Source organism: Ascaphus truei, chromosome 1, assembly GCF_040206685.1.
Source record: "Ascaphus truei isolate aAscTru1 chromosome 1, aAscTru1.hap1, whole genome shotgun sequence".
Taxonomy (NCBI): domain Eukaryota; kingdom Metazoa; phylum Chordata; class Amphibia; order Anura; family Ascaphidae; genus Ascaphus; species Ascaphus truei.
This window is the reverse complement of record NC_134483.1, coordinates 390,051,878-390,329,202: the sequence shown is the minus strand read 5'-3', so window position 1 is coordinate 390,329,202 and position 277,325 is coordinate 390,051,878. Positions and strand designations below refer to the sequence as shown.

Genomic DNA, 277,325 nt, shown 5'->3' with positions numbered 1-277,325 from the left:
ATATATATATATATATATATATATATATATAAAAAATAATTTTGTAAATAATTCATATTAATGCTCCATTTCACTCCTTGATTTACACAGCTAACCCTTTTTGGCAGTTTTAAAAAACTGCGCGACGTGCACGAGAAGCTATCTAAGGAAATAACTGATGATGAAAAGGATGTTGAGGTGAGTTCATGTAAATCTTGTTCCTGTAGAAAATATTTATATAATTAAACTGAGAATAAAGGCAATATTAAAAAAAGTGTACCTTTGCACGTCCCCTTTCATGTAAGACTGGGTAGGCTTAAAGCCATTTTAAACAGAATAAAAGAAGGTGCTAAAAAGCGCTTGAATAATATTCACACAACTAGTACCCGTGCTCAAAAATATATATAAAGAGCACAAAGAAACTCAATATGAGGTAGGCAGCCGAATAATACTGACTGAACCAAGTCAGAACACAATACAATGCGAACAAATACAGACCGGTCGGTGCCTTGCAAAATCTAGTCCAGTGAATGTCCAGATGTACTGGTAGGGGTCAAGCTCCTCTAATATCAAGTCCCATTCACCCGGATCGACTTAGTGGCTCCGTAGATAACGCCCGTGATATGTGGGGTTAAACACAAAAATCAACCAGTGTATACTGCTAAATTATACAAACATAACTCAGACTAACATCACTGACTGACAAATAACAACACATAATATATAACACAAACAAACAAGGCTGAAAAGACAAACTAATTTATTAAAACATAAAATGGACACTCGGTTCTATAAAAGAAGGTAACCTGTTGAACATGATCTGGGGGTTAAAACCAATCCTACTTACAACAGTGCAGATCAAAACAAGCATGTATGTCCCATTTGGGTAGAGTCTCTCCTATTTCCCTCCCTCAGCATGCTGACGTCTGCAGACTTGCAGCAGTGCTGTCTGTGTGCTCCGTGACTGCTTTCACACTACACAGGCACACGCTGGGAGAAGGATCCACTCCTCGTTGTTGAATCAATACATAAACCTGAATGGCTGCTTGTACACTCCTCCGTGAGGAAGTGACGTATACACAAAACGCGTAGGGTCACGGCTATCAGAGGCTTGGCCTGGGGCCATGGTAACACAGACCGTGCGGAGCCGTTCGCACGCTGAGCGAACAGACTGCCTTAAGGCTGTGTTCGCGTCCATGCAGCGTGGGGGCGCGGGTTGCACAAGAAATCAGTTCAAACTGATTTCTTGGCACGACAGGCCGGTTACATGAGCGGTTCGCCCAATGAGGTGTTAAGAGGTTAAAGTCCACGTGGGGTAGGAAGGAGTTAAGACATATTTGGGGTGAAGAAAGGGTTAAGCGACGCATGTATGAAGTGGGGGAAACCGTAATGTCGTAGTAAGCAATGGTAAGTATCTAGTCTCCAACCATTCTTACCATGGTATTACTATCATACCAGTGTATTGCACAACCCTAGTATAAACTCTCGCTCACCCCCCCCCCCTTGCTCCCCTCACTATTCATTCAATTGGTATATTAATCACTTTCTCATCACAAGTTCAGCTTTTCATTGCCATCTGTCTCTTGAGGATTGCATATTAAAAAAATTTTTATAAAAATATGCTTCATATATTATCCCAGATCTCTAATGAAATTTATGAATTTGTTAAAGTTAATACTAAATATTATAGGCTAAAGCTGGTAAATTCAGGGCATTATTGACATCCCTGCTCTCCGGTTGGTTAAAATTCTGGGCATTATCCAATCAGTAATGGCCTGGAATTTGTGGCAGCTTGCCAAGTTTTTCAGCCAATCAGCTTTCAGGTTTCATTCACAAAGAGTGAAATTTGCACTTAGACAGGGGAGGTGATTGGACAGAAGGCACTGACTCCTCCCCCACCCTGTCTGCAGAGAGCTCCTCACAGGAGAGTGAAGGGAAAGGTTTGTGTGTCTGCTGAGTGTGTTTTGTGGGTGTAAAGGGGCAGCAGAGTCTTGTTGGTGTGTTTCTGCTGTGTGTTTTGTTCTTGTAGAGGGGGGCTTCAGTGTGTGTTTTGTGGGTGGAGGAGAGGTGCAGTGTTTTGTTAGTGTGTGTCTGCAGTGTGGGTTTACAGGGGGCTGCAGTGGGTGAAGAGGGGGTGGGGGCTGCTGGTATGTGTCTTATGGATGTAGAGGTGGCAGAGTTGTTTTGTAGGTGCACGAGGGGTGGCTGCAGTTTGTGTTTTGTGGGCAGAGGAGGGGTGCGGAGTGGTGTGTGTGTGTGTGTGTGTGTCTGCAGAGTGGGTTTACATGCGGGCTGTAGAGGGGGGCTGCTGGTCTGATTTATGGCTGTAGAGGGGGCAGCAGTCTGTTTTGTTAGTGTGTGTGTCTGCAGTGTGTTGTGGGTGCAGAGGGTGGAGTAGGGCTGCAGTGTGTGTTGTTGGTGTAGAGGAGGGGGGCTGCACAGTGTAGGGGGGACTGCAGTGTGTGTGTGTGTGTGTGTGTGTGTGTGTGTGTGTGTGTGTGTGTGTGTGTGTGTGTGTGTGTGGAGGGGTCTGTGTATATGTACAATTTACTTTTAATAAACTTGCAGTAAAAGCATAAGAATGTAGACACAGGCTAATAAAAATCAATATGACAACAAAAATTTATATTTTTTATGAAAAATTAAAAATAAGCCTACATTTAGCCTTTAATAGTAATAATCCCCTCAGAACAGGGCATTACTGGCCAATAATGCCCTGGCTGGGTTAAAGTCCCTCGGCTTCGCCTCGGGCCTTCAACTCTTCCAGCCAGGGCATTATTGGCCAGTAATGCCCTGTTCTTCACCGTCACAAATACCCCTAAAAAGTATGTATTCTCCTGAGGGTACATGCCACAAGCTATTTATACATGCCTGATGTGTTTTCCCCAAAACTATTTCTAGCCTGGAATTATTGTTAAACAGTGGTCTTAAGATCTCTTCTCATAAATGTACACTACTTTCAGCTGTTAACATTTTTGAAAAGACAAAACACTAAACTAACTAAACACTAAAACTAAAGTGTATATTTTCTTAGCGTACATACCAATTAGTGCAGATATGAGTACAGGAGGGTCCCGGGCATGCAGCGGGTTCCGTTCTAAGGACCCAACGGAAAGCGGAACCGGTGATTTTCAGCGCATGCGCAGACCTGCAATTCCCCATTCTGCACATGCGCAACCTACGTTCTGCGTGAACATGGAGGCCCCCTTCTCGGTATCGTTTGGCGCCGAGAAGCGGACCTCCTGTATTTTGTCTTTCAGCACACAAATATTTTGCTGGAAATGACCTATTCTTTTCCAAGGGTAGTGTTGCCTACATGGCCAGTGCAGAGTGAGTGGAGATTTTGCTGGTGTGGATCGTAACTTCCAAATGACAGTGCCCATTACAAGTTCCCAGAATAAGGAGATGAGTTAGACAGTTCATCAGCATACCTGACCCTTTTGAGAGATTATGGGGCAGCACATGTGGAATTGAGGTATATCCTAATAGCCTACCATGCAGCATATCAAAAGTTGGATTTTGTAATTGGTGTTGGTCCCATGTGCATATGGTGTTCCACTGTGATATGCTTTTATGCTGGGGTGAACTGCATTTTAGAGCCCCCATCAAACACTTTTTTTTTTTTTATCCTTAAAAATGGGGGGGGGGGGGGGGGGGAGAGGGAGAGAGAGAGGTGTAACGTTAAATGACAGGATACTACCAAATTCCATCAAGGCTGACTCCATATTTGTGGGACTAAAAATATGCCGGTGGGATCTCGAAATGAAAGCATTGGAATACATTGGCATATACAATGTATAAGCAATATGTGTGTTGTAGTTTATTTCTACAAAACCTAATTAACAATTTAATCCCACAAATGAAATGCCTATCATTGACAATGATGGTCTATCAATGAATGGTACTCGTAGGAATACAATTGTCTGGGAGCCCTTGTAACGGCCCTTGTAATCTCTTCACCCAACACTAATGAAACGTAAATACAAAAAAAACAAAAAAAAAATGTATGTATGTTTGTCGCGTGTTTACAAAAAGTAAAAGCAGCGCACACCCACAGCTATTGAGGGGGGACTCCCTCCTCTTAATCATTGGCCTCCCCCCCCCCCAAGCCACAGGGGAGCAGCCATTAGACATCATTGAGGGGATAGAGAGGCCTCCAGGGGTCAAATGTGAATCAGTTCTCATGACGTCACACACCATCCTTTATCATCTGTGGAAGAATTGGCTATGCAGAGCTAGTAACAAATCGGATATTTTACATAATTCAAGGTTTCAAGCTAAAATTATCCAGATCTCACAAACAAATGACCACTATAGTAAGGCGCTCAAAATATGTCAATGTTTTATTGTATTATGTTTTCCAGGAGTCTTTTAAAAATCAAACCAAAGTTATTACTTCAGCATTGGAAGAAGTTAACAAAGCTTTGGATTTGAAAAAGCAACAGTTTATGGATTACCTTGAACGTCAAAAAAATAAGACCGTGAAGGAGCATACGGTGTGGCAACAAATGAAGGATGACCACAAGAAAACAATTGAAACCCTACTTAAGGATTGTGAGAATATTGTTGATGAATTTGAGCCCAAGTGCTTTCTTAAGGTAAAGGTCTATTGGGGGGGGGGGGGGGGGGGTGTCTGTCATCCATACTTAAAGCACCAGTTCTATCTGAGAACCTAATTTCATGCTCTGTTACAGACTCTTAAAGCAATAAAAAGAAAACTGCGCACAAATTGTAAAATTAACTTATGTGAATGTGACCGTGCTTAATACCTTATATGAAACACAGTGGTTAAACCATATATGTGCACCAAAGGAAAAATGCTTTTTAATCTTTTAAGTGATGGGGAGATGGTCTGCTGCTCGTCAGTAATGATGGCTCAACACCATAAAGATCATATGAAGAAAAAGACAGCGCATGACCTCTGTAAAATAGTACAGATATAATTATTAAAAAGTGGGATATGCACGTAAAGCAAGGACAAATCAGGTGGACAGGGCATGTTCAGGGTACATGTTACCGCTCTGATGGATCAAATACGTCTGGTGAGCATATTACCTGGGGCCGGGCCCACTTCTCAGTTGCCGGGTCCGGGTAGCTGAAAATCCACCGGGTAATTCCGGGTACTCGGTTCATCACTATTCATGAGAGGTCCCATGTCAGCGGAGGATGAAGCGGGCAGCGGCAGGATAGGTCCCACGTCTGCAGATGGATGAAGATGGACAGCGGGCGGGAGTGTGGTGTGTGTGCGCAGGCGGCGGCAGGACCGGTCCCAAGTCTGCAGGTGAATGAAGATAAGGCAGCAGGCGGATGTGCGGTGGCGGCAGGAGATCATAATAGCAGTAGAGCTGAGCAGGAGAAAAGCGGCAGAGGGGAACGGCTTGGGAGGTGCACACTGTAACCGGAAGTCAGACACCAATCAATTTCCGGTGTTACTGTGTGCACCTCACACGCCATTCCCCTATGCCACTCTGCTCTTCCTCAGCTCTCCTGCTATTATGATCTCTTGCCACCGCCCGCTGTCTTATCTTCATTCACCTGCAGACTTGGGACAAGCCGCACACCCACCACACTCCCTTCAGCTGTCCATCTTCAACCATCTGCAGACGCGGCACCTCTCCCGTCGCTGCCGCCCGCTTCGTCCTCCGCTGACATGGGACCTCTCCTGAAACATGGTAAGTGAAAAGAGGGGGTTAGTACTGTAGACACTTTTTTAAAAAATGTTTTAGTACATCGATTCTAAGACGCACCTCGATTTTTCATGTGAAAATCGGAAAAAAGGTGCATCTTGGAATTGAGGAAATAAGGTAAATGTGTTTAACATTTCTGCACTCCTTTAGAAAACATGTAACAGGTTTTCCCACACCGTCTGGGAGATCTCACTATTACACTTTTATTCTGCCTACCTGCAGGCTCACAGGATGCTGAGTTTCTGCCTGTGTTAATGGGAAAGACAGGACAGGCTTTCAGGGCGATGGTTGGTTCTTTCTTACTGGTGCAGCGCTTCCATCTCCAGCAGGCTCCAGTAGTACTGAATGCAATCCCTGCAGGAGAACCCTATCTGATACTAATTAATTGCAGTCTCAGGCCGGACTATACATCATGATACATATGCTAAGAGTACTACTTTGAGGAGCACAATATACATATTCTGAACTGCAATTTTATATTATGTGATACTTAGGTCATATGACTCACTACACATGGTGTCTGGCTAGGTTCTGCTAAACATTTTGATGTCAGCCTTGACATTTGGTCCACTATAATAATCGCATTGAGGTTTGAGCCTTGTGTATTATATATAGTATACATTGATGATTATCAGCGTGTGTGGTATTGGGAGCAGCAATGCAACATTTAACACTGGGTTATTAGTAGGTTTTTTTTTTAACCGCTTCCCACACAATTCTACCCTTTCATAACCTGTATTGCTAATAGGTCATTATTTGAATGCTTGATCCATGGATTGCTATACATACATCTATATTTACCCATCACATAGATATGCGTGGTTTTACATAACAATTGGCACCCAACACACTACTACCATTTTTATTGGGAAAGTATTTTATCCCTAGTACTGTGTGTGTGTGTGTGTGTGTGTGTGTGTGTGTTCACCGTACTTGTTCTTGCATCGATGTTATCTCACTAATAACATTATTTTTTTTTTATTATCGCCTTGTTTGTATATCAGGCCATAGTATATAATAAACAGGAACGGCTTTATTCTGTCTCCAACAGGATACAGTATACAACGATACACTCGTTTCCCTCTTCTAGATGGTCCCTGGACTCAACCAATGAGGCTAGAGGCCCCAGGGGTCTATCCTCATCTATTCCCCTATTTCCTGGTGGATAAGGGGGTAGTGGTCCCTCTCCCTAAGGGAGGGGAAGAAAGGTGGTCAGAACCCTGACTCCTCACTACCTAGAACTAGACTCTCTAAATTTTGGCTGTGCAGCCTGTTTTGTACCCAGAGGGAGGGTCTGAGCCTGATTGTTCAGTACACAGGCCTTAGCCCACCCCCTCTCTTCCCCCCACCCCTTTGTAATTCAAGGAAGCTGCTTACTGCAGGGGAAAACCCGGATTAACACTACCTGCGCTGGTACCAGGGTTTGTGTTGGGCAGGGCAGATTGGTAGTCAAGAGGATACATGGCTACACGTGTATAGAGTGTAATTGGTATGGTAGGAAATGTATTTTCTGTATACATGTAAGTAAATACACTTAACAATGAAGTGCTCTGTGCTTATACAATTTTATGGTGTTTGTGGAGGATGAACACTGAATAGGTTTTCTCGAAGCTGTGAATGTGACTTTAGAGCTTACAACAAGTGGATTAATATGCAATGTTGCATAAAATTATTTACAGTGGAACATTTGTAACTGCTTTAATTATTCTTTTATTCTAATTACAGGTGGCATGTGACTTGAATAAAAGGTATGCTTTTCTTTGATTATGTAGAGTTTAGATCTTTTGATACTTATTACTGTGTTCCCTTTTTAATTGTGAAAGAAATTGGCTTTTTAACATTTAAAATTGCTGTAGGTCATCCATACCAATACTTTTTGGGGTTTTGTCTCTGCCCCAGCATATGTATTTATAAACCTACATAGTAGACCTTTTGCGTTGTGGAAAAGGAAAAATATATTTTCTTGAACAATCTAGCAGAATTAAGAAAAATTATTGTAAGCGAGAAGGGTCGTATGATAACTTACCTTTTACAGTATTGGATCAAATGTTTGTTACTACTGTACTTACTACACCCTACTTTTTACTACATGGATTAAAGGACCATTCGTACTATCCGCAAGACTAGGAATCCATGTAATTCTTTATCTAGTACAATGTATTGTGGGTAATACTTTCATAATAGACTAGAAAGGATCATAGTTTAAATACATTATGTAATATTACTCTTACAGGATGAAGTCCAGCCTTGAAATAATCGGGCTTACCTGTGATCACCGTGCAAGGAAGCATGGATGGGAACCTAGCCATCTAGACCTACAGCCTGCACTGGATGCCATTTCAGCTCTGCAAATAACAGGAAGCAACCCTAATGGTTAGGAGGTGGAATTGCCTTTTTATTTTATAACTTACAACAGGGGAGCGCAAACTTTTGAAGCTGCGCCCCCCCCCCCCCCCCCCCACCTTGTATCAGCATCAAATGATGCTGCGGGGGCATGTGACGTCACGTGACCCGCGGCGTCATTTGTCATGTCACATGGCCCTGCGGCGTCATTTGACGCAGTGTTACCATGGCGACGCGTCACATAGCCAGCTGAATCCCAGTAAAGGGAGTGTTGCAGGTGCCTCACGCTATCCCCCAGCATTTAATTAAATGCCTTGGGGAAGAGCGCTGGGCCTCTGCAACCGCCCAGGCCCCCCCCCCTGAAAAATCTCCCGCACCCCTGGTTTACAACACACTTTTAAAGTAGTAGACCATCTCTTTACATTTAAAAAAACATTATTTTATTTATTGATACATGCAAGTTCTAAGACGATAAAGGTTGCCTTAAATCGTCACTGGCACATAGCTTTGTTACCACAGAAAGCTCTTGGGATCCACCACACTACATATTTCCAAGTTTAACTGTTTTGTACGTCCTGTGATTTGTTTGTCTTCCAATACTAAACATTTTTTCCTTTCTGTTGTTCATTAAGTTTATTCCCCTTTCATTAGATTCTTCACAATTATGTAATCAAACAATGAATATTGAGGCTATTTTAAAACGCCAGCCATGCAACCTTGCATATAAATGTAATACAATATAAAGCTTATTGTATTCCTATAGACAAACCGATTTTGAACTCTTTAATGGACCAATAGGCATTCTTATACAGTATCGTTGTTGTAGAGGTAAAACCCATTGAGCACAATGCTTTCACTAAACACTTTCTGACTTGGACTTTCTTGATATTTCTATTCAGAAACTAATTACGTGCCTATTTAGTCATAGTTCAGAGTTGCCAAAATCTAAAACTCATCAAGTATGATTTTGAAATAATTTCAAGAAGAACATTTAATCGCCTTTTCCTCAGTACTCCATTAATGACTTACCTCTACAATCACGATATGTACTACATTGTGATGGCCCTTGTGAAAACGGTTGTGTATTAAATACTGTGTGCACTTCCATCCACAGAGATGCTGGTACTGTGACAAATCTACATGTCTTCAGTGTAAAATACTGCAGTTAAAACTTAAGTGTATCTATTTTTTTTTTAGAGGTTAATGACTAGTTTAAGACACCCTTCCTGTACAATAAGACTGTGCATGGAATAGAGAAAAATCTCAAATAGAGCAAGTACAGAATGGAATCTAAATGCCATCACATTTCCCACGCCATTTCAAGCCAAGTACAGATTTGTTTTCCTGAGGCAATCTGTTTTATTAATTAGTTTTTGTAAAGTTAAAGCTGCCACCATGTGCAAAAATTCCCAAATTATATCTATTTCTGAACCCATGAAATTAGTTTCTCATACCTAAAATATGTAAATAAATGGAATATGAGTAGTGATCCTTCTTGACTTTATATTTACATGGACACAAATTGAATGCTTTCAATCACAGCTAGCTAATAAGAGATTTCAGAAGCAATTCCAAAGTAGCATTGGTTGAGCCTAAACTATGAAGCTGTTTGCAGAAACGTTTTAGTAATAGCCATTGTTTAAAGAAATATTCATGTAACACTAATTTTAGATGGTTTTAAAACGAGTAGTGGTTTCACATTTTCACATGATTTATAATGAAAAAGACCGTAAAGACGGCTTGTGCATCGATCAGGTTCGAATAGTACCTTTTCTACTTTGGAGAAAGTGATGGGAGATCCAGATCTTATTTTAGTCTGTTACATATGTCTGAATGTACTGTACGTACATTTACACATACAAATACATCTGGTGAATATTATGTTGCAATTAGCAGTACTTGTGTAGCACTGTAAACGTTTGATTTATAATTTGACACCCTAGCTGCAAAAGGAGCCAGCACACATTGTGCTATATTGAACTACATGTACTTAAATTAAAGCCTAAATGTTCAATGCTGAACACAATGACAAAAATCTATGTACAGTATGTTTTATAATACATTGCTAAAGTTTCACATTCCTCCGCCAGTTTACCGACAAGTTACTGTTCCATAGCTGTAAAAGCCAGAAGTGCTGAAGACCTGGGTTGGTGCAGAGCTTTCACAAAGATGCTCTAAAGGGGCACCAATCCACTCCTGAGCCGTAATTTTTCATTTCTTTCGAATTGGTGAATAGCTGCCTTTTTTTTTTTTTTTTGGAGCCCTGTGTAGATTACACCACATCTGTTTAAATGTTAGTTATTACCAAGGATAACTTGGCTGGAGCAATTCTTAAATGCGTAAACATATTTCATATTTGTTCATTACTCGTTTACAGTTGGAGAAATGCAGAAATCGCTCTGCAATGTATAAAGAAAATAAAGCACCATTTTATTTTATTGAATAGATTTGTTTTCTAAAAGAAATGACGATTTGAATGGAGACTTCTCATATAAAACCATAACCAGAACATGGAAGCATGGAAGCAATGACACTGCTGTTAAGTATTCTGTAAGTCCTTTAAGAGATTTGCTTTATTTCAAAAATACTTTTTTTTTTATTATGATTATTTTGACAAGGAATGTATGAATTTCTTTGTAATTTTTTTTTTTTTTTTTATAGCCGGTCCAAGGTCAAGAGTTGTTTTGTAGTGGAGGGCAGATGCAAAAAATGCATGTCCGTTATGTATCGATATCAGAAATTCCTGAATACCAAGCTACGAGTTGTGAGGTGAGACCATTTCAGTGTTCGTTATGAGTTTTTCAACTTGAGACAAATACACACAGGATCATGTTTATCAAGTGCCCGTTATTGGTTATCGCTGTTACATTGTGCATGTTACCTTACTGTTAATTAACATAATTCATTAAAAACCAAAAAGTTAAAACCTAAATTCTCTAAAGATCAGTAACATCCCAAAAATGTAAGGGATATGTTTTAACACTGAAATAACATCAGAGGTAACGCCATTGTGGCAAAATGGAGACATAGCTTTATACAAGTGTAGAAGAAGGGGTGGCTCAGTGAGTAAAAACACTGACTGCCACTGAATGTGAAGCAGGGGAACCTGGTTCAATTCCCAGTGTCGGCTCCGTGTGACCTTGGGTAAGTCACTTTATCTCCCTGTGCCTCAGGCACCAAAAACATAGATTGTAAGCCTATGGGGTAGGGTCCTGTGCCTGCAAAATGTCTCTAAAGCATAATTTAAAACTAGCAGCGCTATAAAAGAACATGCTATTATTAATAATATTATTACGTGTGTTAGAGAGCAATTTGGGGAGTTGGTATTAAATCTGTTCGCTCTCTCACCTTAAACCTTTTTCTGTCCCTGCACCTTACCTGTGGAACTCCCTCACACCCAAAATACACAAAGCACATTCTCTGACCATCTTTTAGTCGGACTTAAAAACTCGCCCCTTAAATCAAGCATTTCAATAGCTTGGACTCATGACCATTGTCCCACAACCAGTCGCTCCCTCCAACCATTGTGGCCAAGCATGGCTTTCTACTGCACTTATTCCCTCACCTCCTGTCTCTGTAAATCTCCCAACATACTGTACCACTTAGTTTGTAAGCTCTCCGGGGCAGGCATTTGCTTTCCTATGTTGCACTTAATGTATTATAATTCCCTGTACTGTATGGTCTCGTTAAGCGCAGAGTACACAGGGTGCTATATAAATAACGATAGACATACATACCTGACATTTCGGTCCTGATCCCGAGTGAAAATATATCAGATCAGGCGAACATCCTGTAGGCTATAATAAATAAACTGCATGCATTAGCAATCTTCTTTGTGCTGCTCCTATCATTAGTTTTTGACGTTTGACAGTTTGATTATCCGTGGTGGTTCTGACACCCTTTTCTTTAATGTTTTTGATTAAGTATTTTTTACTGTAAGATGGACTATACATTTACCTATGCTATTTATCCCAAAGACATAAAACTACGTTAATTCATCAACCTGTTTCTGCATTGCCTCTTGGTTTTTATATTTAAAAAAAAAAAAAAATGCTCCTTTTTGACATGACCCATATCTCTTGCCCCCTGCCCCGTTTGAATTTTAGGAACTTCGACTAAAGTACTATGAGAATTCGATTACACATGAACATAAAAATGATATATTTTCAGTACCTGGAAAGAAGGCATCTGTGTCTAAAGTATCAGATAAATATTTTAATGCAAGAAAAATGAAAAAGTATTTAAAACTTACAAAACAAGATGCGGTTGGCAGTCCCTGTAACGCAATGCTGAATTTTTCGGCCACTGCAACAGAAGCTGATAATGATGAAACAAAACACGACACAGAGAATATATTTACACATGCAACAGAGGGATGCCATGTATCCATTAAAGACAAAGCAGAAAAAGAAAAATCACCAATTTGCCTTCCAGGTGAAACGATAGCCAAATCTTCAAGCCATTTAAATTGTAAGTCTCCTGGTTCCATAAAAAACAACGATTCTACTGCCAAAAAAGATGCAACTGCTGTTTTATTTTCTATTGTTGGTGCAAGTAGAAAACCTTTTATCTTCAGGAACGAAATAAATAATAATAACTCTGTGCTTCCACATGTTTTTTCCGGCAAAACGGAAGTCACCTCTGTGCATAAACATAACCAGAATGGAGAGTTTTGCAAAAAGTCTAAGAGCACAACACATTCCTCACCAGCTACAGGTCTTCTTGGCTCTACAAGCTCATTTAAGGACACATCTGCAAATTCTGAACATCCATTTTCAATCCCGATTGGCAACTCCAATAGTTCTACTAGTTTACATGCTGTGTCTGCATTTAGCATTTCATTTGATCAGCCAATGAATCAAACAGAAGTAAATGAAGGTGAGCACCAGAATCAGTTTGTTTTCTTTCAGGTAGAAAGACTAATTGTAAAACTAAAATACACGTTTGACAACACATGTACATTTAAAATTTATCTTTATTACTACAGTCTCTGATATGTCTGCAAATTCAGCCCTCTGCGAAGAATTTTTTGATGTGGTTTCTGATCTAGATTCCGATGTAGAAGAGGCAAATAAAGAAACTAGCACTGGTGCCTGTAATAGTACTTCAGATGAAACATCTGCTACTACCAGAATGCCTATTTAATTTTCTGCAGTAAACAAATTCGGTAAAGATTTCTGTCAAGGTAAAGTTATACAACTTTATTGGACTACTTGAATTCTTTTATTTGTAAAACAAAGGGGTCTTTATCATTATGCACTGTTTGCAAAACAGTACGTTTTGCTAAGAAAAAGCAGACCCTTTCACAAAAGTGAATATAAGTGAAAATGCACTTTCAGCCATGTTAATAGAATAAAGCAATGTTTTGAACAGGTAGATACTACCCTATATTTTATTTTCTCTCCGCTTACATCTCTGCATAGCCTTCCTTTTCTACTTCTGTTTGCAATGTGATCCAATTTCCCTTTCTTCTGGAATGTATAAGAGCAAATTATGCGATGAGGACAATTCATTGTGTAAATAATTGAACTTAAGACCTTTAGTTCTGGAAGAGCAGTGTGTTTCCCCTCCTAAATCTGTTTTATTTGTTCAGCATTTCTAGAAGAAAATAATATTTTCAGTGCTTAACCTCGGGGACGTTACAAACGTTTTGTAAAACTTACTACAAAAGTGTGACCGTGTACTGAACAGATTTCAGAGGTTTACTTTCATACTTATTAGCATTTGGATAGCCAAACTTTCAAAGTAAAATTAGGAATTCTAAATGTTTTTTATATATATTTATTTATTTATTACTTGGGTCCTTTTTAATTTGTTTTGTCCGGCAACCTCTCAAAGCAAAACTAAGGTAATGGCCACAATGTTGTCTGAGTTAAGGATGAAACGGTCCTAGAAATTGTGACGGAGTCTTGGGTGCAAAGGGAAACATTTGAATTAAATTATGAACTTTAAGTTCAATATTGAATGATCAATCCAGCTGTAGTGTAAATTTGTATAAAGCAGACTAATACAATACAAGAAGAAAAGTCCTCCTTGGTGCTTGAACTCTGGATGATGATGCAGGTGTTCTCCAGTAAATATGGAAAGAAAACAATACAATATTGCTTTAATACCTTTGTAAGAACAATCTGTGATTTCTGATCACATCATTGTGCACTCTTAATGGTAATAATTTTTAAATATATATAGATATGACACCACATGTTTCTTAGTGTGCTTTATATCAATTGCTGTTATTGATCTGATGTCTTATTATAATGATAGTGATATGAACTCTTGAGTACACTTTTTACAAGATTTTGACGTTGACTTAATGCACCAAATATACACTCCTTAGTACTTCAAATGTATAATGATGCTCTTAGAGTGGTGGAAAACTTATAAAACTAATTTATAATTCTGAATAATACTTGGCTTGTGGACCTTTGATCTGGGATGCTGTGGTAGCAGTTATAAATGCCTCATTTTTACTATATATATATATATATATATATATATATACTGTATATATATATATATTCAAAAAATAAATAGATGATACCGTTCTGTGGCTAACGAAATGCTTTTATTTGTGCGAGCTTTCGAGATACACTGATCTCTTCTTCCGGCGATGTTACAATGAATCATCGTAACATCGCCGGAAGAAGAGATCCGTGTATCTCGAAAGCTCGCACAAATAAAAGCATTTCGTTAGCCACAGAACGGTATCATCTATTTATTTTTTGAATATATATATATATTTTTATATATATATATATTTTTTTATATATATATATTTATATTAAAATTGTATACACGTTATTGTTCTATGGCTGTTTTCTTTCCTCTTTACATATGACGTATGAGGCATTTATAACTGCTACCACAGTATTCCAGATCAAGATTCCGTCCGTAAGCCAAGTATTATTCTGAATGATAAATTAGTTTTATATCTGTTTTCCACCACTCTAAGAGCATCATACATTTGATCGTATATTTGGTGCATTAATATCTACGGCAATATCTTGTAAAAGTGTACTCTTAAGCATTCCTATCATTATATTAAGACCCCAGATCAATACCAGCAATTGATATAAAGCACACTCTTTAAGTAACACGTGGTGTCATCTATACAGATAACAATTATTACCATAAAGGATGCACAATGAGGTGATAAGAAATCACAGATTGTTCTCACAAAGGTATAGAAGCAATATTGTATTGTTTTCTTTCCATATTTACAGTGAACACCTGCATCATCAGCCAGAGTTTAAGCGCCAAGGAGGACTTCTTCTCGTACAGTTTGTGGGGAAGGATTATTATTTTTTTTGAGACAATACTTCGTCTTTAGGCTGCAGGACACTGGACATTTCATAAATTGGTATTGTATTAATTACGTGTGTATACAATACTGTGACAAACTGTATTAGTGCTAATGCTGTGTTGAGTTCACATTCAGACTAATACAATACAGTAGGGTCCTCATACGGCGGGTTCCTTTCCAAGGTGCCAGCGAAAAGCGTAACCGGCTATTTTCAGTGTATCTGCGTATGCGTGAACTCAGCTGCTCCCCCTTCTGCGCATGTGCAGACATGGTGGCCCCCTTGTTGGTACCGCCATATTGGCGGAACGCTGAGAAGCGGGGCCCTACTGTACTTATATTATTATTATTATCCAGCAACCATGGCAGTTTCTCTTGGAGATGCAGAAAAATCTTTAACCTGTTGAACTAGTCCCAATAGCATCAGATTTGTCAACACAACCACAAACCAAGCATCTGTCTTCAATCAGCGAGTTGAGGTTTTCACAGGGCTGTGAAGTGTAGGTTATAGTGACTGTTTAGAAAAAAGAGGCAGAGTGCCTGAGCAAGGAGGGGAAGGCACCAAAAAGAATTTCGCACAGTGCGCCGAAATGGCTAAGGCAACTTCAGTAGACATATGTAGTAATAATAAATCACAACTATCAAACTTATGAAAGTGAATTGACGTTTGAGGAAAGATAGTTGCTGTTTAGTACAATTTATGTACTGGGGGAAAAAGCGTACTTGCGACACTTATGTTCAAAAAGATGAATTATAAATGAAAGCATACAAAAAATGGACCAACAATGTGGAAGGTCTTCAGGTACCCTTTATTTTCAATGTTTTTAGTAACAAAATCATTGACTGGTTTTTAAACTTTTTTTTTTTTTTTTTAAATTTCAATTGTTTATACTTATGCAATTTTCAGTGTATTGGCCATAGTACAGCTGAACCCTGTTATAACTCGGTGCTCGGATCCACATCATGAGATCGTGTTATAACCAGGAAAAATGGGCGCCGCGCCTGGCATCTGCAGCTCTCTCCTCTCCCTGCTTCATCAGGCTGCGTCCACGTGCGCGGTGCACATCTCCAATCTCAGATTTAAAAACTCCCAAGTTTTTTTTTTTTTTTTTACACATGGGATTGGTGTGATGTCATTGACTGACTATCAAACAGAAAGGCAGTACTGTACACTAGAAGTTAAGTTTGATAATAGTTCGATTCCTGCATGGTATGCTAAAATTATTAGTGATGGGGGGAGGTGTGTCCCTGCATGGAATGTAAAAAAAAAAAACTTGGAGTTTTTAAATCAGGAGCCACGCTCAGACCGCGTTATAAGCGGATCCGCGTTGTACTGGATTGCGCTATAATGGGGTTCAGCTGTATTTAGAATCGTTTTTGTATCTCTAAATCAAACCTATTTTCACATTTCTCTTAACAGGTTAAGAACACTGGACACAAACAACTGAAATAAGTTAACAGACTGTGGGATGGAATATAATTTGTGGTTTTAAGTCTTTGATATTCAAATGTCAATATAGCATTAAATAAACTTGTGGTAGAGAATGTTGTTTGGACTGCTCATTGTAACATGTTGCACACTTATGAAGTTATCACAATAAGGATTCTTGTGCTTGCACTGTCCTCTTTACAGAATGATTTGTATAATTATATAGTTATTACAGGACTTTGTTTAAACTATTAGTGTGGGTTTTTTTTAAATTATTTTTTTACTATATAATATATATATTTGGTTCTGAGGCTTTGGGATCTGTAGCTGGCTACTAGACTAAATGCTTCAGTGCTGAAAGTCCTTGTGAACAGACCACTCCTCCAAACAGATTTATGGCTGAAGTCTTGCAGGTAAAGCAATGTATGGTCCTACCAAGTACAATATTCTGTTTTTGCACAAACATTGGACATTTTATTTTTTTGCTAATGGTGAACCAAATTGTTGAACAGCATATGGTTTTTTTTTTTTTTAAATTTTTTTTTGCTTTTTGTTAAGTATTCCGACTGGCGCTAGGGTTGAATGACAAAAAAACTAACGATATCAATAAATATTTGTTAAAAGTATGTCTATTAAATCTAAATATATTTTCTTTAGATTTATTAGAACGAAGGGCCCTTAATGTCCAACTCCTTTCCATGTCTGCACTTCACCCTTTTCTCACCTATACTGTGTCCAGCACCCTAAAATCCCCCTCATTCATCCACCCCTCATCCCATCACTCACCCTTTTTTGATACCTCTATATAAAAAAATAAACATCATTTTAAATATTAATGCAAAAAAACTTTTTTCGACAATTAAGAATAAAACAGAATTAAATCTGTCCGGAATTTTTGTTTTCCTTCTGTTCCAGGCCAGTCTCACCTCTCAGCTGTGTTGCCCTCCTCCTTTCTACTCTCATTCCCCTTCCTGCTTGCTTACACAGCCCTGACCCCCTTCTCTCCTCTGTGTTTCTCCTGCTCCCTTCTCTCCACAGAGACAAGTCATCCCAGTTCCCCTGTGGATAGAGGATACACTTTAACCTTCTGAATGAGGCTGAATTTGGAGCTTTGTAGGTGGAGGGATTCCTGTGGCTGGTGGTAACCCTAAAGCCTGTGGTGTTGTTGCATGCTCAGGGGTGAGAGCACTATTGGGGTTTCTACATGTGGCTGAGGACTTGTGGGTACCAGATGACATCTCTCTGAGCAAGGAATCTTTCTCCTGGTGGCCACAGACAACAAAACATACAGGACGCCCACAAGCTCATATTGAACCCCCAAAATAACCACAACATATGATTATATATATATATATATATAATCATATGTGTGTGTGTGTGTGTGTGTGTGTGTGTCACGGAGTGCTACTGAGCATGGCAATATATATATTTAAAACAAGAGGCATAACATAAAACACAGACAGAGCTCAGTGCACATCCACTAAAACCTATACACGGTACAGTGCCTGAATATACACGTATAGATATCTATTAAATTTATCCATTTTATTTAATAGATATCTATACGTGTATATTCAGGCACTGTACCGTGTATAGGCCACAGACAACAGCAGAGGTTGGAAAGTACCTTCGGAATAAAAGAAAAACCAAAGAGCCATTTTGTTAACGTGATGGGTTTTCATCACCAAGCATCCATACGGAGATTATTCAGTGGAAGAAAAATAACTTTCTAAATCGTGTTCCAGCTTTCTACTACCTTTTATGGGAGTGGTATCGTTATTGTCCTGTTATTTTGCGCCAGGGATTTAATTCCGTTTTGTCATTTATGGAAGGCTTGTTTCATTTTATCCCTTACGCTGCCATTTTTTGATCAAGGACTGCTGTCAACATTCCTTGGATCAAATTATATCCACCCATGTCACTCATTGGTTAATCTTTGTAAGTGTGTTTCCGCAAGGGATCTTAGATCATTTGTGGACAAAGGTCTGTGTCCCAAGGTCATTACAATCCTTGACCTAGGTAAATATGCAGAGGCAACTTTTAGGCTTAGCGCTTAGTGTATGTTATTAGTCGGTTTTGACAATTAAGAAAATTGATTTCTTTTGATAATTTTGTTTTGGGGGGCAATGCTTATTGTTGTCAAAAGAAATCCATTTTCTTTAAAATTGTTAAATCTCTGCATTAACATTTCATCTGTCGTAACCTGGCAAAATGAAACTGACATGCAACTTAAAGTGGGGTGGGGCAAGCTTAAACCTTGGGGGGGAGGAGCCACTACCCTCCCATAAGCAACTTAGACCAGCTGCACACAATTAACAAAATACACAGATTCCCAACAAGCTCGGAGAAACCCCAACCATTTGTGTGTGTGTGTCAAAAGGAGTGCTAGTGGGCGTGGCTAAATGTATACAAAAATGCCCAAAGCTACTTCCATTTTGACAAAAATACACAGTGCAATACCCATATATCTCTTGTAAAAAGGGTCATTTAGTTTAACCCTTTGGCCAAAGCGTCTTAGGCCTGGGACATAGTGGTTGTATCCGGGCGGAGGCGCGCTGAGGCTCAAGGAAAGCGGTGCTTTCCCTGGCCTTACACAGCGCGTCGTCCATGGGTGTGTCGGGGGCGGGCCAGTGACGTCACGGAGCTGGTTCGCCCTCATTGGGCGTACTGCTCACGTGACCGGCCCTGCGCTCCGGCGAGCGCCAAATATGAAGACTCCGTGAGACACACTTGCGGAAGCGTGCGCGAGCCCCTGCTAAAGCCGCTCTCATTGTGGCTGCAGGGGCTCAGTGCCCGAGCAGCAGCGCGCATAAGCGCTGACCATGCCCGAGGCCTTAGGCTGAGTCCATGGTGACTCAGCCCGTGCGCAGGCGCGCTGAAGGAAAGCGGGTGCTTTCCCTGGCCTTGGTTAGCGCACTGTCGGAGGACGGGCCAGTGATGTCACGGAGCTGAGGGCGAACCGCTCACGTGACCGGCCCTGCGCTCCCATGAGCGCGAAAATGTAACATTTTCATAAGACGCTTGCGGAAGCGTGCGCGAGCCCCTGCTAAAGCCGCTCATTGTGGCTGCAGAAGCTCACTGCCGAGCAGCAGCGCGCCTCAGCACGGGTCAGCCCCTAACCACTGACCATGCCCGAGGCCTTAAGCCTCCTGCCACTTACAAGGCATGACCGAAGCAGATCCTACCACTAACCTGGGTTAAAATTCTTATTTACCTGTATAATTACAGGAAGAATACATATATTATGTGGTAATGGTTGGGGTTTCTCAGAACTTGTTGGGAATCTGTATTTTGTTTATTAACAATTCATAATCAAAGTGTGTGTTTTAAATGGAGTGTCTGGGGGAGGGAGAGGGGCCACTGCTCATGTATGGATGTGAAACGTAGATCCTAAATGCAAAGAGAGTTCTGAAAATGCAAATATGTATGCTGGTTATTATATAGGAGAGAGGAAAATAAATGGGTTATAAACCAAGTAAGCCTGTGACATTACATGGGTGAAAGAAATTAAAATGGAAGTAGTCCCACACCCCACAAGAAGAAATGACAATAGTTGGAAATTATATTAAAAGCACAAGACAACCAAAAGTAAGATGTTGGGATGAAATATGAATTTGCTGAGCAACATGGATATGAGAGGCTTGCAATCGCAGTACCTGGAAGTTCATTGGGGAGGCCTTCATCCAGCAGTTGATCAACAAAGGCTGAAGAAAGCGATGTGATATATTTATCTGTATAGATCAGAGGTCTGCAACCTTTCAAGGAAGAACCATTTTATTAAAAAAACAAAATGTGTCCAGAGTATTCAAAAGAGCTCCAACACATGCATGAATATTATACGCCCATAAACACATACTGTACAAGCATTAACATGTGACAAACTTATTTTTTCCTAATTCTGATTAAAGTATGTGGGGAAATAAAATGCATCTCACAATAAGTCCCTTTATTTTTGTTTTATTTTTTCATTGTTTTTTTGTTCAAAATACATACTGTCATGTGAAAAAGAAAGTACACCCTCTGAATTCCATGGTTTTACATATCTGGACATAATAACAATCATCTGTTCCTTAGCAGGTCTAAAAATTAGGTAAATACAACCTCATGAACAACAACACATGACATGATTTATTACACTGTCATGATTTATTTAACAAAAATAAAGCCAAAATGGAGGTTGTACTTTCTTTTTCACACAAATATATATATATATATATATATATATATATATATATATATATATATATATACAGGCATACCCCGGTTTAAGGACACTCACTTTAAGTACACTCGCGAGTAAGTACATATCGCCCAATAGGCAAACGGCAGCTCGCGCATGCGCCTGTCAGCACGTCCTGAACAGCAATACCGGCTCCCTACCTGTACCGAAGCTGTGCGCAAGCGGGGAGACTATAGAGCCTGTTGCAAATGCGTTATTTACAGCAGTTATGCACGTATATGACGATTGCAGTACTGTACAAACATCGATAAGTGGAAAAAAGGTAGTGCTTCACTTTAAGTACATTTTCGCTTTACATACATGCTCCGGTCCCATTGCGTACGTTAATGCGGGGTATGCCTGTATATATATATATATATATATATATATATATATATATAATTACTGTATGCTCATTTGCATGTCTTAGACAGGTCTGCAACCCTGTCTTTCCCCATTGTCACCCAGCATACAGCACTTCCACTGCAGCAAGGGATTCTGGGAAATGACATGCAAATGAGCACTCAGTGCCACCTTTTGTCTCAAGCTCGTATTACACAAGTCAATCCTCAAGCCAATGCATGCTATTTTAAACACAGCTTTTAGACAGAGGCTGGGATGAGATGCAAAGCCATTAAACCTACTCACAGACATGTTTCAACCTTGATGGGTATCATCAGTGTGAGGTTGGTCTTAATGGCAAAGCAGGTTTGAGACTAGACTAGGTAATCACCACTACTGTTGGTGGAACAGAGTGGAGTTGAATAAAAGATGGAGTAAAATAGAATAAAACACAGTATTAGTGCATGCATCAACGTGTGTGGGGGAGGGGGGGGGCGGGGGATGTGCAGGGTGGGGTGATAGTGGATTGCCACTGGATATACAGTAAATGAAACGTGAACAATTAGTTTCAGTGACTCACACGGGCTTGTGTGAGACTTCACCCTCAACGCTGACTTTGCTTCGTGAATGCAAACTCCTATAAAGGAGTGACAATAAACAAAAAACTCACACGGCCTAATGTGAGTTCGTTCCCTCAGTGGGTGATGTCAGCCTGTTTAGGTGATGCAGGTACGTCTCAGCAAACTATCCCCAATGGGTGTGGTGTGTGAGTGGCTCCTCTCCCTGTCGTCCATAGACCAAAGTATGTGCAAAACCAGAGTTAGCAATATAAACAGGTCTTTATTGGTAACAGTAAAACATGAAAAAACGAGCATGGACAAGAATAAACGATGCAAAATACAAAGTAAATAAACAATGAACACACTCACACTAAATGGCAACTCTTGTTGCCCAGCATCAGCCGCGTGGTTTGATCCAGCAAGATCTCTTCCTCCGTTGGTGTTCTCACTGACGCGTCCGGCAGTGGAACCGGAAAGGGAGGATCTACACCGGATGTCCTGCGGTTGGCTGGGTCCCTCTCTCAATGAGCTCCGGCAGGGAACAACGCGTTTCGCAATAAGCTTCGTCAGGTTAAGCGTTGTTCCCTGCCGGAGCTCATTGAGAGAGGGACCCAGCCAACCGCCGGACATCCGTTGTAGATCCTCCCGTCCGGTTCCACTGCCGGAAGCATCAGTGAGAACACCAACGGAGGAAGAGATCTTGCTGGATCAAACCACGCGGCTGATGCTGTGCAACAAGAGTTGCCATTTAGTGTGAGTGTGTTCATTGTTTATTTACTTTGTATTTTGCATCGTTTATTCTTGTCCATGCTCGTTTTTTCATGTTTTACTGTTACCAATAAAGACCTGTTTATATTGCTAACTCTGGTTTTGCACATACTTTGGTCTATGGGTGATGGGGAGAGGAGCCACTCACACACCACACCCATTGGGGATAGTTTGCTGAGACATACCTGCATCACCTAAACAGGCTGACATCACCCACTGAGGGAACGAACTCACATTAGGCCGTGTGAGTTTTTTGTTTATTGTCACTCCTTTATAGGAGTTTGCATTCACGAAGCAAAGTCAGCGTTGAGGGTGAAGTCTCACACAAGCCCGTGTGAGTCACTGAAACTAATTGTTCACGTTTCATTTACTGTATATCCAGTGGCAATCCACTATCACCCCACCCTGCACATCCCCCGCCTCCCTCCCCTCTCCCCCCCCCCCCCCCCCCACACACACGTTGATGCATGCACTAATACTGTGTTTTATTCTATTTTATTCTATTTTACTCCATCTTTTATTCAACTCCACTCTGTTCCACCAATATCGTGAGGTCCATGAGTTTGCGCTGACCATCTTCATACTTCCATTGCAACATTAAGAAGGACTCGGGGTTTCCTTCTTCAAGGTCAAGCAGCAGCTAAAATCAACAAAAAGGGCCAGTATACATTTTTATACTCTTTCACACTACAACATATTTTTACATTTTTTTAATTATTTAATATATCCTAGGCGTTGAAATATTTTCTAGCCACACATTCCAGGGAGCGCCCCAGTTTCAACATACACCTAATCACCACTACTATTAAGGTTATGGTGGGTAAAAAGTGACAAAAACACTTTTTTACTCACCATAACCTTAATAGTAGTGGTCATTACCTAGTCTAGTCTCAAACCTGCTTTGCCATTAAGACCAACCTCACACTGATGATACCCATCAAGGTTGAAACATGTCTGTGAATGGGTTTAATGGCTTTGCATCTCAGCCCAGCCCAGCCTCTGTCTAAAAGCTGTGTTTAAAACAGCATGCATTGGCTTGAGGATTGGCTTGTGTAATACGAGCTTGAGACAAAAGGTGGCACTGAGTGCTCATTTGCATGTCATTTCCCAGAATCCCTTGCTGCAGTGGAAGCGCTGTATGCTGGGTGACAATGGGGAAAGACAGGTTTGCAGACCTGTCTAAGACATGCAAATGAGCATACAGTAATATTTACAGTTGCTTTATGCTTTACTGTGGAGGGTTTTTGTCACTTTTTTTATCCACCATAACCTTAATAGTAGTGATATATATAAATCATGAATATCTGGCACTCCTGTAGTTATATAATGACCTGGTGCTTATGTCATTAAAAAAAAAGCAATAAAGCATGCATTACCAGCAAAGGTAAGGAGACAACAGCACTCAGAAGGTATAAGCAGCTATAAACTATTAAAAAAACTTGCACATATATCCAATGTTTTGGTCTGCTGAACGGGACCCAACCCCCCACCCTCCCCTCTCTCCCCCCACTGTAGATTTTCAACCCAGGCAGTCCCAACAGGCTCCGCAAATATCGTCCATCGATTCTAGGGTACTGGACTGTGAAAAAACTATAATAAAGCGCAACAAATATTGTGATATTCTCAAGCTGCAGCCTAAACACCAGCGGTTTTCCCCAAAACCGCAAATTAAGAAAACATAAACAAAACAGTGTTTATTGACCCCAGATGAAGTCCGGTGGGACGAAACATGTTGGGCCTTTTTTGATGCTTTGAGGTCACTGAACCCAATCTCCTGAGAAGCCCTGATTAGAAGGAGACTGCTGAGACGGCCGTGACGCAGCGGAGTGCCCCCACTGCGAGTGAGACGCTGGCAGAGGCAATTGCGGTCTGTTCCTGAATGAGAAGTGGAGCGGTCGCATCAGGTGCTGTTAACTAAGGAGAAGGGTTGAAGTGCATCTGAAGTCACTTCTTGTTTACTTACCAGCGGGGAGAGAGTGAGTGTGTTACCATCCCCTCTGTGTTGTTTGTCATCTTAAAGTAAATGTTAATGCACTATAGCCTTGCATTTGTGTTTCTTCATATGAGGGTCTACAATGAGTCTGCTGACCTGGAGAATCTTCTACTTGGAGTTACAGTATTATGTGTTTTTCAGTGCTAACTAACACTGGGTTCATTTGCACATATTAACTGTTTTATCATTTTGCGCCATGAACATTGTTTTGTTTAGGGTACTGGACTATCCAGCTTCACCTTGCTGGGAAGAACTCTCAGTATCTCTCCCCCTTGTCTGAGGAAAAGCCATCTCTCTTTGTGTGCAGGCCACTTCCTGACTTTTAAAACTCTTGTTCCTTTACGAATTCTGCTAATTGACTTCAGCTGAAGTAAACTCCTACAGAGGAGTTTAACCTCCTGCACACTGGAATCTATGCTCAAAGCTATGAAATGCAGCAAGCTTAAGCTTATAGGGGACCATGTTAAATGGTTTTGAAGCAAAAGGTGGCACTGTGTGCTCATGTGCATGTCATTTCCCAGAATCCCTTGCTGCAGTGGAAGTGCTGTGTGCTGGGTGATAATGGTGAAAGGCAGAGTTGCAGACCTGCCCAAGACATGCAAATGAGCATATTTCCATTTGCTATATGCTTTACTGTGGAGGGTTTTTGTCACTTTTTTTACCCACCATAACTTAACTAAACACACACACACCTGTTTATACAGTACACGTGCAGAGCAGTGCATGTGATTGGTATTGTATGCAGATGTGTGTATTTGTATTTAGGCACGGCATAAAAGTGTTTTGTGCTTCTGTGAGAGAGGGCACTGTCAATGGCAATCAACAATAACTCCATATTTGTAGCACTAAAGTTGCTTTTTAACACCTATAATGTCTTTCTGGGTATAAGGGTATGTACAACAAAATTAGATAATTATTTTACATTTTGTTAAAGATTGCATCTTTAATGCAAATATTCAAGCGTCTCTGTAACCAAACTGTATGAGTCTAAAATATGTAATTCAAGCAGCAATACAGGTTTCCCCCTTATTTTTTCTTTTTTTCTTCTTTGTACATGTAAAGCAAGGTATAATTCTACATCCTAAGCTGGCAAACGTTTGCTGCTCCTGTTATAAATCTGTCAAAATCCTGCTGGTGTGCCTAACGAAATGGCCGCCTTTCAGTTTCAATCAATTCTTCAGTCAGTGTAACTCAGCAGCTTCAATGTGTTCTGATATTACTAAGGTAACATTATCTACTGTATTGTTGCAGTTTACAGCTCAAACATTTGGTAACAAATTATTACGAATATGAAAGTGCTGCGAAGATCTTGTACTGCTTTGGAAGTGGGCTATAGCCTGCTATAGAAATCAATTGATGCTTAGTACTGTATATTAAAACTCATTAAAAACGGAATTAATAGTTCAATTTAAAACAGTCACAATTATGTAATACTGCAGAACTGATTTAGATACAGGCATACCCCAGTTTAAGGACACTCACTTTAAGTACACTCGCGAGTAAGGACATATCGCCCAATAGGCAAATGGCAGCTCACGCATGCGCCTGTCAGCACGTACCAGCAATACCGGCTCCCTACCTGTACCGAAGCTGTGCGCAAGCGGGGAGACTATAGAGCCTGTTACACATGCGTTATTTACCTCAGTTATGAATGTATATATGATGATTGCAGTACAGTACATGCATCGATAAGTGGGAAAAAGTAGTTCTTCACTTTAAGTACATTTTCGCTTTACATACATGCTTCAGTCCCATTGCGTACGTTAATGCGGGGTATGCTTGTATATATAAAAATGTGAAAAATACTTTCTTTTTCACATGACTATATAATAGTCTATTATTATATAATGACTATATAATAAAAGAAAGCACACCCTCTTTGAATTCCATGGTTTTACATATCAGGACATAATAACAATCATCTGTTCCTTAGCTGGTCTTAAAATTAGGTAAATGCAACCTCAGATGAACAACAGCACATGACATATTACACCGTGTCATGATTTATTTAACAAAAATAAAGCCAAAATGGAGAAGCCATGTGTGAAAAACTAAGTATACCTTATGATTCAATAGCTTGTAGAACCACCTTTAGCAGCAATAACTTGAAGTAATCGTTTTCTGTATGACTTTATCAGTTTCTCACATCTTGTGGAGGAATTTTGTCCTACTCTTCTTTACAACGTTGCTTCCGATCATTGAGGTTTGGGCATTTGTTTATGCACAGCTCTCTTAAGGTCCATCCACAGCATTTCAATCGGGTTGAGGTCTGGACTTTGACTGGGCCATTGCAACACCTTGATTATTTTCTTTTTCAGCCATTCTGTTGTAGATTTGCTGGTGTGCTTGGGATCATTGTCCTGTTGCATGACCCAATTTCGGCCAAGCTTTAGCTGCTGGACAGATGGCCTCACATTTGACTCTAGAATACTTTGGTATACAGAGGAGTTCATGGTTGACTCAATGACTGCAAGGTTCCCAGGTCCTGTGGCTGCAAAACAAGCCCAAATCATCACCCCTCCACCACGTGCTTGACAATTGGTATGAGGTGTTTTTTCTGATATGCTATGTTTGGTTTTCGCCAAATGTGGCGCTGTGCATTATGGCCAAACATCTCCACTTTGGTCTTGTCTGTCCAAAGGAAATTGTTCCAGAAGTCTTATGGTTTGTTCAGATGCAACTTTGCAAACCTAAGCCGTGCTGCCATGTTCTTTTTAGAGAGAAGAGGCATTCTCCTTGCAACCCTTCCAAACAAACCATACTTGTTCAGTCTTTTTCTAATTGTACTGTCATGAACTTTAACATTTAACATGCTAACTGAGGCCTGTAGAGTCTGAGTAACTTGTTTTTTTTTGTTGCAATTTCTCTGAGCATTGCACGGTCTGACCTTGGGGTGAATTTGCTGGGACGTCCGCTCCTGGGAAGATTGGTAACTGCCTTGAATGTTTTCCACTTTTGAATAATCTTTCTCACTGTAGAATGATGGACTTTAAATTGTTTGGCAATGGCTTTATAACCCTTCCCAGATTGATGGGCAGCAACAATTGCTTCTCTAAGATCATTGCTATTGTGTTTCCTCCTTTGCATTGTGTTAACACACACCTGAATGCTCCAGACCAGCAAACAACTAAAACTTCGGCTTTTATAGAGGAGGTCACACTTGCTGCTGATCAATTAATCAAGGGCATTTGATTAGCAGCACCTGTCTGCTACTTAGCATCTTAATTCCTAGGGAAGCAGTAAGTGTGTACTTAGTTTTTCACACATAGCATCTCCATTTTGGCTTTATTTTTGTTAAATAAATCATGGCACGGTGTAATATGTCATGTGTTGTTGTTCATCTGAAGTTGTATTTACCTAATTTTTAGACCTGCTAAGGAACAGATGATTGTTATTATGTCCTGATATGTAAAACCATGGAATTCAAAGAGGGTGTACTTTCTTTTTCACATGACTATATATATATATATATATATATATATATATATATATATTTTTTTTTTTAAACATTATATTTGCTGTGCTTATGGGCAATCTGATTGGTCAGTTGGTCTGTCACTCACCCTCTGGCCAATCAGATTGGTCCATGGCCCGGACCCATCCCCGCACGCCTCTCATTGGCTTGCTTGCTTAGCTGGGACACACACACACACGCACAACCACCCAGCCACTCTCCTCTTCACCCAGCGGCCTGGGCCACTGGATCCCCCCACCATCACCCAAAGCTCACATCCTGCCGGCTCCCCCCCTCCATCACCCCCCTCATCCGCAGCTCACCTCCCCGCTACCTCCCGTTAGCCGCCTCTGCACACTCCTACTGCCTCCCTCAGGGCCGACGCCAAAGTAATGACTCCCACCCACCCTGCCGCCTCCCCAAAGGTTCCTCTACCCATGATCACCTCCCGCTGCCCCCCCCCCTCCATCACCCCCTCTCATCTCCCCGCCACCTCCCGTTTGCCGCCACGGCACACTCCTACCTCCCCCTTCAGGGCCGACGCAGAGGTAATGACTCCCACCCACCCTGCCGCTTCCCCAAAGGTTCGTCTCCGCAAGCTCACCTCCCGCCGGCTCCCCCCCTCCATCACTCCCCTCACCTGCAGCTCACCTCCCCGCTACCTCCCGTTAGCCGCCACTGCACACTCCTACTGCAGGTTATTTATTTATTTATTTATTTATTTATTTATTTATAAAATATTTTACCAGGAAGTAATACATTGAGAGTTACCTCTCGTTTTCAAGTATGTCCTGGGCACAGAGTAAAACAAATAATACATGGTTACAAATACAGTTACATAAATGAACAAGGTATACATTTATATACAAGACATTGCATGCACAGTTAAAGAAAATATATATTATGAGCGTATGAAACAGTTACAGACCAGATTAAAGTGTGAGACAGCCTTAGATTTGAAAGAACTTAAGCTGGTGGTGGATATGAGAGTCTCTGGTAGGTTGTTCCAGTTTTGGGGTGCACGGAAGGAGAAGGAGGAACGTCCGGATACTTTGTTGAGTCTTGGGACCATGAATAGTCTTTTGGAGTCTGATCTCAGGTGATAGGTACTGCATGTGGTAGGGGTGAGGAGCTTGTTCAGGTAGCTGGGTAGCTTGCCCAGAAAGTATTTGAGGGTGAGACAGGAAAGGTGAACTTTGCGCCTAGACTCTAGTGATGACCAATCTAGTTCTTTGAGCATTTCGCAGTGATGTGTGTTGTAGTTGCATTGGAGAACAAAACGACAAATTGAATTGTAGAGGGTGTCAAGTTTGCTAAGGTGGGTTTGAGGAGCCGAGCCATATACTATGTCTCCATAGTCAATAATTGGCATTAGCATCTGCTGTGCAATACGCTTTCTGACCAGGAGACTTAGGGAGGATTTGTTCCTGTAAAGTACCCCTAGTTTGGCATAGGTCTTGGTTGTCAGGGTATCAATGTGCATCCCGAATGTTAAGTGGGAGTCAAACCATAAGCCCAGGTATTTAAAACTAGTGACAGGTGTTAGGGTGGTTTTAGCGTTGGTTCTAATCAGGAGCTCAGTCACTGGAAGCTTTACAAATTTAGTCTTGGTCCCAAATACCATTGTTACAGTTTTGTCAGTGTTTAAAAACAGTTTGTTTTGGGAAATCCAGTTTTCGAGTCTCAAAAAGTCAGACTGAAGTATGTGTTGAAGGTCAGAGAGGCTATGGCTGTGTGCATACAGGATTGTGTCATCTGCATACATGTGTATTGAGGCTTCCTTACAAGCTGTGGGAAGATCATTAATGAACACTGAGAAGAGTAGGGGCCCCAGAACAGAGCCTTGCGGGACACCACAGGTGATATCCAGGGGGTTGGAGTTAGAGCCTGAGATGGACACATGTTGGGATCTTCCTGATAGGTAGGACTGAAACCAGTTTAAAGCATGTTTCCCTATTCCAGAGCTCTGGAGTTTGTTAAGCAGGATAGCATGATCAACTGTGTCAAAAGCCTTTGCAAAATCTAGGAATACTGCACCAGTGAGTTGTCCCCGTTCCATTCCACACTGGATTTCATTGCAAACTTTTAGCAGGGTAGTTACGGTGGAGTGTTTGGGACGAAACCCAGACTGGAATTGGCTAGGGAAATTTGTCTTGGTGTAGAACTCGCTTAATTGGGAGTGGACACATTTTTCCATAACTTTGGATAGAATTGGGAGAAGTGAGATTGGCCTGTAGTTTGAGACAGTGTTTTTGTCCCCACTTTTGAAGATTGGGACAACTCTGGCAGTTTTCCAGGTCTTAGGGATATGGCCTGCAGACAGGATAGAGTTGACTATGGACGCAATTGGTTTGGCAATGGCTGGGGCACCAAGTCGTAGGAACCTAGATTGTAGTAAGTCGGGTCCACATTGGCTGCTTAGTTTTAGTTTGAGGAGCGCTTGTGTAATCTCCTCTTCAGATACTGGGCTAAATTGAAAATTGTGGGCAGTGTTGGGAGGGGGTGGTACTATAGGGGTACTCCCAGGATGAGATTCATGTTTGGGGTTTGTGCTGCGTTTCGCTAATAAGTTAGTGGCACACCCCACAAAGTAATCATTGAATGCATTTGCAATGTCAGTGGGGTTTGTCAGAGTAATATCCCCCTTAGTGATATTACTTGGTTGTTGATGGTTAGGAGGCTGGAATATATTGTTGGTAACCTTCCAGAAGTTAGCTGGGTTTGATGTATTCTGGAGGAGATTGTCAGAGTAATATTGTGCTTTTGCATGCCTTGTTTGCCTTGTGCACACGTTCCGCAGGCATCTGTAGTGATTGAGATCCTTGGTAGTGCCAGTTACTTTGTAGCTTTTCCACAAGGCATCCCTGAACTGGTAGAGTGCTATAAGGTCAGGTGTAACCCATGGAAGGTGGGCCCCCCGTACCCTTATTTTGCGTAGTGGAGCATGGGTATCGCAGAGTTTTAAGAACTCGGATTGGAAATAGTCGAGCGCAGAATCAGGGTCGGGAATTAAATCGATTCTGTGCCATGGGCAGTTGGTAAGGTCATCCAGAAACTGTTGTGGGTTAAAGTTTTTAAATGTTCTAGTGAGGAGAACTTTGGGGCTTGAATGGGGCGTTTTAATTTTCCTTACACAGTACACTATTGCATGGTCACTGAAAATGTCAGGAAGGATGCCAGAGGATTGGATTCTGCTGGGGTTTGAGGAGAGAATCCAGTCTAGCAAGGAATGGTTATGCGACTTCAGGTTTATTCGTGTGGGTTGGGAAATGAGTTGCGATAGGTTAAGTGACTTGAGTTGTATCTGGATTTTGTGGTTTTTAGGGTCAAGCCAATTGAAGTTGAAATCCCCAAGAACTAGCAGCTCACTCTTCTCATTCAGAGAGGAAATGGAGGCAAGAAATTGGGTGATATCAGTCAAGGATTGTAGAAGGGCTTTAGGGGGGCGGTAGATGCCAGCAAGCAAGATGGGCTTAGAAAAGGGGAGGCAGATTTTGCCAACTAGAGTTTCAAAAGAGGGTGGACTTGGTGGGCAATGTAGCAGTGTAAATTGTAAGGTGTCTGCAATATAAAATAACACCCCTCCTCCTCTCTTTGACCTATCTCTCCTAAAAATGGAGTATCCCTGAATGGCGATATTTGCATCAGGGGTTTTAGAGGATAGCCATGTTTCTGTAAGAACGATGGCTTTGGGTTTATGCATAAGGCACCATGCCCTTAGTTCGTCTAGTTTGGGCAGCAGGCTCCGGATGTTTATATGGGCAACAGATAGCCCTTTTTGGAATTTAAAGGTGGAATTCTCAGGGGCATGGGACAGAGCTGAAATGGGAGGACCTGGGTTAGTTTCAATATCACCTGCTAGAGAGAGTAATAGTATGAGAAGAAATTTGGGTAGTTGTTTGCAAGTTGTAGATTTGTGGTGTTTGCCATTTGAGTGAGCAGTGGTTGGTGTGCTGGTTTTTAGAGTTCTCCACCAACATTCAGTAGATAGTGCAAGGCTTTTGAGTAGTCCAGGGTGTATGGTGATGTTGGGTGTGGGCAAGGATGGAGGAGTTTGTAGTGGATAGAGGGAGTAACATCTCCATGAGGACAGGAGAAAGAAAAAAGTTAGAAGACATAGCAGGTTGCCGGATGCCGGGCCGCTAGCTATTTCCATGCCTCCGCAGCCGCCGCGTGAGGTATGGGAGGTGTGGAGGGGGGGGGGGAGGGGGGTTTGATGCAGGGGGGGAATGCCGGCCTGGCCGGCCGCTATCTTCAGGCCTCCGCCGCTGTCTGAGGTATGGGGGCTGCGGGGGGGGGGGAGATGTCAGCCACCCACACACAGCCAAGATTCACCCCCCTCCCCACACACAGCCACCCAGAATTCACAACCCCCTCCCACCATTCACCCCCCCCACCCAACATTCAACCCCCAACCACACAAAATTAACCCCCCCCAAAGATTTTCACCCCCCCCACACCAAGCCACCCAGAATTGACAACCCCCACCCACACCCAGCCACCCAGAATTCACAATCCCCACCCACCATTCAACACCCACCCTAAATTCACCCCCCAACCCCCACCCACACACCCAAAAATCACCCCCACCCACCAAAAAATCACCCCCACCCACCCTCCCACCAAAAAATCACCCCCACCAAAAAATCCCCCCCCACACCCACCAAAAAATCACCCCCCACCCACCAAAAAATCACTCCCCCACCAAAAAATCACCCCCACCCACCAAAAAATCACCCCCCCACCAAAAAATCACCCCCCCACCTACCCACCAAAAAATCACCCCCCCACCCACCCACCAAAAAATCAATTAGTTTACATATTGTGACATCTCTAAACCTATGGGAAGGACAATGTTATTCACACAGATCCTATGACGTTGGACAATCTCCTATTTTCCACAGCTGTGTCTGATTTTAAGCATCTTTTGGAGCGAATACTGCTTATACTACCTCCCTATATATACTGGCTCATTTCTCCCCTCACCACTCCCCGAAGACCGTTTTAGTCGAAACGCGTTGGAGTGGGAGTCTGTGGAGTGGGACCCCTACCCCCTTCCAGTACAGAGGCTCTGGCTATTTCTATTTTGGTCCTGTATACCTTGCTTGAATGGTGATGTATTGGCATCTTTAATTTTGGGCTTCCACAGCCCCCATTTTTTGCATTTGACTGCCTGAATTATAGCATTCTCTATTTTCTATGCACACATCTGCAGTCTGTGTAATAGTATGATGTACACCTGATATAGAGCTGCCTCTATTGATTGATGACTTTTTGGTATATACTTTGACCTTTCATGTGCCTTTGCCTCATGGAATATGTGTTCAGGTAGATGAGTCCCCCTCCTCTTTTAATCTTTCTCCCCTTGTTTTTATTTCACTATAATACATTTTGTATTGTTACCACTTTCTCGGCATGCCCGCGTGCTTTTTCAGAAGGATACTCTTTTGTTGCATTATACATTCATTATCCTTTAGCACCACTGTCTATTGACATAAATTAAGACAGTTTTTGGGCGACAGTCACGTATTGTGTTGATGCGGTATACTTTGTGTTTCCCATATATATATATGTACAGTGGTTGACAAATCACCAAAAAATCTACTCGCCGAACAAAAAAAATCTACTCGCCACCTAGTACCACACGTGTGTTGCTTGGGCTAATAGTAGCTCGCCACGATGTTAAATCCACTCGCCCGGGGCGTGCAAATGTATAGGTTTGTCGAACACTGTATATGTATATATATATAATTTCACGTTTTGCTGCTCTAAGCAACATTGCAAACAATACATTATTTATATGCAAAGAAATGTCAATTTAATCCTTCAATAATGAACAGTTAGGTATTTTCAAATAATGTAATTACAACAAAGAGGATTCAATTACAGTTATTCTGCAAAATAGACTTTACAGCTAGTTATGATGTAAATGCTAATTTCTCCTCATTGGAAATGTTCATTTTAAAGTCTAATATTAATATTTGTGTAACACCTCTCCTTACCCAGCTTTAAAAAAGTGAGTTGCACAGGTGAATGTATAAGTGTAGGTGTTGTGCACTGGACTCTCTTGACCTGGATCTCAGGGGCTGGTGTCCGGCTGCCTGGGTGTGTAAACCTTGAGGTAGACTGTAGATGCTGAAAGGGCGCCAGAGACTTTTATACAAACAGGACAAGCTTTATTCACTTCTGGCAGGACAGGGTTTTCATACTTGTTTCCTGTATCCTATACAGTACATTGATCCAGGAAGGTCAACATGGCTTGGTCATCTTGCAATGTACCTCTTCAGTGGGAAGAACACACCCTCTCTCTCCTAAATACCAGAATATGGCACAGACTCCTAGGGACAACTTTTTGGGGGTGCTTCCTTTCAGGGTTCTCATTCCCCATCATCCTGCACGGTACCCTTCAAGTCTCTATACATGGTGCCTGCAGTGCCTTGGCATGGACTTATGGTACAGGCAAGCCCAATGTGGTACATGCTACTGGGGAGTCACTATTAAGGGTGCCCCAGCTGGATATAGACACGCACTTTCCCCAGTATCACTGGTACAGAAATGATCTGTTCTCTTGATAGTGGCCCTACCATTAAGAGGGGCACTTTCCCAAAAGATAACTTCATACACTTGTACAAGTTACACATGAAACATACACAAAATTAGACCCCCTACCTCTTCCTTCAAGATGTTACTTCATGATCCTCATGGGGTCTACGGCCTTAGGCCCCCACCCCCAATATTTATAGGCCATGGTGACATAACAGGTCACCCTGGTTACAGGGGAGTGTTATGGACTCCTTAACCGATGCCCACTCTGGATGAGAGAGTGCACACTTTCTGGAAGGTGGGCAAAGCCGAATTGTCAGTTGCACTATCTGCAACATTTACTTAAAGGTTATTGCTTATTGCAACAACCAAAATTAACCTCTTACAGACAAACAAGAATTGTAATCACATAGGGGGTGGGGGAAGTTACACTTGTATTGTGATTTCTACACACAAAATACATAGCATGCCTAGCTTTGACTGTGCAACAAATAATACAGCTCAACCCAGTTATAACGCGATCTGTTACAACACGAATCCGTTTATAGCGCGATGTAAGCGTGGCTCCCAATTGTCGTATTTATGAATACTTTACAACACGATTATTGGTATCTTGAATACTTTATTGTACAATGCATACAATTGTACATTTTTTCTAACGTGATCCGCTTAAAACGCGATGTGATGCTTTGAACCCAAAGCACAGCGTTATAATGGGGATGAGCTGTACCTGTAATACATTAGCAAGAACATAATATCTTAATTGTCAGTATTTACAGCCTTGATAATGAGTTTTGTAGATACTCCTTTTTTTATGTAGAATATAGTTTTCCTTGGAACATGTCACAAAGCTGTTGGAACGCCAACACAACTGTGTCGTTCTTATCCTCACACATTTCCTTCAATGATGTGCTGAAAAAAATAATAATGATTGGTAAGAAACATGGAAGAAAAAAATAACATTGATGATTGTAGTTATAGAACTAAAATACCAACGTGTAGTCTGTTGATACTACAGTATACATTCTAAATATAAGTATACAAATGTAATATTAAACATGCAAACACTTAAGTAATAATCCAAGAATAGACACAACATTACCTGGGTTTCAATGCCAAGGGTATTGACTTTAACCCTCTCTGGCATTAATGGCTAGATAATGCCCTTTCATGAGGGTATTATTATTAGGTATTTTGTTTTAAAATAATGCCTCCCTCTCCTTTGATCTAACAATGGCATGCCCCAGACCTGTTAACAGCTCCTACCCCCTTCCCGCCGACCTCACAACAGATGGCCTTCACTGTGCCTCCCCCATACTCCCCTGAATGACATCCCCTGCTTCCAAAACACCCATTTGCTTACTGCACGCAACAGCACTCCTCCACAGCCCACTCCCCACCCCCTTCCTGTGGCCAAACGGCTGTTGGACCACTCTCCCACCCCACTAAATTGGACACCGTGCTGTGTAAGCCGAACATTAAGCAGTGAGTCTTTCAAAGTTTGTCAAGCTACCAGAGATGTTGTCCATTAATGCTTGGAAGTTTGACCAATCAGGAGGCCACAATATAATGATTCCCCCCATGTTTAGACTATAGTTTATATTATTTACATGTAGCAAAACTATTAAAATATAAGAGTTATGTGTTTCCACATACATATTTGAAATTAGAGTGTAAAGAGCTATCGAAATTCCACACATTTCTTTACACATGTACTTTGGCAACAGAATGGAAAGGAAGCATTTATCTGTACAAAGACAATAAGTAAAGGTTTGGATATAGGTAAGCGCCTAGTCATTAACTGAAAATGTCTTGCTCACTCTGTGAAATGTTAACGATAGGGATGGGTGCTCCTTAGGATCTTGTAGTAGAATGCAACGGCAAAATAAACCATGGGGAGACCACACAGAAAAAGAGAACCTTTTTAGCCCAGAAGCCAGGATGCTATTGTGCGCAGTTTACCCAAGTGGTGAAACTAAGCAGAGAGAACTCCTTTGACCCTGGAGTACTTTGCTAACCTCAGACCCCCACATGTATGAGAGCTTCTTTTCCTGTTTTATGCAGAATCCTAACGTGTGGGACTCCACATACAGGAAAGTGCAGCTGCAGTGCACTATATTTCTTTTATAGATTGCATTTAGTTAAACCAAGAGGAATTATTTAATTAACCCGTAACCTATGCGCAGTGGTCATTTGTAAGTATAACCTTTACAAATGCTTTGAGGAGCATTACTTTTATTTATTCTAATTCAAACATGTATCACATACTATACTTTACCTTATAGATTTAATTGAAAGAAAAAAATCTCTAAGTAACTGGAAGGCCTCTCCTTCATGAATCCTACAAAAATAGACAAATATCAGAAAAAAAAGAAAAGTTTAATAGTTAATAAAAAATTGCATGCAGAGATTTTTTTTAAAATATACTGTACAACATGTGGAACATCCTTTTTTTTACTGACGACAAACTAATTGGATAAATTACTGTTTACTTAAAGGCTTCCCATTTTATATATATTTTTACCATCCTTATGATTCAACAGTTTCTATTACATTTTGAAGTTGCATCCCCTGGGAGTTTACAATGACTGCCTGTAGTCACATTGTTACCCACCAGAGGCTGCCATGGCTATTTGCATTCCTGTATTTCAAGGATGAAAAGAAAAATCGTGTTAACATTGAATTAAACACTTACTGGTTATCTTGCGACATTGCCGCTAAAGAACCATGCTTGAAGAAATCATGTATATAAGCATTAAGTGGCATTCTCCTTCCAAAAATGTCTGTTTTATTCAGATGCAGTCTAGGAATGTTCTTGGTATTAATGTGCACTGTTTGTAGCAAAAGCTGTGGGAACAATATGATATTTCACTGTGAAATCACGTTTAATTTTCTTCCAAACTTTTCAAGCAGAAGTAAAATGCATCACTCCACAACCCCCCCCCCCCCTCCTCATCCCCACACTTTAAATAGTTTGAAAATAATCTTGCTGTGTGTTTTCGGATTATAGATAGAGGTGATAATAACATAGTTGTGGGTGCTGAAATGTTGGTGACACATAAAGGGGCTCATTCAGTTACTACATGTTATATTATTAAGTAAAGATGTAGCCAAAGTTCTTACACGTGTAAGCGTGTCAAAGTTACACAAATGCCGTGGCCGTGTCTTTTTGATAATGTGTGTTACCATGTTTCAATAGAACTGCGCCAAAGCTGACGCATCAAATCTGGAAATATTTATTTATTTATAAAATGTTTTACCAGGAAGTAATACATTGAGAGTTACCTCCCGGTTTCAAGTATGTCCTGGGCGCAGAATTTTGATGACAAATACAAGGTTACAAATACATGGTGACATTAAATGAACAGGGTTATACATTATATATAATGTATAATATCACGGGAGCTTAGACCAGATGTGTCGTGTCAACGAGAACAGTAATGGCTGCATCTGTATTTAGCTTTTATATTGCATACTTATCATACAGGAGAATGGTTCACTCAAAAATCTATTCAAGTATTTCTATTTACAGTATATAGCACCAACTGGTTTATTGTTGCACCATAACTTCATTTTTGGCATAGGAAAGTTCACAGGCACCATTAATTAAAGTCCCAAATAACCTCAAATCTAATTGTGCAATGCCCAAAGTTCCGAAAAATTCATAAATTGCTAAAGTCACGAGACCTTGATACTTTATCAAGGTCATGCCTTTATTCCAGTCGGTATAGAAATCCTTTTTATGGTGGTAGAAGTGTGTGTATATATGTGTGTATATATATATATATATATATATATATATATATATATATATATATATATATATCTCTGTAAACCTGCCTTACCCCATAACCAGGCGGCATACAGTACTTACAGTGCAGTCAGGTATTCTGGGTAATACCATGCAAATTAGCATTCACACGGTTTCACTACAGTATTTTCATCTTATCCACTTTAACTGATGCGTTTAAGCTTATGCTGCTGTTTTACACCACTTTTACAGCAAAGCTTTGGTTACAAAAAAGTGTATGGCCAGCAAAGCACTGCATAAGGGCAACGTGCCTCACATCCTTCATTTTCCATTTTGGTTAAACTGACAACTCCCGCCAGTCCCAGTGAGGTGACAAAAAAAAATGTAACATGGATCCCTTTAAGCTTATGTGGGTACGTGAAGGTGATAAAAAAGGCGCAAATGACTATAAGTGACTAAAAACAATAAATGTGTTAAACTAAATAATACACAATTGTGACAAATAAGTGAAATATAAAGGTCTAATATCCCAGCTCAAACCGCCTTGTGGGTCCTGTCTTCACGGGTTCCAAGATGCATGGATAATTCTCAAACGATCCAGGGGGAGCATATAAGGGGAAAAAAACAGACAATGCAAACAATTTAAGTGCAGATGTTTAGTGTTTGGAATAAAGCACTATGTGTAATCTTGGCTCTTATGTACAGCCTACTCACAGGATACAGAAGAAAAACAGGCACTTGCAAGGAGGTCTGCTAGCCGTAGTTTTCAGTGGATGTGTGCTGATAAGGACTCCCATCCAATGGCACAAGGGGTGGTAAGTGAATATTGTGGAGAGATAGAAGAGACTACATAGCACAGATCAATAAAGAAAATAATGTCTTTATGTATAAAATATAAAATGCGCACTCACAATTGTGCAATAAAATCAAGGCATGTATCACTCAATAGTGAATATGTGGGTCACCGCATCGCGATCTCTCTCACCGCCTCCCTTCAGTATGTTGTCTCCCTATGCTTGTGGGATCTTTGTGGGGACCGCCTCTCTGCTCCGTCGCATCCGTCGGAACGTCTGACGTCACTCTTACTGTGGAGGTGGTTAGGTACGGATCACCGCAAGGTCCAAAAAGCACTCAACGCGTTTCGCCCAGTAAAACTGTTCCGGCTTCGTCAGGAGTGTGTCTTTGACATGGACCAGCCCTTGTATATATACCTCCTTTCATTAATATTGAATTGACAAGGAATAAACAATGATCTGGCAATCACTGCTATCATATTGCTGATGGGGTGAACGGATGCATAATATCAGGTGTCATGGGACTCATTACACAAATGGCAACATCATCCAGCATACAATATGTTCATATATGAAACGTCATTCCAATTTCACAATCTTTTGTGTTCTTATTTTCTCATTAAAGAGTATTTTATCCAAATGTTATTTAGCTGTATATAAGAGATTAGAGGACAAGAAATCTTTATTTATATGAGTAATAGAATACGTGTGTGTGTGTATATACGAATTTAAGATAGTTTGGTAAAAATATTAGGTGGAAAAATGGATAAAGATGGATCCTAATTATGAGCTTATTATGCATGAATTTAATATTAGCCCATTACTATCCTGTGTTTAGAATAGGGTACTCTACAATAAGGTCAAGTGTATCTTTAATTAGAGGTTCTAATAGTACATTATAATTCATTTTAATTCTCATTCTATGAAAAAAAGGGGAAGGGAATCACAAGGCAGCACAACTCAATTATATTAATTCAATATTGACTAAGCATACATGTATAGTGTTATTCGTAAAATACATATGAATATCTCCATGGATGTGAGGTTGGCTTGCTGGCATTTGCTCAAATGAGGTAAGAGTGGGTAAGCCCACCTCACACTGATGATACACATCAAGGTTGAAACATGTCTGTGAGTGGGTTAACTGACTTTGCATCTCCCAAGTCCTTGCTTAAAAGCTGTGTTTAAAGCCGCATGCATTGGCTAAGGGTTGCTCATGTAATGTGAGCATGAGATAAAAAGTGGCACTGTGTGCTCATTTGCATGTCATTTCCCAGAATCCCTTGCTGCAGTGGAAGTGCTGTTTGCTGGGTGATCATGGTGAAAGACAGGGTTGCAGACCTGTCTAAGACATGCAAATGAATATACAGGAATATTTACAGTTGCTTTATGCTTTACTGTGGAGGGTTTTAGTCACTTTTTTTACCCACCATAACCTTAATAGTGGTGGTGATTACCTACTCTTATCTCATTTGAGCAAATGCCAGCAAGCCAACCTCACACTGATGATACCCATCAAGGTTGAAACATGTCTGTGAGTGGGTTAACTGACTTTGCATCTCCTAAGTCCTTGCTTAAAAGCTGTGTTTAAAGCAGCATGCATTGGTTAAGGGTTGCTCATGTAATGTGAGCATGAGATAAAAAGTGGCACTGTGTGCTCATTTGCATGTCATTTCCCAGAATCCCTTGCTGCAGTGGAAGTGCTGTTTGCTGGGTGATCATGGTGAAAGACAGGGTTGCAGACCTGTCTAAGACATGCAAATGAATATACAGGAATATTTACTGTTGCTATATATATATATATATATATATATATATATATATATATATATATATATATATATATATATATATATATATATATATATATATACAGTATATATAGCAGAACATTGCCGTGTTAATCCAGTTGCGATAGTTCAGAATAAATGAGTTCTTCAGTATTAGATGATACCTTTTTTATTGGACTAACAATTTATGTCATAGGACAAGCTTTCGAGAGTTATCCTCTCTTCTTCAGGTCAAGCAATACTGATATACAAAGGATTCAATGGCTAAAACAGTGTAGAGAGGAAAAAAAACAACAACACATATTTACTGTAGATAAGGTAGGGTGTTAAAAGTGTTTGAAGCCAGGGGACAGTGTCAAAGAAAGGTGAGGAGGGGGAGGGATACTGGGGGGGAGAAAGTGTGGATAAGAATAGAGGCAAGCAGGATAATTACAAGCAATTTTGATAGGGTGTGAGAAAACCCATGTCCGCATATATATATATATATATATATATATATATATATATATATATATATATATGTGTAAAAAGTCCTAATAATTGTGAAAATGGATGACATGTCACTTACAATGGTGAAGGGCGTATGACTGTAAATGACATGAATAGTAAATACTGATAAAGGTGACTTAACATAACAAATATTGACTTGTATATTACAAGAAGTCTTAGATAACTGCACTTTTACTCAGATTATACATACCAGCATAAGGTTATAAATGGCATCTATAACTAGTCTTAACAAGATATGTGGGGAGGAGAAACAAGGACAAAACAGGGAGGAACAAGGGAAAAGAAAGATAAACATGATTAGACCTATTGATCTACACATATATGTTATTTCAGAAAGGGCGCAAGATCGATTTCTAAATTCAATCCCCTGGGGGTGAGGGTCTTCAGACGGTGAATCCAAAACACCACGTTTAAGTAATTCAGACCCCCTATCTCCCCCCTCCAATGCGATAGTACATGTTCAATGGCTTTGAACTGCAGGCCTGTTGAATCCCCATTGTGAAATTCCGTAAAGTTATTAGGTATACAGTACTGTGATTAGTCAGCTTTCTCTTTATGCTACTAAGATGTTCAATGACCCTTGTTCTTGCTGGTCTAATAGTTTTGCCTACATATTGTAACTTGCAGGAACATTCCAGCAGATAGACTACATGGTCTGTCCTGCAAGTTATAAATGTTTCCACATTGAAAATTTCACCAGAAACATTTGAGCAGAATTGTGTTTGATTCGGGGATTTGAATTGACATGCCCTACAGCTCTTACAGCCAAATAAACCTTTGTTATTATTCAACCACCCGTTCTCTTTGGGTTTTCTCTCTCTTAGTGCACTTGGGGCGAGTTTGTTTTTTAGATTGCTAGCCTTCCTGAATATTACATTCGGTCTATCTGGAATGTTATGACCTAACACTGGGTCATTTTTCAGAATGTCCCCGTGTTTTGTCAAGATATTCCTAAATTTTCCTGCCTCCCTGTTAAATCCTGTTAGGAATGCAAAATCAAACTTTCTGTTTATTGTGATATCTTTTTGTTCTGGTTAATAGGTTTTTCTGCCTTATCCATAGCCACAAAGGGTTTTGGAGAAAAATTTGGAGAAAAATTATAAGAAGAAAATAATAGATGTGGCACCTCCCCCCAGAGCTCACCCCTCCCCACCTTTTTAACTTGGGAGGTTCTGGCATTTTGCGAAGGGACAAGACTCATTGCAGTTGCTTCCTCTCATACAGAGGTAAAAGGAAGGGTTCACAGCTTTAGTATTAGGACCTGCATTATTGGTTATACCTTGACGTTTGGTATGCAGGCTGACGACGCTTTGGCCAAAGGGTTTAACTAAATAATCAAGTTATTACTATTATTATTGAAGTATTTAAACTTTGTACTTATTACCATATAAGTTTTGTCAATTTGATGTAACATTGGGCACCCCTGTCTTTTGTTGTATACATTTGCCATGCCTAGTAGCACTCATTTTGGCATAAATATATATTCATGATGTGGTTGGTGTAGGAGTTTGAGCTAACTGGGAATGTGTGTGTGTGTACATGTATGCTTAGTCAATATGGAATTAATATAATTGAGTTGTGCTACCATGTGATTCCCTTCCCCTTTTTTTCATAGAATGAGAATTAAAATGAATTATAATGTACTATTAGAACCTCTAATTAAAGATACACTTGACTTTATTGTAGAGTACCCTATTCTAAACACAGGATAGTAATGGGCTAATATTAAATTCATGCATAATGAGCTCATAATTAGGATCCATCTTTATCCATTTTTCCACCTAATATTTTTACCAAACCATCTTAAATTCGTGTATACACACACGTATCCCATTACTCATATAAATAAAGCTTTCTTGCCCTCTAATCTCTTATATACAGCTAAATAACATTTGGATAAAATACTCTTTAATGAGAAAATAAGAACACAAAAGATTGTGAAATTGGAATGACGTTTCATATATGAACATATTGTATGCTGGATGATGTTGCCATTTGTGTAATGAGTCCCATGACACCTGATATTATGCATCCGTTCACCCCATCAGCTATATGATAGCAGTGATTGCCAGATCATTGTTTATTCCTTGTCAATTCAATATTAATGAAAGGAGGTATATATACAAGGGCTGGTCCATGTCAAAGACACACTCCTGACGAAGTCGGAACAGTTTTACTGGGCGAAACGCGTTGAGTGCTTTTTGGACCTTGCGGTGATCCGTACCTAACCACCTCCACAGTAAGAGTGACGTCAGACGCTCCAACGGAAGCGACGGAGTAGAGAGGCGGTCCCGAAAAAACCCACAAGCATAGGGAGACAACATACTGAAGGGAAGCAGTGAGAGAGATCGCGGTGCGGTGACCCACATATTCACTATTGAGTGATACATGCCTTGATTTTATTGCACAATTGTGAGTGCGCATTTTATATTTTATACATAAAGACATTATTTACTTTATTGATCTGTGCTATGTAGTCCCTTCTATCTCTCCACAATATTCACTTACCACCCCTAGTGCCATTGGATGAGAGTCCTGACCAGCACACATCCACTGAAAACTACGGCTAGTAGCCTTCCTTGCAAGTATTTCTTTTCTTGGGGTTGAGGAGGAGCGCTGGATCTCGTGATATGTGAAAAGATATAGATATATATAGTGCAGATGGTAATTCACTGCTTTAAATGATGTAAAACATAAGAAATGAACTCACAAAGAACGTATAAAATCACTGCATGTCAGAGATCCTTCTCTCTCTGACTGGAGCCCTTTATGTTACTGGAGTCTATATCCTCTCAGTGAAGTGGATGATATGAAAATAAAGAAAACCACAAATAGTGCAAATAGTATGAACTATACAAATGTATTATGCACAGGTAGTCTGGAAACTCACATTTTCCATAATAAAGTTGGGTGGTGGAGAGAACCGCCGATAGAAGCAGGCTGCTGTTCGGTGCTTCACTTTCCCCTCACCGTGTAGTTCAATGCCAGTCTGTGCCGTCGCGTCACTTCCGGTTTCGCGTCACGTCACTTCCGGTTTCGCGTCACAGGTGAGGGCGGGAAGCCAAAATGGGAGTGATATCAGCAGTGGATTGCCAGTCCTTGCCAGTCCTTCCAGGCGCAGAATCTCTCTAACTCTACGCGTTTCGCAACAGCAACAGCTTCGTCAGGAGATATCCACTGCTGATATCACTCCCATTTTGGCTTCCCGCCCTCACCTGTGACGCGAAACCGGAAGTGACGTGACGCGAAACCGGAAGTGACGCGACGGCACAGACTGGCATTGAACTACACGGTGAGGGGAAAGTGAAGCACCGAACAGCAGCCTGCTTCTATCGGCGGTTCTCTCCACCACCCAACTTTATTATGGAAAATGTGAGTTTCCTGACTACCTGTGCATAATACATTTGTATAGTTCATACTATTTGCACTATTTGTGGTTTTCTTTATTTTCATATCATCCACTTCACTGAGAGGATATAGACTCCAGTAACATAAAGGGCTCCAGTCAGAGAGAGAAGGATCTCTGACATGCAGTGATTTTATACGTTCTTTGTGAGTTCATTTCTTATGTTTTACATCATTTAAAGCAGTGAATTACCATCTGCACTATATATATCTATATCTTTTCACATATCACGAGATCCAGCGCTCCTCCTCAACCCCAAGAAAACAAATACTTCACATCCTGGGATTAGGAACGATCCCAAAAGAGGAAGTTGAGCTGCTGTTGTACACTGGTTTTAATTTATTTTATTTAACACTTTATGGTGATAGGTTTATTGTGTGTACTTAAGGTGTGTCACTTATCACACTAATTACTATATTGTTTAGGAAGCGCCCAGTCCATCCACTTCCCCCACTCCCCCACCCACTGCTTCCTTGCAAGTGCCTGTTTTTCTTCTGTATCCTGTGAGTAGGCTGTACATAAGAGCCAAGATTACACATAGTGCTTTATTCCAAACACTTTAAACATCTGCACTTAAATTGTTTGCATTGTCTGTCTTCTTTCCCATTATGTGCTCCCCCTGGGTCGTTTGAGAATTATCCCTTTAAGCTTATGCCTGATGTTTTACACAGCATTTACGTAAACCTACTTACAGACAGCTGTTTTGACCTTTTGGGTCTCATCAGTGTGATGGTGTCTATCACTTTTTTAATCAGTGCAGCTTGTTTATTTGCCCTGAAGTTATTTGCCCTGATTGTTTCTACCACTTTTTTAAATCAGTACAGCTTGTTTATTTGCCCCTACTGTATTCACTAGGATAACTGTATGCAAAATAACGGCTGTGATTCAGCTTATAAGCATTCGGGTAACATCATATTATTCAATATAATGCTACATTATCTTAAAATAAAGTGACTTTACTCCTATCTCTAGATCAGCAGATTCATTACTACATGTTCCCCTCCGCCCTCCATACTACTCCAAGCTACTCCAATGAACCTACTCCAATCCCCCCCCCCCCACACACACACACTCCCATCCTACTTCAACACACCTAACAACCCCTCTTCCCTAGGGCTGTAGGCTATGGCTGACACAAAACAAGTTAGCATTAAATATACAATACAAGAATAATGAAAACATACATTTGATATTATATATTAGACATTAACCTGTTATGTGCCCGTGGCGCTAACTACGCCCTCTGAATGAGGGATTGGGGGTTTAACTTAATTACAGAAGTCAGATTTAAAGTGCATGCAGTAGGTGCATTAATTTAATGGGAAATTATTGCGTATCAATTTTATGGACAAACTCCTTTTATATAAAAAAAGGATTGATTTTCTTCCGGATGGAAACTTACACTGTTGACATCTGTAGCATGAAATAAATCATGATCTGTATTTCCAGACAGGCATGCGAAAGGCGAGATAGCACTTCTTCCTTCAGTGCAATTCATCAGATGCTTCACCAATTTTGAATCCTTACATTCTTCACCTGAGAAGCCTGAACAGAAATATTGGATCATACATTGATACTTTAATTTACAAGAATATGCACAGTAGAAAAACATAAATGTATTAACATTAGAAAAAGAAAAGAGGATCTTTACTCACTGTAATGGAGCTTGACCAAAACATTTGCATTTCCGCATAGTCTGTTATCATGGGTTGAAGCTAGGTCTCCTTGGTGCATAATACAGTTCTGAGAGTTCTCACATCAATTTGGGGAACCCCCTCTGTTGCACAAAGTTCAGACGACATCCACTCACAAAGTGTATACAGTATGTGGAAAAAAAGAAGAAAGCAATAAATACAGGTTCCTGCTGATTGTCAACACACATTTATGGCAATCAGCAGGAACCTGTATTTATTGCGCTACATAGTTTTTATGTTGTTACGCTACTCCCATTTTTCTTGTTTTTTTTTTCCACATATACACATGAGAACTTGCTTCAACCCATTTTAACTACCTTAACTTTTGGAGAGCGTCTTCAAGCTATTCCTCCTTATTCAAGGTTCAGATACATTAATCCACGGTGATATTATGCACACTATGGGGGTTATGCACTAAGCAGTGATAAGTGCTTTTAAGTGAGATAAATGCCTTTATAGCGCGATACTGTCTGCTATGAGATTCACAAAGCAGTGATAAGTGCTTTTAAGTAGCCATTATAGCACGATACTGCACTGTTATCACTGCTTTGTGAATCTCACAGCAGATAGTATCACGCTATAAAGGCAGTTATCTCACTTCAAAGCACTTATCAGTGCTTTGTGCATTACATGTGGTAATCGAATAAATAACAGATAATATAAATAACAGATCATGGGAATAAGTGCTTTAGACATAAACATAACATTAAGGAAGAGGAGTCCCTGACACGAGGAGCTTACAATCTAATTGGTAGGTAGAGAGAACGTACAGAGACAGTAGGAGGGACTTCTGGTAAGTGCGTCTGCAGGGGGCCAAGCTTTATGTATCATGTGTTCAGAATGTTCACAGTGCTATTCGTATGCTTCTTTAAGCAAGTGTGTCTTAAGGTGGGTCTTAAAGGTGGATAGAGAGGGTGCTAGTCGGGTACTGAGAGGAAGAGCATTCCAGAGGTGTGGGGCAGTCAGTGAAAAAGGTTTAAGGCGGGAGAGGGCTTTAGATAAAAAGGGGGTAGAAAGAAGACATCCCTGAGCAGAACGCAAGAGTCGGGATGGTGCATAGCGAGAAATTAGGGCTGAGATGTAAGGAGGGGCAGAAGAGTGTAAAGCTTTAAAAGTGAGGAGAAGAATGGAGTGTGAGATGCGGGATTTGATCGGAAGCCAGGAGAGGGATTTCAGGAGTGGAGATGCTGAGACAGATCTAGGAAAGAGTAGAGTGATTCTGGCAGCAGCATTTAGGATAGATTGTAGGGGAGACAGGTGAGAGGCAGGAAGGCCGGACAGCAGGAGGTTACAGTAATCAAGACGGGAGAGAATGAGGGCCTTTGTTATATTGCGGAGGAAAAAGCGACAAGTTTTAGAAATGTTTTGAATGTGAGGGGCGAATGTGAGAGAGGAGTCGAGCGTGACCCCTAGGCAGCGTGCTTGGGCTACTGGGTGAATGATCGTAGTTCCAACAGTAATGTGGAAGGAGGTAGTAGGGCCAGGTTTGGGAGGAAGTATGAGGAGCTCTGTTTTAGCCATGTTGAGTTTAAGGCGACGGAGGGCCATCCAGGATGATATAGCAGAGAGACATTCAGAAACTTTGGTCTGTATAGCAGGTGTAAGGTCGGGTGTTGAAAAGTATATTTGTGTGTCGTCAGCATAGAGGTGATATTTAAACCCAAAAGATGTTATTAGGTCACCTAGAGAGAGTGTGTACAGAGAAAAGAGAAGAGGTCCCAGGACAGAGCCCTGGGGTACCCCCACAGAGAGATCAATAGAGGAGGAGGAGGTGTTAGCAGAAGAGACACTGAAAGTACGATGGGAGAGGTAGTGCCTATAGGGCACTTTATTCTTTATATCACTGTTTTTTTTATTATAGATAAGTAGTGTCTATTTTTCAGTAGAGCGCTAGTATTGTGTCACATTATCCCAATAGTCTGTGTTCAAGAGACCAGTATATAACATACATTTATTGTGAAGAAAGCTGTATAATTTAATATCCTATTCAAAAGTGTGTATACATATGCTATCAAAGTTATGCATCTTGAAAACTCATTAACTGACTGAAAATAAGATTGGGTAAAAAAAAAAGGCAAAATGTGGAGAAACCAGATTTTGATTACAAACTAATATTGACTAATGTGGACGGTGCCATTTTGTTCAGGAGCCAAAAGACTGAGATACATCAATTGGGTTTTACGCATATAAAACACTCACTTTTTACACAGCACAGAAACTGTGCCATGTTTCAATTTTGTTTGTGAGTCATGCGTCATTTCCAAATGTATCAAAGAGATCCATAACATTCCCTAAACTGAAAGGCTAACATCTATATCTAATGTGAGAAAATAGCAACCTTTCTGTCACTGCTGCAAGATGATTCATTGCAGCTGGATCCCACCCTTTACTGTAGATACCAGCAAGTTTATAAAATAGTTAATGGCCTCAATATAAAACAACATATGCCCCCTCCTTCTGTCAGACTCTGCTCTCCTTATTTTGGGTTTTCAGAAAGTCAGCCCTTCAAATACTATGGTGTTTGAAAGAATGGATAAAGGTATCTACATTATTAAGTTGTGTACTAAACGTCCAATTTTTTGCCTATATAAACACACCAATTTTTTTTAGAACATAACAGGATCTACCAATATATATCACAGGCACAAAATGGGATAATATTGAACTAAAACTACACAACCTACCCCCCTTAGGCTGCGCTTATAGTGCCTTGCGATGGCGACAGCGCTCCAAAACAAATTAATTTACTCCGTTGCAAGCGGTTATAGTAAATGCGATGTCGCGTCTAAAAATTTGGAAGCCGGTTAAATTTGATTTTTTTTTAGAGACAGCCACCACATGTGACTGTCTCTAAACCAATCAAATTGCGTGGCCCACCCCTTTTAGTGACGTCACTGGCCTTGTCGCCAGCGCTGTCGCTAAAAGGAAAATTACAACTTTCGCCGGTGGCAACGGCGACGGGTGACGTCATCAGTCGCGTTGCTGTCACCAGCACTTCAGTATAAGAGCGGCCTTAGCAACCTAAGTGGCTAGTAAGGCACGGATTAAGCCCTATAACTGTCCCCGGGACAACTACCCTAATTCCCCTCCCCCCTCCCCCAACAAACATCACTCCCTCAATAATAATGGTCAATACTCCTATTAGCCATTACTATTGAGGGGGTGATGTTTTTTTGGCGGGGGTTAATCATGTTAACCTCTTAGTAGCCCTGTATGGTTTGCTAATCATGGTAAGCCATGACTAGCTGATCACTTGGACTACTAAGGGGTTAATATCAAGTTACAAGTGTAATATGTAATGTTTCATCACTTATTCCATGTTTGCTTAGGTTATCGCCTGTGTACTGTAAACACTGGTCAGTATAATTGCCATTATCTACATAGGCAAGATAGGGCTAACTCCAGCCCTGAGGTAGGTGATACAAATGTGCGGTACTTTTTGGTGTTTGCCAGTATTTACTCATTTCAGTGTATTATTTTTAGCAGTAACATGTTGATGACTTGCATCTTAAAAATAACAAATGTTTTCAACAATATTACCACCAATTTGGCATATCGCAGTTTGATGACTCTCTGCCTATGAATTCATGTACACAAGCGAATTCAGCACTGGTATTGTTTAACCCCTCTGTTGCCAGAAAAGCCTGCAAGGCATGTGTTTGCAATTGAGTTGCCAGCCTCTCTAGCAGCAAATGGGTTAACTAACAAGACCAATATAAAAAAAACTTTCGAACAACTTTGTGATAAGAAACAGATTACTATAAATATTAACTATTGAGTACTTACTGATTTTTGACAATGGAAGTTGGTATTCTTCTTCCATATGTGCCAGTTTACTAATTGTTAGTAGGCAGTGTCCAAATATTGTTGCTATTTTCTGGTTGTAGTCACGCAGTGCAGCAGCAAAATAATCTGGGAGGTCCTCAAGGAAAACCTGTAGCATTAACAACTATTTTAATTACATGCAAACACGGTAGACTTGAAGTGAACCAAAAAAAAAACAACATAAATTGACATTGGACCAGAAATTAAAAATCGATGTGAAAGAGAAAAAAAAAGATGTGAAAGACATATACAGGATGAATTTATTTAGATGCCATACATCTGCAACTAATTTAAGAAACATTTTCATCATGCTTCATACAGTTTATTTGATGCAAATATATTAAGTTATGCCTGATATAACTTGACCATTTCCCTCAGAAAACACAGATACATTATGGTAAGACACCCAAAATTATGAAATTCATGTGCTAAAATTTACTTGAATGTAATATGTAACTTTCTTAAATGTTTTGATTATATAACAACCTGAAATATACTGTCGCGGCCCCTTTTATTCTCCAACATCTCCGAATTTGTTTGGGGATTTTTTCCGAATGCCACGCACTTCACCGCGTTCATGCCGCATTCATGCCGAGACAGCGCTAATACAATGCACTAGGATAAAGGCGGCCGCGGCTAAAATACCGGAACATACCGCATCAAATACTGCATCTGCCCGCGGTTTTTAAAGTTGCGCCGATACGGCCGCACGAGGATAAAGGCGGCCGCCACTGTAACTCATGCCAGGATACCTCCTTTGCCAAACATTGTGCTACATTACAATCTTTTGTTAGAAATGACCTTATTATACAAAACATTCAAGTCGTTAAACATTATGCTAAATCTGTAACGTTTCAGGTTTACGCCTCCACTACATCAAATGTAAAAAAAGCAAACCTATTTAAAGTAAGCGTTGCACTTTAAATTGTTTTAATTGTGCTTTGGTGTTTTGGACATGGCTTTGATTATAAAAATGATATTGTGCTTTGGTTCTTGTTTTGCTAAAACTCATTTTGTTTGGTTTCTGTTTTGGATTTTTATCAAATTATGAAGAAAGCAAACGCAAAATGTGCAGGAAAATGCAAAAATGGCATATTAAAGCACCAACAGGCTTAACATAAGTATAAAATCATAAAAACCATTAGGAAAGTAAAATAATATAACTGAAAAACTTAAAGTACTTAAAAATGATATGGCAAGGACCACTTAGAGATAGGCACTGGACCTGGTGTTTTGTTTCTTAATATCGTTTGGGCTCTGATTCTAGAAATCTTAAGGGTTATGGTTTTGTATTTGGTTCTGGAACGTAGGGCTTGGGTAGGTTCTGATTTAACATACCTGGTGTGACGGTAGGGGGTAGCCAGCATTCATAATAAAGGTGAAGCCCGGCTAGCTACTCCAAAAACCGTGGTTCCCCCGGCTGCTTATATGCATTCATAAGCCGGGGACAATGTGTATGTGTTGGACCTTTATGTCAAAAAAAGGACAAAACTGGGACTCGAGGACCGGCACCCTAATAGTGGATACTGGGGGGGGGGAAGGGGAAAGGGTTGAAATGTATATAAAATGTTTCTGGACAATATTACCGGTAGTCCTGTAATTTTACCCGTGAAACGTGCCTGTTTTGCAGGTAAGTGTATGCATTATAATAAAGGTAGTTTTCACTATGAAATATTGCCCAGCCAGCAAGTACTTGGTTTTAAAACTTGGCAGCAAGAACAGTTTTTTCCACCCAAGTTTCCGAGCCCAAGTTTTAGAAGTGTAATGTTCTAAAAATGTGTATTCATCTCTATGGAGGCAGCCATGGTAATTCGATTAGCCAGAATGCCTGCATAGAGATAGTGGATGAAAGGGGAGGATGGGAGCGGCGAGGTGTCGGGCCATTTGGTGAGTGGGGAAGGGCAGAGAACCAGGTCCAGGGACAAGGCTTCCCGTGGGGGGAGACTTTGTTCCCTCCAGATACTGTGGAGGGAGGTATGGGGCTGGCAAGCGGAAGCTGTTGCCAAAACGGAGCTCGTAGGCACGGTTCCTGAGCCCCTCCGCATGAGCCTCCGGCTTGTGACTGGCTGATGCATTACAATCCGTACTTTGATTGGCCGCCACTCCCTGCGTCATGTTAAACATAGGACACCGAGGTCTATGTAAGGGGACTGCCCGATCAGAGTACCAGTCAATTCCTAGGCTTGGTGAAGCAAAGGTGGGCTACTCAAAAGTGCTTTGCTCGCAATAGCAAAGCACTCGACATTGCGGTGCCGGAGAAGCCTAGCCAAGCTGAGGACAAGTTCTAGAAATCTGGCCAAGTTCTACAAATGAACGAAGACCCGGCCAGTGGGGAAACCCAGGTAGCTATCCCGTAGATAGTACTGTGGTGTTCCTGGATGTGCAGCGGACAGGGTAAGCCTTCCTGTAATATGGAAAATAGCTGAAGCGCTCAAATGCAGGTATGTCTCAAAATGATAATAAGCCAGACCACTGTACCAGGGTCCCTTTGAACCTATGCCTTATCATGCAAATATTATGCTAATATGTAAGCTTAAATTGTTCTTTGATGTATCTTGTGGATAATACTTCATATTTTATAATGGTTGTATTTCCCTGGTTCCTATGATTTAGGTACACAATCTGTGTTATGCAGTATGTATGTGTAATATGTCTTTAAATTTACTTTTCTTGCACTTTTTTTTAATCATGTCTAGAGGTTTTTATTTTTAACTTTTTTTTGTATATAACTTAGTTGCAACACAGCTAGTTTTTTAATCCACCTTGTTCATGTTTTTCCTTGATAAAATAGTACCCTTTATTAAGCATTAGTTTAGTTTAATATAGCTTTATTTCGTTTAAATATGCTTGTCCAGTTAGCAGCAATGTATTTTGTTCAGCTGGAATGGTCAATAAAGCTTTGTTATTGTGTTCCTATGTTTGCCCACATCCAAAATGGCCACACTGCCTTTGGTACTTCCTTTTGCCCTTAGATCGGCACTGAGTCGCTCTGTTATGACGTCATCAGGTTCTGATTTTTGGCGCGAAATGGCCCACAGGTAAGAGGGTATATAATGGATGTTATCACATTGTGTTTTATCCTTGAAAAAGAACGCTGCGACGTTCGAAATGCATTGGATGGGTCTTTTGCCACATTAAAGTGCCCTTTTAATCATTTTTTTGTCCTGGTTTCTTCCTGCTCTGTTTGTGCTGGTGCGCTTTTTGGTCTCCCTTTTCCCTGTAAGCCTTCCTGTAGCAGGCGCCCTGCACCTAGTTTAGGCTAGTGTCTCCCCCAGTTGGTGTGTATTTCCCGTTTTGTGTTATTTTGTATGCCTGCTGGTTTTACCAGAAGAAACCTAATTTTATTCCACTATCTTTTCCTGCCTAGTGAAATTGATCCCGGAAGGTAAAGGTGTTAAAATGTTAAAAGTACTGGTCTCCCGTGACACCTAGTTTTGCTAATCTCCAATTTAAAAGCAGACACTAACTTGTAGAATAGCATTTAATTGATACTGCATGAAATGAATGGTGTATGTATATATATATATATATATATGTAGCGTGACCCCTGATTCACCCCAAGGAATGGGAGGTTGCGCTTGCAAAGAGTAGTTGCAAAAGCCCGCGAAGGAGAATACATTTGGCGGGAGAGGAGCAGTCCCTTGACCCAGCAGCCCTACGGGGAGGGTCAGGTGAGAGCGGTTAGCCTATGGGTGGAGGAGTTGCCAGAGATATAGGCATTGGTTGCGCGCACGTGGGGCAGAGCTGTTTGGGAGAGACGAGGAGACAGAGATACTGCGTAGGGAGGTTGTACCCCTAGGCGCAGGCCAGGTGCCCCAGGCCCAGCTAGCCCTGAGTCACCTTAGACACCTTAGAGACAAGCTGAGCTAGGGACCGCCTTATTAAGGGTCTTACCCCCGTACTGTTAGTTTGTCCGGGACTATTCTGTCGAGAGGGAGATCTGGGCTCAGACCCCTGTGGAGTTACCAGAGTTCGAGAAGGAGCGCCCCGGACCCTAGCGAGGGAAAGAGCGTTGTCAATACAGAGACCCCTTTTCAAAGATCGTGGCAGTTCCGAGCACCGGAGTGCTCGGCAGGTATTTCCTCAAGTGCACCAACTGTAACTTTCATTCACCCAAGACATAGTGGCTGCGCAGTCACCCATACACACACATAAGGCCTGTTGTGAGCGGGAGGACTGAGTAGCATATTTGGACACGGGGTGGGATCACCCGGTGGTGGGATTGGGGGAAGTTGTTGTTGGCGTCCGCCGAGGCGCAAGTTATTGTTGGCATCCGCCGAGGCGCAAGTGATGTTGACGTCCGCCGTGGCGTGTTATATAATGTGTACCTGCATACCGGAATGTCATGGCATGTAATGTATCGTGAGTTTGATCTACCAGTAAAAGAGATTGGTTTTAGAACTTGGTTGTGTAAGGGTAATTCTTGTACAGGCAGTCCTCGTTTTACAACGCTTCGCTTTACAACGAATGGCTTATCCAACGCTATGCAATGCATACCTATATTCATTTTTACAACGCCAAAATGGCTTATCCAACGCTCTTATGACGCTTTGCAACGTTGTGTATGTGTGCAAATATATACACATTCACATAAACAACGTTGCAAAGCATCGTAAGAGCGTATATATATAATATTATACTATATAATATTATATTATACTATATAATATATTATTTATTATGTTATATTATATATATAATACAGTATACAGTATATACACTATATAATTTATTTGTGTGCTGCATATCTTATTGCCTGCGTAAAATATTTGGTGTATTTTAGTGTTAAAAATGCCTTCAGGAACGGAACCTTTCATTTAAACAGTTTTCCTATGGGAAAACGTGTTTCGCTTTACAACGTTTCGCTTTACAACGCCATTTTGAGTAACGCATTGTGTCGGATAACCGAGGACTGCCTGTATATACGTCCTGCGAAGACTAACTCCCCCTTTGGCGGGATCTGTCGCAGGTGGAGGCGCTGCACCTGACATATATATTGTACGCACCCCAGGCTCTCCGTGGCAGAGGCTTAGGCCCTGTGAGCCAGCAGGTAACACAGCACATAGTAACAGCTTGCTAGTGATTGGAAGCAGGGTTACATATATATATAAAAAAGATAAGAAAAAAGCGCCCGATCTTCGTGTGATAACGTTTAAAAATGTAATAAAGCACATGTGAAGACGATTCAAAACTTACAAGAGTACAATAAAAAGCAGCATTGTATGAGTTATACTCATGCGCAGGAGTAGCGTCGAGGTGCCGCTGCGTCTCCGCTCTTCCGCTGGGAATACTTCTGATGTCGTCACTCCTCATCAGTGGTGTAACAGGTTCCAAGTTCCTCCGACAACAACAATCCTGTGGTGCAGGTTCCCACTAATGAAAGAGTCCCAGTATACCGGAGCAATGTTTGGCTTGCTCAAACCTCCAGCTGAAGTATCCAATTGTACCCCACGAGGTCTGAACATTTGGACTGATAGCTGACAGCATACTTCATCCTTTTGCTGTGGAGGAGACTCCGTGCTGAATCGTGTGGTCATATACTCAATGCTTATTGTTCATTTTCGTTTTGTGAGTGAGCCTGTTTCCCTCTCTTCTATTTTTGTATTAAATTTTACGTTCTGGGCTGTGCGCTTTCTCTTTTGTGTTTATATATATATATATATATATATATATATATATATATATATATATATATATATATATATATATATAAGCCTATAGGGAACCATGTTAAAAATGGTTATTGAGGCAAAAAGTGACACTGTGTGCTCATTTGCATGTCATTTCCCAGAATCCCTTGCTGCAGTGTAAGTGCTGTATGCTGGGTGGTAATGGGGAAAGGCGGGGTTGCAGACCTGCCTAAGACATGCAGATGAGCATACAGTTATATTTGCATATTTGCTTTCCTGTGGAGGGTTTTTGTCACTTTTTTTACTCACCATAACTTAACTCAGTATTATGGTTTAGCCTATCCCATAGCCTCTCTTGCATTCCCAGTAAAATCAACCCCACACTGATGAGACCCATCAAGGTCGAAACAGCTGTCTGTGGGTGGTTTTCTGGGTATGCACCTTAACCCTGGCTGTGCTCAAAGCTGTGACCATGCAGCAAGCTTAAGCCTATAGGGAACCATGTTAAAAATGGTTATTGAGGCAAAAAGTGACACTGTGTGCTCATTTGCATGTCATTTCCCAGAATCCCTTGCTGCAGTGTAAGTGCTGTATGCTGGGTGATAATGGGGAAAGGCGGGGTTGCAGACCTGCCTAAGACATGCAGATGAGCATACAGTTATATTTGCATATATATATATATATATGTAACCCTGCTTCCCCCCCTCCCCCAGACTCTACGGTGGTGTCTAGGGTGCATGAGGGCAGATTACATGCGGTGTGGTGCGTACCTGTGAGGAACAGGAGGGCCTGAGCTTCCCGCGATGTTGTGGGGGAGCCAGGACCGGGCTTCTGGGGTGGTAGCCTCCATGATCTCTTAGTGGTGCAGCGCCTCCATCTTCTATACTCCCAGGAATATGGGACAGGACCGGTATAGAAGAACCCCTTGGGTCCCAGGGTAGTACTTTCCAAGTCACACACAGTCTTTACGGATGAAGAATAGTCTCTTTATTTGACAAAGCAACATTATTCCAACGATAAGGGCGTCCAACAGCCGCAACACAATAGCCAGGACGGGTTATACACCGCTCGCCTTCGCCCAGATAATTCCTCCTCTCCTTCCCTCCAAGTCACTCTTCCGGCAGGATGGTCTGAGCTAGGGCTTCAATACCCCGTGGCCCACCCCCGAGGTTAGCCTCGCGGTGGGTCTTGGATTCTTCCCATCACCCCTGGCAGTGGGGTGAGGGCATTGGTCCACCAAGTCTATAACTCTATCAGCTCTACTAAAGGACGCCGATTCTTTCTGCTCTGCTTTCTCCTGCACTCTGCGCAGGGGAACTTGTAGGCCCCTCCAAATCCTCAGACCGATCCGCAGGATTTCTAGACTCATGGCCTGTTAGCGGCACTGCTAACCGGCAACTCCAGACTCTGACTACTCTCGAATGAAGAACTCACTACTCACCGGAGTTGGCTGCTAAATATAGAGCTAGCCCCGCCCTTCGTGATGTCAACAGGACCTCCCATCGTGCTCACGCCTGCAGCAGAGTCCCGGCCTGCGTCTATCATTCAGGATAGGGCTATTAAGGGGGAAAACCCAGGATGATTACTGGTGCCTGATCTTAACAGGACTTACCACAGCAGAAGGAAGATAGGTATAGCCTGTGCTGTTTACAGGGGGCTACATATATATAAATAAAGACATGGTTTTTATATCTATATCTCTACATTACAATTGGAAAATAATTAAACATCTATTGCTATTTCTTGCAATCCTAAAATACTGCTAGTCACTGGCACAAAAAGGAGAAGTCATGTAATGCAGGAGAAGCCCATCAGATACAATGTGCCTTTCAAAGATGAGCACTTTTAGATAAGTTCATGGTCCAGTGATGACGCAAGAGTAACCCCTACTGATCTGAATGTATCTGTTAATGGAACAGATGAATAGTGGAGGTATATTTGATAGTCAACAGCAACATCTACAGAAGTTTAGGTGCCTGCTACCTATGCAAGAAATATTGCCTACATCGCATAATACACATCACCCTGATTGGCTGGGACTGTTCTTAGAGTGTGGATGTGGAGTGATAGGGAAAATATAATTGCAATAGCTTTCAGTCTGTTAAATAGGTACACATGCATGCATGAGGGCTGGTGTGAGCGCGCACACTGCAGCATATATTCTTTGACGCCTTATTAGCTACAGTAAATTAATCATCGCTATTATACTATCTTATCGAGTATTTTGTGCAGTTATTTCACTGCACATCTTGAAAGGGACAGTAACGATATGCAATGACTATTGGTGTTGAAATGAAGCAAAACCATCTAGTCATACATTCAATTTTTTGTAATTTTGAGGATTCTTTCATTCTTTCATAACTTAAGACATTGGTTCTCAAAGTTGTCCATGTTGATAATTGTTTATATGACCACCATATTTCCGCTTAGCTGTTTATCAATATATTTATGAACATGTATAACATTTATTACAAACACAAAAACAGTTTTCAGTATTAAACGAGAATGTATAGAATGCAGGAGTACTTGACATGCATTTCTAAAGGCTTTGGGGACCACTGGTGTTCTAGTTGCCACCCGTTTCAGAACCACTGATTTCAAATACATTTTATAGTTTAGCAAATTTAGCCTATAAATAAAGCCGAACTATGAAAATATAATTATCTGAATATATTGTACAAACTGACTTTATTTCAAAATGCATATCTCCGAGGAAAGAAGGAAGAAATAGTTCATAATAGTTGAGTTAAAAGTGGTAATCTTGCAAAAAGGTTTTACAAAGACAGAATGACTAGTCGCTCACCTAGTAGTATAAGGAGATAAAAACCTCGGTGCTTAGGGAATATAGTACAAATAAACACTTGGACAAGTGACTAGAAGAGGTCACTAAAAGCCCTAATAACAGCACTCAAAGTCACCATACAGTAGAGGCAACGTTTATTCTAACATTTGCCGTAAACTAGCCGGGTTACATTCTGGGTATGTGCTGGGTATGTGCTGGGTATGTTCTGGGCTAGTTTGAGGCACGTTTAAGGCATTTCTGCATTGACTAACGACCCATAGGATTAACACAGCAGGGATCCCTGGCAGTCCAATTCAGTTTGAATGGGACTGCCAGGGACCCCCGCTGTTAATCTGATAGGCCATTAATCAATGCAGAAATGCTGGGGCTAGTTTAAGGAAAGTTTAAGGCATGTATTCAGAATGTACCTGGGTGTTTCCTGGGTTTTTTGGGGAATTGCAACTGGTTTTTGTTAGAATAAGAGTTGCCTCTACTGTACATAGGTAAGTATATGGTGGAGATATAATATAAGTGTATTCACTAGGACCAAAAAATGGAGGTATATAAACCTCCAGCCACAAGACTACAAACAGCAATTAAAACCAAAAATAATAAAGTTTTAAAACTTTATTGTTTTTGGTTTTAATTGCTGTTTGTAGTCTTGTGGCTGGAGGTTTATATACCTCCATTTTTTGGTCCTAGTGAAAAAGGTTTTACATCAATATTGCTTCAAAATAGACAAAGCAAAGCAAAATGAAAAGCAAATGCTTTATGTACAAAATGTGTTTGTATTGATTAAGATAAATGAACATTGATGCAGTCAACTGACTTAATGTTAAAACAGATCAAGAAGTCATAACACTATGAAATAAATAACCTTTTTGACGTTTTTAAAGCTTATCCCCCTTTAGTGAATATGGGACTTACTTTGCTTTTTTTGTTTCACTAACACAGCCCGCCTTCCACTTTTTTGAGTTACATGTTTACTTGTTTTGTTCTGCTTTATGTGTGTAGCAGGGTCATCCCTGACTACTATTCTGCCCAATGGGCTGGCAGTAAACCCTGATACTATCAGGTTGCCAGTAGTTGGTATGGGGTTTTCCCCCCTCACCATTGGTACTGCACTTGAGTGATAGCAGAGGGTGGTACATCCTGTTGTTGCTGGGACAACGGGGTGCCCGCCTTCTGGCTGTACTTAAGGGCAGGACCGGCCTAATGTGAGTTGTTGTTCCTTCCCTCTGAGGAAGGCAGGTCACACAATTGGAAGCCTGAGATTGGGGCCTTCCCATGTGCTCTTCCCAATGGGGGAGAGTGAGTGTGGACCATACCTCTGCCTCTGCTAGGGAGGTGGGGAAGAGCTAGGACGGCTGCGGATGCCCTTGGCCTGTAGTGGCGGTCCAGGGACCATCATCCAGTGAATACTGACAGACTGTATCCGGCAGAAGACTGCTGTGTACTGATGCAGCGGCCGTTATTCGAACACATCTCGGCGCCGATTTTGAGTTCTCTGCTGTTCCCCACGCAGCATGAATGCGGCCAATTGCACCAGGCACCCGCGCTTATCGCGGATGTTGTGTTTGAATTTCATGGATTCTATTTGTTCGTTTGCAATAAAATGGATGAATTGTAATGTGTACAGTACTGTGCTACTGTGCTACTGTGTCAATTTCATGTTTTTAAAAGCCAGAACACTAAAATTCGTTTTTCTGCTCTCGCCGCGCTCGCATCTTAGTGCGGGAAGGCTGGAATTCATCCCGCGGTTTCAAATCGGGATTCCGATGTACATGACGCGTGAAGTGTTCGAATAACGGCCGCTGCATCAGTAACTGTTACTGCAGAGTGTAGAAATAAACCCGTTCCTGTTTTGCAATATACCTCCTGCCTGGTGCGTGACCTTACTGGGGGGGAGAGGTAATACGTTCTACCGTGGGAGATCACCTTCAGTTCCTGGAGTCCACGGCAGATGGAGGCGCTGCAATGCTAAGAAGATATGTGGGGTATGAACCCCAGAAGCCTATTCCTGTGTCCCCACTACCATCGGCGGGTGACTCAGCCCTCCTGTTGCCAGCACGTATATGTACAACACACCCTGTAATGGCCCCTATCTGCGATTGGGTGGGGGAAACACACTTACATGAGCATTTTTTGACATCTGTGAAGTGAACTAACATACGGTAACTACTGTAATTCATGTTAAAGTGTATTTACCTTAGACTGGAAGAATGAGCCCTTCAGGTTTAACATACAAGCTGGGAGGTACCTTCTTCCAAACAGATTTGCCAGTACAAGCACTAGGTTTTCCATATCATATTTAGAAAAAGGTTTTGAACCTAAAAAAATTATCCAAAACTAGTTACACAAAAGAAATTTCGTTCAAATAAAAAGCAATATTAGTGATTTTTTAAAAAACATACTGTAGCAAATAAACATAAAATGAATATGCATAATGTGGGAGAAATATATTTAAAGGAAAAAGGTAACCTTGAATCTAAAGAGCTTGACTAAAAAGCATGTACTGTATGGTAATATAGTGTATGAATAATTAAAACAATACATAAAAGGGGTTAAACCTGTTCAACTCCTAAACATGTATTCTCCTCTAACTGTGGAGCCCTAAGTATTTTATGACCCCAATAAGATTTGCCATTTATGCAATATAATTGTGTTTGTAACGTTATTATTCTTTCATGTTTGTTGTACTTTCTATGCTCCTTATTTCAAAGAAGGCCTGGAAGTTAGCCTGCCTTAGTAGGACATGTGCCCAAATGTAAGGCTTTGGTCCCGCTGCGTCCGGCGGTGTGCGCGGCCATGTGCGTGTTCCTCACCAGCAGGGGTATCCTTCTTGAGCCGGTCCCAGTCCCCCCTCGCTGCATGGCTCACAACGCAGTGTGACGCGTCAGCCACCAGGGGATGCAAGAAAATTGTGAACCCGAGCGGTGACGCGTCACGTGGTGCGCTGATGAGCCTATCAGTGGCGGGGGCGAGATCTGTCAGACAGCTTCCTACACAAGGTAGGGTGTGTGTGTGTGTATCAGCGTGTGTGAGTAGGGCATTTGTGGGGGAAGGGGGAGGGAGCGGGAGCTGCTTACCTTCCAGCAGCCCGCAGCAGCTCCCTCCTACAGCCCGGGAGACCAAGCCCGTGGAGGGAGGGGGGGAGTAGCGGGTCTCTCTGCTCAAACCACGCCCCCCTCCGCTCAAACCATGGCCGCCGCTCCCGCTCCCTACAGACCGCAGATAGCGGTCTGTGCCTCTCAGCGCGCTGCCTGTATGCAGTGCGGGCGCGCTGACTGAGGGAGCGGGGCCGTAGCCTAAGAGTGCTATTTTATCATGCACTTACTATACGGATAGTTTGCAATCACACGTTTACTATCAGAATATACTGGACAAATACATGCATAGTATGACAAACAAGATTGGTAAAACAGAATGTTAAGCAATTACATAATAATTGTGAAGTACTATAACACAATGCAAACAACTTACATTTTGCCTGACACAATTTGTGAAATAGGCCTGTTTTTAGAAAGCTGACAAAGACAAAATTTGATGGTTCATGGTAATGTAAGTGGGTTACCAGTCCAGTAAAGCCCATTGGGTTGCACTCTTGATCCAAATATCCCTGTGAAGAGAATTACAGTGATTGGCAATCAAGAGCAAGAAAGATGTAATTTGCTTCAGTTTTTGCCCTTTTCATTTGTAATTCATTGAAATTTCTAGTACATACTGTAAAACATTCACTTCTATTTTATCCGTAGTCTTGTTGAGGTGGCATAATGTTGTAGTAAACATATTTAGTCTTCTCATGTGAGTACATTTTCCCATACATTTATTTTAAATACAAAGTTATGTGGAACAGTCAATGAATGACTCCAAAAAACTGATTTGTTATTCATTCACACAGCATTGGCCACCATGAGCTACACAACATTGTGGTGGAGACCAATTTCCATCTTTTTGTGACCCATACTTTTGCAGAAGTAGCTAGTTCCTTTAGCGTAAGAGGGGTGCTGTACCCCAAATATCAATAATTAAGATTGTAAGTTCCACAAGTGGTTTCATGAACAAAGTACTACATGTGGAGCTTAATGCAAACATATCAAGAGGGTAATTCTATATTGTCCAAAGCGGCCGTTTTCAGAGGCAATAGCCCCATTAAAGGGCCACTTCATACAATATAGAAAAGGGCCCAAAGTCTGTCAAATACTGTAAATGGTAAAGGTGTTATGCTAAAAGATAATCCTATAAGTCAATAGTACATTATGTAATTATTAAACTGAAAAATGCCAGTGGAAAATAGAGTTTGCTTAAAATTTGTTCTTCTATTCCTCGAGGAGGCTCCAGTTGCCATCTTTACCCTGCAGACCAGAACAACTGGGGATTTTTCTTTTTAAACTTAATGTTACTTAACGGACACCCTTTGAACTTTGGATACGTACCTGTGTTTTGTGTATCTACCCTCAGTATATGTATTTAAACAGGTCTGCTCAATTCATCTCTTTATTGAACAGTTTCAATATAGGATTTCTCCAGCTGTGTTACATTATGTTTTTTCTATTACGATAGTGTATAGATGGTTATTCTTTTTGTAACAACATAACATATGCCTGTGCACTTGGATTATAGTATACTGCCCTTTTGTAACTATCTGTATTCTCCAGGGGGGTTTCCCCTGTCTCTTTTCAGCTGTGCTTATGGATCTACCTCACAGAAGGTATTTACTTTATACATTCATGTATCAACTATATATCCATTTTTGCTACATATGTGTAGCACTTGTACCCCGGAGTACTACAACTACGCGTGCTGCTGTCACCTGTGTGGTTAATAGGAGGCCTGGGGTATACTTATACACGGTGCAGCGCCTCCACCGATGAGGGATCCCAGCGTGGTGGGAGTGTTCCCTCACCGGAACCAACATACACAGTAAATACACACAGTTGGATAAGAACAGTATTTACTAAGCATATGAATATAACTTCTTACATAGGTCTCATTGCATCATTCCACCTGTCAATCGTGGCATCACCCCACATGTCAATCAGTGCATCACCCTTTGTCCTTTCAGTAGCAATGTGCTTGGGAACTTAACCCCTGCGTGTCCACAAACAATAGTGTAAGTGTGAGGGATAGTGCTTCCCTGTGTTGGGGCCCGGTGGTGCACTTATAATACCTCCCTGGTCATCGTCCTGACCAGGATAATCAGCAACAATCAGCGGCTCCGCAATGTGGTCCTGCTGCGTGGTGCGCTGCTCTTTGCGTGGATGATTCCGCCGTCTGACTCCTCTGGAGAGGGACCACCAGCCAGATGATCCTTTGGGAGCAGTCTCTACTATGGAGTCCAACTCTGCTCTCTGCTATCAAGCTGCACTGTCTTTCAGGCCATGTCCTGCAGCATATTGCTCTCTCTCTCTATTGCTTTAATGGAAAGTGTCCCTATCTTAAGGCCTTTCCCTATATCATACACAGAGATTCTCTACCATGTCTCAGGGGACTAACTGGGGGGTTACCTCTGGCCTTTCTGAATATTTAACAATGCAGCAATTCTTTGATTAGCTTGCTCTCGAAATCTCTCCCTTGATCGGAGTCCATCCGATTTGGCAGACCATAGTGCACAAAATACTTTTCCCACAGCATTTTGGCCACTATGGTAGCTTTCTGGTCTTTGGTCGGGAATGCTTGCGCATAGCGGGTATAGTGATCTGCCACTACTAGCACATTGGCTATGCCTTTTGAGTTGGGCTCTATACATAAGAAGTCCATGCAGACTAAGTCCATTGGGCCAGAGCTTTTGAGATGGCCCATTGGGGAAGCGCGGGTGGGCAGCATCTTTCTCTGAATACACCGTACGCACTTCTTGCAATGTTGTTCTACGGACTCCCGCATTTTAGGCCAAAAGAATCGATCTCTTACTAATCCAAGAGTCTTATCTATTCCCAGGATCGTAAGACAAGTCTTTGTAGATGCCGGGGCAGAAACAATTGTCGCCGGTCAGGATAATTATGGTAGGGAATGACCCGATAAAGGAGGCCACGATCGATTTCAAATTTGTCCCATTCTCTCATGAGGAATGAAGATGTCCTTGGGGACCGGTTCCATCTCTTAGAGGTGTCATTTGTGTGGAGAGCCTCACGGACCGCGTTAGCCACGGGATCACTTATCTGTGCTAGTACCATTTCTTTCCAAGTGAAGATCACATTTTCAGTAAGACCCATGTCATCAGGGTGGCAGTATGCGGCAGAGGGGGCGTGAGGTCGGCATCATAACAAATCAACTACTCACAACTCTGAAAACACCACCTTATCTTCCACAACCGCTGTGGTAGAGCACATCGCCTTCAGTCCTGGTCCAGGAATCTCTTCCCAGGGCCCGTCATCAGACATAGTGCTCAGCCCTGGTCTTCTAGATAGTGCGTCCGCTCCTATGTTCAGAGGCCGGGGTTTGTATTTTAAAGTGAACTGATAGTTGAATAAGGCAGCCAACCACCTGTGATCAGTGGCATCCAGTTTGGCAGTTGTTAGGTCAAGGGGTTGTTAGGTCAAGGGGTTGTTGTCCATTCTCACTTCAAAGGAGACCCCATACAGGTAATCGTACTACTGCCCACTTGAGGTCGAGAAATTCCAATTTATGAACCGGATATTTCTTCTCACTAAGAGTTAAGCTTCGGCTCACATATGCCACGAGACGCAGACCAGCAGGGTACTTCTGATGTAACACTGCTCCCAGCCCATTGAAACTAGCATCCACATGCAAGACATAGGGTTTCTCCGGGTCTGCATAGGCCAGTACAGGAGCTTCCGTCAGGCTTTTCTTCATTCCAATTAATGCCTTTTCACAGTCGGGGGTCCATTGATCTCCAAAGGAGACATAACTTTCTGCGTCTTGGAGACATAGCTTTCTGCCGAGGCTCCTCTGGGTAAATCTTGAGTAGATTATTGAGAGCCTTGGCCTTGCTAGAGTTTCCTTCGATGAATCTTCGGTAATAGCCACATAACCCTAAGAAAGATCGTAACTCCATCACATTGTCGGGTCTTGGCCTGTTAACCACGGCTTCTACCTTGGCAGGATCAGTGGCCACTCCTTCGGCAGAAACTATGTAGCCCACATAGGAAACGGAGGTTTGGCAAAACCGACACTTATCTATGGATAGCTTCAGGCCTTCCTTGCCCAATCTATCCAACACCTTCAGGAGACGGGCCTCATGTTCTTCAAGAGTCTTCCCAAACACGATTATGTCATCCAGATAGACCAGACGCTCGCGCGGGTTCATGTCCCCAATCGTCTTCTCCATCAGCCTCTGGAACATCACAGGAGCACCACAAATACCTTGAGGCATGCGGGTGAACTGGTAAAACCCAAGAGGGCAGATGAAGGCCGTTTTTTCTTGGTCTGACGGGCTCATAGGGACTTGAAAATAGCCTGAGCGCAGATCCAATACGCTGAACCACTGGCTTCCCGACAGCGCATTGAGGATCTCTTCCATCCGGGGTAATGTGTATTGATCAGGGATGGTACGTTGATTCAGAGTACGATAATCAACACACAAGCGGACAGACCCGTTCTTCTTTCTCACTATCACTATTGGAGAGGCGCAGGAACTTTGTGACTCAGTCACTATGCCGGCCGTTTCGATCTCGTTGATGAAACTCCTTACCTCATCCACATCCCTGGGTGCAATTCGGCTTGATCACTCTCGGAATGGAGTGGCATCGTTCAATCGAATCGTGTGTTGAGTGTTACAGCTACAGCCCACATCCAACTCATTAGTAGAGAACACTTCTCACCATTCTTCCAGCTGCGCACTTAGCCGCTTCTTCCACTATTCATATATGGTCGAATCTCCAAAATCAAACGGTAACCCCTCGGGCTCTTCCTGTGCGGTAGCAGCTTTGACATGCACTACTGTCTCCACAGTTGTAACTGGGTATATCCTGCCCAGTCTCTGTCCGAATTCAAACAGTACCGGATGTAGAGAGAATGCCCGATAGATAATGGTCACCTGCGACCCAGTGTCCATCAAAGCTGAGGCATAGACGCCTTCCAAGATGACTCTTATTATAGCAGTGGATCCTACCCTGCTATAGGCATCAGGTGGGAGGGCCTCTTCCGCGGGGGTCTCTGATTCTCCTTTATCTGCCTTAGGTAGTGCCAGGAAATAAGTGAGTGATGGCTGTACTTGTTCGGTGAAGGACTTGGGCCCTGTAGGAGGTTTTCGGGGGTGTGGGCAGGTCCTTGCGGCATGACCTGGTTCACCACAGTTGAAGCAGCGAAAATCTGTGTGAGATCTTGAACTGCCAGGGTACCTGGGAGTGGACCGAGGCACTTCAGAGGTGGAGATACCCTTTTCACTTTTTATCCCTTTACTTTTTGGCAATGGTACCTCCTTGGTCTCTTCTTTGCGAGATTCCTTGATCTTTTTGGGAGCATGGAAGTGCAGCTGTACCTTGTGTCTTCAGATGTACCGCATTAAATCCATGTAGGTGGGTGGTACTGCAGTGATCGGGGCGGCCCGCATCACTAGGCTATGGGGTGGTTCGGCAATGACCCCTTCAGTAGTTGTGTGAACCTATAACGGTCCACGTCCATGGTTGATATGAAGTTTTTGGATAGGAGGTTCCCCAGGGGCAGCTGGATCCGGCAGCCGAAAGCAGATAAATCTTCAACTTCCTTTTGACGGAGGGCCTTGAACTGCGTCATTAGCTCGTCTTCATCATCTTCACTAGCGTATGACTGGGTCAACATCTCTACCAGCTCTTCAGCCGTAACTTCTCCTTCCCAAGGCATCCGTACCAGTTGTGCGGCCGGTGGCCGGAGACACTCCACTAGTTTCTGTCGCTTGACAGCTTCTGAACATGACCACTCAGCTAAATCCTTCTTCTCCGGAGGGTGTGGGTATTATCCCAGAAAAGGTCTTTAGTTTTCAGTAGTTATGCACCTGTGATGACATAGTTAGAGCTTCTACTAGTTGGGGTAAGGTTACGCCCAATATAGAACCGCCACTGAGTGGGCGACTATCATTTCCAGGCCCGTACTAGAGATTTCGGTAAAAGTTCAGGTCCGCCTGTCAGGGGTGGGTGACAGGGGTGGACTCCGTGCCCAGCTGGTGGCCCCTTGCTGGGTATCCAGAGTGAATGTTACTCAAGGTAAAGGCACCTCAGGCCTTGCAGGAGTACTGGTGGCCATATCTTTGGTGTTCCCGCCCTCAGGATGGGGAGGGGAATTGAGGGCCTGAGTCGGTGAAAACTCATCATAAGTGGATACTGCCGCTGAGGCGGTGGTGGGACTACAGGCTGTTCCTGGATAAATGAGTGGACATCCTTGTGGTAATGTCTCTGATAAGTACACCACCTGGGGAGCACTACTGGGGCTTAGTTCTTGCTCTACGGCCAGTAAGAGGGTGTTTTCTTGGTGGTCGTAGTGGTAACTCTTACTAATGAGTCTAGCTCCCCTAAGGCCTGGCAGTGTCTGTATTACACTGCAGATAGTGAACATGGACACCTGAGCGGGCATCCCTCCTACCGCAACCACGTGTCGCAGCTGTTCTTGGAGTCGTGCGGCCCATTCCGCCACTTGTTGGGGCATGGGCGTAGACATTTTAATAGGACAGTATACTATTTAAACTACTGAGCAATGCACTCCAGGTCAAAATCTCAGCAGAGCCTCCAAATGTAGCCCTTGTACCCCGGCTCTCACCTGTGTGGCTAACAGGAGGCCTGAACCTCTGCCACTGGGAGCCTGGGGTATACTTATAAACGGTGCAGCACCTCCACCGATGAGGGATCCCAGCGTGGTGGAAGTGTTCCCTCACCGGAACCAACATACACAGTAAATACACACAGTTGGATAAGAACAGTATTTAGTAAGCATAGGAATATAACTTCTTACATAGGTCTCATTGCATCATTCCACCTGTCAATCATGGCATCACCCCACATGTCAATTAGTGCATCACCCTTTGTCCTTTCAGTAGCAATGTGCTTGGGCACTTAACCCCTGAGTGTTCACAAACAATAGTGTAAGTGTGAGGGATAGCGCTTCCCTGTGTTGGGGCCCGATGGTGCACTTATAATACCTCCCTGGTCATAGTCCTGACCAGGATAATCAGCAACAATCAGTGGCTCCGCAACGTGGTCCTGCTATGCGGTGCGCTGCTCCTTGCGTGGATGATTCCACCGTCTGGCTCCTCTGGAGAGGGACCCCCAGCCAGATGATCCTTTGGGAGCAGTCTCTACTATGGAGTCCAACTCTGCTCTCTGCTATCAAGCTGCACTGTCTTTCAGGCCATGTCCTGCAGCATATCGCTCTCTATTGCTATAATGGAAAGCGTCCCTATCTGAAGGTCTTTCCCTATATCATACACAGAGATTCTCTACCGTGTCTCAGGGGACTAACTTGGCCCTCGGGGGTTACTTCTGGCCTAGTCCCTGGAGCACAGCTCCGTGGACACAACCGGCACCTTCAGGGTCCAGGTCTTGACTCCATGTTTCCTGTCCCAGCATGCAGTACTCTTTCCTCCCTCAAGAGCAATCCAGCCATCCCATTGGTTACCGGGCGTCACCTGGCAGCTTCTCCCTAAGCATCATGGGAGTTGTAGTCTCCCTGCTGCTGAATTAACGTTTGGGCCGCGTGCGCATAGGACACTGCACATGAGCGACTCTAATGACCGCCACGGGTTGCCCTATGCATGCGCAACCTTTCAGGCCCCTGTCTTTCAATTGCCGCTTCTGCGAATGCTCACGCACACAATATGGCGGCGCCCTGTGCGGAGGGAGCCGCCGGCGACTCCGTCGCCCTGCCAGCAACATCCCCACCTACACTGGCGACACACTTTATTCGAGCTCGGCTAGTCCCACGAATTCGGGTATACCCGGGTGTATTGAGGTTTGTGACTGTTTTCTGCCCGAGTTCATTGGGTTATTTTCCAGGCAGGGATTGAAGCATTTTATTCCCGCTGGCTGCAATACTGCACAGTATATATATATATACTGCATTACAATTCATGAATTTATGCCATCTGGTAGACACGCGAAGCATTGCAGCCTATTAAATCCTAATCATTATCATTTAACAGATCGGCCGCCCGTCAGCCAGGCATGAACCCAGGCTGGGAAGGCAAACACAACGGGGCTTGTCAGAGGTGAGGAGCGGCGCATTCCAGGTATCTGCCAGGTACATACTGGGTATTTGCTCGAATAAAGTGTGTCGGTGCAGTATAGAGGGAACTCAGGAAGGATATTTAAAGCCTGATGGGAATTCCTGCACTCACTCCCTGATGAAGTGACCCCATAGTCACGAAACTTGTAGGATTGTGTTGGTGCCATTGTGTCAGTCCTTGTACCTGGGGCATTGTGCCTCATTTGGACTTTTCACTTTCATGGCAATTGTTGGACTTAGCCTACCCAAAAGGTGTTGATGTCATTTGATGCGCACCAGTTAGTGGAGTCACTCTGAGCAGCACCCTTTCTGCTGTGTTCAGCTAAACATAGAGACTCACATGAAAAATATTGATGATAGACAGCATACTGAAGCAAGTTTAATATAATGTTATTTGCAGGGTGCAATTCCTCCCAATATAATATATATACTGAAAGAGACAGAGAGAGACAGAGACAGAGAGACATGGAGAGAGAGACAGAGAGACATGGAGAGAGAGACAGAGAGACATGGAGAGAGAGACAGAGAGACATGGAGAGAGAGACAGAGAGACATGGAGAGAGAGACAGAGAGACATGGAGAGAGAGACAGAGAGACATGGAGAGAGAGACAGAGAGACATTGAGAGAGAGAGACAGAGAGACATGGAGACAGACACAGAGACAGAGATACAGAGACAGAGAGACAGATACAGAGACAGATACAGGGACAGAGAGACAGATACAGAGACAGAGAGACAGAGAGAGAGAGACAGAGAGAGAAAGAGAGAGAGACAGAGAGAGAGGATAATCCAGACTTAGACCAATGACCCTATGGTTGGATTTCATATCTATTGAGAATTTCATTCTCCTACTAGGATCTGGACTCAGTGAACCTTTTTCTGATTATAGTTATTGCATTTTGTGTTTGGTTGTGTTCTATATAGTGGGGATATAAGGGTTTATGGAAGTACCTTTTGTCCCTTTGGACTTGAGGGAATGGGCCTGAGGAACAGGTTCTCACCCGGAAATGTTGTCCCCCTTGTTACCCACCCACTACATACATCCCCCATTTTTTTGTTGTTCCCTCTTCCTCTCCTATTGTGGTATCCCTTCCCTTGTATATTTTACCCCACATCACTATCCCTAGGGTCCATTTTGTGTACAGTATTTCATGCCAACGTGACATTATTCCAGGTTTATTGTATATTTTGCTATCTTCATCAAATTCATAATGCTGGGGCAAGGCATACTTCTGGAAAAATGTTAGCAAAGAAATTTGGCTGAGAATTGCTTAAAAATGTGTCTCCTGTAGTAAGATTATGTTGTCTTTGGCCTTTTCGTGTTCTAACATTGCTAATCTTCTTTTTTGGGGGCTATTCTGGCACTTTACATTGTGTGTTTTATTTTTTGGGCCATAAGTGCACGGGGTGGGTTGGTGGTTATTCATTTTTTGACATGTCTATGGGCTTGCTCCTCTGTACTTAATGGATAATAACTATATTCATACTTATCTAACCTCTCGTTATTTTGGAATACGTTTGGGGAAAGGGTATATAAACAAAATGACCAGGGTAGAGTTAACTCCGAGATAGTCCAACAACTCGAGGTTATGTTGTCCTCAGGTGTTATAAGAGAATTAGGGGACATTGAGGACCTACTGTCGGGGGTTTTGTGACTTGGTCAGAACATAGACTTTAGTCATGCAAAGATCAGGCCCACACCCAAGTCATGTACCCGTTGAAATAGTTTGTATGTATATTAATAATCTATCAATGAGTAATTCTGATAAACAGTGTTAAACATCTTAATTTTACTATACCAACTGTAACTGTCGGTGTTGTATAGTCCAAACGGAGTGGAGAAAGCAGTGCACAGCATTGGGAGAATAAAAGGAATACAGCACATCCAAATTGATTAAAACAAATGTATTGATTGGATGACATAGGAGACATCAAGATAAGTGGGTATTGCAAAAACTCTGACGCGTTTCTGTCGAATCTGGCCTCTTTGACAAAGGGCCAGATTCGCACGAAATGTGTCAGAGTTTTTGCAATACCCACTTACCTTGATGCCTCATACAATATGTCAACCCATCAATAAATCGGTTTTAATCAATTTGGATGTGCTCTACTATGTTTATTCTGCCAATGCTGTGCACTGCTTTTCCCACTTCGTTTGGACTATACAACTATCATCTGCTGCTGGAAGCACACCTTTGAGCCAAGGACTACTACTCCGCGAGTACTATCCATTTTTGGGGGTGTTATGCTCTTTATGTCCTGTACTTTGATCTACACTTTCAATTTTTTCATACACTCTAAGTAGTACCTCCCATAAGTGTGGTGGTGAACAGACTTGAACAGCTTCACAGGCTATATCTTCCCCTCGTATACCATAAATCCCACTTGGAGTCAAGCCCTTGATGCGGCATCTACTAAAGTTTGAGTGTTCATCTTAAATATTCCTTGATCAAGTGGACTACAAGAATTTATTCAACCTCCATTTTCTGTATTAGCTTGCTCTACCAATGGGACATACAGAATGCATTCAACTAACCTTTGCCATTATCCTGTTGCACTGGTCCTACGACAGATTAGTCCAGTTTCTTCTGTAACTGCGGGTGGCTGTTCTCTCTATTGAGTGAGTACTCTCATCGAAGGGCCTCAGTACTCTCCTGTCTCTGGGGGAAGGAGCGTGTGGTGTATACTGTACTGTAGCAGACTTGGCATCTCACTGGGAAGCAAACTCAAGGATCTTCAATAGTGGTCATTTGGCCTCCTGTCAGGCTCTTCTTGGACCTTCTGACTGCTTTTGGTCTGACATTACGACCCCAAGTCATTGTCGGTGGTCTAATCTCCAGATGGTCCAGAAACTCTGCTCCTTCCTTTGGGGATTTAAGGATGTACTGTAGCTGGATCCCTCTTTGTTCACAATCAGTTTGAAGGAGAATCCCCAGCGATATCTGACACCTTTCTATCTCAGAATCTCTAATGTCCTGAGCTCGCTTCTCATAGCCTGTAATTGGATATTTTCGAAGGATGAGTTCTGCGATGTACTGTATGTAGCACTGTCAATATTTCTTCTTTTGTTTTGAAATAATGTAGACAGAGTGCTACAGTATGTCTCTGGGTTTGTCTATGTTGAGTGGTCTAGGTCTGAGTGCTCTGTGACAGCGATCCATTATTCAAAATTCTTGTGGTGTCTCTGGGAGTACAAATCTGAACTACTTTAACATACAGTAAATTCTTTTGGGACCACATTTGTTTATGGGATGCCTCTGCTCTTAAGTTTATTTAGGTAAGATCTATTTTCCGTGTTCTCTTGGTGTACCAGGATCTCCTCCATCTGAGCTCGTAGTCTTTTGTGGTCCTGGGCTGCAGTATCTTGGTGTTTAATGACTTCTTCCACTTTTCTTTACAGTGTCTGTGCGGTTTCCTAAATCTGTGATATCTTGATGGATGTCTACTAGTTGCAGAGTCGAGTTTCTCCTCCAACTGAGTATGTATGCTCTGGAACAAGTCTTTAATATCTTTCTTAGTGGAGTCTTAATTAGTTGTTTCGCTCTCTGACTCCGAGTCTGGTTGTTTTCTAGTTGGGGAGATTTCCCGGGTGGGATGTGGGCTACACTCTGTTTTTTCAAGAACTCTGCCATTTCTCCTCGCTGGTTTTTCTTATTTTTTCAGTGCCATTCTCTAGAACCGTCACCCTTGTTGATTTATATATCTTTCAATGCGGTGATGTTTTTATTTATTTTAATATCATTATTATACAATTTCTTACCATTACACTTTGGGTATTAGTGGACCTGTTAAGGTTTGCTAGATCTGGAGCTCAATCCGCTGGTCTCCAACCCAGGTTCCCTTGCCTACATGTCTGATGTAGGTTATGTTGCATCTGTACACTCAGAGGGACTGCTCTATGATTTATGTGTTTGTGTGTGATTCTCCAAGGGCCCTGTGGGGACTGTGGGGCTTCCTAGCCTACCTCAGAGGTGCCTATGTTGATCGTGGATCTTTCTCTACCTTCTATCCTTCCTGATCGCCTCCCCTTGTAGCCTTTCACTTTGTGCTGCAAGCTCAGGTGCACTCCACCTCCAACCCTGCCTCCTCCTTAGTTGCGCTGCAGCACCTGTGTTCAGCTATACAGGCTTCCTCTTCCCTGGTATATCTGGGGGGTGACTATCTCTTACCCTCTCTCTTGGGTCCCGCCTCACACATCCAGTCTTGTGTGTGGCTGCCTGTGTCTCCTCCGATCCCCAGCCAGGTCCCCTGAATGCGCTGAATAGAGCGCCCTTGCAGCTCTGGTGGCCATTTTGTTGCTGCTCTGCGGGGGTAAGATGGCTGTGGTGTAGGGGTGAGCGTCCGCTCGTTTTTTCCTCATTGGGTCCCGCAACCTCTCGCTACAGATTTTCTTGAGCGGTATGCTTTTTTTTTAGTTGAGTTTTAGAGTGATATGGCTAGGTTTTGGGCTACAGACCTGTGGAGCTGTGTTAGCCTGTGACTTTCCTGCTCCATTGCCATGCCACGCCCCACTGGTGCGAATTTTAAAGCATTATCATGCAATGTGGGATTGTTTTCATGCAATGCAAACAAATGGAAACTAGGAGTAGTGTTACACTAGGCTACTGCTTAAAACCTGACTGCCTATACCAGAGACATACATGCATATAATATGGTCATATGTGTATATCAAATCCTAATTGAAAATCCCCATAGAGCAGGTAGATTGCACTCGTGCTAAGCACATATATACTGATATACATACAGTATACAGTATGTGTAATAGCTACCTCAGTGGTCATTAGTAAACATCGTGACCCATAGATTAAAAACTGAATCGCTTAATAGCAAATGTAGGTGCTTACTGACACGCCCAATAATTGGGGTATGGTGAACTGTAGTGTCAATTGGCGGTGTAGATACTATTTCTAGGGAAAGCATATATAGTACCCAGTATAATATAACGTTGTAGCAGGAGACTAGATGAATGTAGAATTGGTGTCCCCCATATAATGCAGTCAAAAATAGACTAAGCTGCTGTATGAGGATATGTGTCACTGTTGTCCTTGAAAACAAACTCTGCTGACAATATTAATACAGCATACAGCTGTTATTAATCCTGGATATGATCTGACACTATAGAGTAGCAATACCTCTCTACTGGCAATAATAATAATGTCATATATCCTCAGACAGCAGCTTAGTCTATTTTTGACTGCATTATATGGGGGACACCTATTCTACATTCATCATTAGGAAGCATGAACCCCCGCATCACAATCGCGGCTGACACTGGCTCCGATTTTTGCTTCTTTGACTGCGGCGCCGGATTGTGAGTCTTGCAACATTTGTATGTAGAATTGTATAGACATCGTGAATGCCTTCTCCATAAGAGTTCATCTGTTTTGGTGTATAAGATTTGTTGTCTGCCACAAAAAGTGTGCACTTGGTCTTCATGCAGGTTCTCCCAAATCAAAACTTGTCATTACTACTAGGTACATTTCCCAAACAAATCCAATTTGACACTTACCTCTTGAACTAGGAAATGCAATGAAAACAGGAAGTATAATTTCAACATGCTTGTTTCCAGAGGTTGTTTAAATGACATCAGTGAGTGCATCAGCAAGGATAATACCTTAATAATAAGTGGGGGAAAAACATAAACAAACATTAATTAATAAATTAATATTATTGTAAACGTCAACATATGAAAGGTTAGTTACAATCAATGGCTTAAGTAACTATTATTCAGCGCCTTTTATCACTTAGTATATAATAGAAAACATATGGTCTATGATTTTACAGTACACAAACTGTGAAAAGATCTCGGTGCTCTCCAAACAAGATTGCTGATAACATCATACATCACCACATGAAGTCACTGCCTTGTTCTCCATTATTAGCTGGACACTAACTAGATATTTCTTTCAAACACAAAAACCAAAATACCTACTCTTCAAATTAAAAACTCAAACAATGTTGACAAAATTAGATTATTATTTATTATTTTGATATCACCTAGCTAGTAATTTGAATTATTCCCATTAAGAGAAATACCGGAATGTTTGATATTCTATTGTATATGTAGCCCTCTTTCCCTGTGATTCAAGGGACTACACGACACACACAGGTATCCCCAAATTATATTTACTGACACACTAATATACCAACACCCACAACCCAACGTCCCCACAATACAATAGCCCAACATCACAAGGGTGAGTCCCCCAAAGTACTGAGGGTGCCCTGGGCACCTGTAACCCAATGTCCATGAGAGCAGGCCCACCCAAATGTGAGTAGCAGCGCTACCCCCCTTGTGTGTGGCCGTTGGTGCACATTGGGTACCTTTCCTGGTCTCCCTAACCTGAAGATGGTGATCCATTGGACCGCACTCTGAGCCCACGACGCGTTCTCTCCAATCCTCTCACGAAGGCGTTTGCCTCTGAGGAGGCTCCCACTAGAGTGTGTCCCTAAAAAGGGTCTCTAGTGGCTTATGGTCTGGTCCTAGACCGCAGGCCGTACATCCGTCACTGGTGCCTTAATTCAACCTTTGTCACTACAAGGCTAAGGGGAGCCTCCCTATCTGGGGCCTTCCTTATAGCAGCCCCAAACTAAGGTGAGTCAAGGGCCTAGCTGGGATCTATGGGGTATTTGACCTAGTCCAGGGATGCACTTCTCCACGGACACTTACCCCTTGTTGTCCCTGCTCCGACTGAGCACGCCTCTGCTTCTCGCTAAATACACTCTCCCTGCTTCCCGTGATTCCAGCAGCCCTATTGGCTGTGCTGCCCACGTGGTCCGGCATCTCCCTGAGGCTCCTGGGACATGTAGTCCCACGCGGAGCCTCTTCTAAGATGTCCGCCACTCTCAGCTGTACTGCGCATATGCAAGGCACTAAGATGGCGGCACCCTGTATACCACGCAACCCTCACTGACAACCTCCCTGCACCTATGCCGAGTCTGCCTGCCATTCTAGCAGGACCCGGCGTCTCCCTGCAGCCTCCCCCCATGCACCCCAGACCGAGTGGTAAGGGAACATGGCTACATCCTCCCCCTGGTGGAGACTCCAATGACCCCGCTTGTGACAACATAACATATATACACAAAGTTATATAATAAAAATGCATTATGATCATACAACTTAACTGATACAGGCTCTAAACTAGATTGAATAATTTAGTGAACATGGCTATGATTGAAGCTAGCATGCTCCGAGCTAGCTGCTGAGACTCATAGTGGGGTGAATGAATCATATGCCACTCTATTGTGAGGGCATCTCACTCGATGACTCCTGCGAGTCTCATCTGCAATATCTTCCTCTTGGGAGTTTCTATCATAGTCTTGTGGCCCTGGCCTATATATAAGGGGTAACTCAGTCTCTGTACTGTCTCTTAAAAGAACGAAGCTCAGGCTTCTTGGGTCAAGTGGGGCTTGTTGAAGCCACTAGTGAGGATACCTGAGGCACGGGCCCATTACCCGGTGCTCCCTCGGGAGGTGTCCACCAGTCTCCATTTGAATTAGTGGAGGGTCCTTCCATTGGATCCTGATTTGATTTGACTACTGGCTCAGTTCCCTTCTGACCCCACTGGCTCACTGGCCGTTACTATTGTCTCTGGTTCGGAGTCACTTTCTCCCACTTGCGGGATGGGCAGCAAGTGATTTCTGTGCCAGACCTTTACCCTGACATCCGCGCCTCGTATGTGGTAGACAGGGAAGCCTGGCATCTGAGATTCAACATCGAAGGGCCCATCGCGCCAGAGGTCGGCAAGCTTGTGTTTGCTGGGGATTCCTAGATTTCGTAGGAGAACAGCGTCTCCAGGCCAAAGTTTCCGATAGCGGACCTTGTGGTCATACCTTCACTTGTTGCACCTGTTCCGCTGGGCTGAGGCTTTTCTGCCAACTGATATGCATGGTGCTTGCTGTCTTGGAGCCGTTTCACATATTTAGAATGCGACATATTGGGTACCCCATCGGTAGATACCCTCATACGAATGTCCGCAGGCAGTCGTGCCTCTCGCCCGAATATCATGAAGTACCTCATGAATCACATGGATTCATGTCTGGTGCAGTTGTATGCATGCACTAGTGACTCCACATGTTTGCTCTACACAGCCTCCTGGGAGCCATTTAGGGTGCTGAGCATGTCGAGTAGGGTTTGGTTGAACCTCTCCGGCAGAGCATGTAAACTCTGGATGGTATGGAGTGGTCCGAGACTTCTTGATGTTGAGCAAGTTGAGAAGCTCCTTGATCAACTTGCTCCCGAAGTCTCTCCCTTGATCGGAGTGCATCCTATTCGGCAACCCATAATGGATGAAGTATTTCTCCCATAGCACTTTAGCCACTGTTATCGCCTTCTGATCCTTGGTTGAGAACGCTTGGGAGTACCGTGTATAGTGGTCGATCACCACCTGCACGTTCCCTATGCCTTTGAATCGGTCTCTATGCACAGGAAGTCGATGCAGTATAGATTCATGGGACCAAAGCTTTTTAGGTGGCCCATTGGGGCTGCGCGTGTGGGCAGTGTTTTCCTCTGGATACACCGCAGGCACTTTCTACAGTGGCGTTCTACTGACTCCATCATTTTGGGCCAGAAGAACAGGTCTCTCACTAGGCCGAAGGTCTTGTCTATGCGCAGATGTTCATGCTCATCATTCAGTGATCGTAGAACCTGGTACTGCAGACATCGGGGCAGGACTAGTTGTCTCCTGTAGGGATGGTTATGGTATGGGACGATCCTGTAGAGGAGACCCCACTCTATGTGGAACTAGTCCCATTACCTCATGATGACTGCTATTTGCTTCACCAAAGAGGGGTTGTTCTGTTGAATGGCCGGGCATATAGCTCTAGCCACCGGGTCATGCATCTGGTACTTCACCAAGTTTTTCGATTCTAGAATGGTATCCTGGGTGATTGACATGCCTTCTGGATGGCAGTCGTGGCATGGAGTGCCTTGGACTGACATCCCAGCGAATCAGCTACTCTGAGCTCAGAGAAAGACACCTTGTCTTCCACTATGGCAGCAGTCGAGCACATTGCCCGAATCCCAGGTCCAGGGATTTTTTCCCATGGCCCATCGTCGGTGTTGCACCCAGTCCAGGTCATCTGGACAAAGCATTGGTGCCGTCCAGTTTGGCAGATGTCAGGATATTAGTCAACGGGTTGTTGTCCATCCGCACTTCATACGAGACTCCGTGTAAGTAGTCATGGAGTTTTTCGACTACTGCCCACTTGAGTGCGAGGAACGCCAGTTTGTGAACTGGATGGTTTTGCTCACTGGGCGTCAAGCTTCAGCTCACATAAGCCATTGGGCAGAGGTCAGCAGGGTATTTCTTATGTAGTACAGCTCCCAGCTCGTTGAAGCTTGCATCCACATAAAGGATATATGGCTGCTCGGGGTCGGCATAAGCCAAGACGGTGCTTCCTTGAGACTTTTCTTGAGACCTGTGAACGCCTTTTCACAGGTGGACAGCCACTTGTCTCTGAAGGGTGTTCGTGGAGATGTGGCCTTTTGACGAGTCTCCTCTGGGTATATCTTCAGGAGATTATTGATGACCTTGGCTTTGCTGGAGTAACCTTCTACGAAGCAACAGTAGAACCTGCAGAACCCCAGGAAGGATCGCAGCTCCATCTCATTGTTTGGTCTGGACCAGCTCACTACGGCTTCGACTTTAGTGGGATCAGTTGTCACTCCTTCTGCGTACACTATGTGGCCCATGTAGGTGACTGACGTCCGACAGAACCGACATTTGTCCAGGGACAACTTCAGGCCTTCTTTGCCCAGTCTATCTAGTTCCTTCAGTATGCGATCCTCGTTCTCTTCAAGAGTTCTTCCGAACACGATGATGTCATCAAGATAGACAAGGCATTCCCATGGATTCATATCTCCAATGGTCTTCTCCATCAACCTCTGGAAGGTCGCCGGGACACACATATGCCTTGGGGCATTAGGGTAAACTGGTAGAACCCGAGGGGACAAACAACAGCTGTCTTATCCTGGTCTTCGGAACTCATGAGTACCTGGTATTGCTCAGCAATGGCGTTCACATGGGCCATGGATTCCACAGCATAACTGGGTACATCCGACCCAGTGCTTGACCGACGTCAAACCATATGGGGTGAGGCGAAACGTTCTGTATCGCCACTATGAAGCTATTTGATAGGGCAGTCTTCCACTCCTTCAGTTCTGGTACCACCTGGAACCCTCTTTGGCATCCTCTTCAGGGGTAATCTCTAGAGAGAAGTACCAGTCAGCGTTGTCACGTCCCAGGTACCTGGGCACCACAGCCATGCGCTTCATTCCACCTGGTGGGATCTCGGTCAACCCCTTCTCTAGATTGAAGAATTGTCGGAATCAGTCTTGGGTGGACTGTAGCACTCCTCTATGAAGACTGGGTAGATCCGTAGGGAGTAGTTTGCGTGCCTCTTGCAGATAGGCTTGTATCAGAGCCTGCACCACATCGGTGTTGGTCCCCAGTATGATGGGGGAGCTTGGATGTTCCCTGGACTCAGGACATATTAGAGCCTCCACTTCCATGGGGTGGGTCTTGTTGGTGTTCAGTTGTGGTATGTCCAACCGTACTTGAACCACACTGTCAATGGGGTAGTCTTCCTTGCTGAGGCCCCATAGTTTCATCTTCTCCGCCGACTGCACAGGCAGGTGTTTGAGGTGTGAGTCATAGAAGAGGTGGAAAATGATGGACACCTGAAACCCTGTGTCCAGCAACGCGGAGGCATATATCCCTTCCACTAGGACTCGGATGATGGCTGCTGGCCCTACTCGACTGTAGTTGTCTGGTTGGGGTGCTTCTTCAGTGCTAGGCGCCAGGGGGCTCTTCGAGGAGGTGGAGGGTTGCTCCGTCGTTTGTACAGTGAAGGACATGACTCCCCGGCGTGGAAGTCCTTGACTTTGGTCACTCTTTTGCAAAGTGACCTTCTTGGTCACAGGTGTAACAGTGGTCACTTCGGTTTGCACCGGCACTAGAGGTAGGAGCCGATCTCCTAGGTGTCGAGAAGGCCTGTCGGGGCAGCCTCTGGGGGGTAGGGTCCTCAGACTTCTCCTTTACGCAAGACTTTTTTGCTGGAGTCGCGTTATTCTCCACCTTGGAGGATTCACGGGACGCCCTAGGGGTCTGAAAGCGCAAGATGGTTTCCTGCTCCTGGATTTGGTCCATTAGGTCCTCAAAGTTGGGAGGATTCGTGGTGGAGATCACACAGCAGATCCTTGCCATGAGGGAGTGTGTGAGCGAAGCTCCCCACAAGAATTGCCTGATTCTATAATCGTCCAGCTCGGCCGTGCAGATGACCTCCTAGTTAATCAGGGTCCACAGAGTCAGCTGCAGCTGTCATAGAAAATTGGATAAGTCCTCCCCCTCCCTTTGCTTGAAGGCATGGAACTGGGCAACACAACGCAATGGGGTCGTCTTTAGTACCATAGGCTTTAGTTAGAGCCCGGACCAGGTCTTGAGCATCAGCCTCTTCATGGCATTTACGATAGTCGTACGATATTGGCGGCTGGGGGCCATAGACATTCCATGAGTCTCTGTTTCTTGACAGCATCCATGCACATGCATGTCCACTCTGGCAGTACTTGCACCTCATGGTCTCGCCATTCCTCAAATGCCTCTTCTTCAATGGTGTGGACTGCATCCCAGAGAAGGCTTTCAACTTGCGGTAGGGTTGGACCGGGGCCAGCTGACTTATTTTCCCAGTCAGTTGCTGCATGGCTCCCATGAATAACTGAGCTCCATCTGAACTGTTGGTACTACGGTGGCTCCGTCCAGACCATCGTCTGCCAGCTTCGCTCCAGCTAGGGCTCCCTGGGGAGGGACAGCTGTATGCACCTGCCACTCTCCCACGCTAGGGGTGACACTAGGTGCCTCAGTTCTGGCACTGTGTTTTGGGTATATGAGCAGACTTCCACCGGGAGGAGCTTCAGGGAGCTGTAGGAACTGTGGGGCATTGTCCTTTGGGATATCACAGCGGCAGTCAACTAGGAGCGTACTCCACTGGATGTCTGTATCCCATTTTGCATCTATAATACAGGCTTTAGTAAACCCCGGTATCTGTCACAGGGTGTCGCGCAGGTCAGGCAAGGGCAGTGACACCTAGCTAATGGCGAACATGTGTCGGGGAGATGCTTGATGTCGCAGGGCCCACGCGTGGACACTCTGGCTGGAGGGTAGGGACATGTTCCCTTCTGGATATGGCGTATCTTAATTTAGATTGGGCACCCCAGGTCTGAATCTCAGTAGCACCTCCAAATGTTGCACTCTTTCCGTGACTCAAGGGACCACGCGTGCTGGATACCTGTCTGGCGTACAGGAGGCCTGATCCTCTGCCACTGGAAGCCTGGGGTGGTCGCGTTCTATCTCTAGACAGCACCTCCACCTGGAGGGATCCAAGCACAGCTGGATAACCCCTTCCCAGGAACAATACCGGCAGAAAATAAAGACACACACAGGTATCCCCAACTTAGATTTACTGACACAATAATATACCAACACCCACAACCTAACGTCCCCACAATACAATAGCCCAACACCACAAGGTTGAGTCCCCCAAAGTGCTGAGGAAGACCATGGCACCTGTAACCCAATGTTCACAAGAGCAGGCCCACCCAAATGTGAGAAGTAGCACTACCCCCCTTGTGTGTGTGGCCATGGGTGCACGTAGGGTACCTTTCCTGGTCTCCAGTCCAGACGAAGACAACCTGAAGATGGTTATCCGTCGGACCGCACTGTGAGCCACGACGTGGTCTCTCCAATCCTCTCGCAAAGGCACCCGCCTCTGAGGGGGCTCCCACTGGAGTGTGTCCCTATAAAGGGTCTCTTGTGGCCTATGGTCTGGTTCCAGACTGCAGGCCGTGCATACCGTGTGCGTCCGTCACTGGGGCCTTAACTCAACCTCTGTCACTACAAGGCTAAGGGGAGCATCCCTATCTGGGGCCTTCCTCATAGCAGCCACAGGCCCTAGCTGGGATCTATGGAGGTATCTGGTCTTCTCCAGGGATGCACTGATCCACGGACACTACCTTACACCTTGCTGTCCCTGCTCTGACTGAGCGTGCCTCTGCTTCGCCCAAACCTACTCTCCCTGTTCCTGTGATTCTGGCAGCCCTATTGGCTGTGCTGCCCACGTGGCCTGGCATCTCCCTGGGGCTCCTGAAGCCTCTTCTAAGATGGCCACTGCTCTCGGCTGTACTATGCATGTGCAAGGCACTCAATGAGCATTTGCAACACTAAAGGGGCATATGCAGTAAAGGTTCAAAAAAAATATCGTCGGGCAATTTATATCGCCGTTTTTTGGAGCGTTGCTATCTCGGTATTCAGAAAGCGTTGATTACCTGTCATAGCAAAATTCCCAAAACGGGTGAATTTATCACCTCTCTAAAAAGGCCTTACCCGGCGATTTATTTCTGCTCAGAGAGAGCCGTCTCTACCTGCGAAAATCTCGCCCGAAATGTATGATTTTTAATATACATTTTCTTCCTAGTGTCCATGAGCAAGGGGTCTCCGGAGCAGAACCACGTTGGATTGAGGTCCGGGGACCCCGGGCTTCCTTAGACACAGGACCCGTTAGGGGTTACTGGTATCTCCTACGCATTTAAATGTCCCGGTCACGTGACGCGTGAATCCAATGCATAGGAGATACTGGCACCCCATAACGGGGCCTGTATCTTGGGAAGCAGGGTGTCCCTAGACATAAAACCAACGCGGTTTTACTCCTTGCACATCTACACTAGGAAGAAAATGTATATTTTAAAATATTTACTAAGCATCAATACACCCCCCCCCCCCTGTACCCCCCTATAATGTAAAACCATGATTTATTTTTTAACATACAGGATTCATACCCCAGACCGACGGGGGTCCCCGGTGGGCCTGACGGGTTTTCGCAGGCCCCACTGTCCACCCTGGGGGGGGGGGGGGCTACAGGTGTCTTAATTAATTGATTTGATTGGTTACTGTTTTAATGAATTCATTGTTGATCTGGTTATTGCTTGTATTAATTGCATTGCCTGGCTAGTGTTTTTATTTAGTCAATTGTGTTTTTTTGGAGTTTTGAAATGTTTTATTATTGTGTGTTTTGAGCATTAATGTATGTTGATTAGGGTGCCCATTGAGTGCTATAGAGGCTTATAATGCCCATATTATTATATGGGTTTGATGTACCACTATACTACTCAATGGGTACAGGGTGGGCGGTTAGGCCTCCCGGGTGGGTGGTTAGGCCTCCCAGGTGGGTAGCGGGGCAGAGTGGGTAAACACCTTAATTACTATAGCGGTTTTTAACCACTAAGGTGATTAAGGGGTTAGGGGTCATTAGAATGTATATATTATATATGTATGCTTTCTGGCAACGGAGGACAGGGACCTGCAGCATCCTGATGAGGATGCCCTTCATATTGCTGTGGTAAGTAGAACTGTATTTATTTAGTGTATTTATGCTGGTTAATGTTGTGTTTAATAATGAGCAAATAATCTATTATCCATATTGGACTGTGAGGTAAGGGGACATGGCTACATGTAAATAAACTAATAATAAAAATAAATCTATGCCTTTCAAGTTTTAAACTCGGATGATAAGTAAAGAAGATTCGGGAAAAAGAAGATTCTCTATAAATATGGACATTTGTCGTTCAAATATGACCCTAAGCATCATGTGCATCGAAAGTGACAAACTTCGTAGCTTATCATTTGAAGACATCCTCAATGACTATGCTCTCCAAGAATCACGAAAGAAAAGACTGTTTATTTTAGCTTTACACCTTCATCTTTGTATATAACATTGCTAGTATAATGTTTTAATTTATTTCAGTTTCATGTTTATATTTTCAATGGTCCCTTCAGTCCGAATAATAAATCTATTTCTAATTTTTGGGACCTCTTAAACTTGACATATCTTAGGGCCTCAGAAGGTCAAAGTCCGGCCCTGAAAACAGATAATACCAGCTGTAAAAAAAGGTTCACCAGGAGAGAACGTGTATATAGAAAAAAGCAGAAAACAAAAATAACGATGTGTGAAGGCTGAAAATAGAGGGATGGATATCACAATAGAGAAAGATAACTAGGCATACTTGAGTATAGAAGAGAAAGTCGGCATATTCAGATACATCGTGAAAAACCTAAACAATAGTCAAGCCGAAGTAACTGCTGTTAGCACAATGTGTATTGTTTCTATATCTTAACAAAAAAACAAAATTGACTAATTTGTGTGTATACAGGGTATGGAAGTGACTCCCCTTAGAGAAGCAAAACAACAGGGTGCATCATCCATTTCATTCAATTTACAAACATTTTGAAATAATGGAGTGTTTTAAGAGGTATAGAGGTCATCACCCATATTAGAGATATAGTAAATCATAAAGCCTTTTGTGGAGTTTGTCGGAAAAAGGTGATACAAAACATCAGTTTTAAATATATATAATGAATTATTAAACATCCTGTGAAGTAAGCCTTGAGGTAATATACATATATTTTTGTGTTAGTCGTTTTGGACCCAATATGTCGTTATCACCTATGAATTTTGGAACATGGGCATTTCTTTAATAAGAGAATAGATGTATTCACCCGAGGTACTACATACCTTGGCTTTGGCATCCTCCTTGTCATCTGATCTTGCTGCCAGTAGCATGAGTCGCAGAACCAAAGAGATGCCTAAAGGGAATTGACCCTTCAACTGGGGAACATTTGATTTGATGAGTTTTTTTACTTTGGGCATTGGAATTTTGTAGAAAAAGACATTTCCTATCAGATCCTGACCACGCCTTCCAGCTCGCCCTGACATCTACAGAAGAACAGGAAACATACAGAGTATACATTTATGTTTGTCATATGAAATAGGCATCTCGTATACTTAAAGCTTATGTTGGTATTATGAAATATAAAAATCCTGATAATAAAACACAGACATACGAAACATACTGCATAGGATCACATTGTTATTTTCCTTTAACAATAAGGTAAAATGTTTGCAGACAAGTTATTGTATCAGGCAAAAAGATCAGGAGCGCACTAGCATCCAGGTGGGTATATATTGAAAAAAGGAGAAAAAACAATACGCAATAGTGCAACACAGTAAAAAATAGAAAAAATCCCAATAATAGATCATAGTGATCCTACTCACATTTTATGCGAGTATTACACACCTATCGGTTGTTAGGAGTAACCAACTCTGGTTGTAGATCGTCAGCAAGATGGTCAGGAAAACTCCCAAAAAAGAGAGGAGAGGACACAGAGGATAGTGCAGATTGCTTTATGAAAACATAGTATTAAAAACAGTGACACTCACATGCAGATTATAAGTACTGGCAGTGGCACCACCCTGGGTCATGGAGTGGTGGAAAGTCCAAAAGAACCTCGTCTCTCAGAGGAACCTCGTGGCGGCTGTCCACAGTAGGTCACTGGATCAGAGGAATCCAAACGTCTTGGTCAGTCCTCCACAGTACCTCTGCTCAAAACACTCTCATCCACTTGTGGTATTGCCCTACACGTTTCGTCCGTTAGAACTTCTTCAAGGGGCATCATAATCCCATCCTCCATTGTCCTCTCATTGTCCCCATCTTGCTGATGATCTGCAACCTGAGTTGGTTACTCCTAACAACCGAAAGGCGTGTAATACTCGCATAAAATGTGAGTAGGATCATTATTATCTATTATTGGGATTTTTTTTATTTTTTACTGTGTTGAACTATTGTATATTTTATTCTCTCCTTTTTTCAATATATACCCACCTGAATGCGAGTGCGCTCCTGAACTTTTTGCCTTCATCACCTTAGTGGGCTTGGATAGAACCCATTACAGAAGCAGCACCCTTATAGGACAGTACATATTTGTTTTCTTTATATTTATTCATTTTATTCCTATTATTGATTTACTACAGTATTTGCGCTCAGTACTTTTGTCCTCATAAGTTATCGTATCAGTAAGAAATGTTCCATATACTGGTATGCGTGTAGGGAAGGGTATTTAAGGGTGACACACATGAATGCCAAAAAAATCATATATTTAAATAGCTGGCTTAAGTAGTCATGCTTATTGCACATTTATGAACCTACCTCATAGAAAGATAGAAATTAAATTTTTATTTGGGCTAGAAACCTTGTGTCTATCATGTTATAACCTTTTATACATTATTTCTGTAAAGTCACACGGGGACAATCTTTTTCTGTCTTTCTTGTTATGAATTTTGTATTTTTTTTACAAAATAGAAAAAAACATACAATGATTACATTAGACAACATATCATTGTACAATAAATTATACAAAAAAAACTATGAATAATATTAACCATAATGAACTTTGAAGTAAGGGTGAAGGGGGGAAAACATTTGTCTTCTAAAAATATATAACTTGCATAAGGATAACTGGGAGGACAAAGTTGTGGTTCTGATGCACTCAAACCCCTAAAGTTATCATTGATACAAATAACTCTAAAACTAAACTTTTATTTAATAATATAACAAAAAAAAATACACTCAAATGGTTGAAACGATAAAAATCTGGTGCTGTCTGTCAAATAACTAGGGATTAAATTATGCAAATTGCTAAATAGTTGATGGAGAGTATAGTCCAAATGAATGCTCTCAATAATAATCTTTGCTCGGGGTCGCCAACAGAAATCGTGGGGCTCAGGACAAACATTTTAAAAAGCCCCCTCCCCCCGTGTCGGTGGTATTGCGAGCCGCCCCCCTCCCCATTTCACACCTAACGAGCCCTCTCTCTTCCCCCTCTCTCTTCCCATGTATTTTGCTCCCTTCTGTCTCACCCCCTCTCACTCTCCCGCCTCGCATGTATTTCTCTCCTTTGCATCTCACTCTTACTCCCTCTTTTACTCACTCACCCCCTCTCTCCTCTCCCTCCATCAATTACCCCATGCTCACTTATTCGCTCCCCCCTCACACAATTCTCCCCACAAGATATATACAAAAAAACTTCCCACCCCCAATGCGAAAATCTTCCCACCCCCAAATACATACAAAAAAATCCCCACCCTCACCAAATGCATACAAAAACCCCACCTACCCAATACATATAAAAAAAAACAATACATATAACCCACAATACACACACACACACACACACACACACACACACACACACACACACACACACACACACACACACACACACACACACACACACACACACACACACACACACACACACACACACACAATATAAAAAAACAACCCTCCCCAATACATATATATAAAAAAAAAAACCCAACCCATATAAAAACACCCCCAATAAATATAAAAATTCCCCCAAGCCCCCAATACATATAAAAATTCCCCCAAGACCCCAATACATATAAAAAAATACCCCAACCCAAATAAAAATACCCCCAAGCCCCCAATACATATAAAAATTCCCCTAAGCCCCCAATACATATAAGAATTCCCCCAAGCCCCCCAATACATACAAAAAATCCCCCAAGCCCCCAATACATATAAAAATACCCCCAAGCTCCCCCAATACATATAAAAATACCCCCAAGCCCCCCAATACATATAAATAGACCCCCACTCCCTCAATACATATAAAAAGACCCCCACTGCTCCAAATACATATATATAAAAAAGTAGACATACCTTGGAGATAGTCGGGACCAGTGGCTGCGGGGTCCGGCAGCCGGTGGGGGGTCTGAGGAGCCGCCTGGCTGGGGAGGGCATTGGGGGAAGGATCCTAGTAGGGCCTGGGTCTGAGGGGTGGGGAAGGATGTCAGGCAGTAGGGCCTGGATAGGGGAGCCGAGGGGATGCCGGTAGGGGCCTGGGGACGGTGGGGAGGGGCCTGGGGATAGGCTGAGAAGCGTGGCTGGGGAGAGTGTGGGTTAAGGTCCGGTCGCCCGGGCCCCTACTGCAGGGGGAGCTTAGGGGATGCCGGTAGGGGCCTGATGATGGTGGGAGGGGCTGAGGAGCATGGCTGGGGAGAGTGCGGGTTAAGGCCTGGCCGCCCGGGCCCCTCCTGCAGGGGGAGCCGAGGGGATGACAGTGGGGGAGGGTGGGCTGGGGATGGTTGGAGATGCTGAGGATCGTGGCTGGTGACTCGAGGAGAGCGCGTGTTAAGGCCCGACCGCCCGGGCCCCAACTGCAGGGGGAGCAAAAATGATGGACATTTTTTTCAGACACTTTTTATTTTTTGACACGGGTCCGGCGGCGACCACGGGTGCCCAGGTCCCCTGAGTCACCGGGTCCGGGACGCCAACACCGGCTGTCCCCCCTGTTGGCGGCCCTGTCTTTGCTAATAGCAAAGTATTTTAGTAAAATATATAATTGCAAAAACCTTACCTTATATTTTGAGTACTGGAGTGGAAAACAGTCTGATACAAACTCATAACAGTTGGCTATATTCTAACTAGTAAACTAAAGTCTATATCCCCCTTTTTTATCCTCTGTATTGTTCCATTTCCCCTTGTTTCCCCTCCATCCCTCTCCCACTCAATTGTTCACTTATTGACTTTAATCCATGAGAAGTATCCTTTAGGCCCTTATTAGGGTTGGATTTTTATCTGTATCATATCATTATTTTTTAATTATATCTTGGTTATTTCGTAACTTACATTGTGCCTGGTTTTCCTCATTGAGTGCTGGGAACCACTATATACATTATAATGCTTTTTGACCATCTCCAGCTCTTTTGCTCCAGCCTTTAGCTGGTGCAAAAATCTGGCGTGTTTTTAAAGCACGATTGACTTATCACTGCTTAGTGAATCCCGCTGACTAGCAATAAACTTTGTGTTTGCCGTTTTTTGACTGATCGGACATATTTTTTTCCCATGGCTGAAAAAATGCCTTTTAAGGCAGATAAAGCGCTGTTATCACTGCTTAGTGAATTGTGCAGCAGACAGTATCAGTCTTAAAAGCCATTTATCGATCTTAAAAGCAGTTATCACTGCTTAGTGCATAGCCCCCAAACTATTTAAAGCAAAATGGACTATAGGTCAGAGGTAGCTAAACAGATGATAATTTCAGTCTGATAAGCAATGTGGCTAGATTCATATTGTACTTTTTAAAATAATCCTATACCATTCTGTCTTGGATTTGTAAAGTTTACAAAGTCAAATCATGCCCCTCACTCATAATTTGCTAAGTTTATTTGGAGAAAATTACAGTAAATATATTGCGAGCTCAGCTAAATATGTCAGTTAGCAAATGTTTAAGGGTTTTTAGCTTGTGGGAAAACCTAACAAGAAAATACACCATATGTTGTATAGAGATAAATATGTTTTTTTACGCATTAGTATTTTTCTATAAAAAAAAATAATAGTTCCAAAGCTTTCTGAAATAACTTATTGTTTTAATGAGGAGATCAGTTCAATGGTTCTACCCCATACCTATAGTTGTGTAAGAAGTTCACTGTAGACAAATTGTGAAGGTCGGGGTATGGAAGTGTCCCTCCCATATACTGTAATGCTTCCCAGGATGGAGTATTACATTTTGGTAAATATGATAAAAAGGATCAAATGTAAAGTATCTAAAATTACACATTGATGTCCAAAACAAATTAAAATGTAGAAGAGGGGTTTATCATAGAATTTGTTTCACACTTTATATATAGTATAAATGATTACCTGTCTAAAGGATAATGCATCTAAGTAAACTGAATCATGCATGAAAACAACCGATTTACATGGCATGTTGATTCCCAATGCAAGTGATCCGGTAGCTGTTACAACCTTAAAAAAAAATAAACATAAAAGGTCATTACACATTATATTCTTCTGAGATATTTAACTAAGCAGATACCTAAATTCATATATATATATATATATATATATTTTGTTTCAAACGTTTTTATTGTTTTTTTATAGCATCACACCAAGATTTTGTAGCAGAAGATACAATGTACATAGGTTTTAGCATTACATTAGACCGTTTTTCATAAAATGTAGACACATAACCTGAGCTCATGGTCCATAAACCTTATATTATAATCAGGGCAAAGTTAACAAACTCTAACACATTCAGATACTATAGAGCCACCAGTCAGGAGTTGGCTTCCTTCAAAGTCTCTTAGTGCTTTATCACTTGAAGGGGGGGGGGGAAGAAAAAGTGAGGGGGGGAGGGAAAGGGACAGGAGGGGCTCACTCCCTCCGTCTCCCCAGAGCCGGCTCCACTACTGGGCTCTCCCTTTGGGTGGGAACAGTTCAAGGATGGAAGATCCTTGGATCCTATTGTTCTAGGTCCCGGGCCATGCTTCCCAGACCTTATAATGCTGGTCTGTTTTCTGGCTTAAGAGGGCTGAGAGGAGCTCCATCACTCTGACCTCATTAATTCTACGGATAACAGTTTGTTTAGACGGGGCTTTAAAAAATTTTCCATGCCGCTGCTATTGAGCAGCGGGCTGCGGTGAGAATGAATGCCGCCAATTTCCTCTGAGGGGTCTGTAGTTCCTCAATGGGTTTGGCCAGCAGGAAGGACAGCGGGTCCATCCGTATACCTTCCCCAGTGACATCTTGGATCAGGGTCCGTATCATATTCCAGAAAGCCTGGATCTGGGGACAGGACCACCAGATATGTACCAGATCTCCTCCCTGGCCGCATCCCCTCCAGCAGAGATCGGGCAGGCCAGGGAAGATCTGTCTCAGCCTAATCGGGGTTAGGTACCATTGAAATAGAATTTTATAGATATTTTCTTTTATAGAAGTACAAATTGAAGTTTTGGTTGCCGATTCCCAAATATCCTCCCAGTCATCTTTATCTATTTCCACATTGAGGTCTTCAGCCCATTTTATCATATAACTGTGATTGACGGCTATTATTGGCAGTCATATTCCCCAGTAGATCTCCGAGATCAGACCTCTGCGATATATTCCGCTTACAGATAGCTTTTCAAATTTTGTTGGTTCTGGAAATTTTGTTTTTTGAGAGATAGCTAGTAGAAAGTGTCTGATCTGGAGAAAGCTAAATAGCGGAAAGTGGTGAAACTGAGACATAAACCACATAAAAACAGTTACGATAATAGACATACTCACCCTTATAAAGCCGATTCTAAAAAGCATTTAAACTAATTGTCTTCCTTTAGCATCCAGCGATGCATGGTGATATCCAATGCCCCTTGTTGCCAGAGATTTCAGTACTGGACCATTTTTTAAGAATCTAACTCGATGAAACACCTTTAGCAATGTCTTAAAAAACAAAAACATTATTTGCATAAAAAGTATATCATTATCCAGTTTCGCATGAAATTGTATTCCTGTAACATTAAACAATGTAAACAAATATAATCAATATAGTATGTGTATGTTAGTGTAATATGGTCCAAAATTAAGTATGAGCTAAATATATCATCTGAAAGTTTCGAATTGCAAATACGATCCGAATTTGAGAAGAAAACACCTTATAATCTACTGACATTAACCGTTTTAGTTTTACGTATCGCCACCATATCTTGGAGATGTTATTGTTGCTCTTTCCTTTCCCCAGGTTCTCTGTATGTCTCTTTCTCACTGTGACATCATTAGATTAGAATACAATCCTTGTCTACCTGACTTGTTACTCTGATATAAATGGAGTTTAAAAAATATGTTTTCCTAATTAGACAGGTGAGCCCCAGAAGTGACTTTCCCTTCTTAAAGCAACAATCGTGCTACTCATTTTTTCCATATTGAATTTTTAAACAGAGTTCAAACCAAGTTATTTTTTAGCTCTGGGGATCACCCATGGTTCCTGAGATACTGTGCAGATGCAGCTGCCGGTTTTAAACCACTTGCCACAGAAAATCTGTGACCATCTCACAGTAACTCCTGGGATTGTCCACAGAAGGCTGTAAAGGCCATTCGGATTAACACAGCAGGGGTCCCTGCATTTGAATGGGACTCGCAGCCCGGTAGGATTCACTCAGTGTGAGTCCCATTCAAATGCAGGGACCCCGCTGTGTTAATCCGATGGGCCATTAGTCTGACTGCAGAAGTCATGCAGCGGGCTGCAGAAATCTCACCGCATTGGATGAGGTTTTAGTGCAGATTTCTCAAGGCAAGTGGTCTAAAACTGGCAGCTGCAGCTGTACTTACCATTTTAGTTGTTATGTGTCAGCTCTGATTCGGGCTATGACGAAAACTGCACCGTCATTGGAGAGATGACATTGCAGCTTCCTATTGGGAGACTGAGGGGGTCATCTTTGAAGAGTAAAAAAGTAAATCAACAACGTAAATGGTAAACCTATCGGGAACCAGGGCCCTGGAGCTAAATATACTGTAGTGCCGACGAGTATTCTAAAACAAATCTGGGGCAATCACCAACAAGGCCCAGGTACATGCTGGGTACATGCTGCAACATTTCAGTGACATTTCTGCAGACAGACTAATGGCCCATCGGATTAACAGCAGGGGTCCCTGGCAGTCCCATTCAAACTGAATGGGGCCAGGGACACCTGCTGTGTTAATCCGATGGGCCATTAGTCTCTGCAGAAATGTCACTGAAATGTTGCAGCATGTACCCAGCTTGTACCTGGGTCTTGTTGGTGATAGCTCCAGATTTTCCTAGGCAAGTTTTAGAATACTCGTCGGCACATCTGTAGCGAGCTTCAGCTCAGAAGGAGCCCCTGTTAAAATGATACAAAAATAATATATGCTAAATTGGTGGGATTGATGCATTAAGATAACGAATATGGTCCCGGCGAATGGAGTATGCCCTAGATGTATTGCATTGTGTTTCACTTAAAGAAGAAACCTAGGATGTTTTGAAAGCTGTGTAGATTATAATTTCATCTGTAAAGGATGTTTATGTTTCTCACATAAAAATGATCAGAGTTTACAATGAACCTCCATTCCTCCAGGATCAATACAGCTATTAGAACTTTAAACAACACACACAAACTAAAATGTACAGTTGAACAATAGACGTGTCAATTGTCTTGCCACAAACAATTTAAATGACGGGTTAATTGCGAATTTACAGTGTGGATGCTATTGTATTGTATTGTATGTCTTTATTTATATAGCGCCATTTAATGTGCATAGCGCTTTACAGTAGTAATACATGTGGTAATCGAATAAATAACAGATAATATAAATAACAGATCATGGGAATAAGTGCTTTAGACATAAACATAACATTAAGGAAGAGGAGTCACTGCCCCTAGGAGCTTACAATCTAATTGGTAGGTAGGGAGAACATACAGAGACAGTAGGAGGGAGTTCTGGTAAGTGCGTCTGCAGGGGGCCAAGCTTTATGTATCATGTGTTCAGAATGTTCACAGTGCTATTCGTATGCTTCTTTAAGCAAGTGTGTCTTAAGGTGGGTCTTAAAGGTGGATAGAGAGGGTGCTAGTCGGGTACTGAGGGGAAGGGCATTCCAGAGGTGTGGGGCAGTCCGTGAAAAAGGTTTAAGGCGGGAGAGGGCTTTAGATAAAAAGAGGGTAGAAAGAAGACATCCTTGAGCAGAACGCAAGAGTCGGGATGGTGCATAGCGAGAAATTAGGGCTGAGATGTAAGGAGGGGCAGAAGAGTGTAAAGCTTTAAAAGTGAGGAGAAGAATGGAGTGTGATATGTGGGATTTGATTGGAAGCCAGGAGAGGGATTTCTTGAGGGTTGATGCTGAGACAGATCTAGGAAAGAGTAGAGTGATTCTGGCAGCAGCATTTAGGATAGATTGTAGGGGAGACAGGTGAGAGGAAGGAAGGCCGGACAGCAGGAGGTTACAGTAATCAAGACGGGATAGAATGAGGGCCTGAGTCAGAGTTTTAGCAGTCGAGCAACAGAGGAAAGGGCGTATCTTTGTTATATTGCGGAGGAAAAAGCGACAAGTTTTAGAAATGTTTTGAATGTGAGGGGCGAATGTGAGAGAGGAGTCGAGTGTGACCCCTAGGCAGCGTGCTTGGGCTACTGGGTGAATGATCGTAGTTCCAACAGTAATGTGGAAGGAGGTAGTAGGGCCAGGTTTGGGAGGAAGTATGAGGAGCTCTGTTTTAGCCATGTTGAGTTTAAGGCGACGGAGGGCCATCCAGGATGATATAGCAGAGAGACATTCAGAAACTTTGGTCTGTATAGCAGGTGTAAGGTCGGGTGTTGAAAAGTATATTTATGTGTCGTCAGCATAGAGGTGATATTTAAACCCAAAAGATGTTATTAGGTCACCTAGAGAGAGTGTCTACAGAGAAAAGAGAAGAGGTCCCAGGACAGAGCCCTGGGGTACCCCCACAGAGAGATCAATAGAGGAGGAGGAGGTGTTAGCAGAAGAGACACTGAAAGTACGATGGGAGAGGTAGGATGAGATCCAGGATAGAGCTTTGTTCCGAATACCAAGAGTATGGAGAATGTGAAGGAGAAGAGGGTGATCCACAGTATCAAATGCTGCAGAGAGGTCGAGTAATATGAGCAGAGTGTAATGACCTCTGTCTTTGGCAGCATGGAGGTCGTCAGTTATTTTAGTGAGGGCTGTTTCCGTGGAGTGAGCAGTGCGGAAACCAGATTGTAAAGGGTCTAGGAGAGAATAGGTGTTGAGAAAATGGAGCAAGCGAGAGAATACAAGACGTTCAAGGAGTTTAGAGGCAAAAGGCAGGAGGGAGACAGGTCGATAGTTAGAAAGACAGGTAGGGTCAAGCTTGCTGTTTTTGAGTAATGGAATGACTGTTGCATGTTTGAAGGAGGATGGAAAGGTTCCAGAGCAGAGAGAGGAGTTAAAAATGTGTGTGAGCGTAGGGATTATAGTAGGAGCAAGAGGATTTAGGAGATGGGAGGGAATGGGGTCAAGAGGGCAAGTGGTAGAGAGAGAAGAGGCGATCAACAGCGACACATCCTCCTCTGAGACAGTGGAAAAAGAGTCAAGGAAGGCAGGAGGAGAGTTAGGAAGAGGTGTAGGATGGGAAGAAGAAACAGAGGGGATGTTCTGACGTATGGATTCCACCTTTTCCTTAATATAGTCAGCAAAGTCCTGAGCGGAGATAGAGGAAGGAGAGGCAGTTGAGGGTGGTTTGAGTAGAGTATCAAAGACAGAGAACAGTCGGCGTGGGTTAGACTTGTGCATGTTGATTAGTGCAGAAAAGTAGGCTTGTTTAGCTTGCGAGAGGGCAGAGTTGAAACAGGATAGCATAAATTTGTAGTGAAGGAAGTCTGCGAGAGTGTGAGACTTCCTCCAGAGGTGTTCAGAGGAACGAGTGGAGGAACGCAGCATGCGCGTGTGGGAATTTAGCCAGGGTCTAGGGTTAGAAGGGCGAGTGCGGCAGAGAGAAAGTGGGGCATGTAGATCAAGAGAGGAGGACAAGACAGAGTTGTAGTTCCTGACCAGGTTGTCAGGGGCTGTAGCAGAGCTGAGAGAGGAGAGGGAGGAGCGTAAAGTGGACTCAAAGTCAGGTAAGTAAATAGAGCGCAGGTTTCTGCAGAACCGGGGTGTAGATGGAGACGGAGAAGGGGAGAAGCGAGATAGAGAGAATGAGATGAGATGATGGTCAGAGAGAGGAAAAGGGGAAATGGAGAAATCGGAGAGAGAGAAGTTCTTAGTGAAAAGCAGGTCTAAGTAGTGGCCATCCTTGTGGGTGCTGGCTGCAGTCCACTGTTGAAGGTCAAAAGAAGAGGTTAGAGAAAGAAAGCGGGAAGCCCAAGGGAGAGAGGGGTCATCAATGTGGCAATTGAAGTCCCCAAGGAGAAGAACAAGGGAGTCTGAGGAGAGGAAGAAAGAGAGCCAGGATTCAAAGTGAGAGAGAAAGGCAGAAGGGGGATGAGTAGAGATAGGTGGGCGATAGATGACCGCCACATGAACAGGGAGAGGAGAGAAAATCTGGGAAGTGTGAGCCTCAAAGGAGGGAGAAGCAAGAGAGGGAGGAATAGGAAGGGTTCGGTGACGACAGAGAGAGGAGAGCAGGAGCCCCACGCCTCTACCCCTGCCATCAGTGCGTGGAGTGTGGGAGAAGGAAAGGCCACCATAGGAGAGGGCAGATTCCAGAGCAGAGTCAGACTGAGTGAGCCAGGTCTCAGTTATAGCAAATAGGAGCAGAGATTGAGAGAGAAAGAAGTCGTGTACAGAGAGGAACTTGTTAGAAAGGGAGCGAGCATTCCAAAGGGCACAGGAGAAAGGGAGAGAGTAGGGAGGGTGGCAGGGGATGGGTATGAGGTTGGAGGGGTTGACACCAGAAGGAGTAGAGGTTGCAGTTGGCAGGCGAGGACGAGTGCATGTAGGAATAAGACAGGGACCAGGATTGGGAGAAATATCCCCAGAAGCAAGGAGGCGAAGCATGGATAGAAAAAGGATGTGTGAGGATGATTTGTAGGGGTGTTTTTTAGTGCAGGGGATATAGCTGTATGGTGTGAGAGGACGCAGGTAAGAAAGTGTTCATGTGAAAAGAGAAGTGGTGAAGGAAGGAGAGATGGAGATATATGAATAGAGTTAGAGACATACTGAGGCTGGTAAAAAGAAGTGCATAATTTGAGAAGAAGTGAAGTCACAGCAAATATAAATGGTAAAGGCAGCATCACAGCAGTAATGATGCAGTCTGGTATAGATGCTATGGGGAGATATTCATAATATTGCAATAATGAACATTGGGCACTATCACACTAAACTGCCATTGACTTCAATAAAAGTTTCTATGCGTTGCTGCCCCAATCGACACCATTGAAGTTTAATTAATAAACCTATATGAATCAAGTTAAAAAAAATAAAAATCTATTGTGGTGTTAATATGAGAATCATAGACATTTTAGATAGGTACTCACCTCGTTATCCACTGCTTTATCATCCGCATAAGTACAACCTTCAGGCAGTTCAGTCAGCTTCTCAAGCTTTTGCATTATGTCTTCATGACTGGCTTCATCAATCAGTAAGTGTTTGGAAGAATTTGGAGGCCTTTGATATATTATACAGATTAGTACGATATTTATTATGCTCTTTTCAAAATGTTACCTATATATTAGGGGCTATATTTACTAAGTGGTGCACTGCAAGACCATTACAAGGTCCATACACTAAACTGTGCCTTAAGGAGTCTTCTGGCATTGGATGGTGTCTTATGGCATAGGCTTAGTAGATATGGGCGTAAATCTGGTATCTGCATCTTCCTGAATTAAATTTTTACACATTTTAAATATTTGATTGTGAAAACGTATTTTTTTAAATTCTACCAAAGTTTTCAATTCCCAATGTGAACTACAGCATTTTAAAGTACATTTGAAGAGCACAGTATATTTTAGAAATGTCAATTTTGTTATTTGTAAAACCGACAGGTGTGTAGTAATCATAAAAAGAAAACTATATAAAGATACTAATGGGTCAAAATCAAATATGAAAACATTGTACATACAGGGATGGTTCTCTGACTGAATTGTCATTTGCTATTGAATCATAATTCATACATTTGTGTGTTGATCATATAGTATACAACGTTTAACTTGCACTATTTCTTCTCTTACCAGCTCATAGTGTAGTTGAATGTAAATAAAAAAAACATGTTTTTCCTTTTGCAAAACAAGGAAAAATAGTGGAGTCCAGTAGTTCGATCCAATGAGACTGTTAGATGTGAAAATATGAACCGTTTCATTTGGCAGCTCATATAGGGGTACATACACAAAGTTCAGATAGGTCAGAGCAACTAATGTCACATTACCTAAATAGTTAACAGACTACAGCTATCTTGACTTTAACAGAGATCCACAAAGATAAATATATGCAAAAATAACGACTGTTAGAGCGCTAATTTGCATATGGCTTACATGTCGTTAGCCAGATAAGGCCGGTGCTTGCTGGCTCGCGTTAGCTAAAGAAGATGCCAGGTATATATTACAATGCAATACTTACTACACAATTAGCAATTACGTGATCAGTGACTAATGATTAATAGCTATGTGATTAAAAAGAAAGAGAAAAGTGATACACAGTAAATACACAAAGTGGAGAATTATACAAATAAATAACAAAGTGTAAGTGAGGTGCTAATTGCACTTGAAAGGGATAGACACCAACATAGTGCAAAAGTGCAAACAAATAAAGAGTTCTAAAAATAACTAAAATAGTGATAATGTTCTAAGTGATCAAGTAAATTGATTGGAAAATCCTTCCTTGAAAAATGAATGTCTGCTGCTGTTCAATAATGATGGCTCTGCATCATGGATCTAGGAAGAATACAAAAAAGAAAAAAGCGCAAAAACTCATAGTGTACTATTAAAGAATATATTATTGGTAAACAATTGTTGAAAGATATGCACGTACAACAAGATTTGCCTCCAGGGGAAGCTCCACACAGGAGACAGTGAGGAAAAGGAGAGTTACTGTCTGTAGTCTCTAGCATTGTGTTGTTCGTCTACTTGGTGTAGAGCTCCATATCAGACAGTTCAAGTGATGCTCACACCAGGAGCCGCATTGCCCGGATCTGCTGCTGGAGTTTTTCTGAGAAGAATCGTTGTCCGGCACTGCTCGTGGGATCGCGGTTTTAGTCACTTACCTCTGACTGCCACTATGAGAGTTCTTGCGTGTTTGTCATGTTTGTATTAACCCCTTGTTTGCTACAGCAGGTGTACTGCTATGACATAAAATGGGTAGTAGGGTAGTTAAGAGTATTTCTATTAACCCCTTGGTTACCTTAGTGGCCATGAAGGCATGCATAATGCATGCCCTTATGACCACTATGACTTCCAAGGGGTTAATACAGAGGTCTTGGATACATTTTTTGGTCAGTCCAGGGTACTCACATTGGCTTCCTATATTGCTAAGTCAATAAAGGAAACCAAAGTGGCCCACTTCAGAACCCTGGACAAGGCCCAAAAACCTTTCTGCTACCTGGTGTTAATTGCTAGAACCATGACCTAAACGAACAAATGTTTCAGTCATGCATTAACTTTAACGTACTGCTGTAGAACCTTTATGCAAAAGAGGTGAGAACCACCTCAATGCATATCATTAGCACAAATGTCCGTTAAAGTTAATGGCCTTCAGTCTTAGCATTAAGACAGCACTTAATTCATAATTAGCGAGCTTTGAAGATCCCCATTAGCCCTTAACGAGACATTAACTCTAGTTAACATCTCGTTAATTGACTAACGGAGCTTTGTGGATCTGCCCTATAGTGGATTAAGTTTTGATTTAAGTACTAAAGAGAAGCCCATTGTTTAGATGTTATTTTCTCGAGGTTGAGATGCAAGCATATTGTTTGCATTCCCCTGAGATACTTAGAAACTATGCTAATTTAAATCATTTGAATATACATTGCACATTCAAACTAGTTTATTTCCTAGGTGTATCAGATATCTCTCCACATCTACTCTATGGGCCTCATGCAGAGAGGAGCGCTAACATGGAAAGCGCCATGTTTTGCCGAAATCTGCCTTTAGAAAGGCAGATAATGGCGAGTTTTAAAAAAAGCGCCATTTTTTTTTTTTCCCTCTGAATCTCGCCGCGCGGCTGGAGAGAAAAGAATTCTCTCCAGTGTTGAAACCGGCCGTATTCAGAGAGCAGCGAACGCCATCTAGTGGCTGTTCGTGGCAAAAAAATGGCGCGATTTTCAACTTTTTTCCTCTCCACCAAGCAGCTGGCGCTCCGCGGCCGGTGGAGGAGAAAAAAAAAAAATGCGATTTTTTTCCCAATAGTTTCAACAGCGCTCATAGCGCTGTTTGAAACTCTCCATATGCAGAAAGGCAGTTTTATGCCCTTTCTGCATATGGAGAAAAAAACTCTCCATTACAGCTACTTTTTTTTACACTCTCCAATTTAATCTAGCGCTGCTCTCTGCATGAGGCCCTATATTTTGGAAAGTTGCTTGTTTGTCTGTTCGATATGCATTTGGACACCTCTTAAGATATCGTAACCACATTTTGCATGATGGTTACGGAGATCAAGGAGCAGGTTTTTGTCTATGGTTGAATACATGATGTCACATATCACAAATGACATCCCACTGATGACATCACATATGACCATAAATTACATAAAAAAGAACATAAGCAATGACATACCTGATTACATCACATATGACATCAGAAATTACATAAAAAAACATAAGCAATGACATAATTGATGACATCACATATAACATCACAAATGGCATGATCCCGTCACATCAGGGAATGGAATCTCATTGAACTTGTAGTTTGTTAATGAACAAAAAGTCCTCCCCTCTACCAGAACACCCATATACAGGTGCAGCCACGAGTATCTGAACACTTGCCTTGGAAAATCTGGGGCAATCTCCCAGTAATGCTGCAACATTTCTGTAACATTTCTGCAGACAGACTAATGGCCCATCGGATTAACACAGCGGGGTTTCAAACTGAATGGGACAGCCAGGGACCCCCGCTGTGTTAATCCGGTGGGCCATTAGTCTGTCTGCAGAAATGTCACAAAAATGTTGCAGCATTACTGGGAGATTGCCCCAGATTTTCCAAGGCAAGTGTTCGGTTACTCGTGGCTGCATCTGTATGTACTTCCCATTCCTTCTTTCTTCCCCTTATTGTTTTATTATGTTAACTGTTTTGTGTTTTGTATTTAATATTAAGCCTTTCAATAAAATGCAAGTTATAAAAAAATTATCCATTTATAAATCTCAGTACTGCTTGGTTTCGTAGAATCCCAGAGTAACACATTGTTCTTTCCTCTAGTGTTGTATAGATGAGAGCTCTCTCCCTTTCTCCATTCCCCCTCTTTATCTCCCTCCAAAAGCTCTATTTCAGGGTCTGGATTGCAATTACGTGGTTGTGCAAACTCTGGCAAGGTTGCAATTTCTTTTGCGGCTCAAAAAAAAGGTCACATTTTGCACCGCTCTAGTTACTTCTTTCTACTAGGTCTCTATTTAATATGCTGTAAAGTAATTTCTCCAAGTCAGGGAATTCTGAATTAATAGAATTAGAATTCCTATTTTTAATAGGAGCTTAAATTGGAATTCTCGTAGAGTAGACAAAAAAAAAACAAGACTACTCAATAAAATGTAAGACAAATAGACTACCACTTCAGTCATCTCTCACGTGATACAACTAATGAAGAATTAACCAAAAAACATAATAATTTGTAATTTGTCGTTGTGATATTTTCAAAGAAATAATATTATAACGCCCTTATTCAATATGTGGTGAAGCTGATTGTCTGTCTCAGGGAAACCTGTAAGTCCAATTCTGTAGTCTGACATAGACTTCAGAGGCTTCCATGAAATGGAGAAGGGGTCTCACAGCATAGTATAAGAGGTGTATAGTAGTGCGTGCGTTGGGGTAAAGCAATGTACAGTATAATGGTGACATTACACTCATTCACTGGTTGACTGAAATAACATTGCCAGTGCCCTTTTTAAGAATAAGTTTGTACAACACAAAATAATCTAGCAGAGACGGCTGCTTTAAAGCTTGTCATAACACCAGATTCTGAGTAAGGAAAGAAATAATACTTACAGAGGTTGCTTTATTTCAGTAGGTTCTTTCGCCACCTTTGTGGTCAAATCGTTAACTTTTTTCTTTGAGCTTGCTGTTAGTTTCTTTGCTGGTTTTTCCATTACAGGACTGCTGGCATTATTTGTCTTTGTGGTGGAATCTGATTTCAACCTTTAAAAACATTTTCCAGTGAACTCATATTTATTGTAATTTTTATCAGAAAATGTATGTCTCACTGAAAATGGGCACTTGAGAAAAATAGTAACAGCTTTAGAAAAACCACCAACACCAGCACTCCCTAAGTGAAAGACTGTTATAGGCTATGAGGTGTCATCCGGCTTTGGACGGTGTCTTATGGCAGCGGTGCGCAAACTGGGGGGCACGACCCCCAGGGGGTGGTGCGAGACTGCTGGCGGGGGGGGCACGGGGGTTTACAGAGGCCCCGTGCGCTTCCCGAAGTCCCTTAAGTTAAGTGCCGGGGGAGCTGCAGCGCCTCTGTAAACTTTTACTTACCTAGGCTCCGGCAGCTTCCTTCCTGCGTCGCCATGGCAACCCGGCATGAAAATGACGACGCCATGACGCCGGAGCACAGGTAAGTGGGGGTTAGAGAGGGGGGGCGCGGGAGTGAGGGAACCGCAAGGAAAAAAGTTTGCGCCCCCCTGTCTTATGGTATAGCAGCGCGTAATAAATATAATCTAAAACATCATCTAAAATCAAGCTCAAAGCAGAAGAGAAGAGCATACAGTAGAAGCAGGAAATGATCAGAATCTACTTTTGCAAGTGTCTGTAATGTTTACATCAGAGGCATCTTGGTCTAAAAGAAAAAGTTATCTTCATCTTTCATAGCGCAAGTACAGATGTAGCCAGATTCATTTTTGTTGCTGCCAGGGAACCATCTAGGACATTGGATCGTGGGTGTTTTGCCGTGACCAAATCTCCGACAGAATTTAGCCACTACTCGCTCTGCCACAAGGACCTCTCTCTGCTGGGCACTTAGCCACCAAGGTATGTCCCTAACCTTACCCCCCAAAAACCCAATCTTAACCCCTAATACTAACATAACCCCTACCCTAAAAACCTTAATCCCTTACCCTAATCCCCCACCCATATTACCAACCCTAAAAAGATTAACCTCTTACTCTAAAACCCCTTACCCTAATCTCGCACCCTAACAAAGCTTAGCCTTTAACCCTAATAGCCCTTACCCTAAAACCCTACCATAAAAACCCAACCCCTTACCCATAAACCCTTATCCTTAACCCCGTATCCTATCCGCTAAATTAACCCTTACATTAATTTAACTTGGCGAAGCGGCTGGCAGCTGAGTAGCCAATGGTGGAGCGTTGTAGGGTCCCTTTGCGGTTGGACACAGGCGGAGACTTGGTCGCGATGAGACGGCGGCGACCAAATGTCCACTTTCGTTGGGGGAAGCTTCGAGAATGGAGCTATGGCTTCAAACATGCTGCATGGGATTAATGTGGTATCATGGACCCCAGAGCGCAGCCACACGCTTGTACTTTGTCTAGAACAGTGGTTTTCATTGCTTTTTATGCTGCGGCTCCAGACAAAGTTAGTCCCCTGCTGCACATTACCAGCGGCAATGCCAGGCTGCAGGTTATTATGTTTTTTTGTTCAGAAATGGAATTAACATTCACGTATCCTCAAGAACACTGGTATTTGTAATTACAAAAGGTCCCAAAGAAGTACCGTGGCTAAAAATAGGACTTTTTAATACAGTACTAGGGATTGCCCCCAATGTAAATATTGCACCTGTATCAATACACTGTATGGTGGATTTAGAAAATGCTAAACTTTGTGTAATGCAAGGGAGAAGGAGCGGCTCAGTGAGTAAAGACACTGACTGGCAATGAGGTTGAAGCAGGGGAGCCTGGTTCATATTCCCTTTGTCAGCTCCTTGTGACCTTGGGCAAGTCACTTTATCTCCCTGTGCCTCAGGCACCAAAAAAACATAGATTGTAAGCTCTACGGGGCAGGGACCTGTGCCTGCAAAATGTCTCTGTAAAGCGCTACTTAAAACTAGCATCGCTATACAACAACATGCTAAAAAAAAAAAAAGATAATGTTAGTGATTTCAACTAGTGTTGTAGAAATAGGGTGACCAGATGTCCCGGTTTAGCCAGGACAGTCTGGTTTATTATGATATGTCCCAGTGGGCTGACATACCCCGAAAAGTCCCGTTTTTTGTTGAGTGTACCGATTTTCACAGAGCTGGGGATGCCGGCGGGGAAGAGAGTAGAGGAGTGGTCTGGTAGCAGCAGCAGCTACAGAGGATGCCGACGGGAAGGAAAGCAGAGCAGATGATTGGCCTGGCAGGGGAGGATGGGGGTGGGGTTGCAGCAGAGGAGCCCTTTTGGTAAGACCTAGAAGCAGTGTAGTAATTCAGGTGTCTGCTACCAGGGCCAAAGATGGACTCCTCTCTGCTCCAGTAAGAGGTAGGAGGTAGGGTCTGGAGAGACAGAGTGCTGGGAGAGAGAGACACACACAGACCTGGGAAGAGAGAGAGAGACACACACACACACTGACTGGGGGGAGAGAGAGACACACACTGACTTGGGAGAGAGAGACACACACACTGACTGGGGAGAAAGAGAGAGAGAGAGAGACATTCTGACTGTGGGGAGAGAGAGACACACTGACTGGGGGGGAGAGAGAGACACACACTGACTGGGGAGAGAGACTGACAGGGGAGAGACACACACAGACCTGGGGGATGGAGGGAGGGGAGCGAGAGACATTCACAGACCTGGGAGGGGGAGAGGGAGGTGTGAGAGAAACTCACAGACCTGGGAGGGGGGGGATGCGAGAGACACTCACAGACCTGGGGGGAAGGAGAGGAAGAGACACACAGACCTGGGGGAGAGATATATTGGGAAAAGGATGGAAACATATAAGTAGTACTGCAAACATATTTTTTTTACTGCATAGGAAGAGCTATAGGAGCGTTTTGGGGGCACAGCCCCTTCCTGAGACAAAAGCTACCTGTGTGGGAGAGAGACACACAGACTGGGGGGAGAGAGGGATAGTGTCTGTGTGGAGAGAAGGGGGAGAGAGTGGAGGAGGTGGGGAGAGAGGAAAAAGATGTGGAGAGGAGAGAGAGATACCAGTATAACATAAATGGCGACGGTATTGGACAAATACCATTTATATTATTTATTTTTAAGTGATGTCATTTGTTTTAGAATTTTTTTTAATTGTGTCCCGGTTTTTACTTTTGGATATCTGGTCACCCTATGTAGAAATCCAGTGCCTGCCATACAGTACTGTACAATCTAGTCAATTCAAGTGTCTCTGAATGTGCTTGTTTCACTCTCCCTTAAGCAGTGAATAGAATAATGCAAACTATGCAAAATATATAAAATACACATTTCTCTGATTAACTTACACAGGTTGTTTTTTTGCCAAAGATTTTTCTATTTTTTTTGCTTTCACATGCAGTTTTTGTGCTTCTTTTGTTGCTTGATCAGTTTGTTTTTGGTCTTCAATTTTCAGAAGAGAATCGTATAAAGATGTTGACAGTTCCTCCACAATACGTATGTTAAACCTTAGTTAAACAAGATACGATATATTGTAAGACAAATAATGTAAGAGGTGATTCCTTAAAGTTTTTCTGTGTTCTTAAGCAACTCTCAATTTTTTTTTACAATTTTTACCCATAAATGTTTTATTAGTCATAACTAAAAATATGCATATAAATTCACTTAATTTTCCTCGGGAATACAATGATATTGGAGCTTAATAATTACCGTAAAAGACCTGAAAATATCTCTTTATTGTGTATGGCAAGCAAAACTGAACTAAAATAAAATAAATATATTATATGTAACACACCTACACTTGTACATTTTATTGACAAAATGACTAGAAGGGATACAGTGTACGACAAATCAAACTGTAGTTTAAATCTAGATAGAAATCTACATGGTTTAAAGTAAAATTGTACTTTAAAGTTGTGACTTTAATTGTAACCAATTTATAAATTGTATGATAACTGCAGTGTCTCATTTCAAAACTTTCACTTCTAAAATAGAAGCTGAAAACAAATGCCCTGCAGCTAAAACTTTTTTGTAAAAATGTTGTTAAAAATAGAGAGTAACCTGTTTTATTATCTCTTTCTCTCTCTCTCAGACATTCAATCCCCAAATATCATTTATTTCTAAAGCGCCAACATATTCCGCAGCACGGTACAGCGGGGGTTACAAAGTGACATCCATTACATAGACAGAATTACATACAAGTAAGGACAAACAAGCACAAACAAATACAGATAGTAGGGTACGTCTGACGTCACTGTCACATGACGTCGGCTCATCGGTGAGGTGTGGGCTCCACTTTGTCTGAGTGCTTCGTAGACTGCGTCCGTGGGCAGCAAAAGCACCAAGACGCTTGAGTTAGTCTCTCTCTATATCCACATCTGGTATTATCTAACATTAGACAGTTAAATGCAGCTCTGTTATGCTTGAGGTGCCTATGGCTGTTTCATCTCAGCCATTACTATGAGCAGCCTTATCTTGCATTCAGCAGACAAGCCTGCATTTAACTGCTTATACACCACTACTCCAAGGGGTTTTGATAGAGACCACCCAGATTACAGGGTTCACTAAGGTTTAATTAAGAGGTATATATATAAAACACCTCTATTAAACATCCTACCACACCTCTCCGTCTTTTAATTATTTATTGTTTGTTTTATGTTTGTGGTTCTCTCCAAACAGTTTATTTTAATCAGTTTATAATAAAATATAAAGTTTTAATTAGGGCGTACTCTCTTTAGTGCCACATAATAGGGATTCTTTCTTTCCACTTGCCATTTACTCCATTCCCTATGAGCACCACCCTCCCACCCACTGTTTGGTGTTTTTTCCCTCCTAGTGTTTGAGCAGAGTTAATTTTGCAGCTTTTCACTTGGCTGCAAAATCCCTGTTTGAGGAGAGGTATAGTTCAATGTCATCAGCATACAGATAATACTGAAAGCTAAAAGATTATATTAGTTCACCAAGAAAAGAGGTGTAACCCTCCCTGCCTGGCTATAAGGGAATTTACAATGATGTATGTGCTGTGGGCTACTCGGGTGCATTCCTTTCATCCAGGGTGATGGTCTGCGCAGGCTGGACATATATGCACATGGTACAGTTGGGCGCCAGGATTTTTGTCATTTTATATCTTAACAGTTGTAACACTTCCTCAGTTGCATCCTTGCAATTCTGAGAAGGCATATTTCTTTCTGGTATTGAACGGGGTCGCACTTAAAACAGTTAATTGGTAAGCAAGATCTTAGTAGTCTTTTCTATCCCTCTCTTTCCAGGGTCCTAGATTGGGGTCCCATTTTCTCACTGTGGTGGGATAGGGGGTCATTACTCTATTTCCTGCTTTACTTACTTTGCACCCAGTCCTCTGGTACTGGGGTGACATGTAGTTACTTTTTCACTAGTACTGTACTCCTTGAGAAAGCGCCAAAGGGGGTGTGAAACTCGTGGGAGGAGACTCTTTCTGTTTTGTCCATGTTTTTTATCTAGACCAATAAATTGGTTTTAATTCCCTTTGCTGGTGAGTTTTTCCCTTTTTTTCATTGGAGTGGTGGTCTTCACGCTTCCCACACCTTTTCTATCGACTCATCCGATCGATCAGACGTCTCTTGGGCTGTGGAGGATTTACTCAAAAGCTGATTCCCACAGAGAGATATCTCAGCCGGTTGAGCAGAATGCTATCTTCAGACGCCATTGGAGGATCACTTCAAACAGGTGACGCATGCATACAGGCAAGCCGGAGGAACAGGACGGTGCACAATCGTGAGTATATGGTCACTCCACACCAGGCATACCAGAGACACGGGGCTACTAATAGAGGTAAACACTTTGGTGAGGCTTCACTTAGCCCACGCAAGTAATATTACCTCATTTCATATGCCCTTGTGCTGTCTCTCTTCCTATTTGGATCCTCCATTCATTTAAATACTACCTCCCCAACTCTGACATATTATTATATATTTTTATTGGCATATTCCATATGTTTTGTTGCCCTCCTTGAGCATACATTCGGTTTTCTATTTTTCTTTACTTACTTTGCACCCAGTCCTCTAGTACTGGGGTGACATGTAGTCTTCCTATCCCAACCTAACTTCTCACAACTTAGATCCTTACTTGGTCTCTCCTCTCAGGAGCTGCTCTATGGAATCCTCCTGCTCTTCCCTTTGTGTCACCCCTCTCACCCGAGGACTCCCTTTTCGTGCCATGCTGGTATATGGCACTCCTGGATCCTGACTTCCCAGAAGTCTCTCTGCATTATATACCTCCTATGACACATCACCTCTGTGTCACTACTGGGCGGGGCTTTACATCTTTTTCTTATTAACCCTTTACATTACTTCTAATAAACCTAACTGAGGGGGGTTACAGAGTGACAAGAGAAGACGGTCAAGGACAGAGCATTGTGGAACCTTGACACCAGAGAAAGAAAACCTAAAAGAGTGGTTGGATAGGTAGCACTTGAACCATGAGAGAGTTTTGTATCCAGGTGCAAAATTATGCTCTTTTCCTTTCCATTAGTTTTGCATTTTGGGCCATAATAACTAAGCAGTGCTGCTTCATAAGACAACTTCCAGCAAAGCATAGTAAATATTCTTTATTCACTGTAATGGAGTTGTAAGGTGTCTTACAGCATGTCATCTGGAGTAGTATTTCTTAAGACATATGAGCCTTTACTCATGATAATATCCTGGTAGTCTTTTAAGATACTACTGACCTTGGCCTACAGTTATCAAACAGTGATAGAACTAAAATACAGTACTGTTGGCAAAAAATAGGTATTATTTTTAGCTGCCAAGTCATGACTGTGTTAACGCTTAAAATAACCTATTTTTTATTGAAGTACTATAAAGTGTTAACATTTCCAGACAGCCACAATTAACTACAGAAAAGTATGTACACGTGAATCATCAAACTGTGATGAGCGGCAATAAGTAATTTGTTCAATAAAATACATCAATTATCATTTGGTTCAGACAGGTGTTAGCAGAGCATTATAGCATATATACTGTATACCCTCATCTTTAATGATTACCACAATGGGTGGTTTTCAGCAGCTGCTGGTGAAGTGGTATCAGTTCAGAGAGAGACAGCTTGAGGAAAAGGGGAAAGACAGGAGGGGGAAGAGACAGGAGGAGAACAGAGAGAGAGAGAGAGACAGAAGAGGAGGTAGAATGAGACAACTTATGACCCATGATATTTAGGGAGAGGAAGACCCTGGCAAGGCTCAATGAGTAAGAGGTGGTAAGAGGTACTGTTCAAGCAGTACTGCTGTAATGTTTCTGTATAAAGAGCTAAAGGGAGACTTATTTTGTCATACTGTTTAACTAAATGACTAGAGATGGATTAATCTGCCCAAATCCGTTTCCTGGATTTTCTCACATGTTCCCCCCCAAAATCCATTTTGCAGTGTAAAAACTGGAAACAACTTTGGTTGGTTTTAATCAGTACCGCAGAGGGAACATGCATGTTGAATGCCACTTACACAGACTTCTTTTCCACTCGGGCTATGGCTGGCCGTTGTATTGTTGGCTGCCGGCCTTCTTTCAAAAAGGGGTGGAGCACTGTGGTGTCATCAATGACAACCACAGGTATAGTACATATCCATGTACCAAATTAAATATTTGCGTGTCTTCATAGAATCTGCTGGGAGATGGTGCGGATTCTTTCTGTGGCTGAGGCCTGCTCGCTACCTGTGGCTAGAGACTGCTTGTTGCCATTGGCTGAGGCTTGCTACCAGTGGGAGAGATCACTCTCCAAGAGTCACTTCACCTTCAGGTAATGAAGTGTGTTGGGTCTCCTGTGAAGGGGCCCACTAAAAGATCAGTATAACAGTTTCTACACTAGGGTACTCTATTTCCTGGCCTGTACTTTCTCCCCAGAAGATAATGTTCATGCACATATCACACGATGACCAGGCTGAATCCAGGATGGCTTTATAAAAAAAAATATATGCTGTAGATTGAAGATTTCAGAAATTCTAATGCATATTTATGTTTATTTTAAAGACTGAAAGTGTTCATATTGTATATATGTTTGGATGTTTATGGATCTTTAAAATAATCTGATTTATCAGGTTACTGTCTACAGAAATATTTACTCTTCTGCATATACTGTATTTTTTACTAAAATTGTATTTTTATTTCACATAAACCTCAGCTCTTTTTTTAAAATTGAGTGATAAGATGATGTAGAATATCTACAGTATAATGCCATTAGTAATGTATATGAAGGTTTTTGTGAACAGCAGTCTCTCTCTCTCTCTCTCTCTCTCTCTCTCTTTATATATATATATATATATATATATATATATATATATATATATATATATATATATATAACACACACAAAAGGGAGTCGCTCACACTATATATTGAAAAAGGCTAAACCAGAACTTAAAAATAAAGTATACAGGTTGCAAAATAGTAAATGAAACTATAACACATAACAAAGAAAATAATATAAACAAGAACTGGTGGTGCTAAGGGATAGCAATAATATATGGACACACAAAAAAGACTAACAAGATCCCTTATAACAGCACTCTAAATATGCCTAAAGTAAGATATAGAAATCAGAAACAAAAAAACGGGAACCAAAGTCAACTTGAGAAAATGTCTATGATTTTAATACAGTGACAGTAGAACACAGTAACATTTAAAAACATACAAACACTGATGGCAGCCTGAAATATGCTAGAGAAAATAACACAAGCAGGACAGGAGAAAAAGACAATCTGAGGACTAAATGCACAGTACTGAAAAGAACAAGTAACGAACAATCCTGATATGAGTAGTGATCCAGAATAGTAAAAATTGCAAAAACATCCCCACAGAATCCTAGCTGCATGAGAGGAGAATTTTTTCCCCCTGAGATCTCTATTTATATCAAAATGAAATCAAACAACTTAGGAGTGATAAATAAGTGGAAATAAACTCATAAGAGCTAGTAAAACAGCACACATGAAGAAAAATAACAACCAAGGGGGAGCAACAGGAGAGGGAAAAAGGATAATAAATAAAGTGTCCCTGATGGCAGGACCCCCCCCCCCCCTGATTTATGTTGCTAGTGATTATCTTCTTGGAGTATTTCCTGGACATTTGACTTCTCACTGAGACTCTGGGGCTCATGCAGAGAGCATAGATAAGGAAATAGCGCCATCTTGTGGCGAAAAAACTAGCCAGAAATCCTTAAACTCGGGAGAAAATGGCGCGATTTTTAAAAGTGCTCTGAAAATTTTTCAGAGCTGTAAAACTCGCCAAACTCGTGGCGAGAACCTGAAACTCGCCATGCTAATATAGCGTGGTATTCAAGAAGCTCAGAATCGCTGGAACACGCCAATATGTGCATTAGTATGGCGAGTTTCAAATAGCCAGGAAAAGTTGGCAATTTGCAGTTTTTTGCCGAAATGAGTTAACGACGTTCTCTGCATAACACCTTCACTAACGGCAAATCTGTGGCTATTTTACAGCCATTTTAAACTTTTTTACCGTTCCTCTCTGCATAAGCCCCTCTATATGGTATTACTCCTTTCCTGGGTTCTATAAGGACTGGAACATGGATTCTATAGCTGAGTATCTTTTTGTCAATTACCAGGATTTTTCGACAGCACAGGCTTTTTCATATGCTTCTCAGCATCAACATAGATGGTGAGTGGGGCAGCAGACTTATTTACATCTGTCTCCCTTATTGCTCTAAACTACAGGGGCTCATGCAGAGAGCATAGATAAGGAAATAGCGCCATCTTCTGGCGAAAAAAATAGCCAGAAATCCTTAAACTCGGGAGAAAATGGCGCGATTTTTAAAAGTGCTCTGAAAACACGCCAATATGTGCATTAGTATGGCGAGTTTCAAATAGCCAGGAAAAGTTGGCAATTTGCAGTTTTTTGCCGAAATGAGTTAACGACGTTCCCTGCATAACACCTTCACTAATGGCAAATCTGTGGCTATTTTACAGCCATTTTAAACTTTTTTAACGTTCCTCTCTGCATAAGCCCCACAGTGTTTGTTGACACCTCAGCATGCTTTAGTAGTGTAATTTTTTTGGACTATTATACACAGGGTTTGAGTGTTATATTTATTATCCTTTTTCCCTCCCCTGTTGCTCCCCCTTAGTTGTTATTTTTCTTCATGTGTGCTGTTTTACTAGCACTCATAAGTTTATTTCAACTTATTTATCTCTCCTTAGTTGTTTGATTTCATTTTGATATAGAGATCTCAAAAAAAATAAAAAATTCTCCTCTCATACAGCTAGGATTCTGTGGGGATGTTTTTGCATTTTTTACTGTTCTGGATCACTACTCATATCAGGATTGTTAGTTACTAGTTCTTTTCAGTACTGTGCATTTAGTCCTCAGATTGTCTTTTTCTCCTGTCCTGCTTGTGTTATTTTCTCTAGCATATTTCAGGCTGCCATCAGTGTTTGTATGTTTTTAAATGTTACTGTGTTCTACTGTTACTGTATTAAAATCATAGACATTTTTTCAAGTTGACTTTGGTTCCCGTTTTTTTGTTTCTGATTTCTATATCTTACTTTAGGCATATTTAGAGTGCTGTTATAAGGGATCTTGTTAGTCTTTGTGTGTGTGTGTGTGTGTGTGTGTGTGTGTGTGTGTGTGTGTGCGCGTGTGCGTGTGCGTGTGCGTGTGCGTGTGCGTGTGCGTGTGCGTATATATATATATATATATATATATATATATATATATATATATATATATATAAAATCAGATTTTAGTCTGTTCTCATTATCTGTGTAGTAGACATTGGGTAGGGTCCACCATCTGTTACTCTCCAATGTCTGCTCTCTTGGGACATTTTTTCCTCGAACTGTTTTTTTAGATCTGACTTTGTGTTGTGTGTATGTAGATAGACACAGTATATAGAGAGCAATAGAGAACAATAGATAGAGATTGATATTCAACACAGATATGCACCACAAGCTCACGTCGAACAAATTAGCTATTTAAATCATCATAACTTTGTTTAAATCCTTTTGTTAAAACTCCTTCTAGTCTTAACTCTGCATATATTCCAACTGCACTTTTTCCAAACAGATCTGGTCAAAGAGCACTTGCAAGCAGAGCCGCTGACAGGAGGGGAGAGCTCGGTGGTTATGAGGGGCCCGGCCGGGACTGGAAGTTGGACCCGGCCAGAGGTCGGTCCCAACTTGTGTGTCCAGCTGCCGGGCCTCTGGGCCCGGCTCTCCCCCACTGTGAGTGAGGAAGAGAGGGGGGTAAGAGTGAGATGGGGGGAGAGAAATACATGGGTGGAGGAGGGGAATAGGGGAGTGGGCTTGCAAGACAGCTGACATGGGGGTTGGGGGGGAAAGGTCAAAACTGTAGTCCTGGGCTCTGGGAAATGTGTCGCCAGTCCTGCTTGCAAGGCTGTGTGTTTGTCACAAGACTCTACTACTATACATATCAATTGGGTAAGCAATTACCTTTCCCCACATACATCACACCCTCTGCAATAAATCATAGACCAGACAAATTTCCCATGCCCCCAAACAGTAAAGATAAATGAATCAACTGTACTCACTCCAAGCTCACAGTTTTGATTTTACCATAATTGAACACAGGAATATAGATGAAATCATCAAAGAAGAGGAAAATTACAAGAACCCACACATTTTATTGCAAATGGTTTAACTTACGCAAAAAATATTGCAGGCAATTTATCCATTTTTCTTAAGTTTTCAACAAGTAGTGGGAAATGGTTATAACTGTTCATTGTATCTGAAGTAACAGCTGGTTGAAGACAATCAAGTACTTTGCCAACCTATAATAAAAAAAACATTGACAATAATTTCATTAGGCTTAGACAAAATAATTAATAAAAAATATATTTATGGGGCTATTTAGTTTGATGTGAAGCCAAATTTCCTGTGTTGGAAGAAAATGTAAGTTCCTCCAACACAAGGAAAATGTAAATAATTCCTGCACAGGGAACTGAAGGCAGCTTCACAGCACACTGAGATATACTATACTTTGTATAATAGAAAGAGAGAGATGCACAATATCAAATCAAAGAGAAGTTTGTGTTAATGCACTACACTATAACATTATAATTGTTGTCTGTGTCAAATGATTTTTTTATTAATAGAAAAGATTGACACATATTCACTAGAAACGGGCAAACCTATTCACGGATATTCGGCTCGTTTTACAAAAATTGCACATGGAACTCCGAAGGCATATTGGGCACTAAAAAATCTGTCTGGATACATAATCCGCAATATATTCCGGATCGGTTTAATTTTAAATAGGATTCAGGATTTTTACAATCCAGAATCCAATGGGTGGATTCCGAATCCCTTAAATATGGCTTTTAGTAGAGAAGAGTGGAGCCATATTTCAAAATTTGAAATCCGTCAGGCAGATTTTCAGGGACAGAAAAAAAAAAATCTGCTCTTTGAGGCTGATCCGTGGAATTCTACGGCTGAAAGGAACGGGCTTATCCGCAGCGGATTCGGATTTCTGTGAAAAATTAGCTCATCTCTAATACTCACTTTAAATTACTCTTATCTGTTACACCAATGAAGAACCTCTAAGGCTGCGTCCATAGTTTAGCAGTCAGGAGCTCCTCCGCGCTCACGCTGCGGCTCATCTGCACAATCAGGAGCGATTGCATGATCTAGCAGACGAGCCAGCGTGCGCGATCGGGAGTTGGGGTGGCGGGGCACTGACGTCACTGAGCGAATAGCCCGCAAAGCGCCGACGTCAACGTGACGTTGATGCTGCTTCGCTCTGATTGGACATATCAGCCGACAGCGCGCTCAGAAACAGGTTCTGCTGTCGGCTGAAAATTCCTGCGCCCCAGCACGCCTGCGGACGCTCGCAGGAGCCCCCTCTCAAGACATCCACATTGAGGATGACAGGGCTCATCGCGGAGCAATTTGGTCTAAGAAAATGTATAGAAAGTCTTATTTAATCAAATTTCAAACATTTCCTATGATTTCCAGCAGCTATGTATGGCCCTTTTAAATATATGCAAACAACGCCAGATTAAAGGAGCAGTTCATGTCTTGCCCATCATCCCTTTTTCACATGGATGGGAAGCAGGGGTCCCCGGAGATTAATTGGGGTAATTTCAGCTCCATTGGACCCCGATTCCAGAACTACATACAAGAAACAGTAGGTCTGGTACTGCCACATATTTAAATCCCCAGCCTCACGCGGGCCAATAGGAAACCACAATGTCACTGCTTGCCATGCTTGCATGACATGGAGATTTAAAATGTTTTCCCCCTGGATCAGACAGTACCTGTGCTAGCTTTTCAGGTATGTATCTCAGGTACCAGAAGCCAAAAAGGTACCAAAGCCGAAAAAACATGTGTCGTTTCCAGGGCCCTTCTGCTTCCCATTCAGGTAAAAATAAAAGGGTTAAAAAAAAATCAAGCATGGGGACGGCCTCTTATACACACTGTAGGGTCGTTATTTCTCAGAATTTCATGACTGCTGCATAACTGCACTAATAACGCTCCAAAAACAGAACCAGTTTTATCCAAATACATTTTGTGCATTTTTGGCATCACTTTTTACCCAAAAAGTGCTTGGAGGTTATAGTAAAATGTTCCTTAGTGTCAATTTTGTATTCTGGCGCTCAGTTCACTAGACATTACAATATAATAGTCACTGATATTTTAGTGAAACTAATTTGTGTATGGAATTTTTTTCACTTTATTTGAACTTTTCAAATAGATATGTTGCTAAAGTGTATGTAGATGTTTACATATTTATACAGAATAAAAAAAACAAATAAAAATACCTTTTTGCGCATGCCATGCTCTATCCAGCTTATTAATTCCCTCTTTATACTCTCCTCGTATTTTTTCGCCTTATTCTTGGTGATGATTATTTTGTCCTTAAAATGTTTGAACTCTTCCGGATCAAAAATCTTATAAATTAAAACAAAAACAAAAAAACAATTCCTATCAAAATGCAAAGCTTTGTGATTTTTTTTCTTTTGACAAATTAGCATAATTGTTTTCTGCATAATTTCAACTAAGTGGAACATTGTCTGAATTAGCTATTTACCTGTAAAACGTAGCATGACACATTATTAACTGAACTGCTTTATAACCATTTTTTAAATATTTAAATTGAAATCTAGTCTAAAAATGCCGGGAAGTAAAAGTAGTGGTTTGTGTTGGGGGAACCCCCAGCTATTTTTTTTAATAAAAGTTTTGTATCCCCAAAGCATTAAAATTAAATGCCAGGGGACCGCGTGAGGCCTCTGTAAACTTACCGTGATTCAGTTGGCGTCTGGAAGCATCTCTATGGCAATGCAGTGTCAAATGACGCAGCGGGATCACTAATTTATAATGAGGAATCAATGTATTCCTAAATATATTCAAGCTCTGTTCTTACCTCTCTTCTGGGCCATTGTGACCAGGCTTGTACCATGGCATCATACAACTGGACACTTTCTCGTGGAGAAAAAGCAAGGTCTGAAGGAAATCCATATTTCTCAATCTAATTTACAAAGATTAAGTTCTTTTGTTAATTCATGTCTCTCATAATTGATACAAATGCAAAATAATTGTAAGTATAAAGTAATACCAAACATGCCTCAATTTCTATTTGCGTACAAATGTGACTGCACACAAGTGTCAAAAGCATCTCAATGAAAACATTGACTAGTATATCAACATGTCAAGCATGGGGTAAAAAAACAAAAAACTGTTTTTTTTTAAACTTCAATTTTATTGGGTTTTAACATGCATACATTGTGCAACAAACCATTGTTATGAGTATCAATTTTAACCTGTACTCTTTACCAACAACACTGAACACATACAAGACGTCAACTAGGGGCTACACACTAACACCGGACATGACCTACAAGACGTACCAGACAATGGACAGTGAGGAGAGGACAATAGAGGGGGAGGTGGGGGGGGGGGATTGGGGAGGGCAACAGTGGCAATTGTGGCTTTTGGTTCCGTTAGAGGTACCTGGCTTGTCCCTTGTTTCTCCCAGGTCCCTTCTCTCGTTTTCCTCTCTTTTCTTGCTATTTCTATGTCTGGGGTGTTTTTTCTTTTTTGACCTACCTGTCCATTGCTATGTGGTAGCGGATCCTGCGCTATTAAAGGAGAACGTATTTGTTTCCATCATTGTAGTATTGCGGAGGTATTGACCCCTGGTATATCTGTCTGTGCCAGCCAAGGCGTCCAGACTTTTAGGAAATTTGAGCCGGTGTCATTGACCATACTTGTCAGCTGTTCCATCCGGCAGACGTGCCAAATCCTGTTTCTAATTTTGGGGATGACTGGTAATTCTGTTTGCTTCCACAATGCTGCAATCTTGCACCGTGGGGCTGTTGCGAAATGCGCAATTAATTTGTGTCGCATTTGACAAACCCTGGATCCGTCTGCCCAATAGGAACAACCACGGGTCCAGGGGGATCTACAAATTGAGTATCCTTTGTAACCATTCTCGAATTTGTTCCCAAATCGGGACCACTTTTGCACAGGACCACAGCAAATCCGCTATCTCCCCGCATTGCTTTGGGCAGAGCGGGGAATATCCTTTGACAAATTTAGATAGTTTTGATGGGGTGTAGTACCACCTCATTAGGACTTTATACGCGTTCTCCTTTAACGTGGTGCAGATCGAACTTTTGGCTGCTGCCTGCAGGATCTTGTCCCATTCCTCGTCCTCTAATGTCTCCCCTAAGTCCATTTCCCATTGTCTAATGTAGCTGAGTCTTATATCGTTAGGTGTCTCAGGACTGATCACTTCCCTGTACATCCTAGATGTTAGTCCCCTTGTGTCCGTTCCTCTAGAACACAGCTGCTCAAACTTTGTTCTTGCTTGTCTGATTGGGAATTTATTATAAAAAATCTCGGATCTGGAGGTATCTAAAAAATTCCTTGTTTGGTATATCCTTTGCGGACTTAATTTGTTCAAATGTTTTTATGAATTTTCTCCCCTCCAGATCTTTTAGCCGTGTAATACCCGACTGTATCCAAATTTGTAAATTATTTCTATTCATCCCTGGAGCGAAATCTGGATTGCCGATTATCGGTGTCATTAGGGAGTATTTGGAATTGAGATTACAGCTATTTTTAGTGTTCTCCCATACCCTTAAGGAGTTGGCCATGGTCTGGAGCGGCATTTCCATAATATTTACACCCTTCTTGGGTAGCCAGATCAAATTGTGCAGCTCTTCCGGTGCACAGCAGTTTTTCTCCAGTACCACCCATCTCCGTAAACTCGGATCTGTGTGTCACTGTATAATTTGGCTTAATTGGGCCGCTTTGTAATAAGCTAACAAGCAAGGTACCGCTAGTCCCCCTTTCGTTGTAGGCCTCTTCAAGATACCCTTTGCAATTCTTGGGCTTTTCTTATTCCAAATAAATTTCATATTTCGCCTTTCATCCATGTTCTGAAATCCTCCCCCAGTATCAATCTGGGATAATTAGCTTTGTACAATGTTTTGTAATCCCTTGTGATGTATACCCCTAAATATTTGATAGCGGAGACTTTCCATTTGAAATTAAAGTTTATGTCTATCAATTTTCCCACCTCTTTGGGTAGATTTATGTTGAGGGCTTCTGATTTGGTCTGACTAATTTTAAATCCCAAAATTTGGTTGAATTTTCCCAGAATCCCAAAAGTATTGGGCAGAGATGTGAGGGGTTTTGACAGTGTTAAAATCACATCATCCACGTACAGTGCCACCTTGTGTGGTCGATCTCCTCCCGATATTCCTGCTATGTCTGGGCTACGTCCGATGTGCGCCGCCAGGGGCTCAATACAGAGGGCGAACAACAGTGGGGACAGAGGGCAGCCCTGTCTCGTTCCGCTATGAATATTAAATTGTTCTGAAGGGAAGCCCTGATGTCGCACCCTTGCCATCGGGCCCTCGTACAGAGCTAGTATGGCTTTTAGCAGGCGTCCTTCGAAACCAAATTCTCCCAGTGTTTCTCTTAAATAGGATGTAAGACTTCGGGGAACACCTCTCCTAAAGAGGGTTCCTCCCTTGCCGCAACACACCCGGCGCTCCCCGGCCCCACAGACTCACCACCGCAATCGGGACCCTTCTCCTGCCTCTCTGGTTCCCGCGGTTGCCTCAGGACGCGCGCATGCACGCGCACACACAGGGACTCCTCTGCCCTCTCGCGGGATGAACTCCCGTCCCCTGTTCAGGCCGCGCGCACACACAGGGACTCCTCTGCCCTCTCGCGGGATGAACTCCCGTCCCCTGCTCAGGCCGCGCGCACCTCCTTCCACTTCACTCCCCGCGGTGGTGGATGAAAGCGCGCATGCGCGCGCACGAACCAGGACTGTTACGTCCTCCCACAGGAGTAGTTCCCGCCCCCAGCTGAGGCCGCGGGTTCCTCTCGTGCGGCACACACGCCTGATGCGTGTGCACCGCCCACAAGCCTCGAATCCAGCACAGCTGTGGCAATCTTGTCCCCACCAATCCCTATCTTCCCTGGGGCCGCTCCCTCGTCACTCCCCCTCTCCCTATTGGTGCTTCCTCCTATTTATACCTTGCTCAGCCATTTCTTCTTTGGCTGAGCATAGCTTTGTGTGACCTGTATTACCCACGGTCGTGCCTGCCTCAGTTCCTTGTCTCTTTGTCTTTTCTAGTGATCCCTTGTGTACCGAACCGGCTTGGCTGTGGACCCGCTCTGGACTTCGACCCTTGGCCTGCACCCTGACTTCCTGGACTCCCCGAACCCCTTTACCTCGGCTTGCAGATTCCGACCTACCTCCCGGCTCTGGCCCCCAGGCTCTCGGTACCAACTATCTTCTGGAACCTCCCTTCTCGTCTGGCGAGTATCTTACTCTATCTTATACTCCCAGACGGTTCCAGACGCCTATTTTCCACTTTCCAGGCGTGTCCCCGTAGCTGTGGGTGCAGTTGTTACCCATCTCACCTCAGTTTCTGGGTCCCTCCTTGTCCGTGGTGAGCACAGCGTTACATAGGGCCAGTCAATCCTATCGAAGGCTTTCTCTGTGTCCAGACTTAATACCATGGATTGGATGTTTTTCTTTTTTGCCAAATCGATCAGATCTATTATCCTCCTAATATTGTCTGCCGCCTGTCTGCCTCCGATAAACCCTACTTGATCCGTGTGGATTAACCTGGGAAGAACGCTACCCACCCTGTTTGCTATAAGTTTAGAAAAAATGTTAACATCCGAATTAATCAGTGATATGGGCCGGTAGCTCTTGCAGTCTGCCGGGTCCTTGCCAGGTTTATGGATCAGTGATATTGATGCCTGTAACATTTGTGTTGGGAAGGAGGCCACTGCTAGTATCTTGTAAAACAATTTTAACAGATCAGGTGCTAGTCATTTAAGATATTTTTTGTAGTATAGGTTAGAGAAGCCATCAGGCCCTGGCGCTTTAGCTGGCTTCAGTGACTTAATTACCTCTGCTAATTCTTCATACTGTATAGTATGTAAAGTCCTCCTGTAACGCTTCCCTCTCCTCTCTGCTCAAACTGGGTAAGTTTGTCTCTTTCAGAAATGTTTTTAGCATCTCCCTAGTTTTTTGGTTGTGGGTGACCTTATCTCCATCATAGAGTAGTAAGTTTTGAACTCTTCTACAATTTTTCTAGGATTGGACGTAAGGTCCCCCCCGTGTTCGGACGATGTGAATGTGGTAATTTTAAGCTTGTTTTTGAGCTTGTTGGCAAGTAAGGTATCTGGCTTGTTTGCTTTTTCATAAAACTTACGCTTAGACCAGGCCATTTCCTTTTCAGCTTGGGAGGATAGTAAGAGATTGGGTTTTGTTTTAGTGTCTAATAACTCTTTCAGAGTATGATCTTGTTTATTCTCTTTATGGAGGGTCGAGAGGTCTGCTAACTGTTTTTCCAATTCTTTAATCTTACTCTCGATTTCCCTCTTTCGTTTAGTGGCCAAATTCATTAAGTAGCCTTATGGGCCGCCCACAATGTGGCTTGTGCCGACACACTCCCCTTATTCTCCCTCCCACCTCCCGTTCCAGATCGGGGATTTTCAAAAGTACCTCATTGAGCTTCCAGTTCACTCTAGGTCTGTCTAGTGGTATTAGTGTGCATCGCAGCTCAATAGACGCGTGGTCCGACCATGAAATATCATGTATCTCTGTACGAGAGACCCCCGGGACCATTCTATTTGACACAATAAAGTAATCTATCCTGCTGTATCTGTTGTGGGGATGTGAGAAGAAGGTGTATTCCTTCACCGCATGGTGTTGTTCCCTCCAAATGTCCAGAAGTTGACATTCTCTTAAACCCTGTGATATTGTTAGTAGGTCCTGTCTGTGGGCCGTGTTAGTCTTCATACATCTGTCTAAGTCTGTATTAAGTGTCCTATTCAGGTCCCCTGCCAGGATAACGTTTCCCTTTGCTACTCTGCGTAGCTTGTTAAAGAAGTGGTTGAAGAAGTCTGTTGCCTGCTCACAGGGAGCATATATCCCTGCCAGCGTGATGGGGAGACCCTGTATGGACCCTGTCACGATGATGTACCCAGTAGCATTCCTCTGTGACACTCATATGCTTATATATATGTTGTGGTTATTTTGGGGGTTCAATATGAGCTTGTTAGGTGTCCAGTATGTTTTACTATGATGTACCTACCCTCTTTGTCTATGTGTGTTCCATCTGCTAGTAGTGGTATTCTGTTATGTATTATTTTCTTGGGGTTGAGGAGGAGCGCTGGATAATCTCGTGATATGTAAAAAAATATAAATATATATAGTGCAGATGGTAATTCACTGCTACAAAAAATATAAAAAACGTAAGAAATGAACTCACAAAAATCGTATAAAATCACTGCATGTCAGAGATCCTTCTCTCTCTGACTGGAGCCCTTTGTGTAACTGGAGTTTGTATCCTCTCAGTGAAGTGGATGATATGAAAATAAAGAAAACCACAAATAGTGCAAATAGTATGAACTGTACATATGTATTATACACAGGTGATCAGGAAACTCACATTTTCATAATGGTTTGCATTTTGTGGATCCAGTATGTTTCTCTTCTGGCCAGACTATTTAGTCTATTGCCCCCACGCCAATGTTTGCTGACTTGTTCGATACCCATGTAATGTAAGTATTTTGGATCGGAATTATGAAAGTGCAAAAGTGTTTAGATAGGTTGTGGCTAACCATATCCCCATGTCCCCCCTAGGTCTCAATGTAGACATAGATATTGGTGCTTTTCTAGTCTAAATACTACACAGCATGCATAGTATACTGGTTATTCTATATTTTAAAGGTATTTTATAATGCATTTTATAACATTTATTATCAATATTATTATTAATATTATTAATATTCTAAACTGTCCTTCAAACACATATGGAAATTTAAATTCTGGAACCTCTCCTTGTTTCTTCTTTCTGTGCCAACCTGTGGGTACGGGGAATGGGGGTAACACAAGACAGAGAACATGGGGGAACATACACTGGCGACACACTTTATTTGAGCTCGGCTAGTCCCACAAATTCGGGTATACCCGGGTGTATTGAGGTTTGTGACTGTTTTCTGCCCGAGTGCATTGGGTTATTTTCCAGGCAGGGATTGAAGCATTTTATTCCCGCTGGCTGCAATACTGCACAGTATATATATATACTGCATTACAATTCATGAATTTATGCCATCTGATAGACACGCGAAGCATTGCAGCCTATTAAATCCTAATCATTATCATTTAACAGATCAGCCGCCCGTGAGCCAGGCATGAACCCAGGCTGGGAAGGCAAACACAACGGGGCTTGTCAGAGGTGAGGAGCGGCGCATTCCAGGTATCTGCCAGGTACATACTGGGTATTTGCTCGAATAAAGTGTGTCGGTGCAGTAGACACAATACAACATGCAACATTAATTAACAGTACTCGGCGCCATGCTTCCACCCCAATGACCCTGAGTCCATCACCTTTGGGCCCTCTCCAATCATGTTGATCTTCGTATTTCTTCCTGCAGTATTTGATGTCCTTCCTACCAGTTTTGGCCCAAAGGACTTTGCTGGGAATCTGAAGAGCCCGTCTCTCCATACCCAGCCTTCGGCCCATACGAACTTCGGAGCAGGTTCCCTCCCCTCAACTCCTGCCCCGCTCTTCTGGAAAACTTATAATCAAAAACCTTCTATTATCAATTATGTTAACCTGAGCTCCTTCTAATGTAGTTTAGTGCTCCCCACCGCTATTTCCCTTTCGCCTTATCCTAGACCTCCCCTGGGACTCTCCCCTCTCTCCCGCTGCTCCCCTAAGCTTTATGATGCGACCTGCTTTCGGATCTATCATCACCTTCTCCAATACTTCTATGCTATCCTCTTCCTTTTCCCTCCCCTTCATTCCCTTATTCTTCCCTACTTCCCTTCCCTTCCTTCTAGAACCCCTTACATCCCTTCCACTTCCCCACTACCTTTGTGGCTCCTCTCTTTGTGCTGTATCACCTCTCCCCTCTCCTTCTTCTTGCTCTCCCCTCCTCTCCTCTCTCTATTCTCATAAACCCTCCCTCTTCACCTTCTTTTCTCGCTCCCTCCCCTCTCCTTCTTTACTTACTCTCCCCTTTCCCTTTCTCCATTGCTGCCTCACCTCCCTCTTCCTCTACCCCTCTCCCCCCTGTCCTGGCATCTCTGGGGATCTTTCCCCTTGTCCTGCTTTTCTTCCGGCGCTGCCTAGGCTCCCTTTGGGTCCTCCGCCGGCGTCGTCCCTTTCTTGTGATGTCAGCCGCTCAGCCTTTCGGTGTCTTTGCCTCCTCCAAGATGGCGCCCGCTATTCCACCTCCGAAAGATGACGTCTATCCAGCCTGCCGCCATCTTGGATTTCCTTTCGCGCCTAGATGGAGGTTTGCGCACTCGCTCCTGCTTCCCGCCAGCCTGTACCTTCCTGGTCCTGCGTGTCACCGTGGTTCCAGGGGGACTCCATTCCCGCCGCCATCTTCCTTGAATGACCAGGCCTTCGGGATAAGGTAAGAAGTGTTACATTCACAGGTTTTTTTACCGGGATTCGGCTTGTATTTCACCGCTGTGCTTCATTCTCCAACTCTGTCCCTTATTACTCGGGGAATTGCGGCGTGCATCTGGGAGCTACTGAAACTTTGTCCAAACACCATAACTGGGGAACTTGGAAGTTTAATAACTGGCAACATTAGACTTTATTTCTGAACGCAAATCAGCTTTTATCCCCTCGTGCTTTGGCAGACTTTGAGCTAAGTGTCCATGTGGGGTCTAGGGTCGCATCCTTGGGACCTGCACCAGTGGGAGCTTCCCCCAGCCCTAGCTTATGCAGGAAGGAGGGCCCCTCCTCCGGCTCTTTCATGGTGAAAGACCTTCCACCTCGAGTCACCATTAGGCCGAAGGGAAAAGTCCACCTATACCGGACTGCTTTATCTCTTAGCGTTTTGGTGATTGGGAGCAGGCTTCTTCATCTTGCTAGTGTGGCCGGCGCCAGGTCTTGGAAAATAAGCAGCCGGGCTCCTTCGAAGTCCACCGTAGGTAGGGGTCTCGTTTTCTGCAGCACTGCCTCCTTCGTTTTGTAGTGGTGCATCCGCACGATGATGTCTCGTGGCGGCTCCGAATGGAGGGGTTTAGCCCTTAAGGCCCTGTGGCACCTGTCCAGTGTTAGATATTCCTTCGGGGTATCTGGAAGCACGTTTTCCATCCACCGGGCTATGTATTCTTCACAATCAAGGAACGTCTCTGGTACTCCTCTGATCCGGATATTGTTTCTCCGGTCCTGGTTTTCAGCATCTTCCTGCCTTTCTCTTAGGTCATTTATTTGATCTTGCAAGTCCGCTGTATTTTTGTCATTTCTTTTAATTGCCTTTATAGTTTGGTCCACTTTCGTTTCCAGGGCTCCGGTCCTTTCCCCCAGCCCCGTGACCTCTTTTTTTAAATTCTTTTATTTCTGCTTGCAGCAGTGTTCTCAGGTCCTTATATAACCGTGTAAAGTCGCACTGTCATACTGGCATCTGAGCTTGACTGTCCAGCTCTTCGTCTTTTCCGCCCAGTTCCATCTCCGAGCCCGCATTTGAAATGGTAGCCATTTCTGTCTCTGCTCCACTCGATCGGGCTCTCCCAAAATATTCTGGCAGCCCTTTCTTCCTTGGTGTTTTTGCTCCCCTCCGTGACATAGGTTGGTAAGGGAGTAAACCCTAAAAGGGTGCTTCAAATTGATGTTTGCTGAAGACCGTTATCACAGTCTTCAAGGGATCAGTGGTTATTAATGTTTCATGAACCGTGTGAAGGTTCCCCCATTGAGTGCATCAGTTCATATAAACAGACATATATTATGTAAAGCTCAGGCACATAGAATAAACCGCTGTAGGGAAAGAGAGACCTCTAACCTGACCGGAGTGCTTGTCCCATCCGGCGGTTCCTTCTCTGGCGGGTCACGTGTTTCCAGCGGGTCCTTGAGCAGGGAGTGCAGAGACTCACGGGGCTGTCTCAGCCTGTGCCTGTTGAGCTGTTTGTTCGGGGGAGAAAGAAACCTCACCACTGTTCTCTTTGGCGTGCATCCGTCCCAGCAATGGAAGACCAGGTAAGTGAAGAGGAAAGGTAGATGTTGGAGCACTGCAGTGCTCCAACATCTCCCCTTCCTCTTCACTCCCCTCCGTGACAACCTGCGCACTTGATTTCACTTTTTTTTTATTACTTAAGTTTTTATTGAGCATTTTCAAATATACAAAATGAGGTAAACACAACATACTACACAAAAGGAAAAGGGGATACAGTAATACAAATAAACTGGTTGCGGAACAATAGAGAGGAGGGAGAACGGGGGTGGGGGAAGGGGTAGCATTTGTACCAATATCGCACTGTATTCGACAATTTAAATACCACATGTATCACTCTGTTCAAAGTATTCTAGTCTATATATGGGGATATACCTGCATGACGGAACCAAGGAGCCCAAATATTAGAGAATTGCGAGGTAGAGCCGTTTAGATAGGCTGAGAGTTTTTCCATATAGACTATATGCCAAATGTTGTTGTTTATTTGATTTAAGGATGGGGGGGGGGACGGTTGTTTCCAATTTTTGGCAATTGTACACCGTGTAGCGTTTAAAATTTGGGATATTACTCTAGCTTTTTTTTTGGAGATATTAGCCATTGGTTTTCCTAATAATATATACTGGGTCATGTGGGACAGAGATTTCTAGTATCTTGTGTATTAGAGTGAACACTTCCGTCCATGTTTGTTGGATTTTGGGGCATGACCAGAATATGTGCAGTATATTCCCCACTTCACCACAACCGCGCCAGCACAGAGGGGAAACGCCTGGGAGAAAAGAGTGCAACCTGGCAGGAGTCATATACCATCTAAATATTAACTTGTAAATATTCTCCTTAATTACAATGCATGAAGAGTTTTTGGAAGCAGCTACCCAGATGTCTGTCTAGGTATCGAGATCTATACAGACGTTAAGATCCTTTTCCCAGGATACCATATAGTTATCAGGGGTTTGGTTGTTCTTGGTAGAGGATAAACTGTGATACATTCTGGAGATGGTGCCCTTTGTGTGGGGTTGGTGTAGACACCAGTCCTCAAACAAAGTCAAAGCATGGCGTTGACCTGGCTTGTAGACTAATTGGATATAGTGCCTAACCTGGAGAAATCTGAAGAATTCGGAGGAGGGGATATCGTGGTTTGTTTGTAGTAAAGTGAATGGGGGGACTTTCCCTTGGGTGAGGATATCCTTGACTCTTGTGAGTCCTTTTTGAATCCAGGTATGGGAGTGCGGGTTTCCTGAGTAAAAAGGAAGGGAGGGGTCCGAGAATAGTGGTTGCATAAGGGAAGGGAAATCGGTTAGTTGGAACTTGGTTTTGAGGGAGTCCCAGAGATTACAGGCAAAGGATATCACCGGGTTCTTGTAGGTCTCAGGTGGTCTAGACTTTTTGTTGAGCCAGAGGAGATTTTTTATTTTACATGGGGAACAAATATCAGGTCCTCTATCTCGACCCACCTCCTCTCGGTTGGGTTTGAATGCCAGCTAATGAGTTGCCCTAACTGTGTGGCTCTATAATAGTTTTGTAAGTTCGGAAGAGCTAAGCCTCCTTCTGATTTGGATTTATAAAGAATATCTCTACGAACTCTGGGTCGCCTATTTTGCCAGACAAACTTCAAAATTTTCTTCTGTATATTGATTGGTCTTTCTGACAGATTTTAACAGGAAGAGTTTGGAAGAGATAGAGGAGTCTGGGTAGAATATTCATTTTAATGGTGGTTATTCTCCCAAACCAGGATATTATATATGGATTCCAAGTGGTTAAATCCTTAGCTATCTGGACGAAAAAGGGTTTAAAATTTGCGTTGTATAAAGTCGAGTAATCTTTTGTTAATTGGACCCCTAGATATTTAAAATGGTTCGAATTCCATTTAAAGTCGAAATTTAGTTGGTATAATTTTACTAATTCTTTAGGGAGATTTAAGCTAAGGGCCATAGATTTGGAATGATTAATTTTATAACCTGAAAGGGAGCCAAATTCTGACAGGTCCTGAAAAAAGTTATGGAGGGATGTAAGAGGTTTTGAGAGCGTCAATAGTATATCATCCGCAAAAAGAGCTATTTTGAATTCTTCCTGACCAACAGGAAAACCTGCAATATTGGGGTTCATCCTTATCCGGCATGCTAATGGTTCTATGGCTAAGGAAAACAACAGAGGTGAGAGCGAACAACCCTGTCTAGTTCCATTTGATATTGAAAAGGGATCAGATAAGGAGTTGTTCGTCCTCACCATGGCCGTTGGTGTGGAGTATAGTGTGTTTATGCTGTTTAGTATTTTAGCTGTGAATCCCATCTGCGAAAGCGTAGCTGACATAAACTGCCAGTCTAATCGATCGAACGCTTTTTCTGCGGCTAAAGAGAGTAATAGAGATGGGCACTTTGTGTTTTGTGCTACGTGTATTAGATTCACTGTCCTCCTAGTGTTGTCAAGGGCTTGTCTGTCCAGAACAAACCTCACCTGGTCCGGATGAACCAGTTTAGGGAGAATATTATTTAATCTGTTGGCTAAGATCTTTGCATAAAGTTTTAGATCAGTATTTAACAATGAGATAGGTCTGTAGTTAGAGCACAGCAGAGGATCTTTCCCCTCTTTTGGGATTACCACTATGGTAACGCGAAGCATATCCTTAGGAGGGGGAAGGCCTAGTAGCATCTCATTAAATACTTTGGTAAGAAATGGGAGGAGCATTGTGGAATATTTCTTGTAATAAAGATTAGAAAATCCATCCGGACCAGGGGCCTTCCCAATTTTCAGGGATTTTATGGCGTCCATAATTTCCAGGGGCTCTATAGTTTTTTCGACGGTTATGATATCGTTCGGATCAAGGGTGGGGAGTCGGCATTCTGCTAGGTAATTTCGAATCTTTATTGCTCTTTTGTTTTTAGCCAAGACTCCCATTGGGCCTGGTAGGTTGTATAGGGATGTGTAATAGTCTTTAAATGCGTCATTTATAATTTTGGGATTGTGGGATACTGAGCCATTTTTAGTGTGGATGTTGTGAATTTTAGCTTTAGCTTGTTTTTGCTTTAATTTGCGTGCCAGCATTCTATCAGCTTTATTACTTTTTTTGTAGTATTTCTGTTGGGTCCATCTTATAGCTCTTTCTGCGTTTGACACCAACAAAAGGTTTAGTTCTCCCCTCACTGAGATTATCTGCCTGTAGTTTTTTCGAGATGGGTTTGATTTATGAATAAATTCTAATTCTGATAGTTTTTGTGTTAGTGTTTCAATTTGTTTTGTTTTTTCTTTTTTTTCTGAGAAGCCAGGGCAATCAGTTTGCCTCTTATCACTGATTTGTGGGCCTCCCAAAGGGTAAAAGAGGAAACCTCTGGGGTATTGTTTAATTCAAAGTATTGGGCCAGTTCTTTTTCTATTAGTTGGAAATTTTGTAGGTTCAATAGTAGGGATTCATTCAAGGACCACGACCTTGTAATATTTTTGGGAGTGAGGCCTACTAGTCTGGTTAGAAGCGTAGAGTGGTCTGACCAAGCAGAGGGGGCAATTACTGCTGAGGAAATATTATCGCTAATTTGTTGGTCTATTAGGATATAGTCAATTTGAGAATAGCTATTATGGGGGTGAAAGAAAAATGAGAAATCATTTACATTGCTATTCACTAATCTCCAGGAGTCTACCAACAATAGATCCTTGGTCATAGATACAAGTCCCCGGGTAGAGGGAACTATTTTTTGTGGCGGGGGGGGGGACGGGGGGGACTGGGGGATTTATCTAGATTTGGGTCCAAAATTGCATTTAGATCTCCTGCTAAAATTAAAAGGCCTTTCTGGACAGAGAGAATTACATTTGTTAGTTCCTGGAAAAAGGATTCTTGATTTTCGTTAGGGGCATAAGTGTTGACTATTGTTATATCAGTGGAGTCCAGTGACCCTGTAATAATTAGAATTCTCCCAGCGAGATCACTTTTAATTTGATCTACTTTGAAGTTTAAGTTTTTATGGAAAAGTGTCGCTACACCATTTTTTTTCGTGGGAGCTGATGAGTGGTAGACTAGAGGGTAGTCATTGCTGAACAGCAGTGACTGATCCTCCTTTTGATTTCACTTTTAAGGTGTTTGGTGTTTGGATCTTCTTATTTTTGTGGTTTTTATTCTCTGATATTGTAGAGCGGGGCATGGAGCAGTTAGCCTATGCAACCATGCTCCTTGCCGTCACGCATGCGCCACCTCCAAAAAAAACAGTTTTTGATTACTTCTTTAACAGCAAGAAAGGAAATTAGCAGCTTTGATGCCCCAAAAGGTAAGTATAACATATATTTAGAAAAAAGAAAAAAACAGCGCAAAAAAACCTCATAGTGTAGTCTTCCCTGAAGAAGTATCGATTACGAAACGCGTAGGAGAGGGCGCGTTCCATCTTTATTCTTATCAATACCCATTGTGGTCTATACATATAGCATATTTCCTGCACATGTTTTTGGGACTTTCACCGCTTACACCATCCGCGAGCAGGCGGGAGTGATACAAGGACGCCGTCTGATGACGTCAGGACGACTGCGGCTCAACCCGGAACGGCCTGTGTGAACACAGCGCTTGTTGCAGTTACAGCTGACGGGAGATCCCTCACAGAGGTTTGAACTTCCCGCCGAGTGACCCGCTGGAGACCAGAGACTCACACTGTGGGGTGAATTCCTAATGAGGTGCGCACCCCTTGCTGGGACGGTTACTGAAGATAAGAGGACCACCCAGAGAGACAGTGAGCCTACACGGAGCAGTTTCCTAGAGTGGTAACATGTCCAAAACATGTCCTGTTGTTATATGCTTTATCCTGATGTACGTGCAATAATCACCTTTTTTATTCTATAAATATTCTTTAAATACTACACTATGAGGTTTTTTTGCGCTGTTTTTTTCTTTTTTCTGTATTAGTTGGACAGCTGAGCCATCCCCCAGAAACTGCAGCATAAAACCTCCCTATTAAGGTTGTATATTAATCTGTTCACAATATCACTTAACATTTATATACCACTAATGAGCGCATTATCTGTTTTATTCACTATAGCATATATTTGCATGGTAAAAACTTTTTTTTCCAACATGTACTGCAATATTCCTCACTAAATAATTATCCTTGGATATATTGCAACAAATCTGAATTGGGAGTATAGGTAGAAAGTTCTTTTTCAGGGAAACAGCTAGAACATATTATTTTATAGTATATGAGGATGTAATTTGGATTTATTACTGTATTTGCAGCTGTTAGATTTTTTTGTTTGCATTTACCCATTTTCTAATGACAGTACCATACTGTAACAGGGACTTATTACTGTTTGAGAGAAAATGCCTCTAAATGCCTCTAAATCCAGCAGTGTGCTGGTTAATTGCACACAGGCAATCAACCAAACTCCACCTGACTGATTAGGACTTTTAGAAAGCCTGATGTGAGAAACAGGAGAGTTTCCTTAGCTCACATTTGGGCTGACATAAGGAGAAGGAGGACAGGCCAGAGATTTCCTTAGCCCACAACTGGGCTGACCTAAGGAAAGAAGAAAATGTAAAACAACTTACCGTAATTTTCTTTTCCTGGAACCATGGCAGTGGGCACCTTTGGGTTAATCCCTCCTCACTCTAGGTAGGACAGGAAATTGACTTTTGCAGGTAGGCCATAAAAGGCCCCTCCCTCTACCTGCACCTTAGTCTTAGGATTCTTCCATAGCTAAAAAATAGAACTGATAGGCATTAGACATACTGTACATAGGGAGGGTAACTATGTGCCCACTTCCATGGTTCCAGGAAAAGAAAATTACGGTAAGTTGTTTTAAAATTTCTTCTTTCCTGATCACCCTGGCAGTGAGCACCTTTGGGACATACCCCAGCAGTGACAAATTTAGGGAGGGATACATAAGAAATAAACCACCAGTCAATGCCGTTATCAGTTCACCTTTATTAATTCACTTTACACTTTATTTCACTACAGATTGTAGAACTCTACGCCCAAAGCTTGCGTCAGCTGATGATTGTACGTCTAGTCTGTAGTATTTAAAAAATGTATTGAAACCGCTGCTTTGCATATCTGTCCTGGTGTAGCCTGAGCTTTAAATGCCCATGACATAGACATGGCCCTTGTAGAATGAGCTTTAATGTTCAAAGGTTTATCTTGTCCTTTGCTCTCATAAGCTTTTTTAATACAAGACACTATCCATTGGGAAATTGTTGTTTTAGATGCTGCTTGACCTTTCTTTGGTCCTTCTGGTATGATGAATAGTCTGTCTGATTTTCTGATATCTCGCATCCTTTCCATGTATACCTTTAGGCATCTCACCACATCTAGTTTGTGTAATCTCTCCTCTTTCTTGTTCTTTGGATCTGTACAGAATGACGGGATCACGAATTCTTGATCCATATGGAACTGTGATACAACCTTTGGCAAGAATTGATGCACAGGTCTAAGAACTGCCTTGTCTTGGTGCACGACTAGGAATGTTTCCTAAGCAGATAGTGCCTGTAGTTCTCCCACTCTCCTTGCTGAGGTGATTGCAATCAAGAACGCCATCTTCCACGATAACCATCTCAAACCTATCTCTTGTATAGGTTCGAAAGGAGGTGCCATTAATACATCCAATACTAGAGACAGGTCCCATGTCGGTACTCTGTTTTTAATTTGAGGTCTTAGTCTTTTAACTGCCTGCAAGAACCGGATGATTAATCTTTCCATTGCCAGATTTCTCTCCAAAAAGGCTGATAGTGCAGACACCTGTACTTTCAGAGAGCTGAGGCTGAGACCTTTCTCAAATCCTTTTTGCAAGAACTCCACTATTGACACAATTCTTTGTGAGAAGAAATTTTGTTTTTCTTTTGTGCACCAATCCCGGAAACAAAGCCAGATTCTATGTTACACTTTTGATGTGGATCCCTTTCTTGCGTGTAATACGGTCTGGATTGTCTTGTCTGAAAAACCTTTCAACCTCAATGTTTCCCGCTCAATCGCCATGCCGTCAAGGCCCATTGTTTGGCGTTCGGCTGGCATATTTGCCCCTGTCGCATAAGTTCTTTGCGATCTGGTATGTGCCATGGTGTATCCACTGCCATATTTACCAAGTGTGTGAACCAAGGCCTTCTTGGCCAGAATGGTGCTACCAATATCACTTCCGCTTGGTCTTCCCTGATTTTCCTGATTGTTTTTGAATTAGGGGAATTGGGGGGGAACAAATATGCCAACTTGAAATCCCATTTGAAGCTGAGAGCATCTGTGCTTTTTGCGCTTGAATGAAAACGCCTTGCACAGTAGTTCTTTACCTTACGGTTCTGGTGTGTCGCCATGAGATCTATGTCTGGCTGACCCCATCGCTCTACCAGCCCTTGATACACCTGTGGGTCTAATGCCCATTTTCCTGGGTGTATAATGTTGCGACTTAGAAAGTCTGCTGTGACATTTTCCAGTCCTGGGATGTGTACGGCTGTGATCTCTGATAAGTGGCCCTCTAATCCAAGAGAGGATTTCTGCTGTGAGATTCATCAGCTTTCTGCTCCTGGTTCCCCCTTGTTTGGCAATATACTTTACAACCGACCGTTGTCTGAGTTTATCTTTATAGTGACATCTTTTATTTGGTCTTGGAAAGCTTCCAGGGCCCTTTGTACTACTTTTTGTTCCTGCAGATTTGATGGAAGATGCTGTTCCTGGTTTGTCCAGGTTCCTTGCACCAGTGTTTCTCATATTTGGGCACCCCAACCTGCGTTGCTGGCATCTGTTGTGATTCTTTCCCACTGTACTGGATGTAGTGTCCGTCTTTTCCCCAGATTTCGGGTATCTTCCCACCACTTTAACTCGTCTTTTGTGCGTGGGTGTAACAAGATTCTTTGTCTTGTATTCTTGTGGTTCCCATTCCATTGTTGTAAAAAATTGTTTTGTAACAGTCTCATATGGAGTGCTGCCCATTTTATGACACTTAGTGTTGAAGCAAATTTCCCTAGAAGCTTCATGCATTCTTCTGCTGAAGTTCTGGTTGCTTTCCTGAGCTTCCTCGCTTGCAGAGCTATGTCTTGCCTCCTTGTGTCTGGCAACCTCACCTCTCCTTTTGCCGTGTTGAATTCCACCCCCAAAAACTTTAGCAGTTGAGTGGGTACTAGGTTACTCTTGTCTCTGTTTATTAACCAACCGTGTTGTTCCAAGAAGGTTATGACCATCTCCTGGTCTTGTTCTAGTTTCTCCCGACTTTTTGACTTTACCAAGATGTCGTCCAGGTATGGGTATATTTCTACCCCTCTTTTTCTCATTTCTGCCACTAATGGGGCTAGAACTTTTGTAAATGTCCTTGGAGAGGTCACCAGACCGAATGGCAGTGCTGTGATAATGATGTTGGTTCACTGCGAACCTTAGGAATCTTTGGTGTCTCCATGATACGGGCACGTGTAGATAAGCGTCCCTTAAGTCTATCGATACCATCCAGTCTCCAGGTTGTACCTCCTGAATGATCAGGTTCAAAGACACCATCTTGAATTTTCTTATTTTCAAGAATGAATTTACCTTTCTTAGGTCTAGGATTGCTCTGTAATCTCCTGAAGACTTTTGTACTAGGAATATTCTGGAATAAATTCCACCGCCTCTGTCTTCCTGAGGTACCTTCGTTATTACTTCTGCTTGTAGTAACTTTTTTAAAACTGAATTCATTTGCCTTGGACTGTACCCTTGTTGTTAGGCATATATTTCTTCTTGGCATTTCTTTGAACTCTATGCTGTATACCCGACGAATGGTTTCCAATACCCATTTGTCCTGTATTGTTTGGGCCCAGGTTGCAGAAAACTGCGTCAGTCTTCCTCCCACGGCAACTGCTGGGCCTTTTGACCTTCATGCGAATTTGTTCTTGGCAAATGATCCTCTTCCTCTGGCGCCTCGAAAAAGCCGGTTCTGACCGCCCCTCCATGCTGTTTGCCTTGAAAACGATGTGCCAGGTCTATATGTTTTTGCCTCCTTGTACGGATTTCTATCAGACTGCTGGAAACTGAATCTTCTGTTCCTGTTTTCTTGGGGCAAAAAACGACTCTTACCTCCTGATGCTTTAGTTATTATAGCATCCAACTTGTTGTCAAAAAGGAATTCTCCTTCAAACGGTAATCCGCATAGGCTATTCTTTGACGCTGTGTCTGCCATCCATTGTCTTAGCCATAATGCCCTTCTTGCTGATACTGCTAAAGCCATAGATTTAGCTGCTAATCTGACCGCATCCAAAGAAGCTTCTGCTATGTAGTCTGTCGCCCATTTTACCTCAGACAGCGCCTTTAGGATAGAACTTCTTTTTACACCTTTGTCTAGTGCCTCCTCTATGTTTGCAATATAGACACGCATTGCCCTTGCCGCCGATGTAGTTGCTATGGCTGGCTTGCAGGTTTGTTCCCGCTGTGACGTATGCCTTTTTTAATACGTAATCCATTTTCCTATCCATAGTGTCCTTCAAGGTTGCAGATTCTTCTATTGGAATTGTAGTCTTCCTTGCTATTCTGGATATAGCAGCGTCCACCTTTGGGCTGGCTTCCCAAAATTTGACATCTTCCTGCGGAAACGGATACATTTTCCCAAATCTTTTTGGTATATATACTTTGGCGTCTGGCCGAGCCAGTTCTGATTGAATAAGGTCCTTGATCACCTGATGTACAGGGAAAACTCTACCTTTTTTCTGTCTTGACCCAAATAATTTATCTTTCCTCTGAGTCAACTCTTCAGTGTCTTCCAATTCTAAAGCCTGTCTCATGGCTTTGATGAGCGGATCCACCATTTCTACATCAAATTCAGATTCATCCTCCTGAATTTCTTGATCTGATGAATCCAATTCAGCTTCTGACACCTGAAAGCATTCTATGTCTGATTCATCAGATGAAAAGCCTTTTCCCTTATCCAAACTGGTTTGGGATCTTGACCTTTTTTGCGCAGGGTTAACTGCTTGCTGAACAGCAGCATCCACGCTCTGCTTAAGGGCCTCCTTCATTAGTACAAGGAAGGTGCTCATCTGCTCTTTAGAATCCCCCGCTGCTGCCTTAAGACAATTTTCCCACAGCTTCTTTCCCACCAGAGCTGGTTTCTCGCATGCAGTGCACCATTTAGTCTTTTTAGTGGCTTTTGTCTTATGCTGCAGGGATTCCCCAGTACCCTTTGGAGATTCTGCTTTCGGAAGGGTAACCACAGAGCTACTTTAATAAAAACAAAATAAATACTAAATATACACCCTAATGTATATAGATCCTCTCTCTTTCCCATAATACTAAAACTAAGGACTCACCTAGTCTTGCGAACTGATCCTTTAGGAGTCTCCATCTTTGATTCGATATCCAGCACTTGGCTTTTCCCTGCTGAGCGTTCCATGCTGCAGTTTCTCTCACACACACAGTGTCTCCGTCGCTCCTGTGACGTCACCACTGTGCTCGTGCACGGCTTGCGTGTCTGCGCACGCACCCGCCGGCCCGGAATGTGACGCGCGCACTCCCGTGCAGCCTCGTGCACTGTTCCTCCTACCGCAGCGTTCCAGATGCTAATGCGGTCAATCTGAGCCTTCATGCGGCTCGCAGCTACAGCTGCTCCCCCCGCGTGTCCCGGGTTCCTGGGGTTCCCCCGACTCCTGGGGTCTCTGTCTTGCCACCCTCAGGGGCACGTCGATCGGAGCATCTGGGCAGAGAGGTTGAGGTCCCTGGATCCCTAAACTAGTTGCAGTTAGGTGAGTTCTATTAGAAAACAAAAAATCATACTCCTAGCTGTGAGGACAGGAAAAAGACTAAGGTGCAGGTAGAGGGAGGGGCCTTTTTTTGGCCTACCTGCAAAAGTCAATTTCCTGTCCTACCTAGAGTGAGGAGGGATTAACCCAAAGGTGCCCACTGCCAGGGTGATCAGGAAAATATGATGTTTTGATGCACACAAAAGGACTGTATGTTGACAGCAAGACAAGGGGACAAGACCTCTATACCTGGATAAAGAGACTGCCATAGCACACAAGGATGCTGACCTAGGAGAACAGAGAGGCCTTCCCCTACAGCTGCAACAACATAAACATATAAGAGACTTTCTTTGTTGGACTGAAGTGTATATATGTATCCATGCTGTTTGCCTTGAAAACGATCTGCCAGGTCTATATGTTTTTGCCTCCTTGTACTGATTTCTATCAGACTGCTGGAAATTGAATCTTCTGTTCCTGTTTTCTTGGGGCAAAAAACTACTCTTACCTCCTGATGCTTTCATTATTATAGCATCCAACTTGTTGCCAAAAAGGAATTCTCCTTCAAACGGTAATCCGCATAGGCTATTCTTTGACGCTGCGTCCGCCATCCATTGTCTAAGCCAGAAATCCCTTTTTGCTGATACTGCTAAGGCCATAGATTGGATGCTAATCTGACCGCATCCAAAGAATATATACATACATATATACATACATACACGTATACACACACATATATATATATGCAGCGTCTCTCAATTCGCTGTTCCAGCCTACTGAGTCAGTGACTCTGTCACAATATATACATACATACATATATACATACATACACAGTTGTGTGAAAAAGAAAGTATACCCTCTTTGAATTCTATGGTTTTACATATCAGAACATAATAGCAATCATCTGTTCCTTAGCATGTCTAAAAATTAGGTAAATACAACCTCAGATGAACAGTACATGACATATTACACGTCATGATTTATTTAACAAAAATAAGGCCAAAATGGAGACGCTATGTGTGAAAAACCAAGTACACCCTTACTGCTTCCATAGAAATTAAGATGCTAAGTAGCAGACAGGTGCTGCTAATCAAATGCCCTTGATTAACTGATCATCAGCAAGTGTGACCACCTCTATAAAAGCCGACGTTTTAGCAGTTTGCTGGTCTGGAGCATACAGGTGTGTGTTAACACAATGCCAAGGAGGAAAGACATTAGCAATGATCTTAGAGAAGCAATTGTTGCTGCCCATCAATCTGGGAAGGGTTATAAGGCCATTTCCAAACAATTTAAAGTCCATCATTCTACAGTGAGAAAGATTATTCAAAAGTGGAAAACATTCAAGACAATTGCCAATCTTCCCAGGAGTGGACTTCCCAGAAAATTCACCCCGAGGTCAGACCGTGCAATGCTCAGAGAAATTGCAAAAAAACAAGAGTTACATCTCAGACTCTGCAGGCCTCAGTAAGCATGTTAAATGTTAAAGTTCATGACAGTAAAATTAGAAAAAGACTGAACAAGTTTGGTTTGTTTGGAAGGATTGCCAGGAGAAAGCCTCTTCTCTCTAAAAAGAACTTGGCAGCATGGCTTAGGTTTGCAAAGTTGCATCTGAACAAACCACAAGACTTCTGGAACAATGTCCTTTTATATATGTAGCCCCGGTCTTATTTTGCCTCCAGAGATCCCCCTCCGTGATTGCCGAGCGGTCGCGGGTGCCGCCGGAGCCAGCAACGGACCCGCCGGCTGCTCGCGAAGGTGGGGGCCGGAGCAGGGAGTGCTCTGAGTCCCTGGAGTCTCTGTGGCATACCCGGCTAGCGGGGGCCGCCATGACAGGATGCGCGAACGTGTGTGTGATCACGCATGCACAGGAACAGGCCGGGAGTTGTTGCGGCGGCCATCAGGGACTCGCGCATGCGCAGGGCAAGTGCACACGTGGCCCCAATGTATTTGCAGCCTCTGCGGGACTACAGTTCCCAGGAGGCTTAGGGCCAAGTCCCCCAGGTGTCTGCAAGCGGCCAATGGGAGCGCAAGGTTACTGGGAGAGCAGAAAGAGATACATTTCGCGGGCTTGGGCAACAGCAGTTGGAGCTGGAGCAGGAAGGGGAAGGAAGGGTGTAGGGAGCGAGTGGCTCCTACACCAGGTAAGGTAGTTCCCTAGATCCCAGACAGGCCCCAATCCCCACCAGGGTAGGGGATAAGTACTGAGGGATGGCCCCTAGATTAGGGACCCTGCCCTTAGCAGTGTGTGGAGTGTGCAGTCTTGTCAGTGTCATGGCTGTCAGTGCTGTGTGCGCTGACAAGTAGGCACAGTGTGTGCACCACGGTTGCTGCAGGTACTGTATGAGTGCAGTGTGTTTGCTGCAGGTGATAGGTTGAGTTAGTCAGAGGGGATCTGGAAGGAGGTGAACGGAGAGGTAGAGTGGGTGCAGGGGGTCAGTAACCCGCCTGCATAGGACAGGCTACCCCGTAGGCTCCTAGGAGTGTTCCCTGAAGTCACCAAAGGTTGCTGTGCTGCAGGGACGCCCATAGTGGTAGCGAGCATCACCCTTTTCTGTGTAGACAGCTAGGGGCAAAGGGACAAGCGTGCAGAGCGGGCTTGCTGGTGAGTCGTCTGGGACCAGACGGCTGGACATTGAGATCCAGGAGGCAGACCGCTGATTCATCTGACCCTTTGCGAAGAGGTACCGGTCACCGCCGTGACCGGAAGGTACTATAACATCAAGTGCACCAACACCGGTCAACAGGCGCTGATCCCGCCTTAGGCTAAACTCTTTAGGAACACTGAGCGAGTGGTTAAAGAACTGAACCTATACCAACACATTACCGTACACGGACACGGTGTGGAGCACGCGGTAGCGGGACTGAGACAGTACTCTTTAGGAGCGTGGCTGAGCCACTACCGTTATAAGGACGGTACCAGTTATTAGGATATGTGTTATGGCTAAGTTACATTATAAGTGAAAATATAGGGATTACGAATCCCTATTTTTTCACTTGTATACTACCGCCGGGACGGACGCACGCGACGGAGCAGAGGTGAACCCTTTCCCCATCCAGCCTACAGGAAATCAAGCAGCAGCAATTCACTTCCTGAAGTCACGGGTCATCGTGAAGTCCACCCAACGAGGGACCGCCGGTTGAAGCCACAGACAAGTTCACCGGTCAGGTTAGATGGCTTTTACCTGTGTTGGCATGTGTTGCCTTGTGAATTAATATATGCCGGGACTCAACTGCTGAATATTTATGGCTTATATGTAGAGGGACTGGGAACCCTGCTCACTTGATACAGTACTTTTTTGAACTGCACGGCTTACCGGGTGGTTTTTTAGAGCACCCAATTAGGGAATTTTTCCCTTACCTTCCTAAGTTACGTTATAGAGTGATAAGGTTGCCGTGCATTATCATTATTACAGTAAAGTTGGTTGCATCACATGTGTGTATGTATTTCTTGCCCAGGGGAATCTCACATCACTGGGATCCTGGGTAAGTGGAGGCGCTGCGCTAGTAAGTGTATAAGTGTTACCCCAGGCTCCCAGCTAGCGGAGGCTCAGATCTCCTGGAGCCGCAGGTGTTGTACAGTGACCTGTAGTTTCTTTGGGAGGGTTCAGAAAAAGGGCTACATATATACAGTATATCACAGTTTAACTAAATAGCATATTAGTGAATGGTTACCTCGAAAGTATTAAACGGTACTTACATGATCTACTGTTAATGCAGCACATGGATGATAGTGTGAAAAATTAATACCAGAATCATTCCCGGAACACACATACTTTTCAAGATCATTGTATCTCTCTTTGTACAACACTGGGAAATTGAAATTGGGAAAAGAAAATTGAAATGTAAATTTATGAAAATCTTTAGATCATTATGCTACTTTCACTTTTTAGATAGCTTTAATATGTATATTACCTAAGCGAACATGGTAAGATTTATTTTCTGTGTTCATTGCTTTTTGTTTTCCTTGTTTGTGAGTTAATTTTGAGCAGCTGGTGCTTTTAATGATTTGGTCACTGCACTTCCATTGATGTTTTACGGACTGCAGCCACCTTTAAAATAATAAGGACAAAACATTTTAATAAGCTACTGTACTGTATAACGTACATTGCTAATGCTCATTAATCTGCACACGTTTATTTTTGCAAAACATGGGGTTTCTGAGCTGCAACCTTTGATGTCGCATGCCCTCCGTAGCACCGGTACCGCTGATTTTTAATAGTAAGGTGATAAATTGTTTAGTGTGTGTAGTGTTAGGCTAATGAATGTCCAACAGTAAGACCAAAACGTTGGTAATATGCCTTATTCACTTGGGTCTGATTAAAAGTACTTTTAAAGTGCCCAGCTTGCTTCCTTATATTGAACCCAGTGTCTGCCATCCTGTTTCAAACAGACGAAAAATACATTTTATCCATATTGGTCCCCCATTTTACGTTTGTGAAGAAAAGGAAATAATAGGCAGCATGATACCTTTTTTTGGACCTACAATGGATTACAGTTCCCAAGCTTTTGAGCTTCACAAAGTTCTTCTTCAGGTATAGCAGTTGTGCAGCAAGTCAGAGATTATATATAATTTGTAGTATGCGGATTTACAGTGGGGAGTGGGAAACTATATGTAATAGAGGAAATGTTAGTCTAACCACATTGTTGATTGCTGCCTGAACCAGAGATTAATTTCACATCAATAGCAGTAGTCACGTATTTCTCCATTGACAATTTCCCCACGTGACTACCAACACCAAATCGATGTACAGTAGTGTAGCAAAGCTTGCTGTCTCCAGCACCGATGCAAGCTGCCTTCATGTGACCGTGATGGCCCCTGGCACCACAGAGATAATGCTTTGGAGGCCCTATTTAGAAGCACGGACCACTCGCAGGGCGACTGCGAGAGACACGGACTCTGAAGCTGCAGATTAATTTTCTTTCGGCCGCAGCTCCATGGACAGTAAGTCTTACTACATCTGTATCTTCCTCTACTGCACGTCTTCTCCCTATTCCCACTCTAAATCATTATGCTAAAACATGTATATAATCTCTGACTTGCTGTGCAACGGCAGTACCTGCAAGAGGCTCAAAAGCTTGTACACTGTAAACCAAGGGTGCGCAAACTAGGGTGCGCGGGCGGTTGCAGAGGCCCGGCGCTGTTCCCCAAAGCATTTAAATGAAATGCCAGGGGATCGCGTGAGGCCTCTGCAACTCTATACTTACCAAGATTCAGTCGCTCTGTGATGCATCGCTACAGCAACGCTGCGTCAAATGACACCGTCGGGTCATTTGACGCAGCTCTAAGGTAGGGAGGGGGCGCGTGCTTCGAGGCAGGGAAGACGGGGGCGCAGCAGCAAAAGTTTGCGCTCCCCTGCTGTAAACTATTGTTGGTCCTATAATAGGTTTAAAACTACCTATTTTTTTTCCTTTTCAAACAGAAATTATTTTCAAAAACCTACTCCGTATAATAACGGTCGTTTGGTTATAACTAGGACAAAAACATTATAGGGACACCTGACAATTTTCTTAGTTTTCTTTAGCTAAAACAGTATGTTTGTGGAAAGGAAGGAGATTTGGTATCTAGAATTTTATATAGAAACTTATTGTACAATGTATCATGTTCCTTTTTTGGATAGAGTATAAAAAAAATTCACCCTGAAAATGGAAAAAAAAAAAAATATATGCGTTTTAAACTTCAGGCAGTAGTTTCAATGGTGTATTCAAATCCATTTGCTTTCTAATATGAAATATGCACGTCTATACTCTTTTTTAAAAATTTCAACTGCTATTCATTCAAACTTACTCAGTAAGGTGTTCTGGGTTACTGATAGTTGCTGACAAAGCCAAAAATGGACATCGGATCATAACCAGAAGGTGTTCCCACACCTCTGCCCCAATTTCTCCTCCCAGACAGTGGACCTACAGTAGCAATATACAGCATAATATAATAAAGTTTAGTCATATATAGTAAGTTGTGTCTGGGTGTATCATTATTTAGTAACTGTAGTTACATGAGAAAGTAGCGGTGTAGGAAAATACGACTTTGGGACTCACCCCCCATTTCTCATATAAAAACATTAACTACATAGAAAGGAAATGTATTGGATGTTATATTTTCTTAAAGTAGACAATATGACAGGTTATATGGGGTGTAATGTGGCCTATTCAGACAAAAATGTAAATAGACACACTATAAAGAATACAAACATCACAATATTTTTTGCATGACAATTAGACTATCGAAGTCATGTGATCTAATATGCACTTGGCATCAAAACCTAGTAAAAAGTGTAACTGGTTTGGTACAATAATATCAGTAAAGATGAATTATCTTCTGAAATTGCTTTACTGTATCTGTTTCATAGCCTTCCTATTATTGTTCCAACCAAAGTTCTGAGTGATATGCAAAACAAAATTTACACATTTATTTTAGGGGGGGGAGGGGTGGAAGCCAAGAATAAAAAGAGGTGTATTTAGTACATTAAAAGCAGATGGGGGATCTAGCTTTGCCATTACTAAATAAATATTATGCCGCAGCATATTTAAGCCATTTACCAGCATGGCATAGACCCAAACAAGCAATTAAATGGTTAGAAATAGAAGCTAGTGAGATACCTACACAGAGTATAGACTCTGTTATGGATTCCCCCCAAAATAGACCTAAAGAGGTGTATAACCACCCAATTATTAAGTTTACTTTGAGTGTATGGGTTACATGGGAGAAAAAGAAGGGGTTAAGGGGACAAACCTCACTTATTACTCCATTATGGAGGAATGTAGAATTCCTCCTAGGTTGTATACCAGAAAGGAATAATATTTGGATCACAAAAGGTGTTATCAGGATTAGAGATACAGCTGAACCCCCGTTATAACGCGGTCCTTGGGGTCCACAACAGGAATTGAACCCAGGACCTTTCACATATTGGTACCAATAGAGGATAAATATATTTATAGGGTATGTCTTGTCACACCAAGCCTATGCTGTTAAGGTAAGGCATTGGTACCAGTACAGTATATCAAAGGTCCTGGATTCAATTCCTGTATGATATGGTTTAATTTATAATTTCTAAATTAATAATTTATTATTTACATAATTTATAAATTATGCCATATCATACAGGAATCGAACCCAGGACCTTTCATATGCTAGTTAAATTTAACATTTACATAGTCAACGGTGTCAACGGTGTCAACGGTGTCAACGGTGTCAACGGTGTCAACGGTGTCAACGGTGTCAACGGTGTCAACGTGCTGTAGAGGATAAATATATTTATAGGGTACGTCTTGTCACACAAAGCCTATGGTGTAGAGGTAAGCATTGATATCAGTATATGGAAGGTCCTGAGTTCGATCCTGGCATGTGTATAAAATGTATTAATTAATGCTCAATTCCCACATGGTGTGTGTATGTGTCCGTTAGTCAATGAAGCATCGAATTGAATGTTTAACAAATAAATATGCGCGCAAGAGCTGACAGCTGCAGAGAGGAGAGCACGTGGACACAGCACTATGAAGAGAGTAGAGAGTTGACAGCTGCAAATAGGAGAGAATTAGATCAGACAAATATATCCCTCACACCGAATTCTTTAGATACCTCCAGATCAGAGCATTTTTCAATAAACATTCCCCCTACTTGACCACATTTGAGAAGCTCTATCTCACAGAAACTGACACACGTGGACTCACATCGCAGATGTATAGAGAAGTGATCGGTTCTGGGTCCGAAGAGCAACAAAAATGATCCTATATGATGCAATGGGAAGCAGACCTGGGGTAGGAGCTAGAGAGGGAGGATTGGACGGCAATAGTTTCGGCAGTAGTCAAGAGCTCGATATGCACGTCATTCAAGGAGAACGCATATACAGGTTTAATGAGGTGGTACAGTATCTAACCCCACTGAAATTATCTAGCTTTGTTCCAGGATACTCCCCATTGTGCCCTAGACAATGTGGAGAATCTTCTGACCTGTTCACATGCTGTGGTCTTGTCCTCGGATCACCCCTATCTGGGAGGAGATTAGGAATTGGCTTCAGAGGATTTTTGACCTCACAATTCCCCTGGACACGTCACTGTTTCTTCTAAACAGACCACTGCCGGGTCTTTCCAAAGCTGGTAATAAATTGATTGCTCATTTTGAAACGGCAACAAGGTGCGTGATCGCAGCATTGTGGAAACAATCCGAAATTCCATCTATCCCCAAGATTAGGAACATAATTTGGTATAATTTGGTTTGTATGCCAGATGGAAAAATTTAACAAGCTTGGTTAATGACACTGGCAGAATTTTTTAAAAATCTGGATGCCTTGGCTGGCCCAGACAGACATCCCAGGGGTTGAGATAAACACAATTTGGCAGTGATAGTCACAAATGCGTTCTCGTTCGATTAGTGAGAAAGATAGAAAGTTGGATAAAATATGGAGAAGACTGATTGGAACCCGGATTTGGACTAGTGAAGGTACAGGTGACCTATATCCTGAAATGGGGAGGTCAGTAACGATCTGGACCCAAGGCAGAGGGGTGGACAGCAGAGGAATAGACCCCCCCCCATCATGTCTCTTATTGTATTTTATTTCACTTCTCGGATAGTTAGTTATATGGCTTTGGAACAGTTGTTAACATTCACACTTTATTGCTGTCGACAAGACACATTGAATGTATGACCTGTCGCTGTTTGATCTAAACAAAACCAATAAAAATTGAATTTATATAAAAAAAATAAATTGTGTTTATAAACCATTTTTACAAAAAGTTTGCAACATTACTCACCTCATCAAATATGACATACTTTATCCTGTTCGCCCATTTCTGGCGATGTGGAGCCAACAGCAGAATTTCCAAACACTGTGGAACAGTAACTAATATCTACAAGAAATGTTTACAAATAAGTTAAAGATGTGTTATATAAGGAAATAAAAAAACAATATTAATGTACTGTACATATATTAAAAAAAATTTTTGTAGATAAGAGGATGGACTGCAAGTCCAGTTTGAAAAATATATTATCTTCTTAAATCAATATTTCGATTCACAAAGAAACCTTTTAAAATATCTTCTGATATCTGTAAAAAAATTACACCAGATTTCTCAGTGGACAGTTGATTTAAGTATTATAAGAAAAATTGTTACTAATGTCTAACTATTGTTAGATCAGTGCAAAGTGACTGATTAACTCATTGTCTCTGTAACGTTAGTTCTCTGTTTAACTAAGAAGTCTTTCACTGCCGACTGGGGCTTATTACCCCACTAATAAGATTCTACAATAATAGAAATCCTGGTTAATGCAAATGTTTCAGAAGTTCACTAAAGGAGCCTTTACTATCTCACTTTCAAGCATGCCTCAATCCACTGCCTATAGAACATCACCTTACAGCACTATCTCCATTTTTTGTCTGTAGAATATATTTTATATTTATAAGACACTTAGGTTAAGATTTAATACAGGGCATAGTTTATATTTTGTGTGCCCCAAAAAAATCTCTCACCCCTAACTACAGTATGTGCCAACATTAAACACTCTCTAGATAAACAGTCCCCTTAGCACCTGCCTATATAAAAATGTAATTCTTATTTACATAAGTATACTAAATGTAACACAATTATTACCCATTAAACCATTCAGTGCTGGAGGGACAATCGTAGCATTGCTTTCCCCGGGAAGATGTTAGTGAGAGGTTAAATCCTCTGGTAGGGATGGGATTGACTACTCTGGTAGTGAATAACTCAGTAGGGAATACTGTATACAGTACTTCTATTGATAAACTAAACTGAATACAATTTGATTTAGTAAATTCCATTTGATAAATTATTAAATAGCATGAAGTATTTATTCATTAGGGTGATGAAACTATTAATGAGGCCAACTGCTTTGATACGTTTGTATTGCATTGTAGCCCTCCATGTGATACGAGTAAAACCCTATAATTTTGGTTCCAAAATGTAATTATACATTGAATATTGAATATCTCTGAAGGCTAATTGATTTTTCTCACCTTTATTAATCTGCCACATTGCCTATATTCATAATAAAACGTTCTACAATACTATATGCACTGAATCCATTCTTGTTCTATATTACAGCATAGAGTGGCAACTTTTATGTAATTAACTGAAATATTTCCACAGGTGGGTGAGCAAAGTTTGCCATAAACCAATGCAAATAGTACTGGAAAATACAAACCTGACTGTTTAGTGCATCACTGCGATAATCCCGTGTGAAAATGCCGCACAGCGCCACTCCCTTTGGCAGTTCCTTGTTAAATCGATTATAGATGGTGGCCACAACTTGATTCACAAGAGCCTAGTATTTAAATAAAATATTGATGACAGATCATTGATTTAATGCAATAAATGTGAACACAAGAGCATGAAGTAAACAAAAACCTTACACGTGTAGAAACTTTTATGACAAATATTATTCTACAATTGTAACTGTTTCTTTTTTCAGGCAAATGTTTCAGTGCAGTAGTTAACCAGGCATGAAACTGCTTGTCACTACAAATGTAGCCAGCATAACTTTTTTCAGGATAGGTTTAATGTTGTCATTTATAAAAAATCATTAACCCCATTGATGCCTGCAACTACTAATGTAAAGCACAGACACCAAAGAATGTAATGGCTTCTTTACACTACCCTACCTACTCCCCTTGGCTACCTAAGAGGCTAGTAAGGCATTACATGGCAATGGTTTACTAACCACAAAGGCAAGCAAAAGGTTAACCCCGGCCATCATCACCACAAAGGGCCAAACCCCCAACACTTATCTCCTCTATCACAACAAACCTGACCCCCCTCTATAGTAATGACCAATAGACCTATTAGCCAAATGTGGCTAATAGGGCTTTTGGCCAATATAAACACAACATACATTTTTTTTAAACCCATTAAAAAAAAACACATTACTATTAGCTTTAATTACTATATACAGTATATAATACATAATCTATAAAAATAACTCATGTTTAAATTAAACCATTGAGTGTCACTAGGTAGCCACAGTGGCACTCAATGGAACCATGAAATAAATAAAGAACACTTACCCCATCAATGTTGAAGAACATCCTCCTGTTGAAGGTTGGAGCCCTCCAGAACAATTCCAAAAATGGGCAGATTACAGGGTTTACCCCTTACTTAACTTAGCGGTTAGTAAAGTATTGCTATGCTGTTAGGTATTGAAGGTGGTAGGTAGGGTGGTGTTAAGGCATACATATTAACCTTTTTGTAGCCTTTAGTGATCAGATAGTCATAGAACCTACAGTATGCTCAACTGACCACTTGCTCTACTAAGAGGTTCATATTGTGTGCAATGTAAATCGTCTACATTTTTATCACCTATTCTAGGTTTGTTCTGTTAGATTCTTTAGTACATTTTGAGAAGGAGATATAAAGAGAGAACAATGACGCTCAAAGACAGTGAGGTGTATCTGACAAAGATTGAAGAGTTCCTTTCTAAATTCATCATTATTATATAGAAATCTGTAAAGCATATTAGCCATGCTAAGTCTTCTGCAACATGTCTTGTGGAGTCACATCCATGAGACATTCTATGAATCTTTAGAAAAGATGGTGGTTGCCATAAAAGGTCTTATTTAGCAAAACTGTCACTAAAGCTCTTTGTTGTGGCTTAATAAAAAAATGGGAGGAAAGGACAGTTACTTCCATTATGACATGAATGTAAAGAGGAAAGGTTAACGTTATAATTACACCTCGTAAGATCTACCTTTGTAGGAGCAACATACACGACAACGCCTTCATTGCCTTCTTTTAAGATTTTCTCCATGCAGTAGTAGGATGCATAAGTCTTCCCTGAAGATGTTGGGGCGACAATCACTGCAGACTCATTATTGTCAACCACGTCAAGAAGCTCTCGCTGTTGTACAAATAAAATAAATGATTCCATTAACCTCTAAAGCCTCTGCAATATCTAAACTGCGACATGGTTAAAAAAAATATGGTTCCTACAGTACATGTACAAAATGTCCCTCTTAAAAGTAGCGTACTGTACCTGCCAAGTGTCTGGAATAAAATGCTGAACTCTAGGGTCAGGGTCATTTCTCTCTTTTCTTATCAGGTAATGACCCATGTACTGCAGCTGAAACCGAGCAGCTCCAATGTCAACTGAATATTGAATCTTTTTTTGGCCTCCAGCCTTGGTTACCTGTGAAGATTTACATATTTTACCATGACTGCACTTCATTTGTTTTTCATACTACTCTATGTGTAATGGCTCGTTCTGATAGTAAACGAGTAAGATCTGTCCAGAAAATGGAAATGGTACTTGTTTACAATTGATTTTGCCTCTAATTTCAGCATATTCTTAAATGTAGGTAGCTTATTAAAACAATTATGCAGAGTTTATTCGCCTAGGAGCATGGAAATATATATAGATTCTCCTCTCACATTCAAAATGTATCTAAAACCTGTCGCTTTTTCCTCTGCAATATCACAAAGATACGCCCTTTCCTCTGTTGCTCGACTGTTAAAACTCTGACACATGCCCTCATTCTCTCCCGTCTCAATTACTGCAACCTCCTGCTGTCCGGCCTTCCTGCCTCTCACCTGTCTCCCCTACAATCTAGCCTAAACACTGCCAAAATCACTCTATTCTTTCCTAAATCAATCTCAGCGTCTCCCCTGCTGAAAACCCTCTCCTGGCTTCCGATCAAATCCTGTATCACACACTCAATTCTCCCCCTCCCTTTTAAAGCTTAACACTCTTCTCCTCCTTACATCTCAGCCCTAATTTCTCGCTATGCACCATCCCGACTCTTGCGTTCTGCTCAAGGATGTACCCCCTTTGAATCGAAAGCCCTCTCCCGCCTTAAACCTTTCTAACTGACTGCCCCACATCTCTGGAAGGCCCTGCCTCTCAATATCCGACTAGCACCCTCTCTATTTACCTTTAAGACCCACCTAAAAACACCTCTGCTTAACGAAGCATATGAGTAGCTCCATAGCTGATACTATACACCTCATACATACAGACGCACTTACCAGAACACCCTCCTACTGTCTGTATACACACAAACACACACACACACACACACACACACACACACACACACACACACACACACACACACACACACACACGTAACAAGGACTAATTATAGTATAATGTAATACAATAAATAAACATGTCAAAAACGAATGTTGTTCTTACTAGGAATTTATTACATTTATGTTTTGTTTTTTTAAAGCGGGTTGGTGGCGGGAATAGGTGACAAGTAGATTTTTTGGTTCGGCGAGTAGATTTTTGGGTGATTTGTCAAGCACTGCGCATAACTAATGTAGTAGGTTCCGATTTGGCACCATATTAAAACCTGCGCATGCGCAGTTGCACCAGTACTCGGAGGATAAGACAGGAATAAAGACCAACATATAGTTGAGTTGTAATGCTATACAGTAATAGTAGCATACATGTGGGAAGCATAGTATAGACGATAATGAGGTACAAATACATACAGTATTACCTGTGGCATCTCGAGCACATTACAATGGAATTCGCGCATGCGCAATGCAAACACCAAACAGGAAGCATGTAGGCACTAATCTGAATGGCACACATAGCTAACATAATAGGCTTCAATCAGGTACAGTAAATATATAGTGCTTATGCCACTGATAGCCACCACACAAGGGGCTTAACAGTAATGGCGAAAAAAGACCCACACACGCCTGCCTACATCAATAATTACACATCCTAATTCATCTCGTGCATGCTCAATGCACACACGGAGCAGGGGATATGATGGCTTTGAGTTGATGATACAGGATACCACAATATTCTTCAATGTATACCATTATTAGTGCTCAAGGCACCCCCACATGGACGCATGCCATCATTACAAGGCTATTATATTCCTGTCAATTATACATCATAAATCCCTTTTAAATCCATTGTGATCATGTTTAGTAAAGCTAGATAGGGGGTTATATGGGCCCACTGTGTGTGTGTGTAAACACCGGTACCTACAGGCGCTGATCCTGCCTTGGGGGAGGGTTCTTTGGGGACACTGAGGGGTGAGTGACCAAGGGACTGGTCCAGTACATTGGACATGGTGTGGGGCACACGCGGTGGTGGGAAATACCTTACGCCACAGGTGGAGGCGGCAAGGCTGCACGTGTTATGTTATTGTATTGCCTAATCTGCTAGTTTGGTGATAAGATATATATATATATATATATATATATATATATAATAATTGTGTATGGTATGTTCTGCATTCATTCATAGTAAACTGTTATACTATATGAATACCACTGTTATTCTTGTCCGGGGGAATCTTACTAATTAGAGGATCCTGGGCAAGTGGAGGCGCTGCCAAGTAAATATTGTGGCCTCAGGCTCCCAGTTAGCGAAGGCTCAGACCTCGCTGAGCCAACAGGTACATACAGCATTAGTAGTCTTTCTATGTGGGCTACATTTGGAGGCGCGGCTGAGAGCTTAGACCTGGGGTGCCCTTATCAGTATCTAAATTGTGCTATCCAATTTTGCCATGTTTGTGCCCTCCCAGACCGAGGTGCGCAAGTGGGCCCAAGAATACAAGATACAGTACCTCTAAATTGTGCCATTGCCGTTGGGCATGTCCCCGCCGCTATGTCCTTGGGCACCGTAGGGGATCAAGTGAGAAAACTCCCGTCCCTGGCGACGGCCCGAGTTATGGACCATAAGAATGATGCTGACCACACGTGGCGTAAAGTCCTATTGGCCACTCAACGGGAAAAATGCCCAGAAGCCGTACCCCCTATACTAACCCTACCTGAAGACCCGGGAATTCATTATTCACTGGTCCATGTGGGCGTAGCCGCAAACCTGGCTATGTCCATGCCTCAGAGAGAAATTTCCGGACCATCATCTGCAGTAACGTATACTCCGTTCCGTACTCCAAAGAGCAGTATAACCCCCACGTGGCCCGCTGCCACTGGTCTAGGAGTGTCCTTTACACCGTCCACTATCTGGCCCACTGAGTAGAAGCAGTATGTCCAGGCTCGATTCATGTAGCCCTTATGTGGGAAATATTACACCTAATGACTTAAGTATACCTGTGCTGGTAGAGGCCATACATCAATCTTCCCATTCGCATCAGTACAGGAAACTGAAGGCGTTCTCCGGAGACAAACCAACGCCCTTAGGAGAGGTGGGTTTTGAGGAATGGATGGATCATGCTGAGCAAGTACTGCCCGAATGGGCCTGCACTGACGCAGTGAGAAGGCAGCGAATTATTGAATGCCTGCGGCCGTCCGCATCCCATATAGTGCATTACTACAGAGATGACCAGCCGGATGCGGACACACACGGGGTATTACATGCACTCACCAAAGCCTACGGAACACCGGTGGACTCGTTCTCCTTGATGGCCAAATTCCACGCACTTGCCCAGAAAGAGGGAGAAATAGTGTCTGACTTTCTTAGGTGCCTGCATCTGGATCTCTGGACGCTGGTAAAGAGGAAAGTTGTGCAGAAGGCTGATGCCGATGGACTCCGGACCATGCAATTCCTGAGGGGACTCCTATCATTACACCTTGTAGCAGTAAGAGTCAGCGGCTGTCTAGTGCCGGGCCAGGACTTGTCATTTGACGAACTTATGGACCGAGTACAGGCTCATGAAACTGTGCTGTTAGGCCAGGATCTGAGCACAGCTAAGAAAGCAGGAATTACCTCCAAGGAAGTTAAGATGGGAGAGGCTAGAGTGAAATCCACTGTGGAAGTGAGTCGAGAAAAGGAGGATCCTGAGGAGTGTGAAGTTGACGGTGAAGACTCCACCTTAGAGAGAACTGTCCCCGCTGTTAGGAACCAGTCCGCTAGGAGTAATGTCCAGTGTTTTCATTGTGGCAAGATGGGCCACATCTCTTCCTTCTGTCCCGTAAAAAGGAAGATGGCATCGAGGACTGCGAAATCCATGCTGCGCACCACATTGACCGCTGAAACCGCCCCTTCGTCCGAAGGAGGTACTACCCCAGAGACTAATGAAGTGCCGGCACTGCCACCGATGGGCAGCCGCGTTGGACCGCCAGCCATTGTAAAGGTCATTATTGAAGGCATCTATGTGTCTGCTTTACTGGATACTGGTTCGCAAGTAACCATTGTATATCGACCCTTCTATGATCAGCACCTTCACCGGTTACCCCTACTGTCCGCGGACACTATGAGGTTAAGAGGATTGAGCCATGAAGATTATCCTATTGATGGAGTGGTACGGGTACGTTTGGATATTCCACAGTTGAATACTGGCAAGCATCATCCCATGGAGGTGGAAGCGTTAGTGTGTCCTGAACCCCAAGAACACCCCAGTGCCCCTATAATCATGGGAACCAATACCAACATAGTATAGGCCGTGATCCGTATGTACTTACAGGAGGCGGACGAACTACCCTTGATGGCGCTAGCAGCGTGCCCAGCGTTGCAAGATGAATGTTGTAGGATAGCTGCCGAAGAAGAGCATGGGTTCCTGTACAACATCGATTACGGATTGACGGAGATTCCCCCAGGGGGAGGAAAGATGATGACGACCACCTGTTGCTACCCAGAGAGGCGCAAGGCGGATCGACTATTCTCACTGGAGAGTACTGCAAATGATGACCAACAGCGCGGATACAAGCTGCTGGCCTCAGTGCAAGAATGGCCGTCTAAAATACCGAACAGAGTACGGGTCTATGTAAAGAACCTTTCTCCTTATACCATGCTCATAGATTACGGGCAGCAGTTGGGCCGAATATATCCTGTCACTCCGGAAGAAAAGATGGAAGTTAGATCACAGGCAGCTACCGTTCATACTGCTGTTCCTCAACTGGTGTTTGATTTCGGAGATTCTCCCATGACGGCGGAATGGAAAAAAAGGTTGCAGACTAAGTTAGAAACCAGACAAGAGGTATTCTCTATCAGTGATATGGATGTGGGGTGTAGCCACAGTGCTCAGCATACCATACGGCTTAGCGATACGACTCCCTTCCGAGAACGATCCCGTCGCATCGCCCCGAGGGATGTGGAAGATGTGAGAAAACTGCTACAAGAAATGGAGGAGGCCGGCATTGTCCGGGGATCGCATAGCCCTTACGCTTCGCCCATCGTGGTGGTGCGAAAGAAGAATGTGACGGTACGTCTATGTGTGGACTATAGAACCTTGAATAACCGTACTGTACAAGATCAGTATACCCTTCCGCGGATCGAAGATCTCCTAAATGCCTTCTCGGGGAATAAGTGGTTTAGTGTGTTGGATCTAAGGTCAGGGTACTATCAGGTGCCCATGAACTCTGAATATGTGGTGCACCAGCCACCTTTCAGTGTCTAATGGAAAAGACAATTGGGGATATGAATCCCAGGGAATGCTTAGTGTATCTGGATGATATTATAGTGTTCGGAAAGACATTGGAGGAACATGAAGAAAGGCTGTTGAAAGTGCTGGATCGACTTAGTACCGAAGGACTCAAGCGGTCTATGGATAAATGACGGTTCTGCCGCACCTCAGTGACTTATGTGGGTCACATTGTCTCGGCCGAGGGGATAGCTACCGACCCCGGAAAGATAGAAGCAGTGGTGAATTGGCCGCGGCCCAATAACGTCATGGAATTACGCTCGTTCCTGGGGTTTTGCGGGTATTACCGAAGATTTGTGGAAGGCTACTCATGCAAAGCGAAGATCCTTAATAACCTTCTCAAAATCTACCCCGAGGACATGGGTCGTAAAGCCACTTCCGCTCAAGCACCCTTCGGGGACAAGTGGACTCCTGCATGCGAGCAGGCGTTTCAGGGACTAAAGATGAACTTAACACAGGCTCCAGTGTTGGCGTGCGCAGATCCGGATCGACCGTATATCTTGCATGTGGATGCTAGTTTCAATGGGTTAGGAGTGGTGCTGCACCAGAAATACGATACCGGACTTCAACCAGTGGCGTATGCCAGTAGAAGCCTGACGCCTAGTGAACAAAACTACCCTGTACACAAGTTGGAGTTTCTAGCCCTCAAATGGGCTATAGTGGATAAGCTGCATGACTACTTGTACGAAGTTCACTTTGAGGTCAGGACAGATAACAACCCTATGACATACATCAATACCTCTGCTAAGCTGGATGCTACCGGCCACCGTTGGTTAGCTGTACTTTCAAATGATCAATTTAAACTTAAGTACAAGCCGGGGCCTATGAACATTGGTGCGGATGCCCTATCGCGTCGACCAGGGCTAAATCGTACTCCAGATGAGGAGGTCTGGGAGGAAATTCCGGGACCCGGCATACGGGCCTTGTGCTCTGTAGCAGCAGTGGTAGATGACCGAGTAGTCTTTTCTGAATTAAGGATAGTGGATTCCTTAGGGTGTCAATCAAAGGCAATTCCAAGGGCGTCTCGCCATCCGGAAGGAATGAATATCACTCCGGATAAGATTATTACTTGGAAAGATTTGGTACAGTATCAAATTCATGATCCAGTGGTGGGGATAGTTTATCAAGCTCTGCAACAAGATAACCCTTCAATGCTTAAACGAGCCCCTAAAGACATGGTAGCCCTGCTGATGAAGGAAATGGACAAATTTGAACTGGACAACTGTCTATTGTATAGGGTAGTACCGTATCATAATCATCCAGATAGACGGCAGCTATTCTTACCTAAGATTCTGCAATCCAGAGTCCTCTGAGCATTACATGATGATCACGACCATCTCGGCATTGACAAAACATTCGGGCTACTTCGTGATCGATTCTTTTGGCCGAAAATGAGAGAGTCTGTAGGGATACACTGTAGGCGATGTACCCGCTGTACAGAACGGAAAACACTACCCACTCGGGCTGCGTCCATGGCCCATTTGAAAAGCTCTGGACCTATGGATCTGGTGTGTATGGACTTTCTTTGCATAGAACCTGACACCCGAGGTATTGGAAATGTACTGGTGATCACAGACCACTATACCAGATATGCCTTTCCTACTAAAGACCAATGGGCTGTGACTGTAGCTAAAGTATTATGGTGGAGTAGTATTTCCTTCATTATGGTCTACCAAATCGATTGCATTCGGATCAAGGCCGTGACTTTGAAAGTAACCATATACGAGAATTGCTTAAGTTGCTGAATATTACCTAGTCTCGCACGACACCTTATCACCCTGAAGGGGACGCTATGCCGGAACGGTTTAATAGAACACTGCTCGACATGCTTGGTACCCTGAGAGGCTCACAGAAGACTGAATGGAGTAAACATGTAGAGACTTTGGTGCATGCTTATAATTGTACTCGACTTGAGTCTACTGGATACACACCTTATTTTCTGATGTTTGGACAAGAAGCACGGCTACCAGTAGATGTACGCCTGCGAATATCTACTGATGGAGTACCCAACAGGATGCATTTCCAGTATGTTGCAAGGGTTACAAGATAGTTTGCAACAAGCATATATATTGACAGAGAAAGCTTCGGCTCAACTAAATGCGAATAATAAGAGACGTTATGATCACAAAGTACGGCATAAGGAAATTCGTCCAGGGGATGCTGTTCTACTTCGAAACCTGGGCGTCCCCGGAAAGCATAAACTGGCCGACCGATGGAGAGATGGTGTATATGAAGTGGAGTCGCAGATGCCTGGCCTCCCGGTATACTGTATCAAAGACTCAGAAGGCCGGGTAAAGGTATGGCATAGAAATCATCTCCTTCCCACACCTCAAGTAGGGGACGAAGAGTTGGCAGTACCCACTGCTTCGCTAGATGGGGAGCCAAATGTTACAGAGGATGGTCCAGAGACTGTAGATAATACCACCTCTGAGGACTCTATGGAGGGAACCTCTCAAAGGGGCCTTCTGACCGCTGGGGCATCTCCCAATGGAGCAACGGGTAAAGGGCCCCTTGGTCCAACGCCAGATGAGCTGACTCCAATGAGCCAGCCTTTAGACCCACAGAGCCCATGCTTTGTGCCTCAAAGAGACTGTGTTGAAATATTGAGCCCCTCAAGGGAAAAGACTGAGTTCCAAACCGAGATTAGTTACTCTCCAGAGGGAGTAACTGAAGAACAGATGCGCCGAAGTCAGCGAATTAGTCAACCTCCCATGAGAATGACTTATGATCAATTCGGGGCACCCCATTATGAAGCTCAGCAGTGGGCTCGCAGTAGAGTGAGATCTGTGATTGGAATGTTCAACGAAATGTATAATCTCATGTAGAGTATACAGTGATAAGTTATATTCCATACAGTACATGCATTTTATTGTGTAAATATGTGTGACATTGGTTTACGTTCCCAAGCGGGGTCGTTGGATTCTACCGGGGGGAGAATGTAGTGGTGTCCCCCTGGCCCCTCTCTGTACCTCCGCTGCGGGGGGGGGGGGTGATCGCGGGCGCTGTCAGGGACGAGCGGCAGACCCGTCGGCACTTTAGGAAGGTGGGGGCTGAGCAGGGAGCGTTCCTGAGGATCCGCAGCGGCCCGATAGCATAGGGTGCCACCATGTTGTGTCTAGCACATGCGCAGTACCATGCGCAACGGGAGGCACTGAGGAAGTTCGCTCATGCGCAGTGAATAGCACGCGAAGGCAATAGAACAGAGGCTCTGAGCTGGGACTACAATTTCCATGAGCCTCAGCAGGGACATGTGATGCCAGGGAGAGAATAGGAGAGAAGGATTTTGCTGGCAGGCAGGGGAGAGACCATGCTAGCAGTGCGCCCGGGGGAAGCAAGGGGAGAGGAGGTGTGTGTTGCAGGGGGGTCAGTGACCCACTGCATAGGCCAGAGATTCCCCTTAGGCCCCAGTGCGGGCCCTGAGTCACCACTAGCTTGTGGTACTGCTGGGAACAGCCATAGACAGAATCCTTTTACTGAGAATAGCAGACAGGGACACAGTATCCTCTTGCGCTGCTGTGAGAAAGGTGGTTTGGGAGCAAGCTTCTGAAGTCAAGTAAAAACTCAAGTACAGACTCGTGGGAGACTACGCTGGATCGGCGGATCCTTTGCGAAGCACATTTACCGGCTGCTGGAGTGGCCGGAAGGTATTATAAATAAGTACACCAACACCGGTACCTACAAGCGCTGATCCCGCCTTGGGGGAGGGTTCTTGGGGACATTGATGGGTGAGTGACTAAGGGACTGGTCCAGTACATTGGACACGGTGTGGGGCACAGGCGGTGGTGGGAAAGACCTTACGCCACAGGTGGTGGCGGCAAGGCCGCAAGTGTTGTTATTGCCTAATCTGCTAGTATGGTGATAAGATATATATATATATATATATATATATATATATATATATATATATATATAAAATAAGTGTGTATGTTATGTTCTGCATTCATTCATAGTAAACTGTTATACTATATGAATACCACTGTTATTCTTGTCCGGGGGAATCTTACTAATTAGGGGATCCTGGGCAAGTGGAGGCGCTGCCAAGTAAATATTGTGGCCCCAGGCTCCCAGTTAGCGGAGGCTTAGATCTCGCTGAGCCAACAGGTACATACAGCATTAGTAGTCTTTCTATGTCCATAGGAAAGAGGGCTACACTTACAACTGATTTATTTTGCGCCATTTATAAATCTGAGCCTAATTGTTAAGCTGTGTCTTTTTATATGAATTGTCAGTGTACTTTAAACAAAGCTGCATTTCATGTTCTAGGTCAAGTCTATGCTGCAATAAAAAGCAATTCTGAGTATACAGTAGCACTTACTTCTAATAATGCTGTTTTGTTTGTGTGTGTATTGATTACCTGAGTAGGATCTAATAAGAATGCCAAATTCTCAAATCCAACATATTTAAGGCATCTGGCTATCTTTTTTCGGTCTTCTGGCTGCAGCATCTCCTCGTAGCTTCTTAGAATAGCCTGTATCTTTCTCATCATCTCCACAACAATATTGAAATCCCTATGATCTTTTGCTGCAAAAAAATGCGAAACATGCGTTAATTTTGAGAGTAATTATAAGCTTTCTAAAACATACAGGTTATTTCCATTTTTAGTTGTGTGTGTTTTTTTTTTAGGTCATCTTGAGGTTTTATAAACTATTACATCCAGCTAAATATACGGTATAAACTGGAGCAGACAAGAACAATCCCAGCATAAAGGTACTCAGCCACAACAGATGATCTTCAAAAACACCTGTTCATAAAGAAAGCAAATACCTACGTTTACTTTCACAATGCTCAAGCCACATCTTGAAGCAAATACGTAACACTGACATCTCTGCCTTAAATTTCACAGAATCAATTTGGCAAGTCTGAAGGAACTGTTCCTGTCTTTTTATCCCTGAGGATATATTCTCTCCTATGTCCTCCTTAATAATAGAAGCCACGGCTCCCCACTTTTCCCGTTCCTTATGTTCTATTTGGGCAATCAGCCTCTTCTGGTTCTCCTTTATTATGGTTTCTTTTTCCGTTTCCTACAAAAGTAAACATGTTGTCAAATCTCCAGACCCTAATAGATATTCCTAACCCACTTTGAAAACATCTCTTTTGGATAAAATGTTGGTTTCAAATGAACTAAATGTGTGCCAATTAGCAATCAGTAGGCATTTTATAAATGAACACTTGGAAAACTGGGACCAATACACCCACCTAATTATGAAGGAAAAAAATAAAATTAAAACAATTTGGATTTCTTCTCTATACCTAGTGAACATTTGTGTACCACTTTTGATCAGATGACTTTGGTTACTAATACACTAAATTCATAAATGTTATATTTCTAACATGATATAATAAGGTTGCATAATCAACCAGTAGTAAATATTAACTGGATTAAAAATGATGCAACAAAAAGTTGATAATAAACTTACTAACTACACTGTATTAAAGAATAACCACCCTGACTTGTTAGCAGAGACGTGAGAAACATTCGCATGAGGTTACAAAACATAATGAAATGTACCCTTTGTGAATCACCCAAAAAAACCATGCACCAAGCATTAAGTAATGTGCAGTGCAATGTAATTTAATATGTTCATTTGAGAAATTTGCTTAATGTGACTATAAATTTGATGAGTATTTGCTTAAGATTCAATTAATTAGACTATCGATAGGGCACATACATCATGTGTAACTCACTATGTAGAGACATTTCACTGAAAGCTTGCACAATTGTGCCATTATTAGCCCTTTGCCAAAATGTTTAAAAAAAAAAAAAAAGATATTTTCTTCAATACATAATTTAATGCAGATTTTTGCACAAACTATATGTTATCCTCTTTATTCTTTTGGTCCATTGGCTCCTGTATACTTTAAATATTTTAAAAGTAATTGCGTTTGGGGGTTAAAACTCTTAACATTTTGCAAATGGATGGCACATTAGGAGGCCACCTGCCCCTTCCCACCCCCTCCCCAAAGAACGAGAGACCCATTGTGTGTTGGGAAAAACAAGGTCACAGCTTTTTTTATATTTTAACCTGAGTTTTACCAACTCTTCTTTACGACCTGCCAGGCAGCCCGATAGTAGTACAGAGCCCCCAAAAGTTTTTAAGAATCCACGGCTACATTCGTGGATTGGATCCTGCAAATCTGTCCATGAATTGCAGAATCCGCGGAGTGTATTGGTAATAATAATTTAAAAAGTCCATAAAATGCAAGTCGCCGTTTTTGAAATTGCTCCGTGGAAATTTGCGGACCAAAGGAACCAGCCAATCTGCTGCGGATCCAAATCCCCAATGTGCCCATCTCTAAATGAGAATGTATCTCTGTCTGAGCAATATCCTTGTATTTCCTCCTCATTTCTCTACACATTTCTTTTATTTTTTTTCTCAAACATTTTTATTAGGCATTAGTAAATTTTACAAACATTGCAGTACACATATAGCCTAATACAATAAAAAGTTTTTCAGGTTGGAAAGAGACCATTGGAGGTATCCGCTCGAGGAGGGAACGGGCCTCCAGGACCACTGCTTCTTCCAGGAGGACGCCACTGAGCATCTTGCTGCTGTCAGACTGAAGGAGATTAATTTCCATACTGGGCGATCAATTTCCTCTATTGGTCTGCCCAGTAAGTAGGTCAATGGATCTATGGTAATTGTGAGGCCTATGACCTCCTCTATTAAAGTTTAAATTGTACACATTTCTCTACCCCAATAGATATCCGTAATACTATGCCAAGACTGCTTTTAGATTTTAGGATGCCAGGGACAACTGGAAATGTGAAGCCCAATTTTTCACTCATTAACCTTCAGTAGTAGAGACAGCAATGCTTTGCAGAGCAGCATTGGTGCAATTAATTCCTCCTGTGATAAAATTAATTTGGGGTTATTCCTTAACTGAACCAAAATAAGCCTCCCTAAATATTTGAGGCTCCGTGTAATTAACCCTTTTGATCCATATTAAAAGTTGCCAAGTGAAAGGTTCTTACGTGAGTTGTTTTTTTCTTGTCTGTAGTCACACTAGTCTTTGGCACTTCTGTTTGGACTACAATTGTCTTACAAATGTTTCCTTCCAAAGACTGTCCATAAAAACAATTAAAGGCCTGGAACTTTTGATATTCCCGGAGTGCATATGCATCTTTAATAGCTGTAGAAGAACACACAGAATGTTAAGATTTTTTTTTTTTTTTTTTTAGTAACACAAATAGTACTTGTAATTTATCTTGTTGATGGGGTTAGGTGCCCTTAGGGGGGTGGTTAGGATAAGGTGAGGTTTAAGATATTAACACCTTGGATTCCATAGCAAACATGAGACCACTATGGTTCTTCAAAGAGTTAATAATTAAATTCTTTCACTTGAAATACCTCGGAAATATACTAAGATAAATATGCAAAATATATTCCAATTATTTCAATTAGCCTATTTCCCAGGTATCTCAGATGTATTTACATTTCTCCTCTCTGCAGTAAAAACACTATTTCACCTAGCTGAGGTAGGCCAGATTTCTGACCATGCTTTTCCGGGCGGTCTACAAATTTGCAGGTTAATGACTAGCCTGTAAAAGGAAATTTGCAAGGTTGCCTTATGTCCATACAATGTTGGCAGATTTAATAGAATTGCACAGCCAGAAGCAAATAGCCTCAGAAAAAGTCCTTAGCGCGCACATTCTGGACATGCAATAAAGTCTTTATGAATACGGAAAGATTTGAATCTGTTTCTGTACTGATATTCATTTACAGTATCAGCAAATTAAGCAATAGACCCCTAATTGTCTGGTTATTTTTGGCAAAATTAACAATCTTTTATGTAGAGTTGTACATAGAAGTCTGTTAAGTTCTATGTACAGTACTGTACATTGTTAAGTACAATTCTTGTTTTAAAAATGCTGTTAGAAACCTCTGTGTATTTACTAAGCCATGCAATGACTCCATATTTAAGAAAAGCATATTTATAAAATGTACTATTAATTTTCTTCTGAATAGTAACAATGAATGTTAAACTTATAAAAAATAATTGAACATGCTTTGGTCCAAAATGATGCACTTAAATTCAATTCAGTCTGTTATGCTTTTCTCTTCTGGTTACTACCAATGTTTACAGTATACTGGCACATACCTGGAATTTGCTGCTTGTGAACCTTTCACGAAATAAGTAGTATTAGCCAAATATTAAAAATAATTAACAACTCATTATGCCGTGGAATTTATTGGGCAATATCAGTGCACTCTTCAATTTTACTCATAGTTCTGTTACGGCAGTAACTGTAAATAGGGCACCGACAAACAGAAGTATATTATTTGCCTATTACAAGTGGTACGAATGCTGTTGTGGTGTGGAAAGGATTCGGGAATGTGCTGACCTAAGGCAAACTTTGTTGAGAGCTATTGCGGGTTATCAATTATCCTCCAGGCTTGTCTTTCTGTCTTTGGTAAAAGTCACAAACATTCATGTGACTTCTGTTAAATCGACACATTAGGCCACGTCCACGGTAAGCGTGCAACCCGTGGCGTCATGCGCACTTGTATCTGGAGCGATTTGTGGACTAGAGGAAGACGCGTGGGAGACGTGTCGGAGGTGTGGTCGTTCGCCCTCATTTGTCGCGTGACAACATCAAATTATTTTGTCACGAGACAAAAGCAAATTATTTTGTCGCGCAAAAAATCGGCTGCCCCATCCCGCGCACTATGGCCGTCCTCATTGAGGAACGGCCTTTTGTTCGCATCGCGCGTGCTCAGCATGGACGCGGTCATAGAGTATTGATGATTTGTGCGTAAATGGCACCTATATGTAAGCCATCAGGGACAATGCAGCAAAAAGTGTGTGTGTGTATATACAGTATATTTCCAAGACGCAATCCCACATCATTAATAGGGAGTTGTCTGGAGTAAGAATGTACAAGACTCCCCAATTCAGGAGATATCAACTCGGGAAGTCCCAGAAAGAGCAAAGAATGAGGTGAACACAGCTTGTCATAAGCAGTAGCCAATTTTATTTAGGGGAGTATTTTCTAAACTGTGGCCTCATGGTATTTAGACAGGATCCTTCCTTAGAGGATCCCCACCACAGATACAGTAATATTTTATGTCAGCAAAGTAGTTCTGCTTTCAGTGACATGGTGATCTCTATCATCTATATACATTGTGAAGAGATTGGTCAGATAAGAAATAGCAAAATAGATTTAAATGATGTCTGCACATAATTCCCTCCCCCTCTGAACCTTATTGCTTTCTGTCCTCAAAACCCTTTTCTGTCACAAGTGGAAATCACTCACACCTTCTCTCCCCCCACCACCTCTCATCTTCCCTCAACATCTAAAAAATACAACATTTTGAATTAACTCATGCATTTTAATAGGCTGGATCACTTCCTGCCTTCACCCACAGAAACCTTCCCCTACTGTCTCTGTTAATGCCAATAATATTGTAAGCTCCCAAGGGCAGGGATTCCTTTTCTTAGCGTGTACTTTATATGTGTTGCACTTATTGCATTATAACTCCCTGTATTCTATTGTCTGTTATCTAATGTACTGCATACATTATAATAAATACTATATAAAATACAAATTTGAATTCGAGTAATTCCATAAGATTAAAAGACACCGATTAGTGAATCAAGTTTTCAATATTTCATTAGTTATGTAATAATTGTAAAAAAAAAAAAACTACAATGTGTTTATCTTTACCACCAAAGTTGCACGTTGTTCTGTCATAGTCATCACTCAGAGGTCGTCCGGAATGCCAATGCAAACGTTCATCAAAGGAATTTGTCTTGGTGAGAGATGTCACTCTTGGGTCATCACTATAGAACAGGTATACATTTACTTCAACTTTAATAATCGTTAATGATTCAAGCAAAACAGAGCATGGTGTAAACATAAATACTGGCTATGTAACTGGTCCTGTTAAGTGTTGTGCAGAAATAATAAAGGTGAAGAATTGGTAGTCTGCGAGAGGTTTTGATGATACTGTAAGAAGTTTGGACCATAGATGAGACGTCACTCCCCGCTGCAGTTTTAAAGGTATTATATTAGAATAATGTGTGATACTTACAGTATCTCAGAGCATCATTGTTGCAGCTAGGGTTGCCAGGTGACTTGCCCAAAAATACTGGACGCAATGTTAAAATATGTAACCCCCAATACATATAAAAAATATCCCCACTCCCCTCCAATACATCTAACCCCCCAATACATATGAAAATACCCCCATGCATATAAAAAATAACCCCACCTCCCCAACGCATATAAAAAAACACCTCCACCTCCCCAATGCATATAAAAATACCCCCACCTCCCCAATGCATATCAAAAATACCTCCACCTCCCCAATGCATATAAAAGATACCCCCACCTGCCCAATACATAAAAAGTACCCCCACCTCTAAATACATATAAAAATACTCCCACCTCTAAATACATATAAAAATACCCGCACCTCGCCAATACATATAAAAATACCTCCACCTCGTCAATACATATAAAAAATACCCCCACCTCCCCAATATGTATATAAAAATACCCCCACCTCCCCAATACATATAAAAAATACCCCCACCCCAATACATCTAAAAATATAACTCCCCCCCCACCCCACCCCAATACATATAAAATTCAGACTTACCTTGAGGATGGTCTCAGGTCTGGCCAAGTGCCTGCGGGGTGGGGGGGGGCTGGATGTGGGGGGGCGGTGGATGCGGGAGGGGCAATGGATGCGGAGGGCTGTAGATGCAGGGGCAGTGGATGCGTGGGGGGCTATAGATGCGGGTTGCCCGGGGGCTGGTCAGAGCAGTTGTCGATGGGCCCAACTCTTCCCCAACTGCAGGCTCCTCTCTCACTGTCAGTGCCTCGTCGAGGTATCTGATGCTGACGTGCATCGGGTCTCCCTCCCATGCCAGCAAGAACCGGAAGCTGAGCCCAGCTGACTTTTGGCGCTGACGTCAGAGAGACCCAGCGCGTCTGCATCCGTCACCTCAGCATGGGACAGACAGTGAGGGAGAAGCCTTCAGCTGAGGGAGAGCTGGGCCGCACGTGCCCCCCTACGTTCGGAGAGAGGTAATACCGGACACACACATGTCAGGTATTACCTTTCATTTTATACCGGATGCAGGGGCAAAATACAGAGCAGTTCGGTTCAAAACCAGACACCTGGCAACCCTAGGCCTCTGCAGCTTTCACAGCTCTTTGGGCAGCATTGCAAGGCAGAAAGGAGGTAGAAGCAAAGCCAAAGCAGAATTGCGGAGCACTGTACAAAGACAAAAATTACGAGAGAGAGACCGAAAGAGAGAGAGAGAGACCGAGAGAGAGAGACCGAGTGAGAGAGTGTGCGAGAGTGAGAGAGAGAGAGACAGGAGACAAGAGACAAGCGGGGGGGGGGGGAGGGGGGGAAGAAAGTGAAAGTGTTTGAGAGAGAGGGTGGATGATAAAGAAAGATAAATGAAAACACTAGGTAGAGATAAGAGGGTTAGGATACATGTACTATACTATAAGTATTGAGTTTACTTTCTTCTATTTAATCTTAGCATATTTTTAATGTTGAACATAGCATATATTATAAGCATAATATATACAGTACCTGCTTAGAAATGGCAGGTCCTTCAGAATGTCTCCAGCATAAACTTTCACTAGGTCAGATTTCATTTGAATAAGTCCTGGCGGTGATAGATTCACCTTGTTTTCTGTACAGAATTTAAAAACACAAATGTTATTAAATAAGTAATAACATTATGAGAATTAAAATTACTTCTTTAAAAGACATTCTTGGGGCGCGCGTCACGCCAATGCGGGTATAAGCAGGCAAGGGAAGCTCCATGCACCCCACCGGGAAAATTTGTTAAAATCCCCCAATCGCCGCTTTGTTTTGCCCCGCAAGACATCCGACCAGCCGGGACAATGGGCGGGGATGTCCTCTAAGAAGACGCCAAAGCTGGGGACCCCGGATCTCTCCCACTTCAACCGCGGGCAGCAAGCGACACCGAAAAAACGAAAAAACAAAGATGGTGCAGCTGAGCTGAGCGCATGAGTGTGCGCACCTGCAGACAGCAAGGGGGAGAGGCAAGTAATGGATCTTGATGGGGATATCCCTAACAGAAAAATCACACTAAGAAATCAGCCAGAGAGGGCCACAGGAGGTGAGGAGGCAGTGGGGTGAGCTGCTACTGACAGAGAACTGACTATGACAGAGGGAGACACAGTGATTACTAAACAGACCTCCAGAACATGCTGAAGAAATGCAAGCAAGTTTTCAGTCAGCTCTGGATAGAGCCGTGAGGGAATTTAAAACAGAAGTCTCTGTATTAGCTTAAAGAACTACAGAGCTTGAAAATAAGATGGGCATTTCCCTACAAAATCAAGTAAATACTGACGACGAGGTCCTGCGTCTTATTGATGAGATAAGAGCTAAGAAGGACGGAATGGATGACATAGAGAAAAGGGAGCGAGGGCAGAATTTGCGAATCTGACATGTCCCTGAGTCGGTGTCCGCAGAAGCCCTCCATGCATATCTTACGAGACTGTTTACGTTAATTGACCCTCAGCTACAGGACGGTGATCTTCTGATGGATAGAGCACACAGAGACCTAGGACCGAGATTTGATGATCCCAAAAGAAGCAGAGATGTGGTCCTAAGACTCCACCAATATGCATCCAAGGAAAGGATTATAAAAGGTTGCAGAAACAGAGGCTCAATTGAATTTTAAAACAGCTCCATCCAAATCTTCCAGGACCTGTCCAGGGTGACAATTGAGAGGAGGAGAGGGCTACAATCAGTAACAGCGGTACTTCAAGATAAGGGTATTCGCTACCGATGGGCTTTTCCATTCCGCCTTGTAGTCAACCATGATGGCAGACAGATCTCGATCTGGTACCTTTAAAAATATGCATCTTTTCAATCGGCGTTGGGTCTGACCCTCAGAGATGGAGCGGGCCAACGACAAAGCCCCCGGGACGACGACGCAGATGGTCATCGATCGATAGAGGGTGCAGTTGCCCGAAGATAGAAGACCCAAGACCATCTGTGCCTTTGAGGGACTCCTGTCGAACCACTCTCCTGTGGTTCTCTAGAATTTTGGAAGATTTGACTGGAATACACGGCTGCTTTCTCCAATAGACGATCCATCTATATACGATGATCGTGTGAAGTCTACGACAATTCTATAACCATGTTTGCTTCCCCTCTTTTTTTAGTCCCCCTTCTTTCACCCTTTTTTATTCTTTATAACTTTTGTAGGAACTGTTTCATCAGAGTCTTGGAGTTCACCGTCTATATCTCGGAAGTTAGTCTGCTGATCGGTGAAATAAAAATGACGATCGTGCTGTTTGCGAGCCCCGGCTATGGCCAGGATTCAGGTGCGATCAAGGGACTAAGAATAAAGGAAGGTGGGGTGTGTGGGATGGAAAGAAGCCCTGTATGTCCAACATCAGGTCACCCCCAGTATGACCATATGCCTGCCAGGCCAAGTAGGGCCTGGCCGCAAATTACGGATGAGTGGCTGGTTACACTCATCTTTTTTTGCAGTTTAATTTTTGGTTTTGGTGTTCTTTATTTTGTAAGAATCTAAGTTCCCAGAGGGGAAAAGTTCCTTTATTTTTTTTCCTACTCCCACCTGTCCCCCACAACCATCAATCTTTTTCGTTCACAACTTTCACATGAGAGAGAGAGGCACAATATTGGGAATGACTAGTCAAGCGCCATTGAAGTTAGTATCCATGAATATGAAAGGCCTTAATAGCAATGGTATGCGCAGATTAGCCCTAAATGAATTTAGGAATCTGAAAGCAGATATTGTTTTTCTACAAGAGACACATTTTGATATCCAGGAGCCCCCGAATACTTTCAGTGGCACTTTGCCTATAGCATTCTACTCGTCCATGTGATTTAACAGGTCCACAAATCCAAAGTGAAGGCAGTGTTGCTGAGCTTAGATGCGGACAAAGCATTTGATAGGATAAGATGGGATTTTCTGGATAAAACATTAGAGGCATTTGGGTTCTCTGTTTTTTTTTTACCGGGGATCCGCGCCCTTTACCAGACACCAACAGCCACTCTGAAAATCCCAGGAGGGGAGAGGAACCTTATAACAATTAAAAATTGAACTAGACAGGGGTGCCCCCTCTCTCCTCTTGTTTTTGCCTTGACAAATGAGCCTCTTGCGGCAACATAGAAAATAATATATGCGCACTAAATTAGGTTAATACAAGTGATACAAATATAAATATATACAGGCATACCCCGGTTTAAGGACGCTCACTTTAAGTACACACACGAGTAAGGACATATCGCCCAATAGGCAAACGGCAGCTCATGCATGCGCCTATCAGCACGTCCTGAACAGCAATATCGGCTCCCTACCAGTACTGAAGCTGTGCGCAAGCAGGGAGACTATAGAGTCTGTTACAAATGCGTTATTTACATCAGTTATGCAGGTATATGACGATTGCAGTACAGAACATGCATCGATAAGTGGGAAAAAGTTAGTGCTTCACTTTAAGTACATTTTCGCTTTACATACATGCTCCGGTCCCATTGCGTACGTTAATGCGGGGTATGCCTGGGGCATATCCTGGTTTAAGGACACTCACTTTAAGTACACTCAAGGAGTAAGGACATGTATATACGGAGATATATATCTACTATTGTGAAGTCTGTAAACAAGTCAATTGATCAGATGTTTTAATTTTATTCCTGTATCAAACCTGATGTACAGAAATTAGTTCAGTTGCATTAGATGCTAGATGTTAATACAATAGGTCTGATGCTGTAGAGGATCATATGTCTACTAGCCTGTTTTCATAGTAGATGGGGTATAGACAAATTGGCATAGATCTCTCTATAGCACTATAATGGGATACAATAATGATTGGCAAATAAGTAGCTATACTCATGGACATACCCATGAAAAGAGATTATTCAAGAGATCTATATCTTAATAGGGGTGACAGACTGTAGGTCTCAATAGTGCTGCTTTAAATGTTAGTATTTAGCCTATTTGCTGTTCTTATCACAAACATATAAAGCGAGGGCCCCTGAAGGAATACAACCGCAATAGTATGACTGAATATATTCCTCAGATAATGATGTCTAAGGGATAAGTTTAAGCGCCAAATATCGCTATACAACTGTACTGTTCAGCTTCTAGAATCTTTTTCTCAGTGCTTGGCATCAGCGTGGTGATGTCACCAGGGTCCGACGTAAGTTGTGTGCGTGTACTACGCACTTCATCAGGGAGGTGCAGTCTACACCTGAACTGTCCAGCCCGTAATATACTCTAAAAGATGGGTGTGAAGGATTGGAGGACCAATCCTTTAATTTCTGAAGTAAGTACTGTATAGCACAGCGGGTCTGAATCAATGCAGATAATATATTCAAGGTATTAACCTTTTGCAGATAATTTTTGCAAGCAGCTGTCTCAAGCATAGGGGGATGCTCAGTATTTTAAATATTTTATTCACACTATGTATACTGTATAAATACCACCTGCATCGTTATGTAGTACAAGATTAAAACTTTATTATTTACACCCGTGGGGACCACCCAGACAACCCTTGACACCCACATACACCCCCCGGACACCACCCAGAAACAGCTCCCTTCAGCCTCTGGTATCAATCCTCTGCAGAAAAAAAAATGCTTTTATGCATCTCAATTTTCTTTAGGTCAATAAGCTTACCACTGCTAATATACTGCTAATACTGGCAAAAAAAAAAGCAATTTTGGCTTTTTTTTGGCTTGTCGGACGATATTTTTGCCTCAGGCTGTTAATGGTCATTAAAAAGCCATCATATACCCCTTTGTCTTACCCTTAATGTGTAATTTACCCTTTTCTTTGTTATCACCCATTGTTCTTATCATGTTACCTATGTTATGATATGTTTGGAATATGGCCGCATGTATAGACCAATGTATGCATATTGTCTGGAAGCAGTAGGTATTGGAATCTGTATATGGGACCAATAAAAACTTATGTTACAAAAAAAAAAAAAAAGCCATCATAGCGCAATACTGCTTTTTGAATAGCAAAGCAGGCTGTATTGCGCAATAAAGGCATTTATCGATCATTAAACTATGTATCACAGCTTTGTGAATCGGCCCCCATTTCTCTCTGGCAACACCGGGACATAGCATCAAATAGTCGGGATATGGGTATTAGATTCAAAACCGGGACTGTCCCAGCTAAACTGGGACGACTGGTCACCCGATGTAATGTACTTCACAAAAAATATAGTAACGCAGCTGATGTGTATGCTTTATGTAAAATATATCATATAATATATGCTGTATATATTTACCATGCAGAGTTGAGTCCTTTATAAGAAAAGGTTTCGATGTGAATCGGAGATGATAGGATTGTGCACGCATATCCAGTTCAGCTAACTGGAACACAATATTCCACAAAAATATATACATCTTCTGAATTTTAGAGCCAAAATTCAACTGTAATTCTGTGGAAAAAAACAGAATTTACTGAATTTGAGAAAGTTACTGTACACATTTAGGTGTTTGTTTTTTTTACCAACTTTAAAAATAGAAATGTATACAGTATGTAAGAAATGTTTCCTGTAAAGACTATAATGGTGTGGGGAAAAAAAGAGTAATTTTTCATTCACAATAGGCATTAATGATTGCTATTAAAAACAATTTACATTAATTTGTGTTAACTTTTAGTAATGGGTATTAGCTTTAAGTGGCAAAAATTTCTGTGAACAAAAGAAACATGCTTGGTTCACTCATATTTAAGAGATTAACCATATTTCATTAACCACTGAACATATTTCATAAACCAAATACATACAGTATTTTTATGAACTGTACATCTACAGGATTATAGCTTTCAATTCTGGGGCAAAAACAGAAGCTATATATATATATATATATATATATATATATATATATATATATATATATACACAGAAAAATGTTTTACCAGATGGGGATCCAGGAAAAACGAGACAGCACACAGTCAGGGAAATCCAAAGTAGATGTATTTAAGACAAATACATAGGCACTGCACCCTATGTATTTGTCTTGAATACATCTACTTTGGATTTCCCTGACTGTGTGCTGTCTCGTTTTTCCTGGATCCCCATCTGGTAAAATATTTTTCTGTGTATGTGCATATATGGGATAAGCATCAGTGAATAATCTGTTTTCAGTGTACCAACTGCTCTTTATTTTATATATACTGTATATATATATATATATATATATATATATATATATATATATTTATATTTATATATATATATATATATATATATATATATATATATATATATATAGACTCACACAGCCCCTTTCAGCCTCTGGTATCAATCCTGTGCAGAAAAAAATGCTTTTATGCATCTCAATATTTTTTAGGTCAATAAGCTTATCACTGCTAATACTGGCAAAAAAAAAGCAATTTTGACTTTTTTTGGCTTGTCGGGCAATATTTTTGCCTCAGGCTGTTAATGGTCATTAAAAAGCCATTATAGCACAATACTGCAGTGTTATCACTGCTTTGTGAATAGCAAAGCAGGCAGTATTGCATTTTATTATCATTAAACTACTTATCACAGCTTTGTGAATCGGCCCCCATATCTCTTACCCTCCTCTTTCCCCATGTCTGTCTTTCTCACCCCTCCCAAAACCATGTGTAGCCATGTGTAAAATTGGTGTACATATCTCTTTCTCATGCTGGCAGTAAACCTGGTAAGTATGCAGGAATGCCAGTAGCTATCATGGAGGTTTGCCCTCACACCCTGGTGAGGTGTCATATGTCCCATAGGAAGTGACAACATGCTGGTGTCCACGGTTAGTGACATCAGAGATGTGCCTGTTCCTAGGTGATATAAGACACAGGACTGCCTAAAGTTAGTTCAGTTCCTGTTGTTGTGCTGCCTCTGTTCAGTAAGAGGCACATGGAGGTCTGCAACATTGTTGCAGTAGTCTGATGCAGAGCTGTGAGTCTGGCAGCACAAGGCAGACAGAGAGGAGCTGATGGATCTTCCTTAGGGGAGAGGCGGAAGCAACTCCATTAGAAGAGGAGGAACCTTTCAGAGGGAAGCAGCTGAACAATGGAGGGCTAAATACACCCCATTGTGGAGGGCAGCTGGCCCACCATACTAATAAAGATGCATCTGATCAAAGACACTCTCGTGTGTAAGTGTGGAGTCATTGCACAGAGAGAAGCACCACAGAGGAGTTCCTCATCAGAATCATCCCCAAGCGGACGCCGGGATCCTGATGAGGTGGAGGCGCTGCACTGGATATAGGTAGGACTCAGCACACTACCTCAGCTGCCTGTCTGAGTTGGCAAATCCCCACACACCATCATGTGGGAGACTCAGGAGTCCTGTTGCCAACAGGTGCACCATCAGACATCACACTGTAATGGGGACTGGTTAGACCACAGGGGCCAATATGAGATTGGGTGGGTCAGGCCAGTTCAGAAAACCCGTTACATTTGGAGGCGCTGCTGAGATAGACCTGTCAACAGGACAGGCTTTTGCTAGGTCACTGGGAAACAGGGAGAGTGTCTGCTGCCACTTTGTGCTGCGTTGGGACGGACCTAGGGGTAGTCAGGGGGCTGATGGAGTTTGTCAGTTCGCAGGGACGACCTAGGGGCCTGAAAGGAGTTGGGGGTTTGGAGCCGGGCTATAGCTGTCCTAGTCACCTTGAGGCAGTGCTAGTTGGTAGGATGCCTAAAGGGATAGCCTGTTAACGTGGTCAGGAATCCTGGAGAGGGTCTGCGCTAGGCTGACCAAGATAGGTAGACGCCCAAGTACTGCATGGAAGCCCCAGAGTACTCTAGCCCATTCCAGACCACTTACCGAAGGGAGCACAGACTGGAAGGAAGGAGATACAGCAGACACTGAGAGAGTGAGCCTAGCCTGAGGTAGTGCAACACGAGTCCAGCCTACATTAGGTACACAAGGTGGTGCATCAGGGCAATCTTTATTGTACCGGTGTGGTGGCTGCCCCGCAGAGCGGAGCCCCATGTACGATAACTGCTACGAGCGAATGTCGACCGCAAAAATGGAGGATCCGCGCGGTGCGGATAGTCCAAAATGGCGACCGGAGGCTGATGGGGAAAGCACATGTGGCGTGCTGTTGCTGACATGTCTTTTACCAGCCTGCTATGGAGTGGAGCAAAAGCTGTGGCCGCACCGTTTTGGTCCTGCCTAGGACCGCCGGGTACTACCCTGGAGGACAGTATTGAGGACATTGTCATTGGGGCTGATGGAAATGAATTCCAAAATGGCGGTTCCCGCTTCCCCGGGAGACCGCGTGGGCCAGTTGCAGAAAATTCTGCAAATGCGGGACTTGCAGAGAGTTGGCCAGGAGTGGCGCCAACAGGAAAACCCCGCCCTGATGGGGGGTATGGCGCGAAAGCTGCAGCCGCGCCTTCATGGACAGTGACTAATTCAGCCCCAGTGCTGGGCCACCCGATAAATCTATGAGACCTCCCCCTAATCTCAACCAGGGGGAGTGGTTTCCAATTATGCCCCATGGGCATGAATCCAGTGGAGCAAGGAGCTGGTGAGCCGGCGGTACTGTTACCAAAAGTAGTTCCTGCCGCTGATACTGCATGCAAGAAGGAAGGGTATTTTGCACGCAAGGCAGCTGAAAGAAAACGGCTGGAATTGGCGGCAAAAGAAGGACCCCACCCTGTTGGGGATAAGGGCGCGAAAACTGAGGCCGCGCCCTCTAGGACTGAAAGAGGTGCGGCCTCAATTAAAGGACATCCTATCCCGTTGTGGGACCCTCCCCAAATATTCACCAGGGGGAGGGGTCTCTATCTCTGCCAGGCAAGACCCGAGTTGTCTGAGGGAGGAGCTGGGTGTGAGCTTCCTGGCCCACAGTTGCGAGCTGGTGAACAGGAGAGACCATTGTGCAAAGTGTCTCCCGTAACCAGCACAACAAAGAGCGAGATGGACATTGGGGTATATCCCTATTTATTGCCAGGAGGCTCCCTGGTAGTCAAGGCGGGAGCGGACACAGCCATGCTGACGGCTGAAGCCCCGCGTGCGGCCTGCACCAAACCAGTTGAGCCCGGAGAATGGGGATCACTCCTAGTGATCGCAACGGAGCCTAGAGAGAAAGAGGTCTACAACCGCGGTGAGAACCCGGAACCTCACCGTCGGTCCCCTGCGGAAGTGCCACTACTAGCGTCGGAGTCTGCTTCATCGGACGAGGAGCAGGCAAGCCCGACATCGGTGGTGATGCGACTACCGGCAGACCACTACAGCGGTGCTGCAAAAGAACCAGCACTTACCTGTGTCGCAGCGGAGCGGAGTCTCGAGGTGCCGAGATCGCCTGTGCGGAGACAACCGGAGCGGCGGAGTCCCACGGCCGTGGTGACTTACAGCGCGGAAGGAGGAGAAGATCCCATCCCGAGCCGACGGAGCGGTGAGATACATCCTTACCCTCCCCAGGCGCCGGTGGTGGCAACGGCGGAGGAAGGCCTAGCCCAGGCCCGAGCGGAGCGGAGAGCAGAACCATCACTTCCGGCGGCGGATGTCGTTGTGGAGGAAGAGATCCCGCATGGGGATCCATCGCAAGATGGCGGAGTATCCGGTTCCGGTGATGACGTCACGTCCGGCGGGGGTAGCGGAACGACCAGAGAGAGACCACAACGCCTCGGCGATCGGACAGGCAGCGAGGAGAGCCGAGAAGGGTGAGGCTCAGCCAGCGGAGAGTCCTCGCAATGATACGGGACTATCCGAAGGCAGAGAGCGGGTCGGAACCCCGCGGATGCCCATTTCCTGTCCCTATGCCCAACCCCATGCCCTAGGTAATGCCCCTGTCCCCTTTTCCTGTGGGTCCACATCCAGTTTGGGAGTGTCGGAAGGGTCCCAGGGAATCGGTGAGGAACGGACTGGGGAGAGACTGAACAGCTATGCCTCTGATGGTGGGTCGAGGGGTGGAGGGCAGTTGGGAAAAGTATCCGAGTCCTGATGGGTACCTAGTGTGGCCGTAGTTAAGTCTCAGGATAGCTCCAAACAAGAGAGGTGGTCTAGGCCTCTTTCATCAAGGACCTCTGGGGTATCTTCTTGGGGGGATACAGAGGAGGGGGACTCACTAGAGTGGGGGTCTGAGGAACGATGGTTTCAGATATGTCAGCATAATATAGAGCCTATGGGGCCTGGGATATTATCTGACCCCGTGGACACAGACGAGCCCCTGTCATGGGTGTTGCCAGGGAGGGCAGGGAACGCAGAGCTGACTAGGAGCAGCCGGGCCGAGAGGGCTATTATAGCCAAGTACAAACACTCGCATGGCCTGGAATACCCATACGTCCCTGAGCCCCTCATGGAGGGAGAAATTGAGTTTAAGATGGGTTCCACTGGTGAGGATAGGGGATATGGCACTGATGAGGAGGAAGGATCAGGGGAAGAAGATTGGGATCCTGGCGGGTTAGATGAGAAGTGTCACCCAGAGGGTTACAGCATTGCTGCTCTACGCCCAGTGGACCATGCTGTGCGTAGGCCACCTTAAAAGGGTATGGTAGTACCACTAATGGATACTCCATCAGGGAGTAATCCTGGTTGTTATCATCTAAAGTTAGGATGTATCTGTTATATGTTATGATGAAAAGATATGTACTGTAATGTGTATTGTTGTGTTTTGCAGTGCTACCTGAAGGAAGGTTCCACAAATTTAGATCCCAGACGGGTCGTTGGGTTCCACCAGGGGGAGAATGTAGCCATGTATAAAATTGGTGTACATATATCTTTCTCATGCTGGCAGTAAACCTGGTAAGTATGCAGGAATGCCAATAGCTATCATGGAGGTTTGCCCTCAGACCCTGGTGAGGTGTCATATGTCCCATAGGAAGTGACAACATGCTGGTGTCCACGGTTAGTGACATCAGAGATGTGCCTGTTCCTAGGTGATATAAGACACAGCACTGCCTAAAGTTAGTTCAGTTCCTGTTGTTGTGCTGCCTCTGTTCAGTAAGAGGCACATGGAGGTCTGCAACATCGTTGCAGTAGTCTGATGCAGAGCTGTGAGTCTGGCAGCACAAGGCAGACAGAGAGGAGCTGATGGATCTTCCTTAGGGGAGAGGTGAAAGCAACTCCATTAGAAGAGGAGGAACCTTTCAGAGGGAAGCAGCTGAACAATGGAGGGCTAAATACACCCCATTGTGGAGGGCAGCTGGCCCACAGTACTAATAAAGATGCATCTGATCAAAGACACTCTCGTGTGTAAGTGTGGAGTCATTGCACAGAGAGAAGCACCACAGAGGAGTTCCTCATCAGAATCATCCCCAAGCGGACGCCGGGATCCTGATGAGGTGGAGGCGCTGCACTGGATATAGGTAGGACTCAGCACACTACCTCAGCTGCCTGTCTGAGTTGGCAAATCCCCACACACCATCATGCGGGAGACTCAGGAGTCCTGTTGCCAACAGGTGCACCATCAGACATCACACTGTAATGGGGACTGGTTAGACCACAGGGGCCAATATGAGATTGGGTGGGTCCGGCCAGTTCAGAAAACCTGTTACACATGTTACATGGTTTTGAAGCAAAATGTGACATGGTTTGCTCATTTGCATGTAATTTCCCAGAATCCCTTGCTGCAGTGGAAGCGCTGTGTGCTGGGTGATAATGGTGAAAGGCAGGATTGCAGTCCTGTCTAAGACATGCAAATGAGCATACAGTAATATTTCCATTTGCTATATGCTTTACTGTGGAGGGTTTTTGTCGCTTTTTTTACCCACCTTGTGTGTCTGTGTATATATATATATATATATATATATATATATATATATATATAGTCAGATAAGGCAGTTGGCACTCCAATAGGTACTGGTAAGCCACAGGTGCACGTCCCATATAGAGAATGTAGTTATACGTTACCGTTCCAAGGATTGGTAAACAAGAGACAGCACTCAATGTTGAAAATCAAAGTGTATTAGTGAAAGCAAAAATACATCCAGAAACCCAACGTTTCGGTCCTACAGAATGGGACCTTCCTCAGGGGGATACAAAGGGAGAATGACACAGTTCACCACATATTTATACATCAAACACTGAAAGTCAATTAACCAATCACCATCACCCAATTAAATTAACACAAGAAACCTGCAGCTCTGATGTCATGTGTTGATTAAGCTTACATAAAATACCTCCATACTGCTACTCACCCAGCTGTGTATTCATCCATTGTCATGGTTACCAATGGGTCTGAGCTCTGATTGATATGGCAGGGGCAATAGGGAGAGGAGATCTAAAGAATTAAAGCAGGTTGTGCCATACATAAGTGAAACATAATAAAACCAGGGACATATATATCAAACACTGAATGTCAATAAACCAATCACCATCACTCAATTAAAATAACACAAGAAACCTGCAGCTCTGATGTCATGTGTTGATTAAGCTTACATAAGATACCTCCATACTGCTAATCACCCAGCTGTGTATTGCATCCATTGTCATGGTTACCAATGGGTCTGAGCTCTGATTGATATGTCAGGGGCAGCAGGGAGAGGGTTTTTAAAGAAGTAAAGCAGGTAGTGCCATACATAAGTGAAACATAATAAAACCAGGGACATATAGGTGTGGGGGAGTGTGGGGGAGTGGTGGGGATCATGATGGAATGTACTGACATTACTAGAGGGCAGAGCCAGACTATGTCATATGAACCATAAGTGCATATGGGAAGACCACAATAAGTAGAACTTGCATGTAAACAAATGATGAATAAATATGCATAGACTTCTAACCAAAGGAGAGCAACAGAGGATATTATACCATGAAGCACATCAGTGAAATTAATGTGATTGTCCACACACGCACATGTCCATAGGTATCATCAGGATCTGACCTAAAGAAAACAACTTAGCTTAAAATCCTCGTTAAGCCCTTTTGGGGTCATTGTACTTAAATCAAAGATAGCTTTAGCTTCCAGCTGTAATAGTAGTTTATTCCTGTCGCCACCCCTGGTAGGGGCACGAGCCTGTATAATGGGCATGCATCTTAGAGTTGCTAAACTGTGTCTGTGTTTCCTGAAGTGTCGTGCCACCGGTTGGTGTTTTAAATCATCGTCATCTTCAGCACCCAGAAGTGCCTTCCTGATTGCACATCGATGAATACTGATACGTTCCTTTAACATTCTCATCGTCTTCCCAACGTAGTAGAGCCCACATGGGCACTTGATGAAGTACACTACATATTTAGACTCACAGTTTAAATATTGTTTAATTTTTGTAGATTTGCCAGTCTGAGGGTGAGCAAAAGTACTTCCTGTTTACATAAACTGGCAGTTGGTACAGCCATGGCATCTGTATGACCTCGGTTTTCTCGCCAGCCAGGTCTTTGCTGGCATGTATTTGTCAACGGGATCAGAATGTGTAAGCAGATCTCCCAGATTTCTGCCTCTTTTATAACAAAAAAGGGGTGGAGCATTAAAGTCTTTCCCAATCCTGCGATCATTAGCCAATATATGCCAATGTTGTTGTATAGACCTTTTGATATGTCCAGATGCAGTGCTGTAAGTGCTGACCACCTTACAGCGATCAGAATCAGTGGTCCTCATTGTTGGTGACAGCAGCTCCTCCCTCTTTGGGATCCTGGCTTTGATGAGTGCCTTATTGACTTCTTTGGGATCATATCCCCTCTCTAGAAAGCGAGAGGCCATCACTTCTGGAGATGGCCTCTCGCTTTCTAGAGAGGGGATATGATCCCAAAGAAGTCAATAAGGCACTCATCAAAGCCAGGATCCCAAAGAGGGAGGAGCTGCTGTCACCAACAATGAGGACCACTGATTCTGATCGCTGTAAGGTGGTCAGCACTTACAGCACTGCATCTGGACATATCAAAAGGTCTATACAACAACATTGGCATATATTGGCTAATGATCGCAGGATTGGGAAAGACTTTAATGCTCCACCCCTTTTTTGTTATAAAAGAGGCAGAAATCTGGGAGATCTGCTTACACATTCTGATCCCGTTGACAAATACATGCCAGAAAAGACCTGGCTGGCGAGAAAACCGGGGTCATACAGATGCCATGGCTGTACCAACTGCCAGTTTATGCAAACAGGAAGTACTTTTGCTCACCCTCAGACTGGCAAATCTACAAAAATTAAACAATATTTAAACTGTGAGTCTAAATATGTAGTGTACTTCATCAAGTGCCCATGTGGGCTCTACTACGTCGGAAAGATGATGAGAATGTTAAAGGAACGTATCAGTATTCATCAATGTGCAATCAGGAAGGCACTTCTGGGTGCTGAAGATGACGATGATTTAAAACACCAACCGGTGGCACGACACTTCAGAAAACACAGACACAGTTTAGTAACTCTAAGATGCATGCCCATTATACAGGCTCGTGCCCCTACCAGGGGTGGCGACCGGAATAAACTACTATTACAGCTGGAAGCTAAAGCTATCTTTGATTTAAGTACAATGACCCCAAAAGGGCTTAACGAGGATTTTAAGCTAAGTTGTTTTCTTTAGGTCAGATCCTGATGATACCTATGGACATGTGCGTGTGTGGACAATCACATTAATTTCACTGATGTGCTTCATGGTATAATATCCTCTGTTGCTCTCCTTTGGTTAGAAGTCTATGCATATTTATTCATCATTTGTTTACATGCAAGTTCTACTTATTGTGGTCTTCCCATATGCACTTATGGTTCATATGACATAGTCTGGCCCTGCCCTCTAGTTATGTCAGTACATTCCATCATGATCCCCACCACTCCCCCACACTCCCCCACACCTATATGTCCCTGGTTTTATTATGTTTCACTTATGTATGGCACTACCTGCTTTACTTCTTTAAAAACCCTCTCCCTGCTGCCCCTGACATATCAATCAGAGCTCAGACCCATTGGTAACCATGACAATGGATGCAATACACAGCTGGGTGATTAGCAGTATGGAGGTATCTTATGTACACTGGCGACACACTTTATTCGAGCTCGGCTAGTCCCACGAATTCGGGTATACCCGGGTGTATTGAGGTTTGTGACTGTTTTCTGCCCGAGTGCATTGAGTTATTTTCCGGCAGGGATTGAAGCATTTTATTCCCGCTGGGTGCAATACTGCACAGTACATATATATATACTGCATTACAATTCATGAATTTATGCCATCTGGTAGACACGCGAAGCATTGCAGCCTATTAAATCCTAATCATTATCATTTAACAGATCAGCCGCCCGTCAGCCAGGCATGAACCCAGGCTGGGAAGGCAAATGCAACGGGGCTTGTCAGAGGTGAGGAGCGGCGCATTCCAGGTATCTGCCAGGTACATACCGGGTATTTGCTCGAATAAAGTGTGTCGGTGCAGTAAGCTTAATCAACACATGACATCAGAGCTGCAGGTTTCTTTTGTTATTTTAATTGAGTGATGGTGATTGGTTAATTGACTTTCAGTGTTTGATATATATGTCCCTGGTTTTATTATGTTTCACTTATGTATGGCACAACCTGCTTTAATTCTTTAGATATCCTCTCCCTATTGCCCCTGCCATATCAATCAGAGCTCAGACCCATTGGTAACCATGACAATGGATGAATACACAGCTGGGTGAGTAGCAGTATGAAGGTATCTTATGTAAGCTTAATCAACACATGACATCAGAGCTGCAGGTTTCTTGTGTTAATTTAATTGGGTGATGGTGATTGGTTAATTGACTTTCAGTGTTTGATGTATAAATATATGGTGAACTGTGTCATTCTCCCTTTGTATCCCCCTGAGGAAGGTCCCATTCTGTAGGACCGAAACGTTGGGTTTCTGGATGTATTTTTGCTTTCACTAATACACTTTGATTTTCAACATTGAGTGCTGTCTCTTGTTTACCAATCCTTGGAACGGTAACGTATAACTATATATATATAGATATATATATATATATACAGTATATATAATCAAAAAATATATCGATGATACCGTTCTGTGGCTAACGAAATGCTTTTATTTGTGCGAGCTTTCGAGATACACTGATCTCTTCTTCCGGCGATGTTACAATGAATGAAGCAAGCAAAGGGTATACTTAAAAACAGTGTCTCTTGGAATGTTATATGTTTCTCACAGGGTTGTCTGTGTGTGCCTTCAGATCAGAATAGCAGCAGCATCTCTCACCCTCTCTGTGTCACTCTCAACAGTGTGTCTCTGGCAGCATGGGGGGGGGGTCTCTGTATCCCTTCCTGACTATACAGGCTAGGCTAATTAGCTCATTAACTAGCAGCTGAACAGACCTATCCAGGAGGATTAAATCTATGAGAGCTGTAAAGTCCCACAACTGCCCCATTCTAGCCCTTAGAGGGCAGTGACGGCATCACATATCCCTCCCCCCAGCGAAACATTGTCCTGTGAATGGCCCGTGCACTATTTCCGTGCACCAACCTCTTTGTCAGACATGTCTGACATCCACCTCTTCTTAAAGGTTTTCTTCATATTAGAACTCCTGCTGAGCAGTAATAGAGTCCAGCGTAGTGTCCCACTCAGTCTTCAGAGCTTCGAGCTCTTCGCCTAGGATTCTCTACCTTCTTGCGGCCAGCACTCTCAGACTCCAGGTCCTTCCTCAGGTCTTGAAGCTGTCCTTCTATACTTCTTTTCTGACTCAAGGCAGCTGCCAATTCAATTCCTCTCAGGGCCTTCATCTCTTCCCGGTGCTTGCTCGTTGTTTGTGTCAGCGCATCCTTCAGATTTTGGATCTCTGTAGTTTTTGTTGCTAGGATTGCTGCTGCTTCTGTTTTCCACGCCTCTTTCTCCTGGGAGTACTGAGTTTTGGTGATGGAGCAGGCTCTCTGCTTCTCCAGCTCTTTCTCCAGCTTGGGGTTGTCCTCCTTTATAGCTGTGAGTTGCTGGGACGTGTGTTCAGTTATCCGCTTTAGCTCTAGAAGCCTTTTATCCAACTTCAGTTTTTCAGATTCCAAGGTTTGGACATTTTTAGTTTTTTCGTATTCTGCTTCCAGTGATGCCCGGGTAAGGCTCAGGGTGGCCTTCAGCTCATCATGCTGCTCGGCGGGGACCCACTGGGTACTCAGTCGCTCCTGTAGCACTTGCTGCTTTACTTTACCCAGCTCTGCTTTTAACGTGCAGACCTCTCGCTGAGAAACTTCTTGCTTGCCGATGAGGCGTTGAACGTCTTGTTGGGGCGCCTCATAGAACCGTTTCCAGTCAACACTCTTTTGGTCTGACTCACTTGGATTTCTGCTTATGGCGGTACCGGTAGCCTTTGTCATACCAAGACTAGTAGTAACTCTATGAGAGCTGTAAAGTCCCACAACTGCTCCATTCTAGCCCTTAGAGGGCAGTGACGGCATCACAGTGTGTATATATATGTGTGTATATGTGTGTGTGTTAATGCATGTGTTTTTTTTGTGGCTCAGTATTACACAGATGTTGCTCCAGTAGATGCTTCATACTGGTTGTAGCCCGATTATAATTCAAGTCTTTAAAAGGGTCACTTGATTTGTCCTGGTTTGCTTCCCATTAATCAATATGCTGCGAAGCTTTATTTATTTGAAAGGAACCATACTCTTCTCTAGCACTAGGAAGTGGCTTTATAACATATTAAATAGGTTCCTTTGTGAGTAGGAAGGTGGCAGAACTCCACAGATGAGAATTTAAATATGTATAAATAATGTATATATGCATAGTTATACTTATATAGCTTCCACAATGCTTTACAAAAGAGGTAATACAGGGTATGATAATACAGTAAGTGCAACAAACAAAATCAGACAATAGTTAAGGAAATCCCTGCCCTGTAGAGTTTACAGCACAGATATAACAAAGCTTAGTGTCTTATGTGCCGCTGCGATACATGGTCATTCGACCGCTGTGGTCTTGGCACAATACAGGGGTCCTGTTTATATGCATGGACAACTCCATCACAGTAGACACAGTCTCCGGTGTCTCAGACTTTTGCTTGTTGGTCCATGGCAGTGGGGACATTAAGGGGGCTATGCACTAAGCTCAATGCTTTTGCGTCCGGATGAAATAAAAAAGCAGGTCCGTTAAAAAATGAGGCCGGAGACGCGATTCACTAAGGCCTTGAGGCCATTTTTTAACGTATGTGCTCAAAACAGCCACAGCGTACATGTTGCTTTTTTCCCCCTGCTAGCGTTCTTAACCTTCACGTACGCTAGCTGATAGAAAAAAAGCCGCTTGTAACATTTGCATGGAGATTCTGCATCTGCATGCAAGGCTGTTACAGGCGATCATACACTAAATAAATACATTTGAATAATAGTGTACATGAGCAGGGGGTCTCCTGAGCTGAACCGCATTGGTTTCAGGTCCGGGGGCCCCCTACGTCAGGAGATACAGGCCCCGTTATGGTGTGCCGGTATCCCCTGCACTTTCAAGCTCCCGCGTCACGTGACCGGGATATTTACATTCTGCAGGGGATACCGGCACCCCATAACGGGGCCTGTATCTCCTGAAGTAGGGGGCCCCCGAGGCTGAAACCAGTGCGGTTCAGCTCAGGAGACCCCCTAAACATCTACACTACTGTCAAAACACACATATCAATAAACAATAATTCCTTACCGTAGCGGCTATCTGCAATGGTAATGAAGCTGCATTAATGTACATTTAATAATAGTGTGCCAGAGCAGGGTGTCCCCTGAGCTGAACCGCATTGATTTCTGCCTCAGAGACACCCTGCTTCCCGAGTTACAGGGCAAGGTATGGGGCATCGGTGTCAAATTTTTGTTTTTTTAAAGATCATTTCTTGCCACTGTATGTATGTATGTATGTATGTATGTATGTCTAGATTGATATATACATACAGGGTAAGAAATGATTTGGTAGGAAATGCTTGTTTTGCTGTCTTTAAAATGTTTTTGGCTATGCTGCTATGCATAAATGTGTGTGTAATGTATTTTGGAATTAGATAGATGTAATTTTTGGTGTTGTATGCTGTACTTTAGGTCATGGTGAGGCTTGCTTTTGTATATTGTATTCTTTTTGGTACTTATATTTTGTCTGATGGTAACTTGTTTTGTTTAATGATTGAAATAGTTAATTGTATAATTGTTATGGATGGTATTTTAATTGTTTTGGGATTTGATTAATGAATGCTAATTGATTTATGCGGACTTGGTTTAAATAGTATACTTGTTTGGATTTAATGGTATTTTGTTTGGAATATTTTATTGTTAACACTGATTGGCAGAGTGTACATGGTGCATAGATTGTATGCATCATGTATACAATGTAAATTCAACATTTTGATTGGCATTTGATGCTTTTGATTGGAAGATGAGATTTGATTTTTTTAGGAAATAGGATTTTATTTTACTGTGGCTGATATGGAGAAGTGGTATTTTTATTAGAGCATGTTTTTGATAACCCTTAAACATTTCTTTGTATATTGGTTCATCATGTGTATATATATATGTAGAATGCATAATGTAAATATCCCGGTCACGTGACGCGGGAGCTTGAAAGTGCAGGGGATACCGGCACACCATAATGGGGCCTGTATCTCCTGAAGTAGGGGGCCCCCGGACCTGAAACCAACGCTGTTCAGCTCAGGAGACCCCCTGCTCATGTACACTATTATTCAAATGTATATATATATATATGTGTGTGTGTGTGTGTGTGTATATATATAGTTGCATGATGAAGCCACTGTACAAATGGATGTGTGAAGGGTGGGTATTGGGCCAGTGTGGCTTAACCCCTTTATTACCTTTGTGGTTATTATCAGATAAGGTGATTAAGAGGTTAATTGATATCAGAATGTAATTGCAATGTATTGGCTATGTATTTTGTTGGCAACGGAGGACATGGATTTTGCTGTCGAGGGGGCTTCTTATTGATGAGGTCAGTAGAACGTTATTTATTTTATTATGCTAGTTATTGTGTTTAATAATGGGCAAATAATCTATTATTCCTATCTGGATAATAGTTATTTTGCACATTATTGTACTGTATGTGTTGGGAGGGAGGGGGATTGATGTATTTAATGTATAGGACAGGTTTATTTTTTTTACATACAGGGTTGGTTCCTTTTGGTCTGTGGGGGACCTATGGAGACCATCTGCGGTCTCCTCTGGCTTCTCACGGGTAAACGGCTGCCGGGTCCATGGGGGACACCTGCGGGGAAGAACCGGTGGCCACACATCTGTGGGGGCACCGCGGACTCGTAGGGACCACCCGAGGGCCCCCAGATCCCCGTGGGAAGCACCTGAGGCCCCTCAGACACCTGTGGGTCTAACCCGGGGCCCCCCAGACAGCCGCGGGCCTACCCATGGGGACCCCATTGTGACCCACGGAGACCACCTGGAGGATCATGGCGCCTGGTGGGGACCACCCATAGGCCTCCAGACCCTGTTTGAAACATGGTGCTGGGCTACTGTGAGGTCTGTGAGATTACCCGTCAGGCCCACCGGGGACTCCCGTGGGCCTGGGTATTAACCCTGTATGTAAAATAATAAATTATGTATTTATGGGTTGGGCACAGGGGGTGGGTTATGCATAGAATAAATATAATGATGTTTATTGTGGGGCTGTGTATTGTTTTTCTTGTGGGTACTTGGGGTGTGGGAAGGGGGTATTGTCCGCAAGGGTATGTGGGTAGGCCTCCCGCCTGTGTTAGTGGGTGAGGGTGGTTAGGCCTCATGGGATGGGTAGTGGGGGAGGGTATTTTGGCCTCCCAAGTGGTGGGTGAGGATGGGTTAACCCCTTAATAACTGTAGCGGTTAATGACCGCTAAGGTGATTAAGGGGTTAGGAGCTATTTTTATTCTTGTGTATGGTTTGCAGCACCGGAGGGACATGGGCAGGATTAAGATGAGGATGAAGACGGCCTTCATCGTGGGTGCCTGTAAAAGGTAAGTGTAATATGTATTTACTGTATTTATATGTATTTAAAATGGGCAAATATATTATTATCCATATGTGGATAATAGTACTTTTGCCCATTACTGTATTGTATGTGTTAGGGGGGTGTATTTAGTTATAAATATTGTTTATTATTTTTGGAGGCGCAACAATGGTACCGCAGGCCCGCAGGGACCCCGGGACGGCCGCGGGGACCCCCGCACTCCCGTGGGGACCCCCGCTTGGTGAGCCGGGGACCCCCAGACCACCGCGGGGTTAGTCAGGGACACCCGCATGACCCCCAGCCTCCCTTGGGGACCCCTGCCGGCCTGTTGTATGGGTTTTGCGCATGCAAAAATGTAAAGCAAGAAATTTTACGCAGACTAACGCAACTTTCGCGTACGCCAATGTTGCGTAGCTTAGTGCATCCCGCTTAAGGGCAGAATTTCACGCAAACAGGGTAACGAACAAGCAATGTTGGACTTAGAAAAATTTCCAGAAAAAAGTCACTTTTAGAACGCAAAGTGCCTGTTTGCGTGGTTTAGTGAATCGTGTTCAACGCAACATCACGTTCTAAGAGCACTTTGCGTTCTAAAAACGACTTATCGGAGCTTAGTGCATGACCCCCTAAGTCTTGCCACATCTGTAGATGGGAGTGCTTGGCCACCATGGTTGGTAGGAGTGATTGTGGGTGTGGGACAGTAGACATGAGTCCTGAATATTGAAATTCTTAATTTTAGAAATTAGTTTTTTGGTTTTAGGTTGTGTAGTGTGAGGAAGTTCTACAACTAAGGGGCAGTGAGGGAAAAAGGATTAAGCTGAGAGAGGGCACTAGAGGTGGAAGGGATGGAAAGGAGAAAGTTATAAGCAGAGCGCAAGAGATGAGCAGAAACATAACAAGAAATAAAAGCTGATACAGTAAGTGAGAAGGAGCAGGTGACTGGAGATCCTTGAAAGTAAGAAGGATAATTTTGTAGTGATCCAATGCTTGATGGGAAGCCAGGAGAGGGATCTAAGGGGGAGATGAGTAGGGACTGTTCTGGGAGTTGATTAAGTGATTCTACCTGCAGAAATTAAGATAGATTGCAAAGGAGAAATTCATGAGGCAGGGAGGGCATGTTAGCAGTATGTTACATTAATTCAGACAGGAGAGGATAAGGGCATGCATTAGAGCATTCACAGTAGGTTTACTGAGGAAATGGGTGGATTTTGCCAATGTTGTGAAGGAAAAGTGGAACATTTAAACCATGGCATGAATGTGAGTGGAGAAGGAATGAAAGGAGTCAAATATCCTAACGAGGCCACATGCTTTGGTGACAGGATAGATTGTAGTACAGTTTGCTATGATGGAAAATGGGGCGATTAAGCCAGGTTTAGGAGGAAAAAGAATGGGAGGAGGATGTTTAGGTAGAAGCAGAGAGGAGGAGAAAGGGGCAGAAGGTAGTATCCCCTTTGCCTTTAAAGTGGTCAGCAAAGGCTTGAGGAGAAGTGAAAGAAGGAAGGGAAGTGTTCGGAGGAGGGAGTCAATTACTATATTATCCACATTGTCCTTTCATTGTAACCACTAATGATTCATTAACATGTTTATAAAAACAAAATAATACATTAATATATATTATTCAAGCATGAACAATGATCCAACCTTTGCATTCTTCTCTTTCATAGTAATATGCAATATTCTTACAAAGCAAGTCATCGTTCAGGTCACACAAGTGTGTCAAGTCTACTTCCCAGAAGGCAATGTTTCTTATCTGTTGTAAAGTAATGAATTCACACTTCTTTTGCTTGAAAACAGAAAGGGAAAATGTGAAAAAACATTAAAGACATTTTTAGAAACTGAATTTAGAATTCAAATTTAAATATAGCAATTTTACATTTCTTAGTATTAACATACTTAATTCATAAATGAATAATTTACATGCTTCATACTGTATGGTTAGCGAGAAGACACAAGGCTTTTAAGTAGGCGGTGCACGCTATCTGGCACTCTGGATGCCATTAAATGATGGAAAGTGGGAGAATGCTGACAGTCCCAGTTCCCAATATGCGGTGTTTTTCCTCATTCTTTTCTTGTTTACTTTTTCTTGCTGCTTTTAATGTGACCTGCATTCCTCCTCCTGCTTCCTCTAATAAAGAGTCTCAGGAAATGACTGAGGACTCCTCTGTCAGATTTTGAAAGTCAGAGTGTTGGAACAAGTGAGGAACATAAAGAAGGGGCAGGAAACGCATAATGTTTCATTACATTTTAAAAAGTGCCACCAATCAGATCCAAGGAGTCTCAATTTTATTGGAATAGAGTACTGTATATACCAAGGAATTGGAGGGGAGGCAATATAATCCAGTCACTCCCCCAGAAAGAAAACTTCTGGATTCACAGATTTAAGACTTTGAGACCCCATGGACTTAATGTGGACTTCGATATAAATGCCTTTCTTATATGATTGTTTCCTCCATTTTCAGTGATCCTATGAAGTTAACCTCACTGCATTTGCCACAATCCACATTAGTCATTTTTTACTGTTTTTAAATATTTATGTTCTTAGAAGAGATGCTTTTGTATTTTACATTTTCTTACACTTTATATAATATTGTTTATGTAGTATTGGTTTTGTTGCAATGTTAACTCCTTAATGAAGTCCACTCATGCCCTTTGTGGAGAGATTTTTTACAGATATTTTTAGTTTTTGTTTAAGTTTTTTAAAGATTTTGGAGTACACCAAGTTTTTTTTACAAATTTAAATGATGTATTTTTGATTATTTTAATATTGTAATCATTCCATACTGTAGGTCTTCTATGTATATCCTTAGGCTCTTTGTACAGTAGCTTTGAATTTTTTTTACCCAGGAAAAACTTGATAAGATCATTGGATCTAATTTTAAATGTTTTTTTTAAAGCATTTTGGACTGTCTGTTAACCTCTTTATCTTTATTTTAATATCCTCAATCAACTGTGTATATGTTTAGACAGGTAGTTCAGTTTGAACCATTAGATTGAGGGTTTTTTAGGTATTGTTATTAAAGTTTATGTTTGCCTTGTGTGGCGTTTTTTGATAATTATATTTAATTATGTTAATTGGTTATCCAACAGAATCCGTTCTGGAAGTAGCGTTGGATAGTGAAACCGTTGTAAAGTGAGTCCTATGTTAATCAGTGGCGGTGAGCGTTGGATAACGCATTCAAGCGTTGGATAACGCATTCAAGCGTTGGATAACGCATTCAAGCGTTGGATAACGCATTCCGGTGTTGAAAAAAGGTCCTGAGGATTGCATTGTAAAGCGTTGGATAAGCCATTCATTGTAAAGTGAAACATGGATAACAAGGACTACCTGTATGATGAACATGAGGGACAGGTGAGGATTTTATGATCCATGTAAAAAGTCTTGTATATTAATTTGAGGGTGGGTGCAATTGGATATGTGACCAGTAACATTTTAAACATGGCACTCCTAGATCCTAGCATAACCCCAGAAGAAGCCTACTTATTTGGTGAAACGCTTTGAGATTTTTGGACCTTGGAGGCCATACCAACCCCTCGACAATCTAGAGCTGACGTCAGAGAGTTTCCGGAGCGCCTGCTGGTGAGAAAAGCAGACTGGAGAGACTGCGTGCGGATGACCAGGCAGGACGAGGGCACGAGCAGCTGACGAGAGCTGAGTTAGGGTTGGAGTGTGCCCCAAGTCACTCCCTGCACGCTACCTTGGGGGAGAGTGTGAGTTTTCTTTATCCCCTTTGTGTTGTCTGTTGCTTGGAGATATAAAACGTTATTGCACCAGCATTTCTGTATGTGTTTCTTCCCACATGTATCAGTGATGGCGGTTTGATTCCTGATGCCCTGGTTCAACGTAGGAGTGTACAACACAGGGGTAGTATCATCTTTTACCGTGTATTCACTTTATCACACACATTCAGTTAGCGCCATGAACTTTATTCAGATTTAGAACCTGCACTGCACAATTGAAACACTTGAATTGATTGGGTTGTAATAACTAACTCCTTTCTGGGTATGCTGTGAAAATATGTCAAGCGTGTATTAGGAATGTGACAGTGGAGAAAGCACCTGCTCAGCCATAAATATTTAAATTAGCACCCAAAAAAAATCTTGATATTAAAATCTGGTCTGATCACTTGTTCAGGGATGCAGATATCTTTATATATCTTTATTTTCAGTCAGGGAAGAGGAAGACCCGGACGCGGGTTGTGGTAAGCGAGGAGCTGGAACAGATAAGAAGGTGACTTTAGCAGAGATATATGGCTATATCATTGAGAACTAGGATTTCTTCAAATTTTCACCGAACCCTCGTGGGTGGAAGCATTCGATAAGGCAAACTTTAACTAATGAGAATTGCTTTTTTCGCACTGCCCCTCCTCCGTAAAGTATAAGGGGTTATTGGTCTGTGCTTCCGGCTTTTGCTTGTATGTTTGCTCATGGCGACTTCTGCACTCGATAAAAACACTAGTAAATTCGTGTCTTAACACGTGAAAATTTCAAGAAATCACGCACCAAGACCGGGTGTACCAAGGAATTCAACCCGCGAAATGATCGTATAACGGCCGCTGCAACTGAACCTGTGTGCCCTCTTAACAGGAATTGCTGCACAAAATGAGAGTGGCATGTAAACCCCAAATTACATGGGGCTACAATCTCCCCCTGGTAGAATCCAACGACCCCGCTTGGACCTAAATTTGCGGAACCTTCCTTCAAATGGGCAACTGCAAAATACACAAAAATAATAATATCAATACAGGAATACATCTTCCCACACTGTACATAATTACTGCACCCACAACTTATACTCTATGGATTACTCCCTCGGAGACTCTAAACCTCAGTAGTAATGTCTGGGGTCAGGCTTCTTTACCTCCCTCCTATTAGCATCAAGCACTGTTATGCTGTAGGATCTAGGGGGCCCATTTTCTGGTCGATATTCCATCTTGTGGATATAGATATTGCGCCCAACACTCCATATCTTCATAAAATAACAAAGTCTTGACTCTGTTCTATGCTCTGAGTAACAAGATTTGGACTTGATGTAGTCCTCCACAGCTTCCCTCAGCCAGGTATCTCTATTCTTCTCTATTTCCTGCATCAGGGGTTCTGAGACATAGGGGTATTCTAGCCCATGCGACTGTTTATAGCGTGCAACTATGGCTCTCTCAGCCCTCCTGATTCTAATCAGTTTCTTATTGCCTGCTCTGCCTGGCAAGACCCAAGACAGGGGCTCTTCAGGGGCAATTACATCATACAGGGTAGAGGATCCCCGGGGAATAACTATTCTCGCCTGTATCTCATTCCACCATCTTTCTAACTCTTCCTGGCATTCCTTGTACTGTGTACTCTTTCTGTGTACTCGCCCACATCCCACCAGTAGTCAACCACATCTCCCCTCATTAGTACAAATCGGGTGCAGTCTAACCACTCCAAATATCCCTCAAACATGGGCGCCCACCATTTGGTGCTATGCTCTACATACTGCTCTTTTACAGACAGTGCAGGTTGACCTTGAAGCTGACCCATATCGCTTAGGCCTTCCCCTTACAATAGGATTATACGTAGTGGGGTTCATTTTAGGGGGGGTCATAGCAGGAATCATTTCCCTCTCCGACCCCTCATTAGATGTGAAACATTCACCCCAGTCCATGGCCGACCCAGGCCGTTCCTCCAACGTGTCCCGTGACTCCGCCGACCACCCTTGGCTCGACTGGGACCCAGAGGAAGACGTGACAGGGGCATGGATTTGGGCAGCGGCCTTGGGCAAAGGGAAGGGGGAAGTGTTCTTACGCTGCGGGATGATGATCTGCAGTTTGGCGAGGCTGCGGCCCGTGGCAACGTTAGGCAGATCAGGCTCACCCGGCTTTCTACTTCCCCGACTCTTCACGGCTTCCCGGTATCTGTCAATATCTTCTTTGGACAGACTACTGCTGAACGGCGGCGACGGCTGCTTCCAGTCGGTACAGCAGTGGCCACAGAAGTGATGTCATCATTTTGGCGGGATGAGGCGCCATCTTGGGTGCGATCCCCCACCGGAACTTCTTCCTCCATTTCGACGTCCAGCGCCGGATACAGAAGGTCGCTCCTTAGCTCCGCTTGGGCCTTGGTCGGGCCTTTCTACTCGGCCGCCTCCATCGGAGCCTGTAGGAGGTAAGAGGGTATCTCACCACTCCGCTGGCTTGCGATGAGGTCCTCTTCTCCCGACACGGTGGGAATCGCCACAGCCGTGGGACTCGTCTGCTGCTCCGGCCGCACCAGCGCAGGTTGTTGGGGAATGTCGAGGCTCGGCTCCTCAGGATCACCGGTAAGTCGCTTGTATTTGCTTTCAGCGCCGCTGTAGTGGCCCGCCGGTAGGCGCATCACCAACGACGTAGGACTTCCTTGCTCATCGTCCGACGAGGCAGACTCCGATGCCGGTAAGGGTACCTCCGCAGGGGACCGACAGCGAGGTTCCGGCTTCTCGCTGCGGTTGCATGCCCCAGCTCCATTCTTTTCAGGTACCATCATTAGCAGCAATCCCCATTCTCCGGGATCGACCTTCTCTCACTTCACTCTGGGTGAGACTCCAGCCGTCAGCAAGGCTGTATATCCTCCCACCTCCTCGGCGTGCCCAGGCACAAACGGCTCCACGGCCCATAAGTAATAGATGCCACATTGGGGGCATCTCGCACTGGTGCTGGCTTCTCTGCCCGGCAGCCTGCACTGCATACACAGGCACCGCAGTCCTCTCTTCCTCCCGCCTTCACCACCAGGAAGCCTCCTGGCAGTTCGTAGGGGTGTATTTCGATAGTGTCCATGACACAATTGGTAGTGGTGTTTGGCAAGGGAGACACACGGCACAGCAGTCTCTCTTGTTCACCAGCTCCTCGCAACTGAGGGGCAGGAAGCACACATTCAGCTCCTCCCTCAGTCAGCTCCATTCTCCATTGGCAGATACAAGGACCCCTCCCTCTGGTGGATATTAGAGGAGGTCCCACAGCTGCACATCATGACCCAGAATCGGCTCTGAGCCTGTCACAGTCCAGGAGGGCGCAGCCACAGCTTTCGTGCCACTTCCCCCAGCAGGGTGGGGTTCTTTCTTTCGCGCCTCCATGGCCAACTTCTGGCAACATCACTGTTTGCACACAGCCCACGCGGTCTCCCAGGGAAGCTGGAGCCGCCATTTTGGATCATGCTGCAATCCACATTAGCAGCAGGGGTGACTTGTGTAGTGATCACCATCTGGCAATCAGATACTCCATCATTTTCACAAGTAATTACAATGTCCTCACAGCTATCTTCCAGGGTAGCCCCCCGGGAATTTATGCAGGACAAGAACGGCGCGGCCACAGCTTTCGCACCACTCCATAGCAAACAAGCGAAAGTCATTTCTGTCCCTGTACACACACCACGTGCGCTTTCTCCATCAGGCGCGAACCGCCATCTTGGACTCTCCACACTGCGCGGGACATCATTACTTGCAATCGCCATCTTTTCACTTCTGCTGTAATCGCACATGGTGCTCCTCTCTGCTGGGCAGCTGCCATTTCGATGCAATAAAGTATGCCAGTGCACCTCTACATGTATCTCACTCATGTATGCACTACCTCAGGCTAGGCTAACGCTCTCTCTCTCTCTGTATGCTGTACACGCTATCCTCCAGTATGTGCTCTGTGGTAAATAGTCTGGTTACTGGCTAGATTACTCTGACTTCTCCATGCAGTACTTAGGGCGTCACCTACTGTTGGCTACACCTATCGCTGACCCTCCCAGGAGTTCCTGACCTGCATTAACCAGGCTACCCCCTAAGGCATCCTACGACTAGCTGCCTCAAGGTGACTAGAACAGCTATAGCCCTGTCTCCAGATCTCCCTTACTCCATATCAGGCCCTAGGGTGTGCTTTGCGAGTGAACTTGGTACTGCTATACTCCTGACTACCCCTTGGCTTTCTTCCATCCTGCAGCACATCACTGGTAGCATACATTCCCTGTTTCCTAGTCAGCCTAGCAAAGCCTGTCCTGATGCACTCTCAGCAGCGCCTCCAAAAATGTAACGGTCAGACCCCTACCCAATCTCATATGGGCCCCTATGTGCAGAATCTGCCTCCAGTTACATGTCTGTGTCATGTGGTGCACCTGCTGGCTCACAGGACTCCTGAGTCTCCCACTCGATGGTAGTGGGGATTTCACCATGACAGGTGTGTGAGGTAGTGCTGAGTTCTACAGACAGTTGGGACAGCGCCTCCATCCCTTCCAGATCCCCACAATAGCAGGGAGGAGTCTCTGGAAGAGAACTCCTGGGTGCATCTTCTTCCTGATTAACTCCAGTCTCAGGCAAGAAGGGTCTTTGAATCAAAGGCATCTTTATTGTCATCATACATGGCAGACTGCCCATCATAGCGGCCGGTACTTAGCCGCACATTAGCATAGTTGTACACCTCAAGGAAATTCCCTCCTGACTCTGTAATAGAGACAGGGATATCTCTGCCACCTCACCCCTAAGGGAGGGCCACCATCTGTGCCAGAGCTCTGACACAGTGTGGGGTCAGCTTGTCACTCTGCAACTACTGACACTTGAGCTGCACAGACTCACAGCTCTTGCACCAGACACTTGACCCAGACATAACACACTACCTTTAGGAAGTGATGCGCATTATATAGCTCCAGAAAGACCCACCCCTGTGTCACTGTTAGTGGACACAGAGCATGCTGTCACTTCCTTTGCTTCACACTACACATCACATATGGTTTGAGGGTAAACCTCCATGATGACTTCTGGCAAACCTGCCCTCTTAACAGGAATTACTGCACAAAATGAGAGAGGCATGTAAACCCAAAATTACACAGGGCAACATATATTAAATTTTTAATATATCACATATCATATATTAAACTTTTCTCACTGACTGACCCACACCTCTGGAATGAACTTCCCCTCAATACCCGACCAGCACCCTCTCTATCCACCTTTAAAACCCACCTTAAGACACACTTGCTTAAAGAAGCATATGAGTAGCACCGTGGCTAATACTATACACATGATACATAACACTTAGCCCCCTGCAGACGCATTTACCTCCTACTATCTCTGTACATTCTTCCTACCTACCAATTAGATTGTAAGCTCTTCGGAGCAGGGATTCCTCTTCCAAAATGTTACTTTTATGTCTGAAACAGTGATTCCAATGATCTGTTATTTGTATTATTTGTTATTTATATGATTGACACATGTATTACTACTGTGAAGCGCAATGTACATTAATGGCGCTATATAAATAAAGACATACATACATTTGATTAAGAACATGACTGAATATTAGATTTTTCAACACAGAAGGAGTAAAAGTATTCTATAGACAAGTTAAACAAGATTTCAATTTTAGCATAGCAGATATATGTCACCCTTCTTTGCAGCAAATCAATGCATGTCCCTCATAGAACTGATGGCTTCCACAATAAAAACAGTACATAAGGCTTATTTTTATCCATGCCCATTCAAACACTGATTTTATGGCATACTGGATATTCTGAGATTCTCAAGATTTCTCTCAAAAGATTAGTCTCCAAAACCTTGGTTTCCCTAAAATGTTGGGAGCTCCCAGAAAATCTATCCAAAGGAAAATCTGAAATACCAATTTAATGGTGCACACGACCAGTAGACTTGAGTTTCATATGCTGGAGAGCCAGTTTTCAAAGTTATTTTGCCCGAGGCATGTGACCACCCTTGGAAATATTGCTGCAAGTAAATATTCTAGCGTTCAGAGCTCCCTTCAAGGCATTGATTCATTTTTCTCAATGTCTTCCATGATTCAATCTGACAAGATTTTACCAGGTCAGAGAACTAAGGGACTAGCAAGATTCTCTGTTGTGCTCTGATATATGCGAGTGTCTCTTTCCCTATAATGCCTGTCAAGCAGTAAAGTTATCTATTCATTTTTAATACTGACTGTGTGGAGTAGCATTCCATTGAAAGCCACTATCTCTCCATACATCTTTGATCTTTCTGAAGCATTTGAATAGTCTTTGCATTTAGGGTCCAAGTTTCACATTCATTGGTGAGCACAGGCAGAATACACTGTTCGGAAATTTTTCTCTTAAGGCACAGTGGACTGTTCCCTTAAAACATTGTCTTGTTTCTTCCAAATGCGCTCCATTCTATCTTCATTCTCTGATTGCTATCATTCAAAGGTTTTCATTCATTGATACTTGCTGGCATATTTTGACCTCTTCTAGTTCTGTTACATCTATTGTACATTTTGTAAAGTTGACACATTTGTTGAACATCATTGTGCTCTTGCTGAGATTCACATGGAAGCCCACCTTCTACAGTAATTTGCTTCAGTGAGTTCTCTGAATTATTTTTGGAGGTCTTCTGGACTTCGTAGATGATTCAAGTATTCATTGTTGATTTTCTTTAATTTTTCTTCCCAATTTAATGTCCTTTACAATTTTTCAAGTGTTGCAGTAAAAAACCTTTGGTGACATGGTGTCTGTGTTTCACAACACTTTACTGATCCTTATTTTGCTTGTATCTTTATGTAATCTAATGGATAATGTGGTATTCTTGTAAATGTTCTTTATAATATAAATATACATTTTTTCAATGTCTTCTTAATGCATTTAAAACAGTTGAGGATCAAATGCTTTTTTGTAATTTATGAATTCAAGCTGATTGATGGACATATTTATTACTTTAGGAAATCCCTTATAATACAACTAGGATGTGGTCCATTGTGATGTATGCACTGATTAATCCTTCTTCTCTAGGCTGGGCAAAATCTGAAACGTCTTGCAGAAGTTTAGTGAGTATCTTCAAAAACATCTTGTAAGTGCTTGAAAGTATATGGAATCATCTGTAATTCTTGAGGTCTTATTGCCTTCTTTCTTGCAAATGTGGATAAATGACATTCTTCCATTGTTCGGGAATTTTCCTGTTCTTCACGCAGCATGTAAAGAATTTTGCAAGGATTTATTCTACTTCTTTCCCAGCTTCTTTCAATATTTTAGTTAATTTCATCCTCCTGGTGGGGGGGGGGGGAGCTTTCCATTCTTCATGGATTTCTTTGGTTTTGCCACATCGTCTGGAAGGACACATGGTGCATCATTCATGGTTTCTTCTCGCTCTTCCTCTGCTGGATTTCTTTTAGAAGTCCTCAACTCTTTTGATGACCCATGCACAGTCTTTTATTGTTGATCCATTGTATTGTTTGAGTGTGAAAATTTGCTTCATCCAATCAGAGATAACTGCTTATTTTTCTTTAAACTGTTGCTACAGTATCTTCTCTAATCTTCTTCACTACTTACCACTACCTTGGTTTGTCTCATTTATTTCTCTCCTCATTAACTGCTTTGTCTCACCTGATGTTTTTATATTTTTCTTCTCTTGTTTTGTTAGCAATTCCTCCAGGTTTTTCTGCACTTTTAACTACAATCTTCATACTGTAAGTTTTAATGGTTACAGCAACAGGAATGAAAGTGGAGACAGATTGGTACCGTACAATGTGAATTCATTTTTCAAGAAAAATACAAATAGAACATTTACATTGAGTGGTTCCAATGGAATCAAGAAGGAAATTGAATACATATTTGCTAACAAGAAACACGTGATTGAAAACTGGAAGTCCATAACCATTTTAACACATGAAGTGATCACCATTGGTTTGCTGCAAATTACTGTTCATAATAATGTGAAGCTGAAATAAAAAGAAGATGACAACAGAGAATTTCAACTAAGCTGAAAAATTGCTTCATCTTGCTTGAGATGGATATACAGTAGAAACTTCATCATTTTAATGTGCAGTATTTAAATAAATCCTATGTAGAAATATTGCACAGGTTGTGTATACAAATATGATACAATCTACCTCAAGCTCCTGCCAGCTACAGTATTTTAAAATTACTTTCTTTTAATCTACAAAAAACTTTGGAAGTGATTCCCAATATTCCTATTTTTATACTTATTATTGCACTTTATAGCTACACTTTTTGTCGTAGAGTACATTGCAGGCAGGAAAAACACACCTGAAAGGTAAGCTTAACTCACTCCATATATTTTGAACCAATGTTTTCTACTATGTTTTTACCATGTCTACTGGCATCTCTCTTTGTTTTTAATGCATTTTTGAAATACACGTGCTCTTCAGTTATAAAAAAAAATTAATGTAGAAAAAAAAAGAAGCTTTTTTTTAAAACTGGATTTGAAATGTATAAATAATAATTCAAAACTTTAAACTCTTAGGAATGAGAGAATAATGTAGAAAATCATGGATTACACAGACATTGGTGAATATTCACAAAACATGTATAAAAGTTATTACACAGTGCAGAATGTCCCTCCAAAAGGAAACAATGAAACCTGCTACAGCCACAGTTCAAACACAACAAAAAGTTTAACAAAACATTCCACAGTGATTTAGAAGTACTATTAGTGTTATTTGGGGATTTAGAAGTATTACTAGTGCAATTTTGGGATTTAGAAGTATTACTAGTGCAATTTTGGGATTTAGAAGAACTATTCGTGCTATTTTGGATTTAGAAGTATTACTAGTGCAATTTTGGGATTTAGAAGTACTATTAGATCTATTTTGGGATTTAGAAGTACTATTAGTTCTATTTTGGGATTTAGAAGTACTATTCGTGCTATTTTGGGATTTAGAAGTACTGTACTATTCGTGCTATTTTGGGATTTAGACGTATTATTAGTGCTATTTTGGGATTTAGGTGTACCATTAGTACTATTTGTGATTTAGTTGTATGAATAGTGCTGTTTTGGGATGACATCATTTGGAACTATCTGTATTAAAATGGGGGTAGATGGGTCAATGTAAAAAAGTGCTAAGAGATGTTTGTTTTGATGCATTTCCCCATGTTCGTCTTGCATTTCAATTACATTTAAGACAGTTTCCTACATTTGAAACAATTATTAGTCAGAGAAGATTACGCCACCTTAGACCTCGGAGATTTTTTTTTAAGCAAATGCAAGATAAAAAGGGAAAAACAACCAAATAAAAGCTGAACACATCCCATTGTAATCTGTATAACTCCTCCCTCTCTCCTATTGACACTCCCCAAATGACAAGCTGATGCCCATAGTGCAAAAGTGTAGTAAAGACCTTGATACATTGTCACAAAAACATGCTGGATAAAAATTATGCAATTTGCATTAAATGTGCCCCAAATTTGCCTTGACATGTCTCCTTTTTGTGTTTTGCATCAACTTTATATTGTTAATAAAAAGCCCTATCGGAATTCAAAGGCAAGTTAAACAAATACATATACACATAATACACCAGCGTTTAAGAACTAGAGTATAATTAGACAAAGTTCTAGAAAGTGTATATAAAGATAAAGCAACTGGAGGATAATTCACATCTAATCTAAAGTATTAAGAACACTCATATTAGTCCATTGAAGGCTATTATAATATAGTGTAACAAAAACAAGCAGTTCACACAGTTTAATGCCTATGAATACATTAAACCCATTAATTAGTACAGTGAATGGCTCAATACCTACCAAGTCTATAAATGTTAAAGCCTGTTTATTCCAGGTTGCATGAACAATCCTAGACTTTGCTCTCTGGGAGAGAGGCAATGTAAGGAGAAATGCCACACTGAGACAGTGTATTTTGCACAGATCAATAACTTCGTCTAGTGTCAGATAATCATTGTCAGCCTCCTGAGGAAAAAAATAATGCTAATTGTTAGTTTACTGTACATGTGATAATCTTAGTGTAACTTTTCAGTGCTACGTTCACCTGCAAAGAACTACAAATCAAGGCAGCGCATTGCCAAGAAACTAAAATATTAGCAGCTTGTTAATACAGTGGCAAATGAAGCTGTGACTCTAATGAATGAACATGTTGACTGCAAAACTATTACAGAAAACTGAAATTTGCAAGGATAAAAAAAAACTGGATATTGATATATTATCAATTGAATAAGTATTAATTATGTTTACAACAAGGTATTTCTGTTTGTACTACATATATACCAAGGACATATTTACATAGTTAATATGAGCTTGAAAATACAAAAATCCATTAAATCCAATTTATGTTGAATTTAATCGACTGAGATACTTATCCTATATTTGTAGGTATATTGATACAGAGGAAGGCAAACAAAAAAACCCAGTGAAACATTATCCAAATAATAATATACTGTATCCAAACATTATCCTCATAAGGGGAAAAATAAATTCCTTTCTGTTTCCAATAATGGCAATCAGATTATTCCCTGAATCAACATCCTTCCCATGTTTGATTTAGTTGCTATGTCCCTGAATACCATTGCTTTCTTAAAAGATGTCTAACTATTTCTTAAAGATATTTATTGTATCTAGCGGTAGTAAATTCCACATTTTAACTGCCCTTATTATTACCCTTTTGCATTTGAACTCTGGTGCTGGAGACGTCTGCTACGCATTCCGTGGACAGCCAGAATAACGAACCAAGCAGTTCTGGAACGGATCAAACCGAAAATCTCACTGGAGGCCAAGATAACAAGGCAAAAGCTTTCCTACTTTGGTCACATCATGCAAAGCAAGTCGCTTGAGAAGGACGTCATGCTTGGAATGATCGGTGGCAAAAGAGGAAGAGGCCGCCCAAGAACTCGCTGGCTAGATACCATCAAGAAAAATACTGGAATGAACATAGCAGAAATTAAAGAAGCCGTGAGAGATCGAAAGACATGGAGAATACTGATCCATAGAGTGACCGAGAGTCATACTCGACTGAACGGATAAGAAGAGAATATATATATATAACAGCTATATTTGCATATATATATATATATATATATATATATATATATATATATATATATATATATATATATATGCAAATATAGCTGTATGCTCATCTGCATGTCTTAGGCAGGTCTGCAACCCCGCCTTTCCCCATTATCACCCAGCATACAGCACTTCCACTGCAGCAAGGGATTCTGGGAAATGACATGCAAATGAGCACACAGTGTCACTTTTTGCCTCAATAACCATTTTTAACATGGTTCCCTATAGGCTTAAGCTTGCTGCATGGTCACAGCTTTGAGCACAGCCAGGGTTAAGGTGCATACCCAGAAATTTGCTTTCCTGTGGAGGGTTTTTGTCACTTTTTTTACTCACCATAACTTAACTCAGTATTATGGTTTAGCCTATCCCATAGCCTCTCTTGCATTCCCAGTAAAATCAACCCCACACTGATGAGACCCATCAAGGTCGAAACAGCTGTCTGTGGGTGGTTTTCTAGGTATATTTGCATATTTGCTTTCCTGTGGAGGGTTTTTCTCACTTTTTTTACTCACCATAACTTAACTCAGTATTATGTTTTTTTTATATATATATATATATATATATATATATATATATATATATATATATATATATATATATATATATATATATATATATATAACACAGGAGTCAGCCAGCACAACACTGGTAAGTCCATACTGGTAGGTGCTAATCCCATAAATAATAATAAGATATACGATACCGTTTTGACGTGAAACCAGAGGGTTGCACTCAGGTAAGTAAGTAAACAGGTTTTGTATTAAAAAAATGACACAAATAATGGATTATTTGTGTCATTTTTCTAATACAAAACCTGTTTACTTACTTACCTGAGTGCTGCCCTCTGGTTTCACGTCAAAACGGTATCGTATATCATATATATATATATATATCTTTTATATTTTTATCAATATACTGTACCTACAAATATAGTATCTAAGCCGATTAAATTCAACAAAAGAAGGACTTAGAGGTTTTTTGTATTTTTTTCAAGTATAATAACTATGTCAATATTTGTGTATATATATATATGTATAATCTATACTATAATATTTTTTTTAAATAACAAAATCCTCCAGTGCACAGCATGATTATTTTTTTTGTTCCTTTCACCTTTTACTGAGAACTTGTGTGTGCATGTGCTGTCTGGAAAATAGTATTCTTAATAGTGTGACAGTAAAGATTACTCCAGTGTGTTTCAGGGACTGGAGGTAATTGAATGTAGTGAGCAGAGATGGACACAATAAACCAAGGCATGAGAAGTGAAGCACCTCCTTCTAACAGATCCATTTAACCAATGGTTAATTAATAATAATCCTTATTGTTTAATAGCAGTATACAGATAGCATTGAAACAAATACATTGTATACCTGTAATGTAAAACTCACCAGCTGGTTATGATGTTTTTGAGTATCTTTTCTTTTATTTTGTTTCTTCTGTTTTTTCACAATAGTAGCATATGACTTAAGGGCCATAGAGCATGAAACAATACAGACAATCTGACTTATATCTGATCCTCCAGACAAAAGACGAGAGAGCCTAATTTTGGTTTTAGATACCTGTTAGAGAAACATATTTGTCTATAGCATAAAATAGAAAGGAAGATACATATTTAACCTGCTGCAATGTCCAGAGCATTAAAAAATTACCAAAAATGTAATGTTTTGGAAATTAACATAAAACAAAGGGCCTTGGTTGAGCATAAGAATGATGATCATGGTGTTGCAATAACCTGACAATATGATATTGTTGTTAAGTTCTTTTATCATGTACTGAATATGGAGAATTGCAGTAAATTATTAACTTTTAAACAATACTGTGACATGCTGTTGCTTTTTCAAATACTGTGTTCCAACTTCTGACTGTTTTGCCATATTCCAGCGATGACCTTAAAGTTTGTATTTCATTTTCTTGAACCCATTTACAAAACAAAACATGACATATTGTTCATACATAAATTAAAGTGCATCAGGGGTAAGACTAGACTGCCCTGTTGAGATTTTGTAAAAAAAAAAATCTATATATTTTGTTTGGAATTAGGTTAATTACAGCTTTAAAATATCACAATATATATTTAAGCACAGGGCCGCCCACAGGGGGTGACAGCGGGGACAGGTGTCCCAGGCCCGGTGGTGGCCGGCTGGGGGTGCAAGTTGGGCCCGACTTCTGGTAAGGCCCGGCTGCCGGTCTCCCCTCTCTTGGGGTAATGGGGGACTTTTTAAAATGTATTGGGGGGATTGGGGTCTTTTTAAAATGTATTGGGGGAGTAGGGCTCCTTTAAAAAAGTATTGGGGGAGTGGGGTCTTTTTAAAATGTGCATTATGCAAAGAAGAAAGCTAAACAATCAATCATATGGGTGAACATATTCTCTATCCTGAGTGAAATATAAAGAAAGCATAACTTCACCTCTTCCTGCAAGTCCTTTGAATTTAAATGTATCAGTAGAAAACACACTGTTTTTTCGTATGACCTTTTGGAGAATGCAACCAATTCCATACAGACTTCCTTAATTTTCTGATAATTCTAAAACAGAAGAGAAAATAAAATTATTGATTATTTGTCAAAAGAAATGCGGTTTATTTGTGTTGTTTTCGTAAAAACCTTACTTATAGATGTGTAAGTACTGAATATTACAGGCAAGATTTTATAGGCATCGATAAAAAGGGAGGACACAGAAAATTATGCACTTAGGGCCATATCTATTAAATAACAGTAATTCCGTAATGAAATCATTCACTGCAGTAATGGGAAATGCACTCCAGTGATGGGAACTGCACTGCATTTCTGCCAACTTTAGAAATGCACTATATTGATACAAGCATGATGGTACTAATACTGTATCTATTTATAAAATGTTTTACCAGAAAGTAATACATTGAGAGTTAGCTCTCATTTTCAAGTATGTCCTTGGCATAGAATTAAGATGACAAATAATACATGGTTACAAATACAGTTACATACTGTAAGTGAACAGGGTATACATTATATACAAGACATTGCACGCAATGTTAGAGATAATATATATTATAGGCGTATATAAGAGTTACAGACCAGATTAAAATGCGAGACAGCTTTAGTTTTGAAAGAACTTAGACTGGTGGTGTCTGTGAGAGTCTCCGGTAGATTGTTCCAGTTTTGGGGTGCACGGTAAGAGAAGGAGGAGTGGCCGGATACTTTGTTCAACCTTGGGACCATGAACAGTCTTTTGGAGTCAGATCTCAGGTGATAAGTGCTGCATGTGGTAGGGGTGAGGAGCTTGTTCAGATAGATAATGATGCAGTGTATGTAAGCATGGTCTTTATATTGTGGAGTCTGTGGCCCAAATTTATTAAGCAGTCTTATGTCATAAGACACCTTCTGGCACTGGAAGGTGTCTTACAGCTCATTAACTTCAATGGGCTGTAATGTGTCGTCCGTCACAAGACAGTTTAGCAAATATGGCCAACTTATAAAAATATATACATTAAACTCATTCATTTAGCACTACTTAAGTCACTTAATATGGCAGAATCCATATAAAGTGCAAATACATATATTCATTGTTTGCCTCTTTAACTGTTTTTGAAACAAGATATATACATATATATATATATATATATATATATATATATATATATATATATATATATATATATGTTATTTTTTTGTGGACAAAAAAGCATGCAATATATTGTTATGCAATATATTTTTCAATAGTCAAGGTCAACATATATACAATAGTGAACTGAGATCTATGGTCAAAATGTTATGTCACAATCAGTTACAGAATTACAATTTTTTAAATGAAAAGGATAGTAAATGGTTCAGCTTACAGTATTCATGAAATGCCTGTGCTCTCCAAAGCAATTCACATGGTATCCGTGCACTCTGAGTAGGTCAGACTCCTGACCTGAGGTGAGTACTACATTTATTCTGTTTCCCAGGGCATTAAGGATTAACAAATGTAGAAAGCAGGTCTGAGGAAGATTCAGCCCTTCATCAGACACAAGCATGAAATAGGGGCAATTGTCAGCAAGGAATTCTCTCCATGGTGGTGACAGAAAGTTAGAGAAGTCTGAATTAATGACAATGTCCGTATGTTCATCCAGATGGAGTATGAGCTGGGTCCGCAATGTGATCAATTGAGGTTGCCTAAAATACAGATATTCTGCTTCCTGAGGGGGGGGAAATACACAATGTTTAAAATAAATTTAAGAAGGAAAATACATTGCAAGCATGATATACTTTAAATAAATTGTAATTTCTAAGAACATAAAGTGTGACTGTGAGTCCTTTTACCATCAACAACCCTTTAAACACGAGGAACCTGTATCAACAGAGTAAATGTTTATATTTCTGAAATATAACAGCTGATGACCAGCTAAACAATGTGTGCTCTTTATCAAGGATAAAGTAGTTATACAAACCTATATAGTATTGAAAGTATATAGATTAAACAGCACTTGTGTATATATATATGAGTGAAATATGAATGTGGTGCAACAGGAACCTGAAGGGACCCTATACCCGCCTTCAAATATATACCAAAAGAAAGGGGGAGTTCCCAGCACTCAAACTGATAAATGACTAAATAAGAGAAAAAAATTGCTTTTACTAGAAAATATACAAATATACACACTGGAAATGTAATCAATGTTAACAGCACAATTGATCAAAGCAAAAAAGGGCCCAACAGTGTATGGTGTAGGTTAAACATATAGTAAGGGAGAACACGGGGTGAGGGAAGGGAAGGGTAGAGGGGAAGACAAGTGAAAAAGGGAAAAGTTAGGGAAATAAGGGAGGCAATGTTTTGGGGTGGAGAGCCACTGTTTCTGGCCCATTCCCCAAGATCTCTACGATCCCAGATACTTCCCTTACACCTAATAGGAACAGGGTCTCCCTTACAAGGTGGACACAGTGAGCAGCTATAAATAAATGCTACACTCTAATTACTGTATGCCCACACAATGGAAAACAGCACAGAGAGAGCACTCTAACTGAATTAGCAACAGCTTATGAAAAACCAAAAAGGTAAAAACACACCCGCAGGGCATCAGGAATAGGAAGGTGTTGATCACCTAAAGAGGCAAGATACACAGCCAATAAACAGAGTAAATGTGTCTCAAACTGGCACTGACTCCTACAAGAAATACCAGAAATGTTTAGGCTTTTAAGCATCATGTGCAGTGATCAGTAGAGAGTCTCAGGAGCAGCAGTAAATCCTGCAGGATATCCTCACCTCATGTTCTCACTTACTATATGTTTATCCTACACCATATACTGTTGGGCCCTTTTTTTCTTTGGTCAGTTGTGCTGTTAACATTGATTAAATGTCCATTATCTATGCCCTGTGTGTTTACAGTATTTGTATATGTTATAGTTAAAATCATTTTTTCTTATTTTTTCTTATTTCATCATTTATCGGTTTGAGTGCTGGGAACTCCCCCTTTCTTTTGGTATAAGCCTAATAGTATTTTTATTGGCTACATTTCTTCTATTCGTAGCCAGGGCTGGTTTCTGGCTACCAGTCTGCCCTTCTCCTGGTAAGGGCAAGCCTGTCAGGATTAATCATGGGTTTTCCTCACCCACAGCAGCTTCAGTGAGTCACAGGGGAGGCGGTGGGACTATGCCTGTGTGTAGCCAAACAGTCCGTCGGAGCTATTGCACTATAATGAATAACCCACTATGTATCAAGATACTTGAGCGCCTTTTTAACTGACAATTGAGGCTTAAGGTACTGCATTGCCGACCATTATTCTAAAACTTATCTGGGGCTATCACCAACAAGATTCGGGTCACTCGTCATGGACGCTCTTCCAGCCTCCCTGCTGACGCGTGGGTCAGGTCGCGCCCCTCGACCTCCGTGACGCACACGGGTCGGCACGAGATGAGTCCTGCCTCCTCTGCTCCCAGGAATCAGTGTGGGAGTGACGTGCGACCCAAGCTCTGCCCCTCCACCTCCGTGACACGCGTGGGTTGGCACACGACGGGCCCCGCTCCCTCTCCTCTCAGGAGTTGGCGTGCGAGTGACGTGCGACTCAAGCCCTGGCCTCCGTGACGAGCGCGGGACGGCGTGCAAGCAACTCTTTTCTTAACCCTGATTAGGCTGTTTCCTAGGGCACACCCCTGTGCACCAACAGCCAATACTTCTCCAATTCCTTGTTCCGCCCTGGCTGGCTATTGGAGGATCCTCCTTTATATACCTTCAGTCTGCAGTCAGTAATCGCTGAGCATAGTCATTGTGATGCCATGCCTTGCCACATCCGTGTTCCTGAACAATACCTTACTTGCTGTTAACCTCTTGTTGCCTGACCCTGCTAGTACCTTGGTCTCCGCTTCTCGCCTATCCTGACCTGGCTCATCTGACTACTCTTCTGGCTCCTGTCCGGACCATGGCTAAATACTCCTACGATCCGACTATCTCCAATACTGAACCTGGCTACGTACCCCGACTATCCGATACTCTCCAATCCTGAACCTGGCTACGCATACCGACGATCCGCAACTCTCCACTCCTGAACATGGCAAGTACCTTAACTACTCTACTATCCATAACCCTGACCTGGCTTGAACGACTACTCTACACTTTAGGCGCGCCCGCGTGGCTGTGGGTCAGCGTTACTCAATTCCCTGCCTCAGCACCGCTGTCGTGCTTCGTCTGTGGTAAGCTACACTTTACAGTATCTTACTCCAGTGAGACTAAAACAAATCTACCCTCTGGCCTCTGATCTTTGCTGGAGAGGCTGTGGACAAAGAGGGGACATGGCCCACATCTGGTGGCTATGTCCAGAGATTCAGAAATATTGGCTCACAATACAAACTTTAATAAAAGAGGTCACAGACCTCAGAATTACCATTGTTCCACTGACCTACTTATTGGGCAGACCAATAGAGGAAATTGCTCGCCCAATATAGAAATTAATCTCCTTCATTCTTACAGCAGCGAGATGCTCAGTGGCGTCCTCTTGGAAGAAGGTGCTGCCCCCCACAAAACAAAATGTAAAGAAAAGACTAAATGAGGTCATGTCAATGGAAAGGCTGACGGCCTTTCTTAAACGTTCAACAGAAAGTGTCTATAAAATATGGGAGCCCTGGCTGTCCCACTAACCCCAACCAAAATACACCCTATTCGGTAATATGATTGTAAGAAGGTTTCAGAGCATAGATGAAAGAACCCCGGCAGCCGGGAGGAGGGGTGACAACCCATCCCCTCATCCCTCCCTCTCCCCCCCCCCTCTTTTTTCTTACTCTTTTTCTATCTCTCAGGCCTCTGGACCATGACGTGGTGCTGGGGTCATGCCCCCTGGGTGATACCCTGATCCCCTACTATTCAACCCGAAAAACGTGTTACTGTATTAGGCCATATTTGTAGTGCAATGTTTGTAAACTTAACTATGCCTAATAAAAATGTTTGGAATAAAAACGCTCAACCATCTTGATACATAGTGGGTTATTCATTATAGTGCAATAGCTCCGATGGAGCGCTACCACCAGGAAACTCGAATACAGTAGTAATAGAGAATGAATTAAACAGTCATGGGAATAGTTAATCATTGTAAATATACTATAATATTGGGGTATATATAAAAAAAAATTAATCCTGTCCTTAGTTTTTGCACTTTTCTTCATAAATAAAACTGCCTGTCCTGGGCTAGCACAAACTTTTTTTTGTTTGATACAGATACATTTTAATTTTAGGTAAAACAACTGCAATTACCTTGAAGAAAACAACAACATATTTTGCTCCCTTTTTGGTCAAATCCAGCAAAAACTGTTCAATCAAGAAAAAAAAATGCAGATTCTGTCCTTTCTGCAGGCTCTCATAAGAAAGGCAGGTTATCATTAAGGAATCACCATCGATCAGGAAAAACTCTGATTCAACATAATCATTAAGTAGGCTGACAAACCTGAAACAACCCGATAAAAAGACATTTACTGTACAGGAAAAAGTTACAACGGCTTTTCCAAAATATTAGACATCCTGCTTGAAAAGTCTATTTGTGTTTGTTCAAATGGGCTTCCCTTTCCATGACATTGTTTAAGTACAGTAAACCCATCCTTCTTGAGATCACACTAGCCCAGTGCTTTTCAACCCTTTCCTCTGGGAACTCCAGACACACCAGTGACCAAGGATATAAGACGCAAGAGAATGCACTTAGACTACACATACACGTAAGAGTATTATATGGTTATTACCAAAACATGGAATGGCCTAAATTCCTCCGGGAAAGGGTTGAAAACCACTTGGCCTGGGGTGGAGATCTAGGCTACATCCTGAGGGTGAAGGCCCACGAAGTGAAGTATGCTGTGTATTCTGCTCCATCTCCCAGTGTACTAAATAAAGTGATCCTGTTCAAAGATATCTTCCTGCCTAAGACTACAATCTATCAGGGGGAGGGGAAGTAAGTTCTCCTGCAGGGATTGTCCCCACATCCCTGGGGCCTGCAAGAGATGGAGGCGCTGTCACCATGAGAAAGAATCAGTTACTACCCTAGAAGCCTGTTCTGTTCTCCTCCACAACACCGCAGGATACTAAGATCTACTGTAACCCAGCAGGAATGCACCACACTACACCGTGTAATGGCAAAATCTTCCAGAGAGGGGGAGGGCACCGTTACATTTGGAGGCGCTGCTGAGATCATCAGGACAGGCTATCAGCAAAGCAGAACTGTAAGATAATAAGGTGCTCTTCTAGAAGGAAGGAGGGAGGCTAGGTGTAGTGTCCGGGGGAACTCCTTTCCTCAATCACGAAACTATGCTTTAGATTGCCCTATCGGGTGAATAGTCTGGAGACACAAAGGCTATAGCTGTTCTAAGTCACCCTGAGATGGGTAGTCAGGATGCCTTAAGGGGGTGCTCTGGTTAATTTAGCTTTTTGGTGCCTGAGGCACAAGGAGATAAAGCAACTTGCCCAAGGAGCCAACACCAGGAATTGAACCAGGTTCCCCTGCCAGTCAGTGTCTTTACTCACTGAGCCACTCCTCCCATTGGAATTGGAATGTTTTTTCCTTGATACTTCTCATGACCTGGTTTGTATCCAGGAGACTTTGAAAACTGACCCTGAATGTGTTCAGTCTCAATTTGCAAAAATACTCACTGAGCTCTTGATAGTTGTTTCATGACATATGTAGACATTTCTTCAAGAAACAGTGCATAATGATTCAGCTCTAAAAAAATAAATAAAAAAACACAAGTATATTAAATAGGTAATATGCAACAATTTCTGTGCTGGAATTATTTTTGCAAAGGAAATTAGAATAGGTTTCCAGCAGTAATAAACAATACATTGCTTTTGTCATTAATGTTAAAACAGCCCAAACATTTTAATGCAAGCACTCAATGAAGCAACCATAAAAACAAGCACATTGAATTAACTGCAGTGTCTTTCTGCAAATACAGTATTTTTATTAATATATGTCAAAATTACTTATTACACGGTCTCCTTTAATGCTCTAATTATTTTTTGACAATCAACTTCAAAAGCCATCTGAAAACTCACCTGTTCAACTAAGCGTTCACGTACTGTTGGATGATCACTACTCACTTCTTCTGTATTATTAGATTCCCTATATTGTAGTTGTATTCCAATGTTTGTACAAATTGTAAACCACTGCATAGCTAATGTACATAGGTGCATTTATGTCTCAGACAGTTACCGCAAACCTCATTTTAACCTCTTAGAAATATTATTTAAAAGATACATCTCAAAATTCTGATTGCAGACATGTACTATAAATAAGCGCATTAAACAAATCACTTTTAGTTCCCTTCCTTTACAGGTATATATCTTACGGGCTTATTTTATATCTGCCAAAAACAGCCCATTCGGCCACTTTGGTGGCTATAGAATAAACCCCTCTGTGTTTAGCCTGCCATACTGGACAGTCATGTTTAGGCTCAGGAACAAAATACAATTTGAACAGACTTGGGGCACGTGTAAGACAACCCATTTATGCACAGCTATGTTGTCCTTTGTTGTTCAGCTGTACACTATAAAACTGGGAGTAGGCTGCAAACCAGACACACAATATGGATATGATTTGGAATAAAATAACAAAAAGCCATACAGATTATAGCAAACATAAAACAACAAATTCCAAAAGGGCATCCACATTTTTCAGTTTTCCCCAGACTCCCCTATGCCCTATTGACGTACAATTTACGTCATGAGGTCCTTACACCCCGAAGCCCCTTATAACGTACACTAGTGAATGTCATTACTTTTTTGCTTGTGATCTAGGGTAGATCGCGATCTTAATGGAAGAGGAGCACCCCCCCTTTCTGTTCATATCACCACGATCATGTGTTAAGTCAACAGCTATGACATGATCGCGACATGCCGGAGGGGTAGCCGTGAGTTACCACCTACCATCTGGCACTCAAGTTAAAGTGTCTCCTATCCCAGACTTGGCTGTGCCAAATTCTTAAAGGGGGCGTTCACTTGCATATTTATTTTTTATTTGTGTTTCTTTTACATTACTGTGCAGTTGTATATTGGTTTTCATCTTTTTAATGTTTTCTTGCTCATTACTTTTCTTAACAGTGCATTTAATTCATAAATTATGGGCAAAACCTCTAAATAAACATGGCTGCTAAACCCTCTCACTTACTGCCATTAGTAGACATAAACAAATCTTAAGTGTACAGTACTGTATGATCACTAAGCTACTGTACAAAAACCTGTTTGAGGGATGTAGATGAATTATGTGTTACAGTGCATCTCTCTATGGTTCAGGTTACAGATTTTTTTTATTTTTATTGTGGACCATAATTATTTGCCAGCTGGTATAAATCTACCCCTCTTGGAGATTTAATAAAAAAAATACAGTATGAAACTAAATAATTACCTGGAATTTGGAGCTCTGTTCTGTAGTTCATGCAAAATACATTAGACTTTGACATGTCATTTGTAGTTCCCTTTTTTAATCCTCCTTTACCTGGATCCCAACCTCCTGATGCCATCGTCTTTTTGGAAGTTACCTATTGAATACAATATTAAATATAATGCATGCATTATTCTAAATTATAAATATTATTATTGATATACTGTAATGCCAATATTATACTCAATGTTTGACAATTTCATAGTACACCAACAAAACATACAAAATATAGGAAACAATACCACAAGAATAAGAGCACAAGACACAAAAATTAGGTACTGGAAGAAAGAAATGCTTGTTTTGAAGAGAATTCAAAGTTAGATAAGAGTTTACATGACTGGTGTAATCCACACTTGTCTTTTCGCCTATTGACCATACAGTATGACCCATACTGTAAATCTCCCACTCCCACTCATATAAAACACCAAGAAAGGATCGTGGGTGAAAAAAGCTGTATTTTATTTATAATGGTAAACTGATGGACCAGGGAACCAGAGTAAATTCCAGGTGGGCCCCATAACATACTAGATTCATTATTCTTTTTCCCTTCATCCTCAGTGTTCTAGTGGTAGAGTCTAGCAAACATGTGTCTGTGTTGCTGCAACGGTGTTCCCCAAAAAGTCCTGCTAAGTCCCTCTCTATACCTTTATGGACAATGAGTAGCGATGTAAATATATATCTAAATATCGGTATTATATATATATATATATATGTATGTATGTATGTATATATGTTGCCTAGTGCCCCTGGCTATGTGTTTTCTGGCCCTAGCATGTAAGTCCTGGTAAAGTGCAGGCAGTGTTAGGGTTAAATCCCTCTCACATGGGCCAGCAAGTAAGTCCCTTATGCCGCTAGTTAATTTGTTGCCGTATCCAGGTGCAGGTCTAATGGCAGTTGGGAGTGTCATGCCTGGGGGAGGGTACTAAATGGGTAACACATAGTATGGTGTGATGCGTGTCATTCATCTAAACCTGCACATTCTTGGGGCAGGGTTAATAACCCATCCCCAGGTATAAAAGATGTCTACCTACCCAAATTTAGTGAGTTCGAGTGTAGCCTGATCCTTAAGGAGTTGGTTAGTATTTCTACCTTGCCCCATTAGTGGGTAAGGGGTTTGAAACTAGCCTCAGGGGCCTCAAGCCTTGTCAAGGAGAATTGCATGCAAACTGTGAGGGAAGTGTTCCATGTCTACTGTGTGAGAAGTACCTCTCTTGCATGAGAAGGAAGTATCAGGTCTGGCCTGGTGAACTGTTCCGTGCCGGAGTGTGAATTACTGGAAGGGGTTCCTGTATAGACTACTCCCTGCCTCTGGAAGTACCCTGCAGGATGATGGCACAGTACAGACGAACCCAAAAGCCTGTCCTGTTGCTGCTCCCTCTACCATCTGCAGGTATGAAGACCCCAGGTGAGCTACCCAGCACACAACTATACCATGTAGCTTCAGATCTACCTTAGAGGAGGGGGGGGGGACTGTTATATATATATATATATATATATATACACATGTAGCAAATGGAAATATTACTGTATGCTTCAAAACCATTCAACATGATTCCCCTATAGTCTTAAGTTTGCTGCATGGTCACAGCTTTGAGCACAGCCAGGGTTAAGAAGCATAGCCAGTAAACCCACCCACAGAGAGCCGTTTCAACCTTAATGGGTCTCATCAGTGTGGTGTTGGTTATACTGGTGTAGCCATGTGTAAAATTGGTGTACATATCTCTTTCATGCTGGCAGTAATCCTGGTAAGTATACAGGGTTGCCAAGAACCATCATTCTAGGTCCACAGCGACATCAGGAGTTTCGTCTGGGGATTTAGATAGTGTCGCTCGTATTGTGCCTATTGCCCGGGGAACCCCCTATGTACCTCCAGTGTCGGCAAGAGTTGCCAAGGATTGCCAAAAGCTATTACTTTATTTTCACCATCCATGGGAGGGAGAAATTAAGTTCGAAATGGGTTCCACTGATGAGGATAGGGGATATAGTTCTGGTGAGGAGGAAGGATCAGGGGAAGAAAATTGGGTTTCTGATAGTTCCATAGAAGATTGGGATACTGATAGTTCTCTAGAGGATTGGGATCCTAAAGTGTCAGACAAGAAGTGGCGTAATCAAGAAAAGATAGCTTACATCTCCAGGAGATGCCTTGGGGAAGTGTATGGGCATGATCCTCTGAGTCCACTAGCATCCTGGCCAGAGTTATGGGCTGATTGTGGGTGTCCAGTAGGTCACTTAGAGTGTTACGGCATTGCTGCTCTAAACCCAGTGGACCATGCTGTGCATAGGCCACCTTAAGAAGGTATAGTAGTACCAGTAATGGATACTCCAGCAGGGAGTAATCCTGGTTGTTACACATCTACGTTAGGATGTATCTGTTATTATGTTATGATGAAGAGATATGTATTGTAATGTGTATTGTTGTGTTTTGCCGTTGCTACCTGAAGGAAGGTTCCGCAAATTTAGATCCCAGCCGGGTCGTTGGGTTCCACCAGGGTGAGAATGGAGCCATGTTTAAAATTGGTGTACATATCTCTTTCATGCTGGCAGTAATCCTGGTAAGTATGCAGGGTTGCCAGTAACCATCATGGAGGTTTGCCCTCAAACCCTGGTGAGGTGTCATATGTCCCAAAAGGAAGTGACACAGAGTGTGTCTGTTTCTGGGGGTGATATAAGACACAGCACTGCCTAAAGTTAGTCAGTTCCTGTTGGTGTTCTGACTCTGTCAGTGAGAGGCACGTGGAGGTCTGCAACAGTGTTGCAGTGGTCTGATGCAAGAGCTGGGAGTCTGTGCAGCTCTGAGCAGAGACAGAGAAGCTGGTGAATCTTCCTTAGGGGAGAGGTGGATGCAACTCCATTAGAAAAGGAGGAACCTTCCCAAGGAGTGCAGCAAGAACATGAGCGGCTAAGCTGCTAGCTGTGAGGGGCAGCTGGCCCCCATCACCATGCAATAAAGAATGACCTTGTTCAAATATACCCTCGGGTGTGAGTCTGGGATTACTCTACCGAGGATGGCACCCCAGAGGAGTTCCTCATCAGAATCATCCCTAAGCGGACGCCGGGATCCTGATGAGGTGGAGGCGCTGCACTGGATATAGGTAGGACTCGCACCCACTACCTCAGCTGCCTGTCTGGGTTGACAATCCCCATACACCATCATGCGGGAGACTCAGGAGTCCTGTTGCCAACAGGTGCACCACCAGACACGACCATGTAATGGGGACTGGTTAGACCACAGGGGCCAATGTGAGATTGGGTGGGTCAGGCCAGGTCAGAAAATCTGTTACACTGGCTTTGCAAAAATGTAGCAAGGATAGGTTTTACCATACTTAGTTAAGTTATGGTGGGTAAAAAAAGTGACAAAAACCCTCCACAGCAAAGCATATAGGAAATGGAAATATTACTGTATGCTCATTTGCATGTCTTAGACAGAATCCCTTGCTGCAGTGAAAGTGCTGTGTGCTGGGTGATAATGTGAAAGGCGGGTTGCAGACCTGTCTAAGACATGCAAATGAGCATACAGTAATATTTCCATATATATACACACATATACAGTAGTATATATTGTGTTTTTAACAACAACATTTTTCTGTCTCCGCGGATCATCAGTAATAGTTAAAACATCAATGTACTCTCTGAGCTAATGATGACGTTACTAAACCGATGAACATTTTCTTATCTAAGCCTCCTCTCCTTTATAAGATCCATTTTATTTACTTAATATGGCTCACAACAGCATAAATATGGTACTCTCCGAGCCTGCTCCTACACACTGAAATATTTTACTTAAATATTACAAAGATATGCCCTTTCATCAGTTGCTCTACTGCTAAAACTCTGACACAGGCCCTCATTCTCTCCCACCTCAACTACTGTAATATCCTGCTGTTCGACCTTCCTGCCTCTCACCTGTCTCCCCTACAATCTATCCTTAACGCTGCTGCCAGAATCATTTTACTCTTTCCTAAATCTCTCTCAGCGTCTCCCATGCTGAAATTCCTTTCTATAATAATAATAATAAAAATAATAATAACATGTTTTTGTATAGCGCTGCTAGTTACACGTAGCGCTTTACAGAGACATTTTGCAGGCACAGGTCCCTGCCCCGTGGAGCTTACAATCTATGTTTTAGGTGCCTGAGCCACTCCCTCTCCTTTCTGGCTTCCTATCAAATCCTGTATCACACACTCAATTCTCCTCCCCACTTTTAAAGCTTTATACTCTTCTGCTCCTCCTTACATCTCAGCCCTAATTTCTCGTATGCACCATCCCGACTCTTGCGTTCTGCTCAAGGATGTCTTCTGTCTACCCTTTTTGTGTCTAAAGCCCTCTCTCACCTTAAACCTTTCTCACTAGTCCCCTAACCCTATTAGGGCTACGCTATGATACATGCTTATATGGAAGGAGTTCATACCAACTGCAGTTCTTTATTACAAAATAGGACTTGTTTTTTCTGATGCGATGGCTTTCTATATACATTTACAATATGGTGCAAAATCAAAAAGAATTTATGATGCACTTTTTGACAGTCTAAAAAAAATTCCGGATTTTCGATGCAATATCTGAAGGAAAATGTAATTTCTTTTGCATCAGATGGTGTATCAGTTATGCTTAGACAAAATGCAAAATTGTTCCTCGATGATTTCCCTAATGCAACTATTTGGCACTGTGCTAATCACAGACTTCAACTGAGCGTGAGTGAGTCTCCACAATGTCAGCTGCTGAAAATTGCTTGCGTATTTAGCGTAAGATGGGATGCTTCATTTTTTAGGATCGTCAAAGCTATTTGGCAATCGTATGATGCTCTATGGGAACATTTCAGCAATTCAAGTTCTGATTCTTTTAGAGAAAGCACGGAAAGAACCAAATATCAAGGTTTAAAGAAGGTTTTAGAATCTTCTGCATTCGCTGAAAATGTAGGTCTGTTGTACTGTACTGTATAATGTTTTATTGGAGCTTTCTGAGTTTTCTTTGGAATTACAATGTCGAAAATTTACTTTGCATAAGGCTCACTCAGAAATAAATGGAACGTTAATGCTTTTAGAATGTCAGATCCAAAACCTGTCAAGTTCAACATCAAAGCAAAAGAAGCGGTTAGAAAAATGAAGTTTGGCAATGTTTTACTTCAAATTCCCCCCATCAACAGGAATCAATTTAAAAAAAAAGTTTGAACAATATTTACTGTTCTCCGCCTCCCAAGCCCTCCAGGCCATTCCCCTGACTGTCCCTTCTGTCTCCTCCTCTTCTCTCCCTGTACTATCCCTGTCATCTCCCACTTCTCTCTCTACTCCTCCCCTCTCTCCTATTGGTATGCCCTCCTTTATAACCCCTCTCTGTCCACTTCTTCCTCACTCTGCATAGTTCCTGTTTCCCTGTGTGTACCTGACCTATGCTGTGCTCCCTCTGTGTTCCATCGATTTCCCTGGCTTTTACCCCTGCTTGTCCTGGACTACTCTGCTCTCTGGTATCCCTTTGAACCCTGCTACGCATACTACTTCGCTTACCTCCGGCTTCCTAGGACCTGGCTTATACTCTGACGATTCTAACTTCTGGACTCCTGAACATTGGCACACGGACACGACCATTCTTACGGACATCCCCAAGCGTTGCAAGTATAATCTAACAACTCTTCCTACAGGCCCAGCAACGCCATACAACACTCCGGGCTTGCTCCCACTGCTGTGGGTGTGTGGTATCATACTGTTCCCACCTCAGTACTCGGGTCTAGCCAGGTCTGCGGGCATACAGGCATGACAGGGAGGGAGGGTGGGTGGATGGGTGAGACACACATTGGGAGAGACACAGGGGGGGTGGGTTGAGACACAGGGAGGGTGGGTGGTGATTGAGACATTGAGACACAGGGAGGGAGGGTGGGTGGGTGAGACACATGGGTGAGACACACTGGGTGAGACACAAGGAGGGTGGGTGAGACACATGGACGGTGGGTGGGTGAGACACAGAGGTTGGGTGGGTGAGACACAGGGAGGGTGGGTGAGTCACATTGGGTGAGACACAGGGAGCGTGGGTGGGTGAGACACAGGGAGGGTGGGTGAGACACATGAGACACAGGGACGGTGGGTGAGACCCATTGGGTGAGACACAGGGAGCGTGGGTGGGTGAGACACAGGGAGGGTGGGTGAGACACACATGAGACACAGTGACAGTGGGTGTGTGGGTGAAACACAGGGACAGTGGGTTTGAGACACAGGGATGGTTGAGACACAGGGTTTTGAGACACAGGGACGGTTGGGTGGGTGAGACACAGGGATGTGTGGGTGAGACACAGGGACGGTGGTGGGTGAATGGGTGAGACACAGGTACGGTGGGTGGGAGGTTTTGAAACACAGGGTGGGTGGGAGGGTGGGGGAGACACAGGGTTGAGACACAGGGTTTGAGACACAAGGTGAGAGGGAGGGTGGGTGAGACACAGGGTTGAGACACAGGGTGGGTGAGACACAGGGTTGAGACACATGAGACACAGGGTGGGAGGGAATGAGACACACATTGGGAGAGACACAGGGAGAGTGGGTTGAGACACAGGGTGGGTGGGTGATTGAGACATTGAGACACAGGGAGGGAGGCTGGGTGGGTGAGACACATGGGTGAGACACACTGGGTGAGACACAGGGAGGGTGGGTGAGACACAGGGACAGACGGTGGGTGGGTGAGACACAGGGAGGTTGGGTGGGTGAGACACAGGGAGGGTGGGTGAGACACATTGGGTGAGACACAGGGAGCATGGGTGGGTGAGAAACAGGGAGGGTGGGTGAGACACATGAGACACAGGGAAAGTGGGTGAGACACATTGGGTGAGACACCGGGAGCGTGGGTGGGTGAGACACATTTAGACACAGGGACGGTGGGTGTGTGGGTGAGAAACAGGGACAGTGGGTTTGAGACATGCTGAAACACAGGGTTTTGAGACACAGGGACAGTTGGGTGGGTGAGACACAGGGATGTGCGGGTGAGACACAGGGACGGTGGTGGGTGAATGGGTGAGCCACAGGTACGGTGGGTGGGTGGGTGTTCTGGTGGGTGCGACACAGGGATGAGACAGGGATGGTGAGTGGGTGGGTGAGAGACACAGGGACACAAGGTTGAGACACAGGGACACAATGTTGGTGTTTGGCAGGGACACAGGGACACAAGGTAGGTAGCAGGGTTCCCATGTGAGTCAGGGGGAACTATCGGCGGCATGGGGGGGAGACCATCGGCTGCAGAGGGGGACCGTCGGCAGCAGGGGGGGTCAATCGGCAGCAGGGGGGGGCATGTGAGGCAGGTGGGACTGTCGGCGGCAGGGTGGGACTGTCGGCAGCAGGGGGGACCATCGGCGGCAGGGGGGGGGACCATCGGTGGCAGGGGGGACTGTCAGCGGCAGGGGAGGCCATGTGAGGCTAGGGGGGACTGTCGGTGGCAGGGGGGACTATCGGCAGCGGGGGGGACCGTCGGCAGCAGAGGGGGACTGTCGGCGGCAAAGGGGGACCGATGGCGGCAGGGGGGACCCTCAGTGGCAGGGGGGCCATGTGAGGTTGGGGGACGATCATCGGCGGCAGGGGGATGATCATCGGCGGCACGGGGGGACTGTTGGCAGCAGGGGGGGCATGTGAGGTGGCAGGGGGGCCATGTGAGGCGGCAGGGGGGCCATGTGAGGTGGGGGGAATATCGGCGGCGGGGGGGGACGACCACCGGTGGCGGGCAGACACGGGGACCGGGGTGAAAGCAGAGACCTGGGGGGGAACACACTGCTACCACCTTCCACCCCGCGGGCAGACACGGGGATGGGGGTGGGAAGCGGGGACAGGGAGGGAAGGGGGGGAACACCCTGCTACCATCTACTAACCTCTTCAAGCAGCAGTCAGGAAAGGAAGAGTATGCGCATGTGTGGCCTTGAGGGGAAAAAAATCTTGGCAGCCCGCCAAGTCCTGTCAGCCAATCAGGCTGCTGGATTTCGAAGAAAAACTGTAAAAACAATTTTCAGCACGAGCACTGCGTGCGCTGCTTAGGCTGCCATGGGGTCGCCACGGGGTCAAATCCAGTCACCCCCAGCCTGTGGGCGACTGGATTTGTCGAACACTGTGTATTGTGACAGGGTGAATAAACGTCACCAGCCATATGCCTGGCAGACCTATGTTTAGGTTTGCAGTGCAGCAGTGACGAGGTTAACTTTCAGCTGAGAGGGCTGCTTAATTAGTCTGAACCCAGATGCCTCATCAAGGAGCTTTAAAAACGCCAGGCTACACACACATGCAGCCTGTCTGAAGCATGGAGATACATTGAAACTCTGGAGAGAGAACAGCTAGATTTAAGGTCTGTTTTTCTGGGACATTTTGTTTTGATGCTGAATTGTTTCTGAGGAGTTTGAACAGAAAGGGCAAAGCCCGCTCAGGACATATTGCTTTTCATTATATATGCTGAAGAAAAGCTCTTGTTATTTTTTGTGTGCCATATTTTGTGGCTCAATAAAAAGCCTTATCAAGAAACCCACGTGTGGTTGCATGTACCCTGCAACATGTATATATATGTATGTAGAGGTATCTGTACCGTGTTAGCCGAGCTCTAATAATCAAAAATGAATAGACGATACCGTTCTGTGGCTAACGAAATGCTTTCATTTGTGCATATATTTGTGTGTGTGTGTGTATATATATATATATATATATATATATATATATATATATATATATATATATATATATATATATATATTATATATATATACACAGTGCTCGACAAATCCTGTCGCCATGGGCGATCGGATTTTGCCTGCTAGCAACTTACAATTCCCTTGCTCGGCCCCCCCAAAAAATTCCCCTGCTCGAAAAAAATGAAAAAATCCCCCTAGCTGATTGGGCTGAAGCCTGTTTGAGCACTGCCAGTACTTTTTTTGGGGGGGAGGGGGGCGCACAGCCAGGCTTTATATTAACTGAGCAGTCAAGGCTGCCCTTCCTTCTAATGTCTCATGCTTCCCTCCTTGTCTCCCATGCTTCCCCCCCCCCTTGTCTCTGGTGTGTGTGCATTATTTTATACTCTGCACCTCTGGCTTCAGACACATATGGGGGGGAGGCGAGTCCAACTGAGGCTTCCCGCCCCTCGGTCTTCTGGTGGCTGCTCATGCGGAGCGGTGTCCCCCCTTCCGCCCCTGGTCCCCATGGCTGCCCGCACAAGGTGGGAGGTGGTAGCGGGGGTGCGCCTGCCAGGGGGGGGGTGTTCGTTCCCTCATGATGGAACAACACACCCTGTCTGTGCACCGCTGATCTACACAGGCAGATAATCAGTATGTCGAGTTAAAGCCTAACCAGTATCAATATTAGGTTGATACCAAATTCTGAGAGCTGATAATGAAATGGCCGCAGGCACTTGGAATTATAAAGTGCTGCTAATAACTAGCTGTAAAAACAATTTTAATGACCCATTGGGTAAAACTATTAACGTGAACTAAAGAATAAAAACTGCTGCAGTGAGCAGACGTGGTTAACACAATGTGATGGCATGAGTCAATGGTGTGCATTTAGGCAATCTGAATTAATTTCTTGTAGCAAAATAGTAGGTGTAATTGGAAATGATTGCTAATATTAATCATGAAGGTGTAAATGAGTGATCAACTGCAAAAAAAAGCCTATATTCAGCCCACACTGCCTGTATAATTGATTCCAGCAGTGTCTGATTGTGTCAGTGGCTTAATAGGAGGCAGTGTCTTCCCAACGTGATTAATTGCAATACAGTAACTTAGTTAAGACTCAACTTTAAGATACTTACAGTATATCATTGTAAAAGTGGTATTGCTGATCAGCAAAAAGCCTGCTTGTAACATACTGTATCAGAGAGTGTAATACCTTGATACAAATGTGTCCACTGACATCAGTGCTGAGAGTGTTTACTAAAGGAAGCTAATAGTCAGTGGAGTAACTTGGTTGGAACCCCTCCTAATCATAATATTGGAATAGTCAAAACCACATCAATATTGCTGGTACCGCCTGATTAGTCACTTGGTAAAATATGCCACTCAACAAATGCATAAATAAATACACCCTCAGTACAGTACAGGGAGCCTGTTAACATTCGATCTGTTCCTAGAACAAGATGGCTACATCTCAAGGAGATATATTGTAGAAAATAAACCGCTCGTCCTTAAATTCTATTATTGTGTTTTCATTTGGCAATACATGGTGCATGAGGATTTGGTATATATAGGGTGACCAGACGTCACGGTTTAGCCGGGACAGTCCCGTTTTTTTCTCTCCTGTCCCGGTTGCCGGTACATCCCGGTAATGTCCCAGGTTTTCTCCCTGGTCCCGTTTTTTTTTGTCGCGGGCGCTGCACGAGTCGGCGGCGAGGAGGATGCGGCGGCTGCAGCAGCGGGTAAGTATTTTGACTGGCGGGGGGTTGGGTTTCTTTAGTAAAACATGCCGGGCCACAGGGGATTGGATGGGATGCCTGGGTGGGGCTTTAGAATGCAGGGCCACATGGGATTGGATGGGATGCCGGGGGCGGGGCTCTGTCAAATGCAGTCGCAGGGGCGGCAACTTGGCCTCCCGCTCTCCCCTGCCTTCCCTCCCCCAGCACCTCATCTCTTCAGCCCTCCCTCCGGCTCTCCCTCCCTCTGGCACCCGGTCCCCGGCTCTCCCTCCCTCTGACACACGGTCCCCGGCTTTCCCTCCCTCTGGCACCCGGTCCCCAGCTCTCCCTCCCTCTGGCACCCGGTCCCCGGCTCTGATCTCTCCCTCACCCCGGCTCTCCCTCACCCCGGCTCTCCCTCACCCCGGTTCTCCCTCACCCCAGCTCTCCCTCACTCTGGCTCACCCTCACTTCGGCTCTCTCTCACCCCGGCACCCCCTCCCTCTAGCACCCGGTCCCCGGCTCTGAGCTCTCCCTCCCCCCGGCTCTCCCTCCCCACGGCACCCCGGTTCGCTCCCCCCCCCTAGCCCGCTCACAGCCGCTCGCTAGCAGTGCGGCACCTCCGGTGCTGTTGCTAGTGAGTGTGTGCCACAGACAGTGCCGCCTCCGCCGAATCTGCAGCTGCCTCCGCCGAACCCGCAGCCGACTGAGGTAGGATATGGGGGGAGATGGGAGATGCAGAGGGGAGGGGGGCAGAGATGGGAGATGCAGGGGGGGGACAGATGGAAGATACAGAGGGGGGGGGGCAGAGATGGGAGATGCAGGGGGGGACAGAGTTGGGAGATGCAGGGGGGGCAGAGATGGGAGATGCAGGGGGGGGGACAGAGTTGGGAGATGTAGGGGGGGGCAGAGATGGGAGATGCAGGGGGGGCAGAGATGGGAGATGCAGGGGGGGACGACAGAGATGGGAGATGCAGGGGGGGGATGACAGAGATGGGAGATGCAGGGGGGGGACAGAGATGGGAGATGCAGGGTGGGGGGAAATGCAGGGGGGACAGAGATGGGAGATGCAGGTGGGGGCAGAGATGGGAGATTCAGGGGGGAGATGCAGGGGGGGGAGGGAGAGATGGAAGATGCAGGGGGGAAGAGAGAGATGGGAGATGCAGGGGGGAAGGGAGAGATTAGAGATGCAGGGTCAGAAGGGAGAGATGGGAGATGCAGGGGGGAAGGGAGAGATTGGAGATGCAGGGTCAGAAGGGAGAGATGGGAGATGCAGAGGGGGAGGGAGAGATGGGCGATGCAAGGGGGAAGGGAGAGATGGGAGATGCAGGGGGGAATGGAGAGATGGGAGATGCAGGGGGGAAGGGAGAGATGGGAGATGCAGGGGGGGAAGGGAGAGATGGGAGATGCAGGGGGGGAAGGAGAGATGGGAGGTGCAGGGGGGGAGGGAGAGTTGGGTGATGTAGGGGGGGAGGGAAAGATGGGAGATGCGGGGGGGGAGGGAGAGATGGGAGATGCAGTGGGGGAGGGAGAGATGGGAGATGCAGGGGGGAAGGGAGAGATGGAAGATGCAGGGGGGGGGAGAGATGGAAGATGCAGGGGGGGAAGGGAGAGATGGGAGACTTTTTTTTAAATGTATTAGGGCGGCGTGGGTTTTTTTAATATGTTTTGGCGGGGCAGTATTTTTATGATGTATTGCGTGGTGGGGTTTTTTGGCATGTATTTTGTGGGGGGATTGAGTGAGCACAATGGGGTAATTGATGGAAGGTAGGGGTGAGTGAGAGGATAGGGGGGTAGTGAGTGAGGAAAAGAGGGAGTAAGGCAGGGGGAGGGGGGAAGAGTGAGGGAGATGGAGGGGAGATAAATTCATGGGTAGAGGGTGGGAAATAAAGGGGGCTTGTGAGGTGTGAAATTAACCTAGGGCCGCGCTTATAGTGCACGCGATGGATGATGTCACCCGTAGCCGCTAGCTAAAGTTGTAATTCACTTTCCGGTGACGTCGCAGGCGACCAGGACTTTGATTGGTTCAGAGGCTGTCACATGTGGCGACAGCCTCTGAAAAATCAAATTTGACCGGCTTCAGAAATTTGCGCCGCTCCCGTCGTTGCGTCGCGCTTACTATAACCGCACGCGACGGCGGCAATACATTTGTTTTAGTGCTTATAGTGCCGGCAACGCTGACGTCATGCTGTGGTCGCTGGAAAAATCAAATTGAAGTGACTTACAGCAATTGCGACCAAGCCGTCCTGTCGCTCCTACTATAAGGGCACGTGACGGTGTCAATACATTTTTTTGACACAACTTCACCAGCACTATAAGCGCGGCCTAATGTGTCAGCAGATAGGGGTTCCCCGAGATTTTTCGAAATACTTCAAGGGTTCCTCCAAACAAAAAAGGTTGGGAATCACTGGTCTAGTCTATCTTCTTAATCCACCTCCTACCAGAGCTAAGTACTGTAAGTAGCAACATATATTTATAATACACAACCCTATTTCCCCTATTTAGTTTGCAAATTGTAATATTATATATACACAAGCCACAAGGTCAGGTCAGGAATGAGGAATGTAAATATTTTTTAAAAATGTCTTTATTTTAATTAATGCCTTCATTTTTTATTTAATTTTAGTCAATTATTTATTTTGTTTTAATATCTTCATTATTTATGTAATTTTAATTAATGTGTTAATTTTTTATTAACTACAATTAGAGATTAGAAAGTACATTTCAGATTTCAGGCTACAAAGTGTTTTTTTATTTTATTTATTTATGATAGTGAAATCCTCTATACACACAAACACACTGCAGCCCCCACCTCTATACACACAAATACACACACACACACTGCAGCCCCCACCTCTAAACACAAACACACACTGCAGCCAGGGCTGCCACCTTCTATTGAAGGCTACTAAATAATATCTACGTGACTCTAGCAGTGCGATACCGCGCTGACCCTACAACACGGGACACTCGCTAGTAGTACAGTCTATTTTAGTGGCAGCACTCAGCCGACAGTGTCTCATCGTACTTTCGCTTTTAAGCGACACAACACGCAGTGATATATAGTGTCATCAAATGATTCCATACACACGGAGTCAGTACACAACATATGGACAAACGTGATTCTAGTTGTGTAACCTAAAGCGGCGCCCGCCACACAGGGTATTCACGTTCATCACTATAGTTCATTGCTAAAGTGAGAACCAGTAGAGAGTCACCTATAGCCAGTGGCAACACACAGCGTTATCACGTATACTTACCTCAAAATATCTACGTGACTCTGGCAGTGCGACGTCGCGCTGACTTAGCAATACTGGGCACTCTCTTTTTTGCAGTACAGTTTATTGCAGTTGTGGGATTCAGCTGACAGAGTCTCACCATACTCTCGTTCTGCACGATACATCATGCAGTGATATACAGTGTCACTACATGTTTTCTCATATACGGAGCCAGCATACTTAGCTTGTAGACACATGATATACTTCCCACGATTGCACCAACCCTGGGAATCGGTATGTAGGGAACGTAAAAAATAAAAAATCAGAGCTCCATCATTGAGATCTGTATATTGATCTCATATTGTTCTATGTCATCTTAATACGTATGTCCGGCCATATAGGGCTATCACTCCATACCACAAGAACAGTGTGGATATCACTACTACATTAGTATATGGTTTATTCACCCATTGATAGCAACTATATGAACCGATTTGCAGTAACACATGTCACTGCAGTGCATTAGATCTGAGATTTATTAGGTTTGAGATACATACCTCTGACTCAATAACCTACCAGCATCACATTTACAGGAATAAATTGGCCAGGTGCCCAACATTATCTCTATGGATGTGACTATATATGACGATACACTATGATTGTTCCAATTACTACATCAGCTATAGGATCCCACTGGCATTAATTCTGCTCATCAACGTGGACATTACCACGTGTATGGTTGCTCAACAGGCAATTCTGAATTAAGCAACACACCCTAGGAATATCTCCTCTTACCTACGCTGGGTTTAACAAAATGTATATTAATACCTCTACCCCACGATTCATTCAAGAGGAGTTCTACCTTAAGACGGGTCCAGCTGAAGTAGTTATAGTCATACCTTCCTGTATGTATTATCCTCATTCGAGACATACCCCTGTCACTAGAGCTAGTTCAACCTAGCACTAGATAGGTACTAGAAGCTTCATGGTTTTAATGTATATTTTTTTCAGTCAATTATGTTATAATAAACTTTACTAAATGTTTTATGTCTGCGCATTCCAGGACCATGATCTAATACCACTCAGGTCTGCGGTGCGCCCTATTGGGGATCTTTTTGTGTGCTCTCCACACCCCTTTCTACCCCGGAGATAAAAACATTTTTTAGACCTATTTATTATATATTTATCTTGCCTTTGGCTGTATCCTCCTCTCCAAATTCCGTCAACATGGCTGCGCGACGTCACGTAATGCACATTGTCATATCAACGAGACACTCCGTGACGTCATGCGTCTTCAAGTTGACATGACAGCGTGACACATTATGGTGATGCCACATTGTCATGGCAAGATGTCACCGCCTGACGTTAGTGTCTCGTTGTCATGGCAACGGGGGGCGTGACATGATGTACATTGTTTTCTCTCTACCTATTCCCTAGCTAATTGCCTTTTAATCCTCAGGTGGCACCTTGATTTTATTCTAGAAAGTTTTACACTCCATTCATACTTAGAGCGAAACTTCCCCTCCTCCCCCTTTCCTGTTCAGCTATCGCTTTTCTCCGAGTGCAGATAAAAGGGTATTTTTTTTGGTAGACAACATACATACCAACCCATATCTGCACCACTGCTTCATCCTCAATTATAAATGAGATAGAGCTGAGCAGGTCTTATTTTGGTCTGTTCGTAGTCTACATGAAACACCTCTACCCCCAGCCAACAGAAGAGAGGCCACACCAAAGTGTCCCACTGTCTCTTGGATGTTATGTAAAGTGCAATAAATGCTCAGGCTCTTTGTTACCTCAAATCTCAGGGTGTTGATGTCAATGCAGGCTGGTATGGAAAGCAAGAAGGAAAAGGGTGCCAATAACATTTATGTAGTCTATTAACAGTCCAATAGCAGAACAAATAGGCACAGATCTTTAGATAGATCTTCCTTGGGATGCTCACACAAAATTCCTGAAAAAGGTACGTTTCTTGTAACTGTGGTAACTTGGAGTTGTAACGTGTATACTTCAGAACAGGCGTTTCCTCAACCCCTGAGATATTTGAGCCGGGCCATTTCTTTCCCAAGCCATCAACTCTATCACTAGAAACATAAGTAAGGGTAATTTTTCCACTAACTAATTCCCCAGCAGATACCTTCAGGTATTCTTGGAGAAAACCTATAATAAGGTGCTAAATATTTTCCTACTGTGGGTAACCCGCCCCAGGGCCATATAGCAGGACCTTCTTACACTGGGATACTTTCCCTTTATTAGAAAACAAGAAAATTATTCTTACCATATTCAAGGAATAACTATATACACTTGAGATCCCCCTTACCCTGGGTCCACTGAGATCTGAAGATGGGACACTAGGTCCCTCTTATTTATACCACACTCCTCTTCCCTATCACTGGACAGAATAGCTGCTGATTCACTGTCTTACTGTAAAAGGGGTTAAGGCTGCACTCCACAAAAAAGAAAAATGCATACAATTTACCGGTGCTGCTGGTTCAAGGAAGTACCTGCCATAAACTCCAAAGTACACTGAGGAAAAGAAGAGATCCAGCGCTCCACGGATTTCTTAATAAGAAAGATTTATTGTGCCACACAACGTTTCGACCTTATGGTCTTTATCAAGTGACTAGGCATACATAAGTCAGGATTTACCCAGTATATATATCCTTGACCATTACTCATATACAGGTGAATAACAAGTGAATAACAAGTGAAAAAACAAGTGAACATTACCCCCAGCTGACCCCAATTCGCCTCCCCTGATCAGTCCTGTGTCCATACAGTGTCCATACAATGCTCAAACAGTTCGTGAATGTCTACTTCCGGTTTTTCCTTAACCTTCCGGTTTTTGCGTTCCAGTGACGTCATCGTGATCTTCTGCGCATGCGCGGTCCGGCCTTGCGTTCCAGCGTCGTCTCCCTCTCTCCATCGGCCAGGTCTGTCGTCAGTCACCTCAGGTCTGATTGGTTATCCTCTTTTCCTCATCCTGTGGGTAGTGATTCTTCATCCTCATATTCTCACTTCTTTCTTCTTACTGCGCTCCGGTTTTAAGAGATTCTGCTTAGTACATCTGTCGTCCTGGTTCTGTTGCTGCACTCCTTGCCATAATAAAAACCTGTATAATGAGCATTTTTCCATGAGTATCAGTTAAATGTCTGTACTTATTATTTATGGAAAAAATCATTGAATATGATCAGGGGTGGCAACTTATAGGGCCTCATGCAGAGAGCAGCGAATTTTAAAAATGGCGAATTTCATAAAAAGGAGCTTTTTTGGAGAGTTTTAATCTCCATATGCAGAAAAGTGCGAATTCTGCTATGTTTAACATGGATGCGTCTGGCGAGTTTAAATTGGCGAGATGCGCGCTTCGGAAACATGTAAAAAAAAATTCGCGCCTTTTTTTTTCCCTTTGCAATGGCCGCGAGCGCCAGTTTTTTTTGGCGAGGCAAAACGGAGACAATCGCGCCATTTTATTGGCGCGAACAGCCGCTAGATGCCGTTCGCGCCTCTCTGCATACGGATATATTTTAAACTGGCGAGATTGCGGTTCTCGCCAGCCGCGAGGCGAGTTTTACAAATAGAAATGAAAAATTGGCGCGATTTTCGGAAATCTCCATTTTCTGCTGTTTTCTGCGCGATTATCTCCAAAAAATGGCGAATTTCGAAAATTCGCTGCTCTCTGCATAGGCCCCAAAGTGTTTAAAAGTGCCACAAAGATGTAAGTTTTAAAACAACATTTAATTAAAAACTTTTTGAAGTGCCTGCCAATCTATTCTGTAACTTACTCAGTTTTAGGCTTTCCACCAACAGCAGCCATGCCACCTAAGAAACATTTAATCTCCTATTAAGAAAGCAGTTAAAAGATATATAGTCATTGAGCCCTTTTGGATATACTGTATCTAATGTGTAAGTCCAGTATGATTCGCGCTGTAATAAAGATGTATTTATATCAATGCCTGTGGCCTTTCTATTTATGTGTTCAATCCCCATTAAACGCAGGGAAGAAACTGAGTGTTTGAACTCTACACAATGATCAATAAAAACAGTATTCTCAGAATTATTGTTGATTCTACTTTTGTGTTCAATAAATCTTGTTTTTAAGCTCCTACTGGTTTTAACCACATATAAAAGTCCACAAGGGCATTTGATAATATATATGACTTGAGTGGTGGTACAGGTGATACGTTTCTTAATTTTAAATTTTGCACCACTTCTTGGGTGACAAAATGAATCACCTGTCATCAGGCTATTACATACTGAACAATTAAAACACTTAAAACAGCCTGGTTTAAGGTCACTAAGAAAATGTGTTCCTATATAATGTTCTTGTCGGTCTGCTTTATTAAGAATATCCTTGATATTTTCTCCTCTCTGGTAGGCAAAGCTAGGTGTTTCTTTACATATTTGACCTAATATCAGATCTGCTTGCAAGATTTTCCAGTGTGTTTGTATTGTTTGTTTTACAAATCTACTTGCGGTTGTATATTTGCTGACAAAGGTCATTTTTTCCTCTTCATTTTCTAATGATCTTATATTCTCTAGTGGTTCTTTTTCTAATGATTTTTCCACTACCGATGCCTTATGTCCTCTTTCAATAAACCTTGTTTTTATCTCGTCCTAGGTTCTGAACAAGTGTGAGGGTCTGTCAACTATTTTTCCTGCCCTTATTTTTTGTGAATAAGGTAACATTTTTTTCAATGGGTCTGGGTGAAAGCTTGACCCATGTAGTGTGGAATTTCTATCTGTAGGTTTTCTGAATAAGCTCATAACACACAATTTTTAAATAAGATGCTCTTCTATTGTCGCTACATAGACGACCTCTTCTTTATCTGGGGGGAAACTGAGAATGAGCTTATTGAGTTTTTTCCATACCTAGCAGAGCTGCCAACGCCTGTAAAGGTTACAAAAAATTGGAGTAAGTCAGAGATAGCTTACTTAGATGTTTTGGTCACATACAAAGAACACGAACTGCATACAGATCTATTCAGAAAACCTACGGATAGAAATTCCACACTACATGGGTCAAGCTTTCACCCAGACCTATTGAAAAGAATGTTACCTTATTCACAAAAAATAAAGGCGGGAAAAATAGTTGACAGACCCTCACACTTGGTCAGAACCTTGGACGAGATAAAAACAAGGTTTATTGAAAGAGGACATAAGGCATCAGTAGTGGAAAAATCATTAGAAAAATAACCACTAGAGAATATAAGATCATTAGAAAATGAAGAGGAAAAAATGACCTTTGTCAGCAAATATACAACCGCAAGTAGATTTGTAAAACAAACAATACAAAAACACTGGAAAATCTTGCAAGCAGATCTGATATTAGGTCAAATATGTAAAGAAACACCTAGATTTGCCTACCAGAGAGGAGAAAATATCAAGGATATTCTTATTAAAGCAGACCGACAAGAACATTATATAGGAACACATTTTCTTAGTGACCTTAAACCAGGCTGTTTTAAGTGTTTTAATTGTTCAGTATGTAATAGCCTGATGACAGGTGATTCATTTTGTCACTCAAGAAGTGGTGCAAAATTTAAAATTAAGAAACGTATCACCTGTACCACCACTCAAGTCATATATATTATCAAATGCCCTTGTGGACTTTTATATGTGGGTAAAACCAGTAGGAGCTTAAAAACAAGATTTATTGAACACAAAAGTAGAATCAACAATAAATCTGAGAATGCTGTTTTTATTGATCATTGTGTAGAGTTCAAACACCAAGTTTCTTCCCTGCGTTTAAAGGGGATTGAACACATAAAAAGAAAGGCCACGGGCATTGATATAAATACATCTTTATTACAGCACGAATCATACTGGACTTACACATTAGATACAGTATATCCAAAAGGGCTCAATGACTATATATCTTTTAACTGCTTTCTTAATAGGAGATTAAATGTTTCTTAGGTGGCATGGCTGCTGTTGGTGGAAAGCCTAAAACTGTGTAAGTTACAGAATAGATTGGCAGGCACTTCAAAAAGTTTTTAATTAAATGTTGTTTTAAAACTTACATCTTTGTGGCACTTTTAAACACTATAAGTTGCCACCCCTGATCATATTCAATGATTTTTTCCATAAATAATAAGTACAGACATTTAACTGATACTCATGGAAAAATGCTCATTATACAGGTTTTTATTATGGCAAGGAGTGCAGCAACAGAACCAGGACGACAGATGTACTAAGCAGAATCTCTTAAAACCGGAGCGCAGTAAGAAGAAAGAAGTGAGAATATGAGGATGAAGAATCACTACCCACAGGATGAGGAAAAGAGGATAACCAATCAGACCTGAGGTGACTGACGACAGACCTGGCCGATGGAGAGAGGGAGACGACGCTGGAACGCAAGGCCGGACCGCGCATGCGCAGAAGATCACGATGACGTCACTGGAACGCAAAAACCGGAAGGTTAAGGAAAAACCGGAAGTAGACATTCACGAACTGTTTGAGCATTGTATGGACACTGTATGGACACAGGACTGATCAGGGGAGGCGAATTGGGGTCAGCTGGGGGTAATGTTCACTTGTTTTTTCACTTGTTATTCACTTGTTATTCACCTGTATATGAGTAATGGTCAAGGATATATATACTGGGTAAATCCTGACTTATGTATGCCTAGTCACTTGATAAAGACCATAAGGTCGAAACGTTATGTGGCACAATAAATCTTTCTTATTCAGAAATCCGTGGAGCGCTGGATCTCTTCTTTTCCTCGATTCACTGTCTTAGATATATAACTAGTCCAGTACTTCCTTCACTACAAATTTATGCTGTCCTATTTCAACTCTGCCCTCTCTCAGGCTAAACAAACCTACTTTTCATCACTAATCAACACACACAAGTCTAACCCAAACCGACTCTTTTCTGTCTTTGACTCTCTACTCAGACCACCCTCGGCTGCCTCCTCTTCTTCCTCCATCTCACCTCAGGACTTTGCTGACTTTTTTAAGCAAAAGGTGGAATCCATATGTCAAAACATCCCATCTGTTGCCTCCTCCCATCCCACACCACTTCCCACACCCTTCCCTGCCTTTCTTGACTCTTTGTCTGCTATCTCGGAGGAGGATGTGTCACTGCTGATCTCCTCTTCTCCCTTTACCACCTGTCATCTTGATCCCATTCCTTCCCATCTCCTAAAACCTCTTGCTCCTTCTATAATCCCTATGCTCACACAGATTTTTAAATCTTCCCTCTACTCTGGTACATATCCATCCTCCTTCAAGCATGCAACCGTTATACCATTACTCAAAAACAGCAAGCTTGACCCTACCTGTCCTTCTAACTATCAACCTGTCTCCCTCCTGCCTTTTGCCTCCAAACTCCTTGAACGTCTTGTATTCTCTTGATTGCTACATTTTCTCAACACCTATTCTCTTCTAGACCCTCTACAATCTGGCTTCCGCACTGCTCACTCTACTGAAACAGCCCTCACTAAAATAACCGACAACCTCCATGCTGCCAAAGACAGAGGTCATTGCACTCTGCTCATATTACTCGACCTCTCTGCAGCATTTGACACCGTGGACCACCCTCTTCTCCTCCACATTCTCCATACTCTTGGCGTTCGGAACAAAGCTCTATCCTGGATCTCCTCTTACCTCTCTCATTGTACTTTCAGTGTCTCTTTTGCTAACACCTCCTCCTCCTCTATCGATCTCTCTTTAGGGGTACCACAGGGCTCTGTCCTAGGACCCCTTCCCTTTTCTCTTTACACACTCTCTAGGTGACCTAATCACATCTTTTGGGTTTAAATATCACCTCTATGCTGACGACACACAAATTTACCTTTCAACCCCTCACCTTACACCTGCTATTCAGACCAAAGTTTCTGAATGTCTCACTGGAATATCATCCTGGATGGCCATCCGCCGACTGAAACGTAACATGGCAAAAACAGAGCTCCTTATACTTCCTCCCAAACCTGGTCCTACTACCTCCTTCCACATTACTGTTGGAACTACGATCATTCACCCAGTAGCCCAAGCACGCTGCCTAGGGGCCACACTCTCTTACATTCTCCTCTCACATTCAAAATGTTTCTAAAACTTGTCGCTTTTTCCTCCGCAATATCACAAAGATACGCCCTTTCCTCTGTTACTCGACTGGTAAAACTCTGACTCAGGCCCTCATTCTCTCCCGTCTCGATTACTGCAACCTTCTGCTGTCCGCCTTCCTGCCTCTCACCTGTCTCCCCTACAATCTATCCTAAACGCTGCTGCCAGAATCACTCTACTCTTTCCTAAATCTGTCTCCGCGTCTCCCCTCCTGAAATCCCTCTCTTGGCTTCCTATCAAATCCCGTATCACACACTCAATTCTCCTCCTCACTTTTAAAGCTTTACACTCTTCTGCCCCTCCTTACATCTCAGCCCTAATTTCTCGCTATGCACCACCCCGACTATTGCGTTCTTCTCAAGGATGTCTTCTTTCTACCCCCTTTGTATCTAAAGCCCTCTCCCGCCTTAAACCTTTCTCACTGACTGCCCGCACCTCTGGAATGCCCTTCCCAACAATACCCGACTAGCAACATCTCTATCCACCTTTAAAACCCACCTTAAGACACATTTGTTTAAAGAAGCATATGAATAGCACTGGATTATCCTGGACACATGATACATAAAGCTTAGCCCCCTGCAGACGCACTTACTAGAATTCCCTCCTTCTGTCTCTATATGTTCCCCTACCTACCAATTAGATTGTAAGCTCCTCGGAGCAGGGACTCCTCTTCCTTAATGTTACTTTTATATCTGAAGCACTTATTCCCATGATCTGTTATTTATATGATTACCACATGTATTACTACTGTGAAGCGCTATGTACATTTTTGGCGCTATATAAATAAAGACATACAATACAATACAATACCGTACTTTTCAGAACAGTGGAGTAAACAGGCCCTTGCCGGACTAGGCTGCAACACTATATTCTATAGAGGTGCTGCTGGGAGTTAACTCCTTACCTCCCTATTAACCCTTAACTGAGTAGACTCGCAGAGGGGTGCTACTGTACATACATTTTAGACATGTTATTCCCACATGATTTATAACATTACAGTATAACAAATAATAACTGTGTTCAAGCATTACATCAAAAATATGGCAAATATTTTAAAATGAGTTGGCCATGATCAGTAAAATATTTGCCATTACCAAATCTTTCTCAGATAAAGACTGGAACTGCACAGAACAAAGAACATTGACAAAAATAAAAAAATAAAAATGAATCTCTAAAAATGACATCTTTCTACTTTCTCCAAGTACATCAATTCTTTTTTTGTCTTTCGAATCAGTGTTCTCCCAGTATATAAACTATGTTCTGACACCAGGAGACCGTTTTTAAGATACAGTATCAAACAACAACATTTGTTTTAACCTTCAGTACTAGACCAGGGGTCTTTAATCTTACAAGGAAAAAAAAAAAGCTGTGTGTGCTGTGCACGCGCATAGTAAGTGAAACTTCTTTGACTTTTGTCACAGAAATTGTATTTGTATTGGTGATGTTTTAATTAAAAATCAAAATACAATTTCATTGACAAAACGCAAATAAATTTGACTTATAATGCGCGTGCTCGGCACACATCCCCTGTATTAGCTATTTGCACTAAGTGTGAATTCCTTGTGTGTATGTGTGTCAGTCAATTTGTGTATGTGTATGTGTGTCAGTGTGTGTGTGTCAGTGTGTGTGTGTGTGTGTCAGTCAGTGTGTGTGTGTGTGTGTGTGTGTGTGTGTGTGTGTGTGTGTGTGTGTGTGTGTTTGTGTGTGTGTGTCAGTCAGTGTGTGTGTGTGTATGTGTGTCAGTCAGTGTGTGTGTGTGTGTGTGTGTGTGTCAGTCAGTGTGTGTGTGTATGTGTGTCAGTCAGTGTGTGTGTGTGTGTGTGTGTGTGTGTGTGTGTGTATATGTGTGTCAGTCAGGGTGGGTGTATGTGTGTCAGTCAGTGTGTGTATGTGTGTCAGTCAGTGTGTGTATGTCAGTGTGTCAGTCAGTGTGTGTATGTGTGTCAGTGTGTCAGTGTGTATATGTGTGTCAGTCAGTGTGTGTATGTGTGTCAGTGTGTGTGTGTGTGGATCAGTCAGTGTGTGTGTGTGTGGGTCAGTCAGTGTGGGTCAGTCAGTGTGTGTGTGTTCTGCTGCAGCCAGGTGCGGGGTGCAACATTGCGCACCACCTCTCTCACTCCCCCCCCGCAAATTCTGCACACCCTCCCCCCCACGCAAATTCTGCACACCACCCTCCCCCCCCGCGGGGTACATGCGCCCAGCACGGGCATGAGTGACCGAGCCCCTGTGCCGCGCGGGTTGCGCCCGGGTTTGCACCGTGTGCCAGTGGAGGGCTGAATGGCGCCGCTGCCAATCGGCGTTAGGAGCGTGTGGGGGGAACGACGCCGCTGCCAGCCACTTCTGCACATGTGTGGCATCCGTCAGTGCCGCCATCACATCTGCGCATGCGCGGCATGGCAGCGGGCAGTGGCCGTGGAACAATAATTAGGCCGTTAGGAGCGGCGGATGAGGCGGCCGCATATGTCAGCAGCCGGGTGTGTGGGGGGATGTAAGTGGTGCGGCGGCGATTAGGAGCGGCGCCGGCGACTATTGTCGCCGCCGCATGTGACAGGGGACGTGTGAGCAGAGCGGCGTCCATTACGTGACATCACTTCCGTTTCACATTTCGCCCCCATCTATCCAGTTTTGTCCCATCAGGACTAGGTGCCACGAAAGAAATTTCACTTCAAAAAGCCTTTTTAAAAAGAAAATGCTTTGATCAAAATTATTCAAGAGCCGCAATACATGCATGAATATGATTATACCCACACAAACAGATACATAAACATACATGTACTGTACACACTAGGGTTGCCAGGTGTTCGGTTTTCACCATTGCCTGTCCGGTATAAAATTGAATGTAATACCGGACACCTGTGTGTCCGGTATTACCATTTTTGCGTAGAGGGCAGCGCAAGCGCGAGGGCTGGTGCAGAAGGCAGTGCTAAGGCTGGAGGCGGGGGCGGGCTGGAGCACTCGTGAGTCTGTGCAGCCTATCCCTGATTGGCTCACCGCTCCTCCAATCAGAGGACAGCGGGGGTGGAGCCCACACCCTGGCGGCCCAGAGAAGTCTGTGTCCTTCCTGGCAATAAGGTACGGACACAAATTAGGGGGGACAGGGTGAGAGGATGGGGGGGGGGGCAGGGTGAGAAGATGGGGGAGGGCAGGGTGAGAGGGTGGGCGGGGGCAGGGTGAGAGGATGGGGGGGGGGCAGGGTGAGAGGATGGGGGGGCAGGGGGAGATGGTGAGAGGTTAGGGGGACAGGGTGAGAGGATGGGGGGGACAGGGTGAGAGGATGGGGGAGCCAGGGTGAGATCGTGAGAGGATAGGGGGGCAGGGGGAGATGGTGAGAGGTTAGGGGGACAGGGTGAGAGGATGGGGAGGACAGGGTGAGAAGATGATGATGGGGGAAGATGATAATGAGGGGGGATGAGATGGTGATGGGGGCCAGCCTGGGGAGATGAGATCATAATGATGGGGGATATTTTAAATGTATTGGGGGGGGGGTATATTTTATATGTATTGTGGAGATGGGGGTATATTTTAAATGTATTGGGGGGGTATATTTTATATGTATTGTGGAGGTGGGGGTATATTTTATATGTATTGTGGAGGTGGGGGTATATTTTAAATGTATTGGGGCGGTAGGGGTATATTTTAAATGTATTTGGGGGGAGGTGGTATTTTTAAATGTATTTGGGGGGAGGTGGGGGTATTTTAAAATGTATTCAGGGGGCATGGGGTATTTTAAAAATGTATTTGGGGGGCGTGGGGGTATTTTTAAAATCTATTTGGGGGGAGGTGGGGTATTTTTTATATGTGTTCGGGGGGGCGTGGGTGTCAAGTATTTTTGGACAAGCCACCTGGCAATCCTAGTACACACACTAATAGATATATATATATAAGCATTAACATACAACAAACTTACTTCAATCAGAATTAGGGAAAGGAAAACAATACGTGGGTGAATAAATGCATCTCACAAAAATAAGTCCCTTTATTTCGTCTTGTCATTGTTATTCTATTGTTATTCCACTAGACAGAAACCAGTCATTACTTTTATGTGGTCTGTACCAGACCTACTGTATTAATGCACCCATATACCTAATGGCAGTAGTTTAAAATCCACTAGTCAGCTGTTCTTCAGTTATTCACTTAAAAGTAACACATTTGACAGAGCTAATTTTCAACAGTATTTCTTCCAGAACCCATATAAACTCCTGTGCAGTAAAAAAAAAAAAAGGAAATAGAGATGATCTCTGTCACGGCAGTGGATATTCACAGTTGAGTGCAAATAGCCGCACGGCTATTCGCACTCAGTAAACATCCCAGCATTTGCACTCAACTGTGAATATCCACTGCCCTCTTTCACAGAATACAAATGAGAGTATAGAATTACAGATATACAGTAACAGGCTTGCAGGAATATTTTGGGTGTGCTGCTGTACATACTACGTAAATAACTAACATAACAAACATAATCCTAGTGTAAAAATGTATAAACCCCAGGGGGGTTAACATCTAATTCCAGCGCCCTCTGTGCAATATTGTACTTACTTGTTTTAAAGTGATGCTGTCTCCAACTGCAGCTGCAACTCCGATGAAATCTTGTGGTTTTATACATGCAGCTCGTGCTCTATTTGCTGCTTTCTAGAACTATGTTAACTTTCAGTTTCATTTCCCGGACTGATTCCATAGAAAAGGGGGAAGGTGCGGGAGCAGCTGCCAGATACAGGACAAAGTGTCAGCTCAGCACTCATAATTTAGGCTCAGAACTAGTTGGGTTAAATTTTCCTTGAAATTACTTTGATCTGCCTTTGGGGTGGGGGGCGGGGGGGATCGGATCAGTCTCAAAAAGCCTGATCTAGGTTTTTTCTCTATCACTGCAAATCCACAAATGGATTTGTAAAAAAAAACTAAAATAGTCTATTGATTGCAAACCCCTGAAATATGGGGTTTTAAGAGATGTGACGGAAGGGGGTAACCTGGCTCTCAAATAAAGGTTAAGCCCGTTTCTGGTTACCCCTGATCCGTATATAAAGGTTCAAGATAGTTATCTCTTTGAGAAAGTAACATTGTATGCTTCAACTGTACTTTGTGTAAATCAAGTATTTGATGTTTTTTTCCCTTTCCGGGCATGTCAGTGAGCAGGGATTGCTAGGGCATTCATTTCAAGGGGGATTTTGCAGAGGAATTGGTGTCAAATTTGCCTAGGTAGTTGGGGTCCGGAGTTGTCGGTTCCCCTAAAAATGTACCCAGGAATCATGCCTGATTCTCGGATACATGTAGGCACATTGTCCCGGCATTATCTCCCCTTGAAAACGCAATCTCGACTCACCGCTAGGGTTCCCTGCTTCAGCATAGCCCAGAAAGTTAAATGGGGCACAGGAATGAATGTGTCCCTGTAGCTGTGGATCCCTAGGTTAAGGGGTAGGGTGTCCAGACGTCCCAGTTTTGCAGGGACAGTCCCGTTTTTATGTGGGCTGTCCCGATTGCCGGTTCGTCCCGGGAATGTCCCAGTTTTTCCTTGTGTCGGCAGCGGTGCGCGGGTCTGGCGGGGAGGAGGATGCAGCAGCCCGGCCGGTAAGTATTTTTTATTATTGCCAGGGTGATTGGAAGGAGGATGCCGGGGGCGGGGCTTTAGAATGCCGGGCCGCAGGGGATTGGTCAAGGCAGGAGAATGCCGGGGGGCGGGGATTTGGCTCTCCCAGACTTTCCCTCCCCCGGCACTCTGACTCCCGGCTCTTTCCCTCCCTCGGCACCCTGGCGCTCCCTTGTACCCCAGCTCCCTCCCTCGGCATAAGTTTCTGGCCCTCCCTCTGGCTCACCGGCTACCCGGCTCTATCCCTCCCCCGGCACTCTGGCCCTCCCTCTGGCTCCCTGGCTCCTCGGCTCTCTCCCTCCCTTGGCACCCTGAGTCTCTCTCTCTCTCCCTTCCCCGACTCCCCCTCTCCCTCCCCCGGCACCCCGACTCGCTCTCTCCTGGCACTCTGGCCCTCCCTCTGGCTCATCGGCTCTCTCCCTCCCCCAGCACCCCGACTCTCTCTCTCCCTCCCTAGGCACTCTGGCCCTTCCTCTAGCTCCCCGGCTTCCTCCCCCGGCCCGCTCTTCACCCCCACAAGAGCCCGCTCACAGCCTGCTGCCTCTGCCGAACCGAACCCGCAGCCGTTGTCGCAGTTAGACATATGGGGGGAGAGAGATAGGAGATGCAGGGGGGGGAGGGATGGGGGGGAGAAATGGGAAGGAGAGATGGAAGATGCTGTGGGGACAGATGGAAGATGCAGTGGGGGAAAGGATGGGAGGTGCATGGGGGGGGAGATAGGAGATGCATGGGGGGGACAGATGGGAGATGCAGGGTGGGAAGATGGGACATGCAGGGGGGGAGAGATGGAAGATGCAGGGGGGTGAGATGGAAGATGCAGTGGGGGAGAAATGAAGATGGAGGGGGGGGAGAGATGGGAGATGCAAGGGGGGGAGAGATGGGAGATGCAAGGGGGGGAGAGATGGGAGATGCAGGGGGGTGGATATGAGTGTGATAGGAGATGCAGGGGGTGGGTATATGAGGATGATGATGATGATTTTACCTGTGTGGCCCAATTTTTTAAAATATGTATGGGGGGTGGGATGGTGGGGGTCTTTTAAAAATGTATTGGGGCGGCGGGAGTCTTTTTAATATGTATTGGCGGGGGTGGGTATTTTGTTATGTATTGCTGTGGGTTTTTTTGGTATGTATTTTGTTGTGGGATTGACGGAAGGTAGGGGCGAGTGAGAGGAAAGAGGGGAGTGAGGAGAAAGAGGAGGAAGAAAGAAGGAGGGAGAGAGAGAGAGAGGGAGAGGTAAAAGAAGGACGGAGAGAGGGAGAGGAGGAGGGAGGGGGAGAGGAGGAGGAGTGGGGGAGAGATGAGGAGAAGGGAGGAGGTAGAGGAGGGGAGAGGGAGAGGAGAGAAGGGTGGAGAGAGGGAGAGGAGAAATAAGAGGGGAGGGAGAGAGGGGGAGGGGAGGAGAGAGAGAGGAGGGAGAAAGGAGGGAGAGGAGTGAAGGGGGAGAGAGGAGTGAGAAAGGAGGGGATGAGTAGAGAGAAGGAGGGAGAGAGGAGGGAGATGGAGAGGGAGACGAGGAGACAGGGGAAGACGGGAGGAGAGGATAGAGGAAGAGCAGAGGAGAGAGAAGGCGGGAGAGAGAGAGAGAGATCGATCCGTGGGGGGGGGGGGGGGGCGGGAGGTGATGTGAGATGCAGGGGGGGGTGATGTGAGATGTAGGGGGGGATGTTTAAACCCAAATCATTACAAAATATATACACATTGTTTATTCAAAATGATGAATTAATTATTATTTATTACCCCTACTGCTTTACGCGTCTATTTTGTGATTTACCCCTGTCGAACATGTGTCATCCCGATAGGAGTTCCCCGAAATTGTACAAAATACTTAAAGAGTTCCTGCAAACAAAAATGTTTGTGAATCACTGCTCTATACACACAAACACACACTGCAGCTCCCACATCTATACACACACAAACACACACTGCAGGGCCCACTTCTGTATACAGAAACACACACTGCAGGGCCCACCTCTGTATACAGAAACACACACTGCAGGGCCCACCTCTGTATACAGAAACACACACTGCAGGGCCCACCTCTGTATACAGAAACACACTGCAGGGCCCACCTCTGTATACAGAAACACACACTTCAGGACCCATCTCTATACACACAAACACACAATTTTTTTTAGATCTTTATATTATATATTTTTTTATCTTGCCTTTGGCTGTATTCTCCCCTCCAAATTCCGTCAACATGGCTGCGCGACGTCACGTAATGCCCATTGCCATAACAACGAGCCGCTCCGTGACATCACGCGGCATCAAGTTGACATGACAATGGGATGCATTATGGTAACGAGGCATCACGTGATGCCACATTGTCATGGCAACATGTCACCGCCTGACGTTAGTGTCTCGTTTTGTGTGATAGTGAAAAAAAGGCGCTAACTCTATTAGTGTACACTTGTGTTATACAGTGAAATAAATATAAATCAAGTGATAAAAAATAAAATTCAGTTTAAACGTGATAAATAACGTGAAGAAATTAATTAAAAACCCCTGCTCAAACCCAGCTGGTAGGGACTGGTTCCACTAGTCCCACAGTTCGTTGATATCCGTTTGCAATCCAGGGGGAGCATATAAGGGAGATAAAACAAAATACAATCTAAGTGCAGACAGTTTGATAACTTTTGGATTAATTCAGTGGTTAGTCTTGGCTCGTATGTGTGGCCTACTTACAAGATGTAAGTCAAAAATGGGCAGTGTGACACAGTGGTCTTTGCAGGAAGGGCTTCTCATCCAATTGAACAATGGAGACCTCCACTCTCAGCAAAGCAGCGGTGTATATAGAAAAGAAAAGATTTCCATAGTGCAGACCAATCATAAAAAAACGTGACTTTATGGTGTATTTAAAAATGAACACTTACAATAAAAACATATAAATAATGCATGTATCACAATATTGTGACCGAGGAGAGGTTGCTGTTAACTTCTGGCTCACCCACCACCTCCGGTTACTGGACCCTGCGATCAGACGCCGCTGCATTGGACTCTCCACCTCCTGAGATCCCTCTGGGGTGTGCTGGTCCCGTCGGCTAGTAGGACGCCGCTCTGTTCTCTTCCTGGAGCTCCCTCTCGGGTGGGCTGTCCTGTCACCTCCGGTTAGCTCCGATGTGTCACTTCCGGTAGGCTGCAATCTGTCACTTCCGGTTGTGGGTCTGCAATCTCTGATACTGCTTCTCTCCTCCTCTGGGCGGCTGTCACTCTGAGGAAGCCACGCACCCTATTGGCGAAACGCGTAGAGTGACAGCCGCCCAGAGGAGGAGAGAAGCAGTATCAGAGATTGCAGACCCACAACCGGAAGTGACGGATCGCAGCCTACCGGAAGTGACACATCGGATCTAACCGGAGGTGACAGGACAGCCCACCCGAGAGGGAGCTCCAGGAAGAGAACAGAGCAGCGTCCTACTAGCCGACGGGACCAGCACACCCCAGAGGGATCTCAGGAGGTGGAGAGTCCAATGCAGCGGCGTCTGATCGCAGGGCCCAGTAATCAGAGGTGGTGGGTGAGCCAGAAGTTAACAGCAACCTCTCCTCAGTCACAATATTGTGATACATGCATTATTTATATGTTTTTATTGTAAGTGTTCATTTTTAAATACACCATAAAGTCACGTTTTTTTATGATTGGTCTGCACTATGGAAATCTTTTCTTTTCTATATACACCGCTGCTTTGCTGAGAGTGGAGGTCTCCATTGTTCAATTGGATGAGAAGCCCTTCCTGCAAAGACCACTGTGTCACACTGCCCATTTTTGACTTACATCTTGTAAGTAGGCCACACATACGAGCCAAGACTAACCACTGAGTTAATCCAAAAGTTATCAAACTGTCTGCAATTAGATTGTATTTTGCTTTATCTCCCTTATATGCTCCCCCTGGATTGCAAACGGTTAGTGTTTCGTTGTCATGGCAATGGGGGGCGTGACGTGATGTACATTGTTTTATAAATAATTTTTTTTAGTGTCCCGGTTTTTCATTTTGAAAATCTGGTCACCCTATTAAGAGGGGTACCCCCATTTAGTGCATAGGTAGCCCAGAAACTGTATTAGGTTTGTGGGTACCTCTCGCAGCGCTATGTGAATAGTTGTTTGCAAATCCAAATAAAGAAATTATTTTTATCTATACCGTGATCCAGCCACCGTCATGTTTTTTTGTCTTACACTCCACGAGCTGTGCACTGCCTGCATGTCCTCTCCAGGACACAGCCTTCCAAGTTCTCAGAAGAGAAGGGAGCATGGCGTGTGGAACGTCACATCGATTTTGGAACCAGGAGATTCTGGGCTAAGTCCTGGTCAGGGTAAAACTCTTATTTAGAGTTCCCTTCACCTAGGAAAGTCTAGTTTTCTACCCCAGACCCCCAGTGAGTGTGTCTTTTTGTCTTTATTTTATGTATCATAGTGTGTAAGAGAATTTGTGCGAATAAACTACAATTTATTTCATTACCTTGTTTTGCTCAGTGAAATGATCCTGGTATAAAAGGTGTAACTAACCTGGTCTCCCATGACGAGAGTTTTCAACTTCGCCTACTGTATTCGGATTTCATCTTTACTCATAAATACAAATGCATAATACAGTGTTTATAGTACTTTTATATGTATTATTATATACAAAAGCACAGCTAATACATTACTCATGCAAATATTAATGTTGTTTTGTATGAAAGAAAAACTTTTGGTCACATTAATCTATTCATAATGATGTTTGCATGTTAGTTATTCATATTCTGTTCCCTTTTTTAGAAGAAAATGAATAATAGAAAATAATATATTTTTAAATAAATGACGCCCGCCTCCCCCCACCCCCTCCTTGTCTTCAATGCACAGTTATTGCTTTCTTTTACCAAAATATTTCAGATGTAAGGAACAGCAGCATACTAGACAACATTTGAAAGCCTTTTTCAGGGAGAATTTGAATGAAAATGTGGGAGGTTTATTGACTAGCTTTGGGATGAGGGAATTATATTCCGGGGGACATACAAATAATATTTCTTTTTAGATAAAAATCAGGGGGTCTCCTTGGTAAATAGGGAGAGTTTTTTTTTTGTAACAATTTTTTTATTGGTCACAGTCATAGATAAGTTTACATACAGTAATGTCGTAGGCCCACAACATTTCGGCTCAATACTTTCAGAGAAGGACCAATAACAGTTTTCCGTTTCAAGTAAGAGATAAGGTGAAGGGAAAAGGAGGGGGGGGGGTGGTGAGGAAACAAACATGGGGAGGGGGGTATGTGGGCTTGCCCTGATCAACCGAGACATTGGTGGGGGGAGGTCGTCTATGGGTTTGTTCAGCACCATGGTCAGAGGGTCCAGGGGGAGGGGGATTCCAGTGATCTCGTAGATAAGTCCAGAACCTCTCGTAGATCTTGGTCCAGAACCTCTGGATCTCTGGACATGACCACCAAATGTGGGCCATGTCTCCCTTTTGACATCATCCCCTCCAGCACAGGTCCGGTGTGCCGGGGTAGACCTGGCTCAGCCTAGCCGGGGTCAGGTACCACTGGAATATAATTTTGTAGATGTTTTCTTTTATTGTCGTACAAATTAAAGTTTTAGGGGCTTGCTCCCAAATATCCTCCCAGTCTTCCAGGTCTATTGGGAGACCTAGTTCGTCCGACCATTTTTGCATATAGCGGTGATTTGGGGGGTCAGATTTCGGTTCCGTGCTTTTATATATCTGTGATATCAGGCCTCTCTGGTATGTGTCCCTAAGACATAGGGTTTCAAACCGGGTCAGCGGGGGGAATTTGGAGGTTGGGGACAGTGAGTGTAGGAAGTGTCTAAGTTGTAGGTACTTAAATAGGTGAAGATCTTGGATCTGGAATTTGTCCTTTAATGCCTGGAAAGTTAGGATCTCTCCCTTCTGCAGTAGATCGGCAACCATCCTAATGTTGTGACCCTGTAATTGGTCAAATAGTCTTGTGGAACACCCTGGCAGGAAATTGGGGTTCCCAAAGAGTGGGGTGAGCTGGGAGGGGGAAGCTAACAGACCATACTTCCCTTTGCTTTTGAGCCAAGCGTCCCACGTGCATCTCATTGCTCCGAGGCCAAACCTCTGTGGTCCACTCCCTCTCCCTCCTGTGGTCCAGAGTGCCACTTGGATGGAGTGTGGCTGTGCATAATGTGACTCTATTGCGAGCCAACAGGCCAAGGCTGGGTTGCAATTCCAAACTACAGCCTGCTTCAATTGTGCTGCGAGGTAATATCTGACTAAGTCGGGGACCCCCATGCTTCCTCTTGCTCTTGAGGAGAGCATCACTGACCTTCGGACCCTTGGTCTCTTATCGTTCCTAATGAATTGGAGTATTAATGACTGGATGTTCTTTAGAGCCGGGCGTGGCACTACGATGGGGAGGGTTTGGAAGTTGTACAGTAACCGTGGGAGGACATTCATTTTTACGGACACTATTCTTCCAAACCAGGAAATTTGGTGTTTTTTCCACGTTTCCAAGTCTTTTTTAATCTGGTCAAATAGGGGGGAGGGTAATTGTGTTGATAAAGGTAGTTATATGAGTTTGAGATTTTGACCCCAAGATATTTTATATAAGTGGAGCTCCACTTGTATTTGTAGTGGGCTTGGATGAGTTTCCACGTCTGGGGCGGGAGAGAGATATTTAGGGCTTCTGATTTGTCTATATTGACCTTATAGTCAGAGACAGCCCAAATTGAGTCAGTTGCCTTTGAAGGCTAGGGAGGGAGGCAAGGGGGTCATCAAGAGTCAGAATCACATCGTCCGCGAATAGGGAAATTTTGTACTCACGTTCCGCAATTTGGATCCCCTCGATACATTTTTCGGCTCTAATTTTGGCCGCTAGAGGTTCAATGGTTAGGGCAAATAGCAGGGGGCAAAGCAGGCAGCCCTGTCTGATCCCGTTCCTGATTTTTATTGGATCTGAGAAGCCGCCTGATAATTTGACATACGCTGTTGGATTTTGATAGAAGGCACTCACTCCCTCTGGAAAGGGCCACTGAAGCCAAACCTCAGCATTGTTTGGTCTAAAAAAGACCATTTGATTCTGTCGAACTCTTTTTCAGCGTCAAGGCTCAGAATCATTGCTTTGGATCCGGTGAGATGCTTGTGTTCTATTATATCCACAATTTTGCGGGTGTTGTCGGAGGCCTGTCTTCCTGACACAAAACCTACTTGATCTATGTGTATGAGTCTAGGGAGAATTGGGTTTAGCCTGTTTGCCAAGATCTTACTGTAAAATAGGTAGAGTTTTTAAGTGTAACATGGCTTGCCCAGATTGCTTCTCTGCCTGCTGTCAAGTACTGTAAGTCCTTTGTAGCTATAGGCTGTGACAGGCAATCCTGTGGGCTTTTGACCCCCCTCATTCTGACTCTCTGAGTGACAGAAGTGGTGTCACATGTCACATAGGAATCTGTGTGCAGCCTATTATGGTGCAGATCCTATGCCCTCCCCTTCTGAACCTCAGGGAGGAAGTGCAAATTTGTAGTGAGTCTGCATCCACCCTTCCTAGGGAGTGGAAGTGTGTGTGCCATCTCCTCCCGGCTGGGAGGGATAGGCCAGTTAGTCCCTCATGGGCTGGCCAAGGAAGATCTAAGGCCTCCATTAGAAGAGAGGAAGCATCATCCAGAGGCTTGGAATCCTCTGTGACCCATGCATCCGCGGTGAGAATATCTGCAGTGACTGCTAAATAAAGCCATTTGTTTTATATAACCCATTGTTCTCAGTCTATTGGGCAGTGGAGGAGAAGTCTTTTTCACTGGGAGACTGTCTCTGGATATCCTGGAGCCACTGAAGCTGGAGGCGCTGTCACCAGTAAAAGAACACCTAACTCATCAAAAGCCTGTCCTGGCCCCCACTACAATGTGGACCACTCACCTCTCCTGGACCCTCACAGGTATGACTGCACCACAAACACCTGTAATGCAGCAACATCTTCCAGAGAGAGGGGGGTGTGGGACATGTGTTACATAAGTATGAAAAACAGAACCAGATTGATGAATTGTTAAAAAAAAAAAAAAGTAGTGAAATAAATTGGTTTTGTTTTTGCTCTTTTGCCAATAAGTGACTGACATGTGATTTCAAGTTATAACCTACTAAGAAGTTTGTTCAAGGGGCAGGGATGCATGGAGATAAACTGTACAGTAATATATTTAATAAGCACTCTTCTACCACAATACACCTTCCGGCGCTGGGAGACTTCTTGCAGCGTATTGACTTGAATGGTATGTAAGGTGTCTCCCAGTGCCAGAGTCCTATGGCTAAGATTGCTTAGAAAATATAATCCACGCTATTTACATGTGTCTCGTTGTGAAGTACAGTACTATCCTTAGACAACAGTGTTAAAATGATCCAAAGTTATCCAAACTCCATAGTGCTCTTTCCTTAAAAGAGAAGAATGTAACTGCTGGTGCCTACTGTATTATTCCACATTATTTGCTGGTGGTATCACTTTTAAAATGTGTCACCTTTAGAAGGGAGAGACAACATTTACTTTAGAATTGTAACAATTCATCTTTAGCAACAATTACTATGTGTACTAATACAGAACTTATTACATGCAAGAATATGGATAGGCTATAGACTGCTTTTATACATAGAAAGTATTCAGAAACATATATGGAGTTGACATTTAAATGTGCAGTTCTGGGTACTTATGTTTATTTACGTTGTTTTTTTGTTAATGTCGCCTTTATTAGAGCACTTTGTGCTTTTAAATGGGATATTATCTTTTTATAATGTACAATCCAAAGCTTTCAGCTTCCACAATCACTTTTGACTCTAATTAAAATGGCTGTCATTTCCCCTATGGGAGTCATTAGGATAAAGCTCAAGTGATAAATGCTTACTTCAATGTTGGGTGCTTTTAAAAACATGTTTTACCTTCTAATGTGTGTGGGAATGCCACTGTTAAAGTACTTCACAACCGGCCTTCTGACAACGATGGGGATTCTGGGATAAGATGGGACCTCTGTACTGTTTGACTTTTATGTTATAGATTTAAATAGTAACAACCTGAATCTCAAATATATATAAACTACATAACATGGTACCTTTCTGATTAGTCTCAGCAACAGAATGTATGAAACCAATACTGGAACTTGCCTTAATAGCCACTAATTAATATTATCCTGTTTATCAGTAATTGTAATTGAAAATGAACTAAGCTACTCTTAGGCTGAGTCCCAGTGTATGCTGCGGGGCGCGCAGGGGCTATAGGGCAAGCCCCAGTGGCTGTGTGTGTGCGCGCGCAAAGCGTGATGATGCGTACGCTGGCATGGAATACAAGAATTTTGTCTTCCTATGCCGCAACGCGATCACTGGTCGGCGTGCAGCCAATGGAAGGGCAGATATCTCCCATCATGGCCGTGCTCCCCCTGCCCCCACGCATCCCATCGCTCCCCTACAGACCGCATAACGTGGCTTTCAACTGTGCACGCGCCACCAGGCACGCGTGCTGCAGGTAAGACTGGGGCCGTAGCCTTGGGTCATGTTTGTGTAGTGTGCAAGAGAAGTACTGTAGGTCAGTGGCTGTCCGGAAAAAGCCAGCCTGGGAGACTTCCTGACTGAAGAATTTCATTGAGATGCCCTGGTGGATACTAATAAGAATGGGCCTTGAATGAATGTGTGAGATTTGTTAAATTGTAAAAATGCAAAGTTTACAAAGAATATTAAATATTCATTACTGTGTACTTTATGGACATTACAACCACCGACAGTGTATATTTTTAGTGAATACATTTTGACTTTCCTTTGTTATTCGTTTTGTCTTTTTTTTTTTATTGTTCCATACAAGCAAATAACACTTGGTCATATGACCTTTATATACACATGTACTGTAGGAGGCATTATTACTCTCATTACCGCGATGCGATGAGTTAACTCTAAATGCATTTTTACAACACACGTTTTATAGCAAGCGCCATTGAAAACAATGTCAGTGCATGTCTTTTTCTCCTTAATGCATGTGATATTTAGTTTGTTACGTCTTGTGTTATTGCATATTAAAAGGGGGTAATATTGTCTGGTACATCTATGGTCACAATCTTTGGGGGAAAAATGTAAAATATGCAACTTTCTTTAAAAAGTGGAAAAAATGTTTGCAAAGTGAATAGCAGGATATGTGTGTATCTGTTCTCACAACATGTGTTTACTGTAAAGCTCATGCTACATGTTATGACTTGTTTTTTTTTTTTAACTATTGAGGCACTCTTTTAAGCATTAGATTATGCCTCAATTAAATGTTTGACAAATGTATCCTTTACTATCAAAATGATCATGTCTCTAAACTTGTGTTGGTGATTACAGGGCAAGTTTTAATTTTGGGTTGTTAAACAGCTCTTTTTTTTATTTTTTTGTGCAGTAAGGCTCAGATACACAGAGCTCCATTATTGACGTAAATGAAGTGCTCATGGGTATCGTCAAACCTCTATAATGCAATGTTAAGTGTTGTTTTCAGCTGGAACGGGCCTTGCTTTACTACCATACAAAGGATATTAGTGCTAATGATATGCAAAAGAGGTGTTCCCTCTAACAGAGCTGGATTATAGTTAACACAGGGATTTAACGAGGCATTAAGAAGGTCACAGCTAAACTTGGCATTACTCACATACAGTTCAGACCTTAAAATAGGTCTTTTACAGGTTCTGGATGAGTGTGAGACCACAGTTATGTCTGATTTAACTAAAGACCCGTATAGGAGAACATATCAGGAATATTATAAATGGCCTAGAAACACACAGCGTGTCAAATCACCATAAGAATAAACACGATAAAAATCCTGCATGTTTAAAATTCTTTGGAATAGAACAAGTCAAGGCAGATTGGAGGGGAGGTGATTATATTCAGAAAATATCCAAAAGAGAATCTTTTTGGATTTTCTCCCTCCAAACTCTGGCACCCAAAGGGTTAAATTTGGAAATGGAAGTAACTGCATTAATTTGAAACAGGAACTTTCCTTCCCTGATATATTCTAAAATTCTCATTTTATGGAGGTATTTTTAGCATTAATATAATAAAGTCAGACATTGTGGAATTATGTGTATTTTAAATAAAGTATGTAAATTATTGTTTTAGTGTAAATTAAGCATGATAGAAGTACCATTACTGTTATGCATATGTATTTAATGTGTCCATTAATATGCAACATAGACTGAGGATCGCAATAGGGCTGATTATTAATTATATACGTGTAGCCCCGGTCTTATTTCAGCTCCAGAGACCTCCTCTGTAGCGGGCCGAGCGGTCGCGGGTCCCACCGGAGCCAGCGACGGGCCCGCCGGCTGCTCGCGAAGGTGGGGGCCAGTGCAGGGAGCGACCGGAGTCCCTGGAGCCCCAGCGGCGCACCCGGCTAGCGGGGGCCGCCATGACGGGTTGCAAGAGTGTGCGCGGGATCGCGCATGCGCAGCATTAGCTAGAGAATCACGGCAGCCCTTAGAAAGTCGCGCGAGTGCAGGGACAGCAAGGGAGAGGTTGCGGCGGCCATTGCAGACTCGTGCATGCGCAGGGCAAGTGCGCACGTGGCCCCAATGCTATAGCAGCCTCCACGGGACTACAACTCCAAGGAGGCATAGGCAGGCAGGCACCAGGTGCCTCAAAGTGGCCAATGAGGGCCTAGGATTCCCTGGAGGAGTATATAGATACATTTCGCGGGCTTTGGAGCAGTCAGTCGGAGCTGGGAGCAGTAAGGGGAAGGAAGGGTGTAGGGAGCAAGGGGCTCCTACACCAGTTAAGGTTCCCCAGACCCCAGGCAGGCCCCAATCCCCACCAGGGTAGGGAGTAGGTACTGAGTGAAGGCCCATAGGTTAGGGACTCTGCCCTTAGGTGTGTGAGGGTGCAGTCTTGTCAGTGTCACGGCTGGTAGTGCTGTGAGCGCTGACAAGTAGGCACAGTGTGTGCAGTGTGTTTGCTGCAGAGGTTAGGGAGAAGTTAGCCAGAGGGGACCCAGGTGGGTACGGGAGAGGTATTGGGGGTGCAGGGGGTCAGTGACCCACCTGCATAGGATAGGCTACCCCGTAGGCCCCTAGGAGTTTCCCCTAAAGCCATCCAAGGTTTCTGTGCTGTAGGGACGGCCTATAGTACAGCGAGTGTCACGTTAGTTCACAGAGTCAGATAGGGACTCCATTGACGCTGCGTACCTGTGCAGAAGGTTGGGCGTTGCTCTTCGTTGCGGCTGCAGAGGCCATTCTGGTGGGGTCTTCCCGGTTGGTGGATCCTGGATGTCGGGCCAGAACTCGACGGCTCCTTTGTGAAGCAGTTGCAGATCCGAGCACTGGTGTGCTCGGCAGGTACTATATCATCAAGTGCACCAACACCGGTCATCAGGCGCTGATCCCGCCTTAGGCTAAACTCTTTGTAGGAACACTGAGCGAGTGGTTACAAGACTGAGCCTATACCATATAGTATCATACATGGACACGGTGTGTGGGGCACGCGGTGAGGGGACGGACACGTTACTCCTGATGAGAGTGGCTGGGCCACTAAGGTTACCTGTTGCATTATAGAGTGATAAGGTTACTCTGCATTATCGTTAATACAGTAAAGTTGGTTGCATTACATGTGTGTGTATGTATTTCTTGCCCAGGGGAATCTCACATCACGGGGATCCTGGGTAAGTGGAGGGGCTGCGCTAAGTAAGTGTATGAGTGTTACCCCAGGCTCCCAGCTAGCGGAGGCTCAGATCTCCTGGAGCCGCAGGTGTTGTACAGCGACCAGTAGTTCCTTTGGGAGGGTTCAGAAAAAGGGCTACATACGTAAATGAGGAAAGTAATGAAGCAGGATATGGTTGGACAATTCAAAGTCTGCAGGATATAAATAGTGCTGTTACCCCGTATGAATCTACGTCACTGAGGAAGCTAATTTGCGAAACGCGTCTGACGGACTTTGGGCATCACAGGCCACCGTACAGAAGAGTGAGAGCACAATTCCAGTTTGGTCTGGATGGGAGTAATGCTGCCTTTGGTTAAAACAGGCTTAACACCATGTTATTTGAAGCTAACGCAAGGCAGTGCTAACTTAACAGGGCATTGTTCTATGCTAATGAGATCACTAATGGCCATTGTTTGTGCATACCTGTATAGCCCCCTTTCCCTATGCCTAAGGGAACTAAGTGGGTAACTATGCATGCTGCTGTACCTGTCTGCTCACAGGAGGCCTAAGGCCTTGGCCAGGGTGGCACTGAGTGGGCGGTGCGCTCACGCTGGCGCGATGAAACACATTGCTGCAATGTGTGTGGCCAGCGTGAGCAAGCGCCTGAGCATGCAAGGCGCTTACCTGCTTGCTAAGCAAGCAAATTTGAATTTGCCGCTCGCTCGCGCGTCATGTGAGCAGTTCGCCCAATGAGGGTGAACCAGCTCTGTGATGTCTAGGCAGCACCCACCAACATGCCCCCCGCGCACGCACCTAGCCAGCCACAAATCACCTGGCCAAGCATGGCGCAGCACACGAACGCCAGCGCACCTGCTCCCTGCCTGGATGCAGCCTAAGCCTCTGCCTCTGGGAGCCTGGGTGAGCCCTTTCTCCTTGCCTGCAGTGTCTCCACCTATGAGGAATCCCAGCATTGGCGTGATAACCCCTTACAGCAGTGGTTCCCAACCCCAGTCCTCAAGGACCAGTAACAGTGCAGGTTTTAAGGATATCCCGGCTTGAGCACAGGTGGTTCAGTCACAATGATTGGGCCACCTGTGCTAATGAGATGATTGCCTTAAAACCTGCACTGCACAATGGTCCACCTGTGCTAATGAGGATTGCCTTAAAACCTGTACTGTTAGTGGTCCTTGAGGATTGGAGTTGGGAACCACTGCCTTACAGGAACCAATACACAGTAAAGAATAATACACCACACAATGTATATAACTAAGCTTTACTGTATACACATACTAACACATACAATAATGGCAATAACTATACCCACAGTATACACCCAATGACCCAAAACATGGTGCTTCCCCCAAGCACTGAGGGTGCTATGGCACCAATACCCAGGTGTTCTTCCCAGCAATTGCCACCCAAGTGTGAGGTAGCACTACCCCCTGTGGATATAGGTGCACGTTGGGTACCTGCCAGGGTACTCTAGTACACAGGTGCTGCTTGGCGTAGTGAGTTGGAGCGAGTCCCACGCAGCGGGGCCTCCAACACAAATCCCCTCTCTCCTAAGGGGTCCAGATCCTCCTTGTCATGTGAGCTCCAGCCGGAGGGTCTCACAAAATGTCTATGGAGCCTGTAAACTGGTCCCAGGCCGCAGGGCACCGCGTGGCTATCCAGTCATCGGTGCAATAGTATTGGTAAGGGGAAGAGTCCCTATCTGTGGCCTTCCCTACAATACTACTTTGCTAGTGTCTCAGGGCCTGTCTGGGGCCTAGACACAGAGTTCTGGCCTATTCCAGGGGCTACTGGCACCCTGGACACATCCATCCTCTCTGCCGCTCCTAGAAGACTGACTTGCGGGCTTTCCGCGCGCAAAGGATATCCTGTTCCTCCTCTCTTCAGAGCCCTACTGGCTGGGACAGCCCCATGTGGTGTTTCCCTGCCTTGGTGGATTTTGGGACAAATAGTCCTGTGGTAGCAAGTGCAAAGCTGTCCTAAAATGGCCACCGCCTCCTGCACTGCGGGCCGCACTGCACATGCGTTACTCACAGAATGGCCGCCCCCAACTCCCGATCACATGGAGCTCTGGGGAACCACTGAACAGCTCCCCTGCACCGGAGGCAGGGTAGGGGTACTCGGCTACACCTGTATTATTAGATTTGTGAATATTCGTTAACTTTAGGGAAGAAAATATTGGTTATAGCGTCTGTGCCTGTATCTCGGGAAGCAGGCGGTCCCAGACCTGAAATCAACGCCGTTCTGCTCCAGAAACCCCCTGCTCCCGCACACTAGTGTTAAAATTATAATGAAACCACTGCGATCGTTGTCGAGATATGCAGGGAGAGGCAAGTCTCTCTGTGAAACTCTGCAGCCAGATCGCATGGGAAGACCTTTGAGAGAGGCTGAGATGTGTTTTTCTGCCTCGCCGAGCGGTTTAGGCATTTTTCTGCTGCACGGTTTGAGTTTGGTTCAGATTCTTTCTGAATACCGTGATTACTCAACTGACAAACCGTTCGGCGAGAACATGCCAAACCTTGCGATGTAGCAGCGAACTAATCAAGGCTACTATCATAGGCCCCGATATCTGTTATGACTAGATAACAGTACGTTATGAACACTGAGTTAATGGAGCTTTGATGATCTGGGTCTGAGTACTTTTCTTAGTGTCATGGAACAGGTATACCCCTGTCTACACTTCTGTTTCACCCCCCCCTGTTTCCTCGCAGCCCTGCTTGTCAGCTCTTTAGTGCCAGCTGTATGTGTTTGACTCTGCACACAAATACAGTGCCATTTCCCCTCTCCCAGCAGCTTGCTGCATTAAAGATGTAACATTATTGCTACATGTTGTAGCTTCCCCAGACACTCCTGTGAGTTGCCATGGCAGCCTCAGCCTTTCTCTCTAATGGGATAGTCTGCCTTCTCCCCCTCTGCTCTGCCCACAGATGGTCTGTCCCCAGACTATCTTACCACCCAGCATACATTGCTTCTTCCTTTCCACCATTTCCCTGGACTCGTGAGTACCTGGCTGTAACCCCTGTAATGGTGCTGCAGGATTATCTTTTCACCTCCCTTTACTACTAAGCACACACAGAGATTTAGACCTACACCTCTACACAAGATACTGTTTTTATCTGCTTTCTCCAAAATAAAGTAAGAAAAGAAACAGACCTTGTCGTGCTTACAAAAGAGGGCGAGTTGACACTATCTGAGCTAAGTCATCACCACGTGACCCTCTGGCTTCCAGAATAGTGAAAAGATATCGTGTGCCTTACAGACACTTACAGGAGCTGCTACTCCAGACTCCATTATATACAGAGCTGCCTCTACAGCAGTAAAAGCAAGCAGCTTACACAGCTAATACAGAGCAGCCTCTACACCACACAAAGGAAGCACCAAGTAGCTCAAACTGCACAGCAGCCTGAAGCCTTAACAGACAAGCAGCAGCCTACACTGCACAGCAGCCTTGCAACATACAGTGCTTCTTACAAAAAACCTAACTGCCTTTTTCTCTGTCTGAGTTCACCCTCTGCACAGCCCTACAGTGAGGAGCCACCTTCCCACCTACCCCTGCGCACGTTCCCACGGCCAGCGCCATCAAGGGCCACGCTACCGGACACCCGCCAGGACACGGGTCAGAGCCACCGGACACCTGTGAGTACAGCTACCCCTACGCTGCACGCTGCAGGACACCGCTCGGCATTATCTGAGACAGATTCCCATCGCTGACAAGGTAAAAGACCGCACGCCACACGCACTGGCAAAAGGCCTACACACACCTACAGCATGGCAGAACTCAGAGCCTCACCAGACATCACGCAGGAAAGCGATCACTCAGACATAGAGAACGCCGCGCAACCGCAACAGGCCCAGGCAGGCGCAAGGCCCAAACAGACAGTCACACTGACACAAAAGGCCCGCGAAAAATATGAGGCTGACATTGGAGCGCACTGCGCTAAATTAGAGTTGGCCTGGGAAACAACCGCATTGGAGTTACGCAATGTTGTTAGTATTGGCGATAATGCACAATAGCTCGCGCAGGCAATTATTCAAATAAAGTCTGATCACTCGTGCTACCAAGGGCTGTCAGAAACATACATCACCTACTTGACCAGAACCAACACCGGCGAAAGCCTGCAAGAAAGAGACTTACAAAACAACATTGATCTTGCACGTGACAGCCGCGTGCGGGCCACCATCACAGATGCGCAAAGCGTGAGAAAAGAGCTCCTCCTGGAGACCGCGTCACAGCGCTCAAGCACATCCAGACACTCATCAAGGTCAGCAAGATCAGCGCAATCTAACGCGTCCAGCGCAAGCACAAATGCTACCAAGGCGCGAGCCACCGCAGAGGCCGCACGTGCCAGGGCCGCATACACTCAGAAAGAGGCAGCCATGAAACTAGAAAGGGCCCGCTTGGAAGAGGAGGAGCAGACAGCCGCCGCTGCAGCCGCTGCCACCGCCACTGCCACCGCCGCTGCAGCCGCTGCCACCGCCGCCGCCGCTGCAGCCACTGCCACCGCTGCACGGAAAAAGGCAGAGGTGGACGTCAACCTAGAGGCCCTAAATCAAGAAAGAGAAGCTGCTGCTGCTATAGCCCAAGCCGAAGTCCTAGAAGCAGCTGCGAGACAGGACGGCGGGGAGCTACCGTACAGACGGATAGCCTCAGAGGATCCAGCCCGATGCACTGAAGACTACGTAAGGCGCCTCTTCAGCGTAAACACCAGCGCACCATCCCAACACGGAGGGAGTGACACCACAGACACCGAAGATTCGCTAGGACCACGAGGAGAAGACGCTGCTCCATCAATGGCACATGCTGCCTGGGATAGCCACAGCCGCAACAGTGATCCACACGCCAGCGTGCACACGGATGCACCCCAACAGGCTCGCAATCCAGGTACACCCACGCGGGAGAAAACAGCCCCTCACACTAGCCAGCAGCCATCACGCGTCCACGCCAAGGATGAGGCGACCGCACAGACCATCCCAGCAACTATCTCAGAACGGGACAAACACGCCGATGCCTCAGGTCTGACAGACATAGCCAAGTAGATGATCCGGCGCGACCTGGTACAAGCAGGGCTCATCTGCTTCGACGACCGCCCTGAGAACTACCGGACGTGGAAGTTCACGTTCAAAGACGCAATCAACAGCTTGGACTTCTCAGCAAGGGAAGAGCTCAACCTGTTAGTCAAGTTCCTGGGGAACGATTCCAGAGAGTACGCAAAAAGACTGCGGGCAGCGAACGCGCATCAACCCCAAGTAGGTCTGGACCAAGTGTGGGAAAGGCTGGAAGAATCCTACGGCAGCCCCGAAGCAGTCGAGGATTCGCTCTTCAAAAGAGTCGAAAGCTTCCCCAAGATCACAACTAAAGACTACTCGAAGTTACGAGATCTTGGAGACCTGCTGCAAGAACTGGAGTTCGCAAGGAAAGACCATTCCTTAATAGGTCTCAACGTCCTAGACTCAGCTCGTGGAGTGAGACCCATCCTGGAGAAGCTACCCTTCAACCTCCAAGAAAAATGGATCTCACAAGGCTCCAAATACAAAAGGGAGAAGCAATTCGTCTACCCCCCATTCTCAGTTTTCTTGAGCTTCATTCGCGAAGCAGCAAGGACGAGGAACGACCCCAGCTTCTTCTTAGGTGCACAAACCACATACAGTGCAAGCAGCCTGAGGAACGAGAGACCAGCGACGAGATATGGTAACCCCCAAACACCCATCTCGACTCGCAGGACGGACGTGCCTCCCACGACCGAAACTACTCCCGATCAGTCGGTCGCCGGAGACAAGGAACCAAGGGACCCAAACAGGTAATGTCCCATACACAAGAAGCCACACCCACTCAACAAGTGCTTTGGGTTCAGGATGAAGTCCCTAGAGGAACGCAAGAGGTTACTTGGAGAATTCAGAGTTTGCTTCAAGTGCTGCGGTTCCACGACTCACCTAGCCAGGGACTGTAAAGAAGAGAACAAATGCACAGTGTGCGAAAGTGACAAGCACGTGACAGCGTTACACCCAGAGGCGATGACACTCCACCAACTCAAGAACCCATCCTCCGTAGCGGAGCATTGCGGGGAGAAAGAAGAAGGAGAGTCAACATCCGTCACATCTCAGCGCACTGAGGTATGCGGAAAAGAAGGTGACAAAATGTCCTGCTCCAAAATATGCCTCGTCGCAGTGCACCCCCAGGGACAACCTGAGAAGGCTATTCAGATGTACGCAATCCTCGACGACCAGAGCAACTGATCGCTGGTCAGGTTAGAGTTCTTCGACATGTTTAACATACAAGACGGTGCTTCTCCTTACACTCTCAGAACGTGCGCAGGGCGAATGGAGACCACAGGGAGAAGATTGAATGGCTACACCATATGCTCAATAGACGGCAAAGTGAACATGCCCCTTCCCACACTCATCGAGTGCAACCACATGGCCACAAACAGGGACGAGATACCCACACCAGACGTGGCACTCCATTACCCCCACCTCAAAGGAATAGCCAACCACATCCGGCCGGTGGAACAAGGCGCCAAGATCCTGCTGCTGCTCGGTAGGGACATCATGAGGGTACATAAAGTCCGTAAACAGCATAACGGACCCCACAACGCGCCATACGCCCAAAGACTTGACCTAGGATGGGTGATAGTGGGCAACGCGTGCACCAACAAAGAGCACGGGCAAGACTACGTTGATGCCCGTAGAACGGTGGTGACAGAATGTGGACACACATCTCTCTCTGAACCATGTCTTGGCCATCTCCAAGTGACCGAAGGGCCAAGTGAAGAGAAAAGACAAGATCATACCCCTGAGACCAACAAAGACATCCTCACGTCGATATAATGCGACAATGGCTTAAGATTCTCAGCAGTCCAGACAGCTAATGATGATGAGTCGATTCCACCGAAGGAAGAGAGTAACCTCCCAAAGGTGACCGACAAAGGGATCGTCCAAAAACAATAAACGATCAAACAGTCCTCCCGCGAGCAATGGCACAACTAAGATGTACAGTTGTTCCTCTCCACAGAGCATCAAGCGACAAAGCAACCAACTGCCATGGCTGGCATAGCCGCAAAAGATTGTGCCCCACAGGTGAAGCCACAGTGATAGAAGGACTGTCCTCTCATTCATTTAAAAAGAGACAGCCACAGAGACATTTCATAAAGGGTTTTACTAGGGCAAAAGAGACTGTTCTTCGTTACGTCCAGGGAGACAATAACCTCCCGATGGCAGTCAACAAAGAAACACATACTGCTGCGGCCGAGTTTATTCGAGCATTTGCCCGTTCTCGGCCGCAGCAGTAACCTGGCACGCGCCGGAGGGTGCCGGGCGCGCGCCGAAGCAGCGGAGGAGCGCCCTCCGATCGGGGCTTTCTTCCTCCCGGGTCCCCCGGAACCCCCTGCCGCCGTCCCCCACATCGCGGGACACCAGGGCTCCCTCGGGGAGCCCTGGACGCGCGTGCAGGGGGCGCAGGCACCCGATGATGCGTGACCGCGCATCGGTGACGCGCGGCACGCCGAGGGGATGCCACTAGCAAGCCGGGATATCTCCTGGCTTGCGGAACCGGCCGCACTTCAATAAAACGTGTCGCCAGTGTAAGCGTTTCACCAAACTACGCGGAGATGTTCTCGTGCAAGAGAAATGCACAGATGAACTACGGTGCACAGCGCTCCAGACAACAAGGAACGATGACAAGCAAACACCATCAAGGGAAGATAGAGGATTCCCGAAGTTAACAGTCAAGGAGCTCTCTAAAGAAGGACTAAGCTGTTGGGTGACTCCGCTACCAGTCCGTTCACCAAAAAGACGCCTCCTGAACAATAGAGAACCTGTTATCTCTAGGCTCACTTCGCTCCGCCGCAACCCACAAAGGGAGCCGGAGATCAACTTTGTGGCCTTCATCCAAAAGATTTTCCTTACCGGCCACGCAAAGCCAGCACTTCTAATGAAGAAAGGTGAAGAATGTCGGTACCTCCAATCACCTGGGGCCTACCACCCTCAGGAACCCGATCAAATCCGGGTAGTGTTCAACCCTAGCGCTCAGCTCCAGGGAGTCTCCCTGAACGACACCCTTCTCACTGGACCAGACTTGACGATCAGTCTTCCAGGGACATTAATCCGCTTCCGCAAGGAACCAAAAGCCATCTCCTCCCGCCAAACGCCAGGTGATAGGATGACGAACTACCATGACTGGCACATCCATGAGGTGATGCACTCTGTAGAGAGAACTACAGAGTCTAAGGGACTGTTCTCTCACAAAGTTGAAAGGAAACAGTGCCAGAGACTTTCACAGAAAGACATTGTGGTGAAACCAGCAAACCTAGAGCGGTTCATCCACCCAACATCCCTTGCTAAAAGACTTTGCCAAGGGATTTCAATGCCAGTGGTACCGGCCGGTATCACATCGTTATGTGGACATGGACTTTGCATTATTATGTTGTTATGTTATGTTTGCATTGCACATATGTTCCACATAGCATGTTATATAGTGGTATCTACGGATACCAGATGGGGAGTGTCATGGAACAGGTATACCCCTGTCTACACTTCTGTTTCACCCCCCCCCCCTGTTTCCTCGCAGCCCTGCTTGTCAGCTCTTTAGTGCCAGCTGTATGTGTTTGACGCTGCACACAAATACAGTGCCATTTCCCCTCTCCCAGCAGCTTGCTGCATTAAAGATGTAACATTATTGCTACATGTTGTAGCTTCCCCAGACACTCCTGTGAGTTGCCATGGCAGCCTCAGGCTTTCTCTCTAATGGGATAGTCTGCCTTCTCCCCCTCTGCTCTGCCCACAGATGGTCTGTCCCCGGACTATCTTACCACCCAGCATACATTGCTTCTTCCTTTCCACCATTTCCCTGGACTCGTGAGTACCTGGCTGTAACCCCTGTAATGGTGCTGCAGAATTATCTTTTCACCTCCCTTTACTACTAAGCACACACAGAGATTTAGACATACACCTCTACACAAGATACTGTATTTATCTGCTTTCTCCAAAATAAAGTAAGAAAAGAATCAGACCTTGTCGTGCTTGGAAAAGAGGGCGAGTTGACACTATCTGAGCTAAGTCATCACCACGTGACCCTCTGGCTTCCAGAATACTTAGGCTAGGAAAATCTCTAGAGCAAGGGGTTGTGTGAGGAAAACAAATTGGTAGATTAAAGAGAAGCATAAACATACTTTGTGACTGATAAAGTGGTGGGTGCTTAGAACAGCATCCCAACAGAGGTGGCTAGGATATAAACAGTAAATAACTTGTAAAAAGTGACACAGGAACCATTCAGACAAGAATTCTGATTCTGTACATATGGAAAAAAGTGACATAACTTGCTGGGCGGTGTGGTCCTTATCTGTTGTCAACTGTTATGCATTTGAAGACAAATTGAAATGATAAAAAATAAATACAATTATAAAATAAACATTCCAAGTCTAAAAATGAAAAAGAAATTAGTGTCAGTGTTACTACTGCACTTTGACAAAACCGCTCAGCCAATATGCATATACAATACTGTCGAAACAATAAAGGTGCAAAAGGGAAAATAATACAGTATGCAACTCGAATCAAAAGATCACAAATAGTCCCTAGCTATATGCACTCATTGCAATGGTAAGTTCTACCGCTATGTTTACTGAGCTGGTGGGGCACCTAACCTCGTTGGGCTAGTAGAGGATTGGGGGACTCGATATTTAAAACTGTTAAGGGTTTCTAGATCTCTTAAATATAGGACCAGTTGGGTGATGAATAGAGATACCACGTAAGCCACTAGGTCTGGCAAACTTGCAGAGGGACATGGCTGAAATAGCAAGGGATATCACCGTCTGTATTCTATTCTGGGTCTGCAGGAGAGTGAAAGACATCTGGAGGCTCCCTACCCACCCCCTCTGTCTCCTTGCTCCTTTATCTTAGAGAACATCCCAGGCGAGGAGGATTTTTTGGCTAACCTCCCCCCCCCCCCCCCCCCGGGATGCAGGCACAGATCTGCAGGAAAACGTCATCCCAGGGCGGCTACCTGTGCCTGCTTTCCAAAGTACACCTGGGGCAGCATGGGGAAAAGACTACAGGAGATCAGTGGGAATGTGAATGCAGTAGGTGACAGCCATCTTTTCGTTATACCAGCAAAAACTGGTAAGATATCTTGTAAACTGTAGAGAAATGCCAACTCGGTATGCCCTGCTAATTTTCAAGCACCATGTGAATTTTCAGCAACATTTCGAGTTGTGTAGCCAAGTGAACTGTGATGGCTCCAGGGGTAAGAAGGTGATTCTGAACAAATTGAGGAGAGTCTTTTTAGAAGAACTGAAGAAGCAGTTTAAACTCACTGCTGCACATTTCAAGACAATCAAAGATACAATCAATGCACTTTTACGGCATCAGAGGACTGTGGGCTGGGGTCATCCAAGTGAAAAAGAAATCATGGATTGAATAAATACTGTTTTGTTTTTTAAGTTTTTAATATAGTAATTTATTGTAGTCATTGTTTAATCTTAGTTTTCATCATTGTTTTGCAGGTTTGGCAGGCTGATGAGCATCACCACCATGTTCATGTAGGAACAATTCCAGCGATACTGCAAGGTAATGTAATTCATGCATCTATTTCTTGCAATGTACTGTATGCGTTCCATTCAATTGTCAATACCTGTACTGCGCATGTGCAGAAATTCAATGTAATGCATACAAGTCCTAAAGTAGTATACACTTAAGCACAGAAATTAAAGACACGCATATGCCTTCCATACAAGTTCTATGGCACATGCATGCGCAGAAATTCAATGATGCATATGCATTCCATACAAGTTCTATAGCACATGCATGCGCAGAAATTCAATGACACATATGCATTCCCTACAAGTTTATCGATAGTACGTATCATTTATGCATCTATTTCTTCTTCTCGATTCTTAATAAATAACATTCTCACAATTATTTTACAGATGAAAAAACTGTACAAGGGGCTGCCCGAAGAAGATGTCGGTTGAAGAAGGTTATATATTTGGAGGAAGATTGAAGAAGATTGTATTATTTCACAAAGTCTTTGTTATTTATCTCTAAACTGTAATTTAATTTAATCTAATAAAATATGTAATTTTAAAAATACTCTTTAGTCATCATAAGTTTTTAGAGGAATAATTGGTGGTTTACATTTAAGTAGATGGGATACCATATCATATGAAATAAAGGGAAATAAGGGATGGGTTACATTGCATTTACATGTAAAGAAACACTAGTACACAAGCGCCACCTATCATTACTTCAGAGTATGGTAAAACTCAATATTTTGTGGTCGCACTCAGACAGTTACGCTCACCCCGCAAAATGTAAATAATTGTCTCTGACTTAGACGCACATCGCGCCGCCCACAATGGCAGTAAATCTTGCCGCAGATGCAGCCACGAGTATCCGAACACTTGCCTGGGAAAATCTGGGGCAATACCCCAGTAATGCTGCAACATTTCTGTGACATTTCTGCAGACAGACTAATGGCCCATCGGATTAACACAGCGAGGATCCCTGGCAGTCCCATTCAAACTGAATGACCCCCGCTGTGTTAATCCGATGGGCCATTAGTCTGTCTGCAGAAATGTCACAGAAATGTTGCAGCATTACTGGGGTATTGCCCCAGATTTTCCCAGGCAAGTGTTCGGATACTCATTGCTTCATCTGTATATCTGTATATGGCTAACAGGACATGAACATTTAAAAAGGTGGTCCGTGGCAAGAAGGGGAGGTAGAGCCAGAGAAACCTTACAACCTCCTCTTGTTATGCCTACTGATGATTAATATGGGGAGTGGTTGGCACACCGGGGCAGGTGGATACCTACTGGTGTTTTACCTGCCAAAAACAGGGGCATATCAGCACTGCCTGTCCAGAAAAGAAGAGGCCTGCAACTATATGTGGGGGAGATCATCCCTCAGGAACACACCCAAGTGCATCTGTGGTGTCTGGGGTGCAGCAAAATAGAGGTGCCCACTTGCACTGGTCACTGTGGGGCAGGAACTCATTCAAGGACTGAATGACTCAGGTGCTATGGCTACCCGGGTACTGTCCAAGGTGAGGAACCTCGAGAAATATTTACTGGGTGGACTCTGCATTTGGGGGTGGCGAGAGAAAGCTGCCACAATTTGCCTGTGGCAAAAGTTTACCTGGATTGGGATGCTGGGCATGGTGTGCAGGGGGTGGGAATAATTTATGATATTCCTGTTAATGCATTACTGGGAAATCATATCCAGTATGAGACTGCTCTGACCCACATTTAAGTGATTAAATCATTCATCAACTGTAATACACAGTTTGTTGTGTATTACATTTGGTGTAACTGTACCAAGGGCTATGTTGGGAGAACAATTAGATGTTTAAAACAACGCATGATGGAGCATGCTTGGTTCATCAGGAACAAGGATTTAAAACATCCTGTTTCAAAATATTTTGTAGAATGTCCTCATGGTGGTCTTAGAAATTTCCATTTCATGGCCATTGAACATGTGCAGGTTCCAATATGTGGAGGTGATAGATTGAACCTCCTAAACAGGAGAGAGATATTTTGGGTGTTCTCTCTAGATACGCTTAATCCAGCTGGGATAAATGTACATTGGGAGCTCAGCACTTTCTACATTAAGTATCCTATCTAATCATGAACTTGCTTCAGTTCTTCTCTTTAGTGATAAGTATGATTTTTTTGTCAATGTCAGGTTTATAACCATAAGTAGTATTCTTGTCTTCCGGGTAAGGGAGGAGCGGTCGTTCGTAGGTGATATATGAGAAGTAAGAGAAAAACCAATAATAGTGTAGTAATAGAGACAATACTCTGTCTGATTAATGCTATATTGGTCTCACTCACAATATGCTTCTTCTATGATATAGCATGTCAGGGATCCTTCTCTCTCTGATGGGAGCCCTTTAATAAGATCTTCGTTGGGGTATGTGGTCAGTATAGTATAGTAACCCTTCTATCATGTGTCACTTTTCCTCATACAGTGTGCCAACGGATGTAAAGAAGAGAGATGTCGCAATAGTGTGATAACGTATAAATGATATATTGCACAGAATAGCAAATAGTATATTACACTCACATTTCAATAGATAAAATGTTTAATCGGAGAGGACTGTTGAGGGAACCTTCGGATCTCGCCGTTTGTCTCCCTGGTCTGGTCTTCACATCTGCTGTAAACTGCATGCATCCGCATCCGCATCAGCATCCACATCCGCCACTTCCGGTGATGTGTCTGACTCAGGGCGGAAGTGGCTTCTCCAGTCCTCCCAGGATCAACGATTCAACGCGTTTCGCATAGGCTTTGTCAAGAATCTATCCTTCAATGATGTTAGAAGCTATATAAAGCCCTAAACAGTGCTATCAACCAATCAATTATGCAAATTTAAATCAGCCCCTCATCTGCTCCAGAACATATCAGTGAGTGCCAAAAAAGGGGAAAACCCCTAAAGTAATACAATATAAATATATTAAATCACAATGCTAATAATACAATACAATAAAATGTTAATATATTTATTTAAACTTATTAATCTAAAAACGACGCAATGAATGCACTAAAAGAGGAGAAAGAAGAAAAATATCAGTGTCATATAAATACATAATGCTAATAAAACTATAATTGCAAACAGAAAATCAATTAAAACTATATTAAAAACTCATTGATATCAATATCAATATTTAACCCATTGGGTGCTAAGGACTGCATCCTGTGTATCCAAAATGTCTCTTTTTTTGGAGAGACTGTTGATTCTATTGCCTCCCCTCCAATGTACTGGGATGTGTTCTATACCTTTATAATTTAAAAATTTGGGCTCTGAATTATGGTGTATATGGAAACGTTTGGAAATATTATGTGTTAAAACACTTTTCTTAATGTTCCTTATATGTTCAAGGATCCGTACACGAAGTGGTCGTGAAGTACGCCCTATATACTGTAAGCCACAAGTGCACTCTAAAAGGTATATAACAAATTCTGTTTTACAATTTCTATAACTATCGATATTAAAAGATTCTTCTGTTTTATTGGAGGAGAATTGTAGTCTATCATTATTTTTATACTTGCAAGCTTTGCACATGAAACAGCCATAAAAACCTTTGGATTTATCCATCCAAGTGGATTTTTTGGTATTTAAAGGTTTAAAAGTGGTGGGAGCCAATTTTCCCTTAAGATTAGGGGCTTTCTTAAAAATTACACTTGGCATATCTGGTATATGATCTTTTAAAATATCATCATTTTTTAAAATATGCCAATGTTTACGTAATATATTTTTTATCTGATAAGCTTCCCTATTGTATTGTGTTAAAAATGACATCTTAAAATTATTTGTGTTTATATTTTTATCTTTTTATCCTTTACCTATTAATAAATCATCTCTTAGGACACTATTAATCTTATGTATAGCTTTCTCTATAGTATGGGAACTGTAATTTCGCTCTTTGAATGTATTTATTAAAACCTCTAACAGTTGATGGTATATATTTTCTTTACTGCAATTTCTTTTCAGTCGTCGATGTTGACCATATGGGATATTTTGGATCCAATCTGGGTTATGACAGCTGTTTTCCATAATAAAGTTGTTATTGTCAACTTTTTTGAAGAATGTTCTTGTCTTCAATTTACTATCTTCTACAAATATTACGAGGTCTAAGAATTCAACTTGTTTTTTACTCAACTGGAGGTTGCAATTATTATCTCCCATATATTTAAAAAAAAAATCCAACTCAATCACACTCCCTTTCCAGACAAATAAAATACCATCTATAAATCTATGCCAGGAGACTAGGTTTGCACCGAGTTCATGGTTAGACCAGATAGAACAGTCCCATACAAGGGTGTTGAGCAGCCATTTACTTCACTTATTTTCACATTGTCACTTGTTTGAGGGTGACGGGGTATGCACCTATTGAAGTATTGTAATTCACATTATTTTTATTTATATATATATATATATCACTTTTTATTTATTGATTTGACACAGTTCACTTTTTATTTTTCATTTTAAGAAGCACCCGGTCCATATTTTCCTTTATAACCATAAGCCCTAGTTTATCAAATTGAGTTTATCAGTGGTTTTTCCATCATAAGTACGGAGGAAATGCTAATTTATAAAATATTAGCCAAATATTGAAATTTATATTCCTTTATTATATTGTAAGATTAGATCAAAATGAATTTTAGGTTTAAATTCCATCCATGGACATATTAACTATATCTTCATGTTTTATGATTAACATATTTTTCCAAAGTCTCTCCTATATCCATATATTAATTATTAGAATATCTAGTTATATTTGTATCAACAGGTTTAGGGAGACATTATACAAAAAATAACTTTTGTGTTTATTAATTAATCTATTCTTTCAAGTTTTTTAGTGCTATTGTGTTTTTGTTTAATATTTTGTTATGTATTTAATTCAGGATTTATTTTGTAGCGATTGATTGTTTAAAAAAAATGACAAATATGCTTTTAAATTTCATTATGGACATGGTATGGTGCAATGAGTTAGAAGATTGTTTTTCTCAAACATGGGTTGTCATATGTTTTGACAATTGCACCATCTTCTGTCTATTTGTGTGTTTTCTTCTGTTTCAAACATGACCACAATCAACCTGTTCTGTGCTGCACTTCCCCACCTGCAATTTAGATTCAGAGGAGGTAACTGACTTACCAGGGGCGGGGTGTTCTTTCCTTTTTGGTTTTGAGTGCTGATAAGTCACAGAGAGGGAGGTATTGTGGGTATTTATGTATCTTACCTGTTAGTGTGCTGTAGTCTTTGATAAACGCGTAAGAGTTCTCTCTTGCTACTTTTAATGTGTCATTAAACTTACTTTTTGTACCAAGAAGACAGCAGTCCGGTTTCCATTCTTCCTTTCAAGGCAGCTGCACCGCCTCTCACACTCCAATTCTACGTTGACTTAATTTGGTAGGAGCACGCCGACAGCACCCGGAATTCGACGGTGTACCGAGTGAGTAATAATTTCATTCATTTATATACACACCCGTTTTGCTTTCGCAACTATTGGCAATCAAGTTCCAAGTTCACCACTGCATGTTCATCTAAGATCCCGTGATAACAACGCTGTCAAAAATGGCAAATTCAAAATCGTGGCGATTTTTTCTATCGGAGTTTACTGCATGAGGCCCATAGTATTGCTTTGTCTATCCATATTTTACAACATCAGGATTGATACAAAAAGTAAATTTTTTAACAAAAGTGAGTTTTGTTCCCTTATTTTTCTACTCTAAGGCCTCGGGCATGGTCAGCGCGTGAGGCGCGCTGGTACTTACCAGTGAGCCCCTACAGCCGCAATGAGAGCGGCTTTAGTAGGGGCTCGCCTACGCTTCCGCAAGCGCGCGGAAGCGTAGGTCTTAGGTAAATTTTAAATTCAAGCGCTTGCCGGAGCGCAGGGCCGGTCAACGTGAGCGGTTCGCCCAATGAGGGCGAACCAGCTCCGTGACGTCACTGGCCCGCCCGCCGACACGCCCCTGACACGCCCCCGAACGGCGCGCTGTCTAAGGCCAGGGAAAGCACCCACTTTCCCTGAGCCTCAGCGTGCCTCTGCACGCCAGCAGGAACCTTGGCTGAGGCCTAACTCAGATGATGTTCTTTCCAGAGATGATGTACTGTAAAATATAGAAGAAGTAGGGATTGACTCCCAAAGAACGATGCTACAAAAAAATTATTTGACAAAGTCCTATCTCTAGGACAAAATGCGTCAGAGCTATTTTTTGTCATGTGTATGACCTTTTGTGCACAATAAATTTGTCATTTTTCTACAATTGCGCTTAATGTTTCCTTAAACACTCACGGGACGGCTGTGAACCGCCAATACAGCATTTTCTTTCTGTACTGTAAAATAGCATGCAAACTTTCAACCACCTTGAATGAAAGAACATACGTATGTTTATAATTTTATTATCATTATGAGGCAGTTTAAGAAAAAATATGCATTCAAAAAACTGCAATAGAAACTTCCACCAAATTAAATCAAGTTACATTTGTTTTTCTCAGATATCTGAAATCTGCATTTTATTTTAATTCTGCTGATGGAAGAATGTCTGTATATCTATATAGAGGACATATGTAAAATAGTAAATGTAAGGAAATAAAATCATAATTCCATGAATGTAGGTATGGAAACACTTCACAGAGTTGTAGATCATAAGGACGTTCAGTTGTTTCCATCTTTATACAGCGTTCAGCTTTTTAATGAACATCGTAGAGAGCTGCTCGAAAGCCAACACGACTGTGTCATTCTCATCTTCACACAATTCCTTCAATGAAACACTAAAAAAAAAGATGAAAGATAAGTTAGCAAAGGAACATATTAATGTAGACCTAAAACCTAAGTTAATGAAGGGGTTAACACCTCCCAGTAGGTCTAACCACCCAGCCTGGGGCAACAAACCCCTTCACCCACCCCCTCTTCCCCCAACAAACCAGGTACTTCAGTTTACCCCTTCATTGCCTTAGGCACGTTCTATAGTGCCGTGCGCGCGGATTTTTAGTTGGCTGACATTAGTCAGCCTTTCAATATGAGGGCCGCGCGCACGCACGGCAGGGAGAGGGGAGCCGACAGACAGCGGCGAAGATGAAGAAATCCATCTTTTCATAGGCGTATCATAGGCGTATACTAGGTGTGTCTTGGGCGTTGCTTTGATTAGAGGCGTGATTTAGGGGCAGGACATATTAGTGGCGTGACTTTTGAGACGTGTCTTCTTCAATTCAAGCAATTGTCTAAATACATAGCTTATTCATTGTCTGTTATCAAAAGAGACCTTGAGTCTTGCAACTATATTACACTATTTTGCTTCTTGCAGAGAACCATTCTATTATATTCTACTAAAACACCAGGAAATTGACATCACAAAAGTATCTAGTAATATCCTGACCAGGAAGAAAGGAAATGTAATTTAGCAGAGAAACTGAGTGCATTTATGAATTATATTTCAGCAAAAGGCTGACTACAGAATCTTAACCAGTTATGACCAGACAAAATGGAAGCTTAACATGAGTGCACATTCTGGGCCTGACATATTGGTCCTAACAGGGCTAATACATAAGTTTTTTTTCCCCTTAACTCATAATTTCCAAGATCACCTTTAATGACTTTCCCCTGCACCTTTGTTAAAAAGAGCCAGAGCTACTAAGCAGTTCAAATGGGCAGCAAGGTGTTTTGTGGTTTAGCACCACTTACAAAACTATGCCCTTGTTTTCTAAGTGGGAGAGCAGGTTCAATTCCTAAGGAGGTAATTACTGTATCATTCCTTATCTTCCACCCAACATAACAAATCTTGTTAGCATGCAAAGTTAAGGGAGAGAGCACAGAGACATTTGTTTTTAATTACAGAACATTGGAGCAAAACTTTTCTGGTAGCATTTACCACACTATTATTTATAACCTGATAGAAAAAAATGATACTGCTTTTAACCCTAAATTTTGAGGGATAGAGGGATAAACAATCACGGGCATAGAACCCATACAAGTGTCCTGTCATAGAAGCCCTGATAGACTTGCAGGCTGTGACAGGTTAATCCTGGGGCTTTGACGTCCCTCAAACTCCTCTCTGATTTATAGGAGAGGCAGTGTCATAGTGGTTGTGTGTAGCCAATCGTGGTACAGACACTATGCCTGCCCCTCCTTGGTGTCAGGGAGGAGTGCCAAAGAGAGTAGTCAGTTCTGGTCTGGAGGTTGGAGAGACTGGAAGGGCTGTGAGTCTCTCCCATCAGGGATGAGGGTGCCCCCCAGCCCCTTAGGGGGCTGGGACACCATCTAAATTCTACCTAGGCCTCATCACTATCAGAGGTCCTGCACCATCCAGAGTCTGAAGACCTTTCTATATCCAGTGTGTAGCTGAAATTTTGGGCCAATAAAAGATTATTCTTTTTTTTGCATATTTTTGGTGTGCCTATCCCTTTGGTATTTTTGTAAAGTACAGTATCTTATAGGTACTCTGATAGTAGCACCCACTCCAGCAGTCTGGTTTATATCAGTTAAGTGATATATATATGAATATATATATACGCAATCCCATTTTTTATACTGCGAATCTAGGCCTCAGACCCACTTTCACTAAAGCAAGGGAGCGCAAACATTTGGAGCTGCGCCCCCCTGCCTGCTCCCCCTCGCTCTCGCGCCCCCTTTACCTTGTTTGGCGATGTCACATGATGTGACGTCATGTGACCCCGTTGCCATGGAGACGGATGTGTGATGTCACTCCACGACACCGCGACGTCATTTGATGCCGCGTTCTCCCAGCAACAATTCAGAATCCTGGTAATTGAGTTGCAGAGGCCTCACGCGATCTCCCCGCATTTAATTTAAGTGCCTCGGGAAAGAGCGCAGGGCCTCTGCAAATGCCCGCGCACCCCAAAAAAATCCCACGCCCCCCAATTTGCGCACCGCTGCACTAAGGGGTGCTAAATGTTACTATACCTTAGCTCTCGGAGTTAAGGTGTGTTAACTTAGCACCCTTTAGTGAAGCTAGGCTTCAGTGGTTTTACCTTTACAATTATAATAGAAAACACTATACCTTATAGCTGCAACGGCAAGAACAAAATCCTTTAACAGCATGTAGGCATCCCCTTCATGAATGCTGCAACAAGAAATATTGAATAGCAATCAGTAAAGGGTATGTTTGCATGTGTTTGCCTCTGTATCATGTTACCAATTAAGACAAAATTTACACTTCGGTTATCAAGCTTGGGAAAAATATCTAATGCGCTTTTTTAGTGGTTTTAAACCTCCTCAGATCTGGATCGATGAAGCAGGGAAGGTGACCAGTGGAGTGCCTCAGGAATCTGTACTGGGTGCTCTTTAATATCTTTATCATGACATGCTTTTTTTTTTGAAGAAACACCTCATGCTTTATACTCAAGGAGGGATAAACAAAAAGATTAATGATTTAGGTAGATTAGAGGAATGATCAAGAGTGTGGCAACTACCATTTAATAGCAAGAATTGCTGATACTTAGGCCACAAAAACTCAATGGCCGATTACAGAATTAATACATACAGTAAATAATAATGTCAACCACTATAGCGGAAAGGGACCTGAGATTCATTATTTCAACTGACTTCAACGTAGACAAGACATATACTATAGCAGAGCAATGGGGAAAGTCAGCAGACTGATGGATTGTATAGAGAGAACGGTATAAGCAGAAGAAAGGGAAGAGCTATTAATGCCACTTTATAGATCATTGGTTAAGTGTCAGCTACAGAAAAGTACCATGTTAATTTCTGGAGACCCTATCTCCTGGAGGAAATAAATAAATTAGAGTATACAGTACAAAGACTGGTTACTAAAATGGTGCAAGGGTTTCAACAAGAGGGAACCATGTTCTCTGGAGCTAGAGGGTGGCCGGTTCAGGGGAAATGTGGGGAAGTATTTACGTATACGGTACATAGCAAAGAGGTGGTGCAAATGTAGAATAGGGCCCCAGAGGTGGAAGAGGATAATACATTAACGGATTTTAAAAAAAGCTTTAAATATGCATAAGGCTCTTCTGAATATGAAATAAAATCAAGTGTCAAATATGGTATGATCATTTACCATAGATAACAACATACTGTAGGAAGACTTGTTGGGCAATAACAAAAAAAATTCAAGAAATTGATCGCGATAACGATATCTATCACACTAAATATTTGATTTTTTTAAAGTCTGAAAATGTTATAGTAAATCTAATTAAAAAGTATTTTCAAAAGAAAACCTTTTTCTTTAGATGTAATAGAACAAAAGGCCCTTAATTTCCAATCCCTTTCCATGTCTGCCCTTCACCTTTCCTGACCAACACTGCTCCCATCACCCTAAAATCATCCTCCATCCATCCCTAATCCCATTACTCTCACCTTTAGATACTCCATCCATTTAAAAACACATTTCATTTAAGAAATGTAAAAATATATAGAAAACAGATTTTTTTGGACACTTCTTAAGAATTAAAAATCTGTTTTTATTCATTTTTAATATGGGTTTGAGTCCCAGGGGGAAGGTGGGGATAGAGGCTTAAATACTCCAGGGGGAGGATGGGGAAGGAGAGGTGAGGTGACCCAGGGGGAAGGTTGGGATGGAGGGGTTAAGGGTCAAACATTTGAGAGCACAGTAGATGTTGCCCCCCATCAGATGGCATAACAGAAAGAATGCCAAGGTTTAATTGAGCTCAGATGAGTATGTGAAACTTCTGCTAGAAGAATCAAACTGCATTTGAGCATGAAATATTATATATGTACTTACCAGTTATCTCGTGTAATTGCATCCATAGAACCATGTTTGAAAAAATCCAGCACATAAGCATTGAGTAATATTCTTCTTCCACAATCATCTTCTTTCTCCAGATGTAGAATAGGAATTGCGTTGGTATTAATGTAGGATGTTTGCATCAAAAGCTGTAGAAATACATGACATCTTACTATGGAAATATTTGATATCTTGCTTATGGAATGATATAATTTATCAGCAATTCAGAAAGATATGAAGAGTTTCATGGCACCAGGTACAGGGGCCAGGGGCGCCAACAGGGAGGGACAGAAGGCACTGGCGTCCCGGGCCCCGTGACTCAGGGGAGCCCGGCCGCCCGGGCCCCAGCACGGCTGTGCCCATCTGAACAAAAAAAAATCCAGCCTTCCAGTCGCCCCTGGCAACAGTACCCGCTGACGATACCTACAATTCCCCTGCCGGAAACCCCCCCCCCCCCTTTTTTTTTTTTGGCTAGCAGCCAGACTGAGCTGTGAAGCCACCATTTCTTCTGTCCAGCACAGAGCAGGTAAGCAATGTCCCATGTCCTCCCATGCCTCTCCCCTGGTCACCTCTGGCCCCCCACTGGTCTCCTCTGGCCCCCGGGCCCCACTGGTCTCTTCTCTGGCCCCCAGGCCCTACTGTTCTCTTCTCTGCCCCCCCCCACTGGTCTCTTCTCTGCCCCCCCCCACTGGTCTCTTCTCTGGCCTCCCCACGGCCTCCAGTGGTCCCCCCACGGCCTCCCCTGGTCCTCCCACGGCATTCCTTCATCCCCCCCACGGCCTCCCCTGGTCCCCTCACGGCCTCCAGTGGTCTCCACATGGCCTCCAGTGGTCCCCACATGGCCTCCAGTGGTCCCCCCCACGGCCTCCCCTGGTACCTCCACGGCCTCTCCTGGTCCCCTCATGGCCTTCAGTGGTCCTCCAGTGGTCCCCCCACGGCCTCCAGTGGTCCCCCCACAGCCTCCAGTGGTCCCTCCCATGGCCTTCCCTGGTCCCCCCACGGCCTCCCCTGGTCCCCCCATGGCCTCCCCTAGTCCCCTGGTTTCCCCACGGCCTCCTGGTCCCCCCACGGCCTCCCCTTGTCTCCTTGTCCCCCCACGCCCTCCTCTTGTCCCCCCACGCCCTCCCCTGGTCCCCCACGCTCTCCCCTGGTCCCCCCACGGCCTCCCCTGGGCCTCATCTGCACCCCCCCATGTCTCCCCTGGTCTCCCCCCTGTCTTCAGTCAGTCACCTACCCACCCACCCTGTCTCCCACTCTCTGTCACCCGTCTCTCTGTGTCCCTCTCTCTGTCACCCTGTGTCCCTCTCTCTGTCACCCTGTCTCCCTCTCTGTCACCCTCTCTCCCTCTCTTTGTCACCCTCTCTCCCTATCTGTCACCCTCTCTCCCTGTCTGTCACCCTCTCTCCCTGTCTGTCACCCTCTCTCCCTATCTGTCACGCTCTCTCCCTATCTGTCACCCTCTCTCTGCCACCCTCTCCCTCTCTCTGTCACCCTCTCTCTGTCACCCTCTCTCTGTCTCCCTCTCTCTGTCTCCCTCTCTCTGTCTCCCTACAGTATCTCTGTCTCCCTATCTCTGTCTCCCTCTCTCCCTGTCTCCCTGTCTCCCTGTCTCCCCTGGTCTCCCCCCTGTCTTCAGTCAGTCACCTACCCACCCATCCTGTCTCCCTATCTCTGTCACCCTGTCTCTCTGTCTCCCTCTCTCTGTCACCCTCTCTCCCTATCTGTCTCCCTCTCTCTGTCACCGTCTCTCCCTCTCTTTGTCACCCTCTCTCCCTATCTGTCACCCTCTCCCTGTCTGTCACCCTCTCTCCCTATCTGTCACCCTCTCTCCCTATCTGTCACACTCTCTCCCTATCTGTCACACTCTCTCCCTCTCTCTGTCACCCTCTCTCCCTCTCTCTGTCACACTCTCTCCCTCTCTCCCTCTCTCTGTCACCCTCTCTCTGTCACCCTGTCTCCCTCTCTCCGTCACCCTCTCTCCCTATCTGTCACCCTCTCTCCCTCTCTCTGCCCCCCTCTCTCTCTCTCTCTCTCTCTCTGTCACCCTCCCTCCCTCTCTCTGTCACCCTCTCTCTGCCCCCCCTCTCTCCCTCTCTCTGTCACCCTCTCTCCCTCTCTCTGTCACCCCCTCTCCCTCTCTCTGTCACCCTGTCTCCCTCACCCTATCTCTCTGTCACCCTCTCTCTGTCTCCCTCTCTGTCTCCCTCTCTGTCTCCCTCTCTCTGTCTCCCTCTCTCCCTGTCTCCCTCTCTCCCTGTCTACCTCTCTCCCTGTCTCCCTGTCTCCCTCTCTCTCTGTCTCCCTCTCTCTGTCTCACACTCTGGATATGGATATCTTATTTACCTTATATATCGTAACTCTGCTATACCTACACCAAAAAAACCTATACTGCTTTCTTCCAGATCTGACTCTCAAGCTTCACATGGGAGACAGCGGAATCCCCCCTAACCCAGAAGACAGATAGGGAACACCTCCCCTCCAGTATATATCATGAGGGTACCTGGACATTGAGGGACTGCAGATCAGGTAAGATCCCAGGTGGGATGCTGCCTTTGAAAAATGTGCATCGGGGGCATCCAGACACTGGTTAAGGGGTTCAGGAAATTAGTCATTCACATCTGGGTTTTTTTCTAGATTAGTGAGTTCACACACACACACACACACACACACACACACACACACACACACACACACACACACACACACACACACACACACACACACACACACACACACACACACACACACACACACACGCAGAGGTCTCGGCGCGCTTGCACAGGGTGTCCGACCTGCAGGAGTGAGATGAGTGGCGTCCAACGTGTGACGGAGGAGGAGCGCCATAGCGAGCATGCACCCACCACCCCACTCCCCCGGCGCCAGCCTCCTGCCCCGGCCCCAGTCAATAAGGTAAGCTGTTATCTTCTTGTAGTGAAGTGTTTGCCAAATGCTATTCATTATCTTATTGATGTGTGGGATTGGACCTTTATATGTATTGTGGGGGTATAATAAACAGATTGCATTATAATGTTTTTTTCTGTATTACAATAAGAAGAAAACAGTTAAGTAAAAGTTGCACGCTAAAAAAAGAAAATTCATGGTAGGTGCGCTATGGGTTGTGGGGGGGAGGGCTGCTCCTTTCATTTGTCCTGGGCTCCATGATTTCTGTTGGCGGCCCTGCCTGGGGCCTATTCTAGTAGCTTTGATAACTTTGCTGCCATCTCGAACAATTTGGCATGTTTCCACTGAACAGTTTGTCATTTGTGTTATCACGATATTCAGAAAGAATCATGTAGGAAAATGCCAATACTGTTCGGGACAGCAGCGATGGTATCTCAGCCTCTCTCAAAGTTATCCCCCGTGTGATCTGGCCGCAGTCTGTAAGAGCTGCACAAAGAGTGCTGCATCTCCCTGCACAGCTCTCACGGGCGATCGCAGTGTTTTTATTTATATTGTAATAACAGTGTACAGGCATACCCCGCATTAACGTATGTAATGGGTCCAAAGCATGTATGTAAAGCGAAAATGTACTTAAAGTGAAGCACTACCTTTTTTCCACTTATCGATGCTTCGGTATAGATAGGGAGCCGGTATTGCTGTTCAGGATGTGCTGACAGATACATGCGCGAGCAACCGGTTGCCTATTGGGCGAGTGGAATCAGCACGTCACTACTACGGCGGTCTGTTGGACAGAATAAGTGTCCGTACTCGCGAAGCGAGCGTTCGGACACAGTGGTATGGTGCTATTGAAAATATGTCCTTACTCTCGAGTGGACTTAAAGTGAGTGTCCTTAAACCGGGGTAAGCCTGTACTGTAGCAGGGGGTCTCCGGGGCTGAAGCACATTAATTTCAGGTCTGGGGACCCCCTGCTTCCCGAGTTACAGGCCCCGGTATAAGGTACCGGTATCTCCTATGCATTTAAATGTCCCGGTTACGTGACGCGGTAGATTTAAATATTGCAGGGGGATACTGGCACTCCATTCCGGGGCCTGTAACTCAGGAAGCAGGGGGTCCCCGGGGCTGAATTCAATGCTGTTCAGCTCCGGAGAGCCCCTGCTCATGTACAGTACACGAGTATTAAAATGTAAATAAAAACAGCTACATTACCTTAGCGGCTAGCCACTAAGTCAATGAAAGGTTAAACCTGAGTACCCGCTTTGTTGGGGGTACAGTGGTGGATGAAAGGGGTAGTTGCCCCAGGGTGGGTGGTTAGGCTTGCTGGAGGAGTTACCCCCTTCACTACCATAGCAGTGGTAACCGCTATGGTAATGAAGTGGTTAACCACTCCCGCTACCCACCCGAGAGGCCTAACCACCCACCTTTGTGGAAACTATCCCCTTTACACAATCCCTAAATCCAGTACAAAAAATACACAATAAAAAAAAACAAGCACCAAAAATACACCACAATAAAAAAAAGCACCAAAAATGCATAACAATTAAATAAAACAAGCATTTGCCAAAAAAATGCATTGCTCGTCACTGTATTTATCTATAGCCTGAAAGGAGCATAGATAAACATTTTGGCAGTCAATGGGCAACCTAAAAAAAAAAAAAAAAAAAAATCAATGAGAAAAAGTACAATCAATATTTTTTTTACTTTTGACGTCTTCACCCTCTGATTCCAAGTCCAACAGCAACAGAAGAAACATTTTGACACTCGACGCAATGCTCCTCAACAGCCGGTAAGTTCTTCTTCTATCTTCTTTATCTTCATCTGTATATTGTAATCCAATGGGGCGGATGTTGTCCCGTTGGTGTCTTAGGCTCAAATGAGACGGGACAGGCCTTATTTAAGGCCTGTGACATCATATTTGAGTGTCAAATGGGACACCCCCAATCTGATTGACTGGTGTACCATGTGACAAGGTTATTTTTTTAAAGGATGTGACGTCATCTTAAAGGAAGGAATGTCACATCCTTAAACAAAATGGCTGCCATCAAATGGTACTACAACTAATCGGATTATGAGACATACTATGTGAGGCATCACATGGCACACCCCCAAACCGATTGGTGGAACTATAATTTGACAGCTTCAATTAAAAAAAAAAGGATGTGACATCACTTTAAAGGGATGATGTCACATCCTTTTTAAAAATGGCTGCTTGGTACTTCAACTAATCAGATTGTGAGATATACCACATGGTACACCCCCAATCCGATTTGTTGAAGTACCATATGATGGCAGCCATTTTTGAAAGGATGTGACACCATCCCTTTAAAGTGATGTCATATCCTTTTTTTAAAAATGGAAGTGGTCACAACGTACTACAACCAATTTGATTGGGGTGTACCATGTGAT

General features: G+C 43.4%; 3 protein-coding genes across 11 annotated transcripts in view; 1 reads left to right on the top strand and 2 right to left on the bottom strand.

Moving 5' to 3' along the window:
• Positions 1-16,854, top strand: part of LOC142501687 (uncharacterized) — a 22,005-nt gene extending 5,151 nt beyond the window's left edge. Inside the window, exons 2-10 of one of the 2 annotated variants that reach the window (XM_075611889.1) lie at positions 91-177; positions 4,344-4,577; positions 7,392-7,414; positions 7,900-8,039; positions 10,456-10,559; positions 10,671-10,778; positions 12,116-12,887; positions 12,997-13,194; positions 16,730-16,854. In XM_075611889.1, coding sequence (XP_075468004.1) covers positions 91-177; positions 4,344-4,577; positions 7,392-7,414; positions 7,900-8,039; positions 10,456-10,559; positions 10,671-10,778; positions 12,116-12,887; positions 12,997-13,154 — 1,626 coding nt within the window. In that variant the 3' untranslated portion in view covers positions 13,155-13,194; positions 16,730-16,854. The remainder of the gene's footprint in view (positions 1-90; positions 178-4,343; positions 4,578-7,391; positions 7,415-7,899; positions 8,040-10,455; positions 10,560-10,670; positions 10,779-12,115; positions 12,888-12,996; positions 13,195-16,729) is intronic. The other variant, XM_075611900.1, reaches the window with a different exon arrangement.
• Positions 16,855-34,102: 17,248 nt separating this feature from the next.
• On the bottom strand, positions 34,103-237,307 carry LOC142501681 (putative ATP-dependent RNA helicase DDX60). Its single transcript, XM_075611875.1, is given in 39 exon segments — positions 34,103-35,529; positions 36,896-36,958; positions 37,313-37,464; positions 46,271-46,413; positions 50,349-50,496; positions 61,008-61,129; positions 62,283-62,418; positions 75,460-75,564; positions 85,515-85,715; positions 90,502-90,606; positions 91,906-92,058; positions 97,582-97,711; positions 102,232-102,381; positions 105,614-105,772; positions 113,905-114,029; positions 116,019-116,147; positions 116,621-116,725; positions 140,052-140,161; positions 140,267-140,403; positions 142,140-142,255; positions 145,103-145,198; positions 146,514-146,633; positions 148,053-148,202; positions 148,338-148,490; positions 158,003-158,169; positions 158,417-158,669; positions 160,622-160,779; positions 163,316-163,431; positions 165,204-165,306; positions 169,916-170,068; positions 187,056-187,197; positions 198,897-199,058; positions 201,560-201,730; positions 202,578-202,694; positions 203,984-204,325; positions 207,868-208,057; positions 209,248-209,317; positions 210,998-211,130; positions 237,181-237,307. Coding segments are annotated over 38 exon segments (5,367 nt in total). The 5' UTR covers positions 211,113-211,130; positions 237,181-237,307; the 3' UTR covers positions 34,103-35,429.
• A 30,382-nt stretch (positions 237,308-267,689) lies between these two features.
• The window catches only part of LOC142501655 (putative ATP-dependent RNA helicase DDX60), a 362,879-nt gene continuing 353,243 nt past the window's right edge, over positions 267,690-277,325 (bottom strand). For 6 of the 8 annotated variants that reach the window (XM_075611796.1, XM_075611833.1, XM_075611823.1 and 3 more), the window contains 4 exons: positions 275,569-275,661; positions 272,018-272,169; positions 270,311-270,373; positions 267,690-268,064 (listed from right to left, as the gene is read on the bottom strand). In XM_075611796.1, the coding sequence (XP_075467911.1) occupies positions 267,965-268,064; positions 270,311-270,373; positions 272,018-272,169; positions 275,569-275,661 (408 nt within the window). In that variant the 3' untranslated portion in view covers positions 267,690-267,964. The remainder of the gene's footprint in view (positions 268,065-270,310; positions 270,374-272,017; positions 272,170-275,568; positions 275,662-277,325) is intronic. The other 2 variants (XM_075611815.1, XM_075611843.1) reach the window with 1 other exon arrangement.